Genomic DNA, 283,519 nt, shown 5'->3' with positions numbered 1-283,519 from the left:
CAGAATGACGCTAGCATATGACAAGTGTCCTGTAACGTCTAATTTCCCTCTGACGATTTTACTGATACTCTAACCATTTCATAACGTTTGTGTTTTGAAATAATTTAAACAGCATATTACGGAAACTCAGTTGGAAATGAAAGTTCACGCACTGAAAATAAAGGACATCGCAAGGTCTTTAAATTTGTGACATGTTTTGATGAGCTCGTCGATGGTTTCGACCTCAGGAGAATTTTTTTTATAAAAAGTCAGTCACAACTGTGGTTGAATCATAGGATTGTTTTTCATCTTGTTGGGTTTTTTTATTTTGTTTTGCTTCTCTAAGTATGTGATCCACTGGGAATGTGCACCTAAAGACTGACATCGTTATCTCCGTATATAGTAAGTGTTTTTTATGTAGTTTAATTCATTGTCAAACTCTAATGTATCAAATACCATATGAAAAGGCTCTGGTAACCTGCGTGTATTTTGTACAATATTCAAATCATTGGCGGTCGTCATACTTACTTCTATCAGACATCTCCAATCGAGCTAATTTTATAAAAATGGCAGACAAACTACTATCAACGAGTAGATGTACGTTCTATATTGGTTAATTACAAGTTGGAACCATGTGGCAAGACCATCTAAAAACCACAAATATCGATAACAAGATAGATTGTACGGTAACTGATTTCGGTCCCTTTGCTTTGTCCATTGGTTGGCTACTTTTGACGCGAAAGTACCCTGCTGACGAGACATATCAATTTTCGCGTTGTTACATCGGCGGGGTACTTTTGTGGCAAACGTGACAAAGCGAAATGACCTCAATCTTCCACCATAAATTGGTTTACTACAAACCATTTTTTTACAACTAGTCCTAATACGGACAAGCAAAGCCATGGACCAAGGGAATCATATACGAATATATTTTTAGAATGATCCATGTCAGTATTTTCATGAAATGACCAGAACAAACCACAACAGTTACAATCCAAGAATGACTGCATGTCGGCCATTTTGATTTACCGTTACAAGAGACCAAGGGGACATATGAAATAGTTGTCTTTCGGATTTTATCTCGTTTTCACTATTTACAGATGTCTGTATAGTGTGTAACATAGCGTATATTATTGTATGCTGTGAAAGGGTAAATGACATTGAAAAAGAACAAATTCTGAACATGTTATTTACGTGTTTATTATATAATAGATAATGGTCTCAACGCACATGTATATTTTAAAACTCATGCTTTATACAACGCCGACCATTACCCCAGTGCATACGTTATACAGCTTATGTTACATAATGGAATGTACTCTCTCAATATCATAAACACACATGTTGAATACGTTACACAGCGAACGTAGCACTCGCCACGATTTCTTTTCACCTCCAAGGTATTTATTATCGATTTCACATCAAAGCTGATTGCGAGACATTGTGCCTAGTACCGAATGCGAACACAAAAAGTAAGAATATAGTGTATTTGTAAGAAGTAGTGTCTCAAATTTATTTTGAAACAATATTCTGGTGATGAAGAAAACTTTGTCTTCATTATTTACCGAAATGTATCTTCTTAACAGTTAACGTTGTTCAATACATGAAGAGCTAAGCTAGCAGTGGAAAGTTGGTGGTATTTTGGCTTTCATGATCTCATTAATCTAATTGCTCATGACTACGTTTTCCGTGCAGTTTTATAACAAAAAATCCATTTTAGAATTTTATATTATGTACAAAAATTGCATTGCCAATTCGTACATCAATAGCAAGTATATTTCACGTGTAAATACACCAGACAAAATACAATGATATATAGGTACACAATAGATCACGTTTAAAGCACAACATGACAATACATCTGCTTTTATTTTTATATACAATTTTAAGCTTTAATCTGAAACCATTTTCTTGAATAAATAATTCACGCGAAGGTGGTGAAATGACTTTCAACTCAAAATATTAAGTAAGGGAATGAAGGTTTTAAGTCAATTTTATAAATGACCCCCCCCCCCAAAAAAAAAAAAAAAAAACAGAAACAAAGACCCAAATTTATTTATATCAGTGTTTGTGTTTATTTCGACTGTTCTTTGTTTGTCCGACATTGTCTTAGGATCATGAGGTAGAATATTCGGCCTGGATAATACTAGGGTGAATGTCTGGACTGTAGGTACAAAATTGAAAACGCCGTGTTATCCTAATTTCTGAAAATATATAAAGGAATCTTGTTTCACATTACCACAAAATTGTAAGCAGCACTTTGATAAAAACTGATAATAACAAGGCCGTCCGAGGCATTTGTTATGTTCAGTACTAATTAATGTATATATTTCCCGTATAAAATGCGTTTACAATATAAAATACAACAGGAACAAAAGTCAATAAAATGTATATGGTTATCAAAGACTAATATACTTATTACTCTTTATGAGTCAAAATGACAACGTAAAAATGTGTCCACAAAACAAACATTGGTCAGATCTCATCAGAGGCTAAATTGGTTCCATTTCACTTCTGAAATTTCTACTCGTCTTAAGATCTGCATAGTTATCAATTTCACGTGTAGTGTTATTATCTAGTGGGTATTATGTAGTAACACAATTAAGTAGTGTTATTATTTAGTAAACAAACATTTTAATTGATATTTGTTAATTATTTTACAATCTTATCTAAAATAATTGTAAAAATAAAATATTACCATAACGATTAAAACATTTTTCATTAATGATACAATATTAAGTTAGCGGGAAAGATAATTAGACAAAACTGCCAGCTTAAAGAATAATACAAGGCGTTTGTGATAAGAATGTGCGTTGATATATATATAAGGCTAGACTAGATAATGATTGATCTTGAAAAATGAGTTTTACAAACAATGATGTTCATCAAACGGAAAATGATAATGACTAAGATTGAACGAATTCTCAAAAACATGGATTAAAAGAAAAAAAAATAATGAAGAGGAAAAAGGAAAAAACTACATATCCAAAATAGAATTACAGCAAATAAACACGTTTTGGCCCCATCTTTGTTTTCATTCATACATCACTGTTAATGCTGATGACATTTTGTATTAAGGCACGCAAACATCTGCAAATACACGAAATTACCCAGTATCGGAAAATAGATTCCTTAGTAGAAAACATCTAGCAGTGTAGACCTACCTTTCAGTTCTATTAACTTCACAAGGATGGCCTTCCTTGTATACCATAACAAACATGTAACATTTCACAACCAACTAACTTCGCCTTTTTCAGATCAACAATATATTCTGTAGCCATAGAAACGATTTACAACACTTAACTTAGATTCGAAAAAAGTAGTGTTCAGAAAGGAGAAAAAAGTTTTTAAAATTGACTGTAAAATTGAAACCCTGAACAAGATGTACAAGTTCTACTTAATCTGGTAGGACTTTCAGGTATAATGTAAACAAATTTAAAATGTAGAATTATACAGAAATAATGTGGAATCGAAAAAAAAAAAATCGACATCAATTTTAAGGTACATTGAGCATACACGATTTACACAGCTGGTACAGTACGTTCCAAAACAGCACTTCGCAATCCTTACTGATGAAGAATAATCAGACAAATGTTTGCAGGAAGAGCCATGCACAACAGGACATGTTGGCCGAGCCAGCCATAATCAGGGATCAGAAATTCTTGTTTATGTTGAATGTTCTAGATAAGTCAGCCTCATACTATGATGATTATACATATCTGTCCTTTGAAACATCCAGATAAAAACTTAAGTTTTAGGTCAATGAATCACAAAGAATTTACGCTACATCAACATGTACTCTTGCTAATATTGGGTGTTCAAAGTTTAAGTAGCGAAACACTCTATAACATCCATATACAATAGCTCTAACAATAAATCCTTACTGCTAGCAATTCATTTTGATACATTTTTTAAGATGTTCACTAAATATGAATTAGTTGTAAAATGATTTGTAAAATTATTTTCAGTGTGGCAAATATCTACAACTGGTTATATTTAATAAACAAACTGACACAAAAACAAAAATTCACTGATGTTGCCTTACTTGATTTCTTTAATAATACACAATATCAAATTCAGATCTAGACAGCATCAGAACCTCTTAATGATGTTTCGCCAGCAAATATCGGAGACTATGAATGACTGGAGCCGGAACATTAAGATATTAAGTAGAGAATGGTTCTAACCACCTAAACTAAAGCGGTATGACTTCATATACTAAGTATGACCTACACAATTTTTAATTCCTAGGGAAAACGGCTTCAGCTGGACACATAGGGTTCGTTGATACTGCGTGTTCGTCCAAAGCTCATGCCGCTTTGGGAAGCTCCCTTGTTGGAGCCGGCCTGTAGCCCGATCACCGTCTGGCCTTTGTTCAGGACTTCCTCATCAAAGTTACGTGGGTTGTAGTCGGCCTCCTTAGGACCAAGGACAGATCCTTGGTAGTTTTTTTTCTGTGCCTGTAACAATTGATTTACCATTTAAAGTTAACAGTCATCTGGTGTCTACAGGTTTTATAGAACCTTAAACCAATTCGGAACACAACAAAAACAAAATATTTTCAATATACCGTAATGTTTATTACAACATATATGTGGATGTGACGTACCGCCCTGCCCAGCGCGTGAAGGGTATTGACCACGGCCAGCATGTTGACATTCTCGAAGAGATCAGGTGTGTTGAACTGGTCCTCTTTGGCTACTCCGTATTTCTCAATAGCGGACAGGAATTTGCCGATGTTCTCAATCATATGAAAGTTGATAGGTGAAGTATTAATCTTCCCCACAGAACCAGGTGACAATGTGTTAATTAATCTATAATAAAAAAATCGCACATTTATTGAAATTGTTACATATCTTAATTTCTCATTTTACTTTGTGGACGCAATGAAACCAGAAATACACACACACACACACACACACACACACACACACACACACACATCCCTTAACATGCGTCTTGGTAGACAACCTTTTACTATATATTTAAAAATGTGATACATAATATCATATTAATTGTGTAAGCGAAAAATGTGGCGAACAATTTGGTCAAGTCTTAGTCAGATTCATAGTTACACCAAATACAATGTATGGCCGTATGTTTTTATGTATGGAAATTAGATAATGGATTTTGGTTTTAACATGAGATGAAGTCATCTTATTTCTCTTCACTTCACATTTCGATGACACATCTGATTGTGTCGTTACAGTAAATTACTCCAATGCCGAACCTCTACAACAAATGGACAGATGGTCGCCATGTTTGGGCTAGCGTCTATTGGGGATTAAATCATGAAAACTATCCAATGAAAAAGCGTGTAACATTTCCATCATTTCAGAATGACCAATCATATAGAACTGTCTGATTTATTGGTTATTTAACTAAACTACTTGATGTTCAATGTAAGGAACATGATGTTTTGCTGTTGGCATATTCCTGTCACATTTTTCACTTTGATCTGCTTCTGGTGTTCACAAACAAAAAACATTCTGACAGTCTGTTTTCAAATTGTAAATGTTTCAAAATTGAAAGCATTCTACCATGTTGTTCTTAAAGATTTGAAAGCTTTCTGGCAATGCATTTGCAAACCTAAAACTTGGCATTTTTGTACAGTCTGGTAGACGGTTCCTTTAAACAATGTATGTCACCTACTTGCAAAGGACAGTTCCGTCTTTGAGATGGTTGTGTAATCCGTCCCACGTGAGGGGCGTGTTCCTTTCTTCACCCTGAAATGTAAAGCGGTACACCTCAACATTAGACTGTCTGGGGTTTTGCGCCCTTACAAGAACTAAAAACACATACATACAAGGAGAGAAGATTTCACCAATTAAGATAACATAACTTGGATCATTGTACAAAAGACACTACAAAAGAAAACTGCATATTTCAATACAAATTTAGAATCGGGACAGTAAATTCAAATAATGAATTAGATGTTTCGTCTTGTTGTGACTTGTCAGAAGGCTTGAAGGCGATGGAGGTAATTGAGAATTGATAAAAACAAATCTCGAAATCTTGATTGAAAGTTGCTTCAGTTAAATGAATAATATATTTCATTATTTTAATACACCTTATAATTTCAGCAGAACGTCAAGCCTTCAACTTGCAATCCCGAAAGTTGGACATTGGAGCATGAAACTGCACCTAACAATTCTACCGAAATACCTTATCATGTAATAGAATGAACCATCGGCGCAAAGTAGAGCGGTCCTTTATAGGTACAGCAATATCGGTAGTTAACTAGTGATAATACTCTGTAGGTACAGCAATATCTGTAGTTAACTAGTGATAATACTCTGTAGGTACAGCAATATCTGTAGTTAACTAGTGATAATACTATGTAGGTACAGCAATATCTGTAGTTAACTAGTGATAATACTCTGTAGGTACAGCAATATCTGTAGTTAACTAGTGATAATACTCTGTAGGTACAGCAATATCTGTAGTTAACTAGTGATAATACTCTGTAGGTACAGCAATATCTGTAGTTAACTAGTAATTATACTCTGTAGGTACAGCAATATCTGTACATGAACTAGTGATAATACTCTGTAGGTACAGCAATATCTGTAGTTAACTAGTGATAATACTCTGTAGGTACAGCAATATCTGTAGTTAACTAGTGATAATACTCTGTAGGTACAGCAATATCTGTAGTTAACTAGTGATAATACTCAGTAGGTACAGCAATATCTGTAGTTAACTAGTGATAATACTCAGTAGGTACAGCAATATCTGTAGTTAACTAGTGATAATACTCTGTAGGTACAGCAATATCTGTAGTTAACTAGTAATTATACTCTGTAGGTACAGCAATATCTGTAGTTAACTAGTGATAATACTCTGTAGGTACAGCAATATCTGTAGTTAACTAGTGATAATACTCTGTAGGTACAGCAATATCTGTAGTTAACTAGTGATAATACTCTGTAGGTACAGCAATATCTGTAGTTAACTAGTAATTATACTCTGTAGGTACAGCAATATCTGTAGTTAACTAGTAATTATACTCTGTAGGTACAGCAATATCTGTAGTTAACTAGTGATAATACTCTGTAGGTACAGCAATATCTGTAGTTAACTAGTAATAATACTCTGTAGGTACAGCAATATCTGTAGTTAACTAGTAATAATACTATGTAGGTACAGCAATATCTGTAGTTAACTAGTGATAATACTCTGTAGGTACAGCAATATCTGTAGTTAACTAGTGATAATACTCTGTAGGTACAGCAATATCTGTAGTTAACTAGTGATAATACGCTGTAGGTACAGCAATATCTGTAGTTAACTAGTGATAATACTCTGTAGGTACAGCAATATCTGTAGTTAACTAGTGATAATACTCTGTAGGTACAGCAATAGTGATAATACTCTGTAGGTACAGCAATATCTGTAGTTAACTAGTGATAATACTCTGTAGGTACAGCAATATCTGTAGTTAACTAGTGATAATACTCTGTAGGTACAGCAATATCTGTAGTTAACTAGTGATAATACTGTAGTTAACTGTAGGTACAGCAATATCTGTAGTTAACTATATCAGCAATATCTGTAGTTAACTAGTGATAATACTCTGTAGGTACAGCAATATCTGTAGTTAACTAGTGATAATACTCTGTAGGTACAGCAATATTTGTAGTTAACTAGTGATACTACTCTGTAGGTACAGCAATATCTGTAGTTAACTAGTGATAATACTCTGTAGGTACAGCAATATCTGTAGTTAACTAGTGATAATACTCAGTAGGTACAGCAATATCTGTAGTTAACTAGTGATAATACTCAGTAGGTACAGCAATATCTGTAGTTAACTAGTGATAATACTCTGTAGGTACAGCAATATCTGTAGTTAACTAGTGATAATACTCTGTAGGTACAGCAATATCTGTAGTTAACTAGTGATAATACTCTGTAGGTACAGCAATATCTGTAGTTAACTAGTGATAATACTCTGTAGGTACAGCAATATCTGTAGTTAACTAGTGATAATACTCTGTAGGTACAGCAATATTTGTAGTTAACTAGTGATAATACTCTGTAGGTACAGCAATATCTGTAGTTAACTAGTGATAATACTTTGTAGGTACAGCAATATCTGTAGTTAACTAGTGATAATACTCTGTAGGTACAGCAATATCTGTAGTTAACTAGTGATAATACTCTGTAGGTACAGCAATATCTGTAGTTAACTATTATATCCATATTTTAAGTTAACCTTATTGAAAAGGTTGTCAATATATTGAAGGAGTTTGCCCAAGGAATCGTGGCAAAGAGCGAGGTTAACGAACTTTGAATCAAAGCGTGGTTGTAGAGACTGCAGGTGAGTAGTAAAACTTTGAAATTGACTGTGATTTGTCGATAGAATTACATACCAGTTTAACTCCAGTGACATCTTCTATCCAAAGTCTTGCCTCCTGCTCTCTGTAAATCTCATTGTTGTATTGTTCTTTCCGCTACAGATTAACAGGCGATTGGTACAGAACAGACAGATTAAAATATAGTTATTATATTATATTTTTAAAAAAAATATAGTTATTATGAAAGATTTGGTTTTGGAATAGTAAACATATGAGAACATAGATCAGATTTTTGAAAATTCAGGTTGTATACAGAAAAACTAATAAAAACTTAAAAACAGGAAGTCAATCTCCGAATGACAAGGTTTATAAAAACCATCATGGACAATAATAATTGTCACGAAACATGAAACAATTTTCGCCAACCTAACAGTAAAACACTAAAATAAAACACCGCAAAAGGCGTATACAAAGCACGTGTTCACGAGACTGGAACATATTTTTGGGGTACATCAGCCCTTATACATGCCATTCAATCATCTGGCATTAACTAATGAAATATCAATTGCTTTTAAAGAAAAATGTCTGTGCCCGAGGCATTTTACTAAAGGGAAGTAACTCTAACAGGTTTATACCTTTCTATGTATGTCTGCAGTTAGACCATATCCCGTCATCCGTTTCGCCATGACTTCCAAGAAAAATCTGAAATAGACAGTAACATAAGTTTCGTTATCTATGAATGTCAAAAAATTAATATTGTAAATATACAGTATTAATAAAATTTGTAAGCACCCCCGTTACATAATCTAATCAACTACCTGTTATTTGCTTCATTTCCACGAAGATTTTTATAGAACATCGGTCAAACACCATTTCATTTTATTCACAAGCGATTATCAACATGAAACTGTCTAAAGGTTGCGAAAATACATGTGTAAACTATTAGTAGCAGTAGTGGACTAGGTTGCGAAAATACATGTGTAATCTATTAGTAGCAGTAGTAGACTATGTAAACAGATAAATGTGTGTATGTGTAAAGATATAATTGTATGCAAATATAATCATTATTATGCAAATACGTGGTAAATGACAATTTACAACACGAACGCGGGTTCGGTCAATTCCATACTAATGAAGTCTTCCGGAAGTAAATCGGTGTGAACGATCGCGGCCCTAAGTCGTCTCCCTAATTACCTCGGTCTGTTCGATTCACCAGATCATGTTGACAACTATGAAACATATCAAATAATTTACAGGACTCAGTGTCCGGAATGGTTTTGTTGAACAATATAACTGTACACAATTTCACATCCGGAAAAAAGAGTTCATACCTAATGTAGGTCGGACATACGAATTTTTGTTATAAAAATCAAACCAACCATAAAAAATGGACAGATTTGTTTGCAGAAACAAAACCTCTTGAAATCGGTATTTTAACGGAAAGCACAAATTCTGATTTCCACACATCAGATGAAGCATAAATTGTCTGGAATAATGGGGTCAGCGGTATTTGTTTAATGCGCCCTAAATAGCAGAAGCAAACGTGTGCGGACGACTGGGAGGGCTATCCTGTTCTCAAACTCTGGGCTTTGATAACACCAGACCCGTATAAGGGACATGTGGTTGACCCTAGCCTCTCCATGACGGCCCATATCTATATATTTTATACGACCGTAAACCAACCATGACGGCAACAAATTTGTACACATTCTTCGCAAGGCGTCATTTTTCAGTTAACGGAAGCAACAATCCTTCAGGTTCCATTTCTGCTAAAATTCACGACCGCAGTATCGCACATGTACATTACGAAGATCTCTCAATATGAGCACAGGGACTTGAATTAAGGATCGGAATTCTTACTACAAGTTATCAGGCTAAACCAATGACACCGTAGCCTGTACATGACGTCATTTAAGATGTGTTAATTAGTCTCTGATATGCAATGCAATCTTGAAAAATACTAAAAATGCACACCAGGACATACCTCGCATGTTCTTGTGACTATTACACCACCTCTCATGTCCCTGTGATCATTACACCACCTCTCATGTCCCTGTGATCAATACACACCTCTCATGTCCCTGTGATCATTACACACCTCTCATGTCCCTGTGATCATTACACACCTCTCATGTCCCTGTGATCATTACACCACCTCGCATGTTCTTGTGACTATTACACCACCTCTCATGTCCATGTGATCATTACACCACCTCTCATGTCCCTGTGATCATTACACACCTCTCATGTCCCTGTGATCATTACACCACCTCTCATGTCCCTGTGATCATTACACACCTCTCATGTCCCTGTGATCATTACACCACCTCTCATGTCCCTGTGATCATTACACCACCTCTCATGTCCCTGTGATCATTACACCACCTCTCATGTCCCTGTGATCATTACACCACCTCTCATGTCCCTGTGATCATTACACACCTCTCATGTCCCTGTGATCATTACACACCTCTCATGTCCCTGTGATCATTACACCACCTCGCATGTTCTTGTGACTATTACACCACCTCTCATGTCCATGTGATCATTACACCACCTCTCATGTCCCTGTGATCATTACACACCTCTCATGTCCCTGTGATCATTACACCACCTCTCATGTCCCTGTGATCATTACACACCTCTCATGTCCCTGTGATCATTACACCACCTCTCATGTCCCTGTGATCATTACACCACCTCTCATGTCCCTGTGATCATTACACCACCTCTCATGTCCCTGTGATCATTACACCACCTCTCATGTCCCTGTGATCATTACACACCTCTCATGTCCCTGTGATCATTACACACCTCTCATGTCACTGTGATCATTACACACCTCTCATGTCCCTGTGATCATTACACACCTCTCATGTCCCTGTGATCATTACACACCTCTCATGTCACTGTGATCATTACATACCTCTCACGTCCCTGTGATCATTACACACCTCTCATGTCCCTGTGATCATTACACCACCTCTCATGTCCCTGTGATCATTACACACCTCTCATGTCACTGTGATCATTACACACCTCTCATGTCCCTGTGATCATTACACACCTCTCATGTCACTGTGATCATTACATACCTCTCACGTCCCTGTGATCATTACACACCTCTCATGTCCCTGTGATCATTACACACCTCTCATGTCCCTATTCTCATTACACTACCTCTCATGTCCCTGTGATCATTACACACCTCTCATGTCCCTGTGATCATTACACACCTCTCATGTCCCTTTGATCATTACACTACCTCTCATGTCCCTGTGATCATTACACACCTCTCATGCCTTTGTGTCGATGACCTTCTCCGGTCACGTTTGTTAACACTTCAGACTGAAGTGGACTGTACAGATTATTAGCAGATCGCCATACTTTATTGTTGTCCTGTCGTGAATAAATACGACCATGATATACAGCCCTACCGGCTGGTCCTATTGACCTATCGGTGATACATTATACGAACAAACCCGACTCTTTATGGCTGTTATGTATTTTAGTGAAAACAACTACCAACTACAGGGCTTTATATTTATACTACACTATTTCCGTTTTTTTTTATATTCCGAGTATATACATAGTAAACTAACAAAAATTTACCAGACACGAATCCATTTATATCTTATAGCTTAATGTGGTTACGAGACTTAATAAAGTTTCTTTGCAAAAATATTCCCTCCTTGACTCCAATCATTATTAATAGACACGATCATTTTCTCTTCGAAAAAAACCCAACAAAATGTGTTTATGAAACAATGCTCTCGATTGCAACAAAATTCTGAAGTGGGTCATTAAAAATGTACTGTGTAAGGCATGTTCTAATTGCATGCACTCTTTGTGAAACACACATGTCCTCATTGTGGTAATGATTTGTTTGACTTCATTACAAATCAACATTACCTAAAACTTGAGTCTGCAAGCCCTACCTCTTATGGTGCAATTGTTATGGCCAAATATAGGTCAAAGGTCACGGTCAAAGTCACGTGGTCAAAAGTTTTGGAACCAACGTAAAAGTCCGGTCACAAGGTACATACATGCCAAATATGGGAGCCCTACCTCTTACGGTGCAATAGTTATGTGCAAAGTTAAAGCTGACAACAGACAAACAGACAGACAAGCAGACAGACAAATAGACAGCACAGAAACAATTTGCCCCAGATCTTTCGATCTGTGGGCATAGAAACATTTTCTTGTTGAAATAACTACATTCTTAGGCACAACCTTTTTCTTGATATGAAGTTTCTTCGTCATTCCTAGATAGAACATCGCCCTCCTTAACAAATCGACCCGTCCATAATTAGTCACAATATTTCCTTTCCAGTTCTTCCGCCAGGTCTTATTATCAATAGGGTAGGTAGGATATCTTTAGGCGTAAGTTTTATATTTTGGGAATTGGCTATGCTTTGAAATCAATTCATTTGGGAATTTGACCAGTATTCGGCCCCACAGAACCCCTGGAAAAAAGCCTGTAATCTGATTGACTTTCGTTGTTACAGGTGTATTCGGACATCACTGACCACGTCTACCTTGATCTCAGACTGTTGTCCGTGTTCGCTACACTACCTTCACGCTTGTATGCTGTGAATCAATATTTGATGAATGGTATCTGCTCCCATAGAGAAAGGAGATATACCTAGACAATTACTTATCTCGAGGCGTGCGTTGATAGGGTTGCATATTTGAGGTATGATACAACTGAATAAGAATGAGTTCGACCGTAAATCATCGACTCAAACGATCAAAGGAGAAAAAATCGCTTCACTAACGACAGATTTATATAGGCCTGGCATAAATCCCTGCCCACAAGTTAAGGATTGCCCAAATCCATGCGGACACGAGTAGAAAAACAAAACAAATCCAAACAGAAATTTGAGCAACATGAACAAAGAATGCAAGTAGAGTCACCAAAGAAATTTCCGATAAAATTAGATTGCTTCTGGTTTCTCGGATGAAATGAAAATAAAGTGTACCCTGAGAGGCCAGCTATGTTGAGCTTAAAAAATAGTTGTGCATATGAAATACACATTGCCGAAAACGCGAATGCCGTGGAATGTTCCGTTACTGAGAAATTGAGACTTTTCTGAAAAACACACCTTTGGCTGAGAGGCGTTGACCTCGTTTTCGGGCTCCAAACCTGTGACGCCATGAGTTCAACGCCATATTGGCATTACTGTGCTACATGTGACTGTGATCTATTTTGGGATTTTCCAGGGTAATTTCTTTGTTTATTTACGTGAAAGTGCTTCACATCTTCGCAATATTTAAGGTAGTAAACAGAGAATAAATATAAAGAAAGGAGAAGAAATCGGTTCTAAAATATCTAACTACAAATTTCGAACAAATGTTACAGAGAGTGATTGACTTGCGGTTTGGATACCAGTTATTTCCAGAATTTATGAACGCACTAACAGATTACTTACATGTACATGGACGAATATTTACACAGAGTTGTGTCCTTACCTGGCCAGGTTTATTACCGTAGGAGGATACACTGTCAATGTCTCAGTCAGCTGTTACCAGTTCTAACTGAAAAGGTGACAATGTTGACAAAGTGGGACAGGATAGTGGTCATATGTTTTGACAGATGTAAAGTTGATACAGGTTATATGTACAGCGGGAAAGTTATGTAAAAACTATATGTACTTGTACACGCGTTGAAGATCACTATCACGACAGGAAATGGACTGCATGTGATCTTTCTTATATCGAAAGAAATCCGGCTGAAACTGTAGCATCCAGGAAAATAATAAGCATTCTATCGTAGGGGTTGGATACCCGTTTACACGTGCCTGCGGATATTAGATTATCATGAGAGGCGACTAATGTGATAGGGTACATATTTTTTCTTGTTTTTTTTAACGTATTTATAGTCAGGTACTGTCTTTTTTTTTGCAGATTTTTTCCTGTGTTTTTTTTTTTTTTAAAGGTATTTATTGTTAGGTACTGTCTTCGTGTCATGTTCCAAAGTCATCAAGCAAATCCAGATGAAAATTATATACTATATGGGGAACGCGTGATTGTGTTAACGAAGGTCAACCTCAAACAAAGGAAAGAGGTTCTAAAGACGAAGATTAAAACATATCGACATATTCACATGGCATCACTTGCGTTCAAAGAATCATGAAAACAACATGAACTTGTTTGGTACGGTGGGGGAGAGATTACTTACCCTGAAGGCTTTTTTTTTACACATCCTAGAGTATCTCTATGACTGTTTTGTACCCCTATCTTAGTCTTGTCAACAGCTTTTCAAAACAGTATTTTAAAAAAAAATTGTACATGTACATTTATGTATACGTATATCTATAGGTATACGTCGTTTAATAAAAACGGCCATTTTAAATTCTTGTCTAGAAATTATTTTCCGTTGAAGAAACAGATCTAACGAGGTTGCCATTGTAATGATGCATATGTTGGAAGCATTTATAAATAACAGTTCCCTCTTCAATTGTTAAATGTTTGGGTGTGGTAAATTAAAAGGAAGCAGCATTGTTGTGTATTGAAGTAGAACACAGTACGATGTAAATAAAGCGACATGTTTGTATAAATCGTTTTGTAATCTCTAACCAAAAGCATGGTGCTGTAAATATGCATCGAAAAACGCCTCGTGCACACAGGTAAATGAGAAGATATATATTTGATGGCAAATTGCTATTCCGAGCTTTTAAATGTACTGACCCAGGTAACCTAAAATTGTCAACTCAGCAGTTCGTACATGTCCATCGGTCGTGTATTACGTAATGACGATGGAATTAGGAGTGAAATATCACTAGACATCTAGGTTAGAATTTAGAACTGTAAGAATTATTTCACGGAATTGGCGTGAGAGTAATCTGTCGAGAAAACACAGTTAATGCATTAGAACTATACACATCACACTGTGTCAGCACAACTACCCTGGGGTTTTAGTGTCATCTGTCACGTGAACTTAATTGTACCAAAGACTTTTACAGACTAAATCGTACCTACGTTATGCTTGTTCATACAGGCGCTACCTACCTGAAAACAAATATCTTGGTGTAAAAATACAGTTGTGAATGATTTTTAAAGTTTTGCGTCACGTGGTATATTCCTATACATCCTTCTTACCACGGCAATCTGACCTGTTCGTGCCTGACGTCCTAGGGTAGGTCAGGTACACTGGGAACACTTTCTATCATTCACGGTGGTATGCGATTCCGTTACAGTCAGCGTGACACGAATTATGGCCATTTGTAACAGTTCTCTGCCCACTGGGTCGGAAATTTTCTAAACTCAACCCTACCTAACACATGTCGCATTGTCTCCAGATCTGGTCTGAAAACACTGTCACCTATAACGCAAACAGTTCTACAAATACCCCAGTGATCAGCAGTGAACCGTTTATAACATACCGGATTCTGCATAAAACACCATTTCTCTCCAGACTATCAACATACTATCAAGAGAGGCATCATTAATTAACAAGGCTACCATACTTAGCTGTAAAATCTATCCTACATTTCATTTCAATAAGGTCAATATCTGCCATCATATATATACCGTATTTCTACCATAGACAACAGCGTAAACCCAGTAAACAGAATCAAACTCAACCTGATATCAATGACACCAATATTTTACAGATAAGTTGTGTATTTTTCATGTACAGCAACAGAACCCCCATAGATTATTGTCATTTTTTAGCATTACGTCAATATCTTCTCCCACACGTGTAAAGCATGGATATCATGGTAATCGATTTTCCTCCGCTGTCGGACCGACCATGCCAAGGATGGGTCCTAACAAACTACGTCATCTCGGTCACGCCTCTTTGCTATCAATCGATCCAAAATGACCCATGGTCACGTGTCTTTAAAACAAAAGACGTGACGAAGAATTTCCCGGTAACCATAACAACACAGTTTCCTGCTGGTGTGTTTGTTCGGATTCCATGATCACCGCAATATCTCCAAAGGAGGACAGACGACTTGTCAAATAAACAAAGACGGGAAAAGAGGAAATATGAATGTTCCAAATGTTGTAACGATGACAGCAGACTAATTTGGGTTTCTATCAGTTTCGCTAAGAATTGTAGCTAAGTTGAAACAATGATACATGTATTGTAAAGGAGATTGAAAACATTTAACAATATACCATTCCTCATGACAATGCACAGTCGGCTCCATTAATCAATATTCATGAATATAGACGAGGATTATGATCGACTTTTAAGCAACATGAAATTCTAAAACCAATGCAACGCTGTATATAATTGCATCATACTACTGTTAGCTGTCGAAATTTAAATTCTGTTTGTAACAATAATCAACCACACGTGACAATAATGAACTTTGAATACATGACTTTGGATCAAATAATAAATACACATACATTGATTCTAATGAACTTACGACGACAAAATGTCGTCTGTTTCTGGTCACATGATCATGACGGACGTGAAATGAGAACGTTCTATTACTGTTATGGGATAAATGTATCGAGCATCACGGATATACATGTATAGAGCTAATGTGTATTGTTTGTCTGCTTTGTTTATAACTCTACAGTGAAGACATTTTATTTTCTGTGTTCGAACATGCATTCATCTACAAAATATATTCTAGGTTTGTGATTCATGGACTTGATGGGTGAAACGATATCTACAACGGTTGAAATATGAGCACAACCTTGAACGACCCTGTAATGTTTAATTCATCGTCAGCGATCTCGGATCACCTGTCACTATGTGTGTATACAGTTCTATGGGTTGTTGTCGGACGGGATTTGTGTTTCTGTATAGACAATACCCTAATCTCACTTCGTCACAGCCCATTCATTGGTAAATCATTGCTGCGATAAGCCCGATATCAAAATTAAATGAATTCACACAAATGGACTTAACCTACACACCTACTAGGTCCAATAACGGTGCTTCTGGTGACGTAGTACAGGTGTAGGATAGCCACGTGTGGGCCCTGTCACTAGAGCCAACGTCACTATATTCCAATCTACTCCTGTGTAATGTCGCTGTTCGATCATTCTTCGCCACGGGGCATGTGTTTGTGCAGCCTTATTCCTAACCTATTCGGTTCTATTTCATATTAATTCTTACCAATGTATTTCACCTAAAACCGTGCGATCTGGCATTCTGCCGTACACGGGCGAAACTTCTCTTTGACTGCGCAATACCTAGTGTCAATAGCAGATTTTTCTCCAAACATTGAACTATCGAAGTTAAGTCAGTTTAGAACAAGATTCCTGGTTTATCACGGTCACACATACATGTTCTTATGAACAAACTTTGTGGATTCAGCACGGTTCGTTGCCTGGTGTGCATCATTTAATAGCGATAGAGCTTAGGCACGCGATTGTATCTGAAGCCGATACCTTCTCTGTAGAGTTGTTACTTCGGGTACTTCCATACCCCTCCCCCACCCCAGACGAGTGTTTCCGGCGAGTTAATCTGAAGCTTACGTATTGAGTATCCTTGTGAAGTATATATAAAGCGTATAGATTGCCCGACGCCCTACCAAACCATTGTGGGTTACATGAAGCAGACGAAGTGTCTAAAGCTAACACTTAACAGGTTTTCTAATCATGGGTTTATTACCTAGATACCCGAGACAAGCACTCGACAGACAGATCTATCTATCAAACATAAGGAGTAAATACGAGACCTCTTCCAATGGAGATTTATAATAATGCGAGCACATTGAGACTCACTCCTGAACCAAGAGTGCGACGAGACGGGAATAATACATTCGGAAGAAATTTCCCATCACGGTAGTTTCATATCCATCTATATCTATGTCCGTGTTCAGACACACTGTAGTATTTCTTACATGGAGAAATACTCATTACACACAGAAATGACATCGCACACAGAAATGACATTACAAAAAATGACAACACACAGAAATGACATCACAAACAGAAATGACATCACACACAGAAATGACATTACAAGAAATGACAACACACAGAAATGACATCACAAACAGAAATGACATCACAAACAGAAATGACATTACAAGAAATGACAACACACAGAAATGACATCACAAACAGAAATGACATTACAAGAAATGACAACACACAGAAATGACATCACAAACAGAAATGACATCACACACAGAAATGACATTACAAGAAATGACAACACACAGAAATGACATCACAAACAGAAATGACATCACAGTGCTGACGGTACAGACTGTTGCTGACGGTACCTTTCGTAAAGACTGTTGCTGACGGTACCCTTTGTATACAGACTGTTGCTGACGGTACCTTTCGTAAAGACTGTTGCTGACGGTACCCTTTGTATACAGACTGTTGCTGACGGTACACTTTGTGTACAGACTGTAGCTGACGGTACCCTTTGTGTACAGACTGTTGCTGACGGTACCCTTTGTGTACAGACTGTTGCAGACGATAGACATAACACAGATTGATACTTAATATACATATGACAGGTATCGGTCAACCTTCTGACCTTGTACTATAAACCAAAACTCATGGCCAAACATTTAACTCTCCAGAATGTCTCAGCTTTCAAAGAAATTTGAAACCGGTAACTGTGTTAGCTGAAGAAATGATGTCCTCGGCCGAGCATGAATAGAGTCTACTTGACCTCACGTGGTCCAAATTCCCTGACCGCTTGACCTCAAATGATCATCCTTTTTCTTAGCAGCCAATGGACTAAACCTTGTGACCAGGGATAAATATGTATATGAACGTCTCTTACGTAAAATAAATACCTTAGTAACTATAACCTCAGGTTGTATACGCGGAACTGCAGTGGCATATATAATCATGGACTAGGATATAATCGCTGCTAAATTTTATAACGCTATGTCTGTCACCTGTCAGGTTTTTAGTAGAATTAGAAACTGACGAGAGTTTGTGGACGGTAGTTATAATATGTTACTCTCTCTGACTTAGCGATATGATAATTAGCCTGGTGACATACTGGCCTTACCAATATACACTGTATAATCACGGAGGTATGCTAAGAATTCCATTCCCACACGCGAAAGTAAGAAATATTAGAAACATTCCAACCGTATATCCGCGTTACTTACATATAAAATCTTTAAAAAAAAAAAAAAAAAGACAAGTGTCATCACAAAGTCCACTCACGTCAGTTCGACATAAAAACAATTTCTTTAAAGTTTAAAACCCTTTTACCAGAATCACAATATCTGACTAATTTTATCATACTTTACTTCAATAAATATATAGTAAGTAATACACAATATCTCAAGCTCTAGCGATCGTGAAATGGAGACTGACAAGTATTATTATTACACACTACACAAGCACTTGAAAGATGAGTTATAAACATGAATAGGAAGAAAAATGGGAGGAAAGTCTGACGCATCAAGCATGAAATGTTTTAATCCAATTTCCGGCTGTTCCGGTACCTAGCTCGGCTTCAATTCATTACATTGCACGTTATAAAATGTGTATTGTACAAACCAGCAACACGTGTATACTGTATCTAGTGATCTTTTGCTGTGCACAACAGGACTTCATTAAAGTGTCTATGGGTTTGATTCTTGGACTTCATTAAAGAGTCTATGTGTTTGGGTCTTGGACTTCATTAAAGAGTCTATGTGTTTGGGTCTTGGACTTCATCAAATAGTCTATGTGTTTGGGTCTTGGACTACATTAAAGAGTCTGTGAGTTTGGGTCTTGGACTTCATTAAAGAGTCTATGTGTTTGGGTCTTGGACTTCATCAAATAGTCTATGTGTTTGGGTCTTGGACTTCATTAAAGAGTCTATGTGTCCGAGTCTTGGACTTCATCAAGTGTCTATGTGTTTAGGTCTTGGACTTCATTAAAGAGTCTATGTTGTTTGGGTCATGGACTTCATTAAATAGTCTATGGGATTGAATCTTGAAGTACTATGTGTTGGAGTCTTGGACTACATTAAAGAGTCTATGTTATTTGAGTCTTGGACTTAATTAAAGAGTCTATGGGTTTGGAATTCGGACTTCATCAAAGAGTCTATGGGTTTGGAATTAGGACTTCATCAAAGAGTCTATGTTGTTTGAGTCTTGGACTTCATCAAAGAGTCTATGTTGTTTGAGTTTTGGACTTAATTAAAGAGTCTATGGGTTTGGAATTCGGACTTCATCAAAGAGTCTATGTTGTTTGAGTCTTGGACTTCATCAAAGAGTCTATGTTGTTTGAGTTTTGGACTTCATCAAAGAGTCTATGGGTTTGGAATTCGGACTTCATCAAAGAGTCTATGGGTTTGGAATTCGGACTTCATCAAAGAGTCTATGGGTTTGGAATTCGGACTTCATCAAAGAGTCTATGGGTTTGGGTCTTGGACTTCATCAAATAGTCTAACGGTTTATGACTATAGGACAGAGTATTAAAATAGAGTTTAGAACGAAAACATGAGTCTAAATTACAACAAGGGTCAATGACTACAGCAGGAGAGGGAACACAACAGAGGTTTTTAACTACAACATGTCTAGGTATCCAACAGGGGTTAAAAACTAAAAAGTAGAGTTCAAACTACAGCAAGGGCCTATTTTACTAGTTAAGGGTCTAGGTTTAACACTGTGATACAAATCTATATCACAGTTCTTCGTCGATGTCTGAGATTACACAAGAACTTGGGGTAACAACTGGGATATGTGAGTGATGACAGATTAACGTGTCTCTCCTACCAAGAAAAACAATTATTGATAACAATACCTCACCTTTTAATCTACAATATTTTATAACTGTGAACTTTAACTGCAAATGTATCGGCAGGATTTCCGTCGCTGCACAAATACCAGCGACAACACAGTACATTCACTTCATCATCCATTCCTCACGCTACACACATGCAAATGGATTACTCATTCAGGTCTTGGCCATGTATGAAAACTAATTTATTCAACTCCATATACGGTCAACTGCCGTGGTATTTTAATCACGGGAAGTCTGTGTCTCTAAATTTAGCCTCTCGCCTAAATGTTTGGATCATCACGTAAGGTACTTTATCGCAGTACAACTTGTATCTGGGCATGTATCCCCCAGTATATGTCAAACTTTATAATGTCAAATCTCATTGTGGAAAAAAAACCGTCACAAATGGCTGTAAATATCACGACGGCTATATTTTTTCACGTTCACAACAGGTTGTATTAAGAGTGTTATAAGTCTGTGGTCAGATAAAGAATCTTGATGAAGGTATGGTGTTATGATTTCGTTCTCAAGATGATAATACCACGTATTTAGATCTAGATCTGCATGATAATGCACACACATAAACAAATATATATAACACGATGTTTAATCAGATGAATTTATTCGTAATTTGAAAGCATACCGAAGAACAATCATGTATGATTTCATCCAGACCTACCCAACCATAGACGGGTAGTTAGCCATGGGGCACCTCGGGGCCTGTTTCTGGTTTTGTTAATAGGCCGGAAAGCTTCCTGTTGAATTATAGTGATATCTTCCATAATCACCTCCAGGGGAGACACTATTACAGTCCCAAACGCGTAATAAATCGATCTCCGATAATCTATATACCCCGATCACGTACATATGTCTGTCAGCAACGTGTACGAACTCCTACTGGTTTGTAACAGTAGACGTTATATGGTCAATTCCTCATTTGTTGATTAAAGCTGGTGTGTATACGACAGGTGCCACACGTTATTAATACTTACCTGTTCACTGATTGTTCTACAGGTATACAAGGGTATTACATTTGTTGTGTTTGATAATTTACCTATAATGTAGGTATAAATATTTATGTACCATTCCTAATCCCCGATTATAACCTTCATTAAATGTGTATATAATAAAACGGAAGTACACGTAAAAATTTGGCCACGCTACCTGATATTCGCACCTGCAAGACAGGTAAAATGGATACAGTTTTACCCCTTTAGTGTTACAATCAGTAAATGGTCATTTCACATACCGGTGTCATCAAGACAATCCTAAGAATGTCACCGGTACCTATATACGTATCTGTAGTTGTGTTTCATCTCTTTGAATAGGTCGGAATGTCGTTATACTGTTGTACACTAGGGGAAGGTAAAGGCATGACATGATCTAGGGTGACGGGCGAGGGAGACAGGTACAGGAGACAAAAATGTGTACTTACCAAAACTAGCTGAAATTGTGAAAAATAGTAATCCACCTGTCCAATATGAAAAACAGTTGTTGGTATTCGTGTGTGTAAGTCCGTCACGCGAGCTCGTGTACTACAGAGTGTACTGTGTGTGTGGTCACGAAGAGTGACTTGTCCCTGGTGCGCCGAACGAGGGCGTTGTATGCGGTTTTGTACGGAAGCCCATATGTTAACAACGGTCTCTTGGTATACACATGGACAACAATGTATAAGGGTATGGCCACGTTCTATTTACGATTGTACACGTGTTGAATATATCAAACATCAATTATCTATATGTTCGTTTGGTGTTTTTAAGTGCAAAATACCTCAATAATTAAGTTATGATGAGTCAGAGCCGGGAATGAGATACAAGAAAGACAACTCTGATAAAAACACGTCTTCGATGCCAGTAAGGTTGACAACAGAACCAAGAAGAAATTAGCAGTAATTACACCAACACAACGAACAGATTTTCCACATCTCAACTGTATATTGTTGTAATTTCTAGCTTTGGTACCGTTGTTTCCTCATGTTTCCAGGCCCGGATAGATAAGAGCATATAAAACAAGCCAAATCGATTTACCTGGACATCATCCTCTGCAGAAGGTGGTCGTAACCCTTGGATTATCGAGGATGCAAAGTTGTTAGTTGGGTAACATTTGCCTGTATTAATTTAGCCGATGCTGAAAAAATGACGATAAGCATCTTCATTGATGAAACATCAGTAAGAGAATATATCCACGATTCCAATTATGAAGTAAAAGTGATTAGAAAATGTCACCATCTTACACAAGCACATCTGTCCACTTACTCTCTTCATCCTGAACCTGTACATGGCGTGTGTCGTTGACCCTTCCAGAAACTCTCTCTCTCTGCTGATTTTGCCAAAAGATTAAAAAAGATTGAAAGGAATTCAAGTAAAAGTTATATTAAATGTTTATATTTGATATTTGTATTATTTTATATGATTTAGGCGAATTATTAAAAAGTTTGCTTGAGCACAAAATCTATGCTTGAGCATGAGAATGGTTTCATGAATACGGGCCCAACTGCAATTGGTCTTATTTTTTCATTATCATTTTTTTTCCTCTCGATCGTGAATTTGGTGTTGTATTTCCTGTGCTAATTGGAACACGGTTGAGTTCAAGATATACGGTTTAGTTTACGAGCAAGTTACGAGCAAACGTTTAAAACAAGTCATAAGCAAAACACAAACGAAATATCCCAGCTTGGCGAAGTTACGGAACCGAAACACAACAGTTACACACTGCATATTTACTGACACGCACAAAAGTAGTTTAAAATATATCTTAGAATGCATGATAAAAGCTGAAATAGCAATATATTCATGTAATACGGTATGTGCCAGCACTAGCACAAAATATCGCATGTTGGTGTAGAAATAAAACTGACAATTTAACATTGAGTTTGGTAAAAAAAAAAAAAAAAAAAAGGCTACAAAAATTCATTAATTATTTTGAAATATTTTATTTAATATGCGAGTTAATCCTTTTATGTTTTATTATTATTTTTATTTATATCAACACCCAGTCACCACTGGCTGATTATGAGACCCTTTCAATCTTTCAAATATCTTCATTAGTCCATATATAAAAAAAAAGACGTAAGGAATAAAAAAAATACTTGACTGTAATGCACGTAAAACAGACCGTCTTGCTGCCTTATCAAGGTGAACCCATAGTTCAATTAACTAATTAGTGTCCTATAACGACCACTTAATCACCCTCCGACCGTCAGTTTCCTGGCTACGGTGGCTGTAGCCCAGGGCACTTTGGACGCGACAGAGATGGATAAGGTGATGAATACTTCATTTAATGTTAAGATTAAAACGGAGGAGAAAACGAAATGCAAGGCCCATTAGAAACACTAGCAGCGACAGAGTCTGGTTACAAATCTTGAGCTGCAGTTACAATTTTACAAAAGCATTTCGAAATTATCCTGAAGCATCGGTTTATAAAAGTAGCTAAGAGACACTGAATTACAATTTCATCTTTATAGTATCTTACTATAAGTTTTGCTGATATGACAAATGTGAAACATTTCTGATCATGAATTATCATTGCGATACACTTTTATTACGCATAAGTGTGTGTTTGTTTTTGTTCTGTATTTTATCCGCTAGGTTTAATTTCCAGTAAATAGTCAGGATCAATTTGTGATGGGGTCAGCTTGTTGCAACGGGCAGCTACTTCATCAAACTTCTGGAATGACAAGTCGTTCCGGTTAGAGATGGAATAACTAGAGGAAAGATCCTAGGTTCACTGACAAACATCAATATATCTATATGATATTTTAGCTCATAAAAAATATTAGATGTTGAACTGATATTTTGTTTTTATTTTTTTAATTACATCGATTAAAAGAATGTTAAATAAAGTAAAACAGTGCAATCCCAATGAATTATCTCATCACTTATGTCAAATACGTAACCTACGGACAGTACAATAGCATCCATCATATACATTTTCATTATTGGGCGCGTGTAATATGATCTAGCGGAATGGTTATTGTGATGGGCTCTCACTGTTTTCATGATGACGTCATAATTTATGGCCTCATACACATTGTGGCGTCAACAAAAAGATGATATTGAGTCAAATTATAACAATTTGGGTTTTTGTATCAGTCCTGCAAGTTATGAGATGAATAGTACTAGCCGATGATTTTACTACGTTTTGTGATCCCGAGGGTGGAATACCCCTATCCTACATACACACACAATGAAAACCCTTTTCTCTCCTATCCCTCCATGTTGGATAGAGTTTGCCCATTAAGACATCTATGTATGAAAATTCTATCCTACATAGGTTTTCATGTGCGCGGAGTAATCTGCTTTCAGGGGAGACAACTCTTACAACATCGTCTCCTGATTTCAGTCCCGAGGTTTCCTTAATCTGCATGCCACGTTTCCAGAATACACTCATGTACATGACGCTAAAGATCTAAAACAGTCCTCAGCCGTCTCTTAGGCTTCGAAATTTAGGTCCTTAATATCAATGATTAAATGTAATCACACACAGGTAATATTTTTTCTATGATGTCACGTAATATTTAAATGAAGAAGTGACAGAATTCAAGCGACAACATTCAGACAGCGTTTGTTGTTATACGTAAAAGGTGTATCTTTGTGTTAGCGTGTGTGAGGGAGGTAGTGTGTGTTTTTTCCTCTTTAGTTTGTCGCCATATGAATACCTAGGATCGTTTCGAGGCAAGGTCTCCTTATAGTAGCAGGGGGTCACCTCGCTGAACAACAAATGGAGACCCGTCGCATACTGTTCAAAGCAACTAAGGTATAGTGTCTTGCCCATAGACACCACCACTTCAGCAAAGACAGGCCTGTAAGTTTCCTGAAAAAAAAGCTCACACACAAAAGAGGTAGGGTGGTTTCCACTACACATCTCAGAACTTCATATAGGCCAGCGCTCTACCGCATGAGTTAGTATGACTCCTGGAAACAGGTGGGAATTATGCAGGACTTGCTAGTATAGACAAATAAGAACATTTTCCCCAAATTTTTAACACATTTTTCTTGATTTTAGCGAATTTATGAAGGGGAATTTCTATCTCAATGATTTTAATTTGAATGATGTTTATAAAATTCTAGTTCCACTGACCCTACCAAAGAAATGAAGTCAGGAGAGTTCATTTACAGTCTTTTATAAATCGATGGAATCACAGCACCAAGGAGAGTGAAATATAGCAAGGAGTCCATTTTGGAGCATCCTGAGTTCGCTGGGCATGTCGCTGGAAGCAATTCATGCTCAAAGGTCACTAAAGTTGATTTGAAGTCGCTTCCACAACTTTGCACAGATGACATGGAAGTGACACAGGTCAGTAGAGAGTCCATCAAACTACAAAAATAAAACCTGACTTTTAACTCAATTCTACTTCAATCAATTCGCGTATTTATTTCTTAATCAATCTGTTTAGCCATTTTATAATTCTTGTCCTTAAGGTATATCTGTCTTCACAATTGAGAAACAAACAAACATCTTGTCTTCTTTAGTTCCAAACTGGCTTTACAACGCCTCGCCAGTACTTCTCAATCAATAAAGGCACCGCCAATTTTAAAAAAGATCATAATGGTTATCCTCTGGTCAAACTTTATATATAATGTATATTATACAGACATTTTTACTGTCTGTATCAAAGGCACCCGATCGTTCATCGAGTATTATGTTAATACAGGACTCGGCATCTATATGTTAAAAATGAGCCTATTGGTTTTCACAACGGACATGTACCTGCAGAATGTTCCTTGAAGGTTGTTAATTTGTGACGGAGTCAAGGACGAAGCTTTTCTCCTCACCTGGGTAGCGCAACCACTGATCTCTGAAGGAAAAGTGGGGTTTCGTCCGAGACAAGCAAACCCGCCTTCCAACACTGAAATAAAAAAAAAAACTTGAAATTTTCAACACCTACCAACATTTGTGAATTCTCAACATCTCTTGCAAATGGATTCTTGGCTTCTGCTTACAAATGATATTTGACTACGCAATATGAAGACCGAGCTGGATGTAAAGATGTTTATTCTTAAAAAGGAATTCACAGTACCCATGTTTTATCAAAACACTATAGAAATATTAAAATACTGCGTAATACAGCTCAATCATATACATTGTTTTCTGCTTTCACGACACCACATCAAAAAACAATATTCACTTAGCAAATATAGGATCCAACCGCACCGATTCGTGTTTTCTTCAACGATATCACAGTCGTACACACTATGTTAGAACTGTTTGTGTACGTGTTTAAGATATCGCGATTATATATATAATACATGTATGGTGTCTTCCTATTTTTCTAGATTTCTTTCGCAAACATATACGGTATCCAAAATAATAAACTCATTCAACTGTAAAGACATCCCTATCAAACAAAACTTAAAAAAAATAAACAAAAAACAAGGTTATTACTTTCACAACATCGAAATAATTAAGAATCTCTATTTTGGCTCCCTAGTACCACATCAAAATTGAATCAAATACATAAACGGTATTCATTTGCACATGTTATCTGTACTGCTGTAACCAGTACTCCCCCACGCACATTATCTGTACTGCTGTAACTGGTATTCATTTGCACATGTTATCTGTACTGCTGTTACCGGTATTCACCCGCACATGTTATTTGTACTGCTGTAACCGGTATTCACCCGCACATGTTATCTGTACAGCTGTAACCGGTATTCACCCACTCACGGTATCTGTACTGCTGTAACCGGTACTCCCCCACTCACGGTATCTGTACTGCTGTAACCGGTATTCACCCACGCACGGTATCTGTACTGCTGTAACCAGTACTCCCCCACGCACGGTATCTGTAATGCATTGACCGGTCTATTTGCCTGTTGGTTACGTTGTTTGATACTTTGTTCTCATTTGAGAACGCGACATTACTCACTTGGATTGACCAAGGTTTATTTGGCGAATTTGAAGCAGAAAGCGCTTACTTTTCAGGAACCCATGGTCGTATTCATCTGGGACGTTTTCAAGATTTTCCATGTAAGCAATACACGCGACAACTGCAAAGTATCAAATCTGTTTAATCTGCAAGACAATTTTCTTCGCCATCTGCAATATGCATATATAATATAAATGATTTTGTTTGGGTATTGACGCTTTTTCTATCATCCATTTCGCTGTCCCTATTTTCTGTAGTGTTGACGCAGTAAACCGAAGTGGTAGATATTAGTAAATATTAATTGTCTCACCATTTTCGTTTTGACAAACCGTTGTTATTGCCTTCCGCATTTGGTTCTTCCCTGGTAACAGATTGCTGAACGAAGCGAGATCGGGGCATGCGGTTAGTATATCGTAACAATGCACCACCTGGCTAGTATTTCTGGAAGAATAAATAAATGACGATGAACACTAAAGCGTAACTATATATACAAGATATTGGATATTGTAATCCCTTTATGGAATCAAAACAAACCACCATTTTTGTACTTATCGGTTTTTTTTGGTGGGGGGGGATTTTTTTAAGTTTCAAAACGGAGGGCAAGCATAAAATTTCTTTTTAGGAAGCAGTGGCTTTGTTAAAATCATTTGCTTTTGACTTAGATTGAAAACAAAACTTAACCGTGAGTATATAACATTTAATTGTTTCGATTTGTGGGAGTCGATATTAAGCTATTCTAGTACATTGTAGTTCACAACAGGTTATCTAGTACATTGTAGTTCACAACAGGTTATCTAGTACATTGTAGTTCACAACAGGTTATCTAGTACATTGTAGTTCACAACAGGTTATCTAGTACATTGTAGTTCACAACAGGTTATCTAGTACATTGTAGTTCACAACAGGTTATCTAGTACATTGTAGTTCACAACAGGTTATCTAGTACATTGTACTTCACAATAGGTTATCTAGTACATTGTAGTTCACAACAGGTTATCTAGTACATTGTAGTTCACAATAAGATATTAAATACATTCTATTTCACAATACGCTTTATAGTACGTTGTATTTCACAATAAGATATTAAATACATTCTATTTCACAATACGCTCTATAGTACGTTGTATTTCACAGTATAAGCTATCAAATACCATGTATTTCACAATAAGCTATCGGGTGTATTGTATTTCATAATAAGTTATCTAGCTAAAAATTGTAGTTAACAATAAGCTATCTAGCTATATATTGTAGTTAACAATAAGCTGTCTAATGGTAGATCACAATTAGCTATCTGGTACCTTGTAGTTCAAAACAGTATTGTAATACGCTTTTAAAGTACATTAGATATAGATTATAAAAAAAATAGTGAATGGGTATTTAAATTTCGCGCTTTCTTTACTGGCCTCGAATATATGATGTGCATACCTACATATCACAGTTAGGTCACCAGAGACCCCACCGCTAGGGGTAATGGCAGATATGTTGATTCCGAGGTGGCTCAAACAATTGGTTGCTTGGGCGCACTGTGCGTTCGCGGAAACCGACAGAATAAACAACACACAAACTGTGGTAAAAGTGGAAACGAAGGAATGTACAAAACATTGTAGTTATTGTAAAATACAAAACAATCACATTATGATGCTACAATATGAAATTATGCATTTAATTTTACAGATAATAAGACAATCATATTTACCTGTTATCAAATACCCCAAGTTTGCCATAGTTAGTAATCGAATCTTCAATGTAATATTAACCCGAATAAGAGACTGAGGCACTTGGAAATGAAGGTCTGGTGACCGAGACAAAGGTTTCTTTGAATGGACGAACTGCGCAGAATCGGGGGTCATCAAATGTGTGATGCCGTATTCATTGATAATGTCACGTGATACTTACAGAGCTGTCAGGATAAGATACCCCTTCATATATCGCTCCGTATCAGCGATTCATGCCTTACTCTTTAGTTTGATCGTATTTAATAGGATTTCTGTCTGAATATAAATTTTTCACGAACATTCGCAAACACACAGTTTTGATAGTCCAAGTCAAAATGTTCTGATGTGTTATTGGGACCTCAGATGAAATATTCCTTCTTTTAGTTGTGCAATGTAAATTTCGATGCATTTGGTGTTTTTTGTGGTAACTGGCAGTTTCATTCTTATTATCACGACTGACTTGAATTCGCCTAGATTTATACAATTGCAACAGAAAACACCAACCTTGCAGAACGGTCTTACCCCAATTGTACGAAGTCGTTTCAGGATTTTATCTATAATGTATTATGCTGTCATTTTGTTGCATTGGAATTTAACTTCAGCTGTTAGATTTTGGTGTTTTTGTTTGTTTGTTTATATTGTTTTATTTTTGTATTACGATTGTATATTTTTTACATATTATGTGAACTTTTTTTTAAAAGAAATGATATGTATAAAACATCCGACACTATATTTGTTGAGGCCGTGTATTTTCTATACTCATTACTTTGTAGATAATCTGTCTCATAACACGTGACCGATATATTTCTTAAAATATTGTTGAACTCATTTCATTTAACTATTGTCATTTCTCCTTTCCTACATTTCACCTTTTCGCTTCTACTTTCTCTTTTCTTTTTTAAATACATCATCAGTATTGCACAGAAAGACATTAGTAACTGGTTTGCTAAACAACAAGTGCCAAAGCAGGAGGGCTAAGAAGATTATTACAGAAATCCTGTTATAGATAATTGTTTACATAACCTTGTTCACTACAACAGATATATATTGATAACTATCAGATATTAAACAGAAGATAACACCTGCTCATGTTTCTACAAGCTCTTCGGACGACACCTGTATTGCTGACTCATTTCCATTGTGATAAAACTCTGACTATTTCTCAATACATTCAGGACATCCGGAACCACAGTTATTACTCAATCAATGAAAGTTTGCCCGAATTACCGTTCTTTTCTCTGTGATACCTGTTTTAAACTGTACTATGTAACGGTTGAAATTTAAGAATGGTGATATGTCATTTTTCCTCGGTCGCCTCCAAGGCTTCGAAATTTTGGCCCTTAGCATCACTAACGAGCTTTCGATAGAGGTCTGTGTGTCGTTTTCCTTGATCATAATAAAATAAAACATTAACTTTGTTTCTTTCTAGTACAGGAACGTGGTAGTCATGGTAACACATCAAGTATCGATACTTGATTGACGGCAATCTGACCGTGGTGGCTGTAAAACAAGTTCATCATTTGCTTTTCTTCAGATTTTAAGTGTTCTCTTCTGATACAAGGATCGAAAAAACAACCAATGACGTATAATTACATGTATTTAAAGTGTGGAGTAGGTAGGGATGGGTCAATATACCATGGTGATAATTACATGTATGTAGAGTGTGGAGTAGGGATGGGTCATTTTACCATGGTGATAATTACATGTATGTAGAGTGTGGAGTAGGGATGGGTCATTATACCATGGTGATAATTACATGTATGTAGAGTGTGGAGTAGGGAGGGATGGGTCATTATACCATGGTGATAATTACATGTATGTAGAGTGTGGAGTAGGGAGGGATGGGTCATTATACCATGGTGATAATTACATGTATGTAGAGTGTGGAGTAGGGAGGGGTGGGTCAATATACCATGGTGATAATTACATGTATGTAGAGTGTGGAGTAGGGAGGGATGGGTCAACATACCATGGTGATAATTACATGTATGTAGAGTGTGGAGTAGGGAGGGATGGGTCATTATACCATGGTGATAATTACATGTATGTAGAGTGTGGAGTAGGGATGGGTCATTATACCATGGTGATAATTACATGTATGTAGAGTGTGGAGTAGGGAGGGATGGGTCATTATACCATGGTGATAATTACATGTATGTAGAGTGTGGAGTAGGGAGGGATGGGTCGTTATACCATGGTGATAATTACATGTATGTAGAGTGTGGAGTAGGGAGGGATGGGTCATTATACCATGGTGATAATTACATGTATGTAGAGTGTGGAGTAGGGAGGGATGGGTCAATATACCATGGTGATAATTACATGTATGTAGAGTGTGGAGTAGGGAGGGATGGGTCATTATACCATGGTGATAATTACATGTATGTAGAGTGTGGAGTAGGGAGGGGTGGGTCATTATACCATGGTGATAATTACATGTATGTAGAGTGTGGAGTAGGGAGGGATGGGTCAATATACCATGGTGATAATTACATGTATGTAGAGTGTGGAGTAGGGAGGGATGGGTCAATATACCATGGTGATAATTACATGTATGTAGAGTGTGGAGTAGGGAGGGATGGGTCATTATACCATGGTGATAATTACATGTATGTAGAGTGTGGAGTAGGGAGGGATGGGTCATTATACCATGGTGATAATTACATGTATGTAGAGTGTGGAGTAGGGAGGGATGGGTCATTATACCATGGTGATTATTACATGTATGTAGAGTGTGGAGTAGGTAGGGATGGGTCATTATACCATGGTGATAATTACATGTATGTAGAGTGTGGAGTAGGGAGGGATGGGTCATTATACCATGGTGATAATTACATGTATGTAGAGTGTGGAGTAGGGAGGGATGGGTCGTTATACCATGGTGATAATTACATGTATGTAGAGTGTGGAGTAGGGAGGGATGGGTCATTATACCATGGTGATAATTACATGTATGTAGAGTGTGGAGTAGGGAGGGATGGGTCGTTATACCATGGTGATAATTACATGTATGTAGAGTGTGGAGTAGGGAGGGATGGGTCGTTATACCATGGTGATAATTACATGTATGTAGAGTGTGGAGTAGGGAGGGGATGGGTTAGAGAATGACTCCTGTTGTGTGATTGACTGTTATACCATGGTGATAATTACATGTATGTAGTAGTGTGGAGTAGGGAGGGAATAGCCGTGAACAATTATAAATATGTTTGATTAAGGTTACAAACACATATATCAAACCGTATGTAGAGTTTTTTTTCTAAAGGACAATTTTTCTTCATGACATTTAACCTAAACAGAAAGCTATTTATTAATATGTTGTAGAGTGATTATTATATATATATATATAATACATGTAGGGATTCTTAAACAAAAACATGAAAATAGAGTGTGGAGTAGGGAGGGATGGGTCATTATACCATGGTGATAATTACATGTATGTAGAGTGTTGAGTAGGGATGGGTCATTATAACATGGTGATTATTACATGTATGTAGAGTGTGGAGTAGGGAGGGATGGGTCGTTATACCATGGTGATAATTACATGTATGTAGAGTGTGGAGTAGGGAGGGATGGGTCATTATACCATGGTGATAATTACATGTATGTAGAGTGTGGAGTAGGGAGGGATGGGTCAATATACCATGGTGATAATTACATGTATGTAGAGTGTGGAGTAGGGAGGGATGGGTCAATATACCATGGTGATAATTACATGTATGTAGAGTGTGGAGTAGGGAGGGATGGGTCATTATACCATGGTGATTATTACATGTATGTAGAGTGTGGAGTAGGGAGGGATGGGTCATTATACCATGGTGATTATTACATGTATGTAGAGTGTGGAGTAGGTAGGGATGGGTCATTATACCATGGTGATAATTACATGTATGTAGAGTGTGGAGTAGGGAGGGATGGGTCATTATACCATGGTGATAATTACATGTATGTAGAGTGTTGAGTAGGGATGGGTCATTATAACATGGTGATTATTACATGTATGTAGAGTGTGGAGTAGGGAGGGATGGGTCGTTATACCATGGTGATAATTACATGTATGTAGAGTGTGGAGTAGGGAGGGATGGGTCATTATACCATGGTGATAATTACATGTATGTAGAGTGTGGAGTAGGGAGGGATGGGTCTTTATACCATGGTGATTATTACATGTATGTAGAGTGTGGAGTAGGGAGGGATGGGTCGTTATACCATGGTGATAATTACATGTATGTAGAGTGTGGAGTAGGGAGGGATGGGTCGTTATACCTTGGTGATTATTACATGTATGTAGAGTGTGGAGTAGGGAGGGATGGGTCGTTATACCATGGTGATAATTACATGTATGTAGAGTGTGGAGTAGGGAGGGATGGGTCGTTATACCATGGTGATAATTACATGTATGTAGAGTGTGGAGTAGGGAGGGATGGGTCGTTATACCATGGTGATAATTACATGTATGTAGAGTGTGGAGTAGGGAGGGATGGGTCGTTATACCATGGTGATGATTACATGTATGTAGAGTGTGGAGTAGGGATGGGTCGTTATACCATGGTGATAATTACATGTATGTAGAGTGTGGAGTAGGGAGGGATGGGTCGTTATACCATGGTGATAATTACATGTATGTAGAGTGTGGAGTAGGGATGGGTCGTTATACCATTGTGATAATTACATGTATGTAGAGTGTGGAGTAGGGAGGGATGGGTCGTTATACCATGGTGATAATTACATGTATGTAGAGTGTGGAGTAGGGAGGGATGGGTCGTTATACCATGGTGATAATTACATGTATGTATAGTGTGGAGTGATCAGTGTTATTGTCGGGTTCTTGATGGGAGAAGGATGAGTACGGTAAAGATTAGAGAATGACTCCTGTTGTGTGATTGACTGTTATAATCAGTCTTGTTTATCTGACGAGATGTGTTTGTTGAGCATGTCGTCTCTTAATGATTATCTATATTTAGAAACACACCAGTCGAATTCCTTCAAAAATCCACGAGACAGAGAAGTTTGCAAAAGTTTGTAAATGTTTCAAGTTGTTAGCTCAGTAAGTAGCCAATAGCCGTGAACAATTAGTAAATATGTTTGACAGATTAAGGTTGATACAAACACATATATCAAACCGAGTCAGTAAAGTTACTGATACAAATTTTTTTTCTAAAGGACAATTTTTCTTCACAAAAGTGACATTTAACCTAAACAGAAAGCTATTTAGTTAATATGTTTAGACATATTCATTAGATATATATATATATAGATACCAACGGACTTTTCAGACGTAACAATTTTTAAACGAAAAACATTGAAAATAATTACAACTTCTATACTATCGTTGGTAGTACATATCGCCGCCGTGAAAGAGATAACATCTGACATTATTTTAAACTCGTATGTTACCGAAAGGATTTTTCCAGTGGTTCCCTTTTTTCACGGTTTCATCAAAATTTTGAAACATACTGAATGCGTTTTCATCGAACTTTGTAAGATGTTTATTTCTTGAAAATGTATCCCTTCCTCGAAAACCCGAAAAAAAACCCTTTCGAACACAACAACTTTTACAGCACACAGATATCTCTAAATGTTAAATAGTAATTAAATATTAATGAAGGAACTAGTGGAACTTCCCATCTAAAGTTTGACTTTGCTTCTTATCACTTTGAATTTTCTTCAATCGCCTCCATAGGCTTCAACATATAGGCTTTCAAAATACCACTTGCGCGTCCTAGAAGGACGAAACAGCTGTATGATGTAGCATTACTGAAGAGTCCTAGAAGGACGAAACAGCTGTATGATGTAGCATTACTGACAAGTCCTAGAAGGACGAAACAGCTGTATGATGTAGCATTACTGACGTGTCCTAGAAGGACGAAACAGCTGTATGATGTAGCATCACTGACGAGTCCTAGAAGGACGAAACAGATGTATGATGTAGCATCACTGACGAGTCCTAGGAGGTCGAAACAGATGTATGATGTAACGTTACTGACGAGTCCTAGAAGGACGAAACAGCTGTATGATGTAGCATCACTGACGAGTCCTAGAAGGACGAAACAGCTGTATGATGTAGCATCACTGACGAGTCCTAGAAGGACGAAACAGCTGTATGATGTAGCATCACTGACGAGTCCTAGAAGGACGAAACAGCTGTATGATTTAGCATCACTGACGAGTCCTAGGAGGACGAAACAGCTGTATGATTTAGCATTACTGACGAGTCCTAGAAGGACGAAACAGCTGTATGATTCATTGTGTGGCTCTGCTGTACTTAACTAAATTTGTTATAAAAGCGCCATTGTATTGTGTGTCTATTGTACAATATTAAAAGCCGCTTACATGCGCTTACACACATAATGAACAGATGATGTTGTATCCGATTGTATCCTATTTTTCAGAAAACTGGATTTTCAGTTTTCCATTCATCATGGGCTCTAAAATCAGGCAGAGCTGTTATTATGACTCAAACAATAGGACGATTTATACATATAAAGACAACCTTTCCAAAACCAACTTTTCAGGTTTGGAGAGGGATATTTAGGTTAAAGATAACAGCAGTGAAGAATCGAGGAAAAAATATCGACGAGACAAAAAGTCATAGAAATAAAGTTAAAAAACAAAACAGACCGACAGAGCCGTGAGTCTATGCAGAGATTTAGAATGGAAAACATAACACAGGTATTAACGAGAAGAAGAAGACTTTACTAATAAAGCAACCACTAGGAAACCGTCATCAAGTGTTGACCTCCAGTACAACGAATGACGCTATCTTAGTCATAGTAACACAACTACAACACTAAACGTAGAAACCTCCAAGACAGCTGAGAACTCCTGGAGCGGATGTTAGTTACGGTACTAGCTGACGTAGAGAATCCAGACCATTCCAAAACCTTCTATTGTTTCCAGTTTTAAAACTGAGTTTGATTTCGACGAGTGCAATTCCTGTTGTACAGATGACGAGGCCTAGCAACATAGAGATATGTTTTATGGTAGGGTCACACCAGAAGATATGGTGGTGATGAGAATGGTGGAAGGAATGATTCTGTTTTTGGTCATGAATAAAGTAGGCCGTGTCTCCAGACAGGAAGCGGTGTATCCCAATTACGTCACGTCCTGTGCACAGACCGGATATATAGTGATAAAGATGGTGTAGGGTTTGATGACAGCATGGACTGTAGAGAACCAGGAAAACAACCGTTGGTCACTGTGGAAACAACTACCTCGGGGCCATCTGAGATAGGGGATACGCGGTGTGACTCGTCACCTGAAAGACCGAAAGGTCGTTATAGTGGACATAGAACCCGTTAAAATAAACACATAAATCCGCGGTGTATCAGCTTTCAGGCTCACTCTTACATCGGCCATTAGAATCGTTAAAGGAAAATGATAAATAGAACAGATGTGCTTTTAATTAACGGAGTTCGTTCTAACGTCAAATGTTGGACACACCCACGAGCACTGAAAGGATGTATGTATTATTTTCTTTATTTTTCAATGTGTTTAACAATGTTGATATTTTCTGTATAAAATTATGTATTCTCTTGGTTTTTTTGTGTCGTTATCGGTTATGGTAGTCTGGAATGTCAAGAGAAGAAATTAGTTTCGAATAGATTCACCGCATCATAACTAGCATTCACACAATGTCTAATCTTATTAAGACAGTTATATCTAGTCAAAAACATCTGAATACTGAGATTTCAAATGTCAGTATAGAATCTGAGGATCAGCATTACACTATTAGATTATTCTGTAATTCTATACTATTAAATTGCTTATAATTGGGACATTTTCTCTGGTTGGCAGTGACCTCCCTCTACTCATAAAACTACACATGTACTCGTACTTGAATGTGTAATTGATGCTGAACAAACAACCCTTTCACGATAACTTCCAAATTAACAAATTACTGACGTGTGACGGTAACAAATGAACAAAATACTGATGTGTGATGGGAACAAATGAACAAATTACTGATGTGTGACGGTAACAAATTAACAAATTACTGACGTGTGACGGTAACAAATGAACAAATTGCTGACGTGTGACGGTAACAAATGAACAAATTACTGATGTGTGACGGTAACAAAAGAACAAATTACTGACGTGTGACAGTAACAAATGCACAAATTACTGACGTGTGACGGTAACAAACGAACAAATTACTGATGTGTGACGGTAACAAATAAAAAAATTACTGACGTGGGACGGTAACAAATGAACAGATTACTGACGTGTGACGGTAACAAATAAACAAATTATTGACGTTTTAGCAAATCCTAGCAAGAAATAGCTTCATAACATTCACATCATGCATATTTCAGATGGTGTGAAGGCACAGATTTGAGATTGTCCAAAAAGTATAATGATAAATATTTCCTTAAAGGACGCAGAGTTTATACATTTAATATCTCTAGGTTCATTTGAGTCTTTTTATATCAGCTGGTGCGTCCACTTTGAGCGTGGCACGGATCCGAATTTATTCAAGGCCAATGGTGATTTACCTCCCTTGGACCGGGATAATGATGTGATGATCAGAGAATGCTGTAACACCAACTTGTCGAAACTGAAACTTGCAATGTATATAGTCTGAATCGCAGAGATTTTCTTAAATACATGTATTACGAAATGGAACTAACTCAGGATGGCGATCAATGTAAATGCTGACTTTGATCATGAATTCTAGGACTAAATGGCCTTTGCGAATGAGGAAACTCAAAAAATAGGGTATAACTGTTTAAAAGGCAAATCGTCTCATCGAAGAGATGAAGTGAGATACGTGATTTGATATTAAAAAAACAGTTTTTCAATTTTTCAACTTATTTGCCTCCCATCTTCACCATAATGCTTATCCATTGTTGTGTATATATCTGGATTGTCGCTTTCGTCTACAATATGTTCTAAACGATACCCCCCTATTATTCCAGGAAAAAGATGACTTGATAAGCAAGTGTGACTTCAGTATATCTCGATTTTAATGGTGTGTAGTGTAAAATCACACAAAGGGACATAAAGACCATAATTTCAATTTAATGTAACCATAAGGTCTTGTCAAAGGCTGAATGTTAATTCATGATTTTCTGTTTTCGTTTGATTTTGTATTGGGAAATTATTGTAGTTTATAGTTATATAGAATTTTAGAAACAACAAGAAAACACAAGCATGTGAACATAACAATAATCCAAACTCAAATTCAATGCAACTAGGGCAAACTAGTAACAAAATAAAGATTTACAAGGATCCTCATGGAAGGTACACATAGAATAAAACCAGGTGTTCTTGAAGAGTAAGCATCTTCTGCTTCACCAACGACACCATGTAGAACACATAATCAATTCGTCGTAAATTTTCTTCAGAATTCCTTAATGCTATGTATATGTTATCAAATGAAAGTTCTCGTTAGTGTGTCTCAAGTGAAACTTACATAAGCATATTGTGACTTTGTTAATAGTATGAAGTTATATAGGCAATAAGTACCAAATATAACACAGTATCTGGGTCAGTCATGTTTGAATTTCTGATATTATGTTGCATGCATGTGTTGAGTGCATGCGTTCTTCGGAGGCTTTGATATGTCTGTGTAAGCATCCTTGTGATAATTCAGAGCTGCTGCAGAATTTATAGTGCTTCTATACTGAATTAAACTTCAAAGCAGTTATTGCTATATCACAATGATAAGTGTAAAAGCAGGGAAAATACTTTGAAAGACACTTATGTCTTATCAAGTCAGAACCTGAGGAATATCAAAATTTCCTAGTCAGTCGATATCAAGTCGATGTCAAGAAACAGAAAATATTCTTTTTTTTATATAATGACACTGTTAAATGATTCTTAACTACATTAAAATTCCTCTGTGTTGCCTGTGTTATACAGAGATATATCTAATACATGGTTTCGGATCTATGTAAGATGTGATTCTGAATGTGTGATACATGGTTTCGTTCCTCTGTTGGGAGGGCCATACCTATGTGACCAGAGAGCTACCGAGAATATTGTACTTGTAAATTTAATCCAAGGACGTTAAATCCACTACTTTCTTATGTAATTTTCCAAGTTTAGGCCGTCAACCATATTGGATTTTTTGTATGTTGTACAAGAGTATTATATTTTGAAATCGACTATACTGTAAAGTGGCTAACCAACTACAATGAAATCGTCTGGTAAAGGTTCCGAACAGAGAAATTTAGCATACATAGTGTCTGATGAGGAGAAGAAAAACAGTGAAAATAACGGGATATTGTATCCTGTGGACACAGACAAAAATTCTACAGAGAAAAACGAACCAACAGGTGAAAGTAAGGTTTACAAAAGGCGTTGGTATGTTCTAGCATTGTTTTGTGTTTTGACATGTACGGAGACAACTGTATGGAACACATGGGGGCCTATAGCAGCCTCTTGTGAGAGAGCCTTTGGCTGGAATGTTTCCATTATGGCTCTTCTGCCCAACTGGTTACCTATTTCCTTCGTGTTGTCATCCTTCGTTTTTTCGTGGATCGTTGATGTGAAGGGTAGGTATCGATGTTTTATCATTCATTTTCATTCGAGTTTCCTATTATTTCAGCGGTACATGTAGAATATACTGTTAACGAATAATTTTCTCCGAGGATTTATTTTTGTCTGGTGTTATCTTAAACCATGAACTTATAGGTCAATGAACTATTAGGATTGGTAAAAAAAATTCTATTTACAATATCAAACGTTCACCCAAACAGTTTTTTTAAAGAGATAGAAGAAAACCATAAAAATAGAGCCCCACGAAAAAATATGATATTACAGTATACTGTGAATTTCACAAGTCATTTGTAATTGCGGTGACATTTTCTATTGCTTAACTCATCAAATTGTAAAAAAAACAATATGCATGTTTTTCACACGTAAAAGTAGAGATTTTCACATGGTAGATATATCTTACATCGTTTTTATTTATTGATTAATCTGCGTTAAATGATTCACTAGGTATGAATAAAATATCCATAAAACTATTGACGAATTTTGATAATAACTTTGCAATATTAAGAAAGATTTATCTTAACCTTTTCGTCTGTTCTCATGAAAGGATCATTTAAAAGATGAGCATGGTTTCTGTAGTAAGTGAATGAATATTTGCTTACAGGAATCAGAATGGCATGTCTCATCGCAGCTGGTCTGATAGCTGTTGGGTCAGGGGTCAGATGTATTACGTCAGAACCGCCATATGTTACGTGGTATGTGCATTGACAAGCATGTCGATAAATATGAATAAGTATAAATTTTTGATAGATAATTATAAAGTTTATACATAGTTTGACATATATCGAAATACAACCGGACCCTGCGTTCATTAGTCTCTGTAGTGTACAGCTTCAAACCTCAGAGAGAAGCGAGTGGTGTGCCCTGATCATCAAAACTCACCAGTACACGAGTATTTACATGACAAGTGCGTACCGACGAGGTCTCCAGTGTAACAAACACAACACAAATTTACACGAGGATGTATTTTTTTGCTTTTTTTTCCTGGCCCAGTCGGCACCTTCCTAATGAATGCTTATTGTACTCTTCTCTGCGGCGTCCGACTACTCTTACTCTCGGACAAAGAAAAATCAAAGTGTTATCAAACATTTTCATCACAACAGAAAAAAACCGATGCAATTTCAATGCAAAATCAAAAATAGTTACAGTGCATTACCTCAGTAGTCAGCCCCCACCCCCACCCCCAACCCCATGCTGTTATCGTACAAATGATATGAAAAGACGCAAGATTGAACAAAGAGAAAAGTTGAAAAATTACTACAATTCGATTAAAGATTGCATCTGATGTTGCTCTCATTAGAAGACAAACGATATGTACCAACACGTTTGGGTTCTACAACTGATAGATGTTGTCGAAACTGTTGTCCAACAGCACTTTGTTAACAATTTATCTCTGGAAATCAAACAGGAAAGGAAATGTTTATTAATTGTTGTTGGTGATTGTAGGACAGTCAATATTGGGCAATTTTTTAATGGTTTGGGTGGACCTGTTGCTATGGGGATAGCTCCGGTGTTATCAGTTGCCTGGTTTCCTCCACGTCAACGGACAACAGCAACGGCAACAGCAACTGCCTTTAACTACCTTGGTGTGGCCGTAGCCTATCTCATAGGTGAGTGAGGAGCCACCTAGGTATGACAACAGTCTATTTAACAGGTGAGTGAGGAACCACCTAGGTATGACAGCAGTCTATTTAACAGGTGAGTGAGGAACCACCTAGGTATGACAGCAGTCTATTTAACAGGTGAGTGAGGAACCACCTAGGTATGACAGCAGCCTATTTAACAGGTGAGTGAGGAACCACCTAGGTATGACAGCAGCCTATTTAACAGGTGAGTGAGGAACCACCTAGGTATGACAACAGTCTATTTAACAGGTGAGTGAGGAACCACCTAGGTATGACAACAGTCTATTTAACAGTTGAGTGAGGAACCACCTAGGTATGACAACAGTCTATTTAACAGGTGAGTGAGGAACCACCTAGGTATGACAACAGTCTATTTAACAGGTGAGTGAGGAACCACCTAGGTATGACAGCAGCCTATTTAACAGGTGAGTGAGGAACCTCCTAGGTATGACAGCAGCCTTTCTCATAGGTGAGTGAGGAACCACCTAGGTATGACAGCAGCCTTTCTCATAGGTGAGTGAGGAACCACCTAGGTATGACAGCAGCCTATTTAACAGGTGAGTGAGGAACCACCTAGGTATGACAGCAGTCTATTTAACAGGTGAGTGAGGAACCACCTAGGTATGACAGCAGTCTATTTAACAGGTGAGTGAGGAACCACCTAGGTATGACAGCAGTCTATTTAATAGGTGAGTGAGGAAACACCTAGGTATGACAACAGTCTATTTAACAGGTGAGTGAGGAACCACCTAGGTATGACAACAATCTATTTAACAGGTGAGTGAGGAACCACCTAGATATGACAGCAGCCTATTAAACAGGTGAGTGAGGAACTACCTAGGTATGACAGCAGCCTTTCTCATAGGTGAATGAGGAGCCACCTTGGTATGACAGCAGCCTATTTAACAGGTGAATGGGGAAAAACCTAGGTATGACAGCAGCATATTTAACAGGTGAGTTAGGAACCACTTAGGTATGACAGCAGCCTATTTAACAGGTGAGTGAGGAACCACCTAGGTATGACAGCAGCCTATTTAACAGGTGAGTGAGGAACCGCGTAGGTATTACAGCAGCCTATTTAACAGGTGAGTGAGGAACCGCGTAGGTATGACAGCAGCCTTTATCATAGGAACCACGTAGGTATGACAGGTGTCTACCTCATACATAAAAACTACAAGAACACAGCAAGAGAAAATGTCCAAAAGTAAAAACAAATGTACGTAATCGATACGTACATGTATATACTACTACAAGTGTCAACAATACATGAAATATGAATATATATATAACAGTTATGTATATTTAGGTCTGCTAGTAGCTGATTGATTGGAGTTGTCGCCCTTCTTTGGCAGCTGTCACTACAGCTATAATCTAATATATGATACGATTTAATAAGTAATTGAATTAAAACATATGGACGATTGTTTTATACCTGGCAAAGTCTGACATTATTTTTTTTTGTAGGACCGTATATGGTTCCAGAGTCAGATGAAATATCTAAATCACAGAACCTTACATGGTAGGTATAACCAGAGACCTGTGTTATATATGTCTCTGGTATAACCAACAATAGAGCAATGAGTTTATGTCATTCAACGTAACAATAAAGAATTAGAGCTCGAACTAATATTAAAACTTGTGAATGATAAAACACAAATTCATGAGTTTTTACAAACATTGTTAGACTGTAAATTCATTGTGTTCAAATGTAATTTTAACAGGAATAACAGTATGACAGGCTTGTCGGAGAACTTCCAAAATGCTACTGATAACGGTGGGTACATGTGATTTCTTCTATACTAACAAAAACATTTATTAAAGTTATTTCATCAATGCTTAATATCAAAATTATATTCACACTACAGTATTAAAAATTCTGAAATTATAACTTGTATTTTTGTAATAAAACCTTAAAGTAAGGAAAATTATTGAAAACACTAGGCCATTGTTAGATCAGATTATATTATGGCTATCTTGTGCGATTATTTAATTAATTTGTCACACAATACTGGTGATGGCTGACGTGAAAGTATAATTGAACAATAAGTAAAGATTCATACATGGGTTTGTTAGTGTTTATATTTTTTCAGATGACGCCGAAATCCACAGAATTCGTCACGACATTATGATAATGTTGTACATAGGTAAATGTCTTATTACATTTCATTTGAATAAAGTACCTCAGTATAATGCGTAACATAATACTAACCTAAAATATTCACGTTTCCAAAGATCAATACTGTACTAATTACCGAGAAATAGGAGCAAAACCACACAAATTATTTCCAGTACCAATTAACATTATTTTTATGTACAATATTAATCTGGGCGTGTTATTAACATTGCTCTCATTTGGGAACGTGACATTAATTTCTTGGATTGGCCAAGATTTACAAGACAAGTGTCGTCAGTGAAGCCGAATACACTCACCTTTCCTAAGCACTTGATTCTCTTCCCCTTGTGCTTTTTCCAGAAGACTCCATATAGTTTTCTTATGTTTATATTTTATCCTCTTTGCATCTTTGCATAGGATTTCAGTAAGAGTTAGTTGACATGACAAGTACTTGTATGCACGAGGAACTAAACGGAGTCTTTCGATGTTACGAAGACAAAGTTTATTCTATGTTTATGTAACCCTTCTGTCGTTTTGCTGATTCATGTTTCATTATTGTACCTTTCCAAGAGTGTGGCTGGTGTGTGTTGATTTTCCTACTGGTGTTACTGTATTTCCCCGCCAAGCCAAAATTGCCACCAAGCATATCCGCTTCGGTAGAGCGCCTCGATTTCAAATCTGGATTTCGAGTATTAGTCAGGTAAATATTTGCATTGAACTCGCTTCATCCTTTTCATCGGTGTTACACTTTACATACACGGAACTGATCTTGAGGGCTTCATTTTAAGTCATGAAAGACTCTTTATCTTATATCTGCCCAATTCTCCAATATTCATATCATCCGTTATTTTATGTTTTCTTGATTTTCGCCATTGCCAACAATACGTTCTGAACACTATCCCCTATTATTGCAGAAACAAGATGTTCTGGATGGTTGGACTAACGTATGGTGTATCTACTGGGGTGCTAGGCATGTGGGAAGGCGTGCTGGACGTCAATCTTAAACCCCATGGAGTAACACAGGTATGACGTCAGTAGAAACTTGTTTCTTCCTTTTATGAATTATCTAAGTGGGATCAAATATCTTTTCTGGCATTTATAATAATCATATTCAAGGTAGCATATCCATCCGTACGATATGCGATTGATTAAATCTGAGCATGTACTAAATCGACTTTACATGATTGACATTTGACATTATACTTAGATTAAAATGTCGCCCCAAAACCTATTTAATATTACCGTTAGATATTATCAGATACATAAAAAATACAAAATTTATTGAAATAGGAGGCAAGTGCTACTCCCTGTCTAGATTTTGTCATTGTTTACTCGATCACGTTGGGTCATCTTTTCAGTCGCCTCCTCGGTTTTTAAATTCAGGCCCTTAGCACCATTGACGAGTCCTAGAAGAACAAAATGACTGCATGGTGCAATTGAATTCATTATTAGCATCATTTTGTATGGAACAGTGCTATTCACATGTTTGTCTTTTGTACAATCTTCTCTCATACAAGATCAAGCAGGATAATGTTACCATGAGATTTTAATCTGTCATGGTTTAAATATTCCATAATTTTATTTTTTATTTACTTTCCTTCCGCAAGAATGTACCTATTTTAACTTTTAAAAGTATTAGATTTAAGTGTTTCAACGGTGGTCCTTCTTATATATTCGTAGCGTGAAGCAGGCTGGATAGGGTTCTATTCCATAATCGCCGGAAACGTTGGAGCAATATTGTTTGGCAAGTAAGTTCTGCTGGAAAAGCATTTATGTTTACTGTCTGTATATGGCTTATCAATGGAAAATTTTAAGTAAATATATGAAAGATAAGTCAACGATTTCATCGTATGTTGAGAAATTTTGTATTTTACTTTTGCATATTATGGTGTTTCGTTTAAAAAAACCACAAGCATCATAAATATTTTGTGAATATCTAAAAACACAATTAGATGAATATTATCAATTTGTTCGTTTTTTAAAGACTGCATATTAACATAACTTACTTTGACATTTATTTTCAGATTTGCCGACGTATTTTCCAAACATATGAAGATGTTCCTCATTGGTCTGTACGTTTTAGCAACCGCGGCATTCCTTTGGCTGAATCTCATACTGAATGGTGTGATAGAAAATTCTCTCAGTAAGTTTATATACATATTCATAAGTCTTATATGTTTGCCTTATCGAAATACAACAGCTGAGAACTCTTACCATTCAGTAGCACGTGATTTTACTTGTAATTTTTAGTTACTTATTATTTTTTTTACATATTTTGTCATAGTGTGTTCTATTTTAAAAAAAAAAATCAGATTTTGTTAGAATGTCGATTTCTTTCTTTTTTGTACCAAATGTTAAGTAAGTTATATTGAAAATTTTAAAAATGGTAGAAATGATAACATCTGTTTTACATGATCCCTGTTTGTATCATTCAGTCCAGATTTACGCCTCCATAATTATTGGAACTCTATGTGTGAATGCCTCGCCGCCATTATTCTTTGAGATGGCGTGTGAGAATTCCTACCCTGTCGCTGAAGGCATCACCAACTTCGCTCTTACTTTGCTCTTCAACATCGCAGGTTTAATATTCCTTGGCATCCAGATGGTACCTAATATTGGTAAGGTTGATATGTCAAGATCAAATATCATTCTTTTATCCGTGTTTTAGTTCAGTTTTAAAATTTGTTAATGTTTATTATCCGACCCTATTAACAGGAGAACTGATATAAGAATTTTCATTAACATGAAATTGGGAATATGTTTTAAAATATTGAACCAACTACGCCATATTGACACCATGACCTAGGAAGACAGTAATAGAAATGGAAAAAGTCACGCTTGTTACCTCTTTGAAAAGCTACCCCTGTTTATCGTGTAAAGATCATGGTAAAGCGCTGATGTAGAAGAAATTGCCATGTCCTCGATTTCAAAGCTAGGGGTACATATGAGGAATTTCGTGATGTTAAAAGAGTGACATTGAGTAAATTGGCTGGGTCCTTTCTAATTATTTCTATAATTAATTAATTCAGTATTGCATGATAACAAAAACTTCCTAGAAAGGGGCATAATAAGTTCTCAAGGGTCTGTTGTAAGATGTGATTAACTCGAAATTCAATAATCCCCACATCTAACGGTTTTATTGTGAAGATATACATAATTATTGTAAACGTGTTTTACATGTAGTTCCCAGAGAATAAAGTTAATAAAAACATTTCTTTTGAGATTGAGTTTGATTATAGTTTGGAATTTTCCCCCATAAAGTTATTTTAGGAATAATTGACCAAAACACATTCCTAGATTTGTCAAGAGATATCAAGTTGCAGTGCAATTTCACAAACATTTGATAGGAGCCGAATGAAAGTTTTTATAACACAATATGTAGAAAATTTCAGTGTAAAGTTTCGATTACAACGTACACAAGATGGTAACAATGAATTGTGGTCGATTCACTACGCTTTGTTAAACATCGTTTGTCATATAGGAACTTCTATTGTATTGTAATGCTCCGAAATGTTTGATAGAAGTCTGCTTGTAGTTTACCATAGTAAAATCGCTGTCGGATACTTTCTGAGCTCGGTTTTTAAAATTATTATAATTATGTTTTCTGTTAAAGGGACGGCCTGGGAGAATTGGGTCCTGCTCGGCTCAGTTGTAGTGTCCATTCCTGTACTCCTGGCCATGAACGACACCTATAATCGGCTTAACATGGACGAAGGCAGTAGCAACAAAAACCCTGACAAGAAGATAACGCATTGATGGATATTTCTATGTATGATGAATCAGAAATACGCAGCTTTCATTATCAACGTTCTGAATTATAACAAGCTACTATTGCCAATCACTTTTCAACAAATGCTATTTATTATTTTTTTTCTTTTTTATTTTAACACAATTTAAGTCTGTAAATATGATATATATATATCAATCTCGATTAATATAATTCCGATACGCCATTATTATATTCTATGGGTACCGGCATGTGTATGTTCTAAAATCTACGAGTGAATCTCTCTCTCTCTCTCTCTCTCTTTTTCTCTCTCCCTCCCTCCCTCCCCCTCTTTCTCTCCACCCCCTCTCTCTTCCTCCCCCCTCTCTCTCTCTCTCTCTCTCTCTCTCTCCTATGACTTATTTTTCGAAATGATACTGGGTACTTTCTGCTGCTTAAGGATGCACGATGATAGCATGCGTACTGTTCATGTTTAGGGGATTTTTTACCACACCTCTAACACAATTCCTTCATGTTTAGGGGATGTTTTACCACACCTCTAACACAATTCCTTCATGTTTAGGGGATGTTTTACCACACCTCTAACACAATTCCTTCATGTTTAGGGGATTTTTTACCACACCTCTAACACAATTCCTTCATGTTTAGGGGATTTTTTACCACACCTCTAACACAATTCCTTCATGTTTAGGAGATGTTTTACCACACCTCTATCACAATTCCTTCATGATTAGGGGATGTTTTACCACACCTCTATCACAATTCCTTCATGTTTAGGGGATGTTTTACCACACCTCTAACACAATTCCTTCATGTTTAGGGGATTTTTTACCACACCTCTATCACAATTACTTCATGTTTAGGGGATGTTTTATCACACCTCTGTCACAATTCCTTCATGATTAGGGGATGTTTTACCACACCTCTAACACAATTCCTTCATGTTTAGGGGATTTTTTACCACACCTCTATCAAAATTCCTTCATGTTTAGGGGATGTTTTATCACACCTCTATCACGATTCCTTCATCACAATTTATGAATAGTTAAAAGGTAAATAATATATTAATATAAAAACGAATTGAATTATCCAAATATGATACATCTACTAGAACGCATAACGATGGCGCTTTTGTTTCACTTTCAACATACCAGCATATATAAAATTGTACTACACTGCCCTCGAGTACACAGTAGAATTATATTTTTGTAATAATAAGGCATTAGTCTTAAATGAAATTCATTAAAGACGACAGATAAATACGAATAATTAAACATGGTTGTCAGAAACAAACCTTCGAACTCTTTTCTTTGCTAATTTCTTAAACCACTGCATTACCCAAGCAAACGTTATGTTACAAAACAGTTTTTAGGCTATGATGTGAAAATATTATAAATGGCATATAAAAAGTCTGTTTCATCGTTGATTAGATAATAAGAACATACATATTTACCCTGAAAGCCCCGATCACCGATTAAGACTTGTAACATCCTATCTCTACATAAGAACGATAAAGATAACATATGAGACAAATCGAGATGAGGCGGGGACCTTGATTTTAGTTGAGCATCTATTGATATGGGACATACTGACCCTACACTGCAACAAGTACAACCATTCTCGACACTCCAAGGGTTACGCTCACTATCGTTCTTTGCACCCCTGGAAGATGTCATGGCAAAATTGAAAGCACAAGCCAAGTAATTTGGTTGGTCTAGAGCGGGCTCCGGGAGAAAAAAAACCTGACCAAGCACAGACTTGTACGCTCCTTTTGAAGATTACAAAGGAGCGACATCCAACTACAAAGCCATTACAATATACAATTGTCCACCTCGAGATTCGCGTGATGTACCTCATATATCAAACTAGTCTTGTCCACAAGGTGTCGCACATGAAACCTTCAATTATGCCAAGATATGTTCCAGGGGTGTAGGGAGCGACAGTGACCCCTGAAATATAGAGAATGCTGGACAGTATGTAACAGTTTGTCTCACATGGTCTGTGACGATTAAACTGTGTATGTTCGTTTGGGTTTACTGGACATAAGTTGCTGTTCAAATATCGCATCGTTAAATATATGAAGAAAGAATCTGTTTATTTGGATGGATATAGCTGTTGCTTTAACATACTAGCTTCATGAAATTATCTTAAGTACGGTATCATAGACATAGTTAATGAATGATATTTTTCACGTCTTCAATGGTTTTGTAATGATTAAATCATCAAAGAGTTTCAATATTTACAGATAAACATCAACAATAGCACAATAAATCACACCAACACAATCACATTTTCTAAAACTTTCCTAACAAAATCGTACTGGACTACAAGCAATGAAAAGGATTTTCATTCCTCCTATTTTTTTTTTTTTTTTTTTTTTGAAGCAGAAGACGCTTACTCTTCCGGAACACCTGGTCTTATTCTCCTTGTACTTTTTTCATGAGTCTGCGTGTAAATCTTTCTTTTGTTCATATGTTGCCTTAGTTCGATCGAATATTGAGTTTGTATTATGTTTATGTTGTCATTTTGGTATTTCGTGAGGCTTTTGGTCAATTTTAGGCGAATGAAGTGTATAATTAGGAAGAATATCGCTAGTCCTTTAGTCGTATTATAACGATCAACATTGGAAAAAAATAAAGTCAATTGCTATGGCAAATGTTCTAGATTACTTTCATAACCAAGATAGGATGGCGCAGCTAATACATAAAGGATTTAATGCACCAAGATGAAAGTACGTCAATTACAACAACAACTTTTAACAAAATAATGATAAAACAATGTCAAAACATTAAATGAACGACACCTTGACCTTGTATAACCCAGCAGGTTAGGAACATTTAAGATGACGTTATCAGTCAACAGGTAAGATAACGGTACAGTGATATATGATATTACCACGAAAATTTATATCATTAGTTTGGACGAAGATGTTTCTTACATTTTTTGTGTCTTTGCTATTCAAATTATGAAATTTCAACACATTAGTAAAAAAAATCTGGCGGGAGTAGGGGTAGGGAGCAAAACAAACAAATTACAAAATACACATAATAGAATACCGAATTATCAACGAAAAGAAGTAAGTGTTTACACAGAAACTCATTCAAAAAACAGAAGGGTAAACAATTCTGAGTCATTGACTACAAAGTTCAAAGATAAGCGGATGAAATATTTTGTTTGCTGACTGGCAGTCGATGGATATTCGTAATGCATATTTAGTGTTTTAATGGTGAGGCGTTGATCGAATTCGTTGACCCTATGCAATAGAAAAAAAAATCTTTTGGCAGGTCAATACTAGACAATAAATCATCAAAACAGGCTATCATCTTGTAGTACACGAGGAGTAGCAGGCCATGAGCTTGACCGACAAACCAGGAAGATAAACTTTCTCAATATTGACAAACAAGAGCAAATCTAACACTATTAATAAGTATACTAACAAACCAACCATGATCACTTGACCCTAGAGTACAAAATAATGTGGATGACTTTACCACCACCATCTGTCCTCAGCACTGACAGATTAGATACGTGATGTTTGTGTATCAACAGGTTCAGTCAAGAACTAGTTCAGATGTGGCTGTTTTCCCAGGTTAAACTTGTATTTCTCTGTGATCATTGTCCCTTGCCTACCAACATTTATAGCGTGGGTGTGTCATGATTCCTAAATCAGTATTTTATCAACGGATTGAATCATAATTTATCGCTGTTATAAGTTTCAGTGAATTTATGATATACATGGAATTAGAGAACAGTTCACAAGCAATTATGGTAGCTTTTAATAACAAGGACTCTCCTAGAATTATTCTGAAATCGCTCGTTAATCAGAACGGCCATATAAACAATGGTTTCAGTACAGATGTTCCTACAGTATCTCAAATAGAGAACGGTCTGATCACAAAAGACGAAGACCTGCCGGGTGAGGAAACTCAAGTGTATAAAAGAAGGTGGTATATTCTCTTTGTGTACTGCTTGCTGACGCTGACACAGGCAATGCTCTGGAACACGTGGGGCCCTATAGCAGCCTCAAGCCACAAGGCTTTTGGATGGAGTGATGGAGATACTGCGCTTCTTACAGATCTAGGACCTATAGCGTTTTTACTGGTTGTATTTTTATTCTCATGGATTGTTGATGAAAAAGGTAAGTATTAATTTATATATTTGAAAAAAGTTGAATATATTGATATTAAATTGATATAGAAATATGGTTACCTCGTTTTCCTTTGAAACAATCCGGTAAAGTATATGGGCACCATCTATAATCGACATTCTGTCAAATTATCAGAGATATACAAAAGTCCATTTTGTGATCTCCGTGGAAAGAAAATACAAAAACTCTTTGCTTGAATCAGATGGTAAAACTTTGTAATTAACCTACCTTCACAGTTACTAAGTATCTGCTAAACATTTATTGTCCATAAGATCGTACAATTGTCAAGAGAGTAAAAGGTTTCTCTGCGAATTTTGAATTAGATGCAGTATTGCCAAATAAAAACGGCATCATAAAGCTGCTTCGTCCTTCTGGACATGTCAATGATACTAAGAGCCTAAACTGAGAAACCTTGAAGGAGAAATTCTAAATCCACATGAAGAAACGTGAACATCAAATGAAGAAGTTTCATGTTATACAATAGTATATATTTTCATTCGAACGTCAAGAACATAAGTACAACCCTGAACCTTGTCACTATCCAAATGAATTAAAATGTAGCATGCAGGTTTCGACAAATCATGGGAACTGAAGTCTACCACCTGCAATCTCGAAGATTGTATAAAAGGCATGCATGCATCTTCCAAATACAAACAGAAATAAAAAGAGTATTGCTAAATAAGGACTTAAAATGCATCATTCACACTTAATATTTTGTTTTTGGGGCTGGGCATAGAAAGAGAGCGACCAGTTATCATTTAATGGTTGTTAACAATGCAGGGTTACGATGGGCCTGTGTGCTGACGGCTCTAGTCATGATGCTAGGAGCTGGTGTTAGATGCATCACGGACAAGTCCCCGTATGTGAAGATCACAGCTGGGATAGGTCAGTTCCTGAACGGTATCGGTACTCCTGTTAGTATGGGCGTGCCCCCTGTTCTGTCAGCAGCATGGTTTCCAGCCAATCAGAGAACACTTTCAACCGCCATAGCAACAGTCGCCAACATGGCAGGGATCGGTCTATCCTTTGTAATAGGTATTTTTTTTAAATTACAGAGGACAGATACATCAACAGCCAATCATTATCGTTGTTTATGTAAAATGATATCATATCTAGACTATTTGCATAGTAAGGACACTGTTTAAAGAAACGACTCAGGTCAAGGTTATAAGAAAGAGTCACTCCAGCCTTTGATAGAAAATAGATTGATTTTGTGAGCGTATATGTTGGAGAGAGAGAACCAAATAGAAAAGCTTGACGGTTGCGGTCAGATAAAAATTTAATTTATAATTATAAAAGTTATAATTTAATAATACATTCGCCATGAAAGATTTGTCCACACTTCCTATAAAAGTCCTAAAATTGTTTATTCAACCATCTTTTCAATGACTTTTTCTGTTTTTATTAAAACATTTATATACAATATTCAATTTTCCATCGGTTATCGCCATTATTTTCTAACATAACACGTACTTGAGAAGATAAAACAGAAGCAAAGATATGGTTATTTTTCCGTTAACTTGTTTTTTCTTTCAATGCTTGACATCATTAAAAGACGTGTCTTCACATAGGAGGAATTCCGTTATCCATATACATGTACATGGTTCACGTTGTCCATACTTAAGTATTCACATCTAAACTAATCAATTATGACGACATAAAACTCTACTCTTAACAAAATTTCACTCAACAACATCATTCTGTTTTCAGGTCCATTCATGGTTCCGGACGAAAACAAGTAAGGAAAGAATTAAGGTCTAATCTACAATTGCTATAAATAATAAAGCATGTTAATGGTTGATTTTCAACGATTTAGAAATATTCTAAATTCTTTATTTTCAAAAGAATGATAAAGTAACTTATGTTTATTTTATATTATTATTTACACTGAATACAACAGATTTAAAAGCACGTTTAGTTATAACGATAAACACAGCAGCGTTATTCTTTGTTTTAGACTGAAACAAATCATAAGCTCAATTTTCACATTTTAATTTTAGTGTAACGAGAAATATAGAGAACAATACCTTTAAAGCAGCAGAGGTCGTCTTGAGAAACACCAGTAAGTAATCTACTGATATAACACAGAAAATACCGACAGAATCTTTATTTTAACTTAAATTCAATAAATCAAAGATGAAATACACTGAAAATCTTTTTAAAAAATACAAGGAGATTAAGATCATGTGCTCCGGAAGAGTAAGCGTCTTCTGCTTCACCGGCGACACCCGGCATATTAATCATGGTCTGTCCACTTTCTCACACGAGAACAATGTATACAACAATAGAATCAACAGGTAAACTAACGAGCATCAACCACTTGTTTCATATCGCACAAGTAAATTGAATATTTCTCCAGTGGAATCGTCATGATAAGGATAAAACTGTCCATTGGAGACATGACTCCTAAACCTAAAAACGCTAATCGGAATTAGAACTTGATATTGATGGAACATAACCACGCTTGTTGAGATATCTTTATCACTCAGTCATTTACATGTTTGACAGATGTCTCTTCAGGTTGGCTACTGGTGATACCTGCTGTTGTTAATGACGTCATAATTGTATCGTAGATGATTGCATAAAAGTCATACAAGTGAATAACAACTTTCAATATGGATTTAGAATAAAATGTCATATCTTGTCAAATAAGGATGAAAATTGTTCTTCTCCATGTTAATATGATAATGGAGGGCAAATAGGTATTATTATGCGAGGTCTACACATGGTATAGATTATATTGATATATTTAACCAAACATCTACATGAAATAATGCATACTAATACAATGATATTTATATTACAGCTAGTTTAAATGAAGAAACAGGTCTGAAAAAGAGAAGGCAAATTATGAATCTTTTATATACAGGTAAGCTATTGTCATTTACAGGTAATCATATGTTTTACATGCAGGTACGTATATAATTGCATATTGTACAGGCCGTGTTATTCCATCGGTTCAGATTTGTAGTTTTACCGTATGCTTGAAGTGGACGGGATATATTTTTCATCAGTCTACATGATTCACATTTATCCCATCGTGCAGCGAACTTACGAACATTCATGACCGACAACATTTACGGTAGATAGTGACGCGAAAATCACGAACACTCGAGACCAACATACATCACAGTAGACAGAGCACGAAAATCACGAACCCTCGAGACCTACAACCTTTACAGTAGATAGAGCACGAAAATCACGAACCCTCGAGACCTACAACCTTTACAGTAGATAGAGCACGAAAATCACGTACCCTCGAGACCTACAACCTTTACAGTAGATAGAGCACGAAAATCACGTACCCTCGAGACCTACAACCTTTACAGTAGATAGAGCACGAAAATCACGTACCCTCGAGACCTACAACCTTTACAGAAAATCACGAACCCTCGAGACCTACAACCTTTACAGTAGAGCACGAAAATCACGAACCCTCGAGACCTACAACCTTTACAGTAGATAGAGCACGAAAATCACGTACCCTCGAGACCTACAACCTTTACAGTAGATAGAGCACGAAAATCACGAACCCTCGAGACCTACAACCTTTACAGTAGATAGAGCACGAAAATCACGAACCCACTACACCTACAACCTTTACAGTAGATAGAGCAGCGAAAATCACGTACCCTCGAGACCTACAACCTTTACAGTAGATAGAGCACGAAAATCACGAACCCTCGAGACCTACAACCTTTACAGTAGAGCATGAAAATCACGAACCCTCGAGACCTACAACCTTTACAGTAGATAGAGCACGAAAATCACGAACCCTCGAGACCTACAACCTTTACAGTAGATAGAGCACGAAAATCACGAACCCTCGAGACCTACAACCTTTACAGTAGATAGAGCACGAAAATCACGTACCCTCGAGACCTACAACCTTTACAGTAGAGCATGAAAATCACGAACCCTCGAGACCTACAACCTTTACAGTAGAGCACGAAAATCACGAACCCTCGAGACCTACAACCTTTACAGTAGATAGAGCAGCGAAAATCACGTACCCTCGAGACCTACAACCTTTACAGTAGATAGAGCAGCGAAAATCACGTACCCTCGAGACCTACAACCTTTACAGTAGATAGAGCACGAAAATCACCTTTACAGAGACCTACAACCTTTACAGTAGAACGATCAGTAGAGCATAATCACGACCCTCGAGACGTACCCTCGAGACCTACAACCTTTACAGTAGATAGAGCAAAAATCACGTACCCTCGAGACCTACAACCTTTACAGTAGATAGAGCACGAAAATCACGTACCCTCGAGACCTACAACCTTTACAGTAGATAGAGCACGAAAATCACGAACCCTCGAGACCTACAACCTTTACAGTAGATAGAGCACGAAAATCACGAACCCTCGAGACCTACAACCTTTACAGTAGATAGAGCACGAAAATCAACCTTTACAGTAGATAGAGCACGAAAATCACGTAACCTCGAGACCTACAACCTTTACAGTAGAGCACGAAAATCACGAACCCTCGAGACCTACAACCTTTACAGTAAATAGAGCACGAAAATCACGAACCCTCGAGACCTACAACCTTTACAGTAGATAGAGCACGAAAATCACGAACCCTCGAGACCTACAACCTTTACAGTAGACCTACAACCTTTACAGAGACCTACAACCTTTACAGAAAATCACGAACCCTCGAGACCTACAACCTTTACAGTAGATAGAGCACGAAAATCACGTACCCTCGAGACCTACAACCTTTACAGTAGATAGCGCCCGAAAATCACGTACCCTCGAGACCTCCAACCTTTACAGTAGATAGAGCACGAAAATCACGAACCCTCGAGACCTACAACCTTTACAGTAGATAGAGCACGAAAATCACGTACCCTCGAGACCTACAACCTTTACAGTAGAGCAGAGTAGATAAACACCCTCGAGACCTACAACCTTTACAGGAAAATCACGTACCCTCGAGACCTACAACCTTTACAGTAGAGCACGAAAATCACGTACCCTCGAGACCTACAACCTTTACAGTAGAGCACGAAAATCACGAACCCTCGAGACCTACAACCTTTACAGTAGATAGAGCACGAAAATCACGTACCCTCGAGACCTACAACCTTTACAGTAGATAGAGCACGAAAATCACGAACCCTCGAGACCTACAACCTTTACAGTAGATAGAGCACGAAAATCACGTACCCTCGAGACCTACAACCTTTACAGTAGAGCACGAAAATCACGTACCCTCGAGACCTACAACCTTTACAGTAGATAGAACCCTCGAGACCTACAACCTTTACAGTAAAATCACGTACCCTCGAGACCTACAACCTTTACAGTAGATAGAGCACGAAAATCACGTACCCTCGAGACCTACAACCTTTACAGTAGAGCACGAAAATCACGAACCCTCGAGACCTACAACCTTTACAGTAGATAGAGCACGAAAATCACGTACCCTCGAGACCTACAACCTTTACAGTAGATAGAGCACGAAAATCACGTACCCTCGAGACCTACAACCTTTACAGTAGAGAGACACAACCTTTACAAAATCACGTAACCCTCGAGACCTACAACCTTTACAGTAGAGCACGAAAATCACGAACCCTCGAGACCTACAACCTTTACAGTAGATAGAGCACGAAAATCACGTACCCTCGAGACCTACAACCTTTACAGTAGATAGAGCACGAAAATCACGTAGATAGAGCACGAAAATCACGTACCCTCGAGACCTACAACCTTTACAGTAGATAGAGCACGAAAATCACGTACCCTCGAGACCTACAACCTTTACAGTAAATAAACACGAAAATCACGAACCCTCGAGACCTACAACCTTTACAGTAGATAAACACGAAAATCACGAACCCTCGAGACCTACAAACTTTACAGTAGATAGAGCACGAAAATCACGAACCCTCGAGACCTACAACCTTTACAGTAGATAGATTAAATACGTTGATACCTTATTCTCTGTATTTTAATTCTTAAGTAGAATGTTTTGCAGAAGAAACACAACAAAATTAAATGGCGGTGAAAAGGTTTTCAAAGTCGACCTGGCATATTATTGTAACGTCACTATTACAAGTTTGATATCAACGATAAAATCAGCAACTCACATGTTTATACAAGAAATATCTATGTAGTGAATTTTGTATACAGTTTTTTTAATAATTTTTGTTTTTTTGTTGGTTTTTTTTTCACTTAAAAAACCGGGTTTTTTGACAAATGACATGCGCGGTTTCAGACGAGAGCTTTCTTTCTGGAATTTTGTTTCGTCTGCGGGTTTGACGTCATTCATTTTCATCAACTGTCTTTCTTATCGTTTGTAACAATATTGAATTCGAAAATTTGGTCTTGGGTGTTGGCAAGGAATAATTTTATTGTCTTGTAATTTATTGTAACTCAATAACTTAACTTGATGTTCATTTATGTACTATTTCAATTAAAACCTTTTTCCTCTTTTCAGAATGCGGTTGGACTGTTGGTATATTCTTATTGTTATTAATATATTTCCCTGCCAAACCCTATAAACCTCCTAGCTTATCCGCATCCACAGACAGGTTGAACTTCGTGAAAGGATGCAAACAGCTGCTTCGGTAAGTACTTGATAATTCAATCATCCAGGTCTCCTCGATATAAAATCTTAGTACAATAACATAAACGACCTACGTGCTTGGTACGCGCTGCATATAATATTTAGTCCAGACAATACGATTGGAAAGTGTGGGAGAAAATGTCTTTTGCTAAATTAAACAAAATAAAAAGTACCCATGTGATGAGAACAACATCGTACGCGTCACATGGAAGTGAAAAACTCTATTGACGAAGCTGTTGTTTTAATTATCATTTTTTGTAGTGTTGGCGTCGCTAATTACATAGACTTTTTCATGATATATTTATTAACCAGGAATGGTGTATTCTGGGTAATCGCCTGCTCCTATGGTATCTCAGTCGGTGTATTGGGAGCCTGGCCGGGGGTGTTGGAGATTGTCCTCAAGCCTCACGACATCTCAGAGGTAAGACTTCAATTGCAATCAAACCTCAGAGCTAAGTTTTAACATTACGATCTCTGAGAGGCAATTAGGCTTCAAACAACATCTAACCTCATAGCTAGACATCAACCTCATGATATAAGAGTGGCAGTTTGGCTTCAAATAGCAGATTTTCACAGAAGCTAGACATCAACCTCACGATGTCTGAGAGGCAATTTGGCCTCAAATGTCAGATTGTCACAGAAGCTAGACATCAAACTCACGATGTCTGAGAGGCAATTTGGCTTCAAATATCAGATTGTCACAGATGCCAGACATCAACCTCACGATATATGAGTGGCAATTTGGCTTCAAATATCAGATTGTGACAGAAGCTAGACATTAACCTCACGATGTCTGCGAGTCCTAAAGAGTTGGCTCTCGTGGTATCGCTGAAATTTTTCCGAATATCTGTTGAACTGTTGGTATATTCTTATTCTTATTATTTTTTTTTTTTTTTGTTTTGTTTTGTTCAAATTGGAGATTATATCATTTTTTTGTAGAACGAGGCTGGTCTAATCGGCATGTACTCCGTCGTGGCTGGGATACTTCTTTCCCTTGTCGTTGCCAAGTAGGTATTGTTAAAATCATACAGAAACAAGATTGACAATAAATGGAATGAAAACCATGTTACGTGACCTCTCCATAATCCATCACCATTCCTTATATTACTATTATGTCTCATAAAATGTCTGATATTCTTTTCTTCTGAAGTCTTTTTCCAATCAAGAAAATACCTGTAATGTAATTGTTTGTGTCGTATAGAAACAGAAAGATTATCAAATCACCGGGTATATGTATTGGACAAACTACTCATGAAGTATCGTTTTCTGTTTCGATTCTGAAAGTATTTTGATTTAACTGTGCATTAAGAGTTAATTCTTTCTATGGATCAGGTGTTCGGATGTGTTTTCTAAAAGGAAGAAAACGATCTTACTTGCCTTGTACATGACTAGTGGTGCGTTTGCACTGTGGATGAACCTCCTGCTCGCGCGGGCGATACCCGACTCCTACGGTAAACAGTACACAAATTGTCTAATATAGTTCACTTCTAAATTTATATTTGATTCATATGTGTATTTTATTTTTCAAGCCTTTCAGTAGTCTTGTATTTTCTGTCTTTTTCATGCACATCGTATTCGCCATTCTGACAAACGCAGTACATTTTGCAATATCATTTACATGTGTTTTAACAACATATGGCTATCCTTTTTAGTATCAAAAAGTGGCTTTATTTTTGTAGTTTCAATTCACATATCCTGTGTGGTCGGGGCCGCTAGCCTTACTGCTACAACACCCGTGTACTTTGAGATGGCCTGCGAGACAACCTACCCTGTGGCAGAGGGAATCACCAATTTCGTTCTCACTCTCGTCAACAATGTCGTCAGTGTGGCGTTCTTAGCCGTCCAGACTATTCCCAGTGTTGGTAAGTATACGCCAGTATAAGCCTTAGGCTAATTCAATTCTTCTGCTATTCTATAGCTAATTCGTTAAAGCTGTTTCCGACAAAATTTAAACCTTTCTAGAACAGTTTTGAGATATCGAGATATTTTTTGTAATTCACACAATGTCGGGTATGTTTAATGACCAGAATTTTCCACACAAAAACCATCTGATGCAGAAAAGTTTGGTGTTTCACGAGGAAAATAGATTTAAGTAAGTGACTATTTTCTAACTGCTGAAATGGTCGTTTTGTGATCCAATCTATCTATATTTCTGTTTTAGGTACATCTTGGGAAGGATGGAGTCTCTTTGGTGCGGTCATCATGTGTTTACCAGGCTTAATATTTTTGAAAGAACGAACAAATCGGCTTAATGTGGATGAAAAAGAAAATTGTAATGCTCAATGACCAGGTTTCTTCGTCATCATTATCATCATCGTCGTCGGTTTTCTTCTCTCTCTTTAGCCTCGTCGTCACCAAATATGTCTGCATAATATTGAACTGACGTTACAAACACTGGAATTGACGTTACAAACGCTGTCTACTTGTCAGTGTTGCATGTTCCTCTAATATCAATAAATGCGAAAGTGGTCGATGTTCATTACAACAACAGGGAATTCGTGCCAAGTCCCTGTGTTTACAACTAGTGTTGTCTCTGGATCATAAATGTCTCGTGCATCACAGAAATCATTACATGATTACAGTGTACTACCACACTTAAAAGTTACTATAGACTGATACTGTAACTAAAGTTAGAATCTCCGTATGGAATTTCAAAAGATCTAGCAGGTGCTTGTCAAACAAGAGGCCCTCACGGTCCTCTGAATTGATCAATGTTGAATTTAAAGGTTAAAGGGTAGTTATCAAGTGTCATGATGCAGAAATTGTCAGTGTCAATGCATGCATACCACCAAATCTGTCATCCTATACTAACAATTCTGAGAAAGTCATTTCCAGTAGAAACCTATTTTGGTAATTAAAGCACTTTCCATGTTTTCATTCATACAGAGAATTGGATTCTACCATACCTATGTGTTGAGAAGGAGATTAGCCCCGCCCATCAGCCCTTTTGGGGTCAGTCAGGATCAATATGGGAATACTATCAAGCAGTCATCCTTCGCTCATTCTAACCAAGTTTGAAATATTTCCAATTGAAATTAAACAAATTACGCCCTAAAATCTATTTTTTCCCATTTGAACTTCATTAAACTTGACCCCCTCCCCATAGGGAATTGCAAGACCCTGGGGCCATGAAATTCACCATTTGGTAAAGCACCTTAAGATGCTTCCAATCATGAAGAGTATTTGATTCTACCATGTATGGGTGTTGAAAAGAAGATTTTTGAAATTTAGGTCAATTTTACCACTTTTGGCCCCATCCATGAGCCCCTGGGTGTCAGTCAGGATCAAAATAGGCATACAATAAAGCTGTCATCCTTTACGTATAATTCTAACCAAGTTTGAAATGATTCCAATGAAAATTACACAAATTATACTCAAAAATCTAGTTTTCCTATATAAACTTTAGTCAAATTTACCCCCTCTCCCAACGGATATTGCGAGACCCTGGGGCCATGAAATTCACAATTTTAGTAAAGCACCTTAAGATGTTTCCATTCAAGAAAAGTATTTGATTCTACCATATCTAGGTGTTGAGAAGAAGATTTTTATTGAAATCCAAGTCATTTTTGTCCTGCCCCTGTGTGGTGGGGACTGTATAATTCACACTTTTGGTTCATGTAGGACTGGAGTAGATTTCTGCAAAATTTCATAGAAATCTGATCAGGAGTTTTTGAGAAGTCTATGATGTCAAATTGTTTACAGACGCACGACACTTGATGAAGTTGATCTCAATAGGTCACCATGAGATTAAAAATAGTGATAACAAATTTTTGCTGTCAAAGTCTAAGGTGGCAAACTGTCAACCATTTTGTTTGTAAAGATCAATCCCAAAATCAAAAGGGTATAACTAGGGACCAAGGAGAACCTATAGTTCAGTAAATATCCATCAGGTACGTATCAAGAAATAGCGATAACAATTTATAGATGGATAGACGACAGACCACTGACATAGGATTTGAAAAGCCCACCCTCTAGTGATGGTAAACTGATAAAACTGCTAAAAATTTCACTCATGAGACTGCATTACACTTAATGTTGATTAGTTAATCACAAGAGTTAAAACGTCTATGTAATAATTTGACAGAGAGATCCATGAGGTATTTTGGCACCCAGCATTATTTGATCTTTATTGGTTCTATCTTGTATGTAATCTTTACTCTCCAATGGGAATCTTTCCACGAAATTTGAGTAAGTTCTATCAAGGAAGAAAAGAAGAAAGAAAGACTTAGAAAGAGAAAGAAAGAGAAAGAAAGAAAACAAGAGGCCCATGGGCCTTAACGGTCATCTGACAAAAAGCAAGCCAAACCTAGAAAGTGGGTTGAGGTCATTCATTTGAACAAACTTGGTAGCCTCTCCTCCAAGCATCTTACAGGCCCAATATCAGCACTCATGGACTTTTGCTTGTTGAGAAGAAGTCGTTTGTATATTTTAACATATTTGATGTGACCTTGAAAGTGGGTTGAGGTCATTCATTTGAATAAACTTGGTAGCCTTTCCTCCCAGCATGCTACAGACCCAATATCGGCACTCATAGACTTTTGCTTATTGAGATGAAGTCCTTTGTATATTTTAACATATTTGACCCCTGTGACCTTGAAAGTGGGCCAAGGTCATTCATTTGAACAAACTTTGTAGGGCTCCATGCCAGCATGCTATGGGCCAAGTATTAGCCCCCTAGGCCTGCTAGTATTTGAGAAGAAGTTATTTAAAGATTTTGACATATTTGACCCCTGCGACCTTGAAAGTTGTTCAAGGTCATTCATTTAAATAAACTTGGTAGCCTTTCCTCCCAGCATGCTACAGACCCAATATCGGCACTCATAGACTTTTGCTTATTGAGATGAAGTCCTTTGTATATTTTAACATATTTGACCCCTGTGACCTTGAAAGTGGGCCAAGGTCATTCATTTGAACAAACTTTGTAGGGCTCCATGCCAGCATGCTATGGGCCAAGTATTAGCCCCCTAGGCCTTCTAGTATTTGAGAAGAAGTTATTTAAAGATTTTGACATATTTGACCCCTGTGACCTTGAAAGTTGTTCAAGGTCATTCATTTAAACAAACTTGATAGCCCTTCATCCCAGCATGCCACAGGCACAATATCAGCAATCTGAGCCTTTTGGTTATTGAGAAGAAGTTGTTTAAAGATTTTAACATATTTGACCCCTGTGACCTTTAAAGTGGGTCAAGGTCATTCATTTGAACAAACTTGGTAGTCCTTCATCCCAGCATGTCACAGGCCCAATATCTACACTCTGAGCCTTTTGGTTAATGAGAAGAAGTTGTTTAAAGATTTTAACATATTTGACCCCTGTGACCTTTAAAGTGGGTCAAGGTCATTCATTTGAACAAACTTGGTAGAGCTCCATGCCAGTATCCTCTGTGCCAAGTATTAGCCCCCTAGACCTTCTAGTATTTGAGAAGAAGTCGTTTGAATGAAAAGTTTACGGACGGCGCACGGCGGACGACGACGGACGAAGCATGATGACTATAGGTCATCGGACCCTTCGGGTCAGATGACCTAAAAAGGCAAGCGATTTAAGACCCATTTAAAAAAGACATATAAGTTTTTTCATATATAGTTTATTTTGACAGGCATACACAATGTTGATAAGATAAAAATATCATGGTTTTCATGATATACTTGTTGTTAACAATGAATAAAAAGCTAGGTTCATCACACTGTCTAAAATGTTCTCATTGATCAACCTGTCAAAACTGTATATCAATTTTTGTGATTTTTTTTTTTTTTTTTTTTGAGCAATAAAGTTATGGTTTGAACAAAATAGCCTGATGAATTTTTAGATCACAATTATTCTTAAAAACTTGAGAGAAACTACCATTAGCACAAAAATATTTTAGCACAATAATTCAGCACTATATTTTCAGCACTCAATGTGCGAACACACGTTTACCAAAATGTGCGTGTTTACAGTATACATGTACCAAACCTAACACAAGAACACTGGAATATCTCACTACATTTGAGGGGAGATCGGAAATTCCAATCATTGAGGTAAAATTCTGAACACTTTTTGCCCAGAGCCATATAACATTTCTCATCTCACATTCAGATGAGGAATGAACTACCTTGACTTACGAATGGAACCTCCTGTTATCAACTTCAATAGCAACATAAGGAAAGTTCAGTACAATAAGGTATTTATCATGTTTAACAATCCAGTTATCAAAACTGTAAGAAGCCAGAAAGACAGTAAACAGTTCAACCTAACATTCCAGCTGCCATCACTTATGTTACAAACAAAACAAGCCCTATTAAAGACAGAGATGGACTGGGGAATACAGTCATATCACCAAGCATTCAATAAAGGTCACAGGATTTTGAATGAGTCAAAATTCTATATGAAATCGAACTTGTGCAACCTCTGGTGAATATTTCATGTGTACGATTTGATCACTGCTAGGTGCAGTTAGCGTTTCTTAGGAAGGTGAGACCATTCTGTACTGATGTGTTTCTCAGGAAGGTGAGACCATTCTGTACTGTTGTGTTTCTCAGGAATGTGAGACCATTCTGTACTGATGTGTTTCTTAGGAAGGCGTGACCATTCTGTACTGTTGTGTTTCTCAGGAATGTGAGACCATTCTGTACTGATGTGTTTATTAGGAAGGCGTGACCATTCTGTACTGTTGTGTTTCTCAGGAAGGCGAGACCATTCTGTACTGATGTGTTTCTCGGGAAGGCGAGACCATTCTGTACTGATGTGTTTCTTGGGAAGGTGAGACCATTCTGTACTGATGTGTTTCTCAGAAACTGGTGCAAACACCATGTAAAAAATACCTCACTTTTACAACAATCTATTCACATGGGGCAAAAATCATTGTATAAGTATGTACAATGTATAAAGAAACATCTTTACTTCCATATGTCTGCCATCATAATGGTCATTGAATAAAACCAAGCATTTAATGATGATGAGAGGAACAGGTTTCAATGAGATTCTAAGTATTTTCTGAGTATATAGAAAAATCTTCCTCTAGAAACATCATGACAAAAAAATGAAAACCCTGAAGTGTCATAAGTTAATCCATCAAACTCACAAAGGCCACTTTTGCTTTTGCAGAAAATCCTGCTTGTAGACAGTTTCAGCATGAATTCTCACTGACCAGCAGATGTCAATATTGTAGCAATACAGCCCTCAGACTGCATCAGATTTCTAAGACCTTCCTTATTTATAAACAACCCTAATCCAATTGGTCATCCTGGTAAATAAAACCAACCCCATATATCACAATTTTCATATATCTAACCTTTTTACTTATATGCAGGTATATACATGACTGTTTACCTAAACATATCTATTTATGAATACCTGTAAGTATAAGTATTTAACCATAAAATAACTAGCCACAAAAACTCTTAACACAAAGACACACCTAAACTACCGAGAGCATATTTTTTTCCTCTGAATCCAAACTCATTGTGTATTTATCATTGATACTGATTAAAAATCTGTGAACCCACATAACACAAATCACTATTCAACCATAATTTACTTTAAAAAATTTTCAAAAGAAAAGAGTGATTTTTACAACTTAAAGCAAACACTAGAAAGTGTCTACAAGAAATAAATGCCCTACTTTTGTACAATTGAGAATTTCATCAGCAACAGAACTTTATGCTTTGATACTACATGGTAAACATGAACCAAATCTATAGAGGTTTTCGCCAGATAGAACATGATTTTGGACAACATAGGACAATGATGGATGGACAGGCAACTCCATGTAAGTCCCCATTCCCTGCCACATAAAAAAACTTCTCAATACAAAACCCAGGTGATTTCACAGATAAATATTTCTCTTTCATCAATTCCAAACTAACCATCTCTAACAAAAAAACAGAGGAATGCCAACAGATTTTTCAACATCATATCTTAACTTGAACGAGCAATAAAGCCAAACTTTTCCGGCTGGTAGAAATATTTAATAATACACTGCACCATGTCCTGAAGTTCAGCTTCAGCACTTTTACGGTCCATCCTGCAAAATAGAAAAGTTTCAAAAACTTCAAATGTTTTCTTGAATACCATATGTCAGGTAATAAGCCCACCCATATCTATTGCTGTTTAGTAGAACTATTTCTGTGTGTAGCTAGTGATAAATCTTTGTCTGGTAATAAGCCCACTCACATCTATTGCTGTTAAGGAAGATAATTACGCTATTTATCCAGTGATACACCAGATAACAAGCCCACCCTTATCTATCACTGTTCAGCAGAATCACCAATCTATCACATTTCCTTATATGGTGATACAGCCATCATTACTTTAAATGGTGGTTATCTTTTGACTCCCTAGGGTCCTGTAAAGCAATCACCCTTACTTTGAATCAGATATTATGTGTTGGTCTCTGGGCTTATTGTCCTGTATTAAGCCCACTGCTGAATTTTAGTTCAAGGTTGTGTTCACCCCTGCGATCCTGTATCCAACCAATCTCTGACAAAGCTGTATCAGAGGTAAATACATACCCCGGGGTTGAGTTGGGGCTGTGTTCTGACACAGCTGTATCAGAGGGGGTAGGGTTGGGGCTGTGTTCTCACACAGCTGTATCAGAGGGGGTTGGGTTAGGGCTGTGTACCGACACAGCTGTATCAGAGGTATATACGTACCCAGGGGTTGGGTTGGGGCTGTGTTCTGACACAGCTGTATCAGAGGGGGTAGGGTTGGGGCTGTGTTCTCACACAGCTGTATCAGAGGGGGTTGGGTTAGGGCTGTGTACCGACACAGCTGTATCAGAGGTATATACGTACCCAGGGGTTGGGTTGGGGCTGTGTTCTGACACAGCTGTATCAGAGGGGGTTGGGTTAGGGCTGTGTTCTGACACAGCTGTATCAGAGGGGGTTGGGTTGGGGCTGTGTACCGACACAGCTGTATCAGAGGTATATACGTACCCAGGGGTTGGGTTGGGGCTGTGTTCTGACACAGCTGTATCAGAGGGGGTTGGGTTGGGGCTGTGTACCGACACAGCTGTATCAGAGGGGGTTGGGTTGGGGCTGTGTTCTCACACAGCTGTATCAGAGGGGGTTGGGTTGGGGCTGTGTACCGACACAGCTGTATCAGAGGTATATACGTACCCAGGGGTTGGGTTGGGGCTGTGTTCTGACACAGCTGTATCAGAGGGGGTTGGGTTAGGGCTGTGTTCTGACACAGCTGTATCAGAGGGGGTTGGGTTGGGGCTGTGTACCGACACAGCTGTATCAGAGGGGGTTGGGTTAGGGCTGTGCTCTGACACAGCTGTATCAGAGGGGGTTGGGTTAGGGCTGTGTTCTGACATAGCTGTATCAGAGGTATATACGTACCCTGTGGTTGGATCTGGACAGTGTTCTGTGTAGTACTTGATTTTTGGCTCTGTTCCACTAGTACGGAGCGTGGCAACACATCCATTCTCAAATGTGAATGTAATCATCTGACTAGACTTACTCACAGGTAAAAGCTGTAACATAAACAGGGGTGAGAATCAGTACCATTATAAAATTTCATATTTAAAAATCATAATGCTTAATTCTGACTTCAAGAAACATCTTAAACAACATCAATATCAAATAACTAATTGTACAAGACTGACAGATACACTTCTAAAAAGCCAATAAGACAATTTTGATAAACATTAATTCATAACCATAAGTCTAATTCCACACTCCAAACACTCATATGTCAATGCTAACTTCTGCCAACACACAAGCAGACGAGTGCTTTTATTCAGGACTCTATCGTTATCTTTGTTCAGCGTAATGAAGAACAAGCAGTCAATTAAAATTGAAGTGTTTCAAAAGGCAATCATTTCATAATTGACGTGTTTATCAATAACCAAACCAGGTCATTGTCTTGACCAATCTGTAGTTTTCTGTCTAGCCAGGACATTTTTAACACTTTGTCGTGATTTTGGGCGATGTTGACTCAGATAGTTCAAACTCTTAATTGCTCTTCACAAGCAAAATTTTGTATGCTTAATTTTTTTTGAATTGACTAAAGATTTACTGTATGTAACAAAGGTCATTATTTCCTTCAATGTCTTTATTAGGAATCAATTCCGAGACCTCTGATTTACTAGTCTTATTTTTTACAATCAACACTTTAATGTAAAAGAACTTACCGGTTTGTTGTTGGACTGACTGTTGTCATAGCCTACAGTAAGATCTCGGATATATTTAATTTTGTATGGACCACAACTTTCTGGATACTGTAATGTACAAAAAAAAAAAACTCAAATATATGCAACTGAGTGATGACGGTGTAAACCAGCTTTCTTTCACATGTGATTCCAAATTTTTGTGATTGACACAAATTTGTGAAAATTAATCACCACAAGTTCTGGATTCTCCTTTCTCCAGCCACACAAATCCAAAATAAATCACGAAAGAAAGTTGGTTTACTGTATGTTAAATTGGAAGCAAGATCATTAATTGCTTAAATTATAATCTTTGTTCATGTATCAATTACATGTACATATTTCTCTAACTGGATTGAATATTTATTGTAAAACTGTTCCTTTACTTTAAATTTCATATTAGTCACAACAATCATGAATGACATATCAACATTTTTAATCCTTATCCTCGGTATAGATGGAAACTTGCCTAGAGTCTTGAAGAGAGAAGAATGAAGAATTCCCAAAAAACACTAGCATTTGGGCAGGAGTCAAAAAATTCATTTCAAATTCAAGTGGTATATCGTTCCCTAATTGCTTAATGAAACCCAATTAAATAATTATCTACTGTGCCCTGCCTTGACCATTCTAAGGAATAATGACAAGACAATGGACGACCAAAATCCTGACAGCTTATAAACATAACAGAAGCAAACCAGTACAAATTCTCACCTTTCCCGTGTTATTGTAATTTCTAATCTCAGCAAACATTTTCTCTATTGTCGGAGGATCATGACAAATGTAGTAAGAGTTACTTGAAAGATGAAATCCATACCTGAAAATTGATCAAGAATTTTCCATTTCAGCATCACACCATTAACAGGTACACTTTTGCACATCATCTGTAGTCTTTTATTCAGGACAATTATTAAATTCACTGACAAAATTATTTTTCATTTTGTGCTGAATATGGCATCTTGCAAAGGGGAGAAGAGAACACGAAGTACGAATCTGAGGTGAAAACTAGTCATCACTTCAATAGTATATTCATATTCAATGTAGACTGGGCAAAATATCATGTTAATATATATAATTAATGAGAATTTCAAGATTTCAACCACGAAATCTTGCATTTATCTTTAGTCCAAATATTTCATTTGTGAAGTTTGCAACTTGTTTGGTCAAAAACAGTGACTGCCTCATCTTTTAACATCCTTCTAGGGAATTAAACCCCAAACATCTAAGTGAAAGGCATGTTACCACTGCAACACCAGATCATTATCTACCCATTGTATCTGAATATAGTGTCAGTATTCTGATTGTGTAGAATTTCTGTCTTACTCACATGATCACTTGGAGTTTTGCACCAAAAAACAAAGATAAATTTTTTGGAGCCAAGATGTTTATATCTACAACTTTCTATGGACTGACCTTCCTTCATGAGTAATCTCCCTTATAATGGATATTTCATATTTTATAATCAACAGTCGCAGAAGGCAGAAAGTTATCAATCATGTGTTAAAATTGAAAATCGTCTGAACCCTAACATAAGTACATCCTTACTTCTGGTATACATTGTTGAGCTGATCGTAGAGTGTAAGGCCTTGACTCTGCAGGTATAGTACCATTTGTCCCATAACAACAGAAGCGCTGACCCCATCCTTGTCCAGCACACATGATCCACACATAAAACCTGTAACAGTATACACATGGTTCTTCATCTTACTATAAACAAAGCACATAATTTGAAAAAAAAAAACAGAAAACATTTAACCTTGACATTTAACCTGGTGACCTTAACCTTGAAGTGTTAAACTCAATGTTGGTTAATGATAAGCATTGAATCATATCATTGTTGTGTTGTGTTAAGATATCATATTTGTATGACAGAACACAGAACAGGGAGGACAGGTTAAACTCTTCATTGCTCTAGAATAATAATTGAGGGTTAAAACACCTGTATTGCGAGAGGAACAAGGCCTTCTGGTTGATCTATGGAGCTACACGAAATCCTCAGACCCATACTTATACTACAGTGTCATTTCTTGTTGAAATAGAATTTCTTTTACCAGAAAATGACTAAATGTTAACCTGGATCATTGACATGGTGACCTTAACCTTTGATCATGCATTGCAAACTTAAATTGTGATAAACTTTTCATAATTTCACTGCAAAGTGAGGCTCCTGTAACAGAGGCTTAATTTCAGCTCATTGCAAACATCTCCGGTTGATGTCTAAAGTTTCTTGAGGCATTTGTAACTTTCTTACCAATAGCTTCCTCAAATGCAAACAGAACAGTTTTTCCCTCCTGTAGATGATCATGTGACCTGTTTCCCATCCACTTAAATCCTGTCAGGGTTTCCTATTGAATACAAAATAATTACTCTGATAAAACCTGCGACAAACTGATGTAAACACATCTTCATGTAAATACATACATTTTGATCCAGGTTTTCAGATCACATAATAGATAATTTGCTACTATGAGAACGTCAAGAATTTCTAGCTGTCTATTCACTTCAACATCCAAACATCCTTTTTTGTGGATGTCAAGGTGGTGTAATGTTTAAAGGCAGTTGTAGAATTCCTTGTCTAGGCGATTTGGTGCTACTGATTTTAAGATTAAGGACTGGAAAGGGCAAAAGTAAAACATTATACAAATATTAATGAAGAAGACAATGCATTAGTAATGTTGCTGATTTGAAGGATTCAGATTTGAATTATTATGTGTTACAGATGTACTGAAGTAATTCTTAATTGATAGATTCACACGCGATACATTTTCTAGCGCACCACTGTGTGATAGGATTTCACATTTTGTGCAATTTATAGAAAATGGTTGATTAATATTACGGATTGAAAATTAAACAGAATATTCATGTAGTTATGCCCAAATAATGACCATAGGTGTAATAAACATTATTCAGTAATTATAAAGGTAATTTAACATTGATCAAAATACAACCAGACTCTGTATTAGTTACTCTCTAGTGTATAGTTTCCACACCTCAGACAGTGTAACCTTGTACAATCCCCTCAATGAAACTAACTGAATAAAGAGTTACAGTTTTTCATGTTGCTTGATGCAACAAATGTATTTCTTTTCAATACTCACTTCAAAACAAAATCCTTCCTTTTTGGCGATACTTCCCAGGATCTTAGAAGATACTGTACTCGCTAGCATGTAAACATCCTTTGCTGCAAAGAATTTATTTAAAAAGTGATTCAAGCTAGAAATAAAATCATTTTCGTACAGAAATGTTGGTTGCAGGTTTTAGTTAGATGTGAGCAGAATCTTTCACAATATTATCCGTTGACTCTGAATGCACAACATTAGATCTGTCAAGTTGCTCCTCCTGCAGTCTCCTTGTGTATAAAACTGAGGGACTCACCAGGTGTATCAGGGTATTTCTGTCTGTAGTGAGTCCAGCTCCACCAACCAAATAATGCCCCCAATTCATTGCCCGAAAATATATGCCACTCTCCACTGAAATCATAGAACATTTCCAGAATTATACATCTTATACAGGTGCAATATTGAGATCATTGAATACAATATGACTTGCAATCTCACGAGGAAACCGCAGCCTTTATACTCCAGGGGTTACCAACTCCTCTATACTCCAGGGCCTACCTTGTTCTCTATACTCCAGGGGTTACCAACTCCTCTATACTCCAGGGCCTACCCTGTCCTCTATACTCCAGGGGTTACCAACTCCTCTATACTCCAGGGCCTACCTTGTTCTCTATACTCCAGGGGTTACCAACTCCTCTATACTCCAGGGCCTACCTTGTTCTCTATACTCCAGGGGTTTTTATCTGTCTACAGTTTAATATCAGTGTCTTTAATATCACAAATGAAAATTATAAATGATTTTTGACCTTATATAGACTGACCTTTTAAGTTTCTCAGCTACAGCCAGTCGATCTGCATCAGGATCATTAGCAAGAATCAGTTGGCAATTGTTGGCATCTGCTGTTGCCATTGCTAGTTTCTGCAGACACAAGATAACAATTAGTGTTCTTCATTTCTACCCACCTTTACTGTCATCTGAAAACTACAACCGTAGTAGTTCACTTTCAATAGGCCAATGTCTGGTAATAAGCCCACCCCTCTCTGTAGAGACATACAACCCAACCCCTTGACTTAAATTTTGTGTTGGCCCTCTTGACCTATTGTATCATATCATTTGATAGGAATCTACTCTACAGTTAATGGTTATTACCATGAGATCAGAGATGTCAATTTAACACCTCACCTACTGAAATATATTATCGTGGAGATCACTGCTTTATGACAAATGATTTCAGCATCCTTAGGTTGTTGAAAATATTTGATTGGTTCTGAATTTACAACTTTATAATTAATTTCTTTTAAATTGCAATAATTAATTTTGCAGGATTTGGTATGGGTAAATATATAATAAAGAAACTGCCATGAACTCCGAGAATCTAACATACGTACCAAAATTTCAATACACTTTCTCATTTAACATTAATGTGATAAAGACTCACCAAAGCACCCTTGCCTTCCTCCGGGTTCGGGTATTTAACTGTTGGGAAATCTGGATCAGCTTCTACCTGATAAGAACAGGGAAGATATTTCATCAATGAAAGTAACATAGCAATGGTGTGCTTCTACCTGATAAGACAGGGGAGATAATTCATCAATGAAAGTAACATAGCAATGGTGTGCTTCTACCTGATAAGAACAGGGGAGATATTTCATCAATGAAAGTAACATAGCAATGGTGTGCTTCTACCTGATAAGAACAGGGGAGATAATTCATCAATGAAAGTAACATAGCAATGGTGTGCTTCTACCTGATAAGAACAGGGAGATAATTCATCAATGAAAGTAACACAGTAATGGTGTGCAGATGCTGACAAAGCCTAAGAGACATATTGAACACCTTACTTCTTTTTCATGCACTTAATCAAATAAAAGGTTTTTTTCTCAAACACCCCTAAAAGCTACAACTACAGGTCTGATTCTTTCACCTGCAAATTACCTTTCATACTTTCATTCATTTTTTTGTTACATATTCTCTACATAGGATCTGACAACATCCCTTAAGGAGTCATGTTCAGTTCTGGTGACCTTTGCACCCTTTGTACTACACACAAGGCGATGCTAATTCTCACTCGTTACTCTCCACAAAGGAGTTAGAAAAGAATTCAGTATGTTAATCAGATTGACACCTAGGTTTTGTAAGCATGCTTGTGCAACGGCTCTCAAAGAGGAACTTTTGTTTGATTTTCTTGTTAAAGTCAATTCCATTTCTCTCTTTTCCAATCACCCACTTTTTCCTTTGTTTCTAAGAATGGAAACTAGTGTCATGTCTTTTTATAACACACAGTCCTTGTCAGGCCTTGAACATCTTATTATTTGTGTTGAAGGGTTATTACCTGTTCTAGGACGGGGATGACCTTCAGGTGACCCACAGTACGACAGGCCTCCTGGATGAATGGGTAGCCCACACCATGCATAGCTGTGTAGGTAAACACCAGGCTGGGGACATCATCACTGAAATATCAATTAGAAACAAGGTTTTTGTCTGTATTTCTCTACTTATTATCAAAATGTACGAGATCCTTGTATAATTATATGGATTCAACCAACACAGGAACCAAAATGTCAAAAATATACACAGTAAACAAAGAATAGTTTTAAAAAAAAAACCAGCAAGAATGGTTAAAAATTCAATTTCAAACTAGAAGTAGATATCAAGAAATTTTTAAAATACTTTAAAATCTTCAAATATTTGTTCCAGAATCACATTCTGAAAAGTTGTGAAAATGATCTGCTACGGAATTCATGTACAGCATAATAGTAGTAAAGGACTGTAAGAAGGACACATTTTCATGTCCTGTCTTACAGCCAGAAAACATTTTTATTGCATTTTTTCACCTGTCTAATTATTACAGTCCATTCTGAACTGACGTGTTCAGTAAGACAAACAAGGAGATAAGATCACAGCTGAACTACTTATATCTATTATACTTACTTAAACTGAACAAGTTTTGACAAGTCCTCGTTGTACTTCTGAAAGACATCTGGGTACGGGTCTTTGACCAGAGGACCGGAGAGGTCAGAGATTTCCCAGGATGTTGGAAGTGGTTCTAGACTTTCCAATATACTTTTGGCTATCCCTTTATCATGTGGACTGATGATCTATAAAAACAGGCTGAATTTTCATACATTGATTCCAGGATCAATTTTCTACACCCCCAAACACGAGAAACATGATAATTTTCCTACATCCCCAAACACTAGAAACAGGACCATTTTCCTACAATAATTCCAGGATCAATAATTCCAGGATCATTTTTCTACATCCCCAAACACGAGAAACATGATAATTTTCCTACATCCCCAAACACAAGAAACAGGATCATTTTCCCACACCCCACAAACACGAGAAACATCATTTTCTACACCCCCAAACACAAGAAACAGGATAATTTTTCTACACCCCTAAAACACGACAAACAGGATGATTTTCCTACACCCCCAAAAACTAGAAACAGGATCATTTTCCTATACCCCTAAACATGAGAAACATGATGTTGTTGACAATACTGTTCAGACTATTACATACAAATATATGCCAATCATTCAGTCTACAATGTATTGAAGGGTCTTTGATATTTTGATGTTGACCATGTAGTTTGTGATCGATTTTTGCACTGTCAAATTAAAATGAAATCGATTTTTGTACTGTCAAATTAAAATGAAGTCAATCACAAAATGGATAAGGCACATATAAATATTTCAAGACTGCTGTGACTTTTAAAGAAAGATAGTCCCTTGTGTCTATGATCTTGCAAAATGCTCAAGGTCATTCATTTAAACTAACATAGAAGAGAAAAGTTGACTATAGACAGAGGACACACCATAACATAAGTTTACTTACTTTACAGGCAGGTGAGCTAATAAATTTTAAATGTGCACTCCTACCTGTGATCCATTTCCCCAGTAAACTTTGTAGCCATTGTCTTCCTTTGGATTATGTGAGGCTGTCACCATGATACCACAAGCTGCCTTACACATCAACACACCATAGGCCTGCAAATAATGTAAACATCAACACACCATAGGTCTACAAATAATGTAAACATCAACACACCATAGGTCTACAAATAACATACACATCAACACATCATAGGCCTACAAATAACATACACATCAATACACCATAGGCCAACAAATAACATTCACATCAACACACCATAGGCCTACAAATAATGTACACATCAACACACTATAGGTCTACAAATAACATTCACATCAATACACCATAGGCCTACAAATAACATACACATCAACACACTATAGGCCTTCAAATAACATACACATCAACATATCATAGGCCTACAAATAACATACACATCAATACACCATAGGCCTACAAATAACATACACATCAATACATCATAGGCCTACAAATAACATACACATCAATACATCATAGGCCTACAAATAACATTCACATCAACACACCATAGGCCTACAAATAATGTACACATCAACACACCATAGGCCTACAAATAACATACACATCAACACACCATAGGTCTACAAATAACATTCACATCAATACACCATAGGCCTACAAATAACATACACATCAACACACCATAGGCCTACAAATAATGTACACATCAACACACCATAGGCCTACAAATAATGTACACATCAACACACCATAGGCCTACAAATAACATACACATCAACACACCATAGGTCTACAAATAACATTCACATCAATACACCATAGGCCTACAAATAACATACACATCAACACACTATAAGACTACAAACCTTTCTTTTTTTTGGCTGCATCTACAAACTCACATTTCTGCATGACAACAATTTTACAAAAATCAATTTTCTCATAACAAACTTCCTTATTATAGAACTAAAGATATTGGTTTTGTATCTGTCTAAATTTACAGCAATTATTTTTGCAGCAATTCATCATGTCAGTAGAGAAAGTTAATCAGTCACATTCACATTGTCTCTTACGGCAACAACAATATACATTTAACACTGCTTGTTTCTGGAAAATATTCAGTTGACAAGGAACTTTTGTTCAGCAATATTTTAACGTAATATGGAAATGATCACCATTTATATCTTAAAAAAGCCCTCTGACCCAAAGAGACATTTGACTCTTACAATTAGAGTCTTTTAACTCCCTAAAATTTTCTCTGATTTTTCGCCTTTTGAAAAGCATGATCATACCAAATTAGTATGAATTGATTTTTTTTTGTCTCTTGAAAGTCAGGAACCAAATGGACTCCCTGGTATTAATAGACAAGGGAAATCTTGACATTGTCCATATCATAAGGGTCTAAATTGAATGCTTCAATGATGATACAATTTGTACTCAATAAATACACATTAATTATTGAGAAGATTTCTGAGCTATTCCTGTATTATAAAAACATATCCCACCCCAGGACCCACCCTTAGAATTTGACTATGAAGTGATAGACAGGAAACTGAACCATGAATAGATATAGCAGTCATCCATTTTGGAGTCCTTAGATCAAGCAAATGTTTTATTGGAATAGCTCTCCCTGAAAAAAACCAAATTCCAGACAAATTTTGTGTTACTATGATAACTATCTACTGACTAAGAGAAAAAAGAAAATTTAGGTTATAAATTGAGAGAGCAGCTGATACTTACAACATACGGGGTAGCACACATCCTGGAAAACAGGTACACTGGAACTTTCTTATTGATAAACACAGCTGTAGCCAACTTGGCAAATCTGAGGAAATCAACATAAAAAAACTAGTACCCAATAAAATAATAATAATCCACATTGCATCAAAATAAGGTCCTTGGGTCAACAAATCTCCATTTTCATTTCTTCTGTGTACTTATGTCATTATGGAAAAAGGCTAAATATATCCTTGTTGTTTAGACCTTCGTTAAAGGACAATCACAACTTAAGAGTACAAGAGATCCCAGAGGGATCTTGGCACCCATCATTGTTTGATCTTTATTTGCTCTTTTAAAGTTGGATCTTTTCCCTTCTTTTCTCTGTATCTGCTCTTAATGATAAGACATTTGAACATTCCTTTGCAGAAATAGCAATCATAATCTACACCTGCCAAATCCAAAATGGCCCCCTTTTGGCCATTTTGTTGTTTCTGATCAGTCCCAAAATTAAATGGGCACAATGAGAGACCAAAGGGAACATACATATGAAATTTGAGAGGGATCCATTCAGTACTTGTTAAGAAACAGGGATTCCTATTGTCCAATTACCCCACACAACCTGTCTATAGAGAACTATTCCTATTGTCCAATTACCCCCACACAACCTGTCTATAGAGAACTATTCCTACTGTCCAATTACCCCCACACAACCTGTATATAAAGAACAGTTCTCAATGTCCCACTACCTCACACAACCTGTCTATAAAGGATAGTTCCAAATGTCCCATTACCCCACGAAACCTGTCTAAAAAGAACTGTTCTCAATGTCCCATTACCTCACACAACTTGTCTATAAAGGATAGTTCCCAATGTCCCGTTACCTCACACAACCTGTCTATAAAGGACAGTTCCCAAATCCCCCATAACCCCCACACAACCTGTCTATAAAGGATAGTTCCCAATGTCCCAATACCCCTCACAACCTGTCTATAAAGGACAGTTCTGAATGTCCCATTACCCCACACAACCTATCTATAAAGGATAGTTCCCAATATCCCATTACCTCACACTACCTGTCTAAAAAGAACTGTTCTCAATGTCCCATTACCTCACACAACTAGTCTAAAAAGTACAGTTAGCAAATGTCCCATTTCTTCCCACAACCTGTCTATAAAGGACAGTTAGCAAATGTCCATTACTTACCACAACCTGTCTATAAAGGACAGTTTGCAAATGTCCCATTTTCTCCTATACTTGTCTATAAAAGACAGCTAGTTTTTCAGCAATTTTCATTTACAAAATCTTGTGCTTAAAATTTTCATTTGGATAGAAATTATTTTAAGACTTTTCTCTTCACCTAAATTTTTTTAGAAATTATAACGTTTAGGATTGAGACTTCAGCTAGAGGTACAAATGTACTCTGTTTTACCTGTCGCTGTTATAGCGTCCATCATAACCAATCACAACACCATCAGTACAAGCTGTCTGGCAGGTCTGCAGCAGATGTTTACACAATCCCTGTAAGCAACAACAAATATCTATGAAATTAGCACAACTTATATCAATACCATCAAATAAAGATATAAGTATAATACTGTGGATTCATTTTATTTCGTGGGGGTCCAATTTTCGTTGTTTTCGTGGATGAGCAAATCCACGAATTTAAAAACACAACGAAATATGAACTACTTACTAAAGTAATTTTGAAATTTGACCAAGTAATCTTTGCCGACACCGGAAACGTCCACCGGTAATGACAGAAGCCCCGTAATTAGTTGGGACGGGTAGTCTGAGGCTCGACATGGATACGCTAAATTGGTGTCAACGATATATAATTATATATTATTAAACATAACAAAGGGTAAGTACCCATTGTGATGCTAAGTATGATGGGATCGCAGTCGTTAGCGACACTGTGGACACTAGGCTTGATCGGACCATCCTGTCGATGGAAGATTGGATCCGTATTTCTATCCGACTACAGGTTCACAATAATTATTAATAATGCAGATCTTGTTTACACACCTGTTTACACACATGGTCCAATCGATACGCGTGGTGTTTTCATATGACTGCGGTACACCGACTGATCAGCACACAATGTTTATCCACTGAAAACAATTGTTTCTGATAATTACCGATTGATTACACGCCAGGATATATACTGATTTGTGGTTTGATATTAATGCGAGACTGTTGTAAACAGCGTTATAAAAACACAGGACGCCATCTTGAAAAAAAACCGTTCTTTTATTCTTGTCATTAGTGTTAATTCCTGTGAACATAGCCTTAATACAAACAGAAAAAAATTCAACTGGAAGCAAAAAGAGAAAATTCTAACGTTTTCATTTTTTTCCCACAGAATCAAAAATCCACGAATTTATGAGTCCACGAAACTGTCTAATTTGTAGAAACAACGAAAATTGAACCCAACGAAAATAAATGAATCCACAGTATTTCCAAACGTTAATAGGACATATACATTTGTACCAGTTACAGCAAATTAGCAAGATTGTGGATCACCAGGTACATGGTCTTCTGATACTGACTATACAACAGCCACAATTTCGGTTTATAAATGTGTAGAATTGGCTCTAAGGAAAGCATATTCTGGATAAAAGCCAATCAATTTTATGTCCATCTATCATAATTTCAATCACTGTCCAAGATGGACAAAAACAGCGGTATGATGCCATTTGGCTTTACTGTATTGTATGACTAATCTTTACACTGAAAAGTATGTTGTCTGTATGATAGACACCTACCTGTGTTGTCTATGATAAACAACTACCTGTGTTGTCTGTATGATATACACATACCTGTGATGTTTGTATGATAGACACCTACCTGTGTTGTCTGTAAGATAGACACCTACCTGTGTTGTCTGTATGATAGACACCTACCTGTGTTGTATGTAAGATAGACACCTACCTACCTGTGTTGTCTGTAAGATAGACACCTACCTGTGTTGTCTGTATGATAGACACCTACCTGTGTTGTATGTAAGATAGACACCTACCTGTGTTGTCTGTATGTTAGACACCTATCTGTGTTGTCTGTATGATAGACACCTACCTGTGTTGTCTGTATGTTAGACACCTACCTGTGTTGTCTGTATGTTAGACACCTACCTGTGTTGTCTGTATAACAGACACCTACCTGTGTTGTCTATATGTTAGACACCTACCTGTGTTGTCTGTATGTTAGACACCTACCTGTGTTGTCTGTATGATAGACACCTACCTGTGTTGTCTGTATAACAGACACCTACCTGTGTTGTCTGTATGTTAGACACCTACCTGTGTTGTCTGTGTGATAGACACCTACCTGTGTTGTCTGTGTGATAGACACCTACCTGTGTTGTCTGTATGTTAGACACCTACCTGTGTTGTCTGTATGATAGTTAAGTCATTCATCATACTATAACCTGCTCCCATCCTTGCTCGCAAACCTACAGGTAGAAAGTTTATTCTTCTAACTTATTCGTAAACATAGGAAACACACAGTGATGTATATTGTGAGGCAATATTGAATTTTTCTAGTGCTTTCTTGTTGATGATATATTGTACTATCTCCTAAGATTCAATCTTTCTCACCTGTCTTCCCCTAGGTCATGGAAGTCTAAGTGAATCTCAATGTTGCCATAGATACTTTCTTATTTTTGTCTGCCATTTTTTATAAATTAAAACAGTGATATTTAAAAGAAAACATTCAGTAAGCCTATTATACAGTGTACATGCAAACTTTTGGGGAAATTACATGGGCGTATTTGGGCTTGTTCTTTATAATATGAAAATTGAAAATTCCTATTAATCTTAAACTGTCAAATCTAAGGTGGTCACATGTCCATCTTTTTTTCCCTTTTTTCCCCATCAGTCCAATAAGCAAAGCTACATAGCTAGGGATCTTGGGGAGCCCACATATGAAATCTGAGTAGGATTCCTCCAGTGCTTTCCAAGTAATTTCTAATTTTAAACTTTAAATTTCTGAGTCAAAATCAAAGATGGTTGACAGGCATTATAATAGGACGAGTAAAACTAGGGACTAAGGCAAAACTAAACATGAAATTTGAATATGATTCATTGAACACTTAACCAGAAAGTGATAACAAGTTATGACTGACAAATCCAAGATGGCTGCATGTTGGCTATCTCATTTTTCCGATCACTCCCAAAACGGAATAAGCACAAATATGGAACAAGACAAACCTACACATAAAATTTGAAAATTATCCAAAAATAGCAACATGTATGTTGCTTATGCATGGACAGAAAGACAGATGACTGACAGACAATGAGGATTTGGTTTGCTGAAACTTATATCTTATGTCTGTTCTTTCTGGTTGACAAAATAGATTTTTGCAATATGAACAACTTAGCTGAATTCACTGATAATTTAAACAGGGGCTAGATCTTTTTACAAAACCCTATTGGGAGGGTTGTCAGGTTTGGTCTTTCATCAAAGTTGTCTAAGGCTCTGTTATAAATGGAACAAGAAATTAAAGCCCAATATTGCATCACAATAATTAAACTATTGCAGGATTAGAAAGTATCCTGACCTGCTGTTCCAAACTCCATGCGATGAAGAAGACGCTTCTTCAGAGATTCCACCTCACCATCTTTAGCTAGCTTCAATATCTCCTCTCGTGTTGTCTCATTCTAAAACACAACATTCCAAACATATGACCACTCAGCAGTGAAATTTGTTACAAGATCTTTATATACGGTATAAGGCACATATTTGAAATTCAGCTATGTGTCTGTTTGGTGGCAATTCATAGATATTGCATAGCTAGCGATAAATTATTCTTATGTGGTCCTCCTTAATGTGCCAAGGATACATACCGGATGTACACAGATGGATATATAATCCCTTCTGGAATTCCTCCTTGGGACTCATTTATATCGGACGTTTGACAATGTCCTTCGACGTCGAGGGAAATTGTCAAACGTTGAATATAAACAGTCCCGAGGAGGAATTCTCGAAGGGTTAGGATGGATATGTGACTGTTCTGTGCAATGTTCTCTTAGAATGGTTTAGCAGTGCAAATTAATTGTTATCATTGGAGCCAAATGCAATTGTGCGTTCATTTGATGCTTGTGTATTCATTAATCTCAGTCTATCAACATGAAAATCTGACATCAGGATTCTGTGTATTGCGTCAGGGATATCCGTACTTGTCCGTCTTTGTATAGTGTACATGTCATCGTCTGGTGAGATATACGCTTTGACAGCATACTTACTTTATCCCATTCCATCCATTCTTTGACTTTAGCGTCCACGTCACCGTCACCAGTACGTACTTCGGTCATTCTGATAGGATGCTTTCCTCCTCTGCAAATGAGGGCACCTGGCTGTCACTGCACTGGCAATTAATAATATTCGTCTCGTTCAGCAAGACACTTGAAACGAATAAGCATGTGAATGACCAAGACTAAAAGCTATTTAAGGAAGACTGTCCGTTAAAACCTACATTCTGGAGTGACGCGGTGATATATTAGAGTTTCGGCTCGTTCCAGTTGCTGTACTGTTTTTAGTTTATAGGCCCCTAACACCCTGTTTGAATTATACGACGTCAACGATCACTTTTTAAGGCTCTGGCGCTCGAGGCTGTGTAGGGTGGGGGTGGGGGTAGGGTGTTGTTTCAGGAGAAACGTGTTACTGGTTTTTGAGCTACTGAAAAGACAAGGATTAGTGTTTGGCTTCGACAGTTTTTTTTTATCAAAACATAACATGTAATGTAGTGTGCAAACTACATGCATCTGATGTGATCTCTTTGTTCTGCTTATAATTATTCCATTCAAGCAAATATTGGATAGGAATGATAAATACTTATATATTGGAGGTGCTAACTGAATATTTATATCTATCAGAGTGTCAAATATGACAAGCTTTAGGAATTTTGACCAATAATAAACTTTTATTACATATTATGTCCATTTGTTGCATGAATATTGGTGATACGGTGATTAAAGAAATATTTGCATCGGAAGTAAAGGGGTCTGTAGTTGAAAAAAGTGATAAAAATACATGTATATAGCTACTCCTTGACAGTAATTGTTGCATAAAAAACATTTTTGCAAGTGTGCATACTTCACTGTACACATCAAACTACACCCTTGACTTTTGTTTCACATCGAATATATAACACATTCCTTCGTAACTATGAAGCATATACAACCATGCCAAAGGTGCCAGTCCAATAAAACATGCAAAGGAAATATAATACATTGTATCTACATCCATCCCCTAAACCTACATATACATAACTGTCTGTACCTGTAACATAAAACATGGACAGGAAGTACATACCTGTCTGTACCCGTAATATAAAACATGGACAGGAAGTACATACCTGTCTGTACCTGAATATAAAACATGGACAGGAAGTACATACCTGTCTGTACCTGTAACATAAAAGATGGACAGGAAGTACATGCCTGTCCGTACCTGTAACATAAAACATGGACAGGAAGTACATACCTGTCTGTACCCGTAATATAAAACATGGACAGGAAGTACATACCTGTCTGTACCTGAATATAAAACATGGACAGGAAGTACATACCTGTCTGTACCTGTAACATAAAACATGGACAGGAAGTACATACCTGTCTGTACCTGAATATAAAACATGGACAGGAAGTACATACCTGTCTGTACCCGTAATATAAAACATGGACAGGAAGTACATACCTGTCTGTACCCGTAATATAAAACATGGACAGGAAGTACATACCTGTCTGTACCCGTAATATAAAACATGGACAGGAAGTACATACCTGTCTGTACCTGAATATAAAACATGGACAGGAAGTACATACCTGTCTTTACCTGTAACATAAAACATGGACAGGAAATACATACTAGTCTGTACCTGTAACATAAAAGATTGACAGGAAGTACATACCTGTCTGTACCCGTCATATAAAACATGGACAGGAAGTACATACCTGTCTGTACCCGTAACATAAAACATGGACAGGAAGTACATACCTGTCTGACTCGTCTCATCAAACATATATAGGACCCACTAATGTTAACCAGCGAAATCTTTTAAGTATTTTGTATTTTTTTTATGAGTGTTATTTTTGTTTTCCCTTGTTTTTATATACACACTTGATGTTAAATACATATTTTTTTCTTTTTAAAATACACATCCTTTGCCTTTTGTTTTAGGATCAATGCTGTTATGGTGCTTTGATGTGTGACAGTTTCCAGAATAATTAATAAATTAAATAAACATTTCACTTCAAGCAACATGAATTAAAATAGATTGAAAGAAGTTGTTGCATGGCAACCCACAACCTTTTTATGTTTTTTAGTTTAAACCAAATAATGAGCCTTTAATACACAGTGAAACAGTTTTTTTTTTTTCTTGAAATAGATGACGTGTGATTGCAGTGCCACTTCTTAAAGATTTTGTGGCATCAGCTTTTTGTTTCCACTGTTAAATACCTCTTAAATTCATCTTTCCGATGATGTATATAGTAGACTATTCACTGTATCATTTTCTTGTACATCACATTCATAATGTTATTCTTTCTTAATGCCTGGGCAGATTTCATCCAAATATGGTGTGAACATTATTGTACGTGGGTTGCAATTACAAAAATTCAGAAAGTTGTTTTGACTCCTAAGAACTTGGGGGCGGGGCACCAAAACGGGAAATTATACAATATTTTGCTTCAAAACACTTCTCCTTCTTAAAGCCTGTGTAGATTGTAACCAAATTTGGTGTGAAACATTATTGTAGGTTGGTTTCTTGAATTCAGAAAGTTGATTTGACCTCTTTGCTTCAAACTGCTGCTCTTTCTTAATTCTTAAATGGATTTCAACCTAATTTGGACTGAAACATAGTTGGGAGTGGGGAGTTATTTCTTAAATTTAGAAAGTTGATTCGACCCCAAGGGACTTGGGGGTGGGGCTTCAAGACTAATTAAGTATATATACGTATATAAATACTTGTTCATACTGTAAAAAAAAAAACATCATATGCCTGTTGAGTAACTGGAGGATACATATATGTATATGATGGCCATCAGAAAGGTATTTAGGAGAGCTTTACCATATAGCTATATATATATATAGGGGGGATACATATATCTGTATATGTAGGGCCTGATATGTGGAGTTTGTGTTTGTGTTTTCTTCCTTTTTAGTCTTGAAAAGGTGTGTTTACTTGTGTGTGTTGTTTTATTTATGTGTACAGTTTCAGATTATTTTACAAATGTGAATGCTGGATAGACACCACATACCTCATGAGGTGTCAGTATGCACCGATGAATAAGAGGGGCAGTGGTTATTCACTCTGGTGCAATCCACCATGTCGTGTAGGTTTCTGATGTTTGGGAGTTATCTCCCTTGGATCTCTGTGTTTACCGTTTATATTTTATCAAAGAAGTCTTTTTTTTTAGGAATTCAATGAGCAGTCTTTGCACTAGTCTTTCATTTCCACGTGACATTAAAACCTGGTTGATGGATGTATATTGGATTTTTATTCTTTTAAAAGCTGGGAGGGAAAGACCAAGGAACAGAAAATGAAACCATTATAGAAAAAATTCTGAACGGCGTTCCTGATATTCCAAAATTAGTCACCTCAACAAATGGAAAACTGTGCCCAATCCCTCACATTTGAATTCAGTAAACGTAGTTTTTTACACGTGCAGTACAGAAGGTTGTGTCCCCCGGGGGTTCAGAGCGGAATACTCGCGGCCAAAACAGTACACAAAATTAGTTTTCAACAGCATCTCACACCTCACAGTTGAATTCACTAAACCTAGTTTTTTTTTTTTTTTTACATAAGCAGTAGAGGCGGTTGTGTCCCTCGGGTGTTCCAAGCGGAATTCTCGCTGCCAAAACTGTACATATAAATAAATTTTCCTATCATATACGAACCGTGAACCACGCCCCTAATTATACCCCATTGACATCACTCCCCCCGATTCCTACCGGCCTTTCACCTATCACCCCTCCTACTTAACATTTGGGGATGCGAACAGTTACGTGATGCCAGGAACACTGTGGATTTATGGGACTTAAAATGGTGGCCCGTATGGGAATGTCCAACTCGCACGAGAGAGACCTGTGTAAATTTAAACGAGTGTAACAAATTAACTAATAAATAAAATCGTTACTTTTTACTCTTCAACTGACCGACCTAGCCGAACAGCAAGTCAGTGTACCAACCAGTCTATAAAAGTAATGATGGAAATGTAACTAGAATGATGTAATTCAATTTTAAATATGATCAATCTCTCGGCAAATCGTAATGAGAGAGAACACTTATATTGTGTGTGTGTGTTTTTTTTTTACGTAACGTTACGTCAAAGTAGAGCAAGACGAAATATGTTTAATAACGGACAGCGGGTCTGTATTTATTTACTGTATGCGACGATTTCACAAACCTCCCCATCACCTCATCACCTCCCCTCTATCCTACAGCCCCCCACACTCGTACACCAAGGCATTGAATCCAGCAAGAAGAACTGTATTTTCTATTCTTTTTTTGAAAAGAAAAGAAAAAGAAAAGATCACACCAGTAAAAACGACTGTCACGGCTATTTTCATCAACGAATGTATGAAGAAGATTAATCACATATTGGCCCTAATGACCTTTTATGTGTTGACTAAAACGTAGATTAAAACATTTCATGCTTGATGCGTCAGACTTTCCTCTCATTTTCCTTCCTATTCATGTATATAACTCATCTTTCAAGTGCTTGTGTAGTGTGTAATAATAATACTTGTCAGTCTCCATTTCACGATCGCTAGAGCTTGTGATATTGTGTAATACTTACTATATATTTATTGAAGTAAAGTATGATAAAATTAGTCAGATATTGTGATTCTGGAAAAAGCGTTTTGCAATTTAAAGAAATGGTTTTTATGTCGAACTGACATTAGTTGATTTGGTGAAGTCACTTGTCTTTTTAAAAAATGTACAAAGGGTACCGTCAGCAACAATAGGCCATTAAGATTGTAATAATAATGAAAAGTAATCACATATATTTATTAACAAACCTACCACCTAAATTAAGTAGGAATAAAAAAAAAATAGTAATGATATTACCTGAATAAACAATCGATAAACTTTTAAGATATTTAGGTTTTCTCAGTGTTCTTTTTTGCTTTTATTTACTGTAGAACAAAAAAGTTGACCTATTTCGTTGATAGCAAAATTGTTTTCAAAAGAGACAATAAGAAAGAGCTACAGGTAACTTGATGATGTTAACACCATCGTCCATTAACTATCATGTTATATTATGCTGAAACTCATTAAAACGCTAAATACAACATACAGAACATAAATTTTCAATTTTTAAAACATGTTTTGTCTCTTTTAATTGTGAAATTTGATATTCGTTTAGTTTCATTTTGGAATTAATTATCTATATCTACGTGGATGGTTTCATAATTTACATAGATATTTAAGCCTCGCTTTCACACAGGAAGTAGCAGGTTCCCTGAACTTCCGGTTACTAGATCGTTGCTTAGTGCACATAAACAGAAGATAAGATCAGTGACTTTACCTGTGTATATTAAGTGGAAATGAAAATCACGTGCATGACTTCACATTCGTAACACAGGATTGCTTAAAAACAGCTCGTACTTAATAATGGCGACGGGACATATACTGCCAGGTTTCGGCCAACCTGTGTCAAACTTAAGGAGAGCTAAAACAGCTTTTCCTATGGATAAGACAAAGCTAAAGGAATACGCTTTATTAAATGTCCCGAAGCCAGATGTGAGGGAATTAGGACATATCAGAGAAAACGCACGGCAGGTCTGGTCCGCCAAACCTACGTATGCTACCTCATACAATTGTCACTATGAAGGAAAACCACTAGACGAGCAGACAAGATTAAGGCCATCGTCACCAACACGAAAAAACAAACCTCACCCCCCAATGTAAGTTATCTTCAGCATAAAATATAATTGATTATTTCCGGTATTGGGATGATTTTCATGAACAAGTTGCTGCACAAGTTTTGGTGCTGTTCATTTCTAATTAAAACTTAACTTACAAATTGATAGTGAATTTGAAACATACAGTTGTACAGAAATTAAAAAATGCTATTGTAATTATATATTGTCAATGTGCAAACTGATTTTGTCGAAAGTATTACACCAACAATAATGTTGTGTATACTTATCGATAAGAAATAAGATGAAATGACATTAAGTGTCAAATTACATTTTTCCTGACTAGCTGTGGTCAGTACTTTTTTTATTTTTTTTTCAAATTTGCATGAATTTTATGGCAGATTCATTAGGAGTGATCACTATGAGTCATTAGGAGGGAACTCAAACTTTTCATCAGTCGGACTCAAAGTTCAGTCTATTTCTCTTTGAATGAAAAAAAAAAAATAGAGAGAACTAAAATATATACAATAACTATTGCGTGTTCATAGTCAGGCATAAAAATGAACACATGCACAGTGAGAAATCCATGTAACTGATTATAGATATCATTAGCAATGATTCAAATGAAAGTCAGAAGTTTTTGATAAATTTTTTATACTCATTGATGTAATACATATATGATTTGTACAATATACTTCTAAAGAGGTCAAAATATTAAGAGTGTTTTAAATACCTCCAGTGTGTATACATTTTTAATCAAATGGTCTACCTTACCGTATGTCTAAAATCTCATCAAAGAATTGGTGAATATACCGTAAGTTTGTCTGAAGATTTATCGAAATGAAATTCGTAAAGAAAACATCTCTATTTTGTCTGTAAGGTAATTATATATTGCTGCCTTTGAAAGGGTACTTTTTAAAATGCAGAGAGAGTATTTAAAACTTAGATATTCTTATACAAATTGAGATTAGACTACAAAAAAGCGCTGTATATCTACAATACATTAAATTATTATGATATCATACAACAGAATTTATCTGCAACACAAATTTCAGTAAAAGAAAACATTCCAACGTGACAAAAAGTGGAATTGTATACATGTTTGTTGAGAGAGCAGATCAATGATTTTTATGGAAAAATGAAATTATTTGAATTATGAGACAATGCGATAGCATTAATTTGTATTTACTGAACAGCTATATATAAGGATGGGCTTATTACCAGACCTGGGCTTATTACTGGGTAAATTAGGTATTCCATATCAATAAGTGGGGCGGCCATTCTTATGTCAGTCCGATTTGGCGTAACTCCTTTGAATATGAAATAAAACAAAATAGTTCAAGAGATATGTTTTGGAAACAGACATCAAGTAGTATTGATTTTGAGAGAAAAAATTGTTGAACCCTGCATTAAAGGCAAGCTGTAAAACAAATACCTGTCTACATGTATAAGACAATAAATGACAGCTATATATATAAACATATACCTGTCTAGAAAGGTCTGTATATGACATATACCTGTTAAGAAAGGTCAGCTATGTATATATAAACACATAGCTGTCTATAAAGACCAGATGTATATAACAAAAACCTATCTAGAAAGGTCTGTATATGACATGTACCTGTCTAGAAAGGCCAGCTGTATATAACAAAAACCTATCTAGAAATGTCTGTATATGACATGTACCTGTCTAGAAAGGCCAGCTATGTGTATATAAACACATAGCTGTCTATAAAGACCAGATGTGTATAACAAAAACCTGTTAATAACAAATACTTGTCTATAAAGGCAACTAGTGTCAGGTCCACGTGTAATTCAAATTATAACAGTTGAACCTTTGACAAGCCACCTGCCTATGAAGCCCACTGTTCTCACTCCCTTGAGTGGCCTTTGTAGACAGGTTTTACTGATGTTATACATGATGTGTATTGTGAATTGAAAACTAGTCCTACATTGTAAAACCTAGTACTTTATTATGATTTCTTTTACCACAGGGTATTTTTGACAAACAGACTTCATTATATCGATGGTCTCCAGAATCCTGATGCTACACTCGGAAAAGAAGTCTATAGAGGTATATTAAAATGAAAAGAACAAATAAAATATTTATTTCAGAAAATGAAGCTAAACATTTGATTAATGAAAATTCATTCAATAATAAGCATATGAATTTCAGAATGCTGGAGGTTAAGTTATTTTCACAAATGGTTCAGTTTCTTTTGAATAGACATTTTAACATTAGGAAAGACTTCAGAGGATTGTTAATTGATCCTGATTGATTTCAAAATAAAAAATATTTCACAAAAAAATTAACATACCTTGGAAATGGAATGAAATTGAATTTCTGATACTGTAATACTTATCTGTTACATTTATAAGATAGATGATTTTTATCATAAACATAAATTGTGACAGACTGACGCTAATTAGAATACATGTTTTACTTCTTGTCCTCTGTTTTTGCTGTTTGGGAAACAAATGATTTTGATAACATATCATATCATAAAAAGATTTTAACAGACTTTTTTAAGAAGTCATTTTGATATCATTCACCTGATTAACTGATAACATTCAGACACCAGGTGTACATTTTTCAGACACACATTGTGTTTATCAAGACTGCTTTAACAGTTCTGTTCAAAAGAATCCTTAATTACAGGTAAATTATCTTTTACATTTCTATTCTGTTATCATTATCGTTTATTTATTTAAGTGGATGGTGTCGTGCCAGACAATGAGTACATCAGGAGAAGATTAATCCGTGAAAAATACATCGCTCGGCCTCATACAGCAGCTGTGAATCAGTACGCTGATGATGTAAGCAGAAAATTATTTATCATAAAGAAGATTTATATATATATATATATATATATATATATATATTATTATCCTGCCTCTGACTCAGCGCTGTCTGCAGTGTGCTTGCTTTTATAGTATACTAAATGTAGCTGCAGATCTAGACATACTTTACTGTCACTAATGGCTGTTATTTGGTCATTTTGAATTACAAGTAATCGCAAAATAAAATCAAAGTCAGCTTTAAACAATATTCTGTATTGTCCAAATTAAAAGCATTGATTGATGTAATAGTTGATATAGTTCTGTTTTTCAATTATTTATGAAGGGTTTGAAGGATGTTTTCCCTGCTACCGAAGCACAAGCTGCAAGTGCATGGTTGAAACTCGCAGATGACAAAGGTAAGCAGCACAAAAAATATTTCAATTTGTTTTAAATGTTGTTTTTCTGTTTAACAGTAAAGCATGATTACAATGGAAAGGTTAATTACAAGGAAAACTGCCAGATTACATACTAAAGAGGTTTCTTATGATAATGAATGTCATATCATATGGATGTCTGAGGTCTAATATCACAAGCATTGTCAGATTACACAGGTGTCTGACTTCTGAGGTTTAATATCACAAGCATTGTCAGATTACACAGGTGTCTGACTTCTGAGGTCTAATATCACAAGCATTGTCAGATTACACAGGTGTCTGACTAGAGAGATCTAATATCACAAGCATTGTCAGATTACACAGGTGTCTGACTAGAGAGATCTTTTAACATAGAATTGTCAGATTACACAGGTGTCTGACTAGAGAGATCTTTTAACATAGAATTGTCAGATTACACAGGTGTCTGACTAGAGAGATCTTTTAACATAGAATTGTCAGATTACACAGGTGTCTGACTAGAGAGATCTTTTAACATAGAATTGTCAGATTACACAGGTGTATAAATAGAGAGATCTTTTAACATAGAATTGTCAGATTACACAGGTGTCTGACTAGAGAGATCTTTTAACATAGAATTGTCAGATTACACAGGTGTCTGACTAGAGAGATCTTTTAACATAGAATTGTCAGACAACACAGGTGTATGTCTAGACAGTCTTTTAACATAAGAATTGTCAGATTACACAGATGTCTGACTAGAGAGATCTTTTAGAGAGATCTTTTAACATAGAATTGTCAGATTACACAGGTGTCTGACTAGAGAGATCTTTTAACATAAGAATTGTCAGATTAAAAAGGTTTATTGTCACAATGATGGCCAGCATACACAGGTGTCTGACAAGAGAGATTTATTGTCCTGATCTAGTTGCTTGATAAACAGGAACTCAGTTAAGTACTCAAACTCTTCATTAGTTCATAAGAGGGTTTAGAGATGAGAATTAAGATATGCAAAGCTCACTATTTTAAAATGAATAATTTTTTAAAAGGTTTGGAACATTTTCACACTGACAGAATCAAAGTAGATTCATTGCTTCAATTGTCAGAATTAAATTACATTCTTTTTAAATCTATCTTAGTTATGATTCTAACTACTTTCCAGTGGCCTTGTAAGGTTTTAGTAATATGACTGTCCAGTAACTTTTAGTTTAGAATTAAATGTCCATCTTTTTAGCTACAACCAATCAATTTTAATATATGCTATATTAGCATATAGTTGGTTAAATTTTATTATTTGTCACATTGACATATATGTATATTGGACACTTGAATATGTGTTTTAATTCCAATATATATGCATCATGAGCTTTATGTAGTGCACTACTTTTAATTAATGATCCAAATTAAAACTATCATTATGTTCACTGTGATACATTTACTCTATATGTGATGTTATAACCTTTTAATAATACAATGTAATTTAATGTTGTAAATACTGTACATTTTACTGTCGACCGCTTGTAAGAAGAGTCTTTGACTCAAAGTGTTATCGACCTGAAATAAAGTCTATTATTATTATTATTCCCTCCTCCATTGACAGAATTACGTTCCCTCTCTCCATTGACAGAATTAAATCACATTCCCTCTCTCCATTGACAGAATTCAATTACATTCCCTCTCTCCATTGACAGAATTACGTTCCCTCTCTCCATTGACAGAATTAAATCACATTCCCTCTCTCCATTGACAGAATTAAATTACATTCCCTCTCCCCATTGACAGAATTAAATAACATTCCCTCTCTCCATTGACAGAATTAAATTACATTCCCTCCACCATTGACAGAATTAAAATACATCCCCACTCCATTGACAGAATTAAATTACATTCCCCCTCCTCCATTGATAGAATTACATTCCCTCCCTCCATTGACAGAATTAAGATACATTCCCTGCTCCATTGTAGATAAATTTCAGCTTATGAATATGATGCAAGAGGAAAGAACAAAGTGTTTTAAAGCAGAAAACAAGACATTACAATCACCGGTAAGTATAACACAATCAATATACTACATACCACTTTAATGCCTTTTTAATTACTTTATCAGAAATCAGGGTTTTATTTATACAGCAAGGAGAGTAAGTTTCATTACTAACTTCTGTATACTATAAAATGATGTATTTTCAATTGTATTGCACGACTTATGTTACATATGTAACACGTGACATTTTCCTTGCCTATACTACCAACACAGTGGAAAATTCAATTATTCTTCATGTGGTTGGTCGGTTACAGGTTTTCTGTCTCTTTTAATGGTCTTATTTGTAGGCATTGTCTCTCTGACTAATGTCAGTGTTTTGGGGAAGCGGCTTATTCTATTTTAATTCATTATTAACAGATTCAGTCCTTCCTGCATAGTGCTAGATTATTCTGTCTTTTTCAGTCTGTCTGGTACCTTTGCAAAACATTTCATTCAAAAATAGGTCAAAATTAAGATGATCCAGTTGTTTTGATGTATAACTGAAAAGGGAGGCATTGTAGTCAAACCAAATTATTTGGAATAATTAGGTGATAAAGCACTTAAGCAATTTCAACACAATAATGTTTTAGAAAAAGAATTTATGACCGATATACAGGTAAGATATTCCCTTAATCCAAACTCCGATGATTCACTCTTTAACGGTCTGTCTTTTCCAGACCCCAAAGCTGGAGCGAGCCAACACGGACATGCCCTCACTGCACAGGTGGATGAAAATGGCTGGAGCTGATGGTAATGAAACTGAAATTGATTACCTCCCCTTGTCAGCAATCATATAAGTTTTCTTCTGTGTACAACTACTCAAAAATCAAAACAACAACTATTATATGAATTTTACATCTGATCTTGATCCTAGATCTGTATGTGAATGTTTGTATGGGAAAAATGTCAGCTCTGTCACAACCATTGTACAGAATTATACTGTCCATGAAATAGTTGTTGAATGAGGCTGTAGGCTGTCGGTCTATATATTCTTCGTCTTCTACATCAGCTGTATTTGGATTTTATACATTTCTTAATCCAGGAAATGCTGGATTTCAAATTAGGCTAATATTTTATACCACATAAAAAGGTCTGTTTATATTACATCTACAGACTTTTAGGATCTCCAAAATTGAGAAATTTATAAAATTTGATGGAATTACATGCCAATATCGCATCTTACATTTTAATGATTTTTTAATGAATGATAGTAATACGAGGAATTAAATAGGTCTTGTGTAACTAAGGAAATGTGGATTTTTCTTTTTACTGATCATATTTTTCATACATAAACCCCAGGGATCAATACATTACTTCTTACTCAAAGGTAGGGGGCAGGCTTATTACCGAACAATAAAACCAAAGGGGCCAACCCATTACTTCTTACTCAAAGGCAGGGGGCAGGCTTATTACAGAACAATAAAACCAGGGGGCAGGCTTATTACTGAACAATAAAACCAGGGGGCAGGCTTATTACCGAACAATAAACCTAAAGGGTCCAACACATTACTTCTGACTTGAAGTCTGATGACTGTAAAGCATGGGGAAATGAACTCGGTTTAAACCGCAGTTCACTTTACCATGGGCTTCACTTTACCATACTACATCGGCTTATTACAGGACAATAAACAATAGGGACTGTCTACCTCTGACTTACTGACAGAGGGGTGGGCTTATTACCGAACAATAAACCCAGGGGGCAGCACTTCTGACTTATAAACAAGGGTTGGCTTATTACAGAACAAGGCAATAGCATTAGTTTGCTGTAACTCTACAAAACATATCACATGGTGTGTTCTACATCAGGAAACAGCTGTGTATAGAAATCAAGTTCCACTTGTACCATCAGTAGTTTAACAAATGGTGTTGTGCATGTCGTCTTCATGGTATTCTAAGCAAAAATGAAAAATAAAGTTGAATGTGATGATCTTTATCACATGACAAGATTAATCATTATTGCTACTTACATCAGACAATAAGCCCATGCCTGGTAATAAGCCCATCCATACCTTTTGCTCTTTAGTAGAACAACCAACAAAATGTCCTGCAATAAGTCTGCTGCCTGACTTTGAGTCAGAATTTCGTTTTGGTCTGCCTGGGCTTATCAAAGGATGATTACAACATTTTGTTTAAGAGTGTTGTACAACAGCGTGATTATATATCATACTTATAGTGCCCGGCCGCCTTCCCTAATCAGCCTGGGTACATGTAAGTACCACTGAGTCTGTGTTGAAGGATACCTTAACTAATTGATGTGTAGTCTTGGTTGATACAGATATTGCTATTTTTGACTGACAAGTGTTAAATGAATAAAATCTTCTTTAGTTCCATTCATATTAATTTTGCATGCAATAGAAGAAAATATTGATTAATTTATTAATGACGACGAAATGCTTTCTAACATTCGTAAAACAAAAAACATATAAAACCTCCGTGTAATGATTAATTTCCTTACAACTTTTCATACCTTCTGTTATAAAACAATGATTTTTATTGGTTCTGATTCAGTTAGCAAATAAATTTTAGATTTTACGATTTAAGGAGTGATAGTCACATGACTTTTATAGTTTAATATTTCACAATTTTTTTTACAAAATATTTTAACAAATTTTCCAAAACATATCTTTATAGAGTACCTGACTTAGTGAGCTTATATGTACCTATATAATTATAGAGTGTACATTAATCAGTTCACTCATACCACGTTACTTTAATAAAATATAAATCTTGAATATTATGCAAATCACTTATAGAAAAAAGTCATCAAAAATGTGTATCATCATTTTCATTTTTCATAACCTAACTTTTAAAAATGTAGAAAATTGTAATTTAACATTTGTCAGAGTGGACTTTCAATGTCTGTGTAAATTGTTTTAGAAATCCTTAGATAGAAAGTAGAGGTTTGGAATAATCCGTAATGACAAAAAATTGAATTTATCATTAATATTTTTACAAGTAATGTATACCTTTCACTGACATACAAGCATGATGTTCATGTGTATCTCATCAAATGCATGTAACTATGAATGGATTTTTGATGTGAGCAACCAGTAATTGTGGGAAGGTTTTTTTCTCTCTTTTCTTTTTTTTCATTACTTGTGTGTGTGTGTGTGTGGTGTGTGTGTGTGTGTGTGTGTGTGTGTGTGTGTGTGTGTGTGTGTGCGTGTTATTGGTGGTATGCTGGGGTTCTTAAGGTACTAAAAAATTGTGGCAATATGGATATTTTTCTTCAACTGAAAATTGTCCAAGTATATGATTTTCGAAAGTGATTGTGCACTGATGTGTGTTTGAGTTAGGAGAACAATATTTCAGAGTTAAGAAATGAGAACTGGTCAATATATACCTCGATCAGGATCCAGTATACCCACAGGATATTAGACTTGTATATTCATGAAGTTAATAAAGCTTCAGGATTTGATATTGATTGCCACATATTATTGAACAGATTCCAATTGACATTCATGGGCTTATGAATGCAAACAGTTTGCCACAAACTCAGTGAAGTGCATTAACACTTCGTGTTATCCTGTTGATATTTCTAAGCCTACGAATGTCAATTTAAAACAATTTGATACTTATACATATATCCTTACCCTTTAAGGGCAGGTAAGCTCAATATGTTTATGTTACTTGTAACACTTTTACACAGATGGTAATTCAAAGTAAACTTAAGATTACACAGAGTAGACTTAAGATTGCACAGTAAGCTTAAAATTACATAGTAAACTTAAGACTACAAAGTAAGCATAGGATTACACAGTAGACTTAAGGTTGCACAGTAGACTTAAGGTTACACAGTAAGCTTAAGGTTACACAGTAAGCTTAAGACTACAAAGTAAGCATAGGATTACACAGTAGACTTAAGGTTGCACAGTAGACTTAAGGTTGCACAGTAGACTTAAGGTTACACAGTTAGCTTAAGATTACACAGTTAGCTTAAGATTACAGAGTAGACTTAAGATTACAGAGTAGACTTAAGATTACAGAGTAGACTTAAGATTACAGAGTAGACTTAAGATTACAGAGTAGACTTAAGATTACAGAGTAGACTTAAGATTACAGAGTAGACTTAAGATTACACAGTAAGCTTAAGACTAATCTGTGGCTATGCCATATATTGGTTAATATTTATTCATGAGTATTTAAACCTTAAAACATTAAACATCACAGGCAGCAATCCTTCTTATCTCAAGTGATTGACATTAAGATTTGAAAACAACATGTAAGTAATCATCAACATATTGTGAATTCTTTCGTGGAAGAAAATTATGCAGAAATGTTGATTGTAATTACCAACTGAAGTTTGATAAAATTTTAATTTGTAAATCAATCTTATTAAAAACGAAAGCTAAGATTCAGCTGCCATAATGTAACAACATTCATATGTCTCGCAAAAAATGGATTCATTTTTTTTCTCTGACAACTTTCAATTATTAAATGTGTTAAAACTTTCTTTTAAGACTATTTTCATTGGCAGTTTTCTCATCAAAACGAGTTCATGCCAATTTAAAATTCAACGATACAGAAAGTACTACACTATAATTGTTCTCTTAATTCATTTGCTGTAATTAGCTTTCAGGAAATTTGCCGTGAAAGAAAGTTGCTGTTGATTTGAAGAAGTGTTACTTTGATGTACTGGTCTTTAATATTGACTTATACCAAATATCAATTTTATGACAAGAAATGGTTTGACAAAGATCTGGATTTCTGATTTTTCTCTTCCAGAAAACAATTCATTGAATCGTGTCCTTCAGTCCATCCGTTCAAACCCTGATAATCAGTTATCATCACGAGTTGGCTCTGCTTCTGGATCCTTGAAAGAGAGACGCAACAATGACATTGACACCATGAGGCGGATTAGATTTGTGCCAAAAGCAACTCGTGGAGAGTTTTTGATGCACCCCGATTGGCCACCCAATATTCCTCATCATCATGTGCCATGAGTAACCTTGATTGACCCCGAGTGACATTTGAATGACCAATGAGTGCTCTGCTGTCACTCATTGTACAATTTAGCATATGTGATAGATTATGCCTAGGAGCTAGTATATATTCAAATTTTGAGTGGACAAGAGTTGGACAATATAGACTGCCTTAGATAGTGCTGTCTGAAAGATTGCAAAATTTCTGTCATTCCTATAAAAGCATTTCTTTAGCATTTTCAGTATTTTTGAGACCAGACCGAGGCCTTATCCACCTATGTATTTTGATTTAATTTCTTCAATAAGATACCACCCAGTCAATTTGTGCTTTATTTCATCCCAATATACATTAGGAAATTTCCACTCAGTCAAATTTTTGTCTTATAATGATAAGTTCATGTAAAAACTTTGATACGACAGCCAGGAAGGCCATTTTGTAACATAATTGTACAATCATGGTTTTCTTGTGCAACACCTATTCCAAACTTTTTCTCAAGTTTCACCAGTTGAATTGAGCTCCAAGGTTACTGTAAAAAAAAAATAGGTAACACTTGTTACAGTTACCTACTCCTCACCAAAACTACCATCTGCATCATGGAAAACAGCTTCTAAGTAAGATTTCATTCAAAGTAGAAAAAAATAATCATTCTCCCTGCTGAAAGCTTTTGTAGTCAGATGACTGTTAAGGCCCATGGGCCTCTTGTTAATTAGTGTCCTTAAGATGTAATAACATGTGTTGTGAACTGAAATCCCCTGACACGAAAAATTGCCCTCATTACAGAGGGAAAAAACTAGATGAAAAGATTAAATTACCTGCATTGAAATCTCTCACAATACGGTAGAGTATTTATTGAAATTTAATTACCTAACTTCAGGTATGCTTTTTTGTTTAATTGTTCTTGTAAAGAAAATATTGATATTTTTCATTGTTTCCGACTAAAGTTAATATTTATAATATTTTCTTTCAAATTGTTAACAATATACATGGTTATGTAAATAGTAGCTGATCAATAGACCAACACATACCGTGAGGCCTTTATTCCTGTCAATTATCACTGAAATAAGAAAGTACATACAAACACAAACTGTAAATTAGAAGCAATATTTTGTACCATTACCAAATAATTTCCACATATTTTTACAAAAAAAAAAAAATTAATTCAATTTCATATTTCAAATCTAACTGGATATTATATATTCAAATATGATATTTGATACAGTACATATTGGCAATGAGTAAAAACTAACTCTGTGATATGGTATGTCTATATAAACCCTTCTAGTCTCCTTTCCCCCATTTGTATATTTTTAGTCTGTACAAGCTTGAAATGTCACTCTCATCATTTACCTTGTTACAAACTAAAATTTTCAGTTTTAATAAAAATATAATATAATAAAAATTATTTATGTAACTTTTTTTTTTCGGGTCATGGTGATGATGTGTATATTTTATCTGGACCAAAATGAGGAAACCTTTAACATGTTAAAATATTGAATATCTGTACCAGAAAATATACATGTGAACCTATGCCACATTTGTAGTGACTCTACCCTCCCTTCCAATACCAGGTACAATATATATATATATATATATATTGATTTAACAAAAGTAAATCCATTCAGCAAAAATCAATCAGAATTGATCATGTTTTTAAGTAAATTAATAAATCATCCATTGAATCTATGAATACATATATATAATATGAAATTTTATGATATTTGTTTTTTATAAATTTGTGAATGATATATGCTGTTAAATTCATTTTCATCAACTGTCAATTTCAGTTCTAAAGAAAGGATACTTAAGTACAAGTTTATTAATTATCACTTTTAATTTTCTGACATTTTAAGATCGGTCATGTTACACCATTTAAAGGGTAACGTTTTACAAAGACTTTTTTAGGGGTGGCCTACTGGTGATAAGATGTAAAGCAACGAGTAACAATCTAGTTGATGTACAATACAATATTATAGAACACTTGTTAAACAGTCACCTCAGTAAGATGTAGACTTATGAATTTACTAGTATATTTTACCATCGACTAAGAATTAAAACATTACTACATCAATCAGTATTAAATCTCTAATATATCCTCACATTGTTAATCTACTCACTGAATTCCATCTTACCTGACCTTGAAGTTGCAGGTTTATGATGCCAAAACAGAAAAATCTTCCAATTGTTTTCAAATGCCATACCTGTGTATTACATACATATATTATGTCATTGAAAAAGAAATGCCATATATATCCTACAATAAGTCCAGGATACCAACACATTACATCTTACTCACAGTCAGGGGATGGGCTTATTACAGGACAATAAGTCCAGGATACCAACACGTCACATCTTACTTACAGTGAGGGGGTGGGCTTATCACAGGGCAATAGGTACAGGATACCAACACATTACATCTTACTTACAGTCAGGGGTGGGCTTATCACAGGGCAATAGGTACAGGATACCAACACATTACATCTTACTTACAGTCAGGGGGAGGGCTTATCACAGAACAATAGGTACAGGACACCAACACATTACATCTTATTTACAGTCAGGGGTTGGGCTTATCACAGAACAATAGGTACAGGACACCAACACATTACATCTTATTTACAGTCAGGGGGTGGGCTTATCACAGGGCAATAGGTACAGGATACCAACACATTACATCTTACTTACAGTCAGGGGGTGGGCTTATCACAGAACAGTAGGTACAGGACACCAACACATTACATCTTATTTACAGTCAGGGGGTGGGCTTATCACAGGGCAATAGGTACAGGATACCAACACATTACATCTAACTTACAGTCAGGGGGTGGGCTTATCACAGGGCAATAGGTACAGGATACCAACACATTACATCTTACTTACAGTCAGGGGGTGGGCTTATCACAGAACAATAAGTCCAGGACACCAACACATTACATCTTACTTACAATCAAGGGGTGGGCTTATTACACCACAATAAGTCAATAAGTAGGATTTCATTTGCTATTCTACTGAACAGCAATATTCATTGATAGAGACTTATTTCTAGGCATGGACTTATTACTGGATAAATATGGTAATACTTTTTAATTCATTATAAGATGTCATACTATTTGTTGTGCCTTTAGATCTCAGATAATTTGATATTGTAAAATGGAAATTAGTCTTTTAAGTATTTCAACAGATCAAGATTTTTTTTATATACAGTATTCAGTGTGTGTTTTGTTTGTGATGTGTTATTCGGTTAAAAGGATGTAAGTTTATTTTGTATCTTTAAAGTCTTGTTGAAGAAAATATTCATATACTCCATTATCCTGATTATATCCTGAAATTTTATAAATCTATATTGTACCAATTTATGGTGGATTAATCTATAGATTGAATTACATATATTGTATAGTGAATACCAAGTTATCATGAAGTTGCAACAAAGTTATAACAAAGGTTTTTCAGACAGTGTCTAATTTTAACTGTTTTTACCATAATACAACGTGACAGATACCAAACTGACACATTTAACATATATCTTTTGTTTATTAATAAGTTCATGCTCTTCAAAAGGAAGATTCTGATTTCGACCCCAGACAGTTAAATTTGCCGAGTCTTGCAAAATGAATTTGTTGTAGGTCATATTGTACAAATCTATATATTTACGAATGGCAATCATTCCAACAAGCTTGGGATACATTGATTCTATATATTTTATAGGTTTCTATATTGTACAATATATACGTATAGGATGTTCCCAAAGAGCTTCCATATTGGGTAAGACCTTCAAAATTTGCCATCTTGTACTTTAGAAAAAATGTTGTTCTTAATAAATCAACATATTTAACAAAAAATTGAAAGAAGTGAGCCAACATTGGATTGCTTACCTTAATCACAAATTCTTGTATAATATATAAAGTGTAGGTACAAAATATATGTATCTATCAAATACACATGTACAAATATAGTGTACAATTTCTGGTAAAGATCTGAATGAGGGTTTCACTTTTGGTAACAAATTGAATATACTTTTGTACTTATAGAAATGTCATGTTCGTTTTAATTTTTGTCTGCATACAAGTCTCAGTTGATATATTGTCTAGTGCCTTAGGAATAGGTTGTTTTCATCAAAGTTTTCCAAACTAAAACCAAGACATATTATTTAAAATACTTTAAGTCGGGTAAATCAAATTAGTATTATTTTTAGCATAATTTATTTTTATATGCTTTATATGATATATGTAAGTTTATTATAGAATATATATTATATTTTGTTATTGTTACAGGTGTTTTATTTGTTGGTCTAGTTGGTATAAGGTGAAATTAATTTCAATGTTTTCATTGATGAAGTTCAGTGCTTGGCTGAGGATAGAGATAAATGGTATTGAGTAATTCTCTGATAGGATGAGGGTTAAGTTGCAAAATTCTTTGGTTGGCTGAGTACATAATTAAATAAGTCCCCTGATTGGTTGTTTAAGAGCTTCTAGAATTCTGATATGGTAGGTACAGGAAGGTCTGTTGAATGATCCATAGGAAAGCATAATGACCTTGAGTGACATGTATTGGTGTATATAAATTGGGCTGTAATGACATCATGTTCGTTATGATGTCATTCAATTGTCCTTTTGAAAATAAACCTGGTTAATGAAAAAAGTTGCGCCAATAATTTTGTCAATTGTTTATATAAATTTATTTCACAATATTTTTAGAGACAAGTATATTGTGTTGTGTGAATTTATTGAAAGTTTCCATTCCACATTTACATAAATGTACATGTTTTTTTATCTACTATAAATCACGAAATTGATATCAAGGTATTATATAAATACACTCCTGATGAACAACACAATCAGTATCTGTTTACAAGCAATTATTTAAGATATTTGAAGCTTTGATATAAATATTTATGGTTGGCAGTACTTAAATGTCTGTAACATGAAGTTTCTGTAAGGTTGACAGCATTTTTTGTATGTAGTCATGTGTTTGTGTTATATATCATATCTGTACAGGATTTAAATGAGCTTTCATTGCTTATTTTTAAAATTCGTGTAGCGGAGATTCAGAAAGTGCTTTCTGTTGCTACGGAGTTGAATTTTTTAACATCCATTTGTGCTATATAAGGATTAGTTTTACCAGAAGATTAGTGCCTTGTTATTAGGACAAAATGTCTATATGAAATGGCCTTAGTTTGATAGCAAGTTGTGACTGCATATTTTTGTTCAATATCAAATCTACATAGAGCTATATTGTGTAGAAAGTTTAGGTGTATTTTGTGTAACTTTATCTTTCCATTGGTGTGCCTGAAAATTACATATATTGTCACGTGTAAACATGTAATAAAAAAACCTAATATATTTACGTCTTTTTGTGGTATTTTGTTAGTTTCATAACACTATGTACAGGATGTATCCAAAATGTCTTTAATGATAACTAACGGAATTTTTGTTGGTTGATGTCTCTGGATACCGTGACATGGTGACATCACAACTTCCTTTTCATGTGTCATATATCTTAAGACGTCACTTAAGGAAAAAGACCTGCTGGAGTAGCAATGGTTGTTTTTTTAATTTCATATCACCTTAAAGACAGTGCTGTGTTCATGAGACTTACTTCAAATATTGGTCACATGATTTGATGAACAGAATCTTAAATTCGTTCCTATTTCGTCATGAGACTAGATTCATAAATCTCGTATCCGAAATAAAATGGCACGTAAGTTCCTTTGTGTGTACAACGGGGGCAGTGACTACAAAGTAGCGATGGGATCCTACATTTAACAGTCAAAATGGACATGTAAGAAATAAATAATAAAAAAACCTAATTAATTAAACAACTATGGTCAACCACCAATCACATATCCGATCACAAACGACAAACATATATAAGTTACCCGCTATGACGGATCTTACATGAAACAAATTTCAGATACTAATAACTTCGACAAGTTTTCAAATATTTGTGAAAAGATGCATTTCACTGGATTGTGCAACATCTAAATTGGCTAAAAATATCTTTAGCTTTGATGACGTCACAATATATATGACGCCAAGAAGCTATGACGTCACCATGGCAACAACGGGAACCTGCTGTCAACCAAAGCTCAGCTAGGTCATATCACAATTGCGTCACGACATAAAGATGTAATGGATACTATTAACACCGATAACAAGGTAAGTGTATGATGAAGTTATTCCTCTCTCGTTATGTAGACGTCAATATCACCACCTATTTCATAATGGTACGCTTACATTCGAGATATATATGTCACAGTTGATTCGATATTGTGGGACCTGATCCCAATATCACGTTTTTCTTGCAAGATGTCGGCAACCGACAGCCCATTTCACAACACGGGGTTTCGAGAGATGGAGCTTAAGATTATAGGATAGTTTTATGGTCGTCATGACGTCATAGTGATCTCATTGAGAAGTGTTCTATTTCCCTTGTGCGATATGAAGTTGGACATGTTTGATCCTTAGAATGCCCGTTCGGTCTGTTATTACCAACCGCATCCACACCCCAAACACCTGTTAGAATCAGAAAATCGTGCCCTTCGGTTCTACATTTGTCAGTCACACACCAAATATAACAAGAAGTATAAATGATAATATTTTATATACTTAACATAACTAAAATTAACATAAATACATATGATTATTTTTTTTAGTCTCACTATAAGTAATTATAAACCTACAGCCATTTCTACAAAATAAAGATACTCGTTCTGTAAAACATTATACAAAGACGAGATTCTAGATATGTGCCTACAATTAACATTATCACAAAACCACTTTATTAGGGTAAATACATTTCTCAGAGTAGACTCGGTGAAAACTGTATTCTGCTGAATATCCTGTGAATATTCATGAATATGTATCGATACACAAGGCACACAAGTGAATAGCACCTGTAAACACAAACAGAATGATTTGTATTGCCAAAATTGAACGAAAACATCATAGTGCTGTTTCGTCCATCTAGGACTCGTCAGTGATGCTATTAGCTCTACGCTTTAAAACAGCTAGAAGTAGACTGAGGAAAATTAAAATGGTTGAAAATATGTCTACTCTACCGTATATCAGGACTAGACAAAAGTATATAACACACATCATCATCGGTTCAAACTGAAGAAAATCTAGTTCTACAACTTTCGATGTAAGAACTGAATTCTTATAAATTAAAGAAAAAAATCCAAGAGGCTTTTCTATCTGTTTTCTCAATACAAAAAATATGCAAGACAGTCGTGTTACAGTACATATTGTTGAAGACAATAGAACGTCACCTGTCTTTACTCCAGACACAAACATGAAAAAATACATTTGAGTCACGATATATCTTCATTTTGATTGTGTCGTGACATTTGTGCATCATCAAATCAACCAATTTTATCTATCGAGCGACATCTGCATATATTACATGTTTAGAAATTTAGAAATATAGCAAAAATATATAAGTAAGATGGTATAATAAAATGATAACTAGGATATAAATAAAAACAAAGATGGTGCGATCACTATAAAGCATTTGATTCACAGAGAGCAAGCCTTAAACCCTTCCATACACAAAGATATCGCGTGTCCTCGTGGTCAGCTATTTACCTGTTTTCTCTTCATAACGTTAAAAAGAATTCTCTACATATCATTCTTTACAAATGCACATTTTTAGATTTTACAAGACAGATATTTAATACCAAATTCTGGAAACAATGAAAATCATTGATACATTCATTATATATCAATTTCTTGCAACAAGTTTGATTTCTTAGTTTAATAAGTAATTATAAGGACAAACCTTTTAAAGATATCCAAGATCTGAGGTGGTAAATCACAATACATGTACCTTTTGAATTTTATGACGAAGCATGATTTTTTGTCTGTTTTCTCTTGTTGTTGTTGTTTTTGTTTTTTTTAATCGCAAATGAAATAAAATTACGAATTACCGAAAGGATAAAAAAATAATGATTTAAAGAAAATGAAACACTTTATCCGATTCATGACTTTCTTCTTTTAAACAAAGTTTTGAAAATTCACGAAAATTTTAAACACAGAAAATAAGATAATTCATAGTTTATAATTCACGGTTGTTAAATCATACCGATATGTAGGAAAGTCATATCTTACACAATTCAATCATCAAAACAACTTTGAATTAAGAAACATTTCCTGTAAATAATAAAGAGTAAATTAAACTGTTGAATCACATCCTTCAGCTTTTAAAGCATTGCAATAACAATTCGTACATACAAAAATCTTATGTAAATCTGAATGCTAATTTTACGCCAAGTAAACGATTTTTTCGCAATATTTTTCATTCGAAATAATATTGTTTCTTTCACTATATTTTTGTTAATGAATAATAATGATAATAATAATGAATTAAATTGTTACCAAGATATGTTTCTGAGATAAATATCCCATTAATTTGACTATATTCATGAGAAATATTAAAGGACTACACTCAAATAGAAAATATAGCAATTCTATACACCATTTAATGATATCAAAACTAGATGGACACGTCTACAACTGGGACCATTATGTAACAATATAACAAACAAACTGGCCACTTTTAAAAGGAAATTGTCTATTGGTAGTTATTTGCTTTCAAACTTGTTTAGAAACAAGGGACATCTGTGTTCAAATCTTTAAAATCATTTTATGGTATACTTAATATCATACGCTAAAACAGCATTTGTTATGCATTAAAACCATTTAAAAAATATTCTCTCGAAAATAAAGACAGCTTTGCTATCTCCACACAATGCATCTGTAGATTATCATTACGTGTTAGTATTTGATAAGCTCTAATATATGGTGCCTAATCGGAGCATGGCGGTTCCTAGCTGCTATGTCACCACGAGTTTGAATATAAAAATATATATATAAAATTTCATATATTAGAAACATGTCGATAAGCGAGAAAAAAACTATCAATTTACGTTCAAATCATTAATATGCATAGTTAAATAAATCTTGCATATATATATTTATTTGAAATATAAAGGTTGAATTCATAGTGTCGGGTGAGATATATTAAGAATAACTTCAAACATCACTTCAAATCAAGCATTGGTGCATGAAGATTCAGAAGATCTTAACTCGACGTGTTGTTGGAAGGTATATATATATAAATATATATTATATAAATGATTTGTTTTCCTACCCTCAATGACAAATAACTTTTGTTGATAGATTGTTGCATATAGATAGTCAGCAAAAAGTCTAAAATAGCATCAGTATTCGTAGGGTAATAGGTTGTGATTCATGATTTCTTTACCAAAGAGAGAAACTTTATCAATAGCATTCTGCCAGAGTTTTTCCTGTGTTCCCTTTTCCGAAGCACTGACAACAAAATGTTCTATAGGTTTCGTCCTGTCCTGGTACTCGGTCATTCCCAGCTCCTGGTTCAGTGTAAATGAATTAACACTATCAATAACATTTACACCTGGAACTCTCTTCAACAGAAATCCGAACATGTACACATCGTCAACTTGTACAAGTGGGGTCTCGTAAGAGGCATTCAGAAGCAAAGGAACCAGATCACTGGTAAAAAGCACGGCATATCCTGTGCAGAACGTTGGAAGTTTGCCTTTATCAGTCACAGTTAGAAGATCTGGCGGTATATACCATTTACTGTTTCGGTCAGTGACGATCGAATGATTGTATTTTCTTTCACAAACAATAGATTTTGGCTTTTTCATTATTTGTGGTATAATTTTTTCAATGAGTGCATACATATCTACAAATATATCATCGTCCGTTTTAAGTATATACTTCGCTTGTGTACAACGGTTGTTTACGAAGTCCAATAGAGCAATGGCTTTCAGAGACATATTTCTAAAACTGTCTTTAAAATGACAAAGAATAATATCATCCTGCTGCTTTCGTTCGTTTTCTACATTTTCGATAACTTGTTTATCGTCCGTTTCACCAACTAGAAAAACGCGTTCTACATAAATTTCTTTGAAGTTATGGACCCCTGCCCACGTGTTTCTGATTTCATCACGCTTGTAGCCATTTTGTGGCGCGCTGTGTATATATATCAATAAGTGAACAGCACCTCGATGACAAACCTCTTTTTGAACGTCATATGACATGAGATGTGGATGTTTACGAGACTTCTGCGGCAACTGAACCAGTTTTGGGCCATGGATGAACCATTTCATGACATCGGAATTTGACGGACCCGTATAAATCTGTGCTGCTGTTTTGTTACTATGGTGACCAGAATTTTCACTTTCTCCCCTTGGTTTGTAGTTTTGGAGAGCTATATCGCTTTCTGGAGTGTGGTAGTGTTTTGGGATGATCCACGACTGAAAGTGAACGGTCATCAAGCAAAGCCATAGCACAACATAGAGAACACATGCCTCTAGCTTGATCAAAGTACGTAAATTCAAGCATATATTCATTATGGTATCTCGGTTGATTCTATTCCCTGCAAATATAAACAGAAATATTTTAAACGACGTATATATGTATGTTATGAAATCAATTAAAATCCTTCTGTGTGTGACTGATTTCAAAATATATTTCAGTGATACACAATGACAAGTTTTTTTCCTACCAATGATGCTTATTAAAGCTATATGACTTCTTTTTATGAATTTATGATGGAAATCGCAATAACATTTCCATATTTTAACTTTCCTGAAACAATTGCTCACTTTTCACCTTATTACTTCCATTCAGGATAAAGTAATCTGTTAATTGTTTATAGGTTCTGCATATTCAACATATTAACTATCACAAAACAAAGACACAAGTTAGCATTGGAGAATGCTCCTTGTCCCTATTATGGGAACATTTCACTGGTAGATATTGGTTTATCTAACAAACAAATTATTTGGGGTGTGGTACCGTCTACTTTAAAGATTTTTTTGACGTTGATTTCGAAGACTTGCTTTTCCTCAGTCATCTCTTATTCAGTTCAACAATTTAAGCATTAAGTGTCACTGACGAATCTTAGAAGGACGAAACCGTTGTGTGACCCAATTTAAGTCATTATTGGCTTTATACAGTATTTTCTTCCTAAAATCATTTACTGCGTCATTCGATCAACAAATGATATTGGTCATTTTTTGTCTGTGTTAGTACCATACCTTAGCATTCAGTTAAAAAACTCTAAAAACTTGAATAAGATACACAATAAGCATTAAGTATAGAAAAGAGAATCTCTATTATACACGTGGAATATATACCCCTACCAGTTCTGTAAAATGCTGAAATATAAGTGTAGTGCTGTCCATCATATTACATTACAGTTATACAGTTATGGTGTGTGATAATAACTTGTGATGTGTGATATTATATTTATCTAGTTTGGTGTATTTATCTAGTTTGGTGTATTTATCTAGTTTGGTATATCTATCTAGTTTGGTATATTTATCTAGTTTGGTATATTTATCTAGTTTGGTATATCTAGTTTGGTATATTTATCTATTTATCTAGTTTGGTGTATTCATCTAGTTTGTTATCTAGTTTGGTATATTTATCTAGTTTGGTATATTTATCTAGTTTGGTATATCTAGTTTGGTATATTTATCTATTTATCTAGTTTGGTGTATTTATCTAGTTTGGTATATCTATCTAGTTTGGTACATTTATCTAGTTTGGTATATTTATCTAGTTTGGTATATCTAGTTTGGTATATTTATCTATTTATCTAGTTTGGTGTATTTATCTAGTTTGGTATATTTATGTATTTTGGTACATTTATCTAGTTTGGTGTATTTATCTAGTTTGGTATATTTATCTATTTATCTAGTTTGGTGTATTTATCTAGTTTGGTATATCTATCTAGTTTGGTATATTTATCTATTTATCTAGTTTGGTGTATTTATCTAGTTTGGTATATTTATGTATTTATCTAGTTTGGTATATTTATCTAGTTTGGTATATTTATGTATTTATCTAGTTTGGTATATTTATCTAGTTTGGTATATTTATCTATTTATCTAGTTTGGTATATTTATCTAGTTTGGTATATTTATGTATTTTGGTACATTTATCTAGTTTGGAATATTTTTCTAGTTTGGTATTTAACTAGTTTGGTTTATTTATCTAACTTGGTATATGTATCTAGTTTGGTATATTTATCTAGTTTAGTATATTTAACTAGTTTGGTTTATTTATCTAACTTGGTATATGTATCTAGTTTGGTATATTTATCTAGTTTGGTATATTTATCTAGTTTGGTATATGTATCTAGTTTGGTATATTTATCTAGTTTGGTATATTTATCTAGTTTGGTTTATTTATCTAGTTTCGTATATTTAACTAGTTTGGTTTATTTATCTAACTTGGTATATGTATCTAGTTTGGTATATTTATCTAGTTTGGTATATCTATCTAGTTTGGTATATTTATCTATTTATCTAGTTTGGTATATTTATCTAGTTTGGTATATTTATGTATTTTGGTACATTATCTAGTTTGGAATATTTTTCTAGTTTCGTATATTTAACTAGTTTGGTTTATTTATCTAACTTGGTATATGTATCTAGTTTGGTATATTTATCTAGTTTAGTATATTTAACTAGTTTGGTTTATTTATCTAACTTGGTATATGTATCTAGTTTGGTATATTTATCTAGTTTGGTATATTTATCTAGTTTGGTATATGTATCTAGTTTGGTATATTTATCTAGTTTGGTATATTTATCTAGTTTGGTTTATTTATCTAGTTTCGTATATTTAACTAGTTTGGTTTATTTATCTAACTTGGTATATGTATCTAGTTTGGTTTATTTATCTAGTTTAGTATATTTATCTAGTCTGGTATATTTATCTAGTTTGGTTTATTCATGTAGTTTGGTTTATTCATGTAGTTTGGTATATTTCTCTAGTTTGGTGCATTGATCTAGTTTGGTTTATTTATCTAGTTTCGTATATTTATCTAGTTTGGTGCATTGATCTAGTTTGGTATATTTATCTAGTTTGGTATATGTATCTAGTTTGGTATATTTATCTAGTTTGGTATATTTCTCTAGTTTGGTTTATTTCTCTAGTTTGGTGCATTGATCTAGTTTGGTTTATTTATCTAGTTTCGTATATTTATCTAGTTTGGTGCATTGATCTAGTTTGGTATATTTATCTAGTTTGGTTTATTCATGTAGTTTGGTTTATTCATGTAGTTTGGTATAGTTTGGTATATTTCTCTAGTTTGATATATATATCTAGTTTGGTTTATTTCTCTAGCTTGGTATATCTATCTAGTTTGGTATATTTATCTAGTTTGGTATATCTATCTAGTTTGGTATATTTATCTAGTTTGGTATATTTATCTAGTTTGGTATATTTATCTAGTTTGGTGCATATGATCTAGTTTGGTATATTTATCTAGTTTGGTATATATATCTAGTTTGGTATATTATCTAGTTTGGTTTATTTATCTAGTTTGGTATATCTATCTAGTTTGGTATATTTATCTAGTTTGGTTTATTTATCTAGTTTGGTATATTTATCTAGTTTGGTTTATTAATCTAGTTTGATATATATATCTAGTTTGGTATATATATATCTAGTTTGGTATATCTATCTAGTTTGGTATATTTATCTAGTTTGGTTTATTTATCTAGTTTGGTATATCTATCTAGTTTGGTATATCTATCTAGTTTGGTTTATTTCTCTAGCTTGGTATATCTATCTAGTTTGGTATATCTCTCTAGTTTGGTATATTTATCTAGTTTGGTTTATTTCTCTAGTTTGGTTTATTCATGTTTGGTATATTTCTCTAGTTTGGTTTATTTATCTAGTTTGGAATATTTCTCTAGTTTGGTATATCTATCTAGTTTGGTATATCTCTCTAGTTTGGTATATTTATCTAGTTTGGTATATTTCTCTAGTTTGGTTTATTTATCTAGTTTGGAATATGTATCTAGTTTGGTTTATTTATCTAGCTTGGTATATTGATCTAGTTTGGTATATCTATCTAGTTTGGTATATTTCTAGTTTGGAATATGTATCTATCTAGTTTGGTATATGTATCTAGTTTGGTATATCTATCTAGTTTGGTATATGTATCTAGTTTGGTATATTTATCTTGTTTGGTACATTCATCTAGTTGAGTATATTTATCTAGTTAAGTATATTTATCTTTACAGCAGTAAATTCCATAATATTTTAATGTTTAATTAGATCTTTGATATGAATTCAATTTCAAAGTCAGCGTATTATGCATAAGGAAGTCGTCTGCGAGGTGAGTAGATAATATTGTGTGTGTGTGTGTGTGTGTGTGTGTGTGTGTGTGTGTGTGTGTGTGTATGTATGTATGTATGTATGTATGTATTATAATATCATAACATCCATAACATTGGTCTTGCCTCGAACGTTAGCTGTAATGTCTTGTACGTGTTACATTCCCTATTTATAATTATAATAGATATCTATAAGTAAGGTAATATGTGTGTCTTCCTTGGTATACATACCCTTATATCTGGCTGGTATGGTGAAACACACCTGTATTCTTGTCGCAAAACCTGGTGTTCATTTCCTCTTAATTATACTCCGGGTGGCCGAGTCAATAATTAATAAACATGTAATATACATTTCTACCGGATATTCACATACGTGCCCACTTGCGCATGTGTAGTACGCGTGTATAGAAAATCCACATGTAATATAGACAAGTACTGAGTATAGATTTAACCCGTTCTGCTAGTTACCTGTGACCTGAACAGTGATCTCAGCTTTGTCAGCTTGACATACAGTAACAACACGGTCATGAGAGATGATGGTCACCATACTACCGAACACATTCTCTGTTCATGTTGAATCAGGGACAACAAAATATTCATTGCTGAATAGGATTTGACTTATAATGATTGTATTATTCAATCTAAAAATCAATATCACATAATCGATTAGTATTAGGCTGTACCATATGCGGGACGCCATGGATTAAGTTCCCTTGTCGAGTCGTAGGTACGAGAGCGCACAGGTAGAATGGGGGTCAGTCATAGATGAATGATTTTTATCAAAATACTTATGCGAACTTAGTTGGTATCGTTTTCACCAGGAAAATTTAAAGAAACTGAATGCTTATTAAATGCTCCCCGTCATGGAGGTTTATTCGGTAACTTTTACGTTTCAAACATTAACTGAAAACAATTAAGAACAAATCTTAATTTTAGTTTTCTTTTATTGACATAAAGTTCTCTCATCAAGAAACAAATAAACCATATTTTTACATAAATTAGTTCGTTAAGAAACATTAGACGGTGTTTCTCCCAGGCGAATGGTTATGTCCTTCAACACACAGAGACATGCTGCACGTCAATATATAACATACGGAAAATGGGCCGCCATCATTTTGTCATTAGTGGATGTGTTCAAAAAATTCTGTAATAAGAACCATAAAAGTACGTATAAGTTAAAATACTATTTAATTGCTCACAAATGTTAATTGATTTCAATTTCTTATTCGAAGCAGCACTTTGCAATCTGGTATAGGAAAGCTCATCCCCGCTGATAAATTAAATACGCAATGGTCGTTCTATTAAATTTACACATTAGCAATCTATGAGCCTAACAAGGAACATAATGAAAGCAAAAACGTCCACATAAATCAGTTACTTAGATAGGAAGGATACACACAAAAACGTCCACATAAATCAGTTACTTAGATAGGAAGGATACACACAAAAACGTCCACATAAATCAGTTACTTAGATAGGAAGGATACACACAAAAACGTCCACATAAATCAGTTACTTAGATAGGAAGGATACACACAAAAACGTCCACATAAATCAGTTACTTAGATGGCAAGGATACACACAAAAACGTCCACATAAATCAGTTACTTAGATAGGAAGGATACACACAAAAACGTCCACATAAATCAGTTACTTAGATGGCAAGGATACACACAAAAACGTCCACATAAATCAGTTACTTAGATGGGAAGGATACACACAAAAACGTCCACATAAATCAGTTACTTAGATGGCAAGGATACACACAAAAACGTCCACATAAATCAGTTACTTAGATGGCAAGGATACACACAAAAACGTCCACATAAATCAGTTACTTAGATGGCAAGGATACACACAAAAACGTCCACATAAATCAGTTACTTAGATAGGAAGGATACACACAAAAACGTCCACATAAATCAGTTACTTAGATGGCAAGGATACACACAAAAACGTCCACATAAATCAGTTACTTAGATAGGAAGGATACACACAAAAACGTCCACATAAATCAGTTACTTAGATAGGAAGGATACACACAAAAACGTCCACATAAATCAGTTACTTAGATAGGAAGGATACACACAAAAACGTCCACATAAATCAGTTACTTAGATAGGAAGGATACACACAAAAACGTCCACATAAATCAGTTACTTAGATAGGAAGGATACACACAAAAACGTCCACATAAATCAGTTACTTAGATAGGAAGGATACACACAAAAACGTCCACATAAATCAGTTACTTAGATGGCAACGATACACACAAAAACGTCCACATAAATCAGTTACTTAGATAGGAAGGATACACACAAAAACGTCCACATAAATCAGTTACTTAGATGGGAAGGATACACACAAAAACGTCCACATAAATCAGTTACTTAGAGCAAGGATACACACAAAAACGTCCACATAAATCAGTTACTTAGATGGGAAGGATACACACAAAAACGTCCACATAAATCAGTTACTTAGATGGCAAGGATACACACAAAAACGTCCACATAAATCAGTTACTTAGATAGGAAGGATACACACAAAAACGTCCACATAAATCAGTTACTTAGATGGCAAGGATACACACAAAAACGTCCACATAAATCAGTTACTTAGATAGGAAGGATACACACAAAAACGTCCACATAAATCAGTTACTTAGATAGGAAGGATACACACAAAAACGTCCACATAAATCAGTTACTTAGATAGGAAGGATACACACAAAAACGTCCACATAAATCAGTTACTTAGATGGCAAGGATACACACAAAACGCCTTACACAAATCAGTTACTTAGATGGCAAGGATACACACAAAACGCCTTACACAAATCACTGATGTGTTATCATTAGACAAACTACTGTTTATTTTTGGTTCACCTTCTTGCTACAACTGTGAGTCATGTGAGGGCAAAATTCTAAGGAATGGGGAAGAAAAAGTATAGAAGAAGAGAATACAGGAAGGATGTGACAAGATAGATATAACTTGTAATCAAAATAAGTCACTTTAATGGGCATAAAACAAAATAAAAATTAATCAATTTCGGACATCTCCTGCGACTGTGAGCAGCCGTAAATGGTATATAAATATAAGTCAATAGAACTGACTATAGTCATCTTCAGTAGAAGAATTGGAAGAAATCGCTCATGGCCCTCATGGAGATCATAGAATCTGTTAACTGTGTGTACTTGAAATAGCTTCTAAATTCCCTATTCGATAAAGTTACCCCAATTTGCAGTTATGTGAGAAAAAGACATTGCATCATGTTAATTGTGATGTCACCTGACATCAACACCCACGTAAAGGTACCCCGCAGATCGGACGAGACAGTAATCCTTTCACTGAGTATTGTGGATGATTTCTGGTCTTATGTACAAGAAAGAGCAAATTAGAGGAGGGGTCTCCCTTATGAAAAGTGGTGGCTATCTTACCGAACAACATACGAGAGGTCCGTCGCACGTTGTTTAGATCAATGACGTTAAAGCATATTGTCCAAGGCCACATTACAGACCTGTCTGTTCCTTAGCTTCCTAGAGTGCCAAACCACACGTTGGATATTATCCTTTTGTTTAGTAGATAAATGTTCTGACGCCTAATCTACCCCGGCTCTCTCGTGTTATAGATAATAAAAAGAACACCAGTACTTACTGTTTTCGGGAATAGGTGGACTGTTGACAGCTGAAAAAGTGATAATTAGTCTTCCTTTCATATTAACAAAAACAAACATACATCTATTAAACACAATCTTGGCCTGTCGGAGTATCTGCGTGTTATCTTATTGTACTATATACTATATATTAGTAAAACAAGTCAATGCAACTTTATGGATATGCGTTGATATTGAATACAGAAATACAGTAAAAGCACACCTTATTCGAATATTTAACAATCTTTACAGTGGCTAGGTATTTTTGAAAGCTGTATCCTGTTGAAATCGCACTCTTTGATTCAGATTTCCCTTACAGCTGACAGTACAAATATTACGAGTTTGTCCAGTCAGTGTAATAATGGGAACGGGCCTTGACTATCGAATCAACTGTTATTCAGGAATGGAAAATCCACGATAGGGAATTGAAATCATCAGTCTTGTCATACAGCTAGGTGGAAAGCTGTCCATTTGTTTTCGTTGTAGGAAAAAATCAAGTTGAGCAGATGATGTAGAAAGGTCTGTTATACATAATTTCCAATCTGGTGGGTATATAAGATTAACATGGTCAATAAGTTCTTGTTATTGAAAAACAACACATCATCAATATCTCTGAAAAGGAAGTTAAAAGACTTCACAAGGTCATTGTGACCTATTTTGATAAGATCTTTGATAAATGCATTGTCGAATGTAACCAACAACAGGTTAGTCAACAGAGAGGCGAATTACAGTTAGACAATAACATAATACAGAGATCCGTCGCACGTTGTTTAGATCAATGACATTAAAGCATATTGTCCAAGGCCACATCACAGACCTGTCTGTTCCTTAGCTTCCTAGAGTGCCAAACCACACGTTGGATATTTTCCTTTTGTTTAGTAGATAAATGTTCTGACGCCTAATCTACCCCGGCTCTCTCGTGTTATAGATAATAAAAAGAACACCAGTACTTACTGTTTTTGGGAATAGGTGGACTGTTGACAGCTGAAAAAGTGATAATTAGTCTTCCTTTCATATTAACAAAAACAAACATACATCTATTAAACACAATCTTGGCCTGTCGGAGTATCTGCGTGTTATCTTATTGTACTATATACTATATATTAGTAAAACAAGTCAATGCAACTTTATGGATATGCGTTGATATTGAATACAGAAATACAGTAAAAGCACACCTTATTCGAATATTTAACAATCTTTACAGTGGCTAGGTATTTTTGAAAGCTGTATCCTGTTGAAATCGCACTCTTTGATTCAGATTTCCCTTACAGCTGACAGTACAAATATTACGAGTTTGTCCAGTCAGTGTAATAATGGGAACGGGCCTTGACTATCGAATCAACTGTTATTCAGGAATGGAAAATCCACGATAGGGAATTGAAATCATCAGTCTTGTCATACAGCTAGGTGGAAAGCTGTCCATTTGTTTTCGTTGTAGGAAAAAATCAAGTTGAGCAGATGATGTAGAAAGGTCTGTTATACATAATTTCCAATCTGGTGGGTATATAAGATTAACATGGTCAATAAGTTCTTGTTATTGAAAAACAACACATCATCAATATCTCTGAAAAGGAAGTTAAAAGACTTCACAAGGTCATTGTGACCTGTTTTGATAAGATCTTTGATAAATGCATTGTCGAATGTAACCAACAACAGGTTAGTCAACAGAGAGGCGAATTACAGTTAGTTCCAATAGTTTAAATATTTGCGCTCTTTTTCACCCGATTGCAGAGGTTCAGCATTTTAGGGAAGAAACAATAAAATCTGCTATAATACAATTTTGTTGAACTAATGCTGAAATAGAGTTCAGATAACTTATTTAAGTGACAATAACATAATACAGAAACTATCAATTATACATACATCTTCTAGCGTTACCTATTTGAAACTCATAAATAATGATGAAGGCGAAAATACAACTCTTTATCTTTATTGATACAAACAACTGGAAACAAAGATAATACAATATTCAAATGTTACAGATGACAATAAACATATATTGCAGGTCTCAGTTCACAAATATTACAGGTGTGAGTTAACAAATATTACAGGTGTCAATACACAAATATTACAGGTGTCAGTTCACAAATATTACAGGTGTCAATACACAAATATTACAGGTGTCAATACACAAATATTACAGGTGTCAATTCACAAATATTACAGGTGTCAACTCACAAATATTACAAGTGTCAATACACAAATATTACATGTGTCAGTTCACAAATATTACAGGTGTCAATACACAAATATAACAGATGTCAGTTCACAAATATTACATGTGTTCATTGATTTTATGGAAATATTACACTTGAATATTACAGATGGCAATACACAAATATTACAGAAACTACAATAATATAACAGAAGACAGACGTAATGTTGATAGTAAAACGTTATTTTGATGTTTATAGATGTTTTAACTGTTTACCTGTTTGTGTAACTCTGTTTCCATTATTCTTGTCCAGTCCTTTGATAAGCCTAAAAAATAACAACTCAAAACGTGTTAGACATGTTAACTATTTTAACACCCAGTACAGTTTTCCCGCAAGGTTAAAACATATCAAAACGTCAACTATCTTAAAACACAATTTTTGTAACAAAATACTTGAAAACTCAAACTCAAAACTGTAAGTATGAGAATGTTTTCGCCATAAATGTTTCGTTTTTAAAATATCCTGTTTTCCTGTGTGGTTTTGATGTGTTTGATGCTCTTAAGTATAACAGATTCCTTATCATAAACCTGGATTTTATTGAAGATTGTGACATGACTTCCTTGAATTGACATGAAAGCAGAAAACACATATGCATTTGGAACGCATGGTCTTATTCTCGTACTTTATAAGGATCACTTAGTCACATTTTTTTTCATTCTTTCCGCTCCGTTTCATTAATTTTGTGTGCGAGTTTAGCTAAAAACCATCTGATTCATTGTAAATACAAATATCGGCTTACATTAAATAAATGGCGACTTTCTCTGGCCCCAATCTACTTGATATATATAAATGCACTTGTCAGCTTACACAGTATATACACCAATTTACTGTAAACTTTTTTTCAGTGAGTCAAATTTCCGTTGTTTTTAGAGAAAAGTTGAACCTGTATAAAAACAGCTTTTTCACCAATTTCTCTTTTGTTAATGTATATGAATGGGAAGTTAAGATCAGAAGTCATGAAGATCAAGACTACAAGCCTTATGACGCTCATTGTACCCTAAACTTTCGCTTCATTTTCAATCCATGTCAGCCAAATACTTACACATGCATGCAAGTTATGATGGGTGGTATAAAATATATCAAAACTGCTTTCCCTGCCAGCCCATTAGAATCACCTGTCAGACAATAAAAACACTGAGTTGTATTGACAATTTAGAAAATCCAAAAATATACTTTTGACTCATTTAGTTTGTTATTGTAAAATCGTATGATATCGAAAACTGTCTATTAATTATAAAATAACTGTGCCTTACCAGAATTTTGTTTCGTCGTCGTTGATGTTGTTGTTAATGTTGTTGTTGTTGTTGTTGTTGTTGTTGTTGTTGTTGTTGTTGTTGTTAATGTTGTTGTTGAACAAGGACTCGCCGAAATACTACCTGAAATGAAGCATACGTCTGACCTCAGAACAGCGTCATTTAATGGGTTTAACAAGTATCGATGTAGAATAGTGCTATCATGAACTGCTCCGACCACGCCTGATATGATTTAAGTTTTTTGCATTATGGAATTAACTTTTCATATGCGATTATGCCAGTAATGGTCTTGCTTCAAAACACATTGTTGACGATTGCAGTAACTAATTGAACATGCTAAATCATTCATTTGGTACTATGTATGAAACATATTACTGGAAAGAGACATTAAAGTTTTGCGTTTAGATCTTTTGCTTTCAATTTCACTTTCGAACAGTTTTATTGACATGCAAATACACATATGACAAAGGGACTGGATATGAGACTGACCCTATTTTAGTCCTCTCCCACACATAACATGATTACAAAATACATTAACGTGCAATACGGTCATTAGATGATAATCATATTGCAATATAACACTAGAAGCAACTCCTATCTACTTTAATTTGATTGTGTTTAATTATAACATTTGTAAACAGAATCGTATTGGGTTAAAAAGTTAACCTCGAATACAGGAATCTAGACTTATTATATATTAGTTTTCAGAAGGGAGGGGATACTTTCATTGAATTCGTGTTTACTCGTAATCCACGAATTCACATGTCCATGAATTAACGACGAGATAGAAATTGACATAAACTCTGTTCAGGTGGATTTAGTGAATAAAGTGTATCCATAAAATTAAGTACAAATTAAAATTCATATTTTTGTAAAACCATAAATTTGATCCCCACAAAAATGCATGATTTTTTAGGAGTTAGTCAGTTTGTTATAAGGTGTTAGTGCTATTTCAGCCATACCTGAAATATAGTTCTATTGTGGTATATTGAGATATTAGTACAAAGTACGTATTTATTACTTAACATCAATTTTAGTGTATTTTGTAGTTTAGTTAGCTTGGAAAAACCAAGTAACATGTGGGATATGAGACATGTATTAACGCGAAATTTCTATTCTGTATTGATGTGGAAACAGCAGAAGGAATTTTTACTTACCTATACAATAACTTTGGGGACATCGTTCGGTGCTGATTAAATAGTAAACACGGTATTCAGAGCAACTTTTAACTTTGATAGTAAAGTCGCCAACACAGATATGCCAAGGCGATACTATACATACTGTTCTATTGACTATTCCATCCATCTCCACAGGGATGGTACCTACAAATGTAAGGGTAAAAATTCATCAAAGTCGACATGGACAGAACGATTTAGTTTTACGTTGAGGGTAAGATGTAAATTTTGATAAAAAGGGTTCGTGAAACTTAATGAAATTAAAAGTATATATATTTCTCAATCTGAATGATGTACTTTTTTCGTATCTATTACATTCTCGCAGAAATATAAACATAGGTGATATAAATGTATATATTCATTTCTAGCCAATCAGATCACAGTATTGGAATTGTAATATCAATTTTTCCAGAATGCACATTGCGGTATCCAGTGATTTTAGGGGAAAACAACAAGAGAATATTATCTTGTCAACATAATCATAATCCAAACTCAGATTTAATAAAACTAGGGCAAATTATGAACAAAAAGGTACAAGGAGAATAAGACCAGGTGTCTTGGTCAATCTAAGTAAGTAATGTCACGTTCTCAAATGAGAACAAGGTATACGCCAACGGAAGTAAATTAACGAACATCAAATACGTCCAGCTTCTTTTTAAACCCTGTGTTACAAGATTGTCCTTCATTTGACGACTCTTCCACGAAAATCGTGATAATGGGACCAGGCCCTTGAGTATCGAATCAACTACGACATGTAAACACCATAAGTTCGAGATGCAAGCATGTTGCTATCCGGAAATGGATAATTCACAATAATGAAATTGAAATAATCACGCTTATCATACAGCTTTGTGTATGATTGGATACGTTTGTTTCGTTGTAGGAAACATTGATATTAGCGACTGACGTAGAAGAGTCGGTAGTGTCCTTGACAGTGGACAACAGTTAGTGCACATACGTATGCCGATGGTATGTTGGAAGATATGATCAACCAGAAAATCGTAATCATTTGAAGGCTTGTGTCCGAGATTTGAAATAGCTGCCATCAATTAAAGATGAGAAAATGTAAGCACAAGTTTGTTTCTTGATGAATAACAGTTATATTTCATCGAGATATGACAGTTCCCATTTCATCAAGAAAAAGAATGTCCTCCGTATACCGAAATTATTGAGATGCTCTTATATCTTGTTGAAAATTTTTATTGCAAAACATTTTGAAAACATTATCGTACCATTCATCCACATTGGATGATATGTCCCGCACTGATAGGGATTAGAAACTCCGCTTGTAGTAATGTCTTCTCCGGCGTCTCCAGATATCCGGTACCAAGCTGGTGTAATAGTACTATCACACAAGGCAATTGAATCATTTTCTTCAATATGGTTTGGTGACCTGGCACAAGTGACGTTGAAAAAATCATAACTAGTACATGGATCAGGATCTACAATATCACAAGAAAGAAAATGAAATCATCAAGTGATGCTATAGCAAGAATCATGACCTCTAATGTCGATTTTAGTGATTCCTCAGCAACTATCGTTATCACTTAAGTATGCTTTTAATGTTTCCTTGCGACTCTCATGAACACTCATGCTTACCATTGTTACCACTTGTGCTTATTCATGTGGTCTAGACACCGTCATTATCAGTAATGTTTATTCATGTGGTCTAGCCACCGTCATTATCAGTAATGTTTATTCATGTGGTCTAGCCACCGTCATTATCAGTAATGTTTATTTATGTGGTATAGCCACCGTCATTATCAGTAATGTTTATTTATGTGGTCCAGCCACCGTCATTATCAGTAATGTTTATTTATGTGGTCTAGCCACCGTCATTATCAGTAATGTATATTTATGTGGTCTAGCCACCGTCATTAGCAGTAATGTATATTTATGTGGTCCACCCACCGTCATTATCAGTAATGTTTATTTATGTGGTCTAGCCACCGTCATTATCAGTAATGATTATTTATGTGGTCCAGCCACCGTCATTATCAGTAATGATTATTTATGTGGTCCAGCCACCGTCATTATCAGTAATGATTATTTATGTGGTCTAGCCAACGTCATTATCAGTAATGATTATTTATGTGGTCAAGCCACCGTCATTATCAGTAATGATTATTAATGTGGTCTAGCAACCGTCATTACCACTTGTGCTTATTTGTGTGATCTAGCCACCGTCATTACCACTTGTGCTTATTTATGTGGTCCAGCCACCGTAATTATCAGTAATGTTTATTTATGTGGTCTAGCCACCGTCATTATCAGTAATGTTTATTTATGTGGTCCAGCCACCGTCATTATCAGTAATGTATATTTATGTGGTCCAGCCACCGTCATTATCAGTAATGTTTATTTATCTGGTTAGCCACCGTCATTATCAGTAATGATTATTTATGTGGTCCAGCCACCGTCATTATCAGTAATGATTATTTATGTGGTGTAGCCACCGTCATTATCAGTGATGTTTATTTATGTGGTCTAGCCACCGTCATTATCAGTAATGATTATTTATGTGGTCTAGCCACCGTCATTATCAGTAATGTTTATTTATGTGGTCTAGCCACCGTCATTATCAGTAATGTTTATTTATGTGGTCTAGCCACCGTCATTATCAGTAATGTTTATTTATGTGGTCTAGCCACCGTCATTATCAGTAATGTGTATTGATGTGGTCCAGCCACCGTCATTATCAGTAATGTATATTTATGTGGTCCAACCACCGTCATTATCAGTAATGTGTATTGATGTGGTCCAGCCACCGTCGTTATCAGTAATGTTTATTGATGTGGTCTAGCTACCGTCATTATCAGTAATGTATATTTATGTGGTCCAGCCACCGTCATTATCAGTAATGTTTATTTATGTGGTCTAGCCACCGTCATTATCAGTAATGTTTATTTATGTGGTCTAGCCACCGTCATTGTTTATTTGTGTGGTCAGCCACCGTCATTATGTAATATTTATGTGGTCCAGCCACCGTCATTATCAGTAATGTTTATTTATGTGGTCTAGCCACCGTCATTATCGTTTGTGTGTAGCCACCGTCATTATCAGTAATGTTTATTTATGTGGTCTAGCCACCGTCATTATCAGTAATGATAATTTATGTGGTCTAGCCACCGTCATTATCAGTAATGTATATTTATGTGGTCCAGCCACCGTCATTATCAGTAATGTTTATTTATGTGGTCTAGCCACCGTCATTATCAGTAATGATTTTTTATGTGGTCCAGCGACCGTCATTATCAGTAATGTATATTCATGTGGTCTAGCCACCATCATTATCAGTAATGTTTATTTATGTGGTCATTATCAGCCAATGTTTATTTATGTGGTCTAGCCGTATTATCAGTAATGTATATTCATGTGGTCCAGCCACCATCATTATCAGTAATGTTTATTTATGTGGTCTAGCCACCGTCATTATCACTAATGATTTTTTATGTGGTCCAGCGACCGTCATTATCAGTTATGTTTATTCATGTGGTCCAGTCACCGTCATTATCAGTAATGTTTATTTATGTGGTATAGCCACCGTCATTATCAGTAATGTTTATTTATGTGGTATAGCCACCGTCATTATCAGTAATGTTTATTTATGTGGTCCAGCCACCGTCATTATCAGTAATGTTTATTCATGTGGTCCAGCCACCGTCATTATCAGTAATGTTTATTTATGTGGTATAGACACCGTCATTATCAGTAATGTATATTTATGTGGTCCAGCCACCGTCATTATCAGTAATGTTTATTTATGTGGTATAGCCACCGTCATTATCAGTAATGTTTATTTATGTGGTATAGCCACCGTCATTATCAGTAATGTTTATTTATGTGGTATAGCCACCGTCATTATCAGTAATGTTTATTTATGTGGTCCAGCCACCGTCATTATCAGTAATGTTTATTCATGTGGTCTAGCCACCGTCATTATCAGTAATGTTTATTTATGTGGTATAGCCACCGTCATTATCAGTAATGTATATTTATGTGGTCCAGCCACCGTCATTATCAGTAATGTTTATTTATGTGGTCTAGCCACCGTCATTATCAGTAATGTTTATTCATGTGGTCTAGCCACCGTCATTATCAGTAATGTTTATTTATGTGGTCTAGCCACCGTCATTATCAGTAATGTATATTTATGTGGTCTAGCCACCGTCATTATCAGTATTGTTTATTTATGTGGTCCAGCCACCGTCATTATCAGTTATGATTATTTATGTGGTCTAGCCACCGTCATCATCAGTAATGTATATTGATGTGGTCTAGCCACCGTCATTATCAGTAATATTTATTTATGTGGTATAGCCACCGTCATTATCAGTAATGTTTATTTATGTGGTCTAGCCACCGTCATTATCAGTAATGTTTATTTATGTGGTATAGCCACCGTCATTATCAGTAATGTTTATTTATGTGGTCTAGCCACCGTCATTATCAGTAATGTTTATTTATGTGGTCCAGCCACCGTCATTATCAGTAATGTTTATTTATGTGGTAAAGCCACCGTCATTATCAGTAATGTTTATTTATGTGGTCTAGCCACCGTCATTATCAGTAATGTTTTGTGGTTTCTTAGAATGACCATTACCACTTATGTTTATAACTGTTGTTCTCTAACAACCATCATAACGAATAATGTTCCCCAGCAACCATCATTACCATTTAGGTTTATCTTTGTAATTCTTCAACCACTGATGTTGTTTGCGATTCTGTAACAACCATCTTACCACTTATGTTTGTTTTTGTGGTTCCTTAGCAACTTTCATTACCACTTTTATTTATTTTTGTGGTTCCACTAATGATTAATTTCGTGATTCTCTAGCAGTCATTATTACCACTTATTTCAATTTTGGTAGTTTGTTTAACATAATTAATAACCTTTCAAATAGATATAACAATTTCCTCTAAAAAAAACATCAAATTTTACTGACGATAAAACATTTAATATTGCAATAATATGTTTATATATATTGTATACGGGTAAAAGTTTCTTTTTGTCAAATCATCAGACATTTGGGCATGTTTGAAATTTGATAGCAGTAATATTTTTACAAATTCATAAACAAAACATATGCTAAGTAATGACTTACCTGTGTCTAAAGTACAATCAAGTCTATGCACAAACATCCAAAGTAGACAAATCAAGCTGAAGTTATATATTCCACTATTCGGTAACATTTTAAACTGTTAGCTTATAAATTCTCTGGTATCGATGTTAATAAATAAAAAATCGAACCATCTCTAATCATACGTCGTTTTCCGCGAATACATAAGATATGATCTTACTCAGAATACTAATATATACTCTGTAATTTGACCGCAGTCTGTTAATCATAACACTATGTTCTGACATTACAGTTAGATGTATTGAATGGCGTGTCTGCTGTACATGTACAGTATGATATTTATCAGTATGCTGCTAACATAAAACGCTAATTGCCAGAGTCAACTATATCACAGATTGAAGTTCCTGTACTAGTTTCAAGATTGACATTATTCGTGATAATAAGAAAACATTTTCTGCATAGTTTCTCACTGTGTATGAGTATACAATGCAGTAGTATGGTAGGTTTTTTCTTCTGTTTTTCCGTCTGGTAATTATATCTACAAATGGGGCCGGCATGGATAACTGAACACGCAACAAAATATGCATGTCTGAATGGGAATCACATTACAATGAGCACAAAGGATTTGCATCTGATATCTGAGATAATGAATGCATGGATATAGTATTTTCTTTATACAAGTGCATTCGCAATGTTACATGTAACATATACAATGCCATGTAACATATAGCACAATATGTTTATATATGACCAACTTGTTCAATGTTTCTATCTGGATATAAGAACAAAGTGTTGAGATACAACGATTTATGAATTAATACTTAATTATGTATGATAGAATGATCGAATTCCTAGTTGACAATATTTTCGTCGAGTTTGGTGGTAAGACCTTCCAACATGCTATTGGAATGCCTATGTGAACAAACTGTCGCCAAAGTTATCTCATTGAGAAATATTATATTTCTTTGTACGACATGAAGCTGGACGTATTTGGTTTGCTTGCTTGTTCCGTTGATGTGTACCTTGTTCTCGTTTGAGAACGTGACATTACTTACTTGGATTGACTATGGTGTACAGGCAGGTTTCGTCGTCGACAAAACAGAAGAAGATTACTATTCTGGAACACCTGGTCTTAATCTCCTGGCACTTTCTCAGGAAACGCCGTGTAAATCTTTCTTTTGTTCAAATTTTGCCCTAAGTTTACGAATTATAGTTTGAAATATGATTATATTGCCATGTTTCTTCTTGGTGTTTTTTACCCTCTCTTGGCAGACTTGCTTTTGTTTTCATTTTTGTTTTGTTTTGAATTTATCAAAGATCTTATCAAAACACGTCACAAATGCCTTCTAATGTCTTTCACTTTCAGATATATTGATGATGTCTTGTCTGTAAATGAGAAAATATGTATTGATAAGGTTCATCATTATACCCAGTAGAATTAGAAAGCGATGGCACAACATACTCTTCTACATCAGCCGCTTGTATGATAAGCTTGATGATTGCAATTCCCTAGTGTAAAATTTCCCTTTCTGGAAAGTAACATCCTTGCATAACCAGCTTATTGTGTCGACATCTGACAGCCAATCTCACAACGCAAGATGTCGAGAGATGCAGGTTCATGAAGAATATATGGAATTTTTACGATAATCATAATGATCTCGTCGAGAAATGACTGGACATGTTTGATATTCGCTGGTTAGCCTGTTGGTTCGTTAATGCTTACCTTGTTCTCACTTCGATTGACCAATATCACATGGCTTATATCATCGATGGCGCAGAAGACGCTTACTCCTTCAGAGCACCTGGTCTTATTCTCCTTTTACTTTGGTTTTGTCGAATTCGCGATATAAGATAAATGAAGCCAAACCTTGACCATTATATCGCCATTATCAATAAAACGTTTGCATGAAAATTGAGGCGAATCGAAGGGGTTATCAAATTATCGGATTCGAGACACAAGTTTTTATTTAATCTTCTCTTTTTTTTTTTAACTTATCTTCAACTATCAGCATTCCAGGATAGAAAGTTGCCGTCAACATCACTTTTTTATTGACGGAAATACATAAAACTAAACAGCAGTGGAAAACATACTACTAGAACCCTAGATTTAGTCAAGTCATTGCATGGTTACAAGGCTCGTTTTAAAGACGGATTTGAAACGATTCATCACACAGCAAAATGGTACAGGTTAACGCCATCTTGGGACAAATTCATATCACGACATGACAAGTCATTCTCAAAAACCTGTGAAATGTGTTATGAGAACTTGAATTATCTTTGGAAGAAGAGCGGATTTATTTTGAAATCGAATTGCTGGTCTAACCCCCACCTATTAAAGAGAAAACAAACCAAACTGAACCCCCCCCCCCCCCCCCCAAAAAAAAAAAAAAAAAAAAAAGCTCCAATCCACCAGTTATCATAAAGATAAAACCTATAACTCGAAATAGTGTTCATATAAGTTTATTTGTGAAAGGGTCATTTTCGCGAAGAAACAAAAAAGGGCTTGTCGAGCTGGCTCTCTGGTTAGAGCTCGGAGGTTAGGGTCAGATTAGCATTAGGAACTACTTATTAGGACATTTTAACGGAAATTCAAAATGTTACAGCTGTATAGAAATTAATTTAGTGTAGGATTCCATCTCATTCTCTATCCGCCATCGGTTCTCTTGCTGTCTCGTGCCTAGTCATGGTTAATTACGGGCTTTAATAAGACCAAGTGGGTCGACTTCAAAATTATGATTTAATAACGGGTTCAGATTTGCGTTCAGATTTATATAGTGTTGGTATTTGCCAATCCCCGCATTGTTCGTGCGGTGATGGTATTGAAGACGTAAGTCACTATTTCCTTACATGTTCATTATTTTCTAATTATAGAAACTATCTTATGGGCCGACAGTGATGTTTACTCATATAAAACTAATTGTAATGTTGTTAAATCTGTTCAGAAGTTTATCAAACAAACAAAACGTTTTAACGCTACCTCGTCATGAACTGTTTGTAGTCGGCACTGAATTGATACAGAATTGAAATAAAATCTATACTATGTCTTTTTCTCTTCCTTTCTTTCTATCCTATCATCTGATCATTTCCTCCTTTTGACAAAATGATTTAAACTTACAATTGTACGTCTACGAATTACTTATCTTCATATTTTAGTGTAAATATGTGTCACGTGCCGTATGTTAATTATTTGTAATTTCATTTATGGAGAAGGGTTCATAACTTGTCCACTGATCCATTTTTCTAATATTGATGATAAAATATGTTTAAATCAACAGGTTCGATAGTGTAGACGGCCCCTCTCTGACTTGTCCCTGTATCCAACACAATTCCATCACTCAAGCTGTTTCCTCTCTACTCGTTTTCCTACATTTTTCTCATCAACTGGAAAAAATGAAATGCCAATAGGCTGCAATAGTGGACTTAGAATCTGTTAAATAAATAAAGTTCAAAGAAATTGTAATTACTAAAAGTAGATGATCATGAAGCGTCAAGACTGTATGTATAAATATTGTAATATATTTTTTAATGAATTGACATTTTGGATAAATACAGGTAAGTACTGTTACGGAGATTTTACGGTGGTTTTGTTGTTAACTGTAAATATGATGGAGACAGAATTGTAGCGTTGTTATAACTTTTATTCTCGAAGCAGAGGTGTTACAAAAGTCATATTATACAAAACGTGATTGAAATGAAATTACAACAAGTTATAGCAATGGACATGATTCATTCAATGTTATACAAGAAACGTAATGAACATTAAAATTCCATATACAGGTAATATATGACATAGAAAGGCATGTTACTTGAAGCTTGGCAAAAACAAAAACAATTTATAAGGTATACGTGAAGTAAAACAATTACAATGGAGAATTTGAATAGGGGAGATAACTCTAACAGCGATATGCCTGAAACCGCGACAGCTCAAAATAGAGTAAATTTGTTCCGAAAATTTTTAGCTTTGATGTATTTTAAACAATTTACCGTAATGCTGATAATACTTAATTCATAGTAAATATAATTAACTCTTATTCCGATAGACTTGATCGGAACCAATACCAAAAGGTGATAATGCTTACAACTGTTGTTATCCCTATGTTACCAGTATGAATATCACTAATCAAAGACAATACAACAACATGGCTGTAATCAATATATATACAATAATAGCCGATTCTATCATCTTTCCGTAACGCTTTGTAACCATAACAAACAAATCAAAGGTTCAGAAAGCGATAAACAAAACGTACACTTTTAAAAATACGCCAGACAAATGAAAATGAGATGTTTTGATGTTGTGAATGAAAGGTTACGTTTTACTTCACAGGACGCATTGTTTTTTGTAAACAATATTGAGCGATAACTTCAAATTTACTAATTATCTTAATAGTAAAACAGATAAAGAATTGTGTATAGCTAATATAGAATATTACTTCAAATAGTCGTCCCAAGGATAGTCATTCTTTGATTCACAACATATATCATAATGTGCTATATTGAAATAGATACACAAAGAAAATATGTATATACAAAATTCAAAAATTATAGAAATATGTATATACAAAATTCAAAAATTATAAAAATATGTATATACAAAATTCAAAAATTATAAAAGTAGTTATTAAATTAAGTTGAATTTATTTAGTATTATAGTCACGCTAATTGGCTACACCTGTACTAATGGAAGTTGCCCATCTTGTCAATACTGTACTTCAAAGGTTTTACTTAGTGTCACGACCAGCCGAAACAGTCAAGATGGCTTGAGCTTTTTTGCAAATATACGATAAAGTGGTTTGACATAAATAGTTTATAAAGAAGACTATACTACAAGAAAAACAAAGATTCTGCCATGAATGAAAGGTTTGCGCTGGTCAACTACCAAACAACTGAACAAAGACTACTAGTGTAAGATTTCCGGCTATACTTTGACGTACTAGTAATTTTGGAGTTAGCGTAATTCCGAGCAGATGAATTTAAGGTCCAGAAAATATGTGGATTTTAGAAAACTGTATACATTTTCAAAATATAAAAATATCAACAAAAAAAATACTATTTACAAAAACAAGTAAAATTTCATGAAGGAAAATATCGAAATGAACTGATTATATCTTCCTTATGAAAATACTAAGGACAAGGGTTAAATATTTCCAACTTCTTACAACAAAATACATTAATTATGTACTACACGAACAGGTAAATATTCCCGTCACGCTTTCGCTTGCTATGACATAACAAAAGACATGAGAGGATAAGTGGTTATGCAAAAATCATATATGTTAAACGGCAAAACTAACATTTTGAATATTTACATGCAATGTATTTTCAAAAAGACAAGAGACAAGTTCTTACAACGACTTTCCTTCCTCCGCAAGAATATTTACACAATCCAGAAAATTTATCTCACAATTGATAATTTTGATGAATCAAACTGTTGATTAGGAGGCTAGCTACATGTCGAATTGCTTTTTATAGCCAAGTATTTATTATATTATATCAAGTGGGATTCACTGGCCGGTACAGAGATGTTTTTCCTGGCGGATGCTTCACTTTATCATCCGATACAGACAGACAGACACAGACAGACAGACAGACAGATAGATATTTCCTCATTCATTTGAGATTACAAACAATTTAACATAGTGCAGTGCATAGAATTATACCATGTGACAAAAGAATAACCTTGATATTTAAAGATGAAAATAAAGTTTTTTTCCCAGTTCAATGTTTCGTCAGTTCATGATTCAAGTGTTATGATATAATTTCATTCATTTTCATGTACATTTTAGGGATCACCTTTGCGATGCATTTCATCATATCAGCCCAATTATTGTTCGATATATCAATGTCACTTGAACGTTTTCCAAGAATGAGTTCTGTTTGGTGTCTTTCACTCATTTCTGAGAATTTTATATAGTCGCTTACCTGTAGGAAGTTAACAATTATTTCTAGAATCAAATCTCTTTCAGCGAACAGGATGCGACATTCTATGATAAGATGTACAGCTATGTCAGCGACAGTTTTACCACACAGTTTACAAACAACAGGATCAGCTTCGGACACAAGCGATAGATATATCAGTTCAGATAATATCCATGTGTCCTTCACATTAAGCTTGGACAATCTCCACAGCATATTACCATGGGTTACTCATCCGCTGAAAGACCGGAACGTCGTAACAGGGGAAGTAAACCCCGTTAAAATAAATTCCCATGGACCATTTCCAGATACGACACTCAATGCTGAACATATAAGTCATCTCGTGTAGCCACATCCCAGATTATACACAATACACAGGGTGTTTATTCATCCTAATGCTACAGTTCAATTATTTTTCAACTGCTGTGAGTTTCAGTGGCAACTTTCTAAAACATATTGAGTCTGAAAAATGATCCTTTGATCTTTTGATTAAGGGAGAGTGAAGAATTTCGAGAATACAGCTAGACAAATCTTTCTTAGATATTATAGTGGATTGGTTGTCGTAATTTTAATCTTAATTAAGATATAATCGATAAGACTATAATTAGCCCTATAAATCTACGATTTTGTTGAAGCAACATGATCACTCAGTACCCTGAAGATATCTTGTGGGTGCAAACTCACAATCCTCTATTACGTCGGAACAGAAAGGGGTTCCTTTTGTGAAGGAGTTGATAATACATAATCCACAAAATTTGAATATAATTTCTTAGACAATCGGTTGCCTGTTTCTTACTTGTCTATAATCATTGCTGTAATCCACACATGGAATCGATATCTTATCATACATTTTTCATATCTCGATACACCATTGTCATTTGAGGAGGAGGTACAAAATGTACCTATCTAGATCACCAATATACAAAAAGTACCTGTCTATTAACGTCATCGCTATAAAATAAGTACCTGTCTATTAAGGTCATCACTATAAAATAAGTACCTGTCTATTAAGGTCATCACTATAAAATAAGTACCTGTCTATTAAGGTCATCACTATAAAATAAGTACCTGTCCATTAAGGTCATCACTATACAATAAGAACCTGTCTATTAAGGTCATCGTTATAAAATAAGTACCTGTCTATTAAGGTCATCACTATACAATAAGAACCTGTCTATTAAGGTGATCGCTATAAAATACGTACCTGTCTATTAAGGTCATCACTATAAAATAAGTACCTGTCTATTAAGGTCATCACTATACAATAAGAACCTATCTATTAAGGTGATCGCTATAAAATACGTACCTGTCTATTAAGGTCATCACTATAAAATAAGTACCTGTCTATTAAGGTCATCACTATACAATAAGAACCTGTCTATTAAGGTCATCACTATAAAATAAGTACCTGTCTATTAAGGTCATCACTATACAATAAGAACCTGTCTATTAAGGTCATCGCTATGAAATAAGTACCTGTCTATTAAGGTCATCACTATAAAATAAGTACCTGTCTATTAAGGTCATCACTATAAAATAAGTACCTGTCCATTAAGGTCATCGTTATAAAATAAGTACCTGTCTATTAAGGTCATCACTATACAATAAGAACCTGTCTATTAAGGTCATCGCTATAAAATACGTACCTGTCTATTAAGGTCATCACTATAAAATAAGTACCTGTCTATTAAGGTCATCACTATACAATAAGAACCTGTCTATTAAGGTCATCGCTATGAAATAAGTACCTGTCTATTAAGGTCATCACTATAAAATAAGTACCTGTCTATTAAGGTCATCACTATAAAATAAGTACCTGTCCATTAAGGTCATCACTATAAAATAAGTACCTGTCTATTAAGGTCATCACTATACAATAAGAACCTGTCTATTAAGGTCATCGTTATAAAATAAGTACCTGTCTATTAAGGTCACCACTAAACAATAAAATAACCTGTCTACAAAGGTCACCTCTGTACAATAATTATCTATCTATTAAGGTCACATTATACGACAAGTACCTGTCTATAAAGATCACTGCTGTACAATGATTACCTGTCTATCAAGATCGCTAGTTTCGAACCCTATTCAAGTAATATTACTTGGATCTCCGTTTAAAGACCATATAAAGGTTACGTTTCTCTGGCCCTTTAAATGGCTTTGATAGACAGGTTTTTTAATATATAAAAAAAATCTTGACGTATCATAAGATATAAATTTAGATCAATTAAAATATTTCTGCAGATACCCCCAAAAGTTGGTATTGGTCGCTACATTAACAAATTTACTACTTCAGTTGCGTAAGGATTCGGTGTCTAACACATCATTTCCTCACTTTATATTAAATGTTTGGGACTTGTTAAATTAATTTGTGAAGTCTAGTGCTTGTTTATATGCTGTCATTTCAAATATCAGATTAAACTACGCTGTTTGCGTGCTATCATAGCCCTACTTGGTTCAACTGTAATCAACGTCAAAAAACTGATATCGTCAACCTTATTTATACACTTCGTCTGAGTCGAAATATTTTCCACGGTCCCTCGAATTTCGAGAGTTTCAACTGCACATAATTACAGTTAGATACGTTTTCATTCTATACCTGGCCCAAAGCAGACGGAAAACTACACAAACTGTGTGTTCTTTCCTATGTACAAATACTACTCACAAAGACAAAGGTTGTTCCATAATATCACAGCATTACAAACACATCCACCATTCTCTATCAACCACCAATCATCTTCCCGTGTGTGGTTAAGATAGCGTCAAGTCTGCTCATTCGGAACTTCAATACGCTGGCTAATAAAATTAACTTTCTGTCGTATAATTTGTCCCATACACTCCCGCCGTACAACGAATAGCCGCCATAGTGTCATAAGGGGATTCTCCATAGGTTACTTGACTCTTTTGAAACTGACCATAAGTGTTGTTGTCTGCCGCTGCATGGTCATACAAGTCCTCTTCGTCATTAGGACGATATCGTCTTTCTTCGTGTAGGACGTTGTAAATATCGTTGTCGCTGTTACCAGAATTTACCTCGAGCCTGTTGCCATCGTTACCATTAGGACACATTGGTAAGGAAGACTTTCTTGATTCCTGTATTTTCCCGCCCTCCCTCTTCCGTTGTCGTAACTTAACTACAACACAAGCGGAGATGAAGATTACAAGCAGGACAACCACGATAACAGCAATAACAGCGACAATAGGATTAAACCTTGTTCTTGATGTAGTAGAAATGTGATGGAAAATGTCCTGTTCTGTAATGCATAACGACGGCAGACGATCGGTACATTGTCTCATCAGATGTATTATGCTTCCATTGCGCTTTTCAACGGCAGGACAATAAAGTGAAGTGGACGGTATATCATTCCAACTAAGACTGACGCGAAAAATCGCCACCCAGTACAATCCATTCGACTTATTAAAAGTTCCGTTGTCAAAGTCTGTAGAATAACAGAATTGTCTATTGTCTTTGTAGCAATTGCGTCCTGCATCTGACCACTTGTGTTGGTTCGTCTCTGGATAAACCTTATTGTTAGCCGCATCGACACAAAGCTTGCGTAATTTATCAGAGCAATTATGTGCTTGTAGAGATTTACTTTTGATATTGTAGGCTACACACATATCGTCGATCATCTCTGATTTCTTTACACTAATATCAATCAATCTGTAATCACATACACAGTCCTTTCCATGATTTTTGTCGGTGTCACCACAGAATACATCATCTTCTGCAGAACAATTCCATCCTAAACAACCATATGAAGACAGAACATAGGAATCCTGGCAAATACATTGTTCACCAGCTATTCCAAAGTTACCACTGCAAAATATCAAGCATTTTTCAACCGATGTAAATGTCTGTTTCGTTACATTGGTGAGGAGGGCATTCGCTGTGAAACAGCCTGTCAGTTTTATCCATTGTGAGAGAACATGTTCAGACGCTACCCAAAATGACTTATCGTCTCCAAACCCAGCGGGTATTCCAAAATTTACTACATCAGAATAATTTGCTATTATACATGTTTCACTGGACCCGTGAACGCCACTCCAATCGGACGACTCCGACAAGGAATATTGTTTTCCAAGTGCCGGCGTTAGGGCTGCCGACAGTATAGTCAAAAACATGAAGATGCGCTGTCTATTCATTGTCAATACACTAACTGAATAGCCAGTCTTTCCTAACGTAGCAATGTGAAATAAGCAGCTCTCTAGCATTATATATACAACACATCGCGGAAGTTAAACTTTAGAGTTGTTTTCCGGTATTTGAGATCATCGCGCATCAACATGTTTATCTGTCTCTTATTTCCATACCGTCAGAGATACGAATGATGTCCTGTTGGTGAGCACCCTGTCTGAAAAGATTACGACCCTTAAATCACAGAGAAGCAATAAATCAATAAACGAAATCGTTCAATTAGAATTGAACACAATCTTCCAAATGTTCCCCATTTTTTTTTTAGGAAAGATTACAAACTTCCCTAGTCCTGTTTCGTATCTATGATATGTTTTGGAACACCCGTTTATGTTTTTTAACCTACTTTGTATTCGAATCCTTATATTTGATATCATTAACAACACTTTATCGCTTGATCAACAGAACTTTCATGTAAACGTTATAGCACAGTGTACTGTTCCGAACGTATTTAAATGTATTGTATAAAGGCTGTATAGCAAGACTTAACACTACTCATTCAGGGTTTTAGATAACGCAAAATAGCTGAATCTTCGGCATTTGTTCGGTTTAAAGGTTTCTATAACTTCAGCATAAAATGATAAAGTGGTTATAAACGGGAATCAATGAAGCACTTTGTCTCTTCCGTTTGATATACTTTTTTTTACAAATTTCCTAAGATATCATAGGCTATTGATTGCAGAATGTAATTGTGCGTTTCTTTTTTTGTTTTTTTTTTTTTTTTTTTTTTTTTTTTTTGTTTTTTGTTTTTGTTTTTTGAGAATATTTAGCGCTATCTTCATTCATATTTGTTTTTTAATTATTGATAAAAGACAGAGTTCAACATCCACATACCTTCATGACAAGGCTACTGCAACAATCAAATTATCTGTTTCTGGTTTTTAAATGAAAAGACAACAAAACTCTAAATTGTAAACAAGAAATATTAATAAGATATCATCTTTTCTTTATTTAGATATGTAATAGGAAACATATATCATTAATTAAATACAGATATTGATTCCACACGTTCTTCTAATTGTCACCGATTCCATCGTCCACCTCCTATAATTGTCATCGACATGATATAAGTTATCCTTGGGGAAAATCATTTTTTACATCTTTCATTCACACATTCATGCCAAAGATATTTACTATCTAAATACTATAGAATCTGAATGTCTTTCGTTATTCTTGTCATAAATAAGTAATTATGGTAACTTAGTTATCGTGGTTTCAATTGGTGTTGTGTATAACGGAACATGCAGACAATTGGAGTGTCAATTTTCACTGCTAAAGGACGTGTGTAAAGTGTATACTTACATTTCACTCCGTCTTTAATGTGTATTAGTGAAGGTAACATGATAACAATTCTATAAAGATATGCATGTAGAATATTCATTTCTGATATATCTTAGTATGAAATTATTCAGTTCTTCCCTCTAAATTCATCTATTCATGTAAAACAAAAAGAGTTGTTGAATACTTCATTTCCATCTAAGTTAAGAGTTAGATAAAGCACAGCCTGCCAACTGAATCACACAAGTGTTTCGTCCCATAGTGATACTACAGGCCTAAATTAATAAAATCTTACAGGCGGCTGAGAAAACAATTGTTTGAAAGATGTGTTGATGTTTTTTTTTCAAAAACCTCAAAGCTAAATAGATACAATTAATATGGCATCATTTCAGAAGAGCGCCGTGTATATGTTTATACTCACTATTGAAATGAATTAAATCGTGACACACAGTTCAGCACATCTCCCACATGCATCCTCAGTAATCATATTTATTTTGCTTTACATGAATAACTTGATATAAAATTAAAACGAGTCGTCCTCATCTTGCTTTTAATACTATCAAGATGTAATTTCAAATACTTGTCAAAAATACTTTATTCGGAGTAAGATGGCCAGCTGTTTAAGTAGTTATGAGAGAAACGACCAAAAATACATCCCTAATACCTTTAGAAGCCATGAAGTGTACGGAGCGCAAACCATTTTATTCCCCATCAACAGCTGCTAAATCCGGAAATCAGGAATAATACTATATTTCCCGAGTCCATATTTTAACCATTCATGTACGATGTAGTTTAAGAAGTAATAAATAAATGATATCATGGACCCATGCAAGAAGTCTCATAACCAAACTACATTAAAACATTCAGTGGTAAAATCTATAACAGTTCTCCCTCTTCACAAAACGTTGTAGACTAATATTCAGACTTCTCCAAGAGAGTTATATGTGTTATTGGTATCAGAAGAAGGAATCACAGCTTGTGCCCTCTCTTCACCTGCCTCTCGCTCAGCATTTATACTAGCCATTGTGTCGTAAGTATTGATTTCAGTCTCCTTCTGCCGATGTCCATCCCTTTGCAGTTCTGAGTACAAGTTCATCGACGATCTTCCTGTTTGAACATGATCGTACATATCAGAAGGAGTGGATTTCGAGTGCTGCAATTCGTTTAAATCGTTATACAGATGTGCGTCATTTCCTGGTTCAATGATTGACAATTTGTTTTCCTCTCCCGCCTTGCGTAAAGAATGAGGTAATTTCTTTAGGGATCCTAACCGATTTTTTTCTTCCATTTCTTTCCGTTTTCGCCTCCTTTTCGTAATAAGATATTGTGTCAAGACAGCCAGAGCCAGGGCGAATATCACTGCCAGTACAATACCGACTATAAGTCCCGTCCTGTCTGTGGACTGGGGCGACACAGCACCAACCACTGTAGAGTTCTGTTCAGGCATGTTTGTTTCCATGGTTGTAACTTCCGTCGAACTAGAAATCGTAGCATCAGAAGTTGTCTGCTCTTGTGACACGCCTTGTGTCGCCGTAGTATCTACCGTAGGTGTTTCACAAAGGCTAGGCAACTGTGAAGTACACGTTCGAACGAACTGACTGGCAGTTCCGTTCAAACCTATAATGGCAGATAAACAGTAAGATGGAATTCCAGAGTGAGTGGTCTTCCATGTCACATGCGCAATGCGAAAAACGCCTATCCAGTGAACAAAGTTCCCATTAAACGGAACATTTGCACCCTCCCTCCCAGCTATTATAGCACCCTCCGCATTACAGACGGAAGCAGACACGGCCCAGGAGTTGGATATTCCTCCAGGAATGTATCGATTCCCGCTTTCCAAATTAATACATAGAACTGGATTTTCCTCCTCGCATTCGGTTGTGACAGTTTGCACAGATCCCTCCACGTCATGGACCACTTTTTTACATCCACCAATCCGGTTGTCTTCTGTGACAGCTACTGGTGAATAACTACACATACAATAGTATGTGAACGTACTGAATATCTGAACCTCGTTACCGCACGGTCTGTCACCTTGACAAAACTTTACGTTACACCCAGATATCTCTGAATAGGTGACACCAAGGGTACAATAACACCAAAGGTCAGTCAGGTAAAATGTCGTGTTTCCACACTTGTCTAGACAGGCTTCAGCGGGATCTGTACTGGAGCTAATATCATACCGATATGTCGTGTCGATTTCCTTCCCAAAATTACAGCTTTGGAGCTCTAACCATACCGAATACGAAACAGTGGCGCCAAGCCATACTTCCGTGGTAGGTAATACTGTGTTTGTTACGTTGAATGTCAGTGATTCTAAAGCCATTCCACTGGACAGTTGCCCCCCGGCCAACTGACAGGACCCGGATAACGAAGCGTCATTCCAGGATCTGATTGAAGAGTCTAGTGTTGCTTCAATAACAGAAGCGAGAGAAATATTTCCACGTGTCCACATGAACAGGATCACCATAAACGCCAACAGAACTGTAAGATACATGTTTAATTATATATCAACTTTACCAAGTCTCTCTAAAGTCATCTATAAGTCTGTACTCGGTAACGGAAACAAACGACCACACACTTCCTCTGAGCGTTTATATGATCCAAATGCGTGGCTATTTGTTAAATTCCATATTTTAAACAGGAGATCTTTCAAAAACACAATTAAGTTTTGCGAAGAATACAAAAATAAGCTAGTGAACGTTAGCGCTTGTTAATGCTTGAAATTTCAGCGTTCCGTTGAAATATCATCAAAGATATTCGGATATTGGAAAACAAGTTCAAAGCTCATTTCCCTACACAATGCCGACCGGATGATATTTTTCCGTTTTTGAAAGAATCCACGCGTGTCTGTATTCATATATATGTATGTATATTACATATTCATAGATACACAGAATAACCGAAATATTGATAAGAGTAGCCTGTAGTTGAGCAATGATCTCTTATCTCTACATCAAATGAAATCTTGGTGATCATTTTAAGATTTGCATATAAGAACAAAAAGCTATTTAAATGAAACAGTAACTCAACCCCAGAAATCAAAGAAATGAGGACAAGATGAATAAAGAACATAAACAAAATTAAATATATAACAAAATTTAGGAATATTTACAAAATAAAGGATGTAAAAGTTGAAACGGAATTTTTAACAGTACAAAGATAGTAATACCACGTGTTACGGAAAGTTTCTTCTGTCCCATTGGGGACACTTTTTCGTAAATCTAGGTGTTCCAAGAAATCAATTTGTAATGTTACGTTTTCAAATCGTTCAAACATACTAAAGAACATGCAGAATATGTAACTTCATATCACACAGTGATATAGAATAGCAACACGATATATAACGCGAAACGGGAAAAATCTAAGGAAAGAGTATTTAAAAAGGGGCAGACACTAGATCCGCTCTGTTGTCATTTATTCCGTTAGATTCAGATACAGTCGAGCAAAATAAAGAAATTAACGGCACCATAGAGATTCTAAGTGATTTTAAGGGCCTGTATTCCAATGATCCTATCCCAGAGATATTGTAAATAAACCCGATGCATATACAACCATATGTGTGTAATGAAAGCGTCCGGCTGGAGGACAGGTCACTTCAATATTCCGGTCAATCTCCATGTCAACGCACAGGTCATATAGGGCTGTGTATTCGGCTGTTTCTGTTAAATATTGTGATGTCATACCGATATGAAGAAATAGATGCTGAGGTAGACTGTTCTAAAATCAACCAGAGATTGATGGAGATTTTAATTATACCTACTGTACAAGTTCTTATAAATTTTTATTGATTCCGAACTACTCTTGAATTTACGTTCACTGTGTGTTCCGACCCGTGTCACGTGACTAGGTCGACGCGAGCTTGTAATGTTATTATAATAGTGGTTACTGTGCATACCGGAAATATGACAAATGCATGTATATCCGGTAGATGCACACTTCACAAAACCATTTCAATTAAGTTAAGGATGTAGTTTCAACAAAAATGTACGTGTATTTATATGTATACACATATTAATGTTAGACAAAGTGTTGACCAATTTGTATATGGCTAATTCTGTTCAGTGACGTCATATACTGACTTCTAGTGATTTATTGGGTGTAAGAGTTAACTCCACTAAACTCAGCTAGAGTTTGATGGAAACTTTAATTATACTTACTGTACATGTTTGAATGAATTTTGATCAATTAAATTTACGTATAAGAACTCTGACCTGTGTCGCGTGACGAGTTCGACGTGTAACTGTAATGGAAATTGAAGTATAAGATTTATGTCCATTGAATATGATTATAGCTAATTACATATTGGTTAATTTGTTCATCTAATGATTTTTGTTGATTAATACAAATGTTTATAATTATGTAGTAAGATATGGAAAGGTATTTTGTACTATGTTAATATTTTAGTATGGATCATTAATGGTAAATTAAATACCAACAATTGTCACACCTAATGAAAGAGTTTATTATACATGTAAGTAGAAATTACTTTGAATTATTGCGAGCGCTGTTATACTGACTGTTGGTGAGGCTTTCAGAGATACACAAACAACGAAAGACTTCTTACTAAGCAAGTAACACAGTCATTTGTAACAGGTGGTGGGTGAAAGTCTCAAATAGTGGCTTTTCCGAAACCGCTTGTCAATCTGGTGCGAGAGCTGTTTAGTTCTCACCGAAGCTTGGACTTTGACTGTGGGTAGCTAGCTATAGGGTTAGGTTAGAACCCGAGCTAGGAACACAAGCAAGGGTTGACTTAGTTGGTAGGAAAACCTAGTGCTTAGTCAGGACCGACTAAGTGGTATTGCTCGGCGACTAGTTCAGTAGTTGGAACTAGGGTTAGGTGAAGTCACTGGGTGTCGAGCTTGCACTCACGCTCACATGCTAGTCAGAACAGTCTGTGTCGGGACAGCACTCCATGTGAATACTAGTTCGTTCGTTAGATTTATTGTTAACTCAGGTAGAGTTTGCTGTTCCACGCTATATGTATATATCGGCATTTGTTAGCTAGTATCTCTGCAAGGAATCAGAGACTTACCCACCGTGTGCAAAGCTAGGCTGCACGTTACATAACTAGTGTTTATAAAAGGAACATTGGACTGCATTCATGTACAAAATGACTCTCCCCTTCATCGACGCTCCATCCTGCTCGACAGAGTGAGGAAGACAGTCTTAAACCTTAACAACAGCTCTTTTTAGAGTCAAACACGTTTCTCAAAAAATATTCATTTTACTCGAATATATGCAAAAAAAAATGTGTTTTGTTGTTATTTAGATATAAATAATTACCTACATGTATCGATGGTTTGAAGTAAACGGATTCGATGGTCAGCAGCGACACAAATGAATTTGTATTCATGATTTTGGAAATCGCTGTTTTAGCATTCTAAATCACGCCAAAATGACTGTCATACGGTAAATTAATCAAAAAGTTTGAAACAGTGATTGTGTAGTGTGCAAGCTGATCGTCGGATCCCTTTGTTTCAAATTACACACAGTCATATAATTTGCATGACTGATTTCAAACCTTTATTGTCAACTCATCATGGTCATTTCTCTGGCGCATGTGTCACCGTGTTTCGACATTCAGAATAACGTGATATACGCGTCAGCCTGTCAATACACATATGAGTAGCCGATTAAAATTTTCTGAAAACCTTGGTAAGGAAGGAAACCCCAACCCCCACCCCCGTGTTTCCCTGTTCACAGTATCTACTGTGTTGACTGTAATTTTCATGTTGACAAAGCATGCTGGTTATCTGATAGAATAAATATTGAAACATACATACTTTTATATAACGCACAACACGTGTATTTACATTAGATAAAACACATTCTGACTGTACTTTGTACGAGTGTAATCAACAGAGAGCAAGTAGAAAACAAGGCGAATATACTAGAGTTATTTATTTGTTTATCATACTGATGCAGTATACAAACGTCGATATTTCTACTGTAAAATGCCACATGTTAGGAAACGCAATTTTTACATGCAAGTTCAGTTTGTAACGATATGATAATGATCTAATCAAAAGATAATTAAAAATTCACAAAATAAAATAAAAGAAGCTTTTGTATACTGTAAAATCATAAATTTTCGTGGTTTTCGAAAAATAAACATTTTCGTTGGCAGTTAATTTCGTGGATAAATTTCGCTCACAAAATCAACTTGTACTATAATCTTTGTGAACCTTCAAATGTTCTACATTTCGTGGACATTCCAGGAAATTCTCAGTAAAACCCCCAAGAAAATTGACGATGTTTCAAATCTTAATAATTGACCTTATCTTTGAATGTGTTACCAAAAAATATTCATTTCATTTCAGGTGGAAAATGGTCTGATCATATCTATAATGTTTTTTTTTTCATTCCGTAATCTTAAAGACAAGTGCATTCAAGATGTTTAAACAACATAGAAATTGTATGCTTTATTCAGGAGCCGCGATAAATCGGCTGCTTAGACTACGTAACCTTTTGTGAAGATCTGAGGTGCGATGTTCCCTGCCTATGCTTTGGGGGGGGGGGGGGGGGGGGGGGGGGGGGGGGGGGGGGGGGGGGGGGGGGGGGGGGGGGGCACTCAATTTGTCTCCCGTATGTTGTTCATTGAGTTAGCATCCAGATACAACAAAAAGCCCCGCCCCAAAATGACTCCCGCTGTTGACGGGCGATAAACCCAGCAGATAATTACGGATTTTTGAATACTTTTGATATTATTAAATCATTGAAAATGCATCTTTTGGGATATAAATTGAAATCACAGGACAAAGAGTCCTCCCTTTAAGAGTGTGAAATTTTGGAATGAAAGCACGCACATCGAAATATATTTACTTAAAACTACATCGGTACTTATCATACAGTAAATATTTATGACGACTCTGCATTATACTTCAAAGCAGATGTAACAAAAATATATATGTAATTAAGAGAGAAAAATGAAAACAGTAGTTGTTATACAACATAAAACAAAGCCTTTAGTTTGTTAGGATAAAATTATTCATGTTTCTTACAGGGCAAAAATTGTTGAGCTGAATGGTTTGAGGTAAGGAATCGTTTCTCTGTTTTAGTTATTTGTTTTCGCAATTATTTTTTCTCTATTAACTATAATGCGAAATATGCCCCTTTTTTACACCTGTGATATCACATTGTCTTACCAACACCTCTTTTCTACAGTTTTGAAGAAACTTTATTGCATAATTAATTTCCTTTCCGTATGTCCTTGCCATAATCTACCCTTACATATTATATTTTTCAGTCTGGATGTTGTTGATAGGAAATGAAAAACTTTCGGTTCAAGTACTATGTGCCAACTTACATCAAATCCAAATTTTACTTTTAGTAGTTAAAAAATCACAAATTACGCTTTCCAAAACGAATCTTTTGTATTATCATTTTAAAGTTCATGATATGTTAAAAAATGTTTATTGTGATTATTTTGTGCTGTTTCACAATAAATATCAATGTTTCAATTACCGGTGTCAAACATGTTAGCTACATTATGAGATGCCCTAAAATCTCGCAAACATTGAGCTGACCTCAAAAATTACCTACACCAAAAATAAAAAATAAAAATAAGAATTTAGTTTCTTACATAAATAACCGTACATTTGTTTACTGTGCCAAAACATAAGCCGTGTCTTCTTGTTGAGTTTATATGATTACGTTTAAATCCAAACATTTATCAAATTAAGTAATCAATACCAATGATGACGTCATTACTCAACCTTGTTTGCAAATATTTTGACCTTGACCTTGACCACGGTACTGAATTGAGTGAATAACCCCCAGTGGTCACTCGGATACTTTCCACAGCTAGCGACACGTTCCAGCCCAACATGTTCCAAACTGATAGGCTCAATAACAGGAGGTTCTGCCCCTCTGACGTACAGGCGATCAAATCGTTTCTTAGGCTTGAATTGTCCGAAATCCTTGTTGTCGTTAAGGGACATGTCCCATGTAAAGGCTGTTTCTTGCCTACGACCAGTCGTCTCCCAAATATCGTAGATACCTGGTGGTGGACCTCCAATACTCGCGACCTAAGAAAGTGTTACAAAATATCAATCATTTAAAACACAAAAAAACAAACAAAACAAAAAACAAAAACAATACTGAAATATGCAAGGTCAACCCGTTGACCTCAATTTATTGCTGTTTTTAACAACTCGAAAATAAATAACGTTATTTTATTTCAAAGACAAGTTTGGAAAAAACATCGTTATCTGTAGGATAACATCAAAGTTTATCATCAAAACTAAAATACTTTTCACTAACCTCTTGGTCGCGGAGATTGAGATCCCCTCCAAATATGACAGTGGACGACTGTGAAGATTTCTGCATCATACGAAATGCTGTTTCTAGCTGATCAACACGTTCCTCGGAACATTCACCTGTACTTTCCAAATGTGAGGTCATCAGCACGAAGATTTTCTCTTTGATCCTGCACTGTAAACATTACACTAGCTTCCTATTTCTTGTTACATAAATAACGAGTTGAGTATACATGGTCATTGTCTTAACAACCTGTATTTTGGCAAGGGTGAAGAAAGATAAAAGTTGCAAGCATCTGCCATGCCACTTATTTCTTTCCCTCCCGAGCCAAAATACTAGTTACATCTAAGACGCTGACCAGATGACGGACGCCAAAATAATTGCTCCTCGCGAAAATATAGTTCCAGTATTCATTGGCATTTTCATAAATCAACTTGTTCATTACAACATGTAAAACCGCTTATTTCAACAACTATCACTATTTAATTGTATTCTACCGAATTAATGCGCGTGCTAAAACAAAAATCAGATAATGGCAACGCCACCTTCTGGATAAAACTGTGCATTCACATTTTGAATTACGGCAAACCATTACCTCAGTGGAAATCAAGATCACAAGACAACAATATGAAACAAAAATAGCAATGTTCCATCTAAGATCTTCGCTAGAAAGACCTGGCCCCACTTGTATAAAATATCTCGATTTCAGATTTCCTCAAGCCCAGATTTTCCACAGCTAATATCTCCATGAAAATATCTTGTATGAAAATTCCTCAAGGAATTTCAGGACATCCTAGCCGATGACTTCCTCCTGTTCCTTGAGAAAATTTTATACAAGTCGTTTTTGAGGAGATATCAGCTGAGGAAAATCTCGACTTGAGGAAATCTCAAGTTGAGATGTTTTATACAAGTGGGGCCTGATTGACGATATCGATGTAACAGTCAGTTGCATTGGTCATTAAAAATAGGATATGATGTCATTTTGGCGCCGTAATGTCCTACGTTACGTCAACAGTTTTGCATGCTGCCAGAAGTTAGATGGTCTTTGAGCCTTTCCCTAATACATGTTTGTCGTGTAATAATTAACTTTCGATGTTGGACATTTTCGAAGCAATCTACATTGCATTATTAGAGTGTAGACACTTCAGAATTTACACCTCCAATGACTGTGTACTTTCAAAGATTGTTGGAGTCATTCCAGTCAACGAATATTGTAAATTATTGTATTCCTTCGGCATCCGCTGTGATCACCACGCAAGGTTTTATACACAACGTATATGGTATGAGGTTCTTCGGATGATGTCTAGAGTTTAGACAAAAATGTGGTTTAGCAAATTTCCTTCCCTAAAGCAGACTTTGAAGCATTCTATGTCAGCTAGCAGTTGGCTGTACACTTTGTACTACTAAAGGCTTTGTACCTTCGGCAGACGATGTTTAAAAAAGTGGAACCCCTTGACGGCCATAAACTGTGTTGCACTTTGTGCAAAAATAGTCCAAAGACATACATGTAAGTTTGTTATAGTAGTGTTGTCGTACAGAAATGTAATGTGTTATTTGTAATAATTCCAACTCTAGGCAGCTGAAATTGGAGTATTTTGTTAGAAAATGTTGACAAACTGTACTTGCACTGGTGCTTACCGGAGTGTCAAAATTCAAAACACATTTAAATAACATGCATGGGTTTACCAGTGAGGGGAAAAGCGTTGAATGGTTATCGGAGCAGGGAGTAATTTGGTGAGTTACCAAAAAAGTAAAAGCAAAGTGACGTAGTCACACTCATGCATGCATTTACTTGATATTTTTCTTGTCAAAAGTGAAAGGTGGAAATCATTTTCGTGTTTTGATTTTTGTTGGAATTTTTTCAAAGTCGGAAAAGGGCTATAAAAATTGACGGTTCATTTTCTGAAAAGTGATTTATTTACCTGTACGATGAGAAGATTTCTGCCCATTGTTGTATCAGGGAAGGGCAATATCTGGTCGTGGGTGATTTCCACTTCTCCCTTCTTTAGTAACATACAAGTGTAGTAACTCCCCGCACCCCCAGGAATGAGCTGATAATTAGGACATCTAGCCGTCAACATCGCCTGTGTTAACAACGTCACTTCCTGCAGAAACACGGCATGGGGGTTGACCCTGTTTGAGAGAATATGGAGGGTTATATAATTTACCAAAATTGTGTTCACAATCTGATATCACATTTTATATTGATTCAAAAAGACGTGTTTCGTGAAAAGTCTTTTCATTTTCTTTGTAGTAGATATGTATAGTTTAAACAGAGCACGTAGCAATATACCGACATATAACATTAAGTATAAATTGGTTGTCATCGAGGGACCATTAGCATAGTAATATATTAATACATCCACAATAATTTATAGAAACAACATAGGGAAACTATGATTAGCTCAATCATATTTTAGCATAATATTTTCAGCGGGAAAAGCACTAAAGTATGATAAGTTATATATATACAGAGTTAATTGCCTCAAAGTTTAATCAAGAGGGATAAAAAAATAGTTCGTTCGGAATTATGAGATGTGCCAACATTAATAAAATCTTCATACCTATAACAAAATACATAGATCTTCATAGAAATGGCGGGGGCGTAGATTGAAGAGGAACAAGCTCCCATTTTAAATTTCACTTGGTGTTAAGATTTTGTAATAATAGAGAATTTGTCAGTTAAGAGAGTTGCTAGTCCATCATTCATTACCAATATGAGGACAGCAAGTCTGCATTAATGCACAGACGGTTAAGACTCTATCTAATGGCAGCCTCCCCAGGTAATCGGGTTGAGCATTTGTGTTGAGTGCTTGTATTTGTGAGAGAAAATTGTATAAAGGAATGCGACTTCACCATGCCACCTCACTGAAGTATGCTGCCTTCGGCCATTAGCAGGACACGTCTACCGACAACGGGGGAATGCTAAACGTTAAATAGAGAGAGGGGGAGGGAGAGAGAGAGTTCTGTTCATATTCACAATCATGTTGTATAGTCATTTTTAAAATGTACAATCTGTATAAGTAAACACAGTTTATTAACTACTTATTTCTTCGTAAGGTGTAGATCGCACAGATTTACATAAAATTAATCAAATATAAGTTCTTAAAATACACACTTGTCGATGATGTCACACACAGCATTCGTCCTTTCAAGAATGGCGACTTTGTCCAGTCCGTCAATATTCCAGGAAAGAAGGCGAATCGTTTGTGACTCTGGGTCTGGTGCTTCTTCGCTGGAAGAAAGGGACCACTTGCATGAGATTATATCTTATGTAGTAATCACCATTGTTTGGAATGTGAACCTAAATGACAGGTCCTTTCCCTCCAATATTACAAATTACGCTCATGCATTTTTAAACAAGTTTGCTTGAGTGCTATTTTATTTTATCAGAATAATAAAATTCAATTTTCAAAAGACATCAGGTAATCATCCTGGCTACTCCAGGAACCTGGATTGCCGAAAATGTCAAGTACTGACAATATTAAAGGGAAATAACCCAAACTAACCGTACGGGCTGGATCGATCGAGAACTGAAATATCTCCATCGGCTATTAACCAACGATCCCCATATAACTTATTCGTTTTGTCAGTTGAAATCAAGTAATAAAAATGCTACCGAAAAAATTCGTTATAAAGATTTCCACACGGCAATAGTTTATAAATAGCTGATACATCGTACCTACAATACAGATTGAGATAGTAGTATCCCTTTACCACTTGGGCAGTAAACAGAAATTACCTCATCTGGCGTTTAAACATACCTTTGCGTGTCCTGTTGACATCCCGCATTTTCTTCGTCATTTTTCATTTCTGCTTTCGAGTATTTCCTTCTTACTTACTCTACCATTCTTTGAAATGGTTGAAGACTCGCTTCATTAAACCAGAGACGTTTATATATGTCTCTGATTAAACCACCACCGTTAGCACTTCGTGTCTTAACTAATATCCTACCAAGGTGACATATCTTATCTTTTCAACTATAAACAAACTTGATGTGATATATACGTCACTGATTTAAAACACTTCCCCGTGGCCATGGTAAAGTCAGGAACGTCCCTGGTAAAGTGCAGCAGTTCACTATTTTATTACTACTTAACTTTTTTCGCCAATTTTATTCTATTTGCCCTGATTCAATCGTATAAACACATAAATAACATGAAATAGGTCTGGGGTTGGGAAATCGAGGGTGGGGCAGAGGGGATGTCCATTAGACGGATAGGAACAATAACGAAGGATATATAGGGGATGTCCATTGGACGGATAGAAACAATAACTAAGTATATATAGGGGGTGTCCATTAGACGGATAGAAATAATAACTAAGGATATATTGGGAATGTTATTAAGTCGGATGGTAACAATAAAAAGGAATACATAGGCATTGTTTATTTCATGTATCCTCGACAGTATAGATAAAGTATATAGTATAGAATATTAGCTTTTTTAATCAAAGTGTGTGTAGCGATTATAATTATATGATGTATGTGTAGGGTATATTTTTACAGGCAAGGTCCAAAGGGTAGAGATTTGTTGTAATGATAAAAAGTTTAGATTGAATTGCCTGGTAGTTCTATTGATTGTTTACACAGTGTATAAGATCACGAATTTCAATACACGTGTGGTAATCTGCGGTGAAGCAGGTTGACGCTATTCTTGAGATATAATAAGTTGATAACAGATAATGGAAAATTTCAGATATTCCAGACCCTTCAAAAAAGAGGCTTTGCTAAAACCATACATGTAATATTCAACGGATACCTAAGGATCTCCAAATGCGTGCTTTCTTGTGTACATGATGGAAAACCGGTAAAAGAAAAAAAAAATAGTACGTTCAATTTATAATGATAACGGTGTGATGATATTATTGATGAACTGTCAGATATGAAATGAGAAGCTCATTAGTAATAACGGTATCAACAAACTTTATCAATGGGGTCTTAAATCTCGATTCTTGTCAGGAGTTAACATCTGACTAAAATCAACATTATGAATACAACATACTAAGCATATAAAAATCTGGATACTTTTCGATATTCATAGAAGTTTGGTCAAAGAGTATATTAAGAATGCATTTTTAAGTGAAGATCGTTAAATGGCCATTATAGTGCTTCAAATAAGACACTCTTGTAGCTCTGATGGAATCGCGCAGGAATTTGGATAACACTCGTGATTTCTACTATACTGTTTGTTTTGAAAAGATTAAGTTAGGATTTTTTTAAACAATCGTAATCAAAGACAGCAACGCTAATTAGCTCAAATTTATTTCAATCCAATATATTCCATAGAACAGTCTTCGTACAGAAATGTCAATCTATACGTTATAATTAGCAAGTTTCGTGTCAATCATAATAATCAAATATCAAAATAGATACAAACATGCATTTTCCATTTGAAACAACTAGTAAAAGGTAGAAAACAGTCTCATATCCCTCTATTATACATTTCTGAATTGACCTGACATAGTTGACATTTAAGACTTGCTTAAAAGAAGATTTTATTATGTTGGCGTGCTAGTATCGCATTTAGTACATTGTATATCATTACATTGGACTTGTTAACAAAAATCACGCACTTGTTGCTTAAAAAATAAAGAACGTAGTTTGATGTTGTAACAACCAAGCAACTGGACTACAAAAAAAGCATTGACTTATTATCTGCCAATTATAAGTAAAAGTCATACATTTAAATGAGAAATGATATGACGATTTCAATTCATTCGGGATTTACTCTGTACCATGTATTTGAATTGGATAGAAGCCTGGCTTAATGGAGAGAAAATGTCTTTTTAAAAATGCTGTGGTTAATCAATTTCTAATCATTGTCCTTCTTTTCCTTAGTGTAATGGGTTACTTTAAGATATAGTTAACGGTAGATGTTGTAGATCCCTTCCAATCCAAATCCTTGATCAAGAGTTGTCAGTTGTTAATCTTCAAATTTTAATTTCTACAGTAATAATTAATTGTTCTGTTCAAATGTTTTTTTTCAAATTCTGGATCTTCTCGCAGTTTTATTTGTTTAACCAAATCCTGGAGTGTCTTTATCATATGCCTGTCATACTGACTGTAGTAATGTGTGAAGTCAGATAGGACATAGAGTCAGACGATGAGAAATTAGCCCATGAAAGAGATGGCTATAGTTCACACCTGTCCAGTAAACCACAGGGGCTCTCGGTATGGGGTTTACTGGCGTGTCCTTCCAAATAACTGACCATATGCACTCATATGATAAATTGTTATGTTTTTATTCAAAAGATACTGTTGAACTGAGTTGTAACACTCGAGAGTTTTTAAAATAATCACTGAAGGTGGTTATTTCTTGTTTGTGATTTTGAACATGGATAGTTTTGTTATCACGGTTTCAAATTCGAAATAAGTCCGACAAGTTAATTGTGTAACCTCTACGTAGGCTAAAACAAAGACCTGTACAACTATGGCTGTACGGGTCTCCGTACGGGAACCAAAAATGCACACGAATACAACAACGGCGTGTTCTCATATCTATTGTGTGCGTCTACACATTGATGCAGGTTTTAAATGAATAAGATATGTTACCGGTAAGAGTGTTGATGATGAAATGCACTATGTTATTGTGATTATTCACATAGGAAAATATGGGTTGATATGAACGACAAGTATAGTCTGCGATCAAAATATAGCAGGTTAAAATCACAGCTGTTTCTATAACAACGCGTGCAGACTATACGTAACCCGAGTGTCGTTCAAGTCGCATATCAACTTTGGGACGAGTTGACTCGAGATGTTAGCTTGCCATCTATATTCACAATGATCAAGGACTTGGGTTGCTTATCTAAGCCAGTGTAACGACCGACGAGACGTTTTTTGTGTTACCGGCTGTAAGGTGAACTACATGGTATAATATTATTGGCAAAAGTGCAGAAAATTGACAGTATATGAAGTTGTAACGACATGACATTATTTAAACGATGTCTTACACACAGTTGCCTCCCCTTATAACATTGAAATATACATTAACTCTTTTCTACTATATCTGACATAACATTATTTAAAGGATGCCTTATACATAGTTGACTCCCCTTATAACATAGAAATATACATTATCTCCTTTCTACTATATCTGAACAAGTGTTTGTAAACTTTAACTATGCTCAGAACTTTGCTGTGACACAAATATTAAAAACGATAATACTTTGAACAAATCTAAGTAAATCAATGAATAGATAAATCAGCTCTTTGATTGCACTTTATATTATATACTCCTTTAAAAGTAAAGAGTATGAAATGAGAAATCTTATTTTAAATGGATTATTTGTAAATTGATTTCCCTCTGAAAGTTCTATATCAATAGAATACAGATGAATTAAATGTATCAAATTAAATCTCGGAGACTGAAATATCTAATCCGTAATTAAACCATTTTATTAAATCGATATAAATAAAATGATACTAAAAAATCTCATACCTCGGGGTGAGTGTCGCTATCGGATTCCTTATCAAGTGCCCTACTTTCAATATCATTAAGCATAATGTATTCTACACTGTTAGATAAAGTCGCTAGAAGTTTACTTTTATTACGATAAACATAAATAGTAATGCACGCTACACCAAATATTACAAAAATATTTATAAATATAATCAAACCATCTTTTACAGTGGCATATATTGGCCTGCATCCCAATGGACCAAAGTTTCTAATGTCGGACAATTTTGTGGGATGTTTCATCCATTCCAGCATTTGTTTGATATTTACTATATAAACATCATCATATTCCATCATGTCATTGATGGCTCTCTCCATAGCCTTTCTAGTGAAGTCATAATTCAACCACACCGCGTGAATATGGAATCCGTACGGGGATCTGTTGCCATGGTAACGACTGTAAAAATTATCCATTATGTATTTATAAGCATCCTCCTCATTCCAGGGTTTGTTATAACAAGAGTCGATGAAAGCACAAGGAAATTCGTGTTTGTAGTCTATCATCGCATTGATGGGAATTTGCCAGAATCCTTTGTGACTCTTCATAGGACAGCTTTTGTCACATGGCAAGGGCCATCCATAGTCGAGAGTGAACGGCCAAGCATCGTCGCCATCCATCCCAGATCTTCTGTAGATCAATGAAATATCATACTCAAAGCCGAGTTCTTCAAGAGCATATATCTGAGGGTCCCCTGCCGTTACGAGGAAAGGACTTCTCCATCCAACGACATCCTCAATGGACGCTCCAGTATGATTGACAATGTTGTTTCGTTGTTCCTCTGCTTCCTGTTGAACTTTGCTACCCGTGTCTATGTTCTGATGAGAAACACTGTGGACAGCTAGTTCAAATCCAATTTCGTAGAATTTTTGCAAGACGTCGTAGTCGGTGTAAGTATGGGAAACAAACAAAGTAATACTGACAGGGCAACCGTTTGGATTGGTCAGGTTACTTAAAAACAGGTAGTCGTAATGGTGAGACACCTGACCATGTACAGCGTCATCAAAACCAAAGTACACCATCTGTGGAATATCACTCCTCTTTAAAAAATGTTGAAATGTGCTACAGAAACACTTTGGAAGGAAACAGTTTACGTTTTGTATACAAACTGCGCGTGACGTAATAACAATGGCACTGAAAAAAAGCAAACAATTAAACATACCACGTGTCATTTTGATTTCGTGTCTCCCTAGCTAGGCTTTTTGAAAGAGTAGTCCTGTCCGTGTCTTTCTGTTTGGTTCAATCCTGATATTCCATAGAAATGATAAGGACACAACAAGTACGCTCATTAGCCCGTGAACTTTGGTGATGTAGTGTCATGAACTGTCTGTCCTCTTCCACACGCTTAGAACCACATGTATGTAAGTTGTCTGCTTCGTACATTTATCTTTCTAATCAGTAAAAACAAACTATTCAGTATGAAGTGCTTGTTTCAATCTGCAGATATACACGTACCATTCCATGTGCCACGAGTATGTCGCTGTAGGTTAAAACATGTGCCCTTATGTGTACCTGAGTACAAATATAGCCGGAAGCAAATTGTAAAAGTTTCTTTCATTAATAACAATGTGTGATTATTTAACTGTTGATTGCTATCATGCAAGATATGTCGACCTTTCAAATGGAGATTTTAGCATATGACAAGCATTTTCCTTAGAGCGAGAAATAGTTTGCTATCACTATCAAAGTTCTAAGACAGAAAGGATATCTAGACATTTCAATGACCGTGGTAATTCTCCCAGTCATTAATGAATTGCTAACTGAATAAGAGATAATAACAAGTTCGTTCATGATGTGACAACAGTATATAGGAACCATTGGTTGCGTTACGTTGTTTTCTTAACACAACGTTCATCCTGTTTTTGAAAGCAGTACACACACTGTACACCTAGATTATTTGTTTGTTTGCTAGGTTCATCGATCTGTGAACGGCCGTGGCGGGGGTCTCCTATTAGTAGCTGGTGACTACATAATTGAACAACATACGGGAGGCCTTTTGCATGCTTTCAAGGGCAATTTGTGTAAAGTGCCTTGCCTAAGGACACAACCACATTAGCACAGACCGGGTTCTTTCTTAGCGTCCTCCTGGGAAACCGCCAAGGGTTGTAAGCGTCGAACCACACATCTCTGACCTTCACCCGACTTCACCCTGTCAACGCTTTAACCGACGGTGGTAGCGCGGCAATTTGAACATGAAGTTTAACATTTATTGTAAAATGTACTAGTGTCTTCATGATATACATAATAAATGTCTAAACTAAAACTTTCTTGGAAACATTAAGCATATAATGATCGTTATTGATCTTATTGTAGTGAAAATTCCCCTTCATAAATATTATCCCTCGTTTGTTCCCCCAGTACATAAATATTATCCCTCGTTTGTTACTCTAGTACATAAATATTATCCCTCGTTTGTTCCCCCAGTACATAAATATTATCCCTCGTTTGTTCCCCCAGTACATAAATATTATCCCTCGTTTGTTCCCCCAGTACATAAATATTATCCCTCGTTTATTCCCCCAGTACATAAATACTATCCCTCGTTTGTTCCCCCAGTACATAAATATTATCCCTCGTTTGTTCCCCTAGTACATAAATATTATCCCTCGTTTGTTACTCTAGTACATAAATATTATCCCTCGTTTGTTCCCCCAGTACATAAATATTATCCCTCGTTTGTTCCCCCAGTACATAAATATTATCCCTCGTTTGTTCCCCTAGTACATAAATACTATCCCTCGTTTGTTCCCCCAGTACATAAATATTATCCCTCGTTTGTTCCCCTAGTACATAAATATTATCCCTCGTTTGTTACTCTAGTACATAAATATTATCCCTCGTTTGTTCCCCTAGTACATAAATATTATCTCTCGCTTGTTCCCCAGTACACAAATATTAACTCTCCTGTGTAGGACAATAGTGTTCCTCAGGTACATAAATACTACCCCTCCTGTGTGAGACAATAGTGTTCCTCAGGTACATAAATACTACCCCTCCTGTGTAGGACGATAGTGTTCCTCGGGTACATAAATACTACCCCTCCTGTGTGAGATAATAGTGTTCCTCAGAAACATAAATACAACCCCTTCTGTGTGAGACAATAGTGTTCCTCAGGTACATAAATACTACCCCTCCTGTGTGGGATAATAGTGTTCCTCAGGTACATAAATACACCCCACCCTGTGTGAGATAATAGTGTTCCTCAGGTACATAAATACTCCCCACCCTGTGTGAGATAATAGTGTTCCTCAGAAACATAAATACAACCCCTTCTGTGTGAGACAGTAGTGTTCCTCAGGTACATAAATACTACCCCTCCTGTGTAGGACAATAGTGTTCCTCATGTATATAGATACTACCCCACCCTGTGTGAGATAATAGTGTGCCTCAGATACATAAATATTACCCCTCCTGTGTAGGACAATAGTGTTCCTCAGGTACATAAATACTACCCCTCCTGTGTAGGACAATAGTGTTCCTCGGGTACATAAATACTCCCCCTCCTGTGTGAGATAATAGTGTTCCTCGGGTACATAAATACTACCCCTCCCGTGTGAGATAATAGTGTTCCTCAGATACATAAATACTACCCCTCCCGTGTGAGATAATAGTGTTCCTCAGACACATAAATACTACCCCTCCCGTGTGAGACAATAGTGTTCCTCAGGTACATAAATACTACCCCTCCTGTGTAGGACAATAGTGTTCCTCATGTATATAGATACTACCCCACCCTGTGTGAGATAACAATGTGCCTCAGATACATAAATACTACCCCTCCTGTGTAGGACAATAGTGTTCCTCAGGTACATAAATACTACCCCTCCTGTGTAGGACAATAGTGTTCCTCGGGTACATAAATACTCCCCCTCCTGTGTGAGACAATAGTGTTCCTCAGGTACATAAATACTACCCCTTCTGTGTGAGATAATAGTGTTCCTCAGGTACATAAATACTACCCCTCCCGTGTGAGATAATAGTGTTCCTCAGATACATAAATACTACCCCTCCTGTGTGAGATGATATTTTCCCTCCAGTACATTAAGATCAGCCATCGTGTTTGAGAACTATGGTCCTCAGCACGTCCTGTTAAAATACTGAAGGACTTCTGAACTCATCATTTCTTCTCTCACTGGCATTTAATGTTTAAGAACACACATCCACGCCCAGGACGTGATTCCTTGGAGACTGACATGAAAACACGAGGCTTTTTTCTGTAAATTTAACTTCACTTATCTCTCATTGTCGTTTTTATTGCCATTGTATAATCAATAATGGAGCGAGGTCAATGGAGCACATGCATGATCAAATACTGTGGCCGGACTAATACTTTTGTATCAAGCCAATCGCTAAATACAAATGTATATAACCTTCCACAAAATAACTTGCTGTATGTTTCCGAATTATGCCGACTAGTTATGGCTTGTGATATCATCGGTGACATGTGTTGTACAGCCCTAATTCATCGAACAATACATCTCTGTCATTTTTTTTATCTAGATGGAGTTTCGGCCAAATTATCTGACAAACGCCCTACATATCGAGGCTTGTTGATTACACAATGTGTGGAGACACATTCGAATTCTATATGCTGTGATCGTTCCAAATAAATGCACACAATTAATATATTATTTCTAAATTACTGAACTGTTTTATTCAAATGGTACTCGGCATGCGTAACTGAATTGAATTGTCGGTGCCAGCATGAAATAAATATACTGATTAATGCCAAGTCACTGTAAACACGCCTGTGAGAGGGCAACGAATTATATCCTGACTTGAACTCTGGCCCCTCTAGGTCAAGTGTTCCAATAAATTTAATTCAGACAATATTTCATTAAATATATTCAACAATAATAATCATACATATGGAACAGAGGTCATAATTTATTTCAATACCTCCGCTAGGAATCGAACTTCGGACCCCTAGCTCACTAGTCAAACAATCGAGCTAAAAAGAAGTTTTCCCTAACCGTGTGGTATATTACGGCTAGTATTTTACCAGGGTTACACATATATCATCCTACTGACGGGAAAACAAGCGTATATGCTCATATTAATTGCTCTCTCAATTAGAATAAACCCAATATGTCGTCCTTTACCGAAAACTTGATATGCTGGATTTCCGATAGAGGTATCCTTTGCTTCCTATGTGTGATTAAAACAGGCTTTCAAGTCTTAAAGTATATTTTTTATATTTAAGGTTTGTAAATTTTGAAAAAAAAACAGATTTAATGTAACGCGCCACCCTTTCATATTCATATATGAAATTTTAGAATACTCGGCCTCAGTTTCGCACGAATTTGCGTTGAGCAGACTGAGTTTTCAATATTCACCAACCTAATTAATTACGTGGTATATATCAAGACTCCAGTTATAGTAGTATTATTCGTGACCCTCAGTAACTAACTGACATTCTTTGTAAAACCAAAATCTTACACCATCCATCCGTGCTTATTTATCACTGTTGTAAAATATGAAAATCATTTCCGCTAGATTTTTGTTGGAAAACTGCTATCTCGCTAACCAGGGTTCGATGTAATTACTAATTAAAACAAGTTAAGACGGCCTTTTCTGACACAACCTTACATAGGCTTGGTAAAATAGAAAAGACAATCGGTGTTTAAAATCAGTTTCGTTCTTTCGTTCAGCCAAATAGCAGATGTAGGGAACAACACGTTTTCGGGAAAAAATGCTCAAACTGACACAATTCGTTTTTTTTAACAAGTCGATAGAAGGAAGTATAGCTTATGATGCACCTTCCACTTTTGATAAAAGTCACGTGAGTGTACGAATACGTGTTACCATATTTTTGCGAAACTGAGATATATTGGTTATTTTCTCCTCTGAATAATGTGGACAGAAGTTTGAGATATGTATACAACAAAATGTCTTAATTTGAAATGCAACAAATATTTTGGTTCTTAACTTGAGGACGTGACAGAAGATTTAGTTAACGAATCTTTTTACTGGAACAAACGCAAAATATGTAGTCTTTGGCTACTCAAAGCTCTCTCCCATTTCCCGTGGTTTAAATTCCGCTTATCTGTCACACAGGGAAAAAATCTCGTGTTTGCTAATTGGTCAAACATTATCTCTGATTGAGATTCGCTCCGAGAACCTCTTATCCCAGTTTTTTTTTCATTCTCTTTGGAAACTATTAACAATATCATTTTATTTTGCCTTCATGTCTGTATACATGGTTCGTCTATTTTTATCTCACTGGACAGAAAAAAATAACTTAAATTAAAATTTAGATAAAACAAACTTATTTATGATCATGAGAGTCAGATATATCCTATATGCTAACCTTGTTACAGTTGTACCTATATTTATCAGGTGTAGTCTCAATATCCCCTAATCCCCACTATCACCAAACCAGACACGTAGACGGAAGTTCATATAAATATTTATTGAAACCACACTGTTACACTGTTATAATGACTAGAATTTAATGTGCCAAACTGGAAAATACACAGGTATATTTGTATGTATAAACCCATAATACATCACACAACTTGTATCGTTCAGCACTAATTATAAGGGGTATATATACTGACATCTACCTGGCTCTCTCGGCGGAGGTGTGCATTATTAATTACAAAGTAATTCTGACTGTATAGTTTAACTATACCTTAATTAATACACCGTGTAGGCCCGTAGACATAATACGCTCGACAACACACGGCCTATCGAGACACCAGAACTAGAGGTCGAACATATATATATGTACCACAAAATCGATAGCCCATTCCATAGCACTGATCAAATATCTTAGCCGATTATTTGCGCACATGATTAAAAAACGATACACAGACATGATATATATTACATTTAAACTTCAACAAGCACAAAGTTCATATTTTATATTTGAATAATATGAATAGCTTTAATACTGAGGGGTAATACAGGTTATCAAAATCGTCTTCATTTAAATTCAATAGACTTGATATCTATTCCAGACGATTGGTAAATATAAGTGTTCACGATTTAAATATACAATATAAAGAAAATTAAATATCTATTTGATTTGTTATCTTATATCTATGTATACATGATGTATCAGTAGATCCAATCCCTGCTAATCACAAAACTGGTGTTCGTCGAATTTCAGTATGAGTCCAAAGTCACTTTCTTAAAACGATCTCTTAATTCTTAATTGAAATTCCGTCCTTTTCCCCGTAACTATGAATGTCCCGTTCATACGTCAATGAATGTTTCCACCGTCTAGACACTACCTGCACAACTTTCCTCAAGTAGATTTTTCAAAACAAGAAATGTGAACACTGAAAATGTCCCCAAACGTTGTTCGGTTGGACGAAATTCGGAGTAATGAGGCCTCTCGTTTAGCGTTTCCCGGTAAAAGGAATTTCCTTCGAATAATGACAAGCGAAGATACATGCCACAATTGGTAAGCAGTTCTCAGTATCTATATGGTTGTCATGGAAACGTGAGATGATTATAGAACACACAAACACACATAACAGGAATGACACAACGTAATACTGATATTTTCGATGTTGGTCAAGCTGACCTGAATCCGGACAGCGCAGATGACCACACAACGATTGCTTAAGTGTCGTTGAGCAATTACAAAAAAAAAAAAGAAGAACACTGGTTGTTCGTTGACCTGAAGTAGCCTACATTTCCGTTTTTCCGGTGTGTTTTGTTAATGGTCGAATCTTACACGAGACCTTCCTTGCACCTCCCTCCGTCCACATACATTTTTTACAGTCCTCGAATAATTCCATCTTCGACCATGAATGTCGCCCATTTTCCATAAACGTATTTTCCAGTTTCCACGTTTGTGATACTTTGGCTCGGGATGAGGTGGTGGGGCGCCCCACACGCCGAGTCAACTCGTCCTGTTCCGCCTCCGTCATAGTGCTAGGAGAGCGTTCCGGTACCATTATGGGTGGGGCCGGAGGGCCTACCCTTTGCTGGAACCACGGAGAAGTTAGAGATGGCATTTTAAACTTCTGTCCTATTCCGTTTTGTGTAAATTCACACCGTGTCTTCTGCTTGGCTACGTGTTGGTGTTGTGACTGAACAATTGTTTGATAGATCTCACATGCTGTTACATCATAATTGCCCCAGACTATATTCCCAGTCTAGCCCAGGCCGCGTCCAATAACACTATGACTAACACTCCGTCGATATATCGATATAGTATGTCCTCTTGCTCAGATAAGCGGCACTGTAGTTCAGAACCGAATGATAGATTGAATGTTTTTGAAAACTCTTAAATACATAATCCTGTGGAGTCAGAGGTGAGATCTATGGCTAAGCCACTTGATACGTAAACTTAGCTCTGTGTAGCAGGTATATAATCAGTGACCACCACAAGTAAGTGATTATATATAATACAGTTTTACACCAGCACAAAAGACAGATCTGCATATCTTGTAAAACGTATCCCAACAGACACGTACATTTTAATACTAGTTAGCTTCACCCAAGTTTTACTACATCCGATATTTTCAAATTAAATTTATAAAAAAAATTGATACGTTATCCTTTTCACTGAATATTTGACAACCTTAATTGTTTGTGTGAAATATATGTCTCCGGTTGTTTCATAGATTATAAGAGGTAAAATAAATACCCCGTTAATTTCGCTGCTTAGGAGCTGATGTGGTCTACACTATACCCCCACTATTGTTCAATAGTACACAGGTTCAGTACATATGCCAAAGCAGTTAATAAATTCAATAAGTAATCACGTGACTAGCCAACAATAAAACAGTCACAGTTTTGTATTAAGCTAAATAATACACGAATGAAAATATCTGCTTTAGACAAAAGTAATTTTAAAACTCAAATTCTTCAAATAATCAGCAGAATCATCATGATTTCACCCCAGTATTTTTTTTCTTCTAAATTTGAAGAGAAGCTGTTTTGAGAATTTTTTTATTTGGATGTTTTTACTTGTGTTTTGTTATGCTAATGACGCTTGTACATCCAAGTTTATTCTGACCATCGCTGTGACGGTTATCACCAAGGCACTCACGTGACGTCACGGAGGCATCACTCGAACGGAACGACTGGGATAGGTGATCAACTGAGCAAATTTCACAAGTTTAGAATGAGGATATATCAAAGATATGAAATTCCCTTCAAAATATACTTTTAACGGTATAGAAAACATGATACTTTCATTTCCTGTTTACAAACTTGTCAAGTTTTCATCGGAAACGACATATTTGAAAAGTGACATCGACCCATAAAAAATACTAGTAAATCGATTTATAAAGTCGCCGTGGTCGTGTATCTCTTTCAGTCAGACCATGTGCCTTACCAGAGTGTAAGGTATACCGTATATAATCAGCAGACACTCTAGAGAGGCTCCGTGTGTAATGTATACCGTACATAATCATCAGACACTCTAGAGAGGTTCTGTGTGTAATGTATACAGTACATTAGTCAGTATACACTTTAGAGAGGTTCTGTGTGTAATGTATACCGTACATAATCAGTAGACACTCTAGAGAGGTTCTGTGTGTAATGTATACAGTACATAATCAGTAGACACTCTAGAGAGGTTCTGTGTGTACTGTATACCGTACATAATCAGTAGACACTCTAGAGAGGTTCTGTGTGTAATGTATACCGTACATAATCAGCCTACACTCTAGAGAGGTTCTGTGTGTACTGTATACCGTACATAATCAGTAGACACTCTAGAGAGGTTCTGAGTGTAATGTATACAGTACATAATCAGCAGACACTCTAGAGAGGTTCTGAGTGTAATGTATACAGTACATAATCAGCAGACACGTATATATACGTCTCTGATTAAACAAAAGAGTAACATCTCTTATCAGATAAAATGTTTGGAGAGGCTCTTCAAAACAATGATGTAGTCCTTGAGGTACTTAGACAATGTGTTTCCTTTCAAACAAGGATAATAACTGAGCTAATGGGATAAGGAAATAAAACCAACATTTTTTTAAATGACGAATCGAAAATATCCTGAGAAATTTAATTTGTAATACTAAACGGTTTTATCTTTTGTCTGCCACTTTATAATATTTGAATTCTAAACAAACATTAAAGCGCTGGTCGACGCGAGCCTCCATAGCTCAGTGGTTAGAGCACTGGTCTTGTAAACCAGGGGTCGGGAGTTCGATCCTCCCTGGGGGCTATCGGTTAATTTTTATAATTTGCCTTTTAGTTTTTTTCGCTATGAATTATAAACTCGCCACTAGAAACAACAAAAATGTTTGTATAATAACTAAATGATTTATATCGTGCAAAATTTTACAACAAATATCCCTTTCCAAAAGCCATACATGGACTTCAAGCAAATTGTCTATATCCCTCTCTACATGGGCCTGAGTACATGTTATATTAAATTCGGTTATTTTGGACCTATTTTTATAGCATGTTGTTTCTTCTGAGGAGGAGAAGGGAGTGACTGGGTCAATATCCAATGGATACCCCTAAATGCCTTCAACTGTGTGCTAAACATCATAAAAAGGTCATTGGTACCAATTATTACAAACCCCATCTTTGTGTTACTAATTAATTATGAATCATAACCTGACAGGGAGTTAAAGCCCACATGTGAATCTCTCCAGGTGCTGACCATCGCTGATTATAAGTCGTATTCCACACCAGAGTTGTCTCCTCTGTAAATCATCACGCTTGTTTTAAGTATAAACTTACCTAAACTTACTCTCCAATGAATTCAAATTGTTAGAATACAAATAAAAATATGTTCTAGTCATTAGTAAATCAATTGTTTTCAACCTTTAACTGTATATCTATATTCAATTTAAGTCTATTTCATCAAATATGTGAACAGACATACATGGAATTCCTGCTTAGTTTAACTATTGGATTTACGTAATTACTCAAATGTTGTGAATGCTTAATCTAGAAAAAAAATGTATGTAAATGTTTATACTGTGTAGGTGAATTCCAGTGGTTGTTATTTCATACGCTTAATAATCGCCTAAATTGAAGAAATTCCTTTCATCAAAACAACTCACATCATGTGAAGGTAGTATGATTTAACACATCATACACATCTCGGTCCTGAATTGTTTGATATCTTTTACACAATAGTCCTAAAAATTGGTAGATATTTACTTCAGTTGGGTATGCCTGGTGTGAATTGGATTAGAATATTATTTGAAGTAGCTGAGGCCATAGATATAAACGTCTGAGTTTATATTGTAACATAGAAAAATCAGCATGTTTGTTTTTTAGTTAAAGTAGTCTGTGCCTACATCTACATCTGAGTTTATGAAATGAAACCCGTTAAGATAAAAAGCAAAGTTTTCAGTAATTTCATGTGCAGCTATTGAGGTCATATTGCGTCACACGTGTGGATTTCTTGTTCCAGGTGGATGGGCTTTTACCCTGCTATATAGCAAATTTTTTAACAAACAACAGTAATTTTTTCAAAACAATTTAATGTCATCTCTTCTGTACTTAAAGTTGTACTAAAGTAATTTAAGGAATTTAGAATAACCATATATATATAGGCCTCTAGGCTCATGCTCACATGGCCTAGCTTACTCAAATTGATGAACTTTTACCAAGAAATTGGGTATCTAAAATACTTGTATCTGTTTCTCATATTAGGTCCAACCCTCCTTCCACAGGGGGTTAGTTGCATCACAAGGATGCATCAGATAAAATCTGGACAAAACTGAATCATTCCAACAAATCATAAATTTTAAAGAATTTTTTTCTGTTTTCCCTATTTGGCCATACGTCCCCTACTCCCCATCCTGGGGGCCAAAATTCAAACAAAACTGATTCCCCCTCACCAAAGGTGCTTCAGACCGAATTGGTAAACATCCAAGTATTCCTTCGGAAAGGGACCTTTAAAGAATTGGTTCTATTTCCCACAGTGAGTTCTGCCCAAAACTCAGTTTCCTTTTTACCAAAGAATGCTTCAGACCAAATTTGGGCGAAATGCAATCATTCCTACAGGAGAATTTAAAGAATTTACTCTATTTCCCTGATTAGACTCCATCACTTCTGCCCCAGAGAGCCAAGACCTAACATTCATACAAATTTGATTCCCTAAGAACATATCAGACCAAATTTGGGTAAAATCCAATTATTCCTACAGGCTTTATCGGGCTCCACCCCTTCCACCTCAGAGGGACCAAGACCAACCCTTTATATAAAACTGATTTCCCTTCAACCATGCATGCCTCAGACTAAATTTGGACAATATCATGCCATCCCTGAACAAGATAGTTTTTTCAAAGAAACTGATAGATTTTCCCCATTGGGCCCAAAACCTCTGGCCAAATTGGAATCTGACCCAAAGTTTGTACAAAATTAATGTCCTTTCACCCAAGCATGTTTCAGACCAAATTGGGACAATATACTGCCATCCCTAAAAAAAAAAAAAAAAAAACATGATACCCAGCAGATTTTAAAGAAATTGATAGATTTTCACATTTGGGTCCCACCCCTCAGGTCGGAAGGGGTTAAGACCTACTGTTTATACAAAATCATTTCCCCTGCCAACAAGGATGCTTCAGACCAAATTTTGCTAAAATCCAATCAATTGTTCATAATTAGCATGATTTAAAAGAAAAGTTGATGTACGACAGTGGATGTTGGGTTATCCCTATAGCTCACTTGTCCCTTCGGGCCAACAAAACAACACAAACAGATTATCATTTGTACATTTGTATAATATATTTTATAACTGTAATTTGATTTCAACACATCAGCAGTTACACTTGAACTCAGCTCAATAAAACCTATAACATCATTCAATCCATACTTAGCAAATATATAAACAATACTGTGAATGAAACAATATCACTGATATTTTTAGTATAAATGAACAACTAAAAATACCTTAGAAAGGAAATGAAGGGAGAGTTTGGCAAATATGTCTCTGAAGAAGAAATCAAAATCCAATTTCTCTGTTACGTATTTGTATATAACATAAATATGTTGATAAATTACTATGTACTGTTAACAATATATTTACTTTTCAGTACCACATTTTATCTTATAAGCACCCTGGGCACTAAACAAACAGGGAAAATGTAGAATATTCCATCTTGCTTTTTAAAACGTGACAAAATGCAATATTTTCAAAAGTAAGATGGTGAATACTTAATAGCACTAATGTGATTTTTAGAGAAAATGAAATTTTTAGGAAGCACTTTTCATTAGTGTACTAATTAGATAAAATATGGTATGAAAACTAAATATGTCATTTGATTTATGGGCAGTGATTTAAACTGTTCACTCACTTGAACCGACAAATACTTTAACATGTGATATACAAACAAAGAGTACACACTGTATTTTTTTAAATAAATGTCAAATTATGTTAAATGAAAATATCATTAACAATATTTGTTTGTGCCCTCCCTCCAGATTCTGGTATAATGAGGAAACAGACAGAAATTAACTCCTTCACTTTATTACCATTATTCTCTTGCTATATTCCCAGAGGACCTGCAGAAATTATGATTTGAAGTCAGGATCAGGGGTGGGCTTATTGTACAAAAAAATAATTACAACATGTGCTAATAAATTTACTAAATAGAAATATATTAGTTGGTCCTTTTACCAGACATGGGCTTATAACTAGAAAAATACAGTGTGAATAATGGATTGCTCACAACTGCAACAGGGTTTCAGGAATGCACTTATCTGAGGTAAACATATTTCAGCTAGTCGGCAGCCATTTTCTCAAATTCATAGGAAATCTGTATATTGTCAATTAGTCTTGTCACAAATGGCAGTAAGTATTTAAAGCTATGATGTCATGAATAACAGATGAAAATTGAAAAACCAAACCCGTAAATTTAACATTAGACTTACACTTCACTGATTAAGCTGTTATGATATCACAGTTATCCCCCTTTGATTGTTCATGCAAATACCACAGGTTCAATATTGTCACATAATTTTTTTCCAAGCATTATCTTTTTAGGTAGAAAAAATACAAAAAGGAAAAAAGTAAATTTTTGGCAAGTACGTAAAGAAAAATGGGAGATTGGGATGGGATTTGTCCTCATTGGGTAAGTTAAGATTTTTAGAAAATATATCTATGAAACAAAACGGACAGTTACAGAGGCAAAAATGGAAAGGGTTGAGAGAGGTGATGATATCTTTATGAAGGTACATTAACATATAATCAACACAGTCATTTTGTGGTTTTACAATATTGTCACTAAAGATAAGTATAGGTTTAATCGTTTCTGTGAATATCCAACAGTAAATTGTCCACATACCTCTGTAATGCAACTTCTCTACAATTCTGTTCAAAATAAATATATTTCAATATAAATACAAAACACAATACTTCCATTCAAGTCACACACTATCCTATAACTTGTTTGTAATTTGCAATAAGACTTGCACTTCATACACAAGCAAGGTTTACCAACCACATACATTCACACAAGTCAATTCAAAGACACACACACACACATCTTCCCACACCTACACCCACACAGGGATGAAATACCAGTCATTTATATACCCATGCATACCCAAGACTTATAAAACATTACAAGAAAAGACACGATTGCCACAGCACCTGTCAAGGGAGAAAACTCCCTGATCTTTTAGATTTTGAGTATTTTCTAGGTCATCTGGCAGCAACTGTTGTTGCTCATTGACCACCAAGGAAAATGAACATCCAGCCTCATCAACCCTTTCTGTGTTAATGATTGATGAATCACACACATTCATACAGACTGTATTGGTCTGCATTTCCAACCTGTTTACCGTCTCTTTGTTTAAGTTCACTATCACATTTCTGTCTAATTTGATTGTTTCTCCACGTGGAGTGTCACCAACAGATAAACTTCTATGAAGAAAACCTGAGTGTTTATCCACTTTCATGCTCTGTACAGCAGAATTGTCTAAAATCATTGCACATAAAATGTTCTCAACAGCCTCTGATTTGGTTGTCTCCCCTTTGTCTGTATTAATCTCACCATCTATATTAATTATCTCTCCTAAATTTGTTTTTCCCTCATGTGCATCTTCTACCTGAGGTTCATGTTGAACGAACTCACCGTGTGCTACATCAAGATTAGTTTCTTGTTCTACTTCTTGTTGGATAACTTCCTGCGTAGATAGATCTACTTCCTGTGTAGTTGAATCCACTTCCTGTGCACTCAGATCTGCTGTTGGAATTTCGATATTGACCTGAGCAGCATCACATGTAGAAAAGACATTTTCATTCTGTGTTTCTTCTAAGTCTTGTTCTACTCCTAAATTTTCTGTTGGGGATGTATGAACATTACCTATCGTTGCATTATTTAAGGCAGTGTTTATATTGTTCAATTCAATTTCTTGATCTGTTAATTTTGACTCATCTGCATCATTTATAATTTTGTCAACTTCAGGAAGACCATAATTTCTTTCAAAATCCTTCCCTTCAATACATCCCCCTTCTATAGAAATTTTCACATTTTCTTCAAACTCGGAATCAGTAAGGTCTGGAGAGAAAAGCGGAGACAGGGCATCATTCCAGTTTGGGTTAAAGAAAAGGAAAAGGATGGCCTGTACACAGTGCTCCAGTGTCATGTTGGAGTCCCATTCTCCCTGCTCTAGCAGACTCACACAGATGTTTGAACCTTCACTGTCAGTGTCATCTGTGTCAATGTTCGGGTGGTATATCTCTGTAAGGCAGCGTACTTCAGGTGGGTACTCTGGATAATCGTTAACGATATAGATCTGAAACCAGGAATGTGAAACGTGTAACCAATGAATTCTAATCACTCCTACATGTATGTAAATACATGTATTCCTTGTATGTATACTAGTCCATTAATATATAAATTCATCATCTGCAGTTCGGGTCTACAAAGTTAAGAATCAAAGTGAAGTACGGAGTGAGAGTTCAACACTTATATATGATGGCTCTTTCTAAATTCTCAGTTATAAAGGAATTCTGTTACAAATGCAATTTTAGAGGTATATAGTATCTTTCATTGTGACATAATACCAAGCACCTGTCAATACTGTTGATGTTGATTATTACATACCCATATGACATGTTCATATCACTTTACTATATCACAACCATGACCAGACTTTATCATTTCTATGTATAGCATATGATGTATGAGAAGCTCAGATATCTAATACTGTGGTCAATGCATTGGATGCTGGCTTGGTAAGATAATAACTTGATAGGCTATAGGTGTGGACAGCTTTTCTCAATTAGCTTTGATTTCATAGACTGTATTCTAACAAAACTAATTATAAAGCTATCCTACGCTGAATGCTGCAGTTGTACAATGTATAAATGAAGTAACCTACCTCAAACTTGAATTTGCCTCCCTTGTAAGCCCCGCTCGATGGAGCAACTTCTGCAGTAACAGACCCCTGATATCCCCTTTCAGCGTCCTCTCCTTCAAGGGTATCCATCAAGATGCTAACCTGATCAGCTGTCACGCTTCCAATTGTCTTTATGAGGGAATTGATATCCCTCAGAAATGTTCGTTTCTTCGTCATTTTGAGTTGTTGACAGTCAGCTAATCTGCTATAGCAACTGTGTTTATTTTATGTGTAAATTACAACTGCATTAACTTTGTACGTTGTTCGTCTACCTAATCGCATTGTAGACGTGTAGTGTTGTTCCTTCGTTGCTGTCAAAGTCTGATACAGTGTAGAATTCGACTGGAAAGTTCCTATATACCCTTTTGATCAGACCGGTGCTAAAAATAAATATTACCGTAAACTTGTGCAATCTTCGATCGGAACTCTCGGGATCCTTCATGGCCTTATATTATAATGTCTGAGAGGTATCGAAGATACACAACAAATGATGAAATCTTGTGGAAATACATGTTGCTTCATGTTTGTTAGACTTTCACAAGTACCTTTTGATAAATAGTGTACATGTATATCGCTTATTAAATTGTTAGAATATGTTTAAAAAAACAAACCGACTTATAAGATGTGCGACAATCGGTATAGGCAGGGACGTATGATACTGTAATTATACGTCCCTGGTATAGGTCAAATATATTTCCGTTTCCATGACATGCTTAATTACAATGTAACGACGGTATTAAAACAGTTAAAGAAAAATAGAAACTTTAGATGTTTAACAACAATTGCGAAACAAATTATGTCAACTTTTACTATTCTCTCTCGTTGGCCCGGATGTAAGCGCGCGAAGGGTCTTATTGTAGGAAGGAAACCGGGGTATCCGGGAAAACCGACGCGGTAGGGCAGGTGACCCTTCTCGTTCCAGGAGTCGAAACCCGGACGGCTCAGAGGTGAAAGGCGAGTGCGTTACCAATGTGCCATCCAACCACCCAGACTGTTCCAGATGACTGGTGTATGTTTTCGATAACTGCTGTTAAAATAAAACATTTATGACACATAGCATATATCAATAAGATGATTATATATTCAAGTTGAGAGAGAGAGTGTAAGAGAGAGAGGGAGAGAGAGGGGGGCAGACAGAGAGGGAGAGAGAGAGAGAGAGAGAGAGAGAGAGAGAGAGGGAGTACCAACAGGATTACCTGCATTCGGAAACACTTTCCGATAAAAGATCATTGACATTCGTCCGACAATGGTAGCCTACTTTTAGCTTGATACGTTATCATTTCCCCAGTAATCACCAAATGGACCAGAACTAAATTTGGCCAGAAGGAAATCTTTAATTTTGAGAAAAGAATCCAAATTTGTTTATAGGTGGGTTCTACTCACCAAGGAGGCAGTGTTCGCGCGTTGGCAGCACATTCTTCATCGTGTTGTGTACATAGTGGGGGTGTCCAAATAAAAAAAAAAAACAAAAGATCGAGACACAGCCAGAAAATGATAAAAACAAACAGTATGAACTAAAACGGAAGCGTACATTCCAGCAAAAATGGCTGACCGAGTATCTCGGTCTGACGTTTGATGAGACTGCCGGCATGTCGTGTTCGATGCAGTCACTCAATCAGTCATTAAAATAAGTATTACTTAGTGGATATAACTAAATGCAAAGCCAACCCTATGATTGTTCTTGGATTTATAATCTGATTGTGTTATTCTTCAATCATGCATTTTAATACAGTCTTTATAATAAACATGAACACAATTCAAAGAGATTTTCAACAACTGTGTATTGCAGGTTACTGCATATAGTTCAATCATTGGTAATTACTAGATCCGTCACTTGATATTCCTGTCTTACCTATATAAGATAAAATAAAGACAACACTTGAAAAATTAAAACTTTAATATAATGCTAGCGACAATCAATGACACAAATTGAAACAAAAACTTACTTATTATGACATAATGTAAGATTACGTTGGTTGCTGAAAATTGGGACAAGTGGATTTCAAAAGTACTTGTCCAAAAGGACAAATGAGGTAAAAAGTTATCGTAGAGCCCTGGGTATACATCAATATATAAGTAATTATTCATTTTCCACTTTGCATTGATTTAGGAATAACATAAGAGTAATTACCATTATCTGAAGTTGGTTTTCTTTTCTTAATGGATAAATAAATATATTTGCCAAGATTATTTAAGTCCAATCACATTATTTATACTTAACAGCTGTACCAGTTTGAAAACGCAAGGTGATTTATAATGATATTTCTAATATACCTTTGTCTTAATTCTTTATAAAAAAACAAACTGGAGTATGAAATGAAATTCGTCTTCAATTTCATTGTTTTCGCAGCATTCACATATTCTGCGTCTCCTTTCAATGTTAAGCTAGCGCCCCAATTTTTAACTGACGTGACGACACTCTAATGCTTGCTAAACATTGTTTAGAAGTATAATATATATAAGCTATCTAGTTTTCCAGCCATTTTTCTACATTCTGTATTTGTTATTGTACTTCTAATATGTTGATGTTGGAAATAAAATGATGATGTTTTCAGTTCCGACAATCTTTGACAAAACAGTACGTTTGTTGTAACGAATAATTCGATGTTACGATGTCACACTCCGAGGAGATATCACTTGCCACATATAAAACGATTTGTAGGAAACGATACAATATTAGATCAGCCACTCATCACTGGCAACGACGAAAAATTAAAAATTAACTAAAATGACGAACACTGAAGTAAGAATTCAGCAACTTAGATGTGGGACGTTTGTATGAATTACGACAAGCACTGAATTCATGTTTGTAAAAAATGAAACATTATTTAAACTTTAAATGCTACAACAACTAGATGTTTATAAACACCATGTCTTGTTAGGACGAAATAGATAGAAATATTTGGCATCCCCACCAATACAGATTTTCCAAATAGAATGTTGTCCATGAGCGAAATCAAGTTCTTCAAAACGTCATATAAATCGTCCGTTTTAAACCAATTAGTACAACTATAGATGACACTAAGCATTTAAAACAGTCCGAGATATTATATTGGAATTCGTTCTATAAGTATGTCTTACTTCCGGTCAAAACATCAGAAGTACACATATAAGCATATACACAGATATTATTGCACACTACATACCCGGATAAGAAATTAAGATATCTTAAATGAAATTGACATCAAGTAAGATTTCTACTTTTCATCCTTCTTTATCACGGCGTTCAATTGCAGGTACGTATAGGAGTACGAAAAAAAATATAAAAAAATCACACACACACACACCCTCACGCGCGCGCGCGCACACACACACACACACACACACACACACAATCTGACATTTCAGATCAAGCAAAGGGATGTGCAGTATAGAGTTTTTTAACAGGGTTGAAGTACTTAAGATATATTTCATATGATTTTGTAAATTCACAAATTCCATTGCGATTAAAAATAATTACATATGTGTACCTTGCGTGAAGGTGCATGCACTTTCATTCGCATTCTGCATTACCTTTAGTGTTGAACGTGATGTCCGAAAACATCCGTTTTAGTATATTTTTCATCTATTTTCTACGATTGTTTTTGTTATACAACATGAACTTGATCAGGCTTGATTCAAAACACTGTTCTGTTTCAGCATTTAAACAGATTATTTACAAGTATTTACGTATTGAAATGGTCCATTTCTACCTCGTCCGAGGATCTTCATTGATTCTATTGGTGGTGTGCCTCAGATTATGGTTGTTTTTCCTTTACTAGCTGGATATTTGAGAAAACTGTTTTCTGACTTTTTTCATCGTGTATATTGCATTGTATTGGGTTGTGTACATTTATGATTTGGCTGCAGGCAATGAAAAGTGACTTTCATTTTTCAATGATTGTTTATGTAACTTATCATAAACTCAACTTTTTGACTTGAAAGGAAAATCTTTAGATATAAATGTTATGATATTGAGAATGATGTGCACACTGTGAATTACTACAATATGTGTAGTCACTTTCGGAGTTCATGACCTCAATTGTTTGCCAAATACTGTTGCAATAATTTTAACCCAATTCTATTGTTCTCTATAATAGTTATGAAAAACCGCATTTATTCTAATAAACACCCCGTCTCTAATAAACGTCCCCACATCTTGTCCCAATGGTCCCCCCTCCCCCTACTGAGCTTACAGAAGTTGCCTTGTGCCTAATATCCACGCATACACTTATGAATATGAAACTGGAAAATCCAAAAATCCAAAGAACAATTAAATCCCAAAAGTGAAAAACGCATCTCTTTTTACATTTCTACACAATTAACGACAAGATCAACATCCGGGAGTGCCACACAAGTGTTTCGTCCATAGTCACAATAAACCTCTCGGTATACACACGGAGCTGCCACATCCGGAGTACAAAAACTGTCCACGCGATGCTCAGGGAAACGGTTTGTTGTGTGAAGTAAAGTTGATTGCCTAAATGAAATGTTGTGTCATATTCGGACTTTGCAAAGCACCCAAAGGAAGTTTTGAATGACTGGGCTTCCATTTGACTTATGCATACGTAGGGATTCAAAGGCTTAAACTTTCCCAGACACCCGGTTACCGGCTTCTTGTCTGTCAGTCAGCCATTTCTTTTATCAATTTTTTCATATCGAAGAGGCCTTCCACCTCCTTTACAAGACTTAGATGTTTTAGCAAGATTTTAAAATTTATCGTTGTTTTGATACCAGTCTCGCACTCGTTTTCTGTCCACAAAGATCATGTTAGCCACAGCATGTTTTCTTTTTCTTGCACATATACGATAACTTTAAGTTGAAACGAAATATAATAATTATTTTCTGGTTCCCGATATGGTGATGGTGTAATGACGAGTTCAGAATGGCTATAGACTGATATCATTTTAATGTTATATAATGACATACCAGCGATGAGAGAACACAAGGTCATGACCTAATTACTGCATCTCCTGACAGACGTTGACATGCTATGTCTAATTGTCATTCCATAAACAAGTACAGGTCACCATGAGTACAAATAACAACAATATTTATGCTGGAGCAATTTTTCAAATCAATGCCAAAACATTTGTTAATTTGTTTACCAATATTTGAAGCATTACACAGATATGATAGCTGTAGACTCTGTCTATAACTTTAAATTAACTACTTTCTGAATTTAGTGTTTTATCAAACGCCTTTTCCTCCGAAAATTGCACGCCCTCGGGACGTTTATTGGAATGAATGCCGTATGCGAAATAAAAGAAAGAAATATAAGCGGAAGTCTGTGGTGAGCGGTAGTGAAATACGTGTGAAGGGGAGACCACTCCAACAGCACAAACAAAGGTTGCTACGACGAGGTGAAGTTCCGACACATCTTACATTTACCAACATATTGTATTTGACATGATAATGGACTCAAACGCGTCATGCAAAGTATGTGGCAGGCTGGAGCGCGTGATGAAGAGGTGCACGAGGTGTCGTAATGTGTTATACTGGTATATCATCATCATTATTTCATAGATTATTAAAAGAATGTCACCCGTTTTGACGGAAGGACATTTTCTCTACCTCGACCGAGTGACCTAACAAATTTTGACATGTTAAAATTCTGTTGACTCGCTCTTGTATTTAACTTTTAATTTGACAAAAAATAGTTTACTTTAACGTCATATTATGATATGATATATTATGATATGGTATTTTTGTAACCGCACCATTGTGACATACTATACAGTCAAATGACCATACCATTCATAAAATAAGAAAGGGATAAACACTACTGTACAAATAAAATGAAATTCACCCAACTGCACGACCAATGATAATTCATAATTATCTTTTCTGTCATCGGGATAACTTTCAACGGGTTATTTCACAAAATTCGTACAGGCACATGCATACACGTCTTTACCAGAGCTTCTTAGCATAAACAATTATCTAGAGTGCGTGTTGGAAATATTTGAATATGTCAATAATGACATGTTCATGAATTTACATGTAGACTGTACAGGACAATCCAGGTAGTATATAGCTCCAGTGTTCAGATCACAATATGTTCATGGAGGTTTATTCTTAAGAATAAACAGATACAAGATTTCCTGGATGTTGAATATCCTTCCTTTACTGTTTCATGTTTACATATTCTAAGGATCTCTATTGAATACCCTGTGGTATCCATCTAAGAACCATACCGCAATCTAAGACTTCAAGAGTGTTGGTTCTCCAACTTTGTTTTCTCCAATATGTTCATGGAGTAATTATTGTGATGTCTGTCTGACAAATGTTATAAAGTCATCGCCGCTTTGTATAAGTCTCTACATTTAAACTTAGTTACATGTCCCGTGTATATATTCAAATTTAGTATCGACGAAAATCACTTTTATAAAATGGTTAAGAGAGCCAATGGCTCTCTGAATAAATAAGTAAATAAATAAATAAACAAATAAATAAAGAGGAATACTTCTGATATGGTAGTCACATGTTATAGACAGAGTAGCATGTTTTCATTTTATCTCGTCATTTCAAATTTTAGTATTGTCTTCTTATAAGTTATACTCTTCGCTCACTCTGGAAGGCTGTTTTTAATGATAGGCTCCGTCAGAATAAAGCCCTCATATTTTCTCTAATTTGTTGCCGTCAAAACACAGAGGCTTTCATTTTATCTATCAGGTGACGTACATTATACTTGTTGTACCTACCTTTGAAGATCAGTCAAACGAATGTTTTTTTTTTTTTTTTTTACTTAAAGTAGATCTCATATGCATGTATATATATATATAAATATATTTATGATTTATACCGTGATTGTACGTGATAAACACGAAGATACAAATATATATTGTGCAACTATGTTTCATCATTGCGGAACCTGTATTCATGTAACTACTCGTGTTTTGCCTAATTGCTGATTACAATATTTGAGGTCTAACGAACACGCAACACAGTTATATTGCTTCTTATTGTCCAGTTCCAGGTCATGTCAGTTACGTGACTGGGTCACACACAAGTACTCTTGTATCCGGCAGACGGAGGAAGAGAGACATCGGACAAGTTCCATAGCGGACGGGTCTTCAACAACTGACACACCAAAACAATATAGACACGATGGCACGATTTTCACGGATGGTAATAGTCTTATCACTGTTCTGTTATTTATAAATATATTTCTATGAATACATTTGTTTAGATCTCAATGCCTCACATGAATGTGTAACAGAGGTCATTATTTATTTCAATGCCTCCGCTAAGAATCGAACCCAGGACCCCTGGCTAACAAGTCTGAGCCTCAACAAGTCGAGCTAAAGAGAAGTTCTCCCTAGCCGAGTGGTTGAGCGTCAGACTAGTAAGCCAGGGATCCCGGGTTCGATTCCTAGTGGAGGCGCCCATGTATTTTACCAGGGTTACATACTCCCCCTCCAGGAAATAACTCGAGTTTTCAGGGGCTACAGCGATGCTGGTGTTGCATGGCTGAGTACTCTTCCCGGGCCCTTACATGGGCGCCCATATATTTTACCAGGGTTACAGATGTATTTTGTAATAAACCCATATCGTCAAGACGCTTTATTTTACTGAAAACAGGAGTGGGCTTATGACTGGGATCTGAACTGCTATAGACACAAGTGGGCTTATTATCAAATATAGGCTTATTACCGGATAAGTGCGTTAATGACACAATTTTACATTATTTTTGCCAAAGGCACTTGTCACTTTATATTTTCCGATGCGAGAGAGCAATTACGTTGTTCTATCTAAAACGATACTGTGGAAAATATTGTGGAATGAGATGTTACTTAATAGACACGGGATCATACCGTGAGCATTCTGTGCCCAGCTGGTGTTGATACCGAAATGAAATAAAACAGTTATGGCTACCAGTTATCTTCGCTCCATCAGTCTTCATCTCGATCAAATCAAAATGATAATTTTACAATATTTTTCATCCTATTTTAGAGAGCAACACATTGCCCTATAGCCCACCGGTAAACTTCCAAAAAGCCTTGCACAAAGTAAATAGGGAGGAGCAGACACACACAGATGCCTCAGCCTATTCTTCGGCAGACGGCACTTCCGGTTCCAGGATGTACCTAAATAACAATGTTTATATGAGTGACGCGCCGACACCCGACCTTAGTCAACCTCACGAACAGATTGTTGTCAAGGGAAACAACGATAAACGGACAATTGTTATACAAAATACCTGGTCAGGCGAGGACGTCGTGAAGGTCATTGCTAGCGAGATGACTATCCCTCTTGACAAACTCAAGACGATACACAAGGGCAAGGTGATGACGTCAGACAACATCCGTTCAGTTATTCGCCCTAAGGCAGTGTTCCAGGTGATCGGGGAGCGTGCGGAGAACGAAGATGGATTGGATAAGAGAGACATTGATATTATGATGTCACAACTTCACGTAGACAGAAACGAGGCTATTCGCGCGCTGAGGAATAAAGGAGACGTGATTGATGCCCTTCTGCATATTGGAAGTAAATAAAATACTTATATTAAGATCATAGTTTCTGCGTATTTGTGGCTTTTTTTGTTCGTCATTTTAACAAACTTGAGAATGCAATCGATTCCTGTGTCATGGCATTTTCTTGTTTGTGGAGTCCCATCTCAGACGATGTTTCCGTGCCGAAATAATTTTGAGCTGCTCTCTGGAACATATGAGTGCATGTGAAAGATTTCAACTTCGTTCGAAGCTTAGAAAAATGTAACTTATCCTTGCAAATTTCAGTTTTGACGGAGTAATCCTAAAGAGACCAAATTGTAAGATATTCATTTCATAACTGATAACAAGCATTATAACATTTAAAGATCTGTTAAAAATTGTGTAATTTCTGTTAATTATGATATTTGAAAGTTTGCGTAACCATTTAATTAACAAGGTCAAAACATTAAAATAACACTAATTCATATCATTATCGTTCGGAGGGTTTAAACAATGTCCTTACGCATTCAGATCAATCCAAATTCATTTATTTCGCCCTGTCACGCGTATAGCGTGAAACAAGGGGTCATTTTACAAAGTAAGACTTGAAACATCGGTGGCAAATCAGGTTTGTCTAATTACATAATTATACATAGTAAGAAATAATATCAGAACGACCGGTTAAAACGAGGCTCCGAAAGGTCCCAATGATAATCCTTATCAATTTCTATCGGAGAGTGTTATAATTTTGTGAAGCGCCTATTTTAAGTATTACAATGCTTGGCCGAAATCAAACACGCATATAGTCTTTTATGTAATTTAACAGTCATGGTCGATAACGGTCTTAGCACGAGGGTGCCGTCAGCAATCATTCCTGGTTTACTCGATATTTTTCAGTTTGAAATAGTTTGTGTGTGTGTGCGTGCGTGCGTTCGCGTGTGTGTGGGGGGATGGTGGTGGTGGTGGTGGTGGTGGTGGTGGTGGTGGTGGTGGTGGTGGTGGTGGTGTGTGTGTGTGTGTGTGGATGGATGATTGGGTAAGTGGGTGGATGTGTGCGTGCGTGCGTGCGTGTTGTGTCAATTCTCTGGAAATTTAGCAGCAGTGACTGGTATAACTTTTTGGGATTTAAATTTCTTTTATTCCGGTGTGTATATATGCAGATTCGTTTTTCAATATTCTTCTTTCGATTTGGACATTTTGCTTTGATATATAGTGTTTGTACTCTTGTGTGTTGTCTTTATGCTACTCGTTAGAAAAGTACAATTCCGGAATTCATCACAGTATTTTACCTCCAATATCTACTATGCTACTTCCGGTATCTTAATGTTTACTTCCTGTTCAATATTGATAGGCATAGTATGCATGAAGTGATGAAACAGAATAAACTCGTCAGAACACGGAATAGATTAATATTGACTCTAATTGGTAAAATCAGCATCATTAAATCGTTACTAATTTTAGAGTTCAATCAGTTGTTTATCTCACTACCAAATCCAAATGAAACATTTCTCTCTCAGTTTACTACAGTGTTTGGATGTGTATGGAATAGTAGAAGAGATTAAGTTAAAAGTGATATTGTTATTCAGGACTACGTTGATGGCGGACTAAACATGATAAATGTTAAGGGTTTTATAGATTCACTCAAATCAGTTTCCAAAAATACATCCAAGTGACAAGCAATTTCATAAACACTTGTAAACATAGATTTGTTTACTAATTGTGGAACAGACTATAGAAAGTTATGTCAAAGTTTATGTAAAAACAGGTTATAGCTTGATATTTTCAAAGCTAATGTGAGAAAAACTAGCTGTTACATAGTATTTTTTAGCTTTGTGTTTGTTTTGTTTAGGTGTATTTTTCCCAAAGCCTTAAAATATAAGGTCAATTTTATCATAAGTTCTGCCCCATACATATTCTTTCATATCATTCTCTCTCTCTCTCTCTCTCTCTCTCTCTCTCTCTCTCTCTCTCTCTCTCTCTCTCTCTCTCTCTCTCTCTCTCTCTCTCTCTCTCTCTCTCTCTCTCTCTCTCTCTCTCTCTCTCTCTCTCTCTCTCTCTCTCTCTCTCTCTCTCTCCTCTCTCTCTCCTCTCTCTCTCTCGTATTATAGCTGTCTCTTTATAGCTGTCTCTTTGTGAAAACGTGTATGACAAATTAATTTTACTACATTAATCTAGTCTATTTTCAGGGACATTGTATGTTCATATACCATACATAAAATAGCCTTATTTTTAAACGTCTCAAGCGACAGAAAAATGGAAATAGCTGTACATATGATGCATGTTTAATTTCATCACAGAAATACCTCGTACATATTCGAACAGCATTATAAAATACAAAAGCAATACAACGTATGTGTAATATATATACACGGCGTCAACACAACACATATTACAGTGAACATATTCATACAAAGAACATTGGATTTCAACAAATTTGACATGTTTTCAATGATTCACATGATAGTTACATAAAAGGAACAAAAAAAGCAATTAAACAAAATCTAACCCTGACATCATTATCGATACCTAATTAACTCATAGTGTTAATTAACAGAACCGTGTATTCGATGTATTCGTAAGATAGACACTGAAAATCTTTTCAATATGTATGTATATAAATAACAATGCCATGCAATATACTCTTGAGTATATATGTGATCGCATCTCCCGTTTCCCGTCCTTACATTCCGCGACATTATTCAAAATGCATTTGGCCAATTTTTGTATCATTTCCCACCAAGCAAGCTTATTTTTTGTTTGAAAAGTGATCATCTATTGTATGTGCAAACGGAAGACCTACATCTTTAGTTTTCAGTTGTAGATTTGGTTTAATCCTTCTTATCAGATGCGATGGTTTCTTTCTTTTCCGCTAAAGAAGGTTTACTTTCTTTCTTTTCCGCTGAAGAAGGTTTACTTTCATTTTTTCCCGCTGAAGAAAGTTTAATTTCTTTCTTTCCCGCCGAGGAAGGTTTGCTTTCTTTCTTTTCCACCGAAGGTCTAGTTTCTGTATCTTTAGCTGAAGGCGGTTTTGTCTCTTGTTTTTGTGATGAACCGCTTTCCTTTACTTTCAGCATTTCGATGACCATTTCCTCTGTCTTCGCCTTATCTCTTGCCTTTTTATTGATCCGATCCATGAGAGCGTTGACGTCATTTTTTAGGTCATCAAGCGAGTCCGCAATAAGCTCAATCTTTTTGTCGAGGTTTTGCCGCCGCCTTTCCTCTCGCCTTGCTGCCTCTTCGTCCAAAAGGTTATCTTTCCGTAGAATTTGTTTTCCTCTCTCACTAAGAAGTTGTTTAGCTTCGGGATACTCTTGAAGAGCCTCCCAAAGATCGTTCTTAGAAAGACAGAACAGGTCTGAGTAACCCATGCTTCTGACACCAGCTGTTCGTCTATTTCCGGTTTTGTTTCCGGCTAGATTTAGAATACTAACTTCGCCAAATACAGCACCATCGCTAAGTGTCACAAACACAGTTTTTCCATCCTCCGAGACAACTTGCAATTTCCCACGTTTTACAATGTACATTTCTTTACCAATATCTCCCTTACGACATATGTAATCGCCCGGACTGAAAACTTGTAGTCGGAGTTTCAATACAAGCTCTACAAGTAATCCCGGTTCACAATCCTTAAATATGGCCACCCTTCGAAGAGTATCTAAATGCACGTGTATAGATATTTCCGCTCTCAGTTTTTCCGGTAGAAATTCCAGGGCTTGTCTGTCATCTACTGACTGTTTGTTATTCCATGTGTAATCAAACCACTTGACAACTCGCTCCTGAAGCTCGCCACCAACTTTCCTTATCTCCATGTATCTTTTTACTGCGTCTACTTTATGCTGAAAATTCGTACGCTGGGCGTTCATTTCGTTTATCATGGCACCGACATTTCCAAAAATGGTAGCAAAAATCAATACACCAGCAAGACTACAACCGATACAATACATATAAGAAGCTGTCCTCTCTGGTACAGGGGTATCTCCTATAGTCGTCAGGGTCAAAACTGACCAGTAGAAACTATAGACATATTGCTTGATAAACTGGTCATGGTCTCCGGTGTTTGGATCAGGGTAAACCCATTCATCTGTACCGAAACCGAAAAACCGACTGAGCGCGAAATAACCGCATGCATTCCAGTGAATAATGACGAGGATCATCAGAATGAGGTTGGCTACTCGGAACATGTTGGGAGAGTTGGTATGAGTCTCGGCCAGTCTGAAGAAATCTCTCATTCTCCATAACTTTAGAACTCTGTTCAGTCGTAACATAGCGTTGTAACCGACCACAAAGTAAAGAAACTCCAGTGGCAAGATAGCTAGTAGGTCAATTATAAACAGGAACGATAGAAGGTATCTCTTAGAGAGAGAGTCCACTTTCCTCACCAGTAGACCTTGTTCCAAATACCCTGAGAATGAAACAAAAATGTTTGTAATATAATAAGATGGTGGTTTCTGAAAACGCAAAAGAGGATTTATATTTAACATGCACCTGCATTACATATCCGACATGCATACACATGCGCGTGTGATTTTTTCCGGTTACATGCAATTGTATACCTGCGTTACATTTTTGTCAGTTCTATATCTATATATTCTCTGACCGTATAACGAGTTTACGAAGAGAAAAGGGAGAACTGATTTTATTTAGATTGCGATGTGCATGAATTATATGTCTGATATGTAACTTATAGTATGTGCTTGCATTAAATTTTGAAAGGCTCCTAAAATATGTATTCTACATGAACGTGCGTTGCATACTTTGTATATTTGTCAGACATGCATGTACATTCTACTTGAATAATAAAAAAAAGTCCGTTTTTCCATGTGTGGACTACTGTACCTTTTCTAGTTGACAGATATTTTTGTTAGATGTTTGACCTACAAACACGTCAACAATATATTCTGTATGTAAAAAACAAACAAACAAACGAACATTACATTTCTGAACACAGACTTTGTGTGTATATTACCTATTCGACTCATGAAAAACATGTCCAGAATGTAGAGAGAGTCACAGAAGTAGTCGAGAGGCATCCAGATTTTCATCATACTGGCGTTGTTGGTCTCGTAAAACGTGCCCCTGAGAATGACGAAGATGAGATTATAGAGGATCGCGCACGTCACCAGCAGTGAGAGGTAGTAGTAAGAGGGGTTAGCCGGGTTGATCACCAACTCCTTCCAGAATCTGAAAATGAAGGGTTTTACTTGACAATAGCTATACATCAATCAATAGTATATTTAAATAAGAAGACGCCCATAGATATATAGATCTGAATTCTAAGTATTCATTACTGTAATATCAAAATGAGATACTTCTGGTTATTAAATCTTTACCAAGTTTGTTCGAATGATATGCTATTTTAATCAACATTTTGATATACCGTATATGGTTTTGAAAATGGTTTTATAATTCTGTTCATGTGATTAGGTAATTCACAAAGCTCTAAAACATGTACCAGTTGGAATATCATGCCACTGTATGGATCTTTACCTAGAAAGTGGGGCAATGTCATTCGTTTAAATAAACCCGGTAACTCCATACTTCAGTATGTCTCTAACCGAATATCAGACTTCGCGCCTCTTGATTATGTAGATAAATATGTTTACATGAGTTTCACACATTTTAAATCACTTGACCCCGAAAAGCATGCAACTTTCAAAATACACTTCTGTATCTTCACTGTCAGATCTAAATCTTCACCGTAACATATAAATATTCACCGTAACATATAAATATTCACCGTAACATATAAATCTTCACTGTCAGATCTAAATATTCACCGTGAGATCTAAATCTTCACTGTCAGATCTAAATATTCACCGTAACATATAAATCTTCACTGTCAGATCTAAATATTCACCGTAAGATCTAAATCTTCACTGTCAGATCTAAATATTCACCGTAACATATAAATATTCACCGTGAGATCTAAATATTCACCGTAACATATAAATATTCACCGTAACATATAAATCTTCACTGTCAGATTTAAATATTCACCGTAACATATAAATATTCACCGTGAGATATAAATATTCACCGTAACATATAAATATTCACCGTGAGATATAAATATTCATCGTAACATATAAATATTCACCGTAACATATAAATATTCACCGTAACATATAAATCTTCACTGTCAGATCTAAATATTCACCGTAACATATAAATATTCACCGTGAGATCTAAATATTCACCGTAACATATAAATATTCACCGTAACATATAAATCTTCACTGTCAGATCTAAATATTCACCGTAACATATAAATATTCACCGTAACATATAAATCTTCACTGTCAGATCTAAATATTCACCGTAACATATAAATATTCACCGTGAGATATAAATATTCACCGTAACATATAAATATTCACCGTAACATATAAATATTCACTGTCAGATATAAATATTCACCGTAACATATAAATATTCACCGTGAGATATAAATATTCACCGTAACATATAAATATTCACCGTAACATATAAATCTTCACTGTCAGATCTAAATATTCACCGTAACATATAAATATTCACCGTGAGATATAAATATTCACCGTAACATATAAATATTCACCGTAACATATAAATCTTCACTGTCAGATCTAAATATTCACCGTAACATATAAATATTCACCGTGAGATATAAATATTCACAGTAACATATAAATATTCACCGTAACATATAAATCTTCACTGTCAGATCTAAATATTCACTGTCAGATATAAATATTCACCGTAACATATAAATATTCACCGTGAGATATAAATATTCACCGTAACATATAAATATTCACCGTAACATATAAATCTTCACTGTCAGATCTAAATATTCACCGTAACATATAAATATTCACCGTGAGATATAAATATTCACAGTAACATATAAATATTCACCGTAACATATAAATCTTCACTGTCAGATCTAAATATTCACCGTAACATATAAATATTCACCGTGAGATATAAATATTCACCGTAACATATAAATATTCACTGTCAGATCTAAATCTTCACCGTAACATATAAATATTCACTGTCAGATCTAAATATTCACCGTAACATATAAATATTCACCGTAACATATAAATATTCACCGTAAGATCTAAATCTTCACTGTCAGATCTAAATATTCACCGTACCATATAAATATTCACTGTCAGATCTAAATATTCACCGTAACATATAAATATTCACCGTAACATATAAATATTCACCGATCTAAATCTTCACTGTCAGATATTCACCGTAAGATCTAAATCTTCACTGTCAGATCTAAATATTCACCGTACCATATAAATATTCACCGTAAGATCTAAATCTTCACCGTAACATATAAATATTCACCGTAAGATCTAAATCTTCACTGTCAGATCTAAATATTCACCGTACCATATAAATATTCACTGTAAGATCTAAATCTTCACCGTAACATATAAATATTCACCGTAAGATCTAAATCTTCACCGTAACATATAAATATTCACCGTAAGATCTAAATCTTCACTGTCAGATCTAAATATTCACCGTAACATATAAATATTCACTGTCAGATATTCACCGTAAATATTCTTCACTGTCAGATCTAAATATTCACCGTACCATATAAATATTCACCGTGAGATCTAAATATTCACCGTAACATATAAATATTCACCGTAAGATCTAAATCTTCACTGTCAGATCTAAATCTTCACCGTAACATATAAATATTCACCGTAAGATCTAAATCTTCACCGTAACATATAAATATTCACCGTAAGATCTGAATCTTCACTGTCAGATCTAAATATTCACCGTAACATATAAATATTCACCGTAACATATATTCACCGTAAGATCTAAATCTTCACTGTCAGATATTCACCGTAAGATCTAAATCTTCACTGTCAGATCTAAATATTCACCGTAAGATACATCGTATCCAGTAAATATTCAGTGTAAGATACAAATCTTCATCATAAAATATAAATCTTAACGTTGAGAAATAAATCTTCGTCGTAAGACACAAATCTCCATTGTAAGATATTTATTTTCATTGTAAGATACAGATATTGATAGAAGTTGTAAATCTTCACAAGAAAATGTCAGTCTTCGCCTTACGATATTAATCTACTTCATAAGATACATAACGAAACGCATGACAGCATGATATAAACAGACGAGTTCCTGTTTATCAGTCAATACGTCTATACTTACTGAGCTGTGAATATGTCTGTGAAGTAATGCTCAACGAATTCATCCAAAGATGCCCGACCTGTGACAGTAAATCTCTCCAGAAAGGGGTCGGTGACGGCAGTACTCTCCCGGCGGGCCTAAAAACCAAACAATGATTTATGAATTAATAAAAAAATTAAGCAACATTTTGAAATTGCAGACAATCGAAAGCCAGAACTAAGGCAACACGTTCTATACGCGTAGAATCAAAGGCCGAAAAGAAGATAACACGTCCTGTACGTACACAATCAACAGTCGGGCCCGGGGTAACACCCTTTTCATGTACACGCGACAGTCGGGCACCAAGGATAACTCGTTCTGTACGCGTACAATCAAAGGTCGAATACAGGGTAAAACGTCCTGTACGTGTACAATCAACAGTTGGACCCAGGGTAACGGGTCATGTACGTACACAATCAAAGGTCAAATACAGGATAACACGCCCTTTTTATGTACACGCGACAGTCGGACACATGGTAACACGCCCTTTTTGTACATCCGACAGTCGGGCCCAGAGTAACACGCTATTTTATTTACACCCGACAGTTGGGCCCAGGGTAACACGCCCTTTTTTGTACATCCGACAGTCGGACCCAGGGTGACACGCCCTTTTATGTACACCCGACAGTCGGACTCAGGGTAACACACCCTTTTTGTACACGCAACAGTCGGACACAGGGTAACACACCCTTTTATGTACACCCGACAGTCGGACTCAGGGTGACACGCCCTTTTAGGTACACCCGACAGTCGGACTCAGGGTGACACGCCCTTTTATGTACACCCGACAATCGGACTCAGGGTAACACACCCTTTTTGTACACTCAACAGTCGGACATAGATGTACGTGTACATATGCATTTTAAATTTAATCACGATGTGTCTTCCTTGTATACAATAATAAGCACTTGATATGCCTGTCACATATATATATTTTTTTGCATTTGTACAAGTCTACATGAAAGAGGAGTCTTTTGGCCCATTTACCCCAATACGTTCTACGAACATTACACTTGTAACATACGTTTTGGGATTTTCCGTACATAGATACTGGTAATTATTCCTTATTACTAGGCAATCGTTGTGAAAATTATGAACATTTTCTCAACGATTATTTCAACTTAGTATTCGCCTGATAATAAATTGTTTTTTTGTACTGACCTTGGAGACAGAATCAGCACATTGCGAAAAAAGTGTCACGCTTCAGTTCTGCGAGAAGGGGGAGATAATCCCACATTTGTTGTTGTAGTCAATGTTTATCGAGGTACATTTATAATATCTTGTCTAACACATCGCCTTTGGTATGTTGGCGTGTGACTAAATGACGATTGTACAAATGTACAAAATGTACGTATGTGTTTGTCACAGTGTCTATAACGTCCTGTTTAATCTGTATTCGTTACTGTCCGTGCATTTACGTGTATGTCCTTATTTGGTGTTACCTGTTAGGTAGTGTCAGTGCTTGTCCTTATATGGTGTTTTCTTGAGACGTGTACATGTCCAGGTGTGACAGGTGAGGAAGTCGTGCAAGAGTGAGTGTGTAGGGTAATAAAACTAGGGATACCCCTGAGTGCTGGGCAGAATCACAGACTAGCCACGTCGCTCTGGACGTCCTCGGGAGTCCAGACACCACATAGAGCTACAGTAATGTGACTTACACGACCCGACGGTCGGTGTAGTGATGTGGTTGTAATCCTAAATCAGGGGTATTAATAAAAAACGTTCAACACACAACGAATTCGAGTTGATGGTGTGACATGTTGTTCTCAAATCATAGCGGGTTCCATATTATCGCATTATTCACCATTTCTTTTGGGAAGATGGACAGTCCGTACATTATACTGTTGTTAACTAGTTAGAATCACGATAATTATTTTTGCATTTTAACAGAGCCGAAAATCAACTACCGCGATAATACGGAACATCTCCTTAAATTGCAAAATCAATTTGAAGAAACTACAGTGACGTGTCATAAGTCTTTCACGTTTATTTTTTTTATTATTTATTTTACTATATATTCTTTGTAATTCTGACCTTTTCAATTAATTTTCCTGGTTACCTTCTTGGATAATTTTTAATGAAATTTTATACATTTCTTGAGCATTGTTTCCTGTTTCATCTCATGTTATTTCTGTTGTTTTCCGTTGTGTATGAAATAATGTCTTATTTACAACATGCGATTTTCGGAATGCCATTTTGACGTCATTTTGGTAAGCTATATAGGAAAATGGCGCCTCATGGAAATTTGCAGTGCAGATAATTTTTCATTACTCCCGAAATAAACAATGGAACATTAAATGAATATTATGAAAGAAAATATGGATGTAACTGTACAAAACAGCCAAGTATCGGCAAAATCCATCCCTAAACGAAGTTAAGGAAATTCATTGATAAAATTTAATGCATCATTAAATAAAACAAAATGGGCAAGACTTATTGCATGTCACTGTATATATATACATATACATATATATATAAAAAGGACATACAGCACTTACTGCAGCGGATCCTCGACGCACCTGCAACAAGAAAAAAAAACAAATTATCACTAAATAATGTTGCAATCGTGGGCATCGTGTAACTTTTTTAGTGGACACGTTGGCGTCTTACCGAATTAAAAATCGTAGGATAAGGAGGAGACATGATAAACGGTTTAAAGATAGTAAATAACATATATGAAAGTAGAGTAACAAGAAACTTCTTCCAAATTGTCAAGTTTAACCAGAGGTCATGATAAGAAAATCTTCAAACAACGATGTCGTCTTGATGGAAGGAAGCATTTTTTTCAGTCAACGAGTAATCGATTTATTGAATAACTTACCACAAACTGTTGTCAATGCGGAATCTGTTATTAAATATGAAATTATGAACATTGGAAAAATAACTGTTTCACATATGAACATTAACATGTATGTTCTTGTAGCCGTTACATTGGAATTGAAATTTGTTTTTATTATGCTTTGTAATATACATGATATGGACATAGAGGCTGTGAAGCCTGCGTCCATTATTTATGCTATTAAATGTACATTGTATATACAACATTGGTAATATAGAATGCGGGCGTATAAATAGTGTAGATCTTTTTACAAAGAATGGATTATAACATGAACAAGCTCTGGAACAAAATCCTTCTGGAAAAATATATACGAAAACACGTTTCGATTACAAGCACTTCTGACTATATCAATGTGGCAAAACGGATGTGCTTACTGTCGATATGGCCTTCCCCCATTTCTTTCGAGCATCGCTCACACTTCTTTCTGCACTAGAACTCTTTCGTCGGAGTCTTTCTATCATATTGGAAGCCCTGTTTTGTTTTTGTCCATGGTTTAGGGCATCTTCAGGGTGTTTCGGACGCCATTTATATTGTTTATCGTGTCGTTGAACGTCTCCCGGTAAATGACGTCACAAACAATATTGAATGACGTCACTTGACCGGACGTCATTCCATGAAGGGGAGATAAATCTAAAAACATCTTACGAACAAAAATACACCCACCCTCCTCTTGCTCCACAGTTTTCCATGCTCCGACTCAATGATTACTCGATTGTTTAAATCGTTTTTAGATATGACTAGACGTTATCTATTATTGTATTTTTTGAAAATATTTTTTGAGGAAATGCTCAGGCCCTTTAGACTTTCTTGGTACAACATACATATACATTTGAAGCATTGGGTTCCAGAGAAAGTATACTTTATCTTTAAATTTTCCAAAATTTCTGCACAAAAGCAAAAAACATAATGTAAAAAAGAAGCTTATACTGACTGATTTACATGAACGGATAAAGCTAGATCCGTAATAGAATGTGCGCGGTTAGGGTAGCTTATGACGCACGGGAAATATAATGTTCAAAACAGCATATCAGAAATGAAAAAAAAAAACCTTTTTGTTAAGGCATGTACAATTTATGTGGTGCAATAGTATTCATGGTATGGTAATACACAGTACCGAATTGTCCATAACGACGATCACCTGGCAGGTTGTAAAAGCCATTTACATGTAACTACAAATTACCAATTAGTAAACTCTTAATATTTTCCTCATTGGTACGAATATCAGTATATTTTGACTATTTCTAATAGTTCAGAGGGACATGAAAGGGGTTAAATGAAAATTAAAAGTTCCTTTAATTTGGGATGGTGCAGACAATGACAAAGGACATTTGGGATCTCGATCCCTGACATTCCCCTCTGCAGTTTATTAATTCTAAACGTTGAAGCGTTGTAGACTATGTTTCACACAACTTCTTAACAGCGTTGATTTTTCAAAGATGTATTTCACGTTTAGGCGATCCAGCTGATTAACGAATGGCACTGTCACTGTCCCTCGGCCTGGAAGCAGGCTACGGTGGCGAAGATTGCATAGTCGTATCGGCAAGGGCGACAGGGACATTAAACTTGTCCAAGTTTTTTTTTGTATCTCCTTAATATATATTATTTTCACAATGCTGAGACAGAATGGGGCCCAAATCCTTTTTCGAACATCTAATGGTATGGATGTTTTGCTGCCAGATCACCGGGGTTTTCAGTTTCCTTGTCTGCTACTAAAATAGACCTAACCTGATATCAATGCAGACCTTCACGGTAACTAATATAGACCTATCGTGTTTCAGTGCAGACTTTATTCGTAACTAATATATACCTAACGTGTTTCAATGCAGACCTTCTCCGTAACTAATATATACCTAACGTGTTTCAATGCAGACCTTCTCCGTAACTAATATATACCTAACGTGTTTCAATGCAGACCTTCTCCGTAACTAATACAGACCTAACGTGTTTCAATGCAGACCTTCTCCGTAACTAATACAGACCTAACGTGTTTCAATGCAGACCTTACCCGTAACTAATATAGACCTAACGTGTTTCAATGCAGACCTTACCCGTAACTAATATAGACCTAACGTGTTTCAATGCAGACCTTATCCGTAACTAATACAGACCTAACGTGTTTTAATGCAGACCTTATGCAACCAATGCAGACCTTATCCGTAACTAATATAGACCTAATGTGTTTCAATGCAGACCTTACCCGTAACTAATATAGACCTAACGTGTTTCAATGCAGACCTTATCCGTAACTAATACAGACCTAACGTGTTTCCATGCAGACCTTATCCGTAACTAATATAGACCTAATGTGTTTCAATGCAGACCTAATCCGTAACTAATATAGACCTAATGTGTTTCAATGCAGACCTTATCCGTAACGAATACAGACCTAACGTGTTTCAATGCAGACCTTCTCCGTAACTAATATAGAACTAATCTGTTACTAATACAGATCTAATCTGTAACTAAAACATACCCAGTCTGTTATCAAAGAAAAATTATCTTGTTCCTAATGCTAATTCAATCTTATAATGCAGACCCAACCTGTTACTTGTGCAGACATTACCTGTAACTAAAGAAGTCCTAGCCTGTTACTAATGGAGACCTGACATGTTACTAATGAAGACCTAGCCTGTTACTAATGGAGACCTGACATGTTACTAATGAAGACCTAGCCTGTTACTAATGGAGACCTGACATGTTACTAATGAAGACCTAGCCTGTTACTAATGGAGACCTGACATGTTACTAATGAAGACCTAGCATGTTACTAATGGAGACCTGACATGTTACTAATGAAGACCTAGCCTGTTACTAATGGAGACCTGACATGTTACTAATGAAGACCTGACATGTTACTAATGGGGACCTAGCTTGTTATTAATATAGCTCTAAATGCAGCTTGTAATATGATTTGTGGAAGAATTAGCATTTTACTTAACAATACCTCTACCTTTAAACTTTACTTGACACTTGTAACTTGTAAAGGTCATCAATATGGTATTGTAGAAAGTTACTTACTTTACAAGCGTGTACATGTTGATAAGTTTGTGACTTGCACCCTGCCATATTCTGTCATCAATCATATTTGATTAACATGGAATCAAAATTTGATATGCCCTTCAAAATTTACATTTATGTATGTGTGGAAGTAATTGATGTATTATGGTGTGGCTTCTGTCCATCTGTCTTACAGGTTTGCTTGTCTTGAAATCTCAAAGTTTCTAAATCATTTCTTTCAAACTTAGTTATAATAATTACTTCAGCTTAATCAAAATACCTGTTCAAAGCATATACAAGTACATATGTATTCATCTTTCTCAATGTGTTATAAGGGGAGGCAGCCTCATTTTCTTTTCCATTACATGCAATATTCCCTTGTAATTTGTAGTTCATGGGCTGGAAATATACCAATGACTTTGTTAAGGTTACACATTAGCAAGGCCACACATTGTAAGGAAACTGCTTTCTCAGTGCTATTTTGATAACAACGTTACCTTTTCATTTCTGTATTTATATTCAATTCATATGATATGGGTGGATATTGTTCTGTCTCATGGTACATATAAAACAAAATTAATAAGTCTTTGAATGAAGTTGCAGCAAATACATTTTATTATAAACAGTAACTTGTACTGGTTGAACACAGTTTTTTTGCTAATAACATTAGCAAAGAATGTCGCTAAATCTGACCATACAGACAATAAGACAACAACAACCTTGCATACTCTTACACTGACACACACACTCTAAAGTAGAGCTAGTACACTGTACACTGACACATCCACTCTAAAGTAGAGCTGGTACATATGTACACTGACACACCCACTCTAAAGTAGAGCTAGTGCATATGTACACTGACACACCCACTCTAAAGTAGAGCTAGTACACTGTACACTGACACATCCACTCTAAAGTAGAGCTGGTACATATGTACACTGACACACCCACTCTAAAGTAGAGCTAGTGCATATGTACACTGACACACCCACTCTAAAGTAGAGCTGGTACATATGTACACTGACACACCCACTCTAAAGTAGAGCTGGTACATATGTACACTGACACACACCCTCTAAAGTAGAGCTGGTACATATGTACACTGGACATGCCCCAGCACATATATCCAGGGTGCATCTGATATACATGACTCCTTCAAACCTGTATATACTGGGCCTTCAACATTCAGTACTCACTCAAACCTGTATATATTGGGCCTTCAACATTCAGTACTCACAGCTGTGTATACTGGACCCCTCAACATACAGGACTTACATGTATGTAATGGGCCCTCAACATACAGGACTCACTCAAACCTGTATATACTGGGCCTTCAACATTCAGTACACTCAGCTGTGTATACTGGGCCTTCAACATACAGGACTTACATGTATGTAATGGGCCCTCAACATACAGGACTCACTCAAACCTGTATATACTGGGCCTTCAACATTCAGTACTCACAGCTGTGTATACCAGCCTCTCAACATTCAGGACTCACAGCTGTGTATACTGGGCCTTCAACATACAGGACTTACATGTATGTAATTGGCCCTCAACATACAGGACTCACTCAAACCTGTATATACTGGGCCTTCAACATTCAGTACTCACAGCTGTGTATACTGGGCCTTCAACATACAGGACTTACATGTATGTAATGGGCCCTCAACATACAGGACTCACTCAAACCTGTATATACTGGGCCTTCAACATTCAGTACTCACAGCTGTGTATACCAGCCTCTCAACATTCAGGACTCACAGCTGTGTATACTGGACCCCTCAACATACAGGACTTACATGTATGTAATGGGCCGTCATCATACAGGACTCACTCAAACCTGTATATACTGGTCTCCTGATATTAAGGATGTTCGCTACTTTACCCAACCTCAACATGGAATGACTATATACAACCTTCTCCCATACACACTTCCTAAATAAGATTTACATTACACTAATGTACACATGGAGATCCATGTTTTAGTCTTCTATGATCAATTATTTGATGGTTGTAAATATCTTTGAGAATATCAATGGCAGTTCCTTTATCTTACATTTGAAATCCTTCATCAAAACCCCAAAAAAGTTAAAAATGATTGTATGATTTTTATTTTTCATTGATGAATCAAATTTTTGAAACTAAATGTGTGGCACAAAGAGAATGTACTGGTTTTCATCGAAAACAGATTATAGTTGACTCTAATTCACAAGTTGCACATGATTCACTCATGTATTCCATCCTATGAAGTAGCCAAAGTTTACTGCCCCTCAAAAGTACCAAATTTTACAATACTGGTATATACTGTGAGTAATGAGTGATCTATTTGGTCCCATTTCTTACCATTTCATGAAACACCTGCTAGGGTAGTTATAAACAGATGTGTTTGTAAGACAGGATCAAATCGTGTAAATGAAAATTAGGACTTACTACATCTGCTTTATACTTAAGATCCATGTCTATTTAAAAAAAAAAATTCTATTGAAGTCACGTTTCATTGAATAAATGTGCCTGGGACAAGTAATATGTGAACAGGAAATTGTATAAGGAAGTTTGAAAATTACACTCTCTTACATCTCGATTTTCACACACAGTCTTAAGTACATGTAAATAAATATGTAGATCAGCACTATGTAACACAACATCAAAATTGTAATATTACAAATCACAATGACTACAAGTGGGAAAAAATGCCCAGTCCGTCTAATGTAGGCTTAGCATTTAATAAATATCCTGTTCCGACATTTCTTACATAAATACAACACATATACAACCACAGAACAATTAGGACGTATAGTGAATACATGTATAACAATGTGACTTCTGTATTTACAATGATATATATGATAAAGGTAAATAATTTGTGAATCAGTATGATGGTAATTTGTGAGTCAGTATGATGGTATATTTATAACGAGTGAAGTATGAATATTTGTAGAGCTAATTACAATTAAAATCTACAAAGACAATGAAATCCTGAGAAAAGTACTGGAAGTTATATAGTTCTAATCCAAACCAATTTTACAAAAAAGATTACATTTGTAATGACAAAATTGAAGAAGAGAAAAATGTCAATTTAAAACAAGTGAAAAAATGAGTAAAAAGCACATATTGTGAAAAGCGAGGGGACATAACTCTGACATAATTAATGTCCCATTGCTACACAGCTGTGAAAATGTAACATAAGAATTTGAAGTTTTGAGGAAAAAACGGCATGACATAAACATGTATGGTTAATGTACTGAGATCATCAAATTGTAATTGGATTTCATTACAGTCAGTCATATCAACATCTAGTTATACAACAATGGGGAATAATTCATATCTCACAAGGGAAATAACTGTGTTTCCGAGTGTTTCTGAAAGGAAATCATTCATATATATTTCACAGAGGAGAAAATGCTTTGAAAAAAAAATTGCATACCTATAATTAAGTACATTTTCATAATAAATCTGTTTTTATGTAAATGTTATTAATAAATATTAGTCTCTGTGAACAGACTTGAATTATGAAGAATATATATTTGGCATGCTGAAGTAATTTTCATCACCATTCTGTTTGCTTATTTTAACAATAAAATACTGTTTAAACCAATGGCAAAGTTGATAAGTATATATCTGAATAATAATGCCCGTGACATTGTCAACATTTGATGACATGTCCATCTCGGGAAAAACTTACAGCATATGTCAAACACATGATTATCATGATAGATGACTTAACAATGGCACAAAAAATGACATCTGAAGACATTTTCCATTGCACAATGTAATTTGTAAATGCCAAACTCTGCATAATGTAGAATCAGAATTTTACCTTTCTTAGATCATGTGTAATCTGGAAATTTGTGCAATTCAGAAACGTTTTTACATCAACTAAGTCACTCTATTTTTGAACCTTGTGTCATCAGGATATCTTCATATATCCAACATCTAAATTAATAAATTTCTATCAGTTTTGTACTGTGGACCACAACTTGTGGTGTTTGGAGTGAACAAGTTACCCTGTACTGAAAGTAGCAGTAAGAGTTTGGGTAGATTTTCTTGTCTGGCAGTGACAACTTTCTTAATGGTGTCACATTCAGCATGGTATGTATATATTTATAATCTTATTGCAAATGTCAATATATATTTAATGGTAATTCCTGAACACACCCACCAGACATTATGTACCATGAACATTTCAATTTTCCATTGAAAATAATCAAACAATATCTTCATGAAAAAGCACCTTCTAATTAATTAAATCAAGTCCATTGTAACCAATCTTAATTAACTCAACCAAACTCTTGAGTGAATTACCTTCCCAACTTAATGAACTAGAACATTCTATATTGCAAATGAAACAAAAAAAAAAAGTAAAAAAAAAAAATAAGAAAAATAATGTACAAACTGACAGGTCCTCGAAATTTGGACTTGAAATGATAAGTTTCGCTGCATATCTTTTCTTTAGCGCTATTTAATTTTTCAGCATATAGTGAAGGTGTTTTATACAAAGTTCATCCTTAGTACCAAATTTCCTGTCTTTACAGTTGTGCAAAAGCTTGCATCATTAAGGGATTCTGTATATATTATGTTATCCAATAATTATCACAGACTATTCAGAGAGATCCAGGATTGTCTCCCTTCCTATAGTTGCAGCCATGCTAAACATCAATATTCTGTTTACAATTTCACTCTTAATCTGTTTAAATCATTTTCTTGTACAATTTGTCCTAACTGTGTGCAAGTACAGAAAATATCTAGACTAAAGAAAATGCAAAAATTGTTGTAGAAACGAAAATAATCTCTACAATTTTCCCATATCAAAACACTTTGAAGAAAAGATCCCACTCAAAACTTTTCAAATTGCAGTGTGAGAAAAAGTTATCGAAAATTGTTTACCTACAGATATTCATTAAATGTAGGACAAAATTCAACTCTAACACACTTGTATGGTAGAGTTTTATATCATAGGAGCAGTAACCTAACGACATCACAAACATTAAACTGTTGATTCCTGGCGACATGTGACTGTTACCACTTCCTGAATTGTCTGTCCATCATTGTCCTTACCCTCTCTAGAGGGCAGCACACATTCGGCACTAGAGGATGCTGATATCCCTTTCGAGGATGTCATTGACTCTGTTTGCCATGCCTCAGAGCCGTTCTGTTCCAGCAGTGTGTCGCTGGTCTGACTAGAGTCCATTGACTTTACAGAGTCCATTTTCTCATAATCCCACAAGAGGGATGATGAGTTAGAGTAAGCGTTTGACTCAGTGGAATGAGACATATCCGACGCCTGATCCTCCCCCTGTTCTTCTGTTAGACACACACCCTCATCCTGACCAGACACTTCCTCACTCTTATCGCAGTCCACAAATGGTAGATCAGGCATAGTAATACTTCTGCTGGAAGTGAGAGTCTTTGAATTGTCGCCTTCATCATCCTGCCCGAGGCAGTCTGTTGACTCTAATACTGGGTCGTTCTCTCGGGAGTCGAAGGAAGACGAAAAGGAAGTTAAGCTTCCTTCCATTTCACAGGGATGGGGTGGTGATGGGAGGGCCTGGGGCTCCTCAAACACATCCACATCATTCAGTGACTGAATCAAACGATCCGTCCTCCCATTGGACAGCTCTCCATCATGGTAGCTGTGGTGGAGTGGGGAAGAGGAGGTTGAAGACGCAGAACCATGAGGACGTTTGTGAAGAGGACTCCCTGTTGGGGACGTTTTCCTGTCCTCTAGAAGATAGTTGGCAGACCTCCTCTTCAGTCTCTTGTCTCCGTCATTCTCTGATGGGTTGGAGGAAAGAGAACGGCGGTAAACAGCATTCCTGTTAGCGAATCTATCATTGTCACACACAGCAGGTGAGCGTGTACGACGCCCCAGCCCTGGGGAGCTAGCCTCTGGGGTGGGAGATTGACTTCCAGCACTCCATAAGTTTTCTTGTGATCCCAGCTCCCCACTCTGGTTCATTTTCCAAACAAGCTCCTCATAGTCCATGGACAGACGTTTGTTTGCCTTATTCTCTTTGTCATACTTCCTCATCAGGATCTGACACTTTCCATGTAGTTGTCTGAAAAGTCGACAGTACCATATTAATAATAACTCTCCTGATTGTACAGTATACAGTATACTGCAGTCAAATGCAGCATCAATAATTACAGCTAGAACATCACAATGTTTCTTACTACAGAATTAACCTGAATTTACAACACCTTTTGACAGTCTATATAACCATAGAGTAAAAAAGAAGAGAACCTTTAGTTATTTATTTCAAAACAAAACAATGTCCTCCTGTAACCTAGAAGATGATGTGTTTATTGGGCATTAGAACTGAGTATATACATAACAAACACTAATGGCAGATTATTCTAGTCAAGAAAGTCTCTGTATTCATCCATTAGCATTACAAAGTTATTCTGGGCTAGTTAGTACTTATTGTAGTAACCTACTTCTCATGGTCAGTCTTCATGCTGAGGATGGCCTCAGAGTTCTCAAGCTTCTGCTGTAGAGCATTCACCTTCTCCTTGGTTGCAGCCAATTCCTCCACCTGAAGGGAACAACAATATAGTAAAAACAGTTACACTTTTAGCTGATGTAACAACAGGGAATGGACCATTTATCGACTAACCAATAAACCAATAAATCGACCTGATCTGCTTCCTGTATTGGAGAATCTGTGAGATAACTGATTATATCAGCTTATCCTATTTAACTCTATTGATTTGGTAGCAGAGGAAGCAACCATTCCTTCCGTCATAACATTTCAGATGGGTGCAATATATAATAACCTACTTGTTATGGGTCCAAAAACTTCCAATGACTTATTCACAAAGCCATTTGACTTCAATCATACAGAAACTTATATAGTAAGTGTAAGGCCATTAAGGCTTGTGCTGGACCTCTGATCTAACCTGTACAGGATACTTAGGACCTGACCTTTAAAGGATATTTATGACATGAGCTGGACAGGATCTTTAGGACTTAATCTGTATGGTATCTTTAAGACTGACTTGTACTGAATCTGTAGGACTTGTGCCTGGTTGTCCTCAGGACCTGACCTGTCCCTGCTATAATCCTACCTGTTTTTCCAGTTGCATGTTACGCTGCCTCAGCTTCTGTATCTCCTCGTTCCTCATGTCCACGACAAGTTTGAGACTCCGAATCTCCTCTGGCATCTGTCTGAACGGTGCCAATGCCATCTGTCAAAAGAGTTTTGATTTCTTGTCACCAGTCTTTAATTCAATCAAAACCAGTTTGTAATCACAATTAGCCATAAATAGGACCTTTCCAAAGTTTATAGCAGAGAAATAGGTGAAAGTAAGTGAATAACATACCTGTACTTTATAGTCCGAGTCCCTCTGAAGCGCCTCCTCACTCATCCTGGCCCGAACTCTTAGGTCGTCACACTCATATCTCAAACTCTCCACTTTGTCCTACAGACAGAAATATTAAAATTTTATATCTACATTAATATAAATGTTCTTCAGATACAATTACTGTCTGCTGTTTACAGGTCTAGAGGCATCAACAAATTACACTTCCTGTAAGCATTCTAAAATGTATTGATCATGATTTTTGTAAAACTTAAGTCATGTGATTTTGGTCATTGTAACATTGGTCATGTGATTATGGTCATTGTAACTGGTCACGTGATTTTGGTCATTGTAACATTAGTCATGTGATTTTGGTCATCATAACATTGGTTATGTGATTATGGTCATTGTAACAACTGTCATGTGATTTTGGCCATTATAACATCTGTCATGTGATTTTGGTCATTGTAACAACTGTCATGTGATTTTGGCCATTGTAACATTAGTCATGTGATTTTGGCCATTATAACATCTGTCATGTGATTTTGGTCATTGTAACAACTGTCACGTGATTTTGGTCATTGTAACATTAGTCATGTGATTTTGCTCATCATAACATTGGTTATGTTACACTGATCTTGTAAAATTGGTACTGAACTTTAATCATCGTGAAGTTTGTTCATAACAAGTTTGTATATACATACAGACAGATTCATCTTCATACTCTCAAATCTGTGAGTGATGTCCTCCAGCTTGTCACGGTGTTGCTTGTGGAGTTCTGAAATACAAATATGGCATGACTAGACAAATTCAGATGAGCTCCACATTTCACAGACAGAAAATACAATGACAACATCACATAATTAACATCCATGTACAGTTTCTGAATACTATTAATCATGGAGCTGTATTCAAGTGTAACAAAAGTCAGGATGTAATCTAATTATTGAAGACAAATGTCATAATGTAAATACACATTCCAACATTTCATATCATGCATAGGTACATCATATACAATAATATACCATCATATTCCAGTGGAAAGGTCTCTCCCCATTAAGTACTAAGTGAAGAGATACATTGGTATATGCATCAATGAACAGAGTTACGAGGATTTAATTCAGTTCAAAATGTTTTTAGAGTAACATTACCAGGTTGTATTGCAGACATTGGGAGACTTTAAATCTTTTATTAATAACTTGTATTAATGTGAAACATCAATTGACTGTGACTGAATGACATTCCAGGTCTTTCAGCCTGGGTCTGAAGTAAACTAGCTAGACACACAGGAAAATATTATATGTTTACACCTGAGTGTGTATATTTGAGTATAAAGAGGAGGGAAGTGAGACCTCCAACGGACAATTCATGACAAACCTTATCTACTAGTCAACTTAACATGAACAAAATGGACTCTGTGTTTCAGTCTCACCAGCTGAATTATTAAGTTGACAATCAATTTGTACCGACTATGACATGACAAATCCTCATTTATAAGGATCCCGTTCTGCTGATCTAGGAGCACCTGGTGAAGTCTCCTGCAATGCTCAGTCCTCAGACAGACTCGAGGATAACGGAATCCTACCCAGTCTATTCTGTTACACTGGACACTACGATAAAGTTTATCATTGTCTTACAAAACATACAAACCAAAATCTTAACCCTTAAACTTGGCACCAACCCAAGGTATTTCACCTAAATACATCTGTCATCCGAAAACTCCATTGTCATATTAGATACAGGAATTTTTTCAGATCTCAGGTGTGACATATTCAAAAATGTCTTTTATTTCAGAAATCTTTTACTTCAGTTAACACATAAAGAGTGTACAAAAGTCTTGCTGACTCAAGAATGTGTCTGAAGTTAAAACAATATAGCTCTGCAGTACTGTAAAGTTACAGGGTACAGAGGAGACTTTACTTACAAGTGTTCTACACTAAAGTTGTTTTTCTACTGACGTAAACTAAATCATTTTAGATAGCAATTTATAATGAAAGTTTCATCAGTAAACATGATTTGATTGTGAGATAAGAAATGTGTCTGTGTCATTCCTTACTTATGCCCAGCAACATGTATTCATACCGACTAGCCCCACAAACTAATGAGCATAAAATTAATTTGAAAGTGTATCAAAATTTAGAATTTCACTAGCCTGATGCTAATGGAATGATTCTACCATAAAATATAAAACACTCAATTCATAAAAACAAGAAACTTAAAACCACCCCTCCATAACAAACAATTAATGGTTTCTGACACGTGTAAGCACATCTTGCACTCCCATCCAGTGTATTTTTTATAGAGCTGCAGAAATGAACTTAAACATTCAGAAAATGTTCAAAGGAGAAGAAATGACATTACAGTAATGAAGATTTTCCTTCCTGAGATGTAATCAACGTCAGAGAATTGAAATAGACATTAACTAGTGGAAACCAACACTGTAACATCTATTTCAAAACTTACATGTGCAGTTAAATAGAAATTATTTACATCTGTTTGATTTGTGTTGCTGGTAATACTCAGGTTTGTGAAGTGTAGAATTAGGCTAAGATTGACTGACCAGCTAAATGAGATAGACTGGAGTGTTATTTCAATGGTCACTCATAGACTAAAGACTTACACATCATAGCTATTGAGCTTAATTCTATAACATAGATATTTCTTTTAGATAAACAGATTCTTTCATTTATCCTATTTTGGTAAAAGAAGATGATACTGGTTATGGCAATGATGTAAAACCCAGTAAAAAACAAACCAAAAACTGTGACTTTAAAAAATACTTAAGTAATGATATCATGGTATTCTTCATCCTTTAATTTACTGTCTTTGTTATAATTGACATGTAAGCAGCAATCCCTAACAGAGTCGTTGGTTGTTTTTGTTTTCAATCTAATATTCTGTCTATATTTCAAATTAGTCTAACAATTTTTTCAATTTATCTCACTCCAAAATTTAAGATTAGACTTTCTGTGAAATTAAAATACAGAAATTTTGCACATTTTCTGCACCTTCAGAATCATTCTTTAAGATAATTATTATCACCACCCCGACTCCTGGCCTACCTTTCATGGCTCCAATGATGGTCCCTAGTGGTTTTTTGGGCTTTCCATTTTGCGGTGTGCCCTTCATTTTCATCAACTTGTTACACTTATCCATGATGCTAATTTGTGATGTTCTGTCAATTCACATATATAAACCACATCCAGCTTGAGATACCATACTACAACACTGACTTTTCCATTTTTACTGACGCTGGCTCGAACATGAAATACATGTTTAGAGTGCTATCTGCTCTGTCATCATACCATAACATGCAAAATAAGCTTGGAGTTTTTGCTATGTGATGAACAGCCAGCTTTCAGAGTGAGAACAGGTGAGTTTCAACAAAATTTCCAACAGGCTCTTTTTATTCAATCTTCATCTTAATCCTCAAGTCTAGTTAATTCTGTGCAGTTTGTATAGCTTTCTAAGCAGCCAACAGCATCTCACAAAACAGTTCGAATTCCACAGCAGGGTTTGTGTCTGCACTACTTACAAATTGTTCAGGGTAAATGTGAATATCTAAAACCAACAAAACATATTAAAAAGCAAATAATTATGATAGTATGGCCTTATAAGTCCTGTACACACTGTGGGACACTTATTAACAATACTCAGAAACGGTTTGAATGTCACGTCTTGGTAGGTTTTAGTCACAGACCCCAGGTATCAGACCTCAAAATTCAAATACTTAAATACTGAATATCAAAACATCAAATTAGGTCTAGAAATTTTATCTTAAAAATGAGGTCCAAAACATTTTCGAATAAAAACTCCTGTTTGGGTGCAGAAATTCAATGTCAAAATATTTGCTAGGTCAATTCAATGTCGAAATATCTATTAGGACATGTAATTTGGTCTGAAAAGGGTTTCCAAGTCCAAGTTTTCAAGGCCTAGTTAGAGTGTCAAAATGTTTTGGTCAGGGTGTGACGTATACAGTTTGACCAGGATAACAAGCCAAGATCTACCAACACATTCCTCAATCCACTCCGAGATACCAGACAAGACACACTGTTTCTCTCCAGGTTGTCAGAATCCTCGCCTGTTAGTCTCAAACACTAAAAACATTACACAACATTCAAATAGTGAGTGACACATCAGTCGTGTTTAAATCCAAGATCTGCACTAATGTCGCCGCCCTTGAGTGTCCCTTTAAATACTCGGGTTGGTTTTTCAATGTCCCTTTAACTTGGTCCTATAGACAGAAGAGCACGGGTGTTGATCATTACGCCAAGACATACCAATAGGTCTCCTTACATTTATAGCCCCAGGTGAAAGTATCTATCCATATTTGCGTTGCTCCATTTCAGATAAAAGTCTTAAATGGAATTCAAACTTTATGATACGACTCTCAACAGGTTTATTGTTCAGTGTTCATATAAACGTCATGTCCTCCCTCTCTTCAGTACATAATTACACAATATCTCTCCACCTTCAACTCGCTGTGCTGACTTTTAATCATTCATATGTAGCTTTTAAAAATATCCGCAAAAATTGAAAAGTATCATACAATCCATTTCAGTACCTTTTGAATGCTGTTTTCAGCCTATATACTAAATCCAAAGTCTGATACACATGAACGATATTTACTGGTACTCTCTGCAAATTGTACAAGCCAGTTACCTACCAAAGTTACCTGTATATGATAATCATGTTTATATAATCACTGTCCTTTAAACATTCATTTTTTTTATTTATTTACATTAATTAATAATGACACATTCCTGGTATTGATCTGTAGGTAGGTGTTTCATACAATAGATCCGACTACCTTATAGAAAAGTTTTTGGCTTAGATCCACACCTTTCATTTGTGTCGGATACCAATAAAATGAATACGCAGAATGGAACGTGTCTGTTTTGCAATATTGACTGTTTACAGTGTTGAGATTCTGTCTGTAAATCTCTGAGACAGGATTCATAACAGAAAGTTTTAAATTTCAATTCAAAGAAAACTTTCATGTGTAAGTTTGGGATCTTCAATGTGCCATATCACCATTTTAAAATGCGGGTGTTTACCTGTAAACTTTGATATAAGCACAGGATTGTAATGTTATAATTTCGCTATTCAATAGTAGGCCACCAGCTATCTCCAGTAGGGCCCCGATTACTGATTTCACATTCTAGTCAGCAGATATGAGCAGAAAAATCAACATCAAACAAGCTTTAAAATTTGACGTAATCTTAATCCAAAAAAATTACAGCACTCTGCCAGCTAATCCAGTTCATGAAAACCACACACTCCTCTGGTAGCTTTCTCATGTTTGATCTTGATTAAAATAAATGCTGATCAAAAGAATACAGGGTCTAGTGTTCATGATCTTGCCTTGCCATGTTGTTTGAGAACGTCTGGAGAGTAATCCGTTGTAATAGGGGTGTAAGATGATTTGGAATCACACAATCAATCTTGACTTACCTGGCTAAGTAGTAATTAAAACAAATCAATATCTAATTAACCAGGCAATTGGATCAGACAGTCAATAGGGGAGTTATGCATTAGAAAGTTCTATCCATCATGGAACCTTCAGATAAAGTATGTTCATTGTTATCACTGTAACAATTTATTATGTCCAGACATGTACCTACAAAATTTCTGATATCACCTGTGACACCTTAACCTCACAGGTAACAGTAGATATATATGTTAAATACATTCACCTATTCATCAAAGAAAGTTGTTAGTACATAACCTTGGATCTCCTGGTTATTGAAAGATTCCCTGGGGTAATTACACTGTAATGTAATATGTAAGCAGAGTTTCTTTCTTAACTGAGCTCAAACACCAGCTAGAAGCTCCAAGTTGGAAATCACAATCAAGGTTATATATGTAATTTTCCAGGGAAGGCATCATGAATCAATTCCACGTTAAAAGTCATTCAAGTAAAAATAGCCATGTTAATTTTTTCAACACGCGAAGAAGAATCCATTTCAAGGTAAACATTTAGACTCCATGTCTACATGTAAAGATCCAGGTTGTTGATACAGACACAGATTTGCAGGTTTTCTTGCAGCACTTGTACTAGAACCCTCCCACAATATCCAGGTCTACTTGTGCTATTTAGTACATGTGCAGACAATACTCTACAGCTGTTCACACAAACTAGCAAGTCCATCAATAATTCATTGACCTCAGCAGTTTTAAATATCTTCTTGTTCCTCCCCTGAAAAGACTTCTTCATTCACATGTAGGGTACACAATCATTTTTCTTATCTCCTGGGACTTCAACCCTCGCTAAACGCTAAACGCTAAACATCCACGACTGTCAAAATTGTCAACAAAGTTCAGAGCAGTGTGAGTGTGGTGTTGATTAACAGTGTTAAGAGTCTGTGGTGAGGCACTCTAGAGCCATCACTCAGAACACAGGTGATGTGTTAGCACTATTATCATCACAGATGGTAGATAGCAGGAAGGTCTTCAATATAACTAGGACTAGGGAAAATCTATTAGTGTCACATATTGGAGTATAAAGTTAGCAGCATCCCAAAGTCAATACATAATCCTATAAGACTCTGTACAGTGTATAAAGCTGGGGATTACATTGCTGTCGATTATGAGACAGCACTGTATCCTTAGCTATACAACTTACTCCTACATGTAAGTTATAAGGTTATCCTACAATGGCCAATTTTCCTTTCATCTCCATCATGATTCTGCCATCACATTTACTGGTTGATGATCTGATCCGTTTTTCACTTCCACGTGATATTGTTGATCAGCTAACATGTTTCAATATATCCAACATGTGATAATATCTCTGGCAACTGGATATGCAATTCTGCAAAATCATTTTAGTAGTTGAATTCTTATATACTGTATTTATCTGACAAAATTCCATGTCTGGTAAAAGGACCTCCCATAGCTGTTTCTGATCAGTAGAATTACAATGATATTGTTCTGTAATAAGCCCACTCTTACTCGGAGTGGAAGAAAAGTGTTAAAACCCTTATTGAAGGATAAATACAACAATATAGTTTTATAAAGGCCTGCCACCACATGTCACACAGACTTGGATAAATTATATAGATCTGGTACCACAATGTCAGACAGACCTGGGTCCTTTAGTCCATACAATTGTCCCTACACTGTCAGACAGATCTGGGGTCTTATGGTCCACAATAACTGTCCCTACACTGTCAGACAGACCTCGGGTCTTATGGTCCACAACAATTGTCCCTACACTGTCAGACAGACCTGGGGTCCTATGGTCCACAATAACTGTCCCTACACTGTCAGACAGACCTGGGTCCTTTAGTCCACAACAATTGTCCCTACACTGTCAGACAGACCTGGGTCCTTTAGTCCACAACAATTGTCCCTACACTGTCAGACAGACCTGGGTCCTTTAGTCCACAACAATTGTCCCTACACTGTCACACAGACCAGGAGACAGAGATAAATGTCTACCAAAAAATCAATTACAAACTAAACCTTTTGTAAACAATCTGTTTTGTGTAAAACATATTTCTGCATCAATTTGTATGTTCACCATCTGTTAATTAGCATTTACATAATAATAAATTACTGTATGCTGAAACAAAAATCCTGTTCCCCACTTTTCTGTTGCAATCATGGTCAAGATAGTTAGAAATACTCATAGAAGTCCAGGATCAATGTTACCAGAAAATGTCCACAGGTCCAAGGTCAAATTATTACAAAATACCAAGATGTCCAAGGTCAAGGTTATCAAAAAATGTCCACAGGTACAAGGTCAAATTATCGCAAGATACCAAGATGTCAAAGGTCAAGGTTATCAAAAAATGTCCACAGGTCCAAGGTCAAATTATTGCAAGATACCAAGATGTCAAAGGTCAAGTTTATCAGAAAATGCACAGCGGTTCAAGATTAGAGTTATCACAAAATACCTAGAGGTCCAAGATTAGGAATATCATTAAATACCCAAAGGAGTCCTTTGAAATTCTCACTAGTAGAGGATTTCCAAAATATCACAAACTGCTACAAGTGAGCGTTTTTCCACAAATAACCCTGTTCCTCCACAACTGTCATGGTCTACACATACATCGTCAGTAGTGAAGCAGCAGAATCCTCCTACCAACAGCACCAGACCGAATCACTAGTGAAGCATCGGAATCCTCCCACCAACAGCACCAGACCAGATCTGTTTTAGCTGAGTTATAGTAATATTGGTACCCTGACTCATACTCTTTATTGATTCCAGCCCTGTCTATTCCCCAAACTGTTGATCTCTTCCTAGATTCACATATCCATCAATTAATAATACACCACTATTTAGCATGGTATCAGTTATATTGTTGTCCTCCAATCTCCTTCTGATAGCTCTAAAATGGTTCTAACTTCTATAGCAACAGTTCCATGTGCACATATAACTGAGATAAATATCTGCATAAGGAAATGTAGAAACTAGTATTGAGGTTCATGTCAACCTAGCTGTATAAAATAAACACGATGCAGACAGAAATCTGGAGAGAAACTGGTACTACTTTCAGTTGATTAAGAAATGAAAATTTAAAAAATTTCATTCATAATTATTTCAAATACCACAGGTGATTAATTACCAAATTCATCCACCATTTCTGGTAATAAGCTCGCCCATATCTATGTCTGGAATGCTTTTAAATACTATTCTCATGTAAAAAGTCATAAATTATTTCCTACCTTGAATTGGACCTATGAGTTCATACACTCTGAGCTTGTTTTAGGAAAATAAATTATACAGCTATAAATTAAAATGAACAATTCTTTTGAGAAACAAGATTTCAAACTTGAGAACAGCAGGTTCTTCCCACCTGTGTTTAATAGACTTCGAAAGTATGCACAACTCCTGTGTTTAAGTTTGACATTGTCATGTTCAGCAGCCATCATGCTATCTATCAATACATGACTATAGTCCTTTACTTTCCTATTTTACAGATATCAGAAACATGTCCCTACACATCCCTGCTGTGATCAGTAATGCTGAACTACACAGGATGACAGCTGTATGACTATCAGTAAGTATAGGAAAGAGATCACTGATCCATCTGAAACTCATATTTAGAATTGAACTCGGGACTGAATCCTTTATAATCCAATCATTTTATTTTTTTTTTGCTTTTAAAAAAAATGATGAGTATTCATATATAAACTGACTCGTTGTTATTTAATCACATACATGTAGTATTATGAAAAGTAAATATTGATTAAAATATTTCCATATTGAAGTTAAACAAATGTGTAGTTAGAACACAACTCATACCAAAATATCAGAAGTTCATTTCAGTTGGAGAGGAAAATCTATATCTATACAAACGTCAGTTTCACAAAGAAGTACTGAAATCTGTGTATTCTGCAAATTGGTTTAAATATGATGGTCCTGATCAGACAGAAACCATGAAACACACAATTATCTAGCTTTACATATATTAAGATCAACATGAAACAGTACCATGTTATCTGGATCTAAATTTACAACGAACATATTTAATACATACGATAAAAGGTACATAAGGCCTGCGTTACTTTTCATGTCTAAACTTATTGAAATTCTAAAACATGTTGGCAGTTGAAAAACTGATCGGTCGTTTCTATGTAAGAAGTAGACGAGGTGATGGAGTACATTCAGTCTGGTGATGGGGTAGATCCACATATAATCATATGCTTTCCTCATAAATCATCCTTTAATGGTGAAACATCATTCATGTCTGGTATCAAAATTTCAATTGTTTTTCCATAAAACTGAACCTCAAAACCAAGTTTTTAAGATTTTAATGCAGCCAGTTTGAACTCTGTTTCATTAAAAATATGAGATCTGGCAACACTATCAGAAGGTACAACAGATACATAAAAACTCCTGGAGGGAGAGATGTAAATGTTGTTCACCAGAGATCATCCACACACTTCTGATAACTACACAACAGTTCCATTTTTGCGTTTGCCTTTGGCAAATAAAAAGGTAAGAAAATGTAAGCAAAGGTTTGATGTTAAATCTGAAATATATCTATTATGGATATTGTGGCAAATATATCACTTGATGAATTTGATAAAGTTTTATATAAGGGCGAAAAAAAACCCTGCACAAAAGCGAAAAAATAGCCCGGGCAGAAGCTCTTAACGACCAACAAGGCTGTGCCAACTCAAGCCAAATTGTGAGGTATGAGTTTGACCACTTGAGACCATTTAGTATCACTACAACAGGAGTGCAGCACTGTAAAGAAAACTCCCATGTTTGGTATATTGATCTTCAGAAATCAGCTGCATCAGTCTACATTATAATGTTGGGTTTTCAGAATGACACACCCTCTGACAATGATGATAAAAGACCGTGGCAAAATGACACTTAAAGTCAGCATTATATAATTAGCTCGTTAACAGGTACCATGGGAGTTATTCCAGAGCAAGCTTATCAGATACATCAAATAAAGTTTGGCAAATTCCCAAACATCTGACATTTTTATATATCACAGACTAGCCCTAAAAGCTTCCCAAACTGGACAATTATCAGAGAAATTGTGTACCTGTACTCAGATTACATAACACTGCACACCTGTATAGAATCCAACATGTCTCGCTGACTTTATACAGTGGCATCAAGGATGCTTAAAGTCTGGTAATTCACATTTATCTAAATGTTACGTACTACCTGGCTTATAATACCCAACTTTCTGGCTGTATTTAACTAGGGAGTCTACATATCTTAATGGTTAGCACAAAATGGTGTATATTTTCCCATCATAAAAGACTTTATTTGCAGACCACAGTAATGGTATTGATTTCGTATAAACTGCCATTCTCTAAGATCTCAGTTTTAACCCCACACCTGAAATATTTGGCATTCAACATGGCAATGTTTTGTCACATAAGATAGTAAAATCTCTAAAACTTTAGAAAACTTCCTCTCTGTCTGTGGCTACGCACAGATAAAAGACACTAGAATACACCTTTCAATATTTGTACAGCTATCCACTTCAATCTTATATGTACACACTGATATCTTACTTTTACAGGCTGAGGGTTTAAAGCTGAAATCTGTGTGTAACCAAAACAAAAAATATTTCTACCCCTAGTACGTAAACAAGTTTAAATCCCACTCACAGTGAAATGGATATGGTATATTGTGAATTGCAAAATTTTCATGTGGCTATGAATAAATTCATGGACAAAAAGCACTCACAAAATCGACTAATTCAAAGAATTAATTTCAAATTCCAGTGTCATGAACATATAAATATGTGCAGGAACAAGAGTACCTACAAAATCCACGAAAAGATGTCCCCAATGAAAATTAAGGAATTAACAGTATCTCTCTTATAACAAATCAATGAATTGATAAAATAGATCCTGTTGACAAATAACTCAGCTTATTAAGAATTTCGACTGACAACAATGGTAGGAGAAATCTCAGTTGCCAACCCTCCTTATTTGGTATTTAGGAACCTCTATATTCAAATATTTCCCCAAATTTCAGAAATATATCATCAACAAATCATAATTTCAAATAAGGGCCTTAACGATCAACTGTCACAATGGTTCTTGTAACATGTCATAGAAATGATTTTGTTCAAAAAGGTAATATAACTTTAACCATATTGTATTCATAATGCAAATGTAAGAAGAGTACTTGACTCTATTAAACCTGGAATTTGAGAAAAGATTTTTGAAGTTTCAATCAATTTGTAAAATTTCATTGAAATCAGGTCAGAGTTTTTCTGAAGAAGTTTAAATTGTTAAAGTTTTATGATGCCAGATAAAAGGGAATCGCAATAGGTGATCCTGAGACTTTTCTCAGGTGACCTAAAAATTCCAGTCTGTTCAACAGAAAGCCTTGATTTCTTATAATCAGGTCTTGTATGATCTCCCACATGAAAGTTTAAAAAAATTGGCAAGTGTGGACCATATTTGACAGAAGAGAGAATGAAAATGAAGGTTTTCACTCTAAGTTTAAAGTGGAAATGCCATTTTACACCATCAAATGACAAGAATATGCACTTTTTGCTAACAAGCACTTTCTGTAAACAATTCTGTAAATAAGCACTTTCTGTAAACAATTCTGTAAATAAGCCCTTTCTGTAAACAATCAGTGTAAATAAGTGCAGTTAAGGAAGTCTTAGACAATTCAGCCTAACTAAACTTAAAATCTTGTACCACAACAAGTTTTCTATCTATAGTTAGAGTGACCTTGACCTTTAATCTCAATACCCTACCTGAAAAGCCACTTGAAGCAAGAACCATCCAGAAGTAATGGGCAAAGTTTAGTGGAACTGACACCATAGATTTAGAAAAATTTGCAGAAATAAAAGCTGGACGGACTTAATAAGGGACATAAGACGATGGTTGAAATTTATCCCCTTTGAATTCAAAGGATGATTCAAGAACTGATAGGAGAAAGAAATTGGTAACAAGGGTAATGAGAACTAAGTATTACCAATGAAAGTTGAAATAAAGGAATCGTTGCTGCTCAAGTGACAATGAACATAATGTGTTGCTATGGTGACTTACCCTCCATTTGATGTTCATGTTTATGTTGTAGACTGCGGATATCGTCTTTCTGTTGTTTCTGTAACTTAGTCATGCTGGCATTGCTCTCTGACTTCACCTCACGAATCTGAATTAAATTGTTGTGTCTTAATAATTGCACTCTGATATTATATCAATGGTAGCAATAGGAAACTCAGCAGAGTGAAACAGAAAAATAAAATATGTATCATACAAAACATTTATCATGATTCATAAGTTGTGTAAAATCTTTATTGTACTGTTAAACTTACCTGTTTTTCTTGATAGGCTTTCAACCTGGTGATCTCATCTGAATAATAATCCTCCGCTGAAATGGAAAAATGAGATAATTTTATAAAGACAAACATGTTTGTCTCCCTTCAACTTTTAACTATGAATGAGTTATCTCCCTTTAACCAGCAGTATGCAGTACATTTTCCAAGTTGCCGGTATGTTTTTCTTGTCATTGTATACTTGGGTAAGACATTTCATGTGCTCCTTAAAACCTTATCTGGCCATTTTATATTTAATATTAAAGACAGTATAATCTATATGATAATCATAATTAACACCCAAAGGAATAGTTGTGGTTTTATATAAAGCTATACTTAAATAATGGACCTTAACTAGTACAACAATGTCATACAACCATCACTTACATTGTACATTGTTGGAGCTTCATAGAGCTCACAACTTGTTTGATATTGAAATTTTGATATTTTTTATATAATGAAATAGTGTACTTCTGAAAATGGAAGAACCAATGTTTTAATGTTCTATACCTGATATCAAAGAGGACTGAGGATCTTAAGAATGTGAGCATTATAAAAACAATGATCTTTTGATCGTGTAGAGTGCTCCTCGTTGAATTCATATGTCTATGAACTGTTGAGTTATTAGTATTGAACTTTTTTTATCCTCGAAATCAAAAGTCCATAAAAAAGGTTTTGAAAAAAACCCATGAAAACTGAACCCCATGAATATATATGATTTTACAGTAGAAAGGATGATGATCACAAAGAACATAGAATCACAATATATTAAATCTTTTTGTCTTATTTATAGACATGGAAGGTAAAAATTACTCTTGGAAAGGAAATCAAAATCAATTGTAAAACCATTAAGAACCTGTTGCATTTATCTGACAAGCCCAGGGGTAGACACATTCCAGCAGGAACAGATATGGGTTTATTAGCAGGATGAACAAAGTCAGTATTTATCTAGAAAAAGTGGTTGACTTCTTCAGTTCAATAGATACGACACCAGAAAGTCAGGAAGTATCTGCCAAACAGCCCATCAGTGTAAAACAAAGCCATCACATGTAATGTAATTACTGCACTACATAACCTATCCTTGCCGGATCTGTGAAGGCCAAGTGAAATATTAGCAGGAGTAAGGGATATGTTTCTCTCTACATTTGCTGTTTATTATTAGACCAGACTGGGCCATATCAAAGAACACTGTTTCAGGAATAGTTACTGTAGAACTACACCGAGATCCTGTCAAACACATGCCCATCATTCTTCAAAGAAACTTCTCTTCTACCAGACAATGTTTGTGTTCTTCACACAACAACCAATATTTGCTGTCTGAAATCTGAAGTAAATTTGTCTTTCCTGAAGGATCCCTTGTTAGAAATAATGAGAACACTGAAGTCGAATATAATACTGATTTGTGTTTTCCATAAACACAAACATGAGCCATTGATTTGGAACACACACTAAGCATGTGCACTTCCTGTATGCCAGGACTTTAACACACGGAACATCAACAGTCAACTTAATTGAAATCAGAATTATGTAAAGTTCATATATGCTATATCCCACCCAGATAGATAATTAGTTTGAGGTTGTCATCCTGGTCTGATTATGCTCCTGCAAAATGTAAAACGCACTGGTACAGCCAAACCTAATTATATTTTTCTGCTTCTTTTTTTAATGTAGGTTAGATTCATGATCACAACAGCGTTTTGTCATTATAACACAAATAACAGGCCAGAGTTCTTAAATTAAATTTCATTAGTTTAATTCCTAATTGGAATAGGTTGATATAATAAGACTTAAAAACTTTAAAAGGAAACTGCAAAACAATCTTTATTGATCACTCTTGTTGGTCAAGATTGTAGCAAGCCAGCTATCTTACTGGGGGAGGAAACTAGAGGACCAAGAGAAAATCTTTATGGTCAGGCAGGTGGCATCCAATTAAGGAAATGAACTGGGGTCTAAAAGGTGAAGGGTGAGGAACTGTACTGTCATCTATTATATGAATGATGAGGAATTGAACTGCAGTTTCCTAAGTGAAGGGTGAGAAAATGAACCCTGGTCTCCCAGGTGAAAGGTGAGGAATTGAACCCTGGTCTCCCAGGTGAAAGGTGAGGAATTGAACCCTGGTCTCCCAGGTGAAAGGTGAGGAAATGAACCCTTGTCTCCCAAGTAAAGGGTGAGGAATTGAACTGTGGTCTACTATGTGAAGGATGACGAATTGAACCCTGGTCTCCCAGGTGAAATGTGAGGAATTGAACCCAGGTCTCCCAGGTGATAGGTGAGGAATTAAACCCTGGTTTCCCAGGTGAAATGTGAGGAACTGAACTCTGGTCTCCCAGGTGATGGGTAAGGAATTGAACTCTGGTCTCTTAGGTTCAGGCTATTTTATGTGTTAGCACTGCATTACCAAAGAACAACCCAGTCTGTCATAAGGCACAAGAAGTCAGAGTATCATTCTGTTCATAAATGATAAAAGTAAGTATTTATCTGAGTAAATCTCAAATTTTTAATGAAATTAAGAAACCAATGATCCAACCAATTTTAAAGAAGTGGAATTATCCTTTTTCCTTTATCTTCAATAACTCAACATTTCTGGTTAAAAAAGGTTTGTTTTATCTCTTTACTAAAACTTATCCTTTTTTTTTTAATGTTACGGCTTTACTGAACAGTCTTTCAATGTTTTGTGTAAAAGTAGAATTCAAACTTATACAGAAATGAGTGGAAATGTGTAGGAAAATCCTTAAGACATTGTAAGCTCAGCTTCTGTGAGACATCATCTTACTAAAAACCTCTACTATTTCAAGGAGACAATAAATTTAGAGAGATTTCTCTCCTCCATTTTTTCATGGCCACCTTACACGAAGAGTTACCTGCTCTACCTGCTTAAACTGCATCCTTAATGAGAGAATTACTTCACATTAATGGTTTTGGCTGACGATATATGTGTCCATTCACTGTTTTGAGGTTACCATACTAGTTTCCGCTGACTATAATTAATTCACTATTATGTCCATTCACTGTTTTGAGGTTACCATACTACTTTCGGCTGACTATAATTAATTCACTATGATGTCCATTCACTGTTTTGAAGTTCCTTGATTCCCTGTCGTTTTGATCCTTTGACACAATTAGAGAATTATTTTCTCTTTCTGTGTAGATATGTACCCTAGATTCCTTACTTCTTTAAACCATATTTACTTAGAACGTTAATTGTCTGTACTTCTCTGAGAGTAAGCCTGATTAGTTTCTAGATTTCCTTCATTAAAATGAGTTATTCCCCTTTTCTCTTTAAATTTGTCCCCAAGATTTTGAAAGTCATCATTAATTGGACGGAGCACTACAGTTTCCTCAATTAGTTCAGGTTTGGCCCCTGGATTCCCAATGTCATTTTCAATTACTGTCTCGAAGAACCTGTTATTAAGGAGTAACCTCCTCTTACACTTTTGATTTGGCCCCTGGTTGTCAAATTTTCACTATCTGGAAATAGTTCTTTTGTTTCCTAAGTAAGTGGAAAAGTTATCTCCCTTACTGTTCTGATAATATAATTGACTCACTTTTTTGAACGGCCTTGTCCTGCTCATGTTGGAGTTTTTCTCTCTGACTGGTCAATAACAGTTTATGATCCTCCTCCATGGTGGTTGTTGTTTCTCTATGTTCCTGTCGTGTGTCAGCAAGCTCCGACTCCAGCTTTGCCTTACGTTGTTGTAGCTCGGCTGTAACACAACACAAATAAAGCATTAACTTCAGTAGAAACAGCTGAAATTAAGAACTGATTTTAATATGAGGATGTTTATTGTACGTTATAGAGTTGATGTTAACTGCCCACCAAAGTTTCGGAAAAAGTAAAATAAAAAGCCATTTTAGAGACATACTACTTGTCAGCTGATATCATAATGCTGAGACATAACAATGGCCTGACCTAGGGGCAACTATGCAGCGTTTGTAGTTGTTCAGGACTTACACCTGGTGTAATTGACTTTTGAAAAATCACCTACCCTGACTTAAAATTGACTTTTTGATAAGTTCTATTGACAAATGTCAGCTGAGTAAAATACTTGACACATGCTTGTAATTAATGTTCAGTACAAAACAATAGGACTTTTTTATGTGAAAAATCTGATTTACTCACCTAGCTGCGACTGTGACTCCAACATCTCTGACTGAAGCTTCTTTAGTTTCTCTGACAATGAAGGGCAAGAAAAGGCATCCAGCTACAAAATAATGGCATTTTGTCAGAAAATTAAATTGTTACCAGTTCATGGCATGAAAACTTCCGTTTTATGACACAATTGATTATGTGTAATGATAAATAGAGTCTTGCAGTGCAGGTCTATGTTGCAGTGAGATGCTGAGTTTAGTCAGTATCAGTCTACTGTAGGTGGTGGTTATGACCTAAATGATTATCCCTCTCACAACACTCTACATGAACAGGTAGTGTACGCATAATAAAATCAGAAACCAGAAATCAAGAACATATGATGTATACAACTCCTCATACAGACTGACAGACAAAATGTGCTACTTCAGGCCGATAGTGAAAGATTGCCTACATTTTCAACTTGGAACCGTTCATATGTGTGGACTGGTTTTAACAGTTTGAAATTTAATGTTCAATCTTATGTCATACTGCAAATCACAAGATTCATTTTGTTTCCTTAGACATTTCTTCTTTTATTCAACTGCTTAATAATTTTGGACTAGGAAATTTTGGAATTCTAACTGACAATAAAATGCTTTGATAAGAGGGCTAGTTTGGATCTGTCACTTAGTATAATAAATAAAACCTAAAAAGTTTAGTTCTGTAGCTGTATTTTACTGAAAGTATTCAAATATACAACATTTTCTTGTTTTGAACACGATCAATATTATAAAGTTTCATTCATGCAATTTATATAAAGAATTTGTCCAGGATATATATTCACGAAGGGAGATAACTCTGATATGCATACTACAAAGAAGTTCTCCTTATTGTACAGATAATGGCAACAGTTAGCTCCATCTTAAACTGGTCGAAGCTTCCTTGATAACCAGATAATGAAAAAATGGCAGTCTGCAAAACCAGAGATCCAATTGGGATCTCGGCACAAACCATTGTTTGATCTTAAACTGTTCTTTGAAAATGGATCTTTTCCTTTCTTTTTTCTTCTATCCTCTATTTTTGTTCTCAATTACCTGAAATTTTATATTCCTTTTGCAATAATAATCTTTACCAGTCAAATTCAAAATGGTCACCTGACAGCCATTACTAATCAGTCTTAAAATCAAACAGACATAACAGAGGACGAAAGGGAACTTGCATAAGTATCCATCCTGTACTTTTCAAGAAATAGCGATAACAAACATTCACGGTCAAAACCTGACATGGCTGGCTACTGGTCAGTTATTTTGTTTCTCTGATTAGTCCCAAAATCAAATTGACACAACTAGGAACCAAGAAAACCTTACGTATGGAATTTAGAACAATCCATCCAGTAATTTTCAGAAAATAGTGATAATGAAAATTGTTTAAGGACAAACAGAAAATGGACAGACTACAGACAGGGCAATTTGATTAGCCCACCATCTGAAGATAACTAGTAAACTTCTCTGAATTGAATATTAATTTTTATTTGCAAATCAATTCCAAACACTAGTTAACAGCATCATAGATCAATTGTACATCTGAAAACCTGTCATCTATTGATAACCAATACTGGTTTATACACTCAGTATGTAAATTTTCCACACAACATTAGGGGACTGTGATACCTCAGTTACTCATGTACTGGCCTATGTAACCTAAGGTGAAGATCTTGGGCTAGAAACTTCACTCTAATTGCTCTGAACAGCATATGATGGACCTCCCATATGATGTTCAATGATGTAGCCACCAGCTACTACAAGGAGACCCAGTCTCAAATTGACCATGGCTGTTCACTGGTTGACAAATCCATTAAATCAGTGTTTTCTACTATTCAGACAATATATTGTGGGTATATTTTGTACCTAATGCAGTGTGACACTAGCATACAGAAAAGATTCCTCAAATGTAGAGATAATATCCCTTCCCCAGGTCGGCACTTTGTAGTAGTATTCCAGTTCCAATAACAACTACTGGTAGATGTATTTTGGAAAAGCTTAACATCCCCTTGAGATTTGACTGGTGCAGCTGAATATCTAATGAAACATGAAAATACAAAAAACCACTTTTTTCTGTGAAGGAGTGATCATTTGTCTTGCCAGAACAGCTGATCTTGCTTACATCCTAAATGTTAACATCTTAAACATTTTTTCCAAATAACTGAAGCAAATTTTTCATCCTCATTTAATTACTCGATCTTGAATGATTACTTTCATTTTGAAGCACCAACTATTATGCCATCTCATTGTTCCCCTCTGCAATACTTATCCCATCAATAACCCTCCCCATAAATTGCCCCCCTCTTTCTCCACCATGATGCCAATTATGTTTACATCATGGCCATTGCCATCCTCCCCTCTGTAGCCCCTTGTGTTACTCCGACACTTACATCACATCCAAGGTATTGCCACCCTTCCCTCTGTAGCCCCTTGTGTTACCCTGACACTTACATCGTGGCCAAGGTATTGCCACCCTTCCCTCTGTAGCCCCTTGTGTTACCCTGACACTTACATCACGGCCAAGATATTGCCACCCTCCCCTCTGTAGCCCTTTGAATTAACCTGACACTTACATCACGGCCAAGATATTGCCACCCTCCCCTCTGTAGCCCTTTGAATTAACCCGACACTTACATCACGGCCATTGCCGCCCTCCCCCTCTGTAGCCCCTTGTGTTACTCCGACACTTACATCACGGCCATTGCCGCCCTCCCCCTCTGTAGCCCTTGTGTTACTCCGACACTTACATCACAGCCAAGGTATTGCCACCCTCCCCTCTGTAGCCCCTTGTGTTACTCCGACACTTACATCACAGCCAAGGTATTGCCACCCTCCCCTCTGTAGCCCCTTGTGTTACCCCGACACTTACATCACGGCCAAGGTATTGCCACCCTCCCCTCTGTAGCCCCTTGAGTTACCCCGACACTTACATCACAGCCAAGGTATTGCCACCCTTCCCTCTGTAGCCCCTTGTGTTACTCCAACACTTACATCATGGCCAAGATATTGTCACCCTCCCCTCTGTAGCCCTTTGAATTACCCCGACACTTACATCATGGCCAAGGTATTGCCACCCTCCCCTCTGTAGCCCTTTAAATTACCCCGACACTTACATCATGGCCAAGGTTAACCCGACACTTACATCACCACCAAGGTATTGCCCACCCTTCCCTCTGTAGCCCCTTGTGTTACCCTGACAGTTACATCATGGCCAAGGTATTGCCACCCGCCCCTCTGTAGCTTCTTGTGTTACCCCGACACTTACATCACGGCCATTGCCGCCCTCCCCCTCTGTATTGCCACCCAAGGTTGCTCCCCCTCTGTAGCCCTTTGAGTTAACCCGACACTTACATCACGTTGCCACCCTCCCCTCTGTAGCTCCCCTCTGTAGCCCTTTAGGCCCTTACCCCGACACTTCATGGCATCCATGGCCAAGGTATTGCCACCCTCCCCTCTGTAGGCCCTTGTGTTACCCCGACACTTACATCATGGCCAAGGTATTGCCACCCTCCCCTCTGTAGGCCCTTGTGTTACCCCGACACTTACATCATGGCCATTGCCACCCTCCCCCTCCATAGCCCTTTGAGTTAACCCGACACTTACATCACGGCCATTGCCACCCTCCCCCTCTGTAGCCCTTAGAGTTAATCCAACACTTACATCATGACTAAGGTAGTTGACAAGAGTAGCCATGGCATCAAAAGCTTGTAGATTGGACTTCATTTGTAGCTTGGCAAAGTTGAGTTCTTTGGTACGTGCCTCACAGAGAGCCTCGAGGCGGGAAATCTCCTGCTTGGTTTGGACAGGGTCTGGCTGGCTTGGTGAAGATTTCTGGTGGGCCTTGGTCTTACTGGTTTTGTTGCGGTTCTGGTCTGTAATGAGGAAAAACAGGTATACTTCAGGTCAAATGTTACTCAGGTAAGATGAGGAACTGTGTTAAGAAAAATTATTATATCTATATCTATCTCACACTCAGCTGTGACATTTAGGAAATAAAATCACAGAAAGGATAAAAAAGGTGACCTGCATAATGAACTAAGTTCATAGTTTTTCACATCAGGAGACTTTCGGCTTAATATAATCATATCTCCAAAGTTTTCAGACCATCAACCCCTAGCCTGAAGATTGGTTAAGGATCTGTGGACTGATGTTGACAACTAAGACAGCGCCTCCAGAGGATAAGATGTTTTTTCTGGATCACAAAAATATAACTACAAAATGGACAGGTCAGCATGGGCTACACTATGTGGCTGGAAATCCAGAGCATATCACAAAACATACAAGAAGTATCAACATGAAACTTCATCAGTAGATAGATCTCGATAAGGAGAAGTGCAGTGTACAAGAACCATAACTCTCTTTTGCATAATTTAGGAGTTATTGAAACATGGTGTGTACATTGGTCATACTAAGAGAATGTGCACTATACCAAATTCAGGTCCTGCAAATTCTTAATTACAGAATTATTGCCCTTTGATTAAATTTTGTGTAATAAAGTCGTTTTCAGGAAGTATTTATCAGTTTCACTGACACACTAGTTTCATACCTTTAATGAAGTAGCAGTTGTTGTTACCGGAATTATACCAGTGGTCCACTGTGAACCAATCAATTACAGGTAAGAGAGTGAGGTATAGGGACAGACCAGCCATCCTTGTATGCATTCAATTTGTATGTGTTCACTTCATACACATCAAATATCACAAACAATCCACATGATCATTCCGTACAAAGTTGTTTGACAAATGTTTGAAATGGGAATCTTTCAAAATCGTTTGGTGTCAAAATCTATAGATGACTCAATTGTTACTTGAGAGATTCACAAAATTTAAAAGCCTAAGAACCCCAAGGCTTTTCCACAAAATACTAAAAATTGAATCCAGTATCCAGCCACTATAACCCTGAAATCCACTTGGAAACAAATCGAACAGATTCCAAAGATATCACAATTCCTTGTATAAGTTGTTTCCTTTTTCTGTTTGGTGTATCCTCACAAAAACAGAAACACCCCAACCTCCTTTGGTTTTGGTCTTTTGAACATTTAGTTTAAATCTGCCAAATACTACGTAACATCATCTGTTTCCACCATAACACTTTTCCCCATAAGTGTCGTCCTTCATATTAGGTGATCGGTTTCAATAAAACAGTACATTGTGTCCTTATAAACACTGGTTTTTTATATCTCAGGAAGGCCTTCTATAATGTCAACACGTCATGTCAGCACAGAAATTTAAACTTTGAATGTTCAACCAAACAAGGTGTGCAATGGACAATGTTGTGATATAGATCTAATCCAAGTATCAATCAAATATGGCTACACCTGACTACCCAAGTAAGGGGAGGGGGTGTAAACACACACCTGTACTCCAATGTTGTGTATGTCAACCCCAGGTAACCAACCAAATAAAGGGAGGGGCTCAACAATTTTATGTAAGGAGAGTTTTCCCTCCGGGCAACAAGTAAGAGCTATTGTTCTCATTTACCTCAGTAAAAGGATTTAACCTTCCGCATTGGCTTGGAGATTAGAAATTGGGGGACACAGGTAAACAATCTACTTCAGACAGGTGTGAAATGTTAATAAAAGGTTTATTGTACATCATAATACATACATACTAGAAGTTAAGTATGTAATTTTACATTTCCATATACCTTGTACAACACATGCGTGTAAAGAGCACATACAGACGTGTGAATGTGTAAACACAGATATTGTATATCTACTATAAACCTAAGTTACCCCCAGAATAAATGCTGGATATCACGCATCATAGCAATAGGACCAGAGAGTCAACAGGGACAAATCAACAAACAACAAGTTTAAGTGACACTGGCCATGCATGCTAGTTTCCTTGACCGATGTCCTGGACTGACCAATTATACTCCTACAGTAATATGGTCCAGATCTTATCTTTTCAAGATTAAAATCCTATAACCCTGCTTAATATCACTGACCTTTGTCCAAAACTTTATCTTAACTGATGTCCAAAACTTATTGTTAACTATTACCCACGGACCCTTGACCATTTACATGTAATGAATACAAAGACTTACCTCTGACCATGATGTAGAGTTTGCGGGCCTGAGTTGGTGTGGAGTGGATTGACTCCCTCAGGACACAAACCCTGACCGTGGGGAGGGCAACATTTTTGTGCCTACGTCTTAGCATCACTACAAATCCTCAATTCCACCCATCAATCAAAGAAATTTATCGATCAGCAAAACAATTTTTTTTCATGAATATATGAATATTTTCACATGATTAGAGCTGGACTGGGGTGATAGCAGAAGGTAACTAATCCGTTTGTGACGACCCAGTGGTAGTGTTGACATGTTCAATGTTGACATACTCTGGGTGTGGAGCAGCACTCTAGTAGAGTTTACTCTCACGATATACCTGTACAAGTCCCAATCGCTTTATCAACACAAGTAATGGACTGTGAAGTGAAAACAATCAGGTATAATACACACCTGCTTAATAGATTAGGATTACTCCTGACTCAACCTTACTACAAATCTGTCTAAATTTCTAACTCATCTATACATGTCTATACTACACTTACTCTACATATAAATACTGATCAAAAACAAAAGTGTAATAACTTAGTGATGAACATCATACCTGTGTGATTGTCTACGCAAACACCTGTTAGACAAGTATAAGAATGTGTGTTTAGATATGAAACTAAGGTTCCTGATCTTCACCCCTAAAGTAACCTCTCACTTCCTTTTGTGTGCAAATTTTGACCCATCAATCTCTACAGTATCATAATGTTGACCTCTCACCCCTATTGTTTGTGAATCTTGACCAATCAATCTCTACAGTATCCAGATGTTGACCTCTCACTCCTATTGTCTCTGAATCTTGACCCATCAATCTCTACAGTATCCAGATGTTGACCTCTAACTCCTGTTGTCTGTGAGTCTTGACCAATCAATCTCTACAATATCCAGATGTTGACCTCTCACCCCTATTGTCTGTGAATCTTGACCCATCAATCTCTACAGTATCCAGATGTTGACCTCTCATCCCTGTTGTCTGTGAGTTTGACCTATCAATCTCTACAATATCCAGATGTTGACCTCTCACCCCTTTTGTCTGAGAGTTGACCCATCAATCTCTACAGTATCCAAATGTTGACCTCTCACCCCTATTGTCTGTGAATCTTGACCCATCAATCTCTATACTATCATAGTGTTGACCCCTCAAACCTGATAGTATCCGAGTTATAACTCCTCAGCCCCTTTTCTCCAAGTCTTGACCTCTTAGCCCTTATAATCAATGATTTGATCCTGTAACCCCTACAATCATAGTCTCCAAGCATTCTAAAATATATCTGATCCACCAGACTTTATATCAATAATTGAGTGGAGTTTTTATAGTTCAGAGGCACCATATGAACTTAATACTAAGTGTAGTCTTTATCAGTCAAAGAACTGCACTTTTAACATACATCGGTTGGTACAGATATTAAGTCAGGGTTATATTTTATACATATTGTCATGTTTTACTCTACTTTTACCATATATAGACGGCTAGGTCAGAGAGAACACTAATGTAACAGCTGATGTGGGATTGGTCTTTTACTATCTCATTGTTTGCATATGGACCATTGTGTCTAAACTGTATACAAACCTACAAACATGAATGCTATTATATGATGTTATATTAACTGGATAATGATATAAAGCAGCATGACAATACCTGGAATCATTGTTAATCAAAGGACCTGACTATTCTCTGAACTACAAGTTCCTTCATATCAAAATGATAGCCGTTGGGTTTGTTTATAAGCAAACAGTAATAAATCCCTCAAACAGACATACAGTTGGAAATAACATTACAGGTGCATGGACAACACAAAATGAAATCATATGAATAATACACAATCTAAAGAGTGTTTTCTGTTCCTTTCTCTGCATTGACCCTTCTACAATATCTGACAACTGAAATATGATTTGATAGAAAGTGTAAATCTAATCCTAAATACCCTTAAGTTAGGCTAAGAAATGATCACATATCTCTCCTTTCTGTGAATTCTAGAATAAAATAGATTTAAGAGATTAGAATTATGAAACTCATTTTTAACAATTTAAATATTCTAGAGACTGGGGCCAGGAAGGTAGATGGTATGATACCAAGCAGTGCATTACTCATAGGAGTTCATACTGATATTTAACCTGAAGAGACGGACATGATTAAAGCCAACATCAACATGCCTGCAGTGACAATGACCATTAATTTCCTATCCACTGACCCTATGCTTCCTGTCAGACCCCCTAATGGCCTGGTCAAGCCAGGTAAGAAAGGACATGGCTGTAATTTCCCTAATGATTGTGATGTTAATGGGAGAACCACCCCAACATGCTGAAGGGGCGTTGGCCACCATCACTGACAGCTGGAGGGGGGTAATCACACTCTGTCTCAATACACTTCTATTTAAACTGCCCGCCTGCAACATTTTAGCTGATGGACCACTCAGCATCATCCCAGTCAGACTCACTGGCGCCACATAAATCTTATTTTAAAATTCTCAAGATAGATTCCACCAAAACTGTATTCTAGCTTAAATTACTGCTAAGAAATGTTCCGAACCTAATACTTCACATAACAACTTTGTTGTAGAACACATGATTTTAATATAATAAATAACATAAAAAAAAACAGCACGGCAGAATAATACTGGGTTCTGAATGTAAAACAAGTTTGTTAGCTTATATACTGTGGATATTCAACTAGTTTCTAATTATTGTCTGATTTTGTATCAAATTTTAGTAGTAGAAATTGCTCATTTAGCTATGAATACATCAAACCAAATATTCTCATTAAATCAATTACTCTGTAATATGGTGGACCTCTTTTTCCCCCAGATGCCTTTAGCAATTTTCAGATTAAGACTTGCAACATCATGAAAAAAATTCTGTAAGAAATAAACTTGCAACAAAATTGTATATGAATGTAAACATGCAGCCTTTTTGCCAGCCTCACTGAGAAATACAGAGATTCCATGGCTGGAATCATAAAGAAGTCGTAGTCAGGTTGTTTTCCTCTTGTCAATAGTATCCAGTTACCATGTAATCAGGCCACTGGAATCCTAGATAACTCTGATGGCCTTCCCTAATACACTATAGGATATCTGTTGAGGTGCCCAAACCCAGATTACTATTACCTGGCACAGCCACACTTGTAACATTTAAACTTAGTAATCTTATACCTTAGTTAAATGTTGCAGAGCTGCAGCAAATCTGCGGTGAGAATTGTTGAATTCCAATCAAGACATCACATGAAGTTTCAATATTCTGTAGCTCTCCTAGATTGATATTGTTTGCGAGTTAAGCAAACTGTATGCAGAGTAGATTTTTGACTCAAAAGCAATATCTTATTGATGTTAATGGTTCATTTCAAAATATACAATAGTATCCTAAATTGTTCTTTAGGCAGGAAGGATTTTGTAACTTGTTCAAACTTTTCAGAAGTAGAATCAAAGTGATCTGTAAAGGAGGTTAAAGAAATTTTTAAGTCATTTAGGAGCTAATTACCAGGTATGGTGCTAGGTCTATCAGTTCTGAATTTAAAAAATGCCCATTAGATCTAAAAAAGGAGATATGAGAAAAGCTGCATTACATGGGAGCTTCAAACACTTTAAAAAAGTTTGAGTGGTTTAAATATTTTTCCGCACAAAATTTGTTTAACTGTGAGCAGCTAATGTATGAAATTAATGGCAGAAACATTTCTCAATATTTTGTTTTAAATTAGCATGTTTTCATGTGTGATACATTAAAGTGTGTATAACTACTGTTGTGGAAATTGGCAAGTTCTGACAAACAAAATCAAAAGTCTATGCCAGAATCCACTAAAATAATGACCTATCTCCACCCACAAAACACCAGTTACTGATGAAATAAAACATTTCTAGTTGCTTATGCTCACATCTATCAAGAAAATAAGAAAACTTGGAACAAATCTAAAATACAAAATAATGAAAACTTTCTGTATAATGATATATAACATAGATAGAAACATATCTACTGAAAATTGTTGTCAGTAATGAAAATACACCAGTAAGAAACTGTACATTAGACATGGATTAATTCTTGTTTTATTATTATCTGATAGTGAGGTGTATAGATAGAAGGTGTGCTGGTGTATAAATCTGGTACCCCCTCCCGTTGTGTACCATAATAAAATATAATTAGATTTTGGGGTCTGCCTTTTTGTGACCCTGATCACCCCTAAACCATCTTTCCAGATGAATCATCACCCTGACTTCCTGTATATTGTGTTTTATGGATTTTTGTTACCAATTTCCTTTCTCCAGCCCAAACATCACCACTTGTGTTTCCCATCAAACCTGGCCGACTTTATTTTATTCCCTTCTCCCCCAGATTTTATATTTACATAAATCACTATTTCAGTGTTTACTTAATGATATAAACATTAACAGTATGTAATCAACAGATGTCAATGAGACAATCACATTATGATTTCTTCTGGTAAATTTCATCGTTCAGAAATTATCCATACAATCATATAGTAAAACTCACTTGTGTGAAAAAATCAAATACATCAGATAATTCGAATGTTTTATTCAGTCTCAATTTTTTCTCTTCTTGAATCGAACACTGTTGAGTTGAATACTGTTTGTGTCAAATGCATTTTATGGTCAATCCCTTCTAAATTCTGCCAAAATTTCCTTTTTTGAGACGAACATTCAGGCGTCACCTTGTCTAAGGTGAGAATTTTCTGGCTTCAATTCCAAATGAGTGTGACTGGTCAGTTATATCTTGGATAACAAGCGCTATTGTAATTTTCGATCAAACAAGAAACCCCTATGCAAAGGTGAAAATTAGAATTTAATTTAGGATACCGAACTGATAACAAAATACAAAGTGAATCTATTGTGTTCTGTTTACTTTTTTAAAGTGAATGACTGCCGGAAACCGAAAGGTAAAAACAATTGAAACTACCCACTGATGCAGATCAATAAAAATACTAATTAGTCATTGACACATATGTTTATGATTTTAAATACATATACTGATATACATTTACATTTACTAAGTGCAAGTTGTATTTTATTCTATTTCACAGTTACACGGTGCTGTATGTGTAACGTTATGTTTCAGTGACATTGCCGCAGCCTTCACATTTTCATAACCCACCTTAGTGCTATCAATATTATTTCAACGTAGAATGTTCATGAGTAAGTATTTATTGGGTTTTACTTTAAAATATTGTTACTCTTAAGGATATAAACATGAGTTCAATATTTATATTACTTCAGGTGTTAATTTCACTTAGTTATGTGTGTTAGAGTGGTGCCTATCCACGCATGTGTTTCAATTCAATAATGAGTGTTAAACATTACAATTTTTTGTTCTATATTCGTTTCATATATATGTTTATTTAAATAAAAGATATCGTTAGTGTATGAAATTACAAATTTTTTGTGGTTATTTATTACTTGTTCATTACTGTCACGCCATGCTATGAGAAACGTATCTGGTGAACCACCAATGAAAATACGGCCAATCTTTGATGCAAAATGTTTCCGTTCATGGCAGAGTCAAACCATCAGATAAGTAAAATATTTCATTTGGTCCCGCTGACTTTGACTTATCCGTGTTTTACTGTTCTTCATGAATGCAATAAATTAAAAAAGAGCTTTTAACAAGATACCATGAAAATCAATTGCTATGCAATATGAAATAATTTACAGTTACTTGTCTCAAGCCTAACAGCCATACAGATATGTATCAAAGTAGATAAAGACCCCAAAAACACAGACAGTCTTCATGAACAGGCTGTGTTGGTAAAGTGATCGTAAACATAGGTCTTTATAGACAGGGTTTGGTCAACTAATGGCAAAGGAATGTCTTTATATACAGGGTTTGTGGGTTAACTGATAGTACAGGTAAGTCTTTATAGACAGGATTTGTTGTTGTTGTTAAACTGATAGTACAGGTAGGTCTTTACAGACAGGGTTTGTTGTTAAACTGATAGTACAGATAAGTCTTTACAGACAGGGTTTGTTGTTAAACTGATAGTACAGGTAGGTCTTTACAGACAGGGTTTGTTGTTAAACTGATAGTACAGGTAGGTCTTTACAGACAGGGTTTGTTGTTAAACTGATAGTACAGGTAGGTCTTTACAGACAGGGTTTGTTGTTAAACTGATAGTACAGGTAGGTCTTTACAGACAGGGTTTGTTGTTAAACTGATGGTAAAGTTATGTCATTATAGCCAAGGTTTGTTGTTAAACTGATAGTAAAGGTAGGTCTTTATAGACAGGATTTGTTGTTAAACTGATAGTACAGGTAGGTCTTTACAGACAGGGTTTGTTGTTAAACTGATAGTACAGGTAAGTCTTTATAGACAGGGTTTGTTGTTAAACTGATAGTAAAGGCAGGTCTTTATAGACAGGGTTTGTTGTTAAACTGATAGTACAGATAAGTCTTTACAGACAGGGTTTGTTGTTAAACTGATAGTACAGGTAAGTCTTTATAGACAGGGTTTGTTGTTAAACTGATAGTAAAGGTAGGTCTTTATAGACAGGGTGTAGTGGTAAATTGATAGTAAAGGTAAGTCTTTATAGACAGGGTTTGTTGTTCAACTGATAGTAAATGTAGGTCTTTATAGACAGGGTTTGTGTTGGTAAACTGATGGTAAAATTATGTCATTATAGCCAGGGTGTAGTGGTAAACTGATAGTAAAGGTAGGTCTTTATGGACAGGGTTTGATGGTAAACTGATAGTAAAGGTAGCTTTTATAGACAGGGTTTGTGTTGGTAAACTGATGGTAAAAGTGTGTCTTTATAGACAGGGTTTGTGGGTAAACTGATAGTAAAGGTAGATCTTTATAGACAGGGTTTGTTGGAAAATTGATGGTAAAAGTGTGTCTTTATAGGCAGGGTTAGTTGAATGTAGACAAACATAGAGTACGTATCGACTCCCTTGAGATCTTGAAGTTACAAAATATCAATACAGTTAATACATGTCTACACCAGCTGGACTGTATATGAGTGGTACATTCACCAGTCAATATGAAACATTGTAGCCCAGCTTACATGTAGCAACCCTGTCCAACTTTACTGGCTTTAAATTATACAACTAGTATTGAACCAAAACAATCCAACAAATATATTGCACTAAGCCAATATACTGTCTAAACTGTAGAATATATTATCTAGAATTCAAGCATGAATATCAATAATTGTACAAAATACATGGAAACCAACAAACAAAATAGTTTGAAAATCTTTTGTCTGAACAGTATAATTCACATAATTAAATGTCAAAATCTCTATTATATAACATATTTAGTATAACCAGCTCTTGCTATCAACTTCAGATTACAACACCAATCACAAGTTTAAAGCTCAGAGAAATCTGATCTAGTGTAAGGCCTTTACTCAGGAAAACATTTTCCATTTGTGTATATATTTCATTTGATATAATGTTATGTATATAAACACCTGTAATCTAGTTTAGATAATTCAATACTACAACAATATCACGCTTTTAGCTATGAAAACAATACTATTATAGACACTATGGTTATTGTTACACTAACACATACCCCTGGAGAAAAGTTTATCGAATCCCACCAGCCAAGATCGTGGACGAGATAGTTTACGAGATGTCCTTGGTTCTGTCATCTTTACTGCTGTCCTCACGACTCGAAAAAAGTTGATTCTCCAGAAAATGTCAAATCAAATTCAGCAAAACCAACTGTGCACAAAGATATCCAGTTCTGTCTCAAAAACTCCTTGAGAAATTTTTGTTTGATACAACAATTGAAGAAATTCTACTCAAACAGCTTCCATTGATGTTTGACGAAGACAGGATAGTATCCCTGAAAATTTTCCGAAAATAAAGCCAAGTCATGAAATGACCAGGTGTATATCTCCTCTGCAGTCACAACAAACTTTGTACTAGTCGAAAAAACCACTGTCCTGAATGACAAGTTGGACACTTGGCCGAAATGACCAGTCTGGGATGACCAGAGGGAGACTGACCAGAGAGAGCTGAGGTTTCCAGGATCACAGCCACACTAATACTGGGACATCAGCTGTTGTGTGTGCTGTTTTTTCTACCGCAGGAGGAACACTGCAGACTTAAATTACCACAGTGCGATATCAGCCTCTAATTGTATACACTACAGGCAGTGGGGCCATATGTCACTCCCGGCCCCTAATAAACTGCATAAACACCACCCGGTTCAATAGCCTTGCTCTTTTGTGTTAAAACTGCACAGAGATGCCCTATTACAGCAGACTTGTGCAACATGCACAAATAGTACTGACTTGCATCCTGTCAGAAGAACAGACAGATATACAGCACTTATCACTGAAATCCCCATAAATTCCGTCAGATATGGTATATAGTGAGAGGGATATGTCCTTCAGCAACATTAAACAGAAGCCATTCCAAACTTTAGTCACCATAAAACACTGGTTCTGGAGGAGAGACAAGGCTGTCTGTTGGATAAGTTTGACTTGGGAGAGTGTTACCAGCCTACAGTGGAACCCTGATTCCAAAGGAAGTGGGTGTGATCCTTATTGACCCCAGATAGGGCTTCCTGCCTGTCTCTTTAGACTGCTGAGTTAGCTATCTCTATCTTTACAGATGTGATGTACTGTGATTTTCCTGGCAGAACTAATTCTGGATTTTCAACATCCTAGTTACAATATTTTTTTTTTATCAATTCACATCAACTTCAGAATGTTTCTCATTAAAGCCCATGGCTATCACTGGTCCTGGACCCCAGCAAGGGTCTTTATTATTATTCTTTATCCAATAAACACTAGCATAAAACCATTTCTGTAAACTTTGTGATTAATTATCTTCCATCAATTAGACGCCTCCTTTCTTTATAAACATATACCACTCTATGGTGGAGATTGAGGATGTATCTTCCACCATCCTCCTCAGCAGGACAGATTTCCCACCTATTAATGGATCACCAAAACATGCCCCATAGTAATACTCATGCTATCAACTTATATATCCTTTCCTGACTATCCGTCCTTTATTAAAATCTGAGCTCCAATGACATATTGGATCCTGATCATTTGTCCCACCTTCCAAAGCCTAGGACTCCTGTATTCTTTATGACAAGAGGGTGCCTTGTTCCTACCCTCTTAACCATTAGGCTTGCCTGCATCCTTCAACTATTGATTAGCATAGGTTATAATAGGAGCAAATCCTACCTCCCTAACTCCTCTAGGTTTGGTTGTCCTCAATCATCCACACATTGGTGGAGAGGGGAGGGTAATTGGGTGATAATTCTACCTCATTAATCCTAGGTTCGCCTGCCCCCATCAAACCACACACTAGTGGGGAAGGGTAATTGGGTGATAATTCTACTTCATTAATCCTAGGTTCGCCTGCCCCCATCAAACCACACACTAGTGAGGAGGGGTAACTGGGTGATAATTCTACTTCATCAATCCTCGGTCTGTCTCTGCCCCCATCATCCCACACACTAGTGAGGAGGGATAATTGGGTGATAATTCCACCTCATTAATCCTAGGTTTGCCTGCCCCCAACACTACACACTAGTGGGGAAGGGTAATTGGGTGATAATTCTACTTCATCAATCCTTGGTTTGCCTGCCCCCATCAACCCACACACAAATGAGGAGGAGTAATTGGGTGATAATTCTACTTCATCAATCCTTGGTTTGCCTGCCCCCATCACCTCACACACTAGTGGGGAGGGGTAATTGGGTGATAATTCTACTTCATCAATCCTAGGTTTGCCTGCCCCCATCACCTCACACACTAGTGGGGAGGGGTAATTGGGCTATAATTCTACTTCATCAATCCTAGGTTTGCCTGCCCCCAACACTACACACTAGTGGGGAAGGGTAATTGGGTGATAATTCTACTTCATCAATCCTTGGTTTGCCTGCCCCCATCAACCCACACACAAATGAGGAGGAGTAATTGGGTGATAATTCTACTTCATCAATCCTTGGTTTGCCTGCCCCCATCACCTCACACACTAGTGGGGAGGGGTAATTGGGTGATAATTCTACTTCATCAATCCTAGGTTTGCCTGCCCCCATCAACCCACACACAAATGAGGAGGAGTAATTGGGTGATAATTCTACTTCATCAATCCTTGGTTTGCCTGCCCCCATCAACCCACACACAAATGAGGAGGAGTAATTGGGTGATAATTCTACTTCATCAATCCTTGGTTTGCCTGCCCCCATCACCTCACACACTAGTGGGGAGGGGTAATTGGGTGATAATTCTACTTCATCAATCCTAGGTTTGCCTGCCCCCATCACCTCACACACTAGTGGGGAGGGGTAATTGGGCTATAATTCTACTTCATCAATCCTAGGTTTGCCTGCCCCCAACACTACACACTAGTGGGGAAGGGTAATTGGGTGATAATTCTACTTCATCAATCCTTGGTTTGCCTGCCCCCATCAACCCACACACAAATGAGGAGGAGTAATTGGGTGATAATTCTACTTCATCAATCCTTGGTTTGCCTGCCCCCATCACCTCACACACTAGTGGGGAGGGGTAATTGGGTGATAATTCTACTTCATCAATCCTAGGTTTGCCTGCCCCCATCACCTCACACACTAGTGGGGAGGGGTAATTGGGCTATAATTCTACTTCATCAATCCTAGGTTTGCCTGCCCCCAACACTACACACTAGTGGGGAAGGGTAATTGGGTGATAATTCTACTTCATCAATCCTTGGTTTGCCTGCCCCCATCAACCCACACACAAATGAGGAGGAGTAATTGGGTGATAATTCTACTTCATCAATCCTTGGTTTGCCTGCCCCCATCACCTCACACACTAGTGGGGAGGGGTAATTGGGTGATAATTCTACTTCATCAATCCTAGGTTTGCCTGCCCCCATCAACCCACACACAAATGAGGAGGAGTAATTGGGTGATAATTCTACTTCATCAATCCTTGGTTTGCCTGCCCCCATCAACCCACACACAAATGAGGAGGAGTAATTGGGTGATAATTCTACTTCATCAATCCTTGGTTTGCCTGCCCCCATCACCTCACACACTAGTGGGGAGGGGTAATTGGGTGATAATTCTACTTCATCAATCCTAGGTTTGCCTGCCCCCATCACCTCACACACTAGTGGGGAGGGGTAATTGGGCTATAATTCTACTTCATCAATCCTAGGTTTGCCTGCCCCCATCAACCCACACACAAATGAGGAGGAGTAATTGGGTGATAATTCTACTTCATCATTCCTAGGTTTGCCTGCCCCCATCACCTCACACACTAGTGGGGAGGGGTAAATGGGTGATAATTCTACCTCATTAATCCTAGGTTTGCTTGCCTTAACCCCACAGACACTTGTGGGGATAGCTAATTCTACCTCCCCAACCTTAGGCCCCCTGACATATATGTGAATTCTTTAACATGTGGTGGGCCCATTGCTAGTCAATCAAGTGAAAACACAGAATAGTTTCGTGTTTATGTTAGGAAGGAAAAGAGAAAAGCTCCGATTTCTCCACTACTAAAATGAATGTTTTCTTTGTCTCTTATAGGAACCCAGAGCAGAAAATGCTATTTTAAGTATTCTTAGCTGCTTTGCCTACAAACAACTCAGATGATATTCTCACAAAAAGGTCAAGGGTTGTGATGGAGTAAAGACAATGATGATTGTTTTATATTCACATATAATAAGAAACATCTCTGTACCAACATTTGACCTAGGTAGATCTGGAGGTTTACAAAACAAATGAATGTTGTTCAGAATAAAGGGAAAAAAACAGGGGAAGATTAAGGGGCGGTGATTCAAGTTAACGTTATTACCAAGTTACATTAATGAACTCTAAGCTGTCATGTTTACCTCTGTGATGAAGGCAGCTTCGAAAACAGCTGACGAGCATTTCACTTTGACATTAATAGCCTTAATGAATCTCATCCTTTGGGAAGTTACAGTAGGAATCTGGGGAGTTAAGTTAAGATGCCCGGACAATAAGTTTGTCTGCCGGAAAGTTTGGTGTCAAGTACTGAAATGTTATTTACAGATACTTTACACGATTACAAAAACTCACAGGCTCCCTAACTTAACATTAAGTAAAATGTTGATGAAAACTCCATACTGCTATTAGTACTGCTGGTACACTGTAAGGTTTCTTTCTCTGTCTACTGTATAGTTAGGTTTGCAATTTTTGCAGTCAATAAAGAAAGTGTGATATCAAATACCCAGAGGACGTTTCCAGATTGAACGAAAATCTTAGAAAAAGATAGTTATGTCTGTATACATGGACACCAGTTCAATATAAGACAAGCATGAAATTTTATACCTGTTAATTAGCCCAAACCAGGCCATCCATGAGTAAAATTTCAGTGCTTTACTAATTGTTTAAAGCAAAACGTAAGTATTTTTCAATCATAGATTGATCTCTGGTTTTCTCTATATAATTTTATCTTCAACTGTATATTTTTGCAATTTCAATCAGTCTGAAATAGCAAGAAAACAGAACCTGTTTCAAATGAACAGCCTTCACTGTATACATTAGAGATCACAAACACTTTCCTACTTTCTAATTAAATCATATTGCATTGATAGAAACTTGCAATCTTCCTGAAATTTTCCCAAGAATACTATTTGAAAATAAAATTGGATTCTATTTGGTAAAATCAACTTGTGCACATGTTTTTGTAATGTAAGGAATCATGACGATATATATATATATAAATGTTACCTTAATTTTAAACAAAGACATTTCCACATTGCCTAGCAACTTCTCACACAAACCTGTACACCAGATCTTACACATGGAACCAATTAATGTTACTAAAAATAACTTTGAAATCATACAAACATCCACAACATTTACAAGATGAACAAAAACCAGATTGAAACACCCCTATCCTAGACAGACCTGCCCATTTTGAATGGATTTGAGTGTTAATAAGAAACAAACTCTGGAATATACACAATAAATCTAGATTAAACTTGGCCACTAAGCCTTGCCTACATTTTCTACCAATTCCATACTTGGGAGACAGCACCAGCAGTAAATTAGAGCCCAATGAAAGATTAAATCAGTCATTCTAATCAAAGGTTTATCTGCACCCCTCAACTGGGACAGGATATAGCAGATAGAGATTAGGGTCCTTACAATTAGTTTCTCAAGAACCTCCCCTTCCCTTAACCTTGTTGTACCTTCAAAGTAGGGATGGTAATTAAATAGCTCTGGAGACATGATGGTAAATGTATGGCAGATTTAACTCCAAGGAAACCCTTTAATGATACAATTTTCCAATCAGTATTTGAACAACAAGGGAACTAAAAGTATGCAACTGTCCTCACATGACCTCTGTACATTAATTTCTTACCCACAATTAAGAATGTTAAATACGTATCATTTGCTAACCTTCTACATTTCTCCTTTCACAACTGTGACTGCAATGATCAGAACTGGTTTAAATCAACATGACCTACAACATACTTGCACCTCTCCTCTTCCAGAAAGTAACTGCCCGTTGAAGCTTTTATTAAATTTCCAATTATCCATGATTGTTCAAACTAATCTATTTGATCCAACAATATCTTAATTGCTTCTACATCATCTAAAAAGCTTGTATTCTATAACTTTTCTGCACTTTCTATGTATAAAGAAAGATTTTTTTAAAGAAGTTTTCTTGAATCTATGATGTGTGGTTCTGAAGACAAAGTTGTTTTCGAAAAGCATTGTCAGCCTTACTACAAATCCAACATGCAATCAAGTGAGAAAACAGTACATGTTATAACCTTTGACCTTCACAGATAAAAATAGTGAATGAGGAACAACTCTAATCAGTAGCTAACACCTGTGGTCTAAAAAAAGTGAAAATGTTGCCGCAGAAACAGAAATATCTTCTCAGGACTTGGCAGGAAAAAATCGAACAGATAACAAGGAGTCAACATTACAGCAATGATGTCCTTTTTTATCTGTAGGTGTTGGAACCCAAAAACTGAACATGCTAAATAGTTTTCAATCTTGTCAAAAACATGAATGTAACTTTTTTGAGTGACGCATATTGATTACCCCAATACTTACCTTCACTATCATAGTGGTCAAGGGAACTAGGACACGACCACTCTGTCAGCCAGTGGACCATCAAAATCATAAGGTAGCATCCCGAAACAAAGGCAAAATAATGGTAGCCTCTGTCCACCAAGGTCAGCCATTCAAGGTCACTGACCCTCATGGTGTCACAGACTGGTCATCATGAAATCTTACTACCACCTTCCACAAGAAGACGATGACCATTTGGAAATTTTTTATAGATGTAACATCAAATACTGACCATTTGAAAACTGGTCACAGTTCCTTCGGACAATTGCCAGCATAGGATGACCTTTATTACGACTGACTGTCAGATTCAACATTCCATACTGTTCACCATTAATTTGACCACCATATTTCTCATCTCACACAGACCATCAAGTCATGTGACAACAGGACTGTTGAGTTGTCAAATTCATCTTCTGTCATATCAGGAAGACAAACTCAACAAGATTTCTCTTACGGTGACCAAAACAGTTATTCTTTTTATATACCTGAACTCTCCATTAAAAATCACAAAAATCCGAATGAAAAATGAACACAAGAATTCGATGTACTGTTTAAGGCTGTGGTGAGATCATTTGTTGACTAGACGATGTCCAAACCAATGAAGGCCTTTAAAAACAGCTTAAAATACTGACCACTCATCAGTGTTAAAATATTGACCAGTCATAGGTACTTGGACCATATCTATAACAGTCTGTACATAAATGGCAGAGATCACTACACCCAGACAATCAACCACACAATGGAACACTTTTATCAAACAGAAACATTACATAAGTTCTGTGGACTCCATATTCCAGGTCTGACATTTAGAGATGGATAAGAAATGTTTGCCCTTAATACTGGTGAATAGGTCTGGTTTTACTCAGGGTACATCTACCCAAAACGTTCCAAGTCAGATTTAGTTTTCAAACTCATCCAGGTGTGGATGAACATAATCAATGGATTTCAATTTTTTCACCTGTGACTAGGGTACACTTTCTTGAGCAGAACCAATTTTTTTTAACTATATAGATAAATGGTTAGACTGTCATTACACAAACAGCAATATAACCAGTTCTATATACCATCCTGATAATGTCTTTATGGCATTTAAGAAATAAAACATGCTTCCAGCAGACTATGGGACCACCCAATCCTAACAAACTTAGTTATCACAGACAAAGAACAGCCCCCTTTGAACCATTGATTTTTTTCCTGACGTATACATGAATATATTGTGTCTAAATAGACAACATTTACTTAACTGATAAGGCTGTATAATTTACAGGACGTCTATCTGGTGACAATTCACAGGACTTTTAAAAACTTGATATCACAGCTGGTTTCTCCTTCAGTCCAAACATGTGATTACTTTTCAGTTTTCAATAGAGAAAGTTTAAAATTCGGTAAGCCATATGGTATTTAAGATATACCACTCGACATTAAATGTAGGAAAAACTCAAATAATGGCACATGTTTAGGTTGAAGATCACTTCAAGGATACCTCTTGTTGCTTTCCATCAGGAAATTACAGATTAACATTCCTTGTCTCATAACATCTCCATTCTCTCCTTTTTACTAAACCCCCTCCCCATCTCCCTCTACCCCTCCCTATCACTTCTAGACCCCCTCCTATTTCCCCTCCCCCATTACTTTTCCACCCACTCCCTCTACCTCTTCCCATCACTTCTCCATTCCCTCCCTCTATACCACCCTTTAACTTATACACCCCCTCCTTGTACCCTTGCAATCAATTACACATTCCCCTCCATCTACCCCTTCCAATCAATTCTACATCCCCTCCATCTAACCTTTCCAATCAATTCTACACCCCCTCCATCTAACCTTTCCGATCAATTCTACACCCCCTCCATCTAACCTTTCCGATCAATTCTACACCCCCTCCATCTAACACTTCCGATCAATTCTACACCCCCTCCATCTAACCTTTCCAATCAATTCTAAACCCCCTTTATCTAACCTTTCCGATCAATTCTAAACCCCCTCCATCTACCCCACCGATCAATTCTACACCCCCTCCATCTTCCCCGCCGGTCAATTCTACACCCCCCCCCCCTCTCTCTCTCTCTACATCTATCCACTACTTCTCCATCAGTCCCACCCACTGCCGTACTCCCTCTTCTCCCATTTACCATAATTTCTCCTTTCCTTCCCTTTCCTTTTTTAATGAGTACTTTATCAATTAATTCACTGTCATTTCTACCCTGATCAAACAAAGGAATGTTATTAATATTGATGAAAAGAACAAACAATAATTTCTATTTTTTAAAGGAAATGAGTCAAGTTGATAAAATAACAGCCATTTTGTTGTCATTAAAACCAGACAGGAAGATTTGGGAGACATGCTTATTTCATTAGATATCAAAAGGAAACATTTCCCTGATACCTCTCCCAATAACTTATAACCACTACAGATAAGTGTGGGGCTTACAACAAACAAATCCCTAGTTGCCATCCCCCAGACTTTCTGGACAATTGAACCTGTTAACAGAGCAAACTACTCTAATAGTTTACATCCTCAATCTTCAGTAGCGAGTGCAGAGCACTGTAATATGAGTCAGGACAGACACTAGGAAATATCATCTATCTTTAATATGAATGGGTGTTTCAATTATAACAACTGTTCTTTATTGTGATATCTTGAAAATCTTCATTTTTATATCTTATTTATTTTCTGAACAAATATTACTTTAATAATTTCTCTTTACTTCTGACCTCATTCAACATCACAGATGTACATGTTTTGTACCCCTTAAAATTCCTTTTTATTTTTCCACTTTACTAGGAATAACTCAAAAAAGTGTGCTTTTGGTCCTTTTTGACTAATATGGCCTATTATTCTAATTTTCAAAAACTTATTTGCATTCTTTAGAGAAGAAATTACAGGAAAACTGGATAAGATTGCGATAAGGGATACCTGCTGTTTCGGTCTAGGATGTTATAGTGTCTGATGGGATTAATTTAAATGTATATTTTATTACACACCTCAACTCTATCAAATGACGACAAGGGAAAGTACTTAAGTAGTAGTCAGGCCAAATGGTAAAGGTAGTGTGAATACTTAAGCACATGTTTAACATGCCCCAGCTCAAATCATCATCTTCAAGGCATGAAATTGGCAGTCAGATTAGTGTGTATGTCCAGAGTATAAATGGGGAACACATGCTCTCTCCCAGTAGGAACTTCTCATCTTTTTCACATTTCTTGACTGAATGGTTATAAGCTTGGAACAGCATAAAACCTCTTCCATAATGATCTAGTAGAACTAATTTACAACAATGATAATATTGTGTCGACAAATATAGAAGATGTATTGAAACACTGATACTAAAGTTTACACAACACACACAACTCACACAACACACACAACTCACACAACACACAAACACACCCACAAACACACCCACCCACACACAAATATATACATGAGATATGAAGCTGTCCATGTTGATGTGCTGCCAGAGTTGTTTTTTATAGTTTAAGAGAACCTGTAGTGATACAATCTCTGAAATACATAGGTCATATATATATTTTTTTTATATAGTACATTTTTATACTAAGGGAGATAACTTCAACATGCCTACTTTCTCAACCCTGAATAACCCATTAGAAACGGACTGCATATGAGCTCTGCCTGGGTACCTAGTTCCACATGTGGCTCCTAAGTCCCGCAAGAGCCTCTAGAGTCCCATATGTGGCTTCCATGTCCCATGTGGGCTTGGAAAGTTCCACAAGTGACTTCCATGTCCCAAATGTTACTCCTAATACTTACCATTTTGTTTCTGAGATGTACTGGACTTGGTAACGACTTCTTGTTTGTTGGGGGTTCGTGAGGAAACCCCAGACTTTTTGTTAGTGATGTTATTGGTAGATTTGTTGGTTGTTTGTGCATCAGTGGATGACAGACGTTTTCCTGAGGTGGGGCGAGCTGGTGACAGCGCCTTGGGGGCTATAGAACCAAGGACATGCAATTAAATACCATACACCATATCTACTGTCATGTTGCTCTCTTCCTTGTTTTGGATAGACACAATTTAAAACATGATCCACAATAAATAACTTTAAACATACGTATCTTGATAGGATCCAGTACCAATATTGGGCCATACCATCGATTCTTTATACGGTTGTATATGAAATAATTTTACAATATACAAGCAACCAAACCATGATTTACATTTTTCTCAACTTAGAAATGTGTTTTCAATGTTTTTTGGCACATGACAATAGATGTTCCATGCAATGTTACAAAAATACAAATGTATAAAAATATGAGTATGCTGCAGTTTGTTAATACAAATGCAAAGCCTACACCAATCTGTTGCACCCCGACATAATCTCAAAATATTCTCTCTTTCACTCATCTCCTTTTTACATGACATGTTCTGCTGTCTTCACAAGCTTACTGCATCAAGTCATCAAGCTACTTGAAGAGTGCAACACCACAGAAAGCGGTAAAAAGTGCTGAGCTGAGGTGCGAAGAAGTCCATGTTGATGTGCTACCAGAGTTGTTTATAACCGTTTAACAGAACCCGTAGTGATACAATCTCTAAAATACATAGGCTACTGCCTGCTGTAGACGGTTTTTATAATTGAATTACAACTTCCTGTGAAATACTTCATTATCATTTTAATTAAAAACATTAATACATTCTCACAGCCAATTTCAATTCATCAAGAATTCTTTCTTAATACCTGATATATCTATTGAAGTTGTAACCAGAAATTACCTGGACTTTAAAATTAATTCTCATGTTGGCTTCCTCAAAAGAAATTCATTTGTGTATAAATGCCATTGATACCTATTATATTTAACTGAGTGTATAGCTCATTAAATCAAGAAGTATACCTTACACCAATCCATCTGTCTCTATAAATCAGTAAATTCCTTTCCCATGTGCTAAGGACCAAGCATAAGGCCTTGATTGGCAAAATCTACATTCCAACTGCAGGCTAGACTTGGGGTTTAGTCTTAGAAACTAATAGTGAGTAATATTGAATTATTACATGAAAGCAGCATTGATTAAAGGAGATGTTCCAAGTACCACCTGCTATGCTATAGGTGAGAGCATTTGTTAATTTCTATATCAGTATACCTATATTACCACCAACTCACATCTGATGGGAGGGGGGATGCTGCTTTTAGCGGGCATGGATTTCCGCCGTGTCGGAATAGACTCGGAAATCTTCAAGTTCTTAGCATTCATCACCTTCACAGAGCCCTGAAATAAACAAGTTGATGTATCACAAATCAGAGAAATAACAGATGCAAGGCTTTAGCTATTCTGAGGACCAGAATAAATCCTTCAGTTTTGAGAAATCAAAAAAAGAAGAGCACAGCTTTGCTTTAAAATATATTTTGGTCAGATATACTTTGGCATACATTGAGAGTAAAGGAATCAATACAGTGATGATAGAACCGTGTTGAAAGTTAAAGGGAGGTAACTCCTGTGGTGCTGTATAATTTTGTTTGGAAACTGCAAAAGCTTACAGATCTAAAAAAAGGCACTAAAGTGGGAAGAGTTAGTCTCCCACTCCTGAGAAGAAGATGTGTGTGATTGAGGAATTATCATTCAAGCTTTAGTAGGAGAAGTCTCTCATTGGAGTAATCTCCCACTGATGTGGGAAAGTAATCTCTCATTGGAGTAATCTCCCACTGATGTGGGAAAGTAATCTCTCATTGGAGTAATCTCCCACTGATGTGGGAAAGTAATCTCTCCCACTGATGTGGGAAAGTAATCTCTCATGGAGTAATCTTCCACTGATGTGGGAAAGTAGTCTCTCATGGAGTAATCTCCCACTGATGTGGGAAAGTAATCTCTCATGGAGTAATCTTCCACTGATGTGGGAAAGTAGTCTCTCATGGAGTAATCTCCCACTGATGTGGGAAAGTAGTCTCTCATTGGAGTAATCTCCCACTGATGTGGGAAAGTAGTCTCTCATGGAGTAATCTCCCACTGATGTGGGAAAGTAGTCTCTCATGGAGTAATCTCCCACTGATGTGGGGAAGTAGTCTCCCATGGAGTAATCTCCCACTGATGTGGGAAAGTAGTCTCTCATGGAGTAATCTCCCAATGATGTGGGAAAGTAGTCTCTCATGGAGTAATCTCCCACTGATGTGGGAAAGTAGTCTCTCATGGAGTAATCTCCCACTGATGTGGGAAAGTAGTCTCTCATGGAGTAATCTCCCACTGATGTGGGAAAGTAGTCTCTCATGGAGTAATCTTCCACTGATGTGGGAAAGTAATCTCTCATGGAGTAATCTTCCACTGATGTGGGAAAGTAGTCTCTCATGGAGTAATCTTCCCTGTTGTGGGGAGGAAGGGAATGATTAGGGTAATCTCACACTATTTGGGGAAAGTAGCAAATGATTGTTGGTAATGTCCCACTGCTGTGTGGAGGAAGAAATGATTGGGAGTAATCTCCAACTGCTGTGAGGAGGTAAGGAATGATGTCCTTACCTGTGAACTGTCAGACACTGAACTAGATGAACTGTCGTGTCGTTCTCGTCGAATCAAAGCCACTGCAGGGTCTACAACAGCAATTGTAAATATTTAAGTCACCATAGATTTTAAGCTTTTCCTTCTAACATTCAGAACATTTTGTTTACATGTTAGAAAATTTGCTAAGAAACCAGACAATCTAGATTCTAGTAGAAACTAACACACAATGGGTATCAAAAACACTTTTGCATGACAAACCTTTAAGATATAAAAACAGCAGAATGAACCAGAATATTTAGAGGCTGGTGCTTTGTTCTTTATTTTTCATGTTTACCTGCCTCATTGGAGCTCTAATTGATATCTATAAGTACCCTGCAGAGATCTGACTACCAATATATAACAACCAGGATGTTGATTCTGTTGCCTTTTTTCAATTTCCTTCTTTTTGTTAGATGGATGAGTTTTGTTAGAATCAAATGCTATGCATTACCTGAATTCTCCTTTAAATATTATGAAAAATGTAGTGTTGTATATTAACTTATCAAATATACTTTCCAATAAATGTATATTGCTATTTATGCATCTAGGCAGATCTGAGCAATTGTAAGAGCTGATGTTCGCTTTTTCAGGCAAAGGTTATCATCTAACAGGAAAACTGTACAACTATAAGGACTAATTAATTCTAATATCAAATACCACTAATATTTCTTACACATCATTATCATTTATCACTGACATCACTTATCATTGATGTCAATGATAAGTATTATTAACTCAAAGTAGCTAGTTTTAGAAACCAACATGTCAGTACTCTCTAGATGCCATAATGCAACACCTTTACCTGTATATAAATGTCTAATATCCTCCCGTTTAAGGACAGAAGTGAGAATACCTCTCAGTCATTACTTCTTTCTTGGGTTCATATAACGCCATATCACCCTCAACAAGTGCATAACTGATATATATCTACTTGCACTCCAAAATTAAATGTATTCCTTGAAGTAAACAGTGTACCTAATAAAGCTGTCAGCAAACATAATGACATTTTGATGAACATAATTTTGAACATATAACATGGAACACTTGAGTGATCTCAATCAGTCTCTGCCAATAACACAGCAGTCTAGAAAGCAATACCTACCTGGCCTATAATTGCAATTTAAGAAAACAAACATGGGAACCTGATGCGTGACATTATGGTATAAATATGTTAATGGTTAATATAAGTAGGCTAATTGAAATTACCTGTACATATAAACAGGTGAAAAGTCAGTTTCATTCCAACCTCTACCTACCAATAATATAAATAACGTAGATAAGTCAGAAACCTGAAGCCACTTTCTGAATGAGACATTCAAATGAAATTTGTTATCTTGCCAACTTATCTCTAATAGTTTTATTATACTTTGACAAGAGAGTAATTGGATTTAGAAAGTAAATCTTTGTTATTTTAGCCAAAATGTAATTACATTATTCTCTCAAAAGATGAACCAGACATATAATAAAAATATCATATATCATGACGGACTTTTTTTTCACCTTTGACAAAAAAATGTATCACATGAAAGTAAATTTTCTACAGAAGTGGATGTGTTACTGTCTTATCTTGAAGTGCTGGGGTTATACAGGTAGTCTAATTGTGTGGCTTTATGTACAAACACAAACAATAAAAAAATTTAGGATATCTTCTCAGTAGTATTTATATAAGAACTTTTATCTTTAATCATCCTTTTGCCTCTAATATGATTTAGATTTATGATCTTATAGATAATTTCATAATGATGGGAAGTATAGACATAGATTTAGGTATCTTCCATTACACAGCTGATATTTATATTACATTTCTAATCATTACTGTTCCGCGTTTGATTACAAAGATTCATATTTTTCTGTGATGTAGAAAATTCTAGCCATGGATCAGAGAATCTTTCCCCTTCCTTCGACTGTTCCTTTACCTGTACAGTAGTAGCCTTTTACCTATAAAATTTTCTCCTTATCACAGGTGTTAAATGCTAAATCCATTATACTCCACATGAGAAATCAATACATTAGATTAGGTCACATGATCATTACCAACCTACACCGTTTTAACTTTACTTACTGAAAATTTTAACCTATAATCCTTCCATTAATGATTCTATCGAGTATTTGAGAAACAAAATTCAAGGTAAATGGTTATAATTGATTATGATCATACAAAGCTTATCAAGGAGATTGTTTTAATCGCTGTGTAAACGACTGGTCAGACTTGATGTATAGATATACAGTGCAGGATCTAGCTGAGGTCGTGAGTGTATAAAATATCCGACAGATCAACCACCATGTATATGTAACAGCGTCCCTCGGGGAAGTAGATAGCCAGACATATTATTATAGTACCAGAAAAACAAAGTATAAGCCTGATCAATTTTTAATATTGATCTAAATGGTTTAACTCTCTCTACTGGTATTACAATGTTCTAGCAGTATCAAGTTGCCTGCATACATTTGAAAATGTCTGAGAGTGATGGATTTTAAACTGGTAAATGATATGCAGTGTCTATACCCTGAAACAGTATAGTCCTATACCAGGGTTTACAGACAGGAAATCCTGGACTGAATTCTGTTATGTCATGTATGCTTAAATAAACACACTACAAAAATCGATAATTAACATAGAAATGCTAAACAGAGGAAAAATCAATATCCCAAGTGTTTATAGAGAGTGAGTAAAGCACTAAACATGGCTGACTGCGAGGACTTCGACCTCGTTCTGGAATTTCCATGTGTTCTAGGCCTTTATTTCTGGGTACAGAGTGTAGCTTGCCTTTATTTCTGGGTACAGAGTGTAGCTTGCCTTTATTTCTGTGTACAGAGTGTAGCTTGCCTTTATTTCTGGGTACAGAGTGTAGCTTGCCTTTATTTCTGGGTACAGAGTGTAGCTTGCCTTTATTTCTGTGTACAGAGTGTAGCTTGTCTTTATTTCTGGGTACAGAGTGTAGCTTGCCTTTATTTCTGGGTACAGAGTGTAGCTTGCCTTTATTTCTGTGTACAGAGTGTAGCTTGCCTTTATTTCTGGGTACAGAGTGTAGCTTGTCTTTATTTCTGGGTACAGAGTGTAGCTTGTCTTTATTTCTGGGTACAGAGTGTAGCTTGCCTTTATTTCTGAGTACAGAGTGTAGCTTGTCTTTATTTCTGGGTACAGAGTGTAGCTTGTCTTTATTTCTGTGTACAGAGTGTAGCTTGTCTTTATTTCTGGGTACAGAGTGTAGCTTGTCTTTATTTCTGGGTACAGAGTGTAGCTTGCCTTTATTTCTGGGTACAGAGTGTAGCTTGTCTACAGCAGAGCCTGTATTATCCAGAATGTGCTTACAGATATATCACATCTGTCAAAATGGATCCAGACCAATTTTTTTCCTTTAAATATGTACAACTTTCTCATATCGTAAATAACTTTCCCTGTGTTTAACAAGTGTGTTCTGAAAACCAGTGAACTCTATGGCACATCTCTATATTTAGTTTAACAGAAATATCTTATTATTATTTGCAAAAGAGATTCATTTACAAAACTGAGGTTTCTAGAGAAACATCATCCAAATTTGATATAAATATTGAAAATTAATACTTTCTTTCAAAACTTTAGACATTTCAGAACATGATTAACCTGCTAGCACACCGAGATTTTCAGTATTCCAATTATGAATCTGAATGATAATTTCTCTGATTTGGCCTGTGTGTAATGATGTTTCTCATTATGAAACTTGTTTGAATTTGTGTTAAATTCAATTTACATATACTTAGATATACATCATACAATGTGGAAATTTGACAGTAACCACCTGCTGATGACTGAAAAAAGTTTCAATCTTAAAATTAAGCACTCAGGTACAGCTGATACTTCAGCATAATAAATCACACTTACAAGATAAATTACTTAGATAAGGCTCTAACCATAATCATTTATGGATCAGTCACACAAGGTGAGGATTAGGTACAGAAAATTCAAAGAAAACTATTGATTTATTGACTTTAAAGTTTTAAAGCGATGCAAGAGAAATTAAGGATGATTTAATTAAATGTCGGACATTTATACTGGTCAGTCCAGCTCTCAATCACTGGTCAGTTTATTACGTCTAGCTCTCAATCATTGGTCAGTTTATCTAGTACAACATTATTATCCCCTGGACATCAAAACTAGACAAATTAAATGTCCATCAGAGCTTCAGTAAAGTGTTTATCAGTGGTCTACCCTGAGGCGACTCCACTCAACTCTACCATCAGTTAATGTAGAGATATAGGATAAAAACCATCATCATTGGTATACATCAGAAACACAAATCTCAACAAAAAAAACTGCATATATCCACAGAGTACAAACTGAGAGATGTGAAACTTTCTGACTTTGTCATAACTTGATAACAGCTCTAATCCTCACTTCAGCTCTTCTAAACCAAGTTGACCAGTCTGAGGACACACCTGATTGGTTAGATTATGATCTTAAGTAGGTCAATAATTACCTATGATGGAACAATTGACCTAGATAATTAACCAGTCCAACTATAAATATGTCTGCTAATCTGACTACATTTGATCCGGAACCTGTTTTTTCTAGCATATCCATACCCTTCCTATAGCCTCTGGTTGTTTTGGGTTGAAACATCACTCAAAGAACCTGTTCTTGGATCAAATCCTCACCAGTGTATACTTCTATTTACAATGTATTATTGAAGTCCTTTGCTGTCTTTCTTAATTCCAGAATCCCATACACTGTCTATCTATATAGACCTATATAGACAATTTTCTCTTCTGTCCAAATAATGAATCCCCTTCCTTGTATTCTGAGCAAGAATTTATACTTACTTTCTGGTTTACTTCCAGGACGGGGCGTGTTCGATTCTTCATCGGTCTTATCAGTCCGACTTGCCTCTGATTGGCTGCTCCGAGCCGAACTTAAAGCAGAATCCAACACACTGCTGCCAAGCGAATCATTGAGATCGAGTTTAGGCACTACACTGCCAGCCGTGCTGACAGAGGAAGTTCGTCTACTGTTGTCTCCCTTGGAGCCACGTCCAGAACGTGGAGATTGATCTCGCCCTCCTCCAGATGGAGAACGGTCACGTTTGATGACAGGAGGTGGAGGCCCCAGACATAGCTTACTCTTGACCTTGCTGTAATCTGGTTTAGGCACTGCTGGAAGTTTGACCTTAGATTTGACCTCTTTAGCGACTTCCTCTTTTTTAGGGGGAGGAGTTGGGGCCGGTGTCGAGAGGTAGGTCTCTAACTTACTTTTCACCTCAGCCTTGGGCTTCACTTTGCCTTTGTCTTCCTCTATTTGTGACATTATATTGCCCCACTTACTTTTCGGAGGTGTACGTTTGATAATCTTTGGCGGTTCCTTTTCCACTTTCTTACGCCTGTTTCTCTCCTCACTCACACCCTCATCTCCATTTTGTTTGGATTTTTCTGTGTCCTCCTTCGAAATTTTTTTCTTACTTTCAGTATTTTGTTTTGGTTTGGGAGGTTCCTTCACCTCCTCTTTAACCTTTACTGGCAGAGGAGCTTTAATATAATCCCCGAGGCGAGATTTCACATTTACATTTGGTTTTTTGTGCTCCACTTTCTCCACCTCCTTTTTCTTTTTGAACTTAAATTTATTCTTTGTTGGTCCAGTATCACTTTTATCTTTAGGTACATTTTTAATCTCTTCATTTTTCTCTTCACTTTGTGAGGTCACTGGCACTTCACCTTTGACCTCAGTTTCCATCACAGTAGAATTAGAACTGTCCACTACCTCCACTGTCACCTTCAACATAGTGCTGTCATTGTCTGTTTCTTTATCAACAACTGTTAAATCTACCACCTCCTTTTCCAAAATTTTTGCTTCGTCAGAAACTTTCTGACCTTCTGTGTCCTTGACATCTTGACCTTGGTCAGCTTCTATGCGATCATCTTCCATCTGTGAACTGCATGCTACAGGATCCACACTTCCAGCAAACTATATAAATAGAAATGACTTCTGTAATCTATATCAATGTTATTTATCTTTCCTGTAATAATCTCATATCCATTGATAAGCCCACCCATATATCTATTTGCTCATTAGCAAAATTACAAAAACAATTGTTATCTAAGTGTTTAACACTGATGTAACACGTTGACCACTGGGATTATTTTCCTGCAATAAGCCCACCCTCTGACTTTAAGACAGATGTAATATGTTGACCACTGGGATTACTTTCCTGTAATAAGCCCACCCCCTGACTTAAAGACAGATGTACTACGTTGACCCCTGGGATTATTTTCCTGTAATAAGCCCACCCCCTGACTTTAAGACAGATGTAATATGTTGACCACTGGGATTACTTTCCTACAATATCACCATCCCTGATGTGCTGTCCTCTGACCTTGAATCAAGAGAAATACATGTATTGTACCTGGTATTATATATGAACCAAGCATATCTTTGTTGTTATATTCCTCTCTTTACAGCTCTGACACTAACCAACTTACATTCATACAATGATATATACACCAAAATTACTACATCACACCTCACAAGTAATTTCATCACAATCAACCCTGCAGCAGCCTAATGATAGACCAGACAGGAAGAAAATCCAGACCTGGCAAGAACTTATACGAGTTGTTAACCTTTATGACATCCTTAATTATTTCTGGTTCCATTTCTATATGCACTTTTCCTCCTAACTGGTGAGGACTAAAAACTTAATTTTCCTCTGTACTTGTGATCTTTTTGCACTTACTAATGATTTGGATAGTGTGAGTTTAAAGCAATAAAATTGGCAATAAAACTGACACCTTGTTTCTTTAGATTCAAAAACTTTCTACTTAACCTATAACCTATACTAGGAAAGTCTGAAGTGCCATGTTGATAATAGATGAATACATTTAAAGCCTTACTGTAATGTGTTATAATATATCAAAGATCAGAAATAAAAAACACACATACCTCTAATACCTGTACAGTAAAACATACAGCTATAGCCAATTCACCAAACTAACATTTTTCAGAAACAGTATTCTTTACGTGGAGTTGTGACGATCCCCCTATATACTAGGATTAGAGAGTGTCTATCTATGTTTATAAGTACCATCAAGTGCCTTCAGGTATACAGAGGCAGAATTGATATACATGTATACGGTGGCCAGATTGATATAGAGTGTCAACGTAATGTGCGTGTTGTCAGACAGGTAGACAGCCGAGGTATGACCAGCGGACAACATCAAATTTACTGTTTGTCTGTTTTGATGTATTATCTAGGAAAAAATAGGTATTCTGTGATGGATGCTGTCCCTGAAATCTACTATATATTATCTAGAAAGTGGTACATATTTGTAGCAGATGTTATCACCAGGAACAGTTTTATCTAGAATAGTTGAAGACATTTTGAACCCAATGCTATTACTAGGATACCTATAATGAAAAAAAAATTCTACATATTTATCATGATGCCCCTCTCCATGACCAGAGGTTTCCATAACCAGTATTTATTGTGGAGAATATAGAGCAATATTTAGTGTCAAGATGTTTCTGATAAAAACTTTCAATTACTACAATATAAGTGTTATCAGATATATCATGTTTGACTCTAATTCAACAATTTATCACGCCTTCCTAACATTGGCAGTGTGAGATACTATGTCAAGCGGAAACTGTCAACAAACAAGCAACCTACACCAGTCACAAACTAAATGGACTGGAATACTGTCTGCTAACAGAAATATACCACCTATCAAGTCAATTTAACAAGCTGAGTATGTCTATTACAATAATTGCTTATTTTTTATCAATTTAAAAGCGGGTCAACGATTTTATGAGCAAAATGCCTGTCATTGAAGGCTGCTAATGTGAATCTTCAAATTTCCTTTACACTTTAAGGAATTAGTGATTTCAAATTTTGAAAGGGATAATGGATACATACATGATCGTTTCTAGCAAAATCACCATAGTAACAACACAACGCAGGATGAATTATATTTTGTTTTGTAGAAAAATTGCTGATGGAGTCAGTCTACAGATGTAGGGTGTCAGAAAAACCTCATCTGAAATATTGTATCAACAGACAATAAGTCCCTGCTTGGTAATCAGTCCATTCATACAGGCTCATCTCAAAATAATGAAACAAAGCTATTTCATTGTCCTGTAATAAGCCCATACCCTGACATTGAGAAAAACGTAATGTATTAGTCCCCTGAGCTTGTTGCAGGATAAACACAGGTCACTGAGCTAAAATTTAGATTGGTTGGATAATTCCGCATCAGACAACTTCCAATCTGAAAGCTAAGATAGTCTAAGTGCTGCAGCCAGTTGTCAAGATAACAAGCTGGAGTAGGCACCTAGAGATGGTTGTCCAAAGTGCCTGAACATCATACTGACCGTTTCCTGAGCAGTATCCACCACTTGGTCATCACCTTGACCATCAGTCACTGGCACCACATCCTGAGAGTTCATTCCTTCCACGTCCATCAACAGACAACTCATATTCTCCCTAAAACACAGACCACATGCTTCTAAAATAATGGGTAAGTCCGAAATAAAGCTGCTCTTAGCTTCTTCTGTTGATACTGTAGTGAGACTTAACTGTCGATACACATTTGAGATGACATTGTTGATAACTTTTATCAAAATTACCAAACACTGCAAAATAGCTGTATCAAGTTCTTTCTTCTTCTGTAGTAACAAAAGGTAAACAAAATTAATGACTTCTAGACTGAATACAAAATCCACAATTGACGATTGCCCATAGTTACCAAACTATGTCCCGAAAACACAACAGCAGATTGATAAAGAATTCAACAATAATTCTTAAAGCACATGTCCAGTTGACGATATACTGTATACTTCCATACTAATATTTTCTTCATCAATATATCTGTGAGTAGTGTCCAATGAAATGTGTTCATTACTGAGTTACTGCTTATAAAACACGAGGTTGTGTCAAAGCTGTACCCTTTCTGCGAAGTATTCTAAATAACAGTACGTAAACACAGCTAAATCCCACTATGAATGAATCGTATCAGTGATTTTTTTTTCACTTTTAAAAACACTTTAAGCACCTAGCTTCTGTGATTGCCAGTGACCTTTGTAATATTGTTTAACAGTAAAATCCAAGCTGTACAAATACTACAGCACAGCCTTTAAACCACGACAGACCCATTTCCTTTCTAATCGCCCTGAGGTATTGTCGTCCTAGGGAGTCAAGTAACTCCTGATTGTGTTAAGCACGGTACTGTCCGACAATCATTACAGGTAAAAACACAGGTAAAAACCCAGCTAAAAATGCAACAGGTATACAATCTGTGACACTAAGGTGCATCAGCATGATCTAAAGATCTGTTTAAGGTGCCGAGCTGTCGATTGAAACACACGTAAGCCATTGTGACCTTCTCTATAATCCAAGCATTAACTCACAACTCAAATTTTAATCTTCACAAATCTCTGCTGGTACTTTTAAATTGTTCAATTGTTGAATTCCATGGTTGGTACTTTAAGATTTAATTTGCATATGAGATGGTGACTGTGCTGGATGTTATATCTATTCCCATGAAATTTACTTCAAAGGATTATTTTCACACTTGCTCACGGTACAATCACGTTTAAATGTACCGTACTAAAATAAATTTATTTTAAAATCTAATACACATCCAGAGTTATATTTAGTTATGGCTATTTACCAACACATCAAAGTACTAACAAACCAGAATAATTTTGTTTACTAACAATTCTAATGTGTTTATAATTACCATAAAACTTGTTGGTATTGCCATAAAATTGTATGAGCATTGTAGGTAATTATATCTGTGATTAGATCTACAGTTAATTACTTCTATCATTAGGATATGACTGAGATTTACACGCATCATTGTTAGGTACTTCTCTTTATGGCGAATCTTACATTAACATTTCATTAACATAATAATGTGACATTATTAAGGAATCAAGCATTTAAATTGACTTTCCACATCAGATAATACTTACATAGAATGTGCAGAGGATTTGTTCAAAATCAAGACAATTCTAGACATCAATTTATGATAGAATTGTATTGATACAACACAATATTGGCAGGGGTTACAGTTATACAGTTTTCACCCATGGAATGTTTTATTAAGCAACCGCTGACCCAAAACTTCATAATTCAACCCCTAACAACTGATTAACACGAAATCCATTAATTACGCCCTCCCTATTAATTAACCCCTAACCTTTGACCTGACACTTTTAACTCCTATTTCTTACCCTCTATCAAACCTATTTTGTCCTCAGATCCTATAACTATGTTACCCTGACCCTATAGTTCTGACACTAGTCCAGACATCTGTTGATTCTTTCGGGATTTTTTCTCAAACAGGCCCAAAACCTCTATCCCTAACACTCTAAACTTTGACCTATGACCTTTACATTCTAAATCTGACCAATGGCTCTTGCAATACTACACTGACCTATGACTCCTGATTTTTCAATCTTGACATATGACCAAATTTGTCCTTACCTTGACCTTCTAACCCTAATCTATAACTATAAATTCCATCCCCGAATTTCCTTCTCCTTGAAATACTAATTCTTTAACATGATACATACAATTCGAGAATACCAGTGCTCTTCAGAGTGTCATCCTCTGGTACGATTGTTCCAGCATCACTGTATAGGTCAGAATCGCTGTCAATTCCCTGTGATCGTACAGTCCGTGTCACTCCTGAAAAGCAACATATCAAATATTTCAATAAACAGTAAGACTATGGTTAAAATTCTATTAAAGATTCTTAAAAATATTTAATGAAAATTCAAAAAGGTTTTATAATCACTCAAAATTTTGGTGAATGCTGGTTGATATTTATGAGTTACTTTACAGTGTGGTAAAAGCATGGCATTATCACTATACTTAAGTAAAATTTCATCAATGCTTCTTAAATTTCAGTGGCAACTTAGATCCAGCTCCTTTGAGATCAAAGCTGTAACAAATTATCAAACAGATGTGAACAGTGTAAACTACATCAGATCACCATGAACACCATTCCCGAGTAGAATGAAAAATATAAGGTGACCTTATTTTTTGTATTTAGTGACAAATCTGATTGGTTCAGCTTCTCAGACTTGATAGGGAAGTTATATTTTTTGTATCGAAATGAAACAGATCAGACAGGCATCAAGTGTTTTGTGACAACAACACCACAAATCAACAGTTTTAATGTTGTAAAAGGCGTGACTCACATCTTGTAATCAATGTTCAAGGAACAAACCAGTCGTGGGGACAATATGGGGGATTGGCGACTAGGGATGTATAATTCAGCCAAACATCATCAGTAGATAAGATAGTAGTGACAGGGGCAGGAACTAACGATGTCAGTCTATCATATACTGGAGACAGCCACTATCGGTGTCTGATCTACCAGATACTGGAGACAGCAACTAACAATGTCAGTCTACCATACACTGGAGACAGCAACTAACGATGTCAGTCTATCATATACTGGAGACAGCCACTATCGGTGTCTGATCTACCAGATACTGGAGACAGCAACTAACAATGTAAGTCTATCATACACTGGAGACAGCGACTAACAATGTCAGTCTACCATACACTGGAGACAGCAACTAACGATGTCAGTCTATCATATACTGGAGACAGCGACTAACAATGTCAGTCTATCATATACTGGAGACAGCAACTAACGATGTCAGTTTATCATATACTGGAGACAGCCACTAACAATGTCAGTCTATCATATACTGGAGACAGCCACTATCGGTGTCTGATCTACCAGATACTGGAGACAGCCACTAATGGTGTCTGATCTACCAGATACTGGAGACAGCCACTAATGGTGTCTGATCTACCAGATACTGGAGACAGTCACTATCGGTGTCTGATCTACCAGATACTGGAGACAGCAACTAACAATGTCAGTCTATCATATACTGGAGACAGCGACTAACAATGTCAGTCTATCATATACTGGAGACAGCGACTAACAATGTCAGTCTATCATATACTGGAGACAGCGACTAACAATGTCAGTCTATCATATACTGGAGACAGCGACTAACAATGTCAGTCTATCATATACTGGAGACAGCGACTAACAATGTCAGTCTATCATATACTGGGACAGAGACTAAAGTTGTCTGATCTACTAGATACTGGGATAGAGACTAAAGGTGTCTGATCTACCAGATACTGGGACAGAGACTAAAGGTGTCTGATCTACCAGATACTGGGACAGAGACTAAAGGTGTCTGATCTACCAGATACTGGGACAGAGACTAAAGGTGTCTGATCTACCAGATACTGGGACAGAGACTAAAGGTGTCTGATCTACCAGATACTGGGAATGAGACTAAAATTGTCTGATCTACCATATACTGGGACAGAGACTAAGGGTGTCTGCTCTACCAGATACTAGGACAGAGACTAAAGGTGTCTGATCTACCAGATACTAGGACAGAGACTAAAGGTGTCTGACCTACCAGATACTGGGACAGTGACTAACAATGTTTGACCTTTCAGCTACGCGGGACAGCAACTATTTGCCAGCATTTAATGAATGTGATATAGATTAAATTTGTATAACAATACAAAAGATAGAATCTTAATGCACATCCCAGTAATACACTGCTGGTGTACCTATTATATACCTACCACAAAAGAATTTCTTCATGTGAATAAAATCTAAAATAAAGATTTACATTTGCGACACCTGATTAAATCTTTGATGAAATCCATGGTTAAATTTCGTAAGAATTTTAAAATACACTGGCTTTAATGGAATTATCCATGCATTATTGTGGTAATGTACACGATTACTGAAAAAAGGTGATTAATTTACCTACGATATGGAGGATCAGATAATTAGCCAAGATAATGTTAATATCACGGTCTTTCTGTTTTATTATCACTGAAGTCTGCGGGATGAAACATCAAACGACTGAGTCTTCCCATACAGACCTATCTTTTATCTTACCTTATCTAAACTGATATGGCACTATCGTCTCTCCACTGATCACATATTCTGAGCCTAATTATGAAAATTTATATTCTACCCTAGAGAATCTCACCAGTAAACAGTATGTATTGCTAAAGGGCCACTAACTGAAAATATTACCATATCAACACAATATTATCTGTAAGTACAATGTGTGTCCTGTTGACTAACTCATATACAACATTTTATTGTTAAGTTTTATAGATCAAATCAAGGCAATGCTTGGTGTTTCCTTCCAGTTAAAAAACTTTGAAAGTCTTTCATCAGATAACATTAGGAAGGCTGTGTCTAGAGAAGAGACCAACAAACGGCTTCCTTCATTCCTATTCTGTTATCAAGTACTGGTAAAGTAAGTTAAGAAGGGATATTTATCACAGCAAACAAAACTAGAGGATATCTAATAAGAAAAAATATCAGACACTTATGAATTACATTTTTATTACTGAAGACACTGTAATATATTTTGTTTATTATATTTGCACAAGCAAAATTACTGGCATACTTAGGACAGTTATGAAAGGATGAAGCTGACAATGCTTTTCTGGGGCACTGCTCTCTCATTATAACTGGTATCCTGGTATGCATCAAAATGTAGACAGTTATTTTTTAAAAAAAACATTTAATTAACAGAAAAATTAACCTGTCACTTATTACTATTCAGCAGAAAATACAACAGTAAACTATCTATTGATGTCGACACAAATCCTCTTGAAATGTCTAGCTCCACTTTCATTTGGTTGGCGGTTTGGTTTGACCCTTAAAATAGGGTAGTTTGACCAGCATTGTTTGCTGACTTCCATGGAAATGAAAGTTTACTATAGAAGTGAACCCCCTTTAGGTTTCTGTTTTTTGGGTTATTTTTGTACCAGGCTTTATGATAGATCAATTTTATGAGATGATCTGTGTAGCTTTCTTTTAATTGGTGTCATTCTGCAAACTAGTAATTTTTAACAAGTGAAAGATAACACTTTAATCAATGTGATAGGACATCACATTTAAGCAGGGTCCTAACAATGATACCACATTTAGGCAGTCCTAACAATGACACTTCAGTTAGGCAGGGTCCTAACAATGACACCACATTTAGGCAGGATCCTAACAATGACACCTCAGTAAGGCAGGGTCCTAACAGTGACACCACATTTAGGCAGGATCCTAACAATGACACCACATTTAGGCAATCCTAACAATGACACCTCATTTAGGCAGTCCTAACAATGACACCACATTTAGGAAGTCCTAACAACGACATCTCAGTTAGGCAGGGTCCTAACAATGACACCTCAGTTAGGCAGGGTCCTAACAATGACACCACATTTAGGCAGGATCCTAACAATGACACCTCAGTAAGGCAGGGTCCTAACAATGACACCTCAGTTAGGCAGGATCCTAACAATGACACCTCAGTTAGGCAGGATCCTAACAATGACACCTCATTTAGGCAGTCCTAACAATGACATCTCATTTAGGCAGTCCTAACAATGACACCACATTTAGGCAGTCCTAACAACAACATTTCAGTTATGCAGGGTCCTAACAATGACACCACATTTAGGCAGTCCTAACAATGACATCTCAGTTAGGCAGGGTCCTAACAATGACACCTCATTTAGGCAGTCCTAACAATGACACCACATTTAGGCAGCCCTAACAATGACATCTCAGTTAGGCAGGGTCCTAACAATGACACCTCATTTAGGCAGTCCTAACAATGACACCTCATTTAGGCAGTCCTAACAATGACATCACATTTAGACAGGGTCCTACCAATGATACCACATTTAAGCAGTCCTAACAATGACACCTCATTAAGGCAGTCCTAACAATGACATCTCATTTAGGCAGTCCTAACAATGACATCACATTTAGACAGGGTCCTAACAATGATACCACATTTAGGCAGTCCTAACAATGACATCTCAGTTAGGCTGGGTCCTAACAATGACACCTCATTGAGGCTGTCCTAACAATGACACCACATTTAGGCAGTCCTAACGATGACATCTCAGTTAGGCAGGGTCCTAACAATGACACCTCATTGAGGCTGTCCTAACAATGACACTACATTTAGGCAGTCCTAACGATGACATCTCAGTTAGGCAGGGTCCTAACAATGACACCTCATTTAGGCAGTCCTAACAATGACACCTCATTTAGGCAGTCCTAACAATGACATCACATTTAGACAGGGTCCTAACAATGATACCACATTTAAGCAGTCCTAACAATGACACCTCATTAAGGCAGTCCTAACAATGACACCTCATTTAGGCAGTCCTAATAATGACATCACATTTAGACAGGGTCCTAACAATGATACCACATTTAAGCAGTCCTAACAATGACACCTCATTTAGGCAGTCCTAACAATGACACCTCAGTTAGGCAGTCCTAACAATGACATCTCAGTTAGGCAGTCCTAACAATGACACCTCAGTAAGGCAGGGTCCTAACAATGAGTTAGGCAGTAAGGCAGATCTAGTCCTCACATTTACACCTTAGTTAGGGAGATCTTGTTACAAACAGACCTTAGTTAGGCAGATCTAGTCCTCACATTTACACCTCAGTTAGGGAGATCTTGTTACAAACAGACCTTAGTTAGGCAGATCTAGTCCTCACATTTACACCTCAGTTAGGGAGATCTTGTTACAAACAGACCTTAGTTAGGCAGATCTAATTACAATCAGACCTGGGTTAATCAAGCTTTTGTAACAACTACATCTTGACATTTAGAATGGTTTTCTAATAATATCACCTCCTCAGATATGCAGGTTTCCTAACAAAACTCCAGCAAACTCGCTATATGCAGCACTGCAGTTATCTGGAATTATAGACAAGCTCAGATCTAAATGGTGAAAAGTGTCTTCTGTGTGAGTCAGTCAAAATCAATATATTTTTTTAAAGAAGAGCTGTTTTTATTCATCCTCAGTGAACTCAGCCTTAACATCTCACAACAGCAGCATTAACATCTTTTTCCCAATGTGCTAAATATGCTGTGAAGGCCAGTAAAAAGTGCATACTGGAGGTTATGACACCTTTAATCCCTGTACTTGTCCTGTATCAGCCTCTCTACCAATCAATAGACTGAGTCATAAGGCATCCCTGGGGATTGACAGACAAGGAAATGTCAAAAACCACTCAAATGACAAGTCTCTACAGCATTTTACACAACTGTTGTGTATAAATATCATATTGGAATGCACGGCAGTAACAACTGTTTTCAACTACTTCAAAATCAATGGACAAGGTCAGAAGGTATGTAAGGTAAAACAAATTCGACTAAGAGATGACGACACAGAGGACAAACAATATTAAGAAAAGCCACATCCAAGAACAGCAATCTTCAGTAACAATGAAATAAAGACTAAACCAACCCTGTTCAATTGATTATAACACAAAAATACATTGTGTACTTTTCAAATCAGGCACAAAAATGGACACTAAAAGGAAGACAAATGACAATATGAATAACGGGCAATATTAAGCCTACTAGAGACTTTGGTATATCTGTATACCAGCCAACAGACTGACAATGATTTTACAATCAGTGTATACATAGCTGTCTACATCTGGAGGACTAAATATGATCTAACTTTGACCTTCAAAGAATTGTATGACCTTCAAGACAACAATCTGTATACAAAAAAAAAACATTCAACATGCGAGACAAAAGACTTTTATACACACAAGATTACTCCTGCATTTACATCATTTGATAATGAATACACTCAATACAGTATTGTTTTTAAATAGGTAACAAAAACAACATGGTCGAACGAAATCCATCAAACAATTCACCTTTATACTGTTTTTATCCTGCAATATCCCCAGTCTGGTAATAAGCCTGCATGTCCTTATGTATTACTAGTAGATCAGCAATGCTATGTCTAGTGACAAGACCACCAGCTGACTTTAAGTAAGAAGTACTGTGTAAGGCCTCTTGACTTATTGTCCTGTAATAAGCCCACTCCCTGATTTTAATTAAGAAATGTGTTGGACCCCTAGGTCTAAGATAAACACAGTAGTTCTTTGGCTTATATAGGTTTCATATAGAAAATTGATGGATATACGATAAAAAAAAATCTATAATATCCATTTTTTCCCCCTTAAACACAAGTCATATGAAATCACAGCATGTATCTATGCTATTAATTTTAACCTTTCAGACATGTTATACAAAGTCACAGCACGTATCAGAGATAAAACAAGATATAACTTGTTGGTAACTCCTGACCATGTAACCTACCTGCTTGGTAATGTTTGAAGGTGTTGGCATATGCCTTGTCCAGTTCGGAGGCGCTGGAATGACTTTTCTGTTCCTCCCAGTGTACAGGTGATCCTGCTGTCCCAACTTCCAACTCTATATCAGTATCTGTATCAGGCACGTAACCTGCAAAAAATTTGTTTAAAGTGCCTAAATTTATTTAAAATTATGTCGTATTGGAAATTCTTATTGCGGCAAAATGATTAATACTTTTTTTTTTTGTTTAAGGAAGTATGCTCACAAGTTATCTTAGCAGTCTACAAAGTTGAAATAATTTATCAGCCGGGCGTGTAACTTTACATGACAGAATCAACAAAATTACTGAACATGTGTTTCAGGTACTGCTATATCAGACAAGACAAGCCTCTCTGTCATCACCCTTCCAGTCACAAACCTCATCCCCCTTCGAACTCCTCCCAGGATAATGGTCAGTTGTTAAATCTTGTTAGTACAGATACACAGACAGGTGTAATGACCTAAATCCACCACAACACTGACAACAATTGGTAACATTACCCATTAACATTCATATTCTACCTCTCGGCAAAATTATCTCATCCTTGACTAAGTCTTATAGGTATTGCTAGATACAACATCACACAAACAGCTTCACCTTACCTGGATAAACTGCCACTGTTTCACCTGATGAGTGGCTACTTAGCTACCTCTCACAGATAAGTCCATTTTTGTATATATATATCTTATGAATGAACATATGCAAGCATTTACTTGACTTGCATAACAATGCATAACTGTAACTATTTGAATTTTACTAACCACTATAAATAACTTACCACCTGTCCCCAAAAATATCTGGACTGATGAACGTGGCCCCGGCACAAATTTTATCTCTCGCAGATATTGTTACTTGTGTGTTATCTTATTACCACCGTGAAGTGATGAAAACTGTACATCTCCCAAAAGTTATCACATCAATGTAAAACTAGACCTTTTAAGTAATCAATTTACAAAAGTCTTCAAATGTATCTGGTAAATAGTGTTTTTTTCTTTAACGTGAAATTTCATGCTTGGAGGATTCTAAAAGAGTGCAGAAACATTATGCATTAATTACAGGTATAAATATGTGTACCTGAGCTTCAGGTGAAGGGCACAGGTGAGGAGCTACAAGTCACATATAGTAGCATAATAAATTGTTGCTATGTTTTTACATGTAATGTCAATGATACGATGATAGGAACACAAGTCTGCACGGCATTCCGGCTCCATCATATACATTATGTAGCCCACAATACACCCACACAAATGTTGTTTAAAACAGGTAATACAAACCACAAAGCTTTTAAGACATGGAAAAAGTGCTCAGAATACAGAATACTTAAAGTGATATAAGCCTTGAAACATGTTTGAAACTTGCATGAGAAGAAAACATTACAAATGACAATTTTAAAAGCTTCAACAAATCATAAAGAATCTCTTTAATATTTGTGACATATTTTGTAATGAATGTCTCATTGCCAAAATTAACACTGTCTTTACAAGGCTAAAAAACAGTGAATGACAACCCCAACCCCCATCCATCAACCCTTATAGTTTTTCTTTGATAGTCCAATTTCCAATTTTTTTTTTTCACTACCTTAATTTAAAATGCTTTCCTTTCCATCTGGTTTTTTCATTTATTTGCACAAATTTGGATTTTCTCAGTCACCGCCATTGTTTCAATGATTTAGGCTCTAAGCAACAATAACAAGTCGTAGAAGGATGAAACAGCCATATGATGTGCAGCTGAGTTCATTATTTGACTCTTTTGTGACTCTGCTCAGTTCTCTAACCAACTTTTTTGTACAATATAAAGATATATCAAGGCCCCATTGATGCTTTCATATGTTATGGAAAATTTTGTTTGGTTTAGACAGATCTGAATAATTCATTTGTGCCTACCTTTGAATATTCAGATAGATGTGCGAAGTTTGCTTTCCAAATTACTTTAAATAATGCATGAAGAAAGTTGGACTAATAGTCGAAAGTGATTAGTTTAAAATCCAACAGTCCTAGCTTGAATGCATAAAACAAATTATAATTCAGTTTTCACCATCAATTTCAATCACATCAGAAAAAAAACTCTCAAGTTCCTCAACAAAAACTTTAAATTCATTGACTATAGTCTAATAAAATTTACAGCAATCTGCATGGAAATATGACTAATAGAGAGTGAACCTACCTGTGTCTGCACTGGTGGTAGATATGAGAGAGAGTGGCCTCCCCTGTTTCAGATGCCCAGCCTCTAAGTCGGCTCTAAGCAGCGAATCATTCGAATGTCCATCTTGTAAATCATGTCCACCACTCACCGACCCTACACCTCTTATATTAGCAAGGCTAGAAATATGGTCAACATCCTCCAACACACTTTCCAAATTCTGAGATCGACGGAATTCACCTGAGTCAGCCATGTTTTGGGACCGTCTCATTTCACAAGAATCAGTCAATCCAATACCAGAATCAGTCATAGGCCGTTTGGATCTTTGAGAGAGTAACTGTTCTACTTCCACTGGTCCGCCACTCTTAATTAACTCTTCACCTGTAATTCCGACGTTTGGTATTAACGCTTCTTTTCCATCCTGATCTAATGTAGAAATTGAAAACGTAGAATTTTTCACATTTTGAATTTCAATGTTGACTTGTCGAACATTTTCCTCTTGTTCCACTTGGTTTTCACTGCCGTAAGATTCTCTGTCATCATTTTCACCATCTGATGCCTCTTGTCGCCAGTCAAGCGTATCCCCAGTATTTACAGGCAGCAGGTCTTTATGTTCAATCTCAAAAGTTGCAGCCAAACTCCTTTTTGACAGAGATTTTCTTGATCCATGTGAGAGAGATTCTTGTTCAGCATGTTTTGCTATCAGATCCTGTTGAGACAGTAATTTTTCTGGTGTTGAGGTCACGGCATGATCGAGAGAGAAAGTATCACTAAGGGAGGCAACTCTATCTGTTCTTTTTGACACACTAAATGTATGTTTGAGTTTTTCACTGTCAGTTAAGTTTCCATCTATACCAAGTAGGTCAGTACTGAAATCGGCACCATTGACGTCAACTAGACCAAGACTGGAATTACTACTATCCAAGTTATTGCGAGGCTGTGTGGCATCTTTTGCTGATACTGCCTCTAACACACCAGTATCCTTAGGAAGGTGTTGTGGGGAGCTGTTATTGCTTCCTGTGTCAAAGGTCAAATTGAAGTATTGCCTTCGGTCACTACACAGGCACTCTTTGGCATCAGTGCTAAGCGAATCGTCACCACTGGAGCTCTCTGTCAGAGGGCGATGGTGGTCGACCACGTCTGGGAGATTATCACTTAGAGTATAGGTTTTACTGAAATCTTTTACATCTTGTCTTCTTTGGGTTGATTTCTCCTCTTTACATATCAGCTCAATATCTGCTGCCACCTCTGTATAATTATACTCCTCGCTCCTGGAAGGGGCCACTTTAGAATATGCAGGCAGACGTGATCGTTTTGGCGAGGACTTAACATTTGTGAAATCCTCCTTGGTATAGGTGTCACTGAGACTCTTCTTGGCATTCAAGTCCCAGCATTGGTTATCACCGACTAACTTGGGTGAATTTCTTGCCCGAAGCTGTTCTTCTAAGTAACGGAGCTCTGTCTCATCTACAGTATCAGTAATGTCCTCGTTCTGCTCCTCAATGCATGATGGTATGGCAATTCTCTCCCGTGAACCTGTACGAGCGTAGGTTTTTGGCTGGGGAAGGAGTCTGCGTGAGAGTCGCTGTTGACTAGCTAAAGCCTGTTGGTAATCACTTTCGTACGCCTCATCAGCTCGACGATCCCCAACCTTAGTGACCTTTTCAACAGGAGCAAATATACCATGTCCTGGTCGACACCGAAAGTACCTCACACCCTGTACCTGTCCATCGTGTTTTCCTTCCGGTTCATCTAATTCGACCCCACAGAAGATGCCATCAGCCAGGTGAGTGCGTCCATAGTAGAGGACAGTGCCCTGTTTGATGCCTCCTATGTACACACGCTGACCAACATATAGTTCCTGGTGGGTGTCAACAGGCTGGTAGTGTGAGATTGTCCCCTGGTGGTCTGACAGCCCCGCCACTTTGGTGGAGGGAGCAGGAACTCCTCCGAAAGTCTTTGGACCAGGCAGAAATGACTTTCTTCTCCTGGGACTTCCCTCCAATCCAGACTGGTATGCCTGCAAGAATAAGGCAAAAACGTCACAAATTCATGTAATAAGGTCAAAATGTCACAAAATCATGTAATAAGGTCAAAAGGTCACAAGTTCATGTAATAAAAAGTGTCACAAAATCATGTAATAAGGTCAAAATGTCACAAAATCATGTAATAAGGTCAAAATGTCACAAATTCATGTAATAAGGTCAAAAGGTCACAAGTTCATGTAATAAGGTCAAAATGTCACAAAATCATGTAATAAGGTCAAAAAGTTATAAATCTTATAAAAGGGTCAAAATCATCACAAACTTCTATCACAGGTTAAAAAGGTCATGAATGTCTATAAAGGCCATAACGCTTCACTGGTACACACAATAGTTACGCAGTACCTGTGTTTCTGGAACATATATTTTTTCTGGTGATGAAGATGACAGGTCTTTGTTTTTATTATTTCCTATTATTCATAAAATCATTTAACAAACCATTAATTTTTTCGATATACACTAAAAGAGAATGCAGGTACTCGGAGGTCAATCTAACCCGTCTACTGCCAAGAACACTTTTATCCAGACTCCAAGGTAGTCTTAATGCAGAAGTTAAGAGAACCATTCAAACAAGGGTTTGTTAACCCATGCAGGATATCGTTCATTTTCACTCAGTCTTCAATTTATCCTTAAACAATACAGCTTCAAGAAAAATTTTTAGTCTGGCTTTTATTTTTCTGTTGACAAAAAATTGTAAAAGGTTTATCGACAATCGACTTACTTAGGAATAAAATCCAAGTTCAATACAAGTTCAAATTCCAACTACCAAACAAATCACTGAAATATTATTTAATTTAAAAACAAAAAGAAAACAAAATCTTTATCACTATGACTCATGATCATAATTAACTTGTCAAATATAAACTTGAATGTGAACACAATACTAACTTAGTCATCACATTACATAATCTTTTCTCCTTACATCCTATATATAGAATTGGATTTGTTTTGATCTCTGAGAAAAAAAACCCATATAACTACTTCTGGCAACTTTTCATATATTAAATTGCTACTCAGCTTCAAACATGACTTGATAAAGATGTGCACATGTCACTGTTTTTATGAGTAGATGAAACGGCGGGTCAGTCCAGTGATGTTCTATAGAAGTGAGACTCAGTTGGGACTACATCAGTCTTGAAGCATAAATATTGATTACTTGCTTCTACAAGTGGACATTTTTACTGGAATGTTGGCAGGAATTGCTTATAAACACACATTTCTGGTATCCTAAATATTTTACACATCGATAGATTAAAAAATAGTTTCAAGTTTGGTAAAACATCAAACAGCACTAAATTATAGATCAAGCTTTTTCAGTTTCCCTGAATCTTCAATAAATATTAACAGGGATAAAATAATTCTAAATTGATCAGTGAATTTGATGTTGATACTTGAACTGTCCAAGTATACAGAACTTGCTAGCAGCACTGTTCAATCCTATGTATCTACGTCACATGGTTAAGTGTTTTCATTAAATATTCATCCCTGTATACTGTTGATGCCCATTAACTATCAGTGTACTGTACAGCTGATGTTCTATGGGGATTTAATTCCTCTACATGTAACAGTTTACCACTTATCTCTGAAGCTCGAGGCAATCACCAGGAAAACTATTTTGTCTGCTTGCAAAGAATATATATCCAGCACAGGAACACTGGACATAGATCAGGAAGAGAAAGGCTTTATTTTGCTTTGATGGAAATGAGTTCAATCATTAGTGGCATAGCCTTAAAATAACTACATTTCAGGATTAGAATTCAACCAATAGAAGACATTAAGTTTGACATTAAACAATGTCAACAAATTGAAAAATATGAAACTATTTCATATCCAATAACATCTGATAATATTGATGTAAAATTCAAACAACGTTCTGCCTCTTAAACAATTACAGACCAATAAATAGACAAGAAGATGAAGTCTAACAAAAACCTAACAAACCAACCCACCAGCCATTGGAGGAACAAATAGCAAAGTACTAAAGATTCAGCATATCGCAACAAGGGCAGGAAACCGTCTTAGGAAATGTTGTTCAGAAAAAGTCTCATTGGGAAAGGTTGCTATCAGAAACAGTATCCATGGAGAAGGTTGCCATCAGAAACAGTATCCATGGAGAAGGTTACCATCAGAAACAGTATCCATGGAGAAGGTTGCCATCAGAAACAGTATCCATAGAGAAGGTTGCCATCAAAAGTCTCCATGGAAAAGGAGGCCATCAAAGAGAGTATATATAGAAAAGGTTGGAAAGGCTACTGAGGCACTATATGCATATGAAAGATGGTTATTTAACACATGTAGTGTCCATGAAAGCAATGATTTACAGGCAAGATATATCAATTTACTTCTCTCATATCATATCCAGCTCATTTTCATGTCATTTGCAAGTAAGAACTTACCAACAGTGAATAAACAGCACAATTAGAATTAAAGCATAAGAAATATAGTCACACATACAGTTGTGAACTTTAGAAACATCTGTGTCATTATAACTATCACTCAGACAATGACCTAATCATCAATCCTTACAGCTGGTAGTTGTAGGCTATTTATTGATTTCTAATGTCTGAATGAACACCAGGATATTGTGAACATATTAACCTGGATAGCTACCAATTACATGCTTATTTCTATATTGTGAATGGTTTGTAATGTTTTTCACAGTCATTTTTTTCATGAGAGATGATACCAAATTTATATACAGCAAAATCTGTAATTTTTGTGGGTGTTTTATTTTCGTTAATCTTTTTAGTTCTCTTAATCAAATGTGTTGTTGATCCGATTACTGAAGTTTGGTTATTTACAAGGGGTGCTATTTTACAATATTTCCAAGGATGAAATGAAACTGCTAAAAAAAAGAAACCCTGAAAATCAAATTACCTGGTAATAAAAAAAAAATCACACATCAATTTTGAGAAAAAAAATGTCCTTTTTTAATCAAAGTTTTGATAAAACTGTAATAATTTTCACTAACAGTACCTAACAGTAATTTCTTTGATAGACTCTTTATTTCTTATTAAAATCAGGAAAATTCAGTCCAATAGAATACCTGTTTTTTTTTCAAATTCTCATGATTTTACACACAATTGAACAAACTTTTATCTCATGCAGATTCACCAATCTACTCTGATCAAATATCTGGTCATAACACCCTTCAAAATCACTGGCAAAAGGATATAATTTTGGGGTCATCATACAAGTAAAAGTGCTTTGTCATAAAACTTTATCATATTCTGTTAGGTTTACATATCAAAATGATCATCTATGTACAGAAACATCAAAGGACACTAGTATTTATCACAACACAGCAGCTACTAGGTCTTGGTGTCCATTATCAGGAAATCTAACAAAACTGAATAGGTGTCTTTGTCTGATTGTACCTTACCAATTCAAATCCATATGATTCAAAGAACAATCACCAAAATAAACTTATATATCAAAGAGCACAGAATTTAGAAAACCAACACAAACTCATTTCAATTCATCCTCTTCCATAGGGTTTTTGTTTCGGTTAAGTTAAAACATAGACAAGCTTATAAAAAGATGCGGTCATCAATGTTAACTTTATCATGCAACAGAAAGCTTTAGGCTAATATCCTATGGAAATAAAAGGATTATGGCAAAATGGTGCTGACTCAGTATGTACACAAACCCATTACAAGCCATACCAATTCAGTCAGGAATCAATGAAATGGTGAACAGATATGCTAAACAGTAAATATTGATATCTGGTAAGTGTAAAGTCTACTATTCTGCACTGTAGACACATCAAGTCTAGCATCTCAATAGGTACCTGGGACCTTTTCATGAAAATAAAGTTTGTTCTTTTAAGAAAAAATTAGCAATAATTGAGAATTATGCTGAAGTCTTATCAGTTTTGTTAGTGTTCAACTGAAACAGTACAATCACCAACCGATATTGATGTTGCTATGCAGGCATCCAACTGAATCAGACACTAGTAAGCAGCCGATGTCCTTATCAACTGCTGTTCGATAAAATCTTATGCTTTATTCATTGTCCTGTAATAAGCCCACCCCTGATATTGAGTAAGCAGTAACATGTTACCCCATGAGCTTATTGCAGGAACAAGTACATAAAAAAGCAAGTACTAAGAAAATCTAATGCAATTTTCTAAGGGGGCATAAAATTCTACTAGAAGTATACACAACCATAATCAGGAAATGATGCATATCTGTAGATCAATGCTGCTACAGGAAGTCCACTCAAACAAATTTCTACTGGAGAGAAAAGGAGAAATTGAAGGAAAGTCCCCCGAACGTTTGGTGTCTGATGTTTAATCCTATAAATAACATCATCAAACAGCACATATTAGTTGACAATAGCCTTTGAATGAGATTTTAATGTCATTGTATATAACAACCAGAAGAGTCCACTATCACCCAGTGGAGACCTGATTGGTTAAACCTCTCAACATTCCTCAGTCTATAAATTTATGATGTAACTATTCTTCATTCCTGTCTAATTAACATTGACATCTCGGACCGTTTCATCACATGGCTAACACGCCTAATTTATTTACCACTTCATAATCCACTTAAATGGGCCACAAGTGTCATCAGCAGACATTTATATACAGTCCTTGTAAACAGTTAAGTGACAAACAAATCTATTGAAGAATACATCTTTACCCGATTCCTACAACCAACAAAACGCTACAAAGATTTGAACATGCCGTCCCGTCGTGCTAAAACACTAAGACTTCTGTGAGGAGTGTCTGGGTGTGTACCTATCTGGAGTCAATAGACCTGGTATTGACATATATTTACCCACCTGTACAAGTAGAGCACACAAAGTTATGTTTGTTTATACTTTAAATGACAGAGTATACAGTTCCAATATACACACAATAAACGTCAATATGTAATCAAATCCTTGATTGTTCCAAGTGTAAATTACCTGGATTCATTTCTACATAGGTACACCTTAATAACAGGTGTATTACGCGCTAATAACAGGGGAATTAAATAAGTATGACACCTGTCTGGATTCCTGATCTAGAGTTACTTACCATGATTGGGTTTCGAGGTGTCTCTAAAATCCACTTATCAACAGGGAGTAAACACTATCAGTGTGTGAGATCACAAACACAATCCAATGACACAATCCCTTATCTGTGTGAAGGCTTCAACTCTAATCTTCATTTCTTCCTAATATCACATAATTATTAATATCAAAATAGACTATCAATATCATCCAAACTGCAAAGCAAACACTGTATTTGTACATTCACTGGTATAGATTTTGAATGAGCCACGTCCATCAAAATCAATTTCTGAGTTCTTGTCCTGCCTGCAGGCTGATTGGCTGTGCCTGTCTCAGGGTTTTTTAGTTGTCCCTATTTTTTCACCATTGGTAACATCTTAACTCTGTGTACCTGGGCAGAAAGTGATCACCTATGTTCCAGAATGACATCATGCTGTTGCAAGCCTCTTGTTGACTCTGGTTATACAGATAATATGAAAACACACCAACACACCACAGTATTGATTGAAAGGCTCAAATCAATACGAATAAAATATGAAGGAGCTTGTGCGATACCGCGCAGTCCAACACTACCACGGTAACCAGTCTCTGTATAGTCTGATCACCAATCACGGGCCAAAGAAGCAAATATTGGAAACGGCACCGCGCTCGATATACACAGGCTGCGCACGATGTCAATCGATCGGTATCTCATTTAGCCTTGTTTCTTACCATTGCTGCATGGAATTGTGAATAGGAGTTTGGCATTGAAGAACACTTCCTTGAGTTAAAGATACGGAAATTCTACCTGCATATTCAATGTCACCAAATTATAAATTCTAGTTAATGGGGAAACATCATTTCTGAACTGAAATAACAATACAAACACATGCCACGCTTTGTTTGATTTTTAAAATTTTTCTAACAAACCTCAGCCAGCAATGACTCATATGATTGGGAGCAGTGTATTTGATGGTGGGCGTGGGTTCAACAACTGTTGCCTTAAGGCCCTAAACTGTCTTCTACATGAATTAAATTGAATTCAATCCTAGATTGAAGCATTTGATCTACAATATACTTGTATCAATTTAAAAAATGAAAGCTTGTTAACATATAGTGAGTTACTTCCCCTTTGTCAATGCTGATGACTTCGGTTTGTGTGATGGTATGAAGAGACTGACTCATATGAAAAGTCTTGACAATTATCAACAAGAGATCCCAGAGGGATCTTGGCGCCCACCATTTGAGGATCTGTTTTCAGTTCTTGAAGATTTGTTTATTTTTTTTTGTGTGTTACAGGTGTTGTAAATGTTCATGAACTGGTCTTCATTGAATGTACTCAATGATGGCACAAGATATTTTTATTAAGCACCTTTTCTCAAATATCATTTGAAAAAGATCCCAAAGTATTATTAGATAGCAGTCAGTTACAGGTGGATAATGGACAATATGCGTGTGTTGTATTACTGTCGACATCCAAGATGGCTGCCTGTGGGCCACCTTCATTTCAAATCAGTCCTAAAAAGGTACAATGCACAACTAGGGACCAAGGGGAAACTGCATATGAAATTTGAGAAAGATCCATCCAGTACTTTTCCAGAAATAGCAGTAACAAACTTTTACTTCCAAAATACAAGATGGCCACCTGTCGGCCATCTTGAATGCGAATCAGTTCAAAAAAAGGTACAATGCACAACTAGGGACCAAGGGGAACCTGCATATGAAATTTGAGAAAGATCCATCCAGTACTTTTCCAGAAATAGCGTTAACAAGAATTGTTTACGGACGGGACGGTCGGACGGACGGACGAACGACGGACCACGGACGCAGGGCGATTTGAATAACCCACCATCTATTAGATAGTGGGCTAATAAGATCTGCTAAAACTGAATTATGACTTGGTTAATATCATAACGAATTGTGTTGAGAAAAACTATCCATCCACCCCTGAAATACTGAAATGGCTTGTCATGTTCCATAACTTATTCATATCGCCAATGACAGAAGTTGGAACAGCATCATGGCAACTGTATAGTCATGGTCAATCACAAACAACTGGACAGTCAAGGTCAATCACAAACAACTAAACAGTCAAGGTCAATCACAAAACAACTAGACAGTCAAGGTCAATCACAAAACAACTAGACAGTCAAGGTCAATCAAATACCATAAGGCTTCTTTATGGAAGTTTATAGGACAACATAAGCAATGAAATACTAGTAGATGACAATGTTATTGATTTAGTAGAAAAATATGGAAGCCTTACCCAATAATCATATAAAACTTCAATGAACTCATCCTCTGAGTCAAGCTCCATACTCAAAATATCCATAACAGTCAGGCATTTGAATAGGCCTCTGGACACAGTAAGTGACCACTTCTTGAACACTGGTAATTTTCAACATTTCTCTAGGACACAATTTTTCAACAGTGCCTATGACTTTGGTACTCATAAATTTTTTGACAGCATATTTGATTGACTTTATCCAATACTGTATTTCCACTAGTCACTTTTCAATCATACACCTGGTTTACAATCATTAAATGAACAACTTCAACATAAAGACAGGTCCATGTCCACCAGTACAATAAAGGTCAGTTTTTGATGCTTTCGATTGCATGCCTTCAAAAAGTGCAGACTCACAGCTTTCTGGAAATTTCCCTGTAACCTCTGACAAAGCCCCTTATTTACCAGAGGACTGCCTTTACTGTAGCACCACAGAAGTACAGGTTACACATTATCTGTCAGGTATACATTGGCAGTGTTCCCATCAAGGCCACATACTCTACATACCCATAGTACTCTCTCTCTCTACCACAGCATTTAACACTATTGTACCTACAGATTATATAATGATTCAAAGAACACCTCTTCTGATACATATTATAGTGTGCATTATTTGATAGAAGGTACTGTCCTAATACATGAGCCCCTACCTAGATATCAAAAAGGTCCTGTGTCTCTACATATCAGTTCAATACAAGGCTGTGTCTCTACAAATCAGTACTATACAAAAAGGCCTTGTCTCTACACACCATTACAAGGCCCTGAGTCTCTACACATCAGTACAAGGCCCTGTGTCTCTACACACCAGTACAAGGCCCTGTGTCTCTACACACCAGTACAAGGCCCTGTGTCTCTACACACCAGTACAAGGCCCTGTGTCTCTACACACCAGTACAAGGCCCTGTGTCTCTAAACATCAGAACAAGGCCCTGTGTCTCTACACACCAGTGCAAGGCCCTATGTCTCTACACATCAGAACAAGGCCCTGTGTCTCTACACATCTGTGACCTTATGGACATTGTATTTTCAGTAAGACTTAATTCTATTAATTTCTATTTGTTTTGGTATTACCACTTAGTGTTTCTTGATAGATAATACTCAGCTTGAGATGGTTTTAATGTTATATTTGCATAATCATCTGTTGGAAGTTTTCTCATAAACTCTCTCATTACCTGTTAAACCTGCCAAATGAAGCATTAAATGGGACTTTAAGGATGAATACAAGGAAAAGGCAGAGAGCTTTCTGCCATGGAAACTGAAAATAACGATAATCCAGACAAACAGGCACAAAAAAAGACTCAGCAGACACGGAACAGATTTTCATCACATTAACACAAACTTTATCAAATTAAGGGAGCACTTTGATTGAAGATAGCAAAATTAATCGGAAGTGCTAGACTCACAGTAAAACACTTGTAAAAGTGACTTTTGACCCAAGATGGATGACATTTCCATGTCATGGTGACTGTTGCCAGGCAACCGTTGTCAGTAATGTAATAAGCTTTCTATTGATTCAGATCATGTGACAGCACTCTTGTCTTGCAGCGATGCAAACTTGTGAATAGTGCTATAATACGATCTTGCCTCCAATACACTGAGAATGGTAATGGAGACCATTATAATATATCTATAATGGAAAGTAAACAAGTCCTGCGTCTGATTTATACCTACACTGTAAATGAGGTATTACTTAGGCTGTCTTCAGACATTGCAGAATATACTAATATCTTCACACATTACAATGACTGGTCCATGATATCCTCAGCGATAACATTGAACTATTTCAGTATATCACATGTAAACTTGAAGGCTACTCATGATACAAAAAACCCTACTGTATATGCCATTCTACAATGGGAGTTTTCCGGGTTAGATATTGAACACATGATCTGATGTCATGTAGTCTTGCACACTCCAATGTTTTAACTTAGAAATAGAAATAATTATTCTTTGTTTTACTGCTACCAAAGGGAGACAAGCCATTACACAAAGTGCTAAATGGGTTACAGAATTTCATAATCTGATCTTTATATGACACATATATTTTGACATTACAAAATAACAATACCTTTTTATCTAGTTGTGTGGTTTTCTGAATATAATCTCATGCAGTTGTTATATATATCTTCAGTACACTTCTGAAGTAAGCATTACCTTTCTATTTTTGTAACCTCAAAAACACATTAGGTCATTTTTCACAAGTGCTGACAGACATTTTTTGTTACAAAGTTGTATTACTACTTTCTATCCCAGTTGTAGATAAGTCACTGTTAAAGAATGCTGACAGAAATAGGCCTGGACAACATACTGTATAACATAGAGCCAGGGAAGGTCAGTACATTACCACAGAACCTAACCAAAACCTATCACAGCTCCTGATTTACAATAATTGTCTATCTCTGCTACTAAGATGTGGAGTGTCAAGTACAATCATTGTAGAAAAAAGTGACAGAAGTTGATCCAGATACAAGGCAGCAGTGTAACGAGACAAGCATTGTATACATATCACAGCAATACAAAGGGTCTATAGGGCCTGTATCACTGGTAAGAGACAATATCACAGCAATCCAAAGGGACAAGCATTGTAAACATATCACAGCAATAAATACAAAGGGCCTATAGGGCCTGTATCACTGGTAAGAGACAATATCACAGCAATCCAAAGGGCCAAGCATTGTAAACATATCACAGCAATCCAAAGGGACAAGCATTGTAAACATATCACAGCAATACAAAGGGCCTAAAGGGGCTGTATCACAGGTAAGAGACAATATCACAGCAATCCAAAGAGCATGTAGGGCCTGTATCATTGGTATTAGAAAGATAGTATCATACCAATCAAAATGGCTTATCAGGCCTGTATCACTGGTATTAAGCAGACTGTATAAAAGCAATCCAAATGGCCTACAGGGCCTGTAATACTGTTATGATGTAATACAGCATTGTAACCATATTACAGTGATTGAAAGGACTTACAGAGTCTACAAGGTCTACATTGGAAAAATGTAATTCTACTACACAGTTATTTAATTTCATGGGCTAATATAATGCAGTTGTCCTAAGTTTTGGCTTGATTTTTGCACATGCCTATTAGCTGGATTCCATGTATATAGGTAAAATAGCCGTCTCACTATCTTTATTGACCCTGAATATAGTAAAATTAAATTTCCAGCAAATATTACCAACTATACAGCAGAATATTGAGACAATATGTAATCAAAAGGGTCCACAGGGCCTGTACCTCTAGAGTAATGTAATACAGTATCAAGACCATAATACAGTAATTCAAGGGGCCAACAGAGCCACAGAAAAGCTAACACTAAAAGAAAGTGATGTTTGGAAATTGTTTATCCTGGCTTATAAACATACCTAACAAAGTTGTGATATGTATAGATATCATGATTGAGGGTTAGGGAGTCTGTTTCCAACACCTGGTGTGGGATCAAGGAGAGGTGGCATTCTAAATGATATGTAGGAATATCTACACATTTATACACAGATATGACTGGTGCCCACCTAATATAGCTTACATCAAAACCACAGGTTTTCTCCTCACAGTCTTCTCTTCCCTACTGTCATGTGTGTGACATCTGCCTCACCATCCATAGCTGAGCTTGTGTGTGCTACCACACATATAAATATTCATATCTCTGTCTGATGTGCTGTCCTGAATACAGATTGCTATGCATTTATCAACAAACACCATTTGTCATACATAACATTCCATGGTGTTACAGTGATTATTACTTACTGACAACTCCAACTTGTAATCGCTTCATGTTCAAGGAAATGAAGTGATTGAATCTAATACATTTTCCAGTGATGTGAATTTTTTTGTCATAATTCACAGTTTATGGTCCCCACAATTTCAACTAAAATAACTTTATATGTATTCAGCCTTACAACCATTGATCTATTTATATCACAAACAGTATTTCTGAAAGTCTTTCATAGCTATTCATTCAATTTTCAGAGAGACTTAATGCAGGTAATAATTAGGAAACGGTTTATGTTTCCTAAAATTTGAAGAACAACTTTGATCTTGAGGTTATAAAGATTGGAGTGAACTTGTTACCATACCTTGCAAACATTCTAATAGATAAAGTTCCACAGAACTAGAAAATCCTACAATATTTACATTTCAGCAATCATTGCATGCTATATGAATACTTTATTCCCTTTTAATAATATCCTGCTTTTCCTATGATATATTTGCTATGTAACACTAGTCATTTCCCCTCCTCATTCCATTTTAAAATCCCATCCGTAACTACTTCCACTCTGTTCTGCCATCTTCCACAATAATGTTTTCTATAATCAGAGGAGCTGAGCCGTGGCAGCAGCTGAAAGTAATGCCACCTAACATTAACTACAGAACCTTATAACACACTCCATTCGTAATCACTGAATCAACAGCTGATAATTGGCCCTGATAAGGCTACTTGAACACTTTAGTTCCATTTAACTTCCTACATGGGTTATTATAGCACCTGTTTAATTAACTTTACAACACTGATACAGGCACAAGTGTCACCTCTCTCAACTAGCCTGGGGCATCAGATTCGATCACAACTTCACAGCAAACAGTCAGATCATCCAATATGTTACACTACCATACCTTTTGTCTATTTATCACAAAAAAAATTTCGACTCCTCAATCTTCCCTATCAGTATTTCACTGTCAGCAACACAACACCCTACCTCATCATTCAGCTCTGAATTTGAAATGGCCACTTCATCAATCTGCTCTGTGTTGATATCCTCCTCCAGCATCTATACTGTATCAATTCTCACTCATCAGGAAGATCTTGTCAAATCTCAATCACAGAAGGTGCATCTCTTATCCTGTACTGTGTATATCCTGGACTTGTGATAACTACAGGGTAGATAAGACAGTCTGGTCCACCTCGATCATCATATAGATGTGATATATCCCCAAATAACCCATACATAGCTTTCTGTCTCTGTTACTCAGTATTATCTAAATATCACTCATTCACTACTTTTTACATTTCAGATATCCAGCAGTGTTTCTGTTTGTGTTTGTACATCCACTCAATCCCTTTTACAGTTCCTACTGTTCCACAGGTTGAAATTGTTCATTCCATCTCCTGAGCTGTGGACCCACCAACCATGATAATCCCGAATGAAAAGAAGCATTATTGTAGCATTCAATAAGAAGGTGAGTGTGGATTGTTTCTTACATGTATTCTAATACAGGTGTTGTCAGGTGTAAGCTTTCTGCCCTGATTAGCTGTGATTGTAAAACAGAGGGTATATAATACACCAAGCCAACTCATCCCTGAAGTAACGCTGTGATAACATGAGTATGAAAATTGGTGGACCGACTAAACATTCCAACTCATACTTATTGTTAGCACTACAAAGCTTTGATGTTTATGATCAAATATACATTGACAGGTATTTTAATTCTATGTATAAAACAACACAAAATTGACAAAAGGTCATTGATACTATCAGCAATATAGATTTTAACAAAAGAGTATAACCACTGTTTATAAAGTTAGAGAACTTTTAAATTTTTCAAAAGAACAGAAATTTAGATTTTTTTCCATGCTGAAATAATCAACTTACCCATATGAGTTACATTAGAGTGAAAAAGAAAGGTTCTGAATCGCAGAACATTTTTCTGCACAAATTTTTTCCACAATATCCAAACCAATCAAAGTGACATGAGAATGGGTCGATTCCTGGTTGGTTCACACTTAAATACATAAAAAACAGATCACTGGAATGCCTCAGCGATGAAAGATAAGCAAGCATTTTAAATCTTTTCAAACCAATCAGTGTGTACCATTGTGCAGAATCTCAACACTCAAGATAAATTATAATCACCGTTCTGATTTAAAGATCAACTTGATAGGTTAATAGGTCCCTAAGAAATACATTATCTTGTAAGTGGTCCTACGGAACACAAATAAACCCAGCATCTCCTGCAAGTCTGATGATAAACAATGCCCTAGGTAAAAGGCAGTTATCAAACGAAATGACAGAGACACAGTAATATTCAATTTTACAGTTTTATGCTGATTTTGATGGGTATCATTCTATAAGCATAAGATTAATGAGAATCTGTGTGTACCATTGTCTGCTCTCCCTGATCTTTTGGACCCTTATTTTCAATTTATAATTTTCATACTTAGATCATGTTAATCCATCAAATTTATGTCAATCTGGAGTCAATAACATAAAATAAGACTTACAGTCATAATTTCACCAATATTTTGTCATATAAAGGGTATTTAACAAATATCATTTTCCACAGACTGTCTTCCCATTTCAAATTTTGAAAATGGACACCCATTTCAACAGCTTGTTTACAAATGAATTTTCAACCATTAGAGTTAGCTTAGATCAAAGCTACATGCTACAATTCACTGTAAATAACATGATGACAGTCAAGTGACCCAGCCTACTTCTCAAGAAATGATCAATTTTACACAGGTAATTCTGTAGGTAGATGGCCTCTGTTGAAAATTACACAGGCAGTCTCATCAGACCGGTGCTCTGTATACACAGGGTGGATTTGGACAGATGACTTCATATTTTTGAAAGGTGTTATTGAGATATAGTATTTTAATAGACAGGTATTTACTATAGATAGATAAACACTATACATTATAAGCTTTTCATTGTAAACAGGTGTTCACTAAGGACAAGTATATTCAAGAATGTAGTCTTAAGTATATAGATAAACAAATCTTTACTGTAGACAGGTATTCAATGTATACAGGTGTTCAATGTAGACAGGTATTCAGTGAAGACAGGTGTACACTATAGACAAATATCTGCGAGAAGTTGGCCTTAACCACATGTATAGACAGACTGAAGAAATGTGTTCAATGAAGACAGGTTTTCACTACAGGCTTATAAATTTCAGAAGCTAGCCTAAGTAGAGAGGAATTCAATAACGACATGACAGTCTAAATATAGACAGATCATCATACCTTAGCATAGGATACAGTGGACTCTACCTCTTAACAAAGACCACCTGTTGTAGTATAGAACTAATATCAAAGATGTGACCTTTCTACAGAGGTATCGTATTACACTTACCTTCTCTATGAGCGGTAAAGATCCCAAAGATAGGAGACACAAGAGTCCAGTATTGTCGGAAGAAATGTTTTAGGAACACAAAGACTGCATCCTGGACATAATCCAAACCAAGATATAGTTACCCTTAGAAAAACAACATTCCTCAGTAAATACTATCACAATACACTTCAGAGCCTTGCAGTCATCACATCACTAAGTATACCGAGGACAACAAACCATCCTCTCCTAAAACAAGTGGTCGCCTCAACTTTTTTTTGTCTGAATATCTAACAGCACGTGTTGGCAGATCCACACTTTCTTATGCACGAGAGTTATTAAGACTCGTTGGTTCTACAAAAAGGATGTACCAATCCATGTTGGTTCTTGTTTATGCCGTGCCTGCATGCTGAAATCACAAACACGTGTATAGCTGCTGGGCTAGCAGTACCAGATTCTGGTACAGCCTCTATATTTATCTGGTAATCATTAAAACCAATTCTCCATCTCCTCACTTCTAAATTTTAATACCGCAGTGATTATTTATTACTTTTTTTTTTGTATATCTGTCAACAGAATGAAGATCAACAGTAAATATCTATCGTTGCATGAATAAGTGCATGGACATCTGTTGGGATTCCCTGATAACAACTCCACTGAGGACTGGAGACTGCTTCTGCATCATTTTTAGAGATTGATTTTGATTTCTGCCAGGTATTAAGTGTTGTCTTGCTGACAGAGATAATGTTTTATGTCATTAGGAATGAGATGCTGTAACAATGCACTTAAATTAATGGTGTTTTATGGTTTGTTTATCCCTCACTAAAGGCAGTGTTACTCCCTAAAGATGAACATTCAGTGTTACTTCCTATAAAGAAACACTCATCATCACTCCATCTAGAGGAGCACTCCATATTACTCCCTATAGGGAAACACTCCATGTTACTCCCTATAGTGAAACACTCCTTGTAACTCCATATAGGCAAACACTCCATGTTACTCCCTATAGGGAAACACTCCATGTTACTCCCTAAAGTGAAACACTCCTTGTAACTCCATATAGGCAAACACTCCATGTTACTCCCTATATGGAAACACTCCATGTTACTCCCTATAAGGGAAACATTCCATGTTACTCCCTAAAGGGAAACTCTCCATGTTACTCCATATAGGGAAACACTCAATGTTACTCCCTATAAGGGACACACTCCATGTTACTTCCTATAGGCAAACACTCCATGTTACTCCCTATATGGAAACACTCCATGTTACTCCCTATAAGGGAAACATTCCATGTTACTCCCTAAAGGGAAACTCTCCATGTTACTCCATATAGGGAAACACTCAATGTTACTCCCTATCACACTCCATGTTACTTCCTATAGGGGAACACTCCATGTTACTCCCTATAGGGGAACACTCAATGTTACTCCCTAAAGGGAAACACTCGTTACTCCCTATATGGGAACACTCCATGTTACTCCCTATATTGAAACACTCCATGTTACTCCCTATAGGGGAACACTCCATGTTACTCCCTATAGGGAAACACTCAATGTTACTCCCTATAAGGGACACACTCCATGTTTCTCCCTATAGGGAAACACTCAATGTTACTTCCTATAAGGGACACATTCCATGTTTCTCCCTATAGGGGAACACTCAATGTTACTCTCAATAAGGGAACACTCCATGTTACTCACTTTTGGGCAAAACTTAATATTAACCATTCTTGATGGAAGCATCCAATTTTATTTTCACTGTAAACATCCCAATATTATCCTTCCATGCATCTACTCTATCATATAGGCTCATGATTTCTGTAACTGTTACTTCAAAATGTGATGACCTTTGAGCCTTTAATCTCAACCAATTCCACATACATACTCTTCATTAAACAGTATTTTTAATATGACATCACACAAATCTGATCGTTATATAAGGAATGTAAGTATGGGTATTTGACAGTTTACAATTAGTGTCTATAGTAAGTGTCTACAGTAAGTGTATTACATTCAGAAAGACTTTATTCCCTATCAAGGTCAATTTGCTTCCTAAAAACTTCATGTACCATTTTTGAAGACTGGATCAACCCATACCAGAGCCACCTCTTCAGTATTCTTAATGGAGGGAATTTGATAAATAATTTGTTCAAAAGTGCTAGGCCTCCTCCTAACAACTTATACCATAAAATTACAACAGACTTTTCAATATTTACTGAAGCTAAAAAATTTCTTTAAGACATGAATTTCACCAGTCCAATGCACATTTGTTGCAAGGTGACAAATCAATACATGTGGACCTGGTGTACACTATATGTGCCTCCATAAAATAGTGTGGTGCATAAAAATTGTTTGAAATTAAGATAAAAATCAGGAGTGTCCATCCTACAATGTTATTGTTTACAAAGGACTACATAAGATTACATTATGTATTTAGTAAATACATGTGTATCTGTACCTTCCGTGTAGTGGAAACTGCCATTTACATGATCTACACTGTAAACCTACATATTTAACAAACCACATCTATCATCATCTTGGCAAGGTCATGTTTTACGATATCAATGGTAGAAATAACAAACATACCCAAGCAATGCTGAAGCAATACATGTACCCTACTGGCCCTAACAAGCCAGTATACTGTAATGAATTATAAATTTTTAAAGAAAATAGTAACAGTAACCTTGACCCAACAATCCTAACACTAATAGCTTGTCCAAACTTTCAAAGCCACAGGGACGGATGCAAGGATAGACAGAGAGGAAAACAGAATCCCCCACCCGATACCCCCATCATGCTATCACTGGAAGGGGACTATCAAAACAGAACTATTGGCACAAAATCTATATTTCTGGAATCAAAGTTGGCATAATTACAGATACAACTACTCATTAAACTGGATGATGCCACCAACATGTTGGGAGACACAATGAAATCATTAGAAAATAAGGAAGAAGACTTTTCATAAAGACTTCACTGATGCTTCTAGACATTGCAACTGTTTTTAACTGTGGTACAATTTTGTGGATAATGATCAGTTTAAAGCCAAAATGTTTTCCTCAGTTATGATGAATGAAGGCAATGAGCTCTTCAAAAGTAATTTTATCAACAAGTTTTACCTGAACACAGCTTAGGTTTTAACATTACAAGCAATAAGATAAAAGTAAAAAAGAGGAATATTTCAGTTCCATGTGGCTACTTTTAAAAAGTGAAAATTTTAATATCTCAAAACATTTTTTAAAGTCTCTTAATTATTTGAGTTTTAAATGATTCTTTAATGTCATTATAAGCTTCAAAATGTCACAAATGTAATATTCTGTTTCTCTCTTATTTTAAATATAAATGAAACTATGACATGACAAACAAAGTTATTCAAAATTATCACATAAAATGCCGGTAGGGCATGAAGACCATCTCTGTTAACTTTACACTGTGGCTGCCATTTTGAATTTCATCTTCAACTTTATAATCACAATACCAGAAACACTGTGGTTACAATGAAAAGATAAAATATATCAACTGATAAGATGACAATTTCAGGATAAAATGCCATCTTAAATTTCAAATAGTTACAAATCACCTGAGATAAGCAATATTGAATATATAGGTTAAAGGGTAAGTAGCTTTCAAGTGTCACAAAAAGAAATTGTGACATTGATGATAGTAAGGCTTAGGTGATTTGTTTCAAGCCCTTGGGGATCATCCAGCGTCAATATATGCATAATGTCAAAACTGTCATCCTGTACTAATAATTCTTACAAAGTTATTTCCAATGGAAAATAAACAACTTATGTTCAAAAAATGCAATTTTTTTAAACAGTCTGTATTTAACTTCACCCCATAGGGAAATGCGAGACCCTGAAATTAGTGAAGCACCTGAAGACCCTTCCATCCATGAAGAGCATTTGATTATACCATATCTGGGTTTTGAGAAGATTTTTGAAATTTGAGTCTATTTGACTACTTTTTGGTGTGCATGGGGACAATATAAATCACTATTTTAGTCCATGTTTAGTCAGGGAAGGTTCCTACTAAATTTCACTGAAACTGGTTCAAGGATTTTTCGAGAAGAATCAAAAAGTTAAAAGTTTACCAATTTACAGATACATGACGCACAGACACACAACACAAGACAAAAGGCATCGCTATAGGTCACCATGAAATTTTGTTTCAAGGGACCTAAAAATATGCTGTTAAGAGGCATAAGAAAATATGCCACTTGATTAAAATTGGTTAAAACATGTTCTTTATTTCATAATTTCTTTTTTTTTTTTTTTTTTTACTCAAATGAAATATATTTGAAATATATGCAGTATGAATTTGAATATTTTTTACTTTAATTGAGAAAGGTAAATGAAACATGAAACAACAGACAGAATTGTGATTTAACTTTTGTGATTATTTAGATTGTTTCTCAACATCCCTCATTGTTTCAATGCAGTGATCCCTACCAGTTTCTAAAGTGCAGTGGTGTGAAATGCTATCCAGATTCCATGAATTATTTATAGAAATCTTTCCATGAAGTGGCATTTACTTCCTGCTGCAGCAGCTGTAAATAAATGAGGAACCACTGTGTAGAGAATGGTACCATTACACAAAAATTGCTACCAATAAATATTACTCAGACGTTCTGAACAGATGTGAAGGGTCTTCCAACATCACAAAGGCCAATCAACATTCATTATGTTGGCATTCGGACAGATAAAAATTAGCCATTACCTGAGAAAAGAAAGCAATCTGACCAATGCAATATAATCATAGAGAACTTTAAAAGAGTGAAACATTACAAATGTGCAGAGCAAGTCAATACACAAATCTGTGTATCTGAACCACCACATCTCACTCTCTTACTTGTTTGTGTTCTTCAAATGACACCCGATGACATTACAGGGTGACATTATTATGCAAATGCATTGTTCAAAAACTATGAAAATTGGTCAAGCAACTCTCTAGGTTACAGTGCAGGTGGTCCTGCATCAAATGCTGCATTATTGTATTGCATGACGATGTCTTCTGGGGAAAGCACAAACCGGAAAATCACATGGACAGCAGTGTTGTGACATTGAGTTACAGTGCTGGTTATATCATTAAGTAGTCTTAATAGAGACACATCATTTTCCGATATTTTGAGTAATTTCTGATAGCATTAAACAATGGCACAGCTGACAGAAGTTCAGAGGGGTCAGGCCATTGCAATGCTTACGCAAGGTCAAAGGTAAATACAGGTTGCCAGACATTTCAGTGTCCATATTTACAATACAGAATGTCTTGTTAGACGCCTAAGGGAAACTAGACGGGTTGCTAGGTCTAGGCGTCCGTGCTTGACATCACAGCATCTGGACAAGTTTATTTGTCTCCAGCAATCGGCACCTTACTACCCCTCTATCTGTCCGTCATACCATAGGTACTCATAACCATCCTATCAATGGAAAACCTGTAAGAAAACGATTGCGGGAAGTTGGTATGCGGACACGTCACCCATTTGTAGGTCTGCCCCTTACCGCTGCTTGTTGCCAGTATCTTATGGCTTGGGTGGTGGCACATGCACAAAGAATATTCCCATTGAGGCAGTGGAGGTCTTGTTTACTGATGAGCCCCAGTTCACCCTGTTTCGAGCATATGTTTGACGTCGTGGAGAATGTGATGCTGACTGCTTCG

General features: G+C 36.1%; 15 protein-coding genes and 1 non-coding gene across 17 annotated transcripts; 5 read left to right on the top strand and 11 right to left on the bottom strand.

Annotated features, from left to right (window-relative positions):
- Window positions 1–2,712: 2,712 nt before the first annotated feature.
- LOC132558340 (calponin-1-like) lies at window positions 2,713–22,462 on the bottom strand. Its single transcript, XM_060222887.1, has 6 exons — window positions 22,378–22,462; window positions 8,915–8,981; window positions 8,355–8,435; window positions 5,632–5,705; window positions 4,589–4,793; window positions 2,713–4,439 (listed from the first exon to the last, which is right to left on the bottom strand). Exons 2-6 carry the CDS (start codon window positions 8,963–8,965, stop codon window positions 4,242–4,244), a joined length of 609 nt encoding a protein of 202 aa, XP_060078870.1. The 5' UTR covers window positions 8,966–8,981; window positions 22,378–22,462; the 3' UTR covers window positions 2,713–4,241.
- A 3,591-nt stretch (window positions 22,463–26,053) lies between these two features.
- LOC132558290 (uncharacterized) lies at window positions 26,054–29,537 on the bottom strand. Its single transcript, XM_060222834.1, has 5 exons — window positions 29,510–29,537; window positions 29,239–29,377; window positions 28,124–28,254; window positions 26,652–26,790; window positions 26,054–26,258 (listed from the first exon to the last, which is right to left on the bottom strand). Exons 1-5 carry the CDS (start codon window positions 29,535–29,537, stop codon window positions 26,054–26,056), a joined length of 642 nt encoding a protein of 213 aa, XP_060078817.1.
- A 10,126-nt stretch (window positions 29,538–39,663) lies between these two features.
- Window positions 39,664–47,519, top strand: LOC132558313 (solute carrier family 49 member 4 homolog). Its single transcript, XM_060222860.1, has 12 exons — window positions 39,664–40,024; window positions 40,630–40,720; window positions 41,472–41,635; window positions 43,115–43,169; window positions 43,372–43,424; window positions 43,741–43,794; window positions 44,334–44,463; window positions 44,678–44,786; window positions 45,444–45,511; window positions 45,788–45,906; window positions 46,199–46,381; window positions 47,377–47,519. Exons 1-12 carry the CDS (start codon window positions 39,664–39,666, stop codon window positions 47,517–47,519), a joined length of 1,530 nt encoding a protein of 509 aa, XP_060078843.1.
- Window positions 47,520–51,255: 3,736 nt separating this feature from the next.
- LOC132558312 (solute carrier family 49 member 4 homolog) lies at window positions 51,256–60,511 on the top strand. Its single transcript, XM_060222859.1, has 11 exons — window positions 51,256–51,628; window positions 52,418–52,672; window positions 53,348–53,375; window positions 53,638–53,699; window positions 54,444–54,506; window positions 58,097–58,226; window positions 58,538–58,646; window positions 59,165–59,232; window positions 59,558–59,676; window positions 59,905–60,087; window positions 60,387–60,511. The coding sequence occupies exons 1-11, from the start codon at window positions 51,256–51,258 to the stop codon at window positions 60,509–60,511; spliced, it is 1,515 nt and encodes a 504-aa protein (XP_060078842.1).
- Window positions 60,512–63,789: 3,278 nt separating this feature from the next.
- Window positions 63,790–82,376, bottom strand: LOC132558289 (phosphopentomutase-like). Its single transcript, XM_060222833.1, has 18 exons — window positions 82,251–82,376; window positions 81,566–81,665; window positions 80,391–80,458; window positions 78,437–78,525; window positions 77,029–77,113; window positions 75,294–75,401; window positions 74,341–74,507; window positions 73,742–73,859; window positions 72,848–72,913; window positions 72,230–72,327; window positions 71,725–71,819; window positions 71,448–71,530; window positions 70,601–70,694; window positions 69,895–70,024; window positions 69,064–69,166; window positions 68,338–68,424; window positions 67,544–67,677; window positions 63,790–66,225 (listed from the first exon to the last, which is right to left on the bottom strand). The coding sequence occupies exons 1-18, from the start codon at window positions 82,317–82,319 to the stop codon at window positions 66,120–66,122; spliced, it is 1,800 nt and encodes a 599-aa protein (XP_060078816.1). The 5' UTR covers window positions 82,320–82,376; the 3' UTR covers window positions 63,790–66,119.
- Window positions 82,377–87,625: 5,249 nt separating this feature from the next.
- Window positions 87,626–98,009, top strand: LOC132558348 (uncharacterized). Its single transcript, XM_060222894.1, has 7 exons — window positions 87,626–87,918; window positions 89,868–89,947; window positions 90,587–90,690; window positions 90,998–91,070; window positions 93,012–93,091; window positions 93,744–93,816; window positions 97,792–98,009. The coding sequence occupies exons 1-7, from the start codon at window positions 87,626–87,628 to the stop codon at window positions 98,007–98,009; spliced, it is 921 nt and encodes a 306-aa protein (XP_060078877.1).
- A 9,194-nt stretch (window positions 98,010–107,203) lies between these two features.
- Window positions 107,204–108,379, bottom strand: LOC132558311 (beta-1,3-galactosyltransferase 1-like). The gene has a single exon (XM_060222858.1). It carries the CDS (start codon window positions 108,377–108,379, stop codon window positions 107,204–107,206), a length of 1,176 nt encoding a protein of 391 aa, XP_060078841.1.
- Window positions 108,380–133,081: 24,702 nt separating this feature from the next.
- On the bottom strand, window positions 133,082–135,607 carry LOC132558310 (uncharacterized). The gene has a single exon (XM_060222857.1). The coding sequence runs from the start codon at window positions 135,605–135,607 to the stop codon at window positions 134,267–134,269; it is 1,341 nt and encodes a 446-aa protein (XP_060078840.1). The 3' UTR covers window positions 133,082–134,266.
- Window positions 135,608–144,643: 9,036 nt separating this feature from the next.
- Window positions 144,644–149,161, bottom strand: LOC132558309 (tyrosyl-DNA phosphodiesterase 2-like). The gene is made up of 6 exons (XM_060222856.1): window positions 149,151–149,161; window positions 148,961–149,026; window positions 148,315–148,431; window positions 147,119–147,329; window positions 145,200–145,370; window positions 144,644–144,964 (listed from the first exon to the last, which is right to left on the bottom strand). The coding sequence occupies exons 1-6, from the start codon at window positions 149,159–149,161 to the stop codon at window positions 144,644–144,646; spliced, it is 897 nt and encodes a 298-aa protein (XP_060078839.1).
- Window positions 149,162–152,632: 3,471 nt separating this feature from the next.
- LOC132558308 (chitin deacetylase 7-like) lies at window positions 152,633–160,537 on the bottom strand. Its single transcript, XM_060222855.1, has 2 exons — window positions 160,299–160,537; window positions 152,633–153,788 (listed from the first exon to the last, which is right to left on the bottom strand). Exons 1-2 carry the CDS (start codon window positions 160,535–160,537, stop codon window positions 152,633–152,635), a joined length of 1,395 nt encoding a protein of 464 aa, XP_060078838.1.
- A 2,188-nt stretch (window positions 160,538–162,725) lies between these two features.
- Window positions 162,726–162,798, top strand: Trnat-ugu (transfer RNA threonine (anticodon UGU)). Its single transcript has one exon. It is a non-coding gene; the product is annotated as a tRNA-Thr (tRNA).
- A 3,429-nt stretch (window positions 162,799–166,227) lies between these two features.
- LOC132558342 (uncharacterized) lies at window positions 166,228–169,209 on the bottom strand. The gene is made up of 2 exons (XM_060222889.1): window positions 168,927–169,209; window positions 166,228–168,338 (listed from the first exon to the last, which is right to left on the bottom strand). Exons 1-2 carry the CDS (start codon window positions 169,119–169,121, stop codon window positions 167,151–167,153), a joined length of 1,383 nt encoding a protein of 460 aa, XP_060078872.1. The 5' UTR covers window positions 169,122–169,209; the 3' UTR covers window positions 166,228–167,150.
- Window positions 169,210–174,300: 5,091 nt separating this feature from the next.
- Window positions 174,301–177,435, top strand: LOC132558350 (uncharacterized). Its single transcript, XM_060222897.1, has 3 exons — window positions 174,301–174,424; window positions 175,897–176,054; window positions 176,880–177,435. Exons 1-3 carry the CDS (start codon window positions 174,333–174,335, stop codon window positions 177,419–177,421), a joined length of 792 nt encoding a protein of 263 aa, XP_060078880.1. The 5' UTR covers window positions 174,301–174,332; the 3' UTR covers window positions 177,422–177,435.
- A 2,751-nt stretch (window positions 177,436–180,186) lies between these two features.
- Window positions 180,187–188,875, bottom strand: LOC132558307 (cyclic nucleotide-gated channel rod photoreceptor subunit alpha-like). Its single transcript, XM_060222853.1, has 5 exons — window positions 188,789–188,875; window positions 188,074–188,094; window positions 185,558–185,673; window positions 182,325–182,539; window positions 180,187–181,760 (listed from the first exon to the last, which is right to left on the bottom strand). Exons 1-5 carry the CDS (start codon window positions 188,873–188,875, stop codon window positions 180,187–180,189), a joined length of 2,013 nt encoding a protein of 670 aa, XP_060078836.1.
- A 3,128-nt stretch (window positions 188,876–192,003) lies between these two features.
- Window positions 192,004–252,776, bottom strand: LOC132558354 (microtubule-associated tumor suppressor 1 homolog). 2 transcript variants are annotated; one of them, XR_009554542.1, is made up of 17 exons: window positions 252,677–252,776; window positions 250,472–250,583; window positions 246,934–248,068; window positions 242,113–242,183; window positions 240,768–240,873; window positions 239,424–239,600; window positions 219,245–219,456; window positions 215,595–215,676; window positions 215,020–215,178; window positions 211,475–211,530; window positions 211,206–211,311; window positions 199,418–199,491; window positions 198,735–198,833; window positions 198,480–198,599; window positions 197,850–197,947; window positions 193,193–197,470; window positions 192,004–193,154 (listed from the first exon to the last, which is right to left on the bottom strand). XR_009554542.1 is itself a non-coding variant. In XM_060222901.1 (16 exons), the coding sequence occupies exons 2-16, from the start codon at window positions 250,574–250,576 to the stop codon at window positions 196,399–196,401; spliced, it is 3,672 nt and encodes a 1,223-aa protein (XP_060078884.1). In that variant the 5' UTR covers window positions 250,577–250,583; window positions 252,677–252,776; the 3' UTR covers window positions 192,004–196,398. The 2 variants fall into 2 exon arrangements, 1 of the variants encoding a protein (XP_060078884.1); XM_060222901.1 differs by having other exon boundaries at window positions 192,004–197,470.
- On the bottom strand, window positions 252,661–275,643 carry LOC132558306 (uncharacterized). The gene is made up of 4 exons (XM_060222852.1): window positions 275,508–275,643; window positions 261,522–263,517; window positions 259,325–259,468; window positions 252,661–252,791 (listed from the first exon to the last, which is right to left on the bottom strand). The coding sequence occupies exons 1-4, from the start codon at window positions 275,577–275,579 to the stop codon at window positions 252,661–252,663; spliced, it is 2,343 nt and encodes a 780-aa protein (XP_060078835.1). The 5' UTR covers window positions 275,580–275,643.
- Between the last annotated feature and the right edge of the window lie 7,876 nt (window positions 275,644–283,519).

Source organism: Ylistrum balloti, unplaced genomic scaffold (genome assembly GCF_031769215.1).
Source record: "Ylistrum balloti isolate Yb309-2 unplaced genomic scaffold, AGI_CSIRO_Ybal_v1 Utg370780, whole genome shotgun sequence".
Lineage (NCBI taxonomy): Eukaryota > Metazoa > Mollusca > Bivalvia > Pectinida > Pectinidae > Ylistrum > Ylistrum balloti.
This window is presented reverse-complemented; position numbering and strand designations above follow the sequence as displayed.

Coding starts and splice junctions, on each gene's coding strand:
- LOC132558340 (XM_060222887.1), bottom strand. CDS start 8,965: ATGGCGAAACGGATGACGGGATATGGTCTAACTGCAGACATACATAGA. Junction 4,794..5,631: donor GACGGAACTGTCCTTTGCAA/GTAGGTGACATA, acceptor TTTTTATTATAG/ATTAATTAACACATTGTCAC. Junction 4,440..4,588: donor TTCACGCGCTGGGCAGGGCG/GTACGTCACATC, acceptor CAATTGTTACAG/GCACAGAAAAAAAACTACCA.
- LOC132558290 (XM_060222834.1), bottom strand. CDS start 29,537: ATGGCAAACTTGGGGTATTTGATAACAG. Junction 29,378..29,509: donor CTTGGGGTATTTGATAACAG/GTAAATATGATT, acceptor CTTTTACCACAG/TTTGTGTGTTGTTTATTCTG. Junction 28,255..29,238: donor GACCTAACTGTGATATGTAG/GTATGCACATCA, acceptor TTATTCTTCCAG/AAATACTAGCCAGGTGGTGC.
- LOC132558313 (XM_060222860.1), top strand. CDS start 39,664: ATGAAATCGTCTGGTAAAGGTTCCGAACAGAGAAATTTAGCATACATA. Junction 40,721..41,471: donor GAACCGCCATATGTTACGTG/GTATGTGCATTG, acceptor TGGTGATTGTAG/GACAGTCAATATTGGGCAAT. Junction 41,636..43,114: donor GGCCGTAGCCTATCTCATAG/GTGAGTGAGGAG, acceptor TTTTTTTTGTAG/GACCGTATATGGTTCCAGAG.
- LOC132558312 (XM_060222859.1), top strand. CDS start 51,256: ATGGTAGCTTTTAATAACAAGGACTCTCCTAGAATTATTCTGAAATCG. Junction 51,629..52,417: donor ATGGATTGTTGATGAAAAAG/GTAAGTATTAAT, acceptor TTAACAATGCAG/GGTTACGATGGGCCTGTGTG. Junction 59,233..59,557: donor CTTTCCCTTGTCGTTGCCAA/GTAGGTATTGTT, acceptor TCTATGGATCAG/GTGTTCGGATGTGTTTTCTA.
- LOC132558289 (XM_060222833.1), bottom strand. CDS start 82,319: ATGACCGAAGTACGTACTGGTGACGGTGACGTGGACGCTAAAGTCAAA. Junction 81,666..82,250: donor AATGGATGGAATGGGATAAA/GTAAGTATGCTG, acceptor GTTGTGTTTTAG/AATGAGACAACACGAGAGGA. Junction 73,860..74,340: donor TCAAAACTTGTTCAGTTTAA/GTAAGTATAATA, acceptor TTGATATTTCAG/TGATGATGTCCCCAGCCTGG.
- LOC132558348 (XM_060222894.1), top strand. CDS start 87,626: ATGGCGACGGGACATATACTGCCAGGTTTCGGCCAACCTGTGTCAAAC. Junction 87,919..89,867: donor AACAAACCTCACCCCCCAAT/GTAAGTTATCTT, acceptor CTTTTACCACAG/GGTATTTTTGACAAACAGAC. Junction 93,092..93,743: donor ACAAGACATTACAATCACCG/GTAAGTATAACA, acceptor TGTCTTTTCCAG/ACCCCAAAGCTGGAGCGAGC.
- LOC132558311 (XM_060222858.1), bottom strand. CDS start 108,379: ATGAATATATGCTTGAATTTACGTACTTTGATCAAGCTAGAGGCATGT.
- LOC132558310 (XM_060222857.1), bottom strand. CDS start 135,607: ATGAATAGACAGCGCATCTTCATGTTTTTGACTATACTGTCGGCAGCC.
- LOC132558309 (XM_060222856.1), bottom strand. Junction 147,330..148,314: donor GTGTGTGACATCATCGACAA/GTGTGTATTTTA, acceptor TCTCTCAAACAG/GGTCAACCCCCATGCCGTGT. Junction 144,965..145,199: donor TCAATCTCCGCGACCAAGAG/GTTAGTGAAAAG, acceptor ACACTTTCTTAG/GTCGCGAGTATTGGAGGTCC.
- LOC132558308 (XM_060222855.1), bottom strand. CDS start 160,537: ATGACGGAGGCGGAACAGGACGAGTTGACTCGGCGTGTGGGGCGCCCC. Junction 153,789..160,298: donor CACACCGGAAAAACGGAAAT/GTAGGCTACTTC, acceptor GCTTTTTTTCAG/TGCCATTGTTATTACGTCAC.
- LOC132558342 (XM_060222889.1), bottom strand. CDS start 169,121: ATGACGAAGAAACGAACATTTCTGAGGGATATCAATTCCCTCATAAAG. Junction 168,339..168,926: donor GAGGCAAATTCAAGTTTGAG/GTAGGTTACTTC, acceptor TCCTGGTTTCAG/ATCTATATCGTTAACGATTA.
- LOC132558350 (XM_060222897.1), top strand. CDS start 174,333: ATGATAATGGACTCAAACGCGTCATGCAAAGTATGTGGCAGGCTGGAG. Junction 174,425..175,896: donor TGTCGTAATGTGTTATACTG/GTATATCATCAT, acceptor CTTATTGTCCAG/TTCCAGGTCATGTCAGTTAC. Junction 176,055..176,879: donor TGGCACGATTTTCACGGATG/GTAATAGTCTTA, acceptor ATCCTATTTTAG/AGAGCAACACATTGCCCTAT.
- LOC132558307 (XM_060222853.1), bottom strand. CDS start 188,875: ATGATAGAAAGACTCCGACGAAAGAGTTCTAGTGCAGAAAGAAGTGTG. Junction 188,095..188,788: donor GGGGGAAGGCCATATCGACA/GTAAGCACATCC, acceptor TTCTTGTTGCAG/GTGCGTCGAGGATCCGCTGC. Junction 181,761..182,324: donor GTTTTTCATGAGTCGAATAG/GTAATATACACA, acceptor TTTCATTCTCAG/GGTATTTGGAACAAGGTCTA.
- LOC132558354 (XM_060222901.1), bottom strand. CDS start 250,576: ATGAGTTGTCTGTTGATGGACGTGGAAGGAATGAACTCTCAGGATGTG. Junction 211,531..215,019: donor GGACAAGGCCGTTCAAAAAA/GTGAGTCAATTA, acceptor TTTCCATTTCAG/CGGAGGATTATTATTCAGAT. Junction 198,600..198,734: donor ACTCGGACTATAAAGTACAG/GTATGTTATTCA, acceptor CTCTTTTGACAG/ATGGCATTGGCACCGTTCAG.
- LOC132558306 (XM_060222852.1), bottom strand. CDS start 275,579: ATGCTGGAGGAGGATATCAACACAGAGCAGATTGATGAAGTGGCCATT. Junction 263,518..275,507: donor ATTCAGAGCTGAATGATGAG/GTAGGGTGTTGT, acceptor TTATTCTTGCAG/GCATACCAGTCTGGATTGGA. Junction 252,792..259,324: donor CTTCAAACATTACCAAGCAG/GTAGGTTACATG, acceptor GTTGCTTTTCAG/GAGTGACACGGACTGTACGA.